A 288,358-nucleotide genomic window follows, 5' to 3' on the forward strand; every position below is an offset into this window, starting at 1 on the left:
AGGAAAGGATGTTGGCTTTTGTTAAATGCCTTTTCTGTATCAATTGAAGTGTTGTGATTTTTACTATCCCTCTTTTGGTGTAGCATGCTACATTGATTGATTTTCTTATGTTGAACAATACTTGCATTCCTGGAAGAAAACCCATTTGGTCATGGTGTATACTCCTCTTAATACACTTTTGGATTTGATTTGCTTGTATTTTGTATCTACGTTTATAATTTTTGTATCTATATTTATAAGGGATATTGGTTTGTAGTTTTCTTTTCTCGTGCTGTCTTTAGAGATCAGGGTAATGCTGACCTCATAGAATGAGTTAGGAAGTATTCCCACCCCTTCTATTTTTTGGAAGAATTTGAGAAGGATTGTTGTTAAATCTTCTTTAAATGTTTGGTAGGATTCAGCAAACTTTAGTCCTGGACTTTTCTTTGTTGGGGTATTTTTAAATCACGTATTGAATCTTTTACTTTTTATAGAGTCGTTGAGATTTTCTATTTCTTTTTGAGCCAGTGTAGGTAGTCTTCATTCTTTTTTGTTTTTCCATTTGTTCTCACTTTCAATTGTCTTGTTTTCAAGTTTGTTGATCCTTTCTTCTGCCTGTTCAAATCTGCTCTGAAACTTTCCTGTGATTCTTTCATTTCAATGATTATACTCTTCACCTCCAAAATTTGTTTCATTCCTTTTTATATTTTCTATCTTTTTATGTTGTTCAGACATCATTTTCCTTTAGTTTTTTTCTCTTTTAATGCAATTTTATTGATATATAGTCACACACCATTCAAACCATACAAAGTATACAATCAATGGCTCCATATACCACTCTATTATTAAGTCCTTTAATAGTTTTGTACGTTTGTTCTACTTCATAGAAGTTCATGGAAGAAATTTTAGTGTTTTTTTAAAAATATGGATTCCTTTAGCTTATTGAACAGAGTCAAGAGAGTTGATTTAACATCTTTGACTAATAGTTTCAATGTCAATTTTTTCCTGTGAGTGAGCCATATTTTCTGGTTTCTTTCTGTGTTTTGTAATTTTTTGTTGACAACCGGACATTATGAATATTATGTTGCTGTAACACTGGAAATCTAATTGTTCCACTCCTCTGGGATTAATAGTTTGTTTTTTTCTTGTTTAAGGCTGAAGCTGTCAACAGAACATATGCTATGTGAACTTAGGAACTCCCTACGTTGTAAGTCAAGCCCTCGATCTTGAGGCTTGCTCTGGTGAAACTTATGGTTAGAAAGGGGAGGCTAAGCAGACCTATGATTATGCCTAGGAGTCACCTCCAAAGAACCTATTTGTTGCTCAAATGTGGACTTTCTGTCTCTAAGCCTAACTGCAAATAAATTAAAAAAAAAAACAAAAAAGAACGAGGCCCAGGAGGATAAGATCTCCTTTATGATCCCCAAATTTGCACCCAGAGATCTGAGTCACATAAAAAAAATAATAAAAATAAATAGCCTCTATTTCATTCATTTATTAATTCTTTAACCAACATTTATTGAACATCTACTTTCTAGGCACTATTCTAATCACTGGGAATACAAAAGGAAAAAAAAAAGGCCTAAGCTGTCAATTGGTGACTTATTCAAATTGATTTTACTCCCAAATGGGGAATAAAAAGAAAAAAGAGAAAAAAAAAATCAAAAGAGGCACTTCTTAAAGCAGTTCTGGTGCTTCTGCCTGAGGAAACTTTTAACAATATTTGCTTTCAGTGCCAGCCCCCTATTGATCTAAAGTAGTTGATCAAATGTATTGATCAGAGATTATACCATACTCACATCCAGATATTGGATGTACCAGGAACTTGGGCTGCATCCCCCACAGCTGCCTGCCACACTGTTGGAGGATGGTTATGGTGGCTGCTATATGAAAGGTGAAATTCACCATTGTAATTTATCAGTCTCTTCAACCAGCTCCTTCCTGGATACCATAAGTGTCTCCCTGGGGTCCAGGGTTCCAAAATAGTTGATTAAGATAGTTCCTGCCAGTATGATAGTTGCTTTCATGGAGGGGCTGATTCTGGTGCTTCCTACTCCACCATCTTCCCACACTCTGCTCATGGTATTATAGAGTACAACATTTTAAACAGCAATCTTGTATTAAAATTAGGTGGCATAATTATCAATTTCTATTTTACTGCCTGTTTGTCTTTAAAAAGAGATATGATTACAACATAAACTAACTTGGAATGGCTCAGGGTATCTTAAACTCAAAGGATGTCGAATTAATGTATTGTGACTATCACTTAATAACCCATGACCTATTTATAAACATAAATTTATGTGATAATGACAGTCATTTTGTATTCCAAAAGGAAAACATAAAGCATAAATTCAACACATTTCAAAACTGAAAATCTTTGAGGAGGTAGAGTAAAATCTGAAAAAAACCCATTGACAAGTAGACAAAACAGAATGAATTTCATTTACATTATATAACTAACTCCACAGTTTTCAAAGCTTTTTCATTTAACTTGTCTCATTTGATCCTCCCTAACAATTAAGAATTGTTATCCTAATTTTAATATGTGAAAAAACCTGAAACTCAGAGAGTTAAACTATTTGTTTAATTATACATGATAAACAAGTGAAGGAACTAGGTTTTAATATCTTTTGATCCCAAAGCAAGTGTTCCTCCATTACACATATTGTATTATACTTAAATAGGTAGTGCCTGTCTGATAGGTTGATGTTTCATCAATGGAATCTGCACAAAGGCTGAAAAAGTGGGTCAAACATAGTTTTGCTTCATGATTCTAGATTCTGGAATTTTAATTCTAGGATCTCCAACCTGATCTCCCTAAAAACCAAGAAAGACAATTAAGTCCAGAGAGCAGTACTTTGGTGCAAGTGCTTGCTTTCTCTATAAATTCACTTCAAGAAATAACTATTTAATGTAAGAAATAAACAAATCCAAAAATGAATATAACAAGGTCCTTACCTTTGTAGAACTCAAAATCTACTTCTGTTTATAAGGCCGAATGAGGTAAGGACTATAAACAAGGACACATAGGAAACGGATGACAGGAGTTCTGAATAGTTTGGCACTGTAAGTCCAAAATAAGGGTTAAATGTTCTTCTTGTTCCTTTTTTTAATTTACCCCTCTCTAGACTGTACCCGTCATTGCAAATTTCTGTCATTAAGCATGGTTACTCAAGACCATCTTCTTTAAAATCTTAAATATCATATCAAAACTTAGCATTTTGCAGTATCTTCAATTAACTTTACATTTCCTATTACCTTCTTGCTAATTCTTTTACATTATTTTGACCTATCATTTTTTTTTGTCCATCTCTCTATTGCTAGTACATGGTTTCTGTGAAGCTTTTTAAAAGTGACAGTAATACTCTTCTCTAGATTGAAAGAAACCTGGCCAATGGACAGTTAATTGTTTTGTGCTGTTCCCTTCAGTAGATATCTTTATATTGTCTTTTTTTTTTTGCTTCAGTTGTGTCAGTGTATATACTAATATCCAATTTGAATATGAGCTGACTCAGTCAATGCATATTTATCGTGCACCTATGATGTACCAGGCACCCTATGAAGTATAAAGATACATGACAAGGAGCCAGCCCCAAAGGAGCTCAGAATCTAGCTTCCCAAGTTTACAAACATTATCAGTACTTAGGAAATGTTAATTAGTAGCTCTCATTTCCTGGAATTTGAAACCATTTATTGACTGCCTACTATGGAAAATGTGAGGATATATGAAAATATGACAATGAACATAACTATTCTAAGTTTTTCCAATTATTCTCTTTCATACTTTTATTTCTCATTCCTGAAAAGGACTTAATCTTTTCTTTTAACCTAATTTTATTCATGCTTGCCCTGGGACAAGAAATAGATCATTCAGTAAAAACATACAGTAAAAACAAAATGTCTTATCATGTACAACTTTTAAACTACAATAATGATGTACCTTAAATTACTTCCATATACATAAGTCTAACATTACAGTTTGCTTTAAAAAATAAACACAATTAAGACTTCTAGGAACATTGTATAAGAAAGTAATTCCTGATTTTTCTTTGTAGATAGATCAAGCACCTCCAAAATACAAATTCCTATGCACAGTTAGTACTTTACTTAAAATGAACATTTAAGTAAATTAAGTATATGGACAACCTTAAAATAAGCTGACATTATATATTCAGCTAGGTAGGCAACAAACCACAGTGCCAAATGAAAAAAGTGTATTTGCAAATAAATTTCAAAAACTAAGTTAACTTTCTATAATTAAATACAAAAAATATACTGATTTGCTAAAATAAATAAGATGTGATATATTAACATTTCACTACAAAAATGCATACCAGAACATTTACAAACAGTGCATGAATCTTGAGAATAGTTTACTATAATAAATGTTGGCTAAATAGAAGTGCACATTGTGAAGCTCTATGGGTGGTATATGTTTTTGCCACATAATACTGTTATCTTGAGGCACATAACATATATGTACCAAATTTGGCATTCATTTTCGGTTGCTGCTGGTATCATGTGTTTTAAGAAATGTGTACAGTATGTAAAACTTGAAAATACTCATGAATGAAAAAATGTTTTAGGAAAAAAATAGATATTTTCATGCAATTAGGTACAGTCTTACTGTGTAAATTTCAAGGCAAGATTTTTGTTTCCTATAAAAAGGTTCATTGTTCTACGAGAGAATGTTTTTACTTGGCTTAGTGCATTTCTTTTGTCTCTGCCTGCATTGCATTATTTTGCTCTGTTTTTAAATTTTTTGTGTGTGCAAATGACATGCCAGTTAAAATGAAAACATCTCACATGGAGAAAATAAGTCTGCATTTCAAAAACCAAACTAGTGAAATCTTTACTAAAGTGACACCATGTGATTCAAGTTAAAAAATGACACTAGTAGTAAAAAAGACAAAATTTCATGAAGAATGCAAAGAGAAATGTCTGCTGAGTATTTTCAGTTCAGATGTTTCAGAATGCTGCTGTATGTTTTAGGAGGAATTTGAGGGGAAGACTTCATAGCGGAAGGTGTTAATGTGGCCTGCATTGACTTAAGTGGTGATCCAACTGGACTGTGAAACTGTGGTATGCCTACAGATTCAAGCTGCTTATTAAAGAGGAACTTCCCATTGTTGTTCAGAAATCCTTCCTCATTTCTTCTCTCCCCAAGCTTCCCATCCTCTACTGGCTCAGTTTCTAGCATTTGAGCATCTTCTTTCCTGCTAACAAACCTGCCCAAGTAACTGACTTATGAGAAAACAGTCCTCTCCACCACTGACAAACTGGCTACCCCAAGAAGACTGGTACAAGTCTTCTAACTGAGCCAAATTTGCCATTCTTTTTTCCTCTTTTTCTCAGCTTACTAACTCTGATATCAAACTTTTCAATTCTAGTTGGGACACTGAGCTATTCAAGTCATTTAGTTTATTGACAACATTAGTATGCTCATGATGTGAACTAAGTTGAATAGTTCCTGCAATCAAGGAATCAAAGTCAAATCCCTAATTCTTTTCCCTTTCTTTTTTAGCTGGTTGCTGTAATGCTTCCTCTAGAGCTATCTGGGCTTTAACCAATCCATTCCTTTCACATTTTGACTTGCCTTCTTATCAGATTTTTCTTTGGTTTGTTCCTTTCAATTGGAAAGATCTATAATAAGCTTAGGTTCATAATAATGATTAACTTCACTCTCTCTCCAAACTAAGTTATCTAAATATGATGATGACCTCGTTTTGTAGTTACAAGTATGGCTACACTTCAGATGACAATATCTGTTTTCATGACGATCTTGGTACTGCCAACAAGGCTCAGTAGAGTGATCGGTATCAAAAGCAGGATCCTCCAGATACTTTTTATGATCTCCATCCAGATATTTTGAGGATCAACTTGTACTTCCTCCTCATCAACGAAATCAGACAGAGCTCTTGGGTCAAGCTGAACTTCCTCAATAGCAAAGTTGTTATGTATAGGCCAATCCTGCTCTGAAAACTGGTACCTTTCCCATTTATGAATGTGGCTGTGAGTTTCATCCATAAGCAAAATATCATCAACTTCATCTTCAATATGAAAAGGATGACTTGAAATTGGCTCATCTGTTGGAAAAGAATATATGCTCTTGTAAGTATGGGGGAGTGCTTTTTCTGCTGTCAACCAATTCATGGGGCTAAATGTTAAAATCTGTTCCTGGAAATCCAGTACTTCTTGACTAATTCCTGGAAGCAACTGAGTTAAAGGTTTGTGTGGCTCAGTCATGTCATTTCTAATGTAAGCTGGAATTATGCTGAGACATGCCTGACAATCTTCCTCATGTACAACAGGAATAGATTCTAAAATCAGCTGCATCTGTTCAAGTTCATGTGCACCTGCAAAGAGGGCTTTAACCAATCAGCATTTCAGCACAGATGCAGCCTGCAGCCCACAGGCCAATGGCTTTAGTATAATTATTAAGAGAAAGTAAAAGACGTGGAGATCTGTAGCATTTAGTAACCAATCGTTCAGAAAGAAGACCCTTATTGGACTAATGGGGTCATGATCACCCATCTTCAGCATCAAGACTTCAGTATTAATGAAAAGATTAGCTGGTTTGAGATCTCTGTGCAGTACATTTGCAGAATGAATATACTTGAGCCCATGTAGCAGCTGATACATGAAAAGTTTGGCATGCTTCTCCAGTTAAGGGCCCTGCTCCAGCACATTAGCCAAGTCTGTCTCCATGTACGGAACAATGTAAACACTGTTCAGTTCAGTAAGAGAGCCTACATCGTCTGTTAACTGGCTTCCACTGGGACCAAGAATTTCAAACACTTTTACAATGTTATGATTGTCAAGTCTTCTAATAATTTTGATTTCACATGAAGTATGTTTAACACTCTGGGGACCAGTAAGGAAAATTTTCTTGATGGCTACTCTTTCTTTAGTCATTGTCTACAGTGGAAAAAACCAAGCTACTGCCTCCACAACCCAGTAGTTTTAAGTCCATCTTCCTAGAGCCCAGATCAAAACCATGAATGTTCATGAGACTTTCAAATTTCTCTGCCATTTTGAAACTTACTGTTGCCTCTTCCTTTCAAATTGCTGAACTTGTGTAAACAAGAAAATAGGCCTCAGAAGGAAAGATCTTTCAAAAAAGGAGAAGAAAAATAATTTTGCTTCCACAGCAAGATGGTTTCTTGATGTTCATTGCTTATGCCAACCAGGCCGTTGTGTTCCCCTTAGATTTAAAGCTCAAAATGCTCTACTCATACTGAGAATTAAAACTATTGCAGTACTCATAGTTCAAGGAAGGGGCAGCAGCTCTGCAGACATTTAAAGAAAACACTCAAGAAAGTCAAAGGAATGAAATGACATACTATGCACTCAGATTTACTTGTGCTAAACAATTTAACATTTAACAAAAATGTGAATAAATAAGCACACAACAGGCTTCTCTGAACATTGTCCTCACAGTGCATATACATACAGTGTTGGATTGGTCCTGAGCAGCATTGTTCTAAGGCTGAAACGCACTTAATCTTAATTTGAATTAATAATGCAGGTAGGTGCTAGACGATTTATATATCCTGTACATGTGCATCCACATTTTTGCATCAGCCTTACATGAAAAATTCTCAAAGTGCCATATGTGTATCTTTGTACATCACCAATCACAATACTTTCTAATAATCAAGTATATATTTTAAAACTTTAAAAACCTACCCACAGTTTGACCTCCTAAAAATTTACATTTACTTTAGATCTAAGTACATGTAGTTCTTGCAGAGTAGCAAAAAATAAAATTGTATTCTACTTTTTAAACACATCTTAATGTTATAAATTTTTCTATATTTGAGCTATTTTAATTTTGATGGCTTATATTACATCACATTGCTGTGCCACAACTTATTCTTCAAATATTTGATGTGAAATTTTCAATTTTTCTTATTACAAAGCACAACTACAAATGGGATTATTGAGTCAAAGGCAAAAATTTTAATGAGTGTATCACATATTTATGTTAAAATAAATGGATTTATTGGAATTAAAACAATCTGATTTACCAGACCCTATTTGCTATTTACAAACTGTGTGAAGGAGGCGAAATACCCTTTGTGTCTCAGTGTTTTTTGAATGAAGGATTATGATGCCCGCCTTAAGAGTTATTCAAAGTGGTCACGATTTGGAAAGCCAGAGTTGCCTATTGCGTTTCTTGGTACAAAGGTAAGGTGGCAATGACATGGCATATTTATAAATTTAAGGGTTTGAATAAAAGCTTACTATGAAACCTTCAAAAACTGCTTCTCTCTTCATTTTTGGCTCTCGAGTAAAACTCTGACATTCTTTCGTAGATTGTTCAGCTTGGGCCTGTGGTACAGCGGAAAAAAACCTTAGGCAGAAGCTTTTAGGCAGCTCTGAACGCTGGCGGGGCCGACCCCCTACCAGCTGTGCTGGTCAGGGGGTCTACAGCTGAGGTTGCACTCGCCCTGGATGAGCAGTTTGAGGAAAGATCCGCTTTGGTATGCTCAGGATCCAGGACTTACGCGGGTCGTGCTGTGGACCGCACAGCGCCGCACAAGTTCAAGGCTCGCCTGGGTCACTCCCCGCACTGGGTCTACTGGGGAGCTCTGCGCAGGCGCCGCAGTCGTGCGACATCCCTCACTTACGGCCGAAGCGGTTCGTGCTGGGAGTTGGTGGCGCGGTGCAGGAGTCTTAGGGACAAACGGCTAGTGCGCGGGTAATCAGCTCTCCTTTCCCGTTTCCTTCACTCATCCCAGGCACTTGGGAACATCGCGAGCCTTGCCAGACCTGATGCGGTCACCCAGTCCTGGACTGTCCCACCCTGCTCCTCTGCTGCTATGGGTGCTCCCGCGCCCAGGCTGGGGTGAGGGGCGGGGTCGGGGCTGGATCGGACTCCATCCTGGAGTCTTCATGTTGAAATCTCCCGGGTAACTCACGCTGCTTCTTCTTCTTTTCCAAGACTGAAATCCGGGGACTGTGACTTGCTGGGTCCGCCATGGAGCCAGAGCAGATGCTGGAGGGACAGACGCAGGTACCGGGAGGCTCCAGATTCAGGGTGGCGGTGTGCTGGCATACAGCGAGAAAGGGCTGATATCTCTGTGACCCATGGTTTGTTTTCTAGGTTGCGGAAAATCCCCACTCTGAGTACGGTCTCACAGACAACGTCGAGGTAACTCGTCCAGTTCTTATGCCGCATATGTGCGTCTCTTCAGAGCTGAAGAAAACTTGGGATCCGTTTTTTACTAGGCTTGCTTTGCACAAAGGAAAACTTTATCATCATGATGTAAACAGTGTCAAATTGTGTATAGTGTCTTTTACTAGCGGTACTAATACTTCATTGTATACCGAAAAGCCAATTCGTTCTGAGCCAAACGATTGAACTTTGAAAGTGATACTAAGAAACACATATTACCAACTAAATGTCAGAATCGTTTTCTTTGTGGCTATTAATACAGTTGTTGGGCTATTAATACAGTTGTTGGGATATTGCTGCAAAAACTGCACATCTTTAAATGAAATAATCTGTTCGTCTGTGTAGCGGGAAGTGTGCTGATGAAGTCCACATTTAATATGTGTTTATTTCTTTGTAGGGTTCAGTAGTAGGTTATCATTGAAAGCAATCACACACACAGTAGGCACTAGATTTTCCTTAAGTGGTTCAGTCTGAATTGAGGGAGTACATACAAGGGGGATATTTTTATACATCTTTTGCATGTAAGTTCTAAGAGGTTGTCTAAAAATAGAAGGTAATTTGTAAATGGATGAATAATAGCCTGAACAAATGAATTAACCAGAGCTTGGTGGGATTAGTTATGACAATAGAGGCTTTCTGTAGTAAATTATCTGTATGTTTTATTTAAAAAAAAAGAAAAAAGTCATTGAAGAGGATTAAGTTTGATAAATGAGAGCAGGAGCATTTCCAAGCAGAGTAATAGAAAGAGCTGTTAATATTTCTTTAGCTCTTTTACTATGTGCCAGGCATGGTTCTAAGTAATTTGCATTTATCTTAAGCCCTAAGTACTCCAGAGATTGAAAAACTTGTCCATGGGGAGCTGTGTTTCAGTCCAGGCTGGTTTTCAATCCAGAATTATTTGAGATAGGATTAAGTTGTATTGCTGATCTTGACCAACTCTTAGAGTTCATGTAGAGTAACTACTCTGTGGCTATAAAATTGCTTGGAATATTTATTGGTTTGATATCAGTAGTCAGAAGATAGTCTCCCTCTTAGTAGTACATTTTAACTTTAATTACTATGCTGAATCAGGTGAATATATACCACTTTGTGTTCTTGTCATTTAAGAGGCTTCTTTTTAGGCATCAGCAGAGCAGATAGTGCAGTGAAATTTTGATAATGCCAAACAAACATCTTTTTTGGTTATTTGTAGATTGGCCTTCCTGTTTTTATATATATATATATTTTAAGATAATTGTAGGTTTACAGGAAAATCTTGTATAAAATACAGAGTTCCTATACCCCACCCTATTATTAACACCTTGCATTAGTGTGGTACATTTGTTGCAATTCATGAAATAACATTTTTATAATTGTACTATTAACTATAGTCCATAATTTACTTCACAGTTCATTGTGTTGTATAGTCCATTGGATCTTTGAAAAAAATTTGCTCTAGTAACACATATACAACTGAAAATTTCCTCCTTTTAACTGTATTCAAATATATAATTCAGTGCTGCTTATTATGTTCACAATGTTTTACTACCATACACCATCCATTACCAAAACTTTTCTCAAATAGAAATGCTACAATTTAAGCATTAACTTCCCATTAATAGTTTTAAAATGCTTTTTTATGAATGAATGGAGAGAGTAAAATAGTAATTATGTTTTTCATTTGTTCATTTTTAAGTCTTTTCTTGGCAAAATAAAAAGTTAATCCTATGATAGTTGTTCATCATGTTATTTTATTTTTAATTTTTGTTTGTGATTACTGAAAATCTGGGAACCACTACTCTAAGGCTCATTTTTTGTTTTTGATGATTTCATTTTATTTCCTTTATTGGCTTTTTAATTATGTCTTTTTTTAAGTGGTTGCTTTAGGGCTTACGGTATATATCTTTAACTTATCACAATTTACCTTTAAGTAGTATTATGAGTTTACATATATAGTATAAGAACTGTACAACAGTATTTTTCTGTTTTCCATCTCCTGGCCTTTGTATTATTATTGTCATATATTTTGCTTCTACATAAGTTATAAATCCCATAATTCATGATTTTAATGTTTGCTTTCAACAGTTATGTTTTAAAGAGATTTGAACTGTAAGAAAAAGGATTTTAAAAATACTTATCCATGAATTTGCCAATTTTGAGACTATATTCTCTTGTGTAAAGCCAGATCTCCATTTAGTATCATTTTCCTTCCACCTTAAAGTCTACCTTTAACATTTCATGTAGTGCAGGTCTGCCAATGATGAATTTTGACAGCATTTGAATGAAAAAGTCATTATTTGGCTTCAGTTTTGAAAGATTTTTGCTGGGTATAGATGTTGCTCCACTGTCAGCTGACTGGCATTGTTATTATCCTTCCTCCTCTATATGCAATATCTTTTCTCTTGCTGCCTTGAAGATTTTCTTTTTATCATTGATTTTAAGTAATTGGATAAATGATGCATCTTGGTGTATTTTCTTTATGTTTCCTGTACTTGAGATTCATTGAACTTCTTGGATTTTTGGATTGAGATTTTTCATCATATTTGGAAAAATTTCTAGTCATTTCTACAAATATTTTCAAATATTTTGTTAGATTAATTTATTCATGCTTTTCTTTGTCTTCTTGAACATATGGAATATATTTATAATCAACTTTTTAATGGCCTTGTCTATCCTATCATGTTTATTATTATTTCTGGTTCTTTTTCTGTGGATTGATTTTTTTTCCTTATTATGGGGAGTGTTTGCCTGCTTCTTTGCCTGCCTGGTAACTTTTTATTGGATGCCAGGCATTGTGAATTTTACCTTTTTGGGTTCTTGATATTTTTGTATCCGTTCAAATATTCTTGAGCTTTGTTTTGGGACACAGTTAACTTACTTGGAGACAGTTTGATCCTTTTGAGTCTTGCTTTTCAGAATTGTTGGGTGGGACCAGAGAAGCCTTTAGTTTAGACCTAATTTCCTCCTCCTGAATACAGTTATCCCTTCCACTCTGTGGGGGTTAGGGGTGCAGTACCCCTGTGATCTGGAAAATCTGTGTAAAATTTTTTGGCCTTCCCTTCATGCCAGAGAAGAAGTTTAAATTTTTTCTTTTTCTTTTATGGGGTGTTTACAGTATTTTATTGGTATTAAAAGATAAATATGTTAATATTATACAATACTATACACATATATAATGCATTTCTGAGTTTCTAAACTTTTTCTGTGTTGTCTGCTGGCCTTTGTATGTGGTCTGCAGCTTCCAAAAAACTTCCCCCAAATTCCCATTTCATTTCTTATGCTGACCTGTGATATATTGTACCTGTGATGGGGAAAGTCTCAATGGAAGGGATAACTGTATTCTGCCCAACACTCCGTGTTTTATGAGGTTTTCCTATTCTTAGTGGTGAGGACACAAACTGTTCCTGACCTTGTGCGAGTCCCAGGGATTGTTCTGCCTCCTTTTCATTATTGTGATAAGGATGAAGTTTTGAACACAGTAGATTTTGATCTACAGGTCTAGCTGAAGAAGACATTCAAAACGATATAACAGCCTTCAGAAATATCAAATTGCTTAGTTTTTTCTGCAATAAAAAGGTGAATTGTCCCTTCTCCACACAGCCCTCTCCTCTCTATTCTTTGCCCTGCAAATTTTAGTTTTGGTTTCCTTGAGTTCTCACCTTTGTCTCCTCTGCCAGGGACACCTGGCTCATTGGGGTTCTTCTTTCCGCTCTGCATCCTGCCAACTCTACAGGCGGGAAGTAGTAAGCTGGGACATTTATAGGGCTCACCTCATTTTTCCCCTTTTTTGTTATCACTGTTCCACTGTTATCAGGCTCTTTCTTTTTTGTTTGCAGTACTTTGGATATGTATTTTTTTGGATTAATTTAGGATTTTGACTTAACTAAATAAGCATAGCAGTTGGCATGTATTAGGTATTCAGTAAATGTTTGAATAAAATAGATCAGGGCATTTGGTTAAGGAGCTTATCATAGATTATAAATGTAAGGATCTTTAGGAGTTGCTTAGGCTTTCTGTTTCTTATTGGAGGTACTGGAGTATCATGTAACTGACGTTTTGTTGTGTACCAGTATTATGACAGGAAATTAGGACTATTTTTAGGAAATAACTTCTGGAATTTTGAAGTTTGCCTCCTTTTCATTATTGTGATCAGGATGAAGTTTTGAACACCGTAGATTTTGATCTAGAGGTGTAGGGGAAGAAGACATTCAAAATGATGTAACAGCCTTAAGAAATATCAAATTGCATAGTTTTTTTCTGCAATAAAAAGGTGAATTGTACAAGGTTTCAATTAGAGTTTCAGAAATGAGTGCTCTTTGGGTATTATCTGTTTGTTGAAATTACTGATGAACAATAAATTTCTCAATTCAGGGCCAAATAAACTGTTTTGTAGATTAAGTAAGTAGCCTTTATAGAGAAATTATTTTCTAGTTAATTTCTGAAATTAAATTGAAAAATCATGGCCATAACTAGAAAACTTGCCTGACAAAGTTTTGGGAAGTGTCTTTAGAAATTGTGGTATATATGTTGTAGGTATGTGATTTAAAATTTTACTCACGTTTACAAAATAAAACTAATCTAGAAAAACTTCTTTTTCTTTGTTGACTGTTATATCTACCTTGAGTATGATTGAAACAAAAGTTCAGTTACATGAAAGTGTTTCTAAGAATACTGTTTTGTCTTTCTTGTAGCCACTTCCTTCTTAATTTCTAAAATGGTAGATTTCCAAAAGAAGGCAAATTTTTCATTAATGTAGTTTTTGATGCTCTGGATATCAGATGACTTTATGTGAAAGGCCCCATATTTTGGGATGATTAACAGTAGAAAGTATAAATCATTGTTTCTTAAAATTCATTCATTCACATATCACGTTAATGATCTTTTCCAGATTATTTCCCAGTATTATTTACTTAATAGCTTTTTCTTCATAGCTATTCATTTTGTAAAATTCAGGATGCATATGTTTTAGAAAAGAAACATAGATGGAATGCCATTGTCATTGTGATAAATAGGAAATAACCACAAAAATAATAACAATGAATACAAAATAATGGTAGTACATTTTAGTTAGTTTCTATTGACAGGACAGCTCTGAGCAGGAATCCTGCTCTGTTTGTTGAAAAGCAAGTTTAACAAGTGTTAACAAAGGCGTTAAAGGTATTTTACCACCAAACTGAGACTTTATCCTTGATGTTATATGTGATGAAAGAATGGAAACAGGGCTACCTTTCTTATTAAGTGATTCAATGCTGTTTAATGTCATGTCCATGTTGTTTGGGACACAATGTAAGAAGGAATTCTCACAAAAAAGAAAAAGGGCATGTGCTTACTTGTAAAAAGACAGAAGGAAAGGGTAAAGAGTAGGATCTGGATATTTTTAAAGATTCGTATATTATGGTGGCTGAGGAGAGAAAAAATTTGAATGAAATTTAGAGGTGGGTCTGAATTTGTTAGGTTGGCTGAGAAGTTTGCAGTCCAGTACCAGCTTTCTAGTACTTGATTTACCTTCTCAATTAGTGTCATATTTCCATTAGTTTTGTTTAGCACTCAAAATAATCCACATTTGGAATATTCATGCCTTGTTTTTTGAATTTACTAGAGGATAGTAGAAAATGAGAAGATTAATGCAGAAAAGTCATCAAAGCAGAAGGTGGACCTCCAATCTTTACCAACTCGTGCCTACCTGGATCAGACAGTTGTGCCTATCTTATTACAGGGACTTGCTGTGCTTGCAAAGGAGAGGTAAGATAATAGTTTCTGCAAATGGAGTTACCAAAGAAAGCAAAATACATACTTTCCCTATTTGAAACCCCATATGTTATCTATAGTTATTTTTTACTGTATAAATAATTTATGACTATTATAAAGATTATTTGTTAAAGAAGTCAGCTATAATCTCACTACTCAGACATTTTCATTTGTTTTTAATTTTAAATCATAGATGTATTTGTAAAGATTTGTAATGGCATACATGGAATTTTGTGTCTTTTTTCTTAGTAACAAAACTTTTTGCGTATTTCTCCATTATCTTTGTAATTGTAATCCAAATTATAATAATACACAGTTTACTTAGTCATTTCCCATTGTTGAACATTTAGGTACAATTTCATGCTATCATAGGTCTCCAGGTATTTTGTCTATTTTCATGCCTCTTTTACCTTTTTTTAAAGTACTTTGTAATGATAAATTTCCAAGAGTTGATTTGCTAGTTCAAAGGACATGACTATTTTTATGGTAGTTGACATATCATATTTCTGTCCAAAAGTTTGTTCTTAAAATACTTCCAAAGACACTACATTAAGTGTTACACACTTTTTTGCCAAGTTGTTTTAATTCACATTTCTATAAGATTCAAGTTATTTCTCTTTTCTCTACATATCGTTCCCCAGTAATTCTCACCTAAATTCTTTTTGTATCAGCAAATCTAGTAAGAAATACTGTTGTGTAAATTAGATGGTCTGCATTTATTATGTACGTATGTTTTATTTAAAGGTTAATTATGAACACTGTAGCAAACCAAACCACATAATTTAATAAAGAACTTGTTGATTATGTCTCATCTTAAAGAGTGAGTTTTGATTTAGAATAGGTATAGTCATTTAAGTAAAAATTACGAGAATAAACAACAAATATTTGTTTTTGTTACATTTATGAAATAGGATTTATGACACTTGGCTCTACTACTGACCATCAAAAATGGGCATCTATTATTAGCTTCTTGATTCTGTTTTTTCCTTTTTCCTATAAAGAAGGCTAATACATTAATAATATTAAATAGTACCTTAAATCCTGGAAGCAAAAAAAGTGAAGAAGGTTTTGGGTAGCATGCTGTTTAGCAAATGCAGTTTTAATTAAAGAGTTCTGAAAAAATAATTCATCAAGTTAACCCTTAATATTACATGAAAAATGTTGTATACATGGAGGTAGCTCAGAGGACTGCACAATGAGCTAAAGTAATGTTTTGAGGTCATTGTAAATGAATTTTCAATACGCCTCTTAAGGAAGAGTTTAAAACAGATCTTTTCCCCAATTTTTTCATCCTTGGACTGCTTTTTCAGCAAGAATAATTTAAAAATGGTACACATGAAATAGCACTTTAATTTTGTTAAACACATGTAACTTCTCAGGTGTGCTGTATGGTCGTATTAGAATTATTATTGATGTAAATTATTTGAAGAAAGATAGATATGACTTTTTAAGAAGAAACATAACAAAACATGTCACCTGGAGGGTCATCTACATGTCTTGGTGATACTACAGCCATTATTCCATATTGTTTTCTATACTTTTATTGAAGGATAATGTAGATACCGAAAATTACATGAATCCTAGGTGTACTCATTGGTGAATTTTCACAAACTAATCATACCCAAGTAAACCTGCACCCAGATCAAGGAACTGAAAACTGACAGCACCCCAGAAGCCTCTCTTGGGACACCTTCGAGTCATTTTTTTCCTCTGTGGTAATCATTATCCCATTGTCAGTACATACTTGAAATTTGTGTTTTAGAATTGACTTCATAACCAGGTTTAAGCCATACAGAAATTTCTGTTTCTTTAAACAATAGTGTTGGCTAACTTGCTTGCTTGTTTCATTTACCGTATTTGCTACAATGGCTTTTGACTGTAAAATGAAAATTAAACTTAAAAAGATGTGTGTACACTTAAATTAACACATCTAGCATATAAATTTCTAAACTTTGGATTTCTTTTCCTTTACAGACCACCAAATCCCATTGAATTTCTAGCATCATATCTTTTAAAAAACAAGGCACAGTTTGAAGAGCGAAACTGATTTATTGGGAAGAACAGAAAAATTTGGTTGCTACTGTAGATTTACATGATTAAGAGGCAGCTTTAATTGCCATGATTTTTCCCCCTGTTTGGAAGTATAAGAACCGTGAGGACCACAGAACTTATTTCCGGAGTCGCAGAAGAGAAAACATTTTCCTTATTTGGTTTCATCACCACACTTATTTAATGAGCGTATTCTGTGCAGTTTTCTCTCAGATTGTCTTTAACCCTTGTTTTTAAAATGACCTTCAAAATAAACTGTTAAAATGCCATTATTTTAAAGTAGTTTTTGTATGACAAATATTTTATATGGTGGAATTGTTTTCATGAATGGCTTCTTCCTTGTGTCTTAGGATGCTGCAGAGTTTTACAGTAGAGTGAAAATACAGCAGAGTCAAGTATAGTATAAAAAATTCTCAGCTAGTTTTTCTCAGTGTTCTCCCTGGACCCATCTGGGGTTGAGATTTGGGTGTCTTCATTTATTTTAAATAATATCACAAGTGATTCTAATTTGTAATAAGGTTGGAGTACTGATTAGTATTGCAGAGGGTGTACAATATCTTCCAATGCTATCAACCTTTATAGTAATAATATAATAATAGGTATCATTTATAGCAGTCCTACTATGTATCAGACATAGTACTGTTTTACTTAAATTATCTCTAATACAGCAGTTCTGCAAAGTAGATATCATTATTCCCATTTTGCAGATGAGGAAACAGACTTGGAGAGGTTAAGTGACTTGCTTAAGACCACACTGCTGGTAAGTGCTTGAATGGGGATTCATACCCAGTTCTATCATGTATGTTAGCTATTGGTTGCTGCTGATAGTTAAGTGAGAATTACTTAATGTCATTGCTTCTCTGAGCTATAAAAAACAGCAGCCAATTCTTTTTTTTGGCTCTGCTAGCTTTGGCCCCTGTGAAGAAACTGAGATAACTCACTAGCTTAGAAAATAAAATTGAAGAGAGTGAGTCAGGAAAAGCATTCATTGGAGCACCGATTCTCAACTGGGAATGATTTTGCACCCCCTGTCTCCTGATCCCCCTGTCCCCTGGGACGTTTGGTGATATCTGGAGACATTTTGGTTGCCATGACTTGGGTGGAGTGGCAGTCTCTGGGCATCTACTGGATAGAGGCCAGGGATGCTGTTAAACTTACCTTAAAAAGCACAGGACATCCCCCATCCCGTTCAGACAATTACCAACTCAAAATGTCAATAGTGCCAAGGTTGAGAAACCCTGCATTAGAAGCATATTAAAGACATATTTGTGTCTCCAAGCTAAAAATGTTAAGATCTTTGTAAAGTTAGAAATGAAGAAAGAATTTAATACTGGTGAGTTAAGTCTTACAGTTCTCTTTAAGACAGGAAACCCTTATTTCAGTAGGACTGACACTTGGGGATGTGATACTATGGTTCTTAGAGCCTATATTTGAATAGTTCTTAGAGCCTATATTCAAACTATATTTGAATAGTTCTTAGAGCCTATATTTGAATAGTTAAAAACCAGGAAATACTGGGATCTCTTGCCTATATAGTAGTTTTCACAAGTATTAATTCAACCAAATCTATTTTGGTTAGTTTGGATATCTCATAAATTAATCCATCCAATTCTTTTAAGTTATATTTTAACATCTGAGTAAATTCTAGTTGGGTGCTCTTATTAAAGCATTAGTAATGCCATCTTCTTAGCAATGTTTTTTTTTTCCAAGGATTCAATTCACGTCAGAGCCATTGGAGAGCTTTTCATATATATATATTTATATACACCTGGGCCCTGGAGAACCTGATTGAATTTTGGGATAGAGCCTGGGCATGTGAATTTGGCAAAAAGCTCTCTAAGACATTCTGATACATGCCTCTGGTTAAGGGCTATCTAGAAGGTATTACTTTAGTGTTGGAAGTACATGTAAGTATGCAGTAATCTACCTAGTGTGCATTACTTCTAATGTTCTGAATTGTTTTTGAAATCCTGAATTTGATACTTTTTGCAGTTAGGTCTGAGAACAGGCATGCCTTTTGTTGGCAGTCCACATGTTCCTTCTTGAGGACTTACCATCATGTGCCAGACTCCATGTCAGATACTTGACATGAATTGTCACTGAATCCTTGCAACACTGTGAGGTGGGTTTAGTACCTTATTTTTAGAATAAGAAGCTTCGGTTTGGTTAATTTGCTGAAGGTTACATAGCTAGTAATTTTGGGATAGGAAAACCAATTCAGCATGCTTGTAGACCCTTGCATAATGCTGTATTACCTCTCAGATGGGTAAAATTTTCCTTTGGGGAAATCAGTCTGCCCATTATGTGTGTACAATAAAAGTTTTCTCATCTGGCTGGTAGTTGAAAAAGTGAGTCAGAGTAGGAATCATAGCCATATATACTATAAATGGATTCTTATTTTTTAACTTAATATAATGTAGATTAACTTGGTAATATTTTGATTTCAGTCTTTTCTTTGGGTATGGATTCTCTGCATTTTTTTTCCCCATAAGCCACACCTATAAAACATACGGTTTCTGAATTTCGGTTTTAGATTTTTTGACAGCTGTTTTTTTTTTTTTTTTTTTTTTTTTTGAGTCCAAAAATTCAACCTAATTTTTGTACAAACCCCCTATTCACTACGTTTTTTTATTTCATTGCTTTACATAGTATTTGAATTATGTAATGGCAATACTTAGTACAAGTGGTATAAATAAGTTTGAAAACACAGTGACTTAAGAGTATCACACATACCTGGGAAGAGAGAGAGCAATGGATGAGTTTCCTAAAAAGTATAGTATACTAGCTTCTAGAGTTCAGCCTGCAGCAGGCATTATTCAGTGTATTTTACTGAGAGAATAGAGAATATCATTTATTCTAGTAAGTTCATTAAATGGAAATTAGTTAAGAAAGCTTCTGTTATACTTTGGTAAGTGAGGTGTTTTATGTGTGGCTGGTGATTATATTACAGAAAAAACTCCTCTCCTTTGACCATTTAAGTTATTAGGGAAGATAAGATATTGTTCAGAAAACAAATACAGAAATAGAATAAAAAGTCCTGTATCCAGTATCGTGAGTTCTTGGATTATGTTGGTGGGTGGGTTGGTGGGAGGACCAGTAGAGTAAATCAGGAGTAGATTTTTAGAGGAAATACAGACTCTGAACTGAAAGATAGAAAAATAGTTTGGATATAAGGAGATAGTCTACTTAATTTTGATGAGCCTGTAGGAAGAATATTGAACTTTTGTTTAAATCTTCATATAGAAGGAATAGGGGGATTTTAAGATTCCTGTTAGAAATATGATAGAATGGTTGCAGGGACAGCATAAAATACTATAGCCAGATATTTTCCTGGACTAGATCCCAAAAAGTTATTACCAGATTGGAGGCCTAACATATATCAAACTGTAGAAATGAAAAACAAAAGATGAAAGTTGTGTGTGGCTGTAACTAAGAATCCACTTGTTTAAAAATCTCAGGATTGAAATCAGGAAAGATAAAATATAGTATAACAGTGGAAAATAGGTCACCAGAGATAAAAGGGTCAGTACATAATGAGTAAGAATTGTCTTTTAGAAAAACTCCTCAGCCTTTAAAAAAAGTCTTGTATCTTTTGACAGTTTATTTCTGTGAATCCTAAATAATATTAATAATGTATATGAAAAAGCTGTCTGTACAAAGTTTCATTCCAAAAAAAAATGGAAATGAGTTAAGTTTTCATCTTTAGAGGAATTTTAAATAGAGTACTTTGTGCAGTGTCAGGTACATAATAAATATTTCCTTACTAAGTATGGTTTCTAAAGAAGGAAAGGACATAATTGATTGACACTAGGTTAGAGCAAAGCCTCTCTGCTAATCTCTTCTCTCAGCTTTGGTTTATTCAAAACATTGTGGTATTCTGGAATATTTTTCTGACAAAGGGCTTTCAGGAATTAGGGTTCTGCTCAAGCCTCAGCTGTGAGTAAGCAAAACCTAAAAGTGATTAATACTGCCATTTAGATCCCCAAAATCAAGGCTAAAGATAAAATAATTTTTGTGTATGGTGCAAAATTCAAAAGATATACAAAGATATGCAGTAAAAAGGTTAAATTTTTTGTTCACCTTTGTTCTCCAGCCACCGCCACCCAAGCAATTACTGTTACCGGTGATTCCTTCTAAGTTTTCCATGTGTATGAGAAATTAAATATTCAATTTTACATATATGGTATCATGCTCTACACATTATTCTTCAATTTGTTTTTTTTCATTTGATGTCTTTTGGAGCTCTTTCCATATCAGTATAAAATGCCATCTCATTCTTTTTAATGGGTGCATATGTATGGAATATTTCCTAATTTAACAAGGCTTATCTTAATGGACATTGTGGTTGTTTCCAGTCTTGTGCAGGTAATGATTATTGCAGTGAATATATTACATGCTATTTCAGAGGACATATTCAATTGATGGGTTCAGGGACCAGTAGTGTCTTCTTATTTCTTGAAGTCTGTGCTTCATAAGGACTGTCTATTAATAAAGATTTCCTCTTTGCCACCTACTATGAATGTTTATGGAATGTTATTTAATGGAAATTGTTAATAATAATGTGGGCATTGTCAAGTATTGCCAAACGAGCTTTTTCTGGGATACAGAGTGAGTATTTCGTATTATATGGGTCTGTCGTAATATCGGGGAGGTTTGTATAGTTTCAACTTGATTCTTTCAAGAGTCTATACTTGAATTAGGTAGACTGAATAAGGCAGACAGAGGGAGTAATGGTGGGATATAATGAGAATGTTCTAAAGATAATAGAAGATCCTCTAACCTTTCATTTCAGTTGACATTGTGGTCTTTGCTGAGTTTGAAGAGTATGAAAAATCTTTGGGAAAAGAAACATCCAACTGTTTATTTTCAACGAGAGGAAGCTTAATTTTAAAGTAGACCACTAATTTGGAGTGAGATCTAAGATTGTTGTTAGGAGCAAAGGATAATGATAAGAACAAACATTTATGAAGAACAGCTTATAGAATGTTTTCAACATATTTAATGATTCTCAGAGCAAGCCTATAAGTTAGATATCTCTAGTGTTTGAATTTGACAAATGCGAAAACAGATTTGAAAAGGTTCAGTTTCTATCCCATGGTAATACAGCTGATGAGTGACAGATCCAGGACTCAGATCCCAACTTTTGAATCTGAAGGGCTTGAAATGTGAAGCTTTCAGTTCATTGTATCTAATTTATTGATTTTTTTGGCCATAGAAACAAAATGAGCAATAATTAAAAGAGCCATCTTCATATCGTTTCTTAGGACAGCATTGCACTCCTTTCCTCTTGTTGCATTTTACAATGGTTGAAAAGTTTACCATTTCCCCAATTACCAGTGAGTTTTGGTACTCCATGAAGAGTACCATTCCTCCTTTTTTTTTTGTCATCCCTAAATTGACTTTGCTTACTTCATATATCCTTTTTTTTTTTTTTGCTGCATATTACCTTAATATGGCAAGTGATGAAGTGAAACAGTAATTTTTTTAAATTCAATTTTATTGAGATATAATCACATACCATGCAGTCATAAAAGCATACATTCAGTTGTTCATAGTAGCATTATATAGTTGTACATTCATCACCAAAATTAATTTTTGAACATTTTCATTGCCACACACACACAAATAATAAGAATAAAAATTAAAGTAAAAACAACAATTAAAGTAAAAAAGAACACCCGGTGCTCTTTTTTCTTTGCCCCCATTTTTCTCCTCATCCATACACTGGACAAAGGGGAGTGTGGTCCATATGGCCTACCCAATCATATTGTCACCCCTCATAAGCTACATTTTTATACGTTCGTCTTCAAGATTCAAGGGTTCTGGGTTGTAGTTTGATAGTTTCAGGTATTTACTACTAGCTATTCCAATTCATTAGAAGAAAGGGTAATTATTGAGTAAAGAGATACATAGATTTTCAGTAGAGATTTTAGCCTAATAGCAGTAAGTGTAGAAAAAAGGTGTGCAAGTCAGAACTGTTCTTGTAATTGACCAGGCTTAAGATCTGGGATCTCACATAAAATCTTTGGTCCCTAAAGGCGAAAAAGGTGGGAGAATGGGTGGGAATAGAATCAGAAATGCCTTTAAACAATATATTCTTATGGCACCAGTTACAACTAAACTTGAATATTTAGTAGCTGGTTGTCTCCTTTGGACTCTAGCAAAAGTCTGTATAAAACTCAGATATAAAAATGTTACGGTTTTAACCTCGAATCTTTCATTGAAGATATGCAACTTTTTCTTACTTTATTCCCAGTTTTGGAATGGTCTACTTCATAACAATAACACTTCCTGAGGTCCATACTTAACTGATTCTTCTACAATTGTAAAGGAATTTCATGCTCCTGACATTTATATGGAATACTGAGATTTACATGATAAGGGAGGGATGGAAATAATATTTTGTTGTATGTCTGCTCTTGTCAGGCTCTTTGTGTTGGTTACCCCTTGTAATCCTAGCTACACATCTTGAGTATTGTAATCCCCATTTTACAGATGAGAATAACTGAGGCTAGCTATATTACACTTGAGCTAGGGCGTTAGGATATGAACTTACATAATTATAACATGAAACAAGAAATGTTTATAGTGCCAAAGCCACGATTAGGTGGTACTGGTGATCCTGTGAAGCAAAAACTAGCATTTGCAGGCTCACAGGTACACTTTTTCAGGTGCTTGCTTCTGCAAATGAACTTCCCGGCCTGGCCAGACTTCTGTATCTAGACTCGAAACCTCGGGGCGTCGAACCCACAAAGGATTCATGTGTATGGTGTGGAACACAAGTTCGATATTCCCTGTGGAAAGCACTTTCGGTACTGTGTTGTCCACCCCGCGTGCTCGCGGTGCTCTGCATTTAAGGAAGTGAAGGGGGGAGGGGGGAGAAGAGGGGGCTTGCCTTGCGGCTGCGTCCTGCTCCCCCCGCCCTCCCGGTCCCAGGCTCTGCTGCTACTAAAGCCCGGAGAGCGGAGCGTGCACGTTGAGATTCCTCGGCGGGCCTGGCAGCGGCTGCTGGGCATGCTCAGTGGGCAGGACCCGTTAGAGTGGCGAGTAAGGAAGCGTTGGCTCTTCTCCTGGGTTTGCGTTCCCCTGTTCAGGCCCCGGCCCTGGGCTTTTGTGTGCGCTGAACAGCAGGCACTGCTGCCTTGTCGCGGGGCCGCCCGACCCCAAATGCCGTCTGGCCTGTCCGGTTTCCGCTGTTAGCCTCGCCACCCGGTCGGGAGGAGGAGCGGCGCGGGGCGGGGCCGGCGGGGCTGCGAGCGGGCAGGAGGGCCCTGCCCCAGGAGGGGGTGGGTGCGGGCAGCCCCGCGGGGGGTGGGGGGAGGGGGCGGGCGCGGAGTCACGGGGGTGGGGTCACCGGCGGTGGCTGGGGCGGCCGACCGGGAGGGGAGGGGGCTGTAGGGGGCGGCTTGGCGGAACCAGCCCCGGCTGAGGAGCAGCGGCGACTCCGGGGGCCGGGGCCAGGGCTTTCCGGGCTTCGGTGAAGCCGCCCGGGGCCCCATCTTCCGGGGGCCGCGAGTTCGTGGTGATTGTTGCTGCCGTCGCCCCGGCTGCCATCTCCTCCTCCTGGGCCGCCACCTCCTCTTCCTCCTCCTCCTGGGCCGGCCTGATTCCCTCCTCGCTGCCGCCTCCTCCTGGGCTGGGCCCGCGGTGTCTCGTCCCCTCGCGGAGCCGCTCCTGCAGCCGCCGCCGCCGCCTCCTCATTCATCCTCGTGCACCATAGGCGGCACAGGCTCCAAGATGTCCAACCGAGTGGTCTGCCGGGAAGCCAGTCACGCCGGGAGCTGGTACACAGCCTCAGGTAGGGCCCCAGGCCGGCCGACCCGCCCGCTGCCGCCGCCGCCTGGCCCCGCGCCCGGCCGGCCGAGGTCGGCGGCCCAGCCTCGCGGCAGCGGCGGGCGGGGAGCAGGGCGCGGACGGGCAGCCGGCTGCGGACCGCGTGGGGAGGGAGCGGCCGGAGGACGGCCTCGCCGCCTCCGGGACCCGGGCGGCGTCCCGCGCGGGCAGCCTGGGACCCGCCGCCCTCACGCTCACCGGGGAGTTGGGCGAGAGCGAGAGTTGTCTCCTCGGCAGCCGCCTTCTTCCTTCGGGACCAGACTCCAGGAGAGAATGTGCTCCCTGTGCTTCCCGACCCCATTCTACTTCCAGCCCTGGAAGGACGGTTTGCCTGGCGCCCTAGTCCCGTTTCCCCCACGTCGCAGGGGAGCGACCCCCGGCCTCTTGTCAAGTGAGGGCCACGCTCTTCCCTTCCCCCCACCCCGCGAGCTGGAGGCGCCCTCGGCCAGAAGGAGTTCTCGCAGTCCGCACTCCGTGTAGCTGGGAGGAAGTCTCTCCTTTTTCCTCTGGCAGTTTAGAAAGAGAGGCAGCATTTTCTTGTCATCTTTAAGGTGTTCCGTCTGCTTGAGGGATTTGAGCGAAGGGCTTTTTTCGCACACCAGACCGGAGACAAAGTCTGTGCCTATGAGATCTGTGAGAGGAGGGCCTTCTCCGGGATTTGTAGCTTTGTATGTCGGGGGTAGGGTGGAAGTCCTGCCAAGCGGAGGCTTTGGGTGGCCTCCCAGCCCTTTTGTCAGTGTTTTCATTGTTACTGTCATTTACGAAAGGGGCAGCTGGAGATGGCATCAGCACTTTTCCAGAGCAGCCTCACCAGTGACCAGTCCCTCAACACCAAGCAGGTGCTGGAACTACCTAAGGAACTAGTTGAGGTCTAAAACCATTTTAGAGTTCTTTATGTAAGAGCGTAAGGACTTTCCTTTTACTAAAGCTCTTGTTAGAACAACTGTTTTCTGGGATTATTTTCAGGAGTCACATTTCTCCTATGTTAACGTTCCACTGTGATTCCTAATGGTTCTCAGTCATTTGGTATTGGCTTATCAATAACTGCACCTAACTTCTTAATGCTAAATTGGGTCCTGTTTCCTTTTGCAAATAATGGGATTGAATAGAGACATGGTTTGTGAGAAAACAGAGTTTTGGAAAATTCGTTTCTTTGAGTTTACTAAACTAGCTCATAAATACTTTATCCACCTCCCTGACTCACTGAAGATGTGCTGTGTTGCATTCCTGACAGTTAGTAGTTTTGTATTAAGCAAATATGATATTTTATAGTTATGGTGGCTTCCCTTCATGATCCTAAGTACTTCATGAACATTTGATTGCTTCTCATAACCTGAGAATGTCAGTTACGCTATTTTTTGTTCAGCATATGGGGATATGTAGAGAAATTCAGTGATCCAGAGGCAGAAAATGAATTGAGAAGCGGGAGTTCCTGGTGCCTGGGTTTGTCCTACAATCACCAAGATAGTGTATTGGTATTAAATTTATTAATAAATAGTAGCCTTTTCAGAGATTTAAATAACTTAAGTTTTTTCTTTAGTGGCTTGAAGAGTTAAAAGTCTGTTTTCACTTTCATGGCCATCTTTTGGTTTCTTTTGTTTTGGTTTTCTATACCTTTCAATAAGTGCTTTAAATTTTTTTTTTTTTTTTGGTAGTTTGCATTGTGTGTGAGCAAATGATTTTTGAGGCATTTTTATAGGTTCATGAACATTCTGTAGGTAGTAAAATAAGGCATAGTTCCTATTTGTATCTTCTTAAATGACACAAATCTTTTAAGCTAATTTCCAACTCAAAAAATTACTGTAGTTCTTTCAATAAGTGCTTTAAAATTTTTTTTTTTTTGGTAGTTTGCATTGTGTGTGAGCAAATGATTTTTGAGGCATTTTTATAGGTTCATGAACATTCTGTAGGTAGTAAAATAAGGCATAGTTCCTATTTGTATCTTCTTAAATGACACAAATCTTTTAAGCTAATTTCCAACTCAAAAAATTACTGTAGTTATAGCTAATTAGCAACTGAACTAAAATGGACTCTTTTTGATAAAATTTAAATATATTCTTATTTCCCTAAATTGTGAATGAGAACAGTAATTTTGGTAATGTCAGTAGTCATAGAGAACTTTATTATTAAAAAAAAATTCCGACGATTTGTGTGACTTTTTAAACTAAAGTAATAACTGAGTGAATTTAAAGCAGTTTAAGTTGTAAAGGATTATTTTGTATTTTTAAAAAAGTGGAATAAAGGTATAAGTAAGTAAACTTTGAATTAGTCTAATATCTTCTGTATCTTCTGTACTTAATATTATGCCAAATATACCTATATTGATCATACTGATTGTTAGGAAAATTCAACTTGTATTGTCATTTTTTCTCTAGTAAACTAGCCCTTAAAACTTGTGAAGAATGGGAAAGAGACAGATGTGTTTGTGGATTGTTCTTCTGTGCTTCCAAGAGCATTTGGGTTGTGTCCATAAAATTTAAATGTTTAATTACTGATATAAGTAAGGGTGAAATCACATTTGCTTCGATTATCTAGCTACTTCAGAAAAACAGGTGTGATATGTATGCATATATATGCACACATGTATACATCCATATATATATCTTCATTTATTCATTTTTATTTACCCCTTGTTACATGCTAGATCATTAGTAATATACATTGTTCCCCGTCCTCACGAAATTTACAATTTATTTGAAGTAAGTAATTACTCAAGGCAGCAAATATCGGATAATTTGAGATGAGTGCTCTTAAGAGTTCTTGAGGAGAGTTGAAATCACTTCTAGGTAGGATTGAAATCACTTCTAGGTAGGATTTGAACTGTGCTTTGAAGGAAAGGTAATTGGGTAGGTTTAGAGCAGAAGGAAAGAACATTGGGAAACACCACAAAGTTGTAGAGGAAGGTAAATCTAAGTAGACCAATTTAATAAGAATGGGGGGTCCACACTGGGATGTAGTCCGTGAGTCTGAAAGGTTAGTTATGAGCTAGATTAAAGGTGCCTGTGAATGCTGGGCTAAGGAATTTGACTTATTCAGTAGGCAATGAAAATCAAATGAGAATTTTCTGAGCAGGGGAGTAAAATGATGCAAGTAGCATTTTAGGAAAATTAATCTCATAGGAAGGTTAACCCTCACTTCTTTAGGGGTGTACAACAGGAATCCGCCAACTAACTCGGGCCTACAGGCCAAATCTAGCCTGCAGCTTTTTTTCTTTGAAGGTAAAAAAAACAAAAAAGAAATGCGACAGAGATCTCATGACTTTCAAAGCCTACTATCTGACCCTTTACAGAAAAAGTTTGCTGACCTCTAGGCTAGGTTAGTGGTTCTCAAAGTGCTATTTCTAGACCAGTGGCACAATGACTGTATCCCTAGCCTGTATTCTTTTCTCCAGATTTGTTACTGCTTCATTTCCTTATTTCAATCCTGCTTCATTTCCTTATTTCAGTCCCTTGTCCTCTTTTGTCAGGACAGTTAAAACTATCTCCTAACCGGCCTTCTTGCTGCCAGTTCTTAAGTCCATCCTCTACATGACTTTCGGCTTTCAGAGTAATCTATCTGACTACATCATTTCTTTGCGTTAAAACCTCACTGACCTATCTGGCCTGTTGAATAAGTCTAAGTTCCTTCAAGTCGTGGCCTCTTCATATCTCTTTAGTGCCACTTTCCCCCATCCCATCCAGGTTGTTGCTTTTTACCATCCTCAAGCCATATCTAGCAGCTGTTACTTGTTCTTTAAATACATGATGCTGTTTCTTATTTCTGTGCTTTTGTCCAAGCTGTTCCCTTTGGTAGACTGCTCTTTGCCAGGATAACCCCTCATCTTTTTTAAGCTGAGTTGTTACCACTTCCAAGAAGACTACCCTGATACCTTATTCCCACAGGTACACATTTCATGTTCCATTGTGCTCTCATAATATATCTTGTTCGTATCTCTATGTGTTTACCTTGTAATATATTTGCATATGTGTTCTTCTATATGATTATGTACTCCTTGAAGTCAGGGACCATATCTTACTCGTTTTCTTCCCCAAATACTCGTATGGTTTTTTTTTTTTTTTTTTTTTTAACTTTTTATTTTGAAATAATCTCAAACTTACTGGACAATTGCAAAAATACCACAAACCCCATACAGAGAACTCCAGAATACCTCCATCCCCCCAGATACCCAGATCTACCAATTTTACCATTTTGCCACCTTCACTGTGTCTATCTTTTTTCTGAAAATATGAGAGCAGGTGCCCACATCATACTCCTTGAACACATAATGCTTCCATGTACATTTCTTAACAAGGATATTCACTTATGTAATCAACTTAAATGCAGTTATCAAATTCAAGAAATTTAACCTTTATATAATGCTTACATTCTATATTCCATTTTTTTCTTATGTCCCGATAATGTCCTTTTGAGCCTTTTCTCCTTCATTCTTAGATCCCATCCGGTATCATGTATTGCATTTAATTGTCATTATCTCTTTAGTTTCTCTCTCTGTCTTTTTTTTTATTATTATTTGTGGAAACATACAGATCTTCTCATCCCAACCCCTCCCAAACATACCATTCAGTGAGATTGATCACATTAACGATATTGCAGTACTCTCCCCACCATCCATTACTATACCTTTCCCTTCACCCTGAACAGAAACCCTACAACTAGTTTTGCTTTAATTCCCATTGCCTGTGACCCCCACTCCTGCTAACCTATACTTTACTTTCTGATGTATTCCTTGTGGTTACTATGGGGCTTAAATTTAACATCCCGTATCTATAACAATCTCTTTAACTTCACTAGCATAGGTAAACTATGTTTCTGTATCCCTCTGTCCCCTCACTTTTAAGCAATTGTTGTAACAAATTACATATTTATGCAAAAACTGTTGATATATCATTATCTTTTATGCATTTGCCTTTTAGATCCTGTAGGAATTAAAAAATGGAGTTACAAATCAAATACAGTAGCATTGATATTTACAATTTATCCATGTCATTATCTTTACTGGAAATCTTTATTTCATGTGGCTTCAGTTTATTGTCTAGTGTCTTTTCCTTTCAACCTGCAGAACTCCCTTTAGCATTTCTTGTAGTAACAGTCTAGTGGTGACGATGTCCCTTAGCTTTTGTTTATCTGGGAATGTCTTAATTCTTTCCTCATTTTTGAAAGACACTTTTGCCAGATACACAGTTCCTGGTTGGCAGATTTTTGCTTTCAGCACTTTAAAAATGTCTTCCCACTACCTTTTTTTTGCATCCATGCTTACTGATAATGCTGAGAAATCAGCAGTTAAACTTATTGAGGCTCCCTTGTATGTGACACCTTGCTTCTCTTGTGAATTTCAAAATTCTATCTTTGGCATTTGTCAGTTTGAGTATATCATGATGAGGTGTGGGTCTCTGGGTTTATCCTGTTTGGAGTTCATTGAGCATATTGAATGTGTATATTCATTCATGTCTTTTGTTAAATTTGGGAGGTTTTCATATATTATTTCTTTGAATATTCTCTCTGCCCCTTTCTCTTTTTCTTCTCCTTCCAGTATTCCCACAATCTGTATATTGGTACACCTGTGGTGTTCCACAGGTTCCTCATGCTCTGTTTACCTTTCTTCATTCTTTTTGTTCCTCAGACTGGATGGCTTCAATTGTCTTATCTTCAGGTTCTCTGATTCTTTCTTCTGCCAGCTTCAATCTGCTGTTGAACCCCTTCAGGGAATTTTTAATTTCTATTACTCTGGTCTTTGGCTCTGTTTGGTTCCTTTTTATAATTTCTGTGTCTCTGTTGATATTGTCTTTGTGTTCATATGTTGCTTTTCTGATTTCCTTTAGTTCTTTGTGTATATTTTCCTTTAGCTCTTTGAGATGCTTAGGGCCATTTTTTGGAAGTCTTTGTCTGGTATGTCCCAGGTCTGGTCCTTCTCATTGATGGTTTTATTGCTTTAACCTTCTCCTTTGCTTGGGCCATCACTTTCTGTTTCTTTGTATGTTTTGCAATCTTTTAATGAAACCTGGATATTTTGATATTTTCTTAAGTTATTTCTGGAATTTAGACTTGAAGTGTCTGTTCCTTAAGCTTGTATCCAGTTATTACAGGGATTTCCTTGAACGCCAGGAGCTTACAACAACAAAAATTGGAGGGGAAAAAAAAAAACACCTTTCCTAGTCTTTGTAGATTGACCTGTACGAGTGCTGTCTTTGAGGCCTTATCCATATAGTGAGTTTGGAGACTAGCTCCACACCAAAGCATAGGGGCCTTCCTGGTCTTTCTGCACATGCCTCATTGTCTTGGGCATGTGTAAGTGGCTCTAGGATTCCCCCATTTACATGGAGACAAATGCCCCCTCTTCCTTAGGAAATAGTTTCCCCATGGTCCTGGGCACTGCACTGTATGTCCTTCATTCAGCCACCAATCCCTTGCCCCAGGCAGCATAACTTGACTACTTTCCCACAGATTTCTGTAGGAGAGGTCGGTGAGCTGCCTTCTACATGCAGAACAAGTTCTGGGATGATGAGTCCCTCAGGCCACCAGAGGCAGATTGGGCAGGACATACATTCTCCCAATATGTGTACAAGGGTCACTCTGCTCCCTCTGGAATTGGGACCAGGAATCCATACTGGAAATGTGGGCTAGTTTGCTGAGCTGGTGAGGGGGTGGGGAGGGCCAGTAAGGACACTAGGAGATTTACCACTTTTAAGCAGTCTTTTTCTTGATTCAGCACTTGCCGTTACTGCAGTCCTTTAACTGTTTTCTGGAACTTTGGAAAAAGATTTTCCTGCCAGTCCTTGCTGGTTGTTCAAAGCTTCTGTGGGGGAATGGAGCCCTGAAGTGTCTCACTGCACTGTCATGATTGAGGAGTGTCCTTTTATGTTTTTTGAAAAAATTATTTTTTATTGAGGTGAAAACATGGAAACTAATCATTTTAAAGTAACAATTTAGTACATTCACATTGTTGTGAAACCACCACCTGTCTAGTTCCAAAACACTTTCATCACCACAGAGGGAAGCCTCACACCCATCAAATGGTTGGACGCCATTCCTTCCTTCTTTAGGCCCTGGCAACCACCAGTCTGTTTCTGTATCTATTGATTTACCTATTCTAAGTTGTTCATTTAAGTGGAATCCTACAACATATGGTCTTTCTGTGTAGCTTCTTTCACTTAGCGTGTTTTCAACATCCATCCAAATTGTAGCATGTTATCAATACTTCCTCTTTTTTTTTGTAGTAACATACATACAGTGTAATAAAATTTCCCATTTTAACCACTTTCATGTGTACAATTCAGTAGCATTAATTGCAGTCACAGTGTTGTGCTATCATCAACACCATCTGTGCCAGTTTGAGACTGTTATGGTCTCCCAAAAAGCCATGTTATTTAATGCAATCTTGTGGGGCCAGACCTATTAGTCTTGATTAGGGTGGAACCTCTTGATTGTTTTCATAGAGATGTGACTCAGCCAACTGTGGGTGATAGCTTTGATTAAATTATTTCCATGGAGGTGTGGACCCTGCCCACTCAGGGTGGATCTTGATTCGTTCACTGGATTACTTAAGAGAAATCAAGAGTTGACACAGATGCTTGCTGACGCTTGCAGATGCTTGGAGATGCGGACAGGAGGATGTTTGGAGATCCTAAACTAAGAGATAAAGCCCAGAGTTTGCCCCAGAGAAGCTGAGAGGACCCCCAGGTGCTTAGAGAAAAATGCCCTGGGAGAAAGAAGCAAGAGAGCTGAGAGAGAGGAACGAAGATAGAAGCTCAGAGACATTTTGGAGAAAGCCATTTTGAAACACAATCCAGGAACAAAGGACCAGCAGATGCCAGCCGTGTGCCTTCCCAGCTGACAGAGGTGTTCCAGACGCTCCCTTTAGTGAAGGTATCCTCTTGTTGAGGCCTTAGTTTGGACACTTTTATGGCCTTAGAACTTTAAATCTGTAACCAAATAAATCCCCTTTATAAAAGACAATCCATTTCTGGTATTTTGCGTAATGGCAGCATTAGCAAACCAGAGCGCTATTCATTACCCAAACTTCTTCATCACTCTAAACAGAAACTCCACCCATTAAGCAGTAATTCCCCATTCTCCCTTTTCCTAGTCTCTGGTAACCTGTAATCTACTTTCTATCTCTATGAATCGTCTTGTTTTAGGTATTTCATATGAGTGGAACCTTAACAATATTTGTCCTTTTCTGCCTGGCTTATTTTACTTACCATAATGTTTTTAGGGTTCATGTATGCGGTAGCGTATCGTAACATCATTCCTTTTCTGTCGCTGCATAATATTCCATTTTATGTATTTACCATATTTTGTTTATCCAGTTATGTGTTGGTGGACCCTTGGGATGTTTCCACATTTTGGCTATTGCGAATAATGCTGCTATGAACATTGGTATACAAATATCTGTTTATCTCCCTGCTTTTAATTCTTAAGGATATATAGTGAGGAGTAGAATTGCCAGGTCATATGGTAATTCTATGTTTAACTTCTTGAGGAACTGCCAAAGTGTTTTACACAGCAGCTGCACCATTTTAGGTTCCTACCAACAATGTAGAGGGATTCTAGTTTCTTCATATCCTGCCCAATTCTTACTATATTTTATTCAGATGGGTGTGAAGTGGTATCGTTGTTCTTTTGGTTTGTATTTCCCTAATGACTAATGATGTTGAGCATCTTTTCATGTGCTTATTGGCCATTTGTGTATCTTCTTTGGAGAAATGCTTATTCAGATCCTTTGGCCATGTTTTAATTGGGTTGTTATTGTTTTTGTTTTGAGTTATAAGAGTTCTTTGTATATTCTGGATACATGATTTACAAATATTTTTTCCCATTTTGTAGGTTGTCTTTTCCCTTTCTTGATAATGTCCATTGATGTGCAAAAGTTTTAAATTTTTGTGATTCTGATATATCTACTTTTGTTGCTTGTGCTTTGGTGTCATATCTAAGAATCCATTGTCATATCCAAGTTCATGAAGATATCACCCAATTTTTTCTTCTAAGAGTTATGCTTTTAGTTCTTATATTTAGGGTTGATCTATTTTGAGTTAATTTTTGTATATGGTATGAGGTAGGGGTACAGCTTCATTTTTTGCAGTGTCATTTGTTGAAGAGACTGTTCTTCCGCCATTAAGTGTTATTGACATCCTTTATAAAAATTAAGTGGGCTTAGATGTATGGGTTTATTTCTGGACTCTCAGTTCTATTCCATTGGGTCTGTATGTCTATCCTTATGGCACACTATTACCATACTATGTTGATTACTATAGCTCTGTTCTTACTCATATTTTGCACCCTAAGTATTCTTCAGGTAGTAGCTACTCTGTAAATATTTGAATAAGTGAATGTTAAAATGCTTGACTTAAAATGAATAACTGGCAAGTGGCAATTATTGGTAACATGAGAAGAGAGATATTGATGCTTAAGTCCTGAAGAGCAATGGGGGTGATGTAGGGCTGCTATCAATGAGTCCTTGAGCTTAGTAAGGCTGAAGAATCTTGGTAGTAGGAAAGCAGACATTCTGAACCAGAGACATAATGATACTGGAATCCCCAGTTCCCCTTGAGTTCCTTGTATTCTAACACTATAGAAAAGTTTCACTGTTTTTATGCTTAATATGCATGGGATCATATAATGTATGTCCTCTGAGTCTAACTTCTTTTCCTCAGCATTACTGAGATCAGTCCATGTTGTTTTTTTGTGTTTTTTTTTTCATTCTCTTTGCTGTGTTGTATTCTATTGTGGGAATATACTGGGGTTTATTTATCCATTCTTCTGTTGATTGATGTTTGGGTTCTTTACAGTTTTGCTTTCTTTTACTTAAAAAAAATTTTTTTTGTGAACATATATGGGCATTTCTGTTAGGTATATACCTTAGAGTAGAATTATTAGGTCATGGTTTATGAAGATGTTCAAATTTAGTAGTTTCTGGTAAAGTTTTCCAAAGTGGTGTTACAAATTTACACCCATCAGCAGTGCATGAGAGTTCCAGTTGCTCCACATCCTTGCAATACTTGGTATTGTTGGTCTTTTTAGTGTTTTCCTGGAAGGGTGTGTAGTTTTATTGCCTGGTAGTTTTAATTTGTATTTTCCTGATGAGAAATGATGTTGAGTACCTTATAAGTTAGATATTCCTTGTTTATCAGCTATTTGGATATCTGCTTTAATGTAGTGCCTGGTAAGTCTTTTGACCATTTTTCTGTTGGGCTGTTCGCTTTTTTCATATAGATTTGTATTCTTTATACACTTTAGATACACTCCTTTGTTAGATATATGTATTGCATATATCTCCTTCCACTCTGTGGCCAGCCGTTTCTTAATCTTGGTGTCTTGGTGACTCCAAGTTCTTAATTTTAAAGAAGCCCGGTTTATCAGTGGTTAGTGCTTTTTTGTTTCTATTTATGAAATCTCTATCTACCTCAAGGGCATAAAGTTACTCTCCTTTGTTTTCTTCTAAAAACTTTATCATTTTACCTTTCATACTTAGATCTGCACTTCATTTGGTTGATTTCTGCGTGTGTATGTAGTAGCAGTACATTACGTTAAAGAAGTTTTTTTGAAGTAAACATGCATATAGGAAAAATATACAAATAAGGTGTACCCTGATAAATATTCACAGGCTTAACATACCCATATAACTAGCACACAGATCAAGAAATAGGACTTTTTCAGCATCCCAAAAGGATATATTTCATCTTAATGTTTTCTAAAAACGGAATGTTTTATATCTGCATATTTAATATGGGAGGTTTGTTTTTTTCCTGAAAAATGGTTGATATATTGATGGTGCATTTTATAATCAGTGGTGTCAAAGAATTAAAGAAACACAATATATATCAAAGCCTAGTGATTTCAGAGCATTTTATAATGTTTTTATGGTATATATTTTAGTTGCAGTTTTACTTTTTAGTTGCTTTCATTCATTCTTCCGTATTTCTAAATTTACATAAGGATGTAATTTCATAAAATCACATCAGGGTTCTATTGCTGGAAAACCACAACTGTTATTTTTTTGGATGTACCTTGAGTTCTAGAATGTTGAAATAAAATATTTTGGTTTGTGAGAAATTGGAAAAACTCTGACTAATGAAAGTATTTTTCTTTGAAGAGAAAAGGCTGTATAATAATATTTAGTTTTAAAATAAACTCATTGACGTTATAAGTATGGTTTTCTGTATGCTGGTTTTTCTTTGCATCTCGTCTTATTAATTTTACTTTGGAAAGGGCAAGAAGGAAAAACAAATTTAATAGGCAAACTGTTAAGATTATTGTTTGACTACTCTAGTACTTTTCTCACTCTCCTTCCTGTCCTCTCACTTGCAGTTTCCATGTCAAATTTATCTCCTTCCCTACCTCCATAGGGAAGGGGATATAGACCACAAAATATATAAATGCCATTAAAGGTATTCTATATGTGTATTACACATATATTATCTCTAATCCTCAAAAGGATGCTATGAGGTTGGTATTATCTCCATTTATGGCTGAGGAAACTATGGTTCAGTGAGGTTGATTAACTTGCTTAAGGTACAAGTAAGTGGAAGAGCCGGCCTGACTCCAAAGCCAGTAGTTTGTGTTATGGACAGAGAGGTGGGGTGAGATATATGGCCCCAAACACTGAACTTTTTCTGTCTTGCTTCAAGTGTTTCCCAAACTACAGAGTGGACATTTAACTACATACTTTTGTATCATTTATGGTTGATGAAGCATTTTCTTGTACGTTTTTATTTGAGTTTTACAAAAATCCTATGATTGTAGGATAGGTAAGGCAGGCAGTGTAGGATAGGTAAGGCAGGCAGGTCTTTACTCCACCCCTACCCAGCCATTTTGTAGATAAGAAACTAAGTCTTGGAGGATGCTAAATTGCCTGACTCATACAAGTAGTAAATGGTGGAGCTAGGATATGATCTAATACTGACTGAAACCTGCTGTTCTTCTATTGTAAAGTAATGCCAGAGTAAGGAAAAAGTTGAGCTATTTGGAATAAGTAAACATTGTTATATTTGCCAGGTAAATATCTTATATTACAAAGTAACAAAATTATAATTAAAACACTTATGAATATTGAATATTATTCATGTAATATAATGGTGGAGGAATTGGTTTAATTAGGCTAGTCCCAGAATCTGAAGTTAGCCTGACAAAATGTGGCACTTGAGAGGCTCTATTTACACATTCAGTGATTTAACATGGAACAAACTGAGTTCTATATGAGGAGTGCTATTCTAGGATTAGGTGTGTAGCAGGGGATGAAACAAAATCCCTAGAGTATACATTCTTGTTGGGGGCGACAGACAATAAATGAGGTACATAAGTAAAGTATATAGTATGTTAGGAAGAAATAAGTGCTATGAAGAATAACAAAGCAGAGTAGGTACGTAAGGAATTTTAAAGACTGAAGTTGGGGGCTTTGCAGTTTTAAATAGGATGGAAAAGAAGTCTTCACCGGGAAGATATATGTGGGTAAAGACTTAAGTAAGTGAAAGAACACATCTTGCATATTATCTGGGGAAACAATTTTAGGCAGTGTGTACAGCAAGTTCAAAGGCCCTGAGCTTGGAGCAGCCCTGGACTTAATAAGGACTTTGACTATTACTCTTGATGAAATAGCCATTGAAAAGTTTTGAGCAGTTGATGACATGATCTAATAATATGATTTAATTAAAAAAAAAACAATTGCTGTGTTGGGAATAGACTAATGGGGAGTGGTGAGGGCAGTGACAAGGGCAGAACCAGGGAGACTAGTCAGGAGGAAAGCAGTAATCTAAGTGAGAGATGTTGGTGGCTTTGGACTGAGTAATGGCAGTGGAGGTGGTGAGAAGTGTTGGTTTCTGGATACATTTTGAAGATAGAGCTAAGAGGATATGCTGACAAGATAAGGTTTAGCCTTGAGCAATTGAAGTGATGGAATTGCTATTATCTGTGATAGGGAAGACTATAAGAGGAACAAGTTCTGAGTGGGAAAGCTTAGTTTTGAAATGTTATGTAGTCAAGTGGATGTATATGAGTCTGGAGTTCAGGGGAGTTCTATTCTGGAGATGTAAATTTGGGAATTGTCATCATATAGATGATATTTAAAGTCAAGTTTCTGAATGAACTCACCATGAGAATGAGAGTAGCTGGATGTAAGAGGTCCAATGATTGAACGTTAGAATATTTCCAGCATGAAGAGATAGGGAAATACTGGGAGAATCCTTCAAGGTGACCGTGATTCAGCATGTCATGAGGAGGAGAATGGCATGTCTTGGGAGCCAAGTAAAGAAAATACATTTCAACACAATTTCTATAGATTTGCCTGGTGTTTTTCTTTGAAAAATACAACTTGTAAGTATGATCTAAGCCACAAGAATCTTAACCATCTCTTACACCACTGCTAGAGAGGATTTCTAAAAATATAAATCAGATCATAGTATCCTTTTCTCAAAACACAATGATCATACTCAGAAACATTCAGATTTCTTACCAAGGGACTCAAGGTCTTACATGCTCTGGCCTCTGTTTAACTTTTCATTTCATTGTCTACTGCTCTCCCATTTCATTCATGCTTTTCCAACCATTCTGGCCTCTCCTTGCTGTTCTCCAAATATGTCAAGCTTATTCCTGCTTTAGGGTTGTTGTGTGTACCCCTTGAAATTGACAATCCTGGTTTGGTGGCCAAGAAATGAAATTTTTATTAATTCCTTTATTTTGTAGTCACAGTTAGAAGGAGATAGAGGAAGAGGTGTTGAAAATGGGCTTGATAGCTTTTCCCAAAGTGTTTTCTGAGAAACAGCAGTCCTTGGTGATGACTTTTGCAGAAGGATTTAATGGTCAAATAAATTTAGAAAATGTTGCATCTTTGTTTATTTTCCCCTTGGCCTGACAACTCACAATAGACTTTTGTTATGGATCTCTGTCTTGGTGAGTGTTCCATATTCATTTGATAATGATAAGTAGAGGCAGACAATAAAAAGTAAAGAAATGACAAAGCTTCTCCCTCTTCTAGCCAATACATTCTGTAGAGAAAGTAGCATTTGTGGGGTGAAATACTCTATAATTGTCAATTAGATTAAGTTGGATTATTGTATTTAAATCTATAATCCCCTTGATTTTATTTTTACTGTTGCTCTCAGTTCTTGTGGAAGCAGTATTGAAATTTTCATCTGTAATTGTGGACTTGTTTTTCTTTTAAGTTTTGTTGATTTGTTGTTTCATGTATTTGTTTAGGATTGTATCTTTTTGATGAATTGGCCCTTTATCATTATGTTTATTTCTCTTTGTATCTGCTAATATTTCTTGTTTGGAAATGTTCTTTGTCTTATATAAATACAGCCAATCCAGCTTTCTTATGATATTTACATGGTATATGTTTTTCCATTTGTGTCTGGTGTGCTCCTCAGTCCACCCTCAGGTCTCATGATTCATTGATTCCTTAGAACTCAGAAAAGCTGTTACACTCATGGAGATAGTTTATTACAGCAAAAAGATAAAGAACAAAAAGGACCGAGTTGAGGAGAAACTAGGCAGGAGCTTCCAACTGTCCTCTCCCAGTAGAGTCGCATGGATAGCACTTGATTCTACCAAGTGTATTTGTTGTGTGAAGTATTGCCCACCAGGGAAGCTCACCTGAGTCTTGCTGTCCAGGGTTTTTCTTGGGAGTCAGTCACAAAGGCATGGAGTGCTCACATAGTTGACCTTAGCTACTAGCTTCCAGCCCCTGTCCCAGAGCCCCAAGTGAACAAAAATAGGCGTTCACCATAAATCACATTGTTAACATAAACTATGGGGCAAGGCCCCAGGCATACAAAGACATTTTTTTTGTTATTGTGGTAAAATACATATAACGTGATTGTTACCATATTAACCATTTTAAAGTGTACAGTCCAGTGGCATACTATACATTCAAAATGTACAACCATCACCAGTATCTAGTTGCAGAACATTTTCATCAGCCCAAAAGGAAACCCCATACTGATTAAATAGTCACCATTTCCCACTCCCTACCAGGCCTTGGCAACTGCTAATCTGTATTCTGTCTCTATAGATTTGCCTGTTCTGGATATTTCATATGAACGAAATCATAGAATATTTGTCCATTTGTGTCTAGTTTCAGCCTTGTTGTAGTATGTATTGGTATTTTATTCCTTTTTGTGGCTGAATAATACTCCATTGTGTGTATTTACTTTATTTTGTTTATCTGTTCATCACTGTTGCACATTTGGGCTGTTTCCACTTTTTGGTTTTTGTGAATAAACATGAACATGTCCAAGTATTTGTTTGAGTACCTGTTTTAAATTCTCTTGGGTATATACCTAAAAGTAGAATTCCTGGGTCATATGATAATTCTATGTTTAACTTTTTGAGGAACCATTAAACTGTTCTTCACAATTTTCCCACAGTTTTCATTTCCATCGCCAATGTAAGAGAGTCCCAATTTCTCCACATCCTCAGCAGCACTTATTTTCCCTTTCTTTCTTTTTTTCTTTCTTTTTTCTTTTCTTCTCTTTTCTTCTCTTTTCTTTCTTTCTTTTTCTTTTTTTCTTTTCTTTTCTTTCTTTCTTTCTTTTTCTTTCCTTCCTTCCTTCCTTCCTCCTTTCCTTTCTCCTTTCTCCTTTCTCCTTTCTCCTTTCTCCTTTCTCCTTTCTCCTTTCCTTTCCTTTCCGTTAATCACCATCCCAGTGGGTGTGAAACAAGATCTCATTATGGTTTTTATTGAGCATCTCTTCATGTGCTTAGTGGACATTTTTCTGTCTTCTTTGGAGAAATATCTATTCAACAAATACTTTGCCCATTTTTAAATTGAGTCACTTGTGTTTTTTTTGTGGAGTTGCAAGAGTTCTTTATATATTCTGTATACTAAACTCTTACATGTTTTGTACATATTTTCCTTCCATTTTGTGGTTTTCTTTTCATTCTCTTGAGAGGGTTCATGATGAAGTAAAGTTTAAAAAATTGATGAAGCCCAATTTATCTATTGTTTGTTTTGTCGCGGTGCTTTTCGTATTGTGTCTGAGAAACCATTGCCAAATCCAAGATCATGAAGTTTACTGCACGTATGTTTTCTTTGAAGAGTTATGGTTTTATCTTATATTTAGGTCTTTGATCCATCTTGAGTTAATTTTTGTAAATGTTATGAGGTAAGGGTCACACTTCATTCTTTGTTTGTGGGTATCTAATTGTTTCAGCATCATTTGTTGAAGAGACTATTCTTTCCCCATTGAATTGTCTTGACACCCTTGTCAAAAATCAATTGACCATAGAGTTATGGTTGTATTGTTGGACTCTTAATTCTATTATAGTAATCTATATGTATATACTTATGCCAGTAGCACATTATTTTGTTTGCTGTAGCTTTATAGTAAGTTTAAATTTGAGAACTGTGTGTCCTCCAACTTTGTTGTTTCAGGAATGTTTGGCTGTTCTGGGTTCCTTGACTTTTCATATGAATTATATGATGGATTATTCCATTTCTGGAAAAAAAAAACACCTTTGGGATTTTGTTAGAAATAAATATTACATTGAATCTGTAGATTGTTTGGGAAGTCTTGATATGTTAGCAAGATTAAGTCTTCCAAACCATGACCACAGAAAGTCTTTCCATTTATTTTGGTCTTCTTTAATTTCTTTCAGCAATGTTCTGTAGTTTTCAGTGTACAAATCTTACACCCCATTGGTTAAGTATTCCCCTAAGTTCTTTTTTTAAACATTTTTTTTGTTTTTTATTGTGAACTTTAACATATATTCATAACAGTGATAACTTTCAAAGTATGATTTCACAAGTAGTTAAAGAGCAAATTTTGAGGAATGTCATGGGTCACAGTTCCACAACTTCATCCATTTCCATTATTAAATAATATGACATACATACAGAAAGGTGTCATCTCTCAATGTACAGCTCAACAAGAAGTCATGTAGGTAATTTCAAAGATTGTTATGGATCCGTACTCTTTTTGATGTGAAGATAAATAGAATTATTTTCTAAATTTCCTTTTGCAAATTGTTCATTGCTAGTAGATAGAAGTACTACTGATTTCCATATTCAGGTGTAAAACTGAGTAGTATTAATAACATTCACAATTACCATTACCACTGTATATTAGCAGAACTTTTCCATCGCTCTAAATAGAAACTCTGTATCAATTAAGAATTAATTCCCCAATCCCTGCCTCCACCCCAACCCCAACCTGTATTCTAGTTTCTGATTCTATGAATTTGCTTTTTCTAATTATTTCATATCTGGGAGATCATGCAATATTTGTCCTTTTGTGTCTGGCTTATTTTACTTAACATGATGTCTTCAGGGTTCATCCATGTTGTTGCATGTTTCAGAGCTTTATTCTTTTTCACAGCGGTCTAATATTCCATTGTGTGTATGTCTGTGTGTGTGTGTGTGTGTGTGTGTCACATTTTGTTTATCCATTCATCAGTTGATGGACACTTGGGTTGCTTCCATCTTTTGGCATTTGTGAATAGTGTTGCTGTAAACATTTGTGTGCAAGTATCTGTTTGAGTCCCTGCTTTCAGTACTTTTGGGTAGATACCTGGAAGTGTGATTGTCAGGACATATGATAATTTCACACAACTTTCTGAGAAATAGCCAAACTTTTCCACAGTGGCTGCATCATTTTACATCCCCACCAATAATGTATGAGGTTTCCTATTTCTTCACATCCTCTCCAACACTTGTTATTTTTCATTTTTTTAATAGTAGCCATTCTGTGAAATGGTACCTCGTGGGTTTGATTTGCATTTCCCTAATTGCTAATGATGTTGACCATCTTTTCATATGCTTTTGGGCCGTTTGTATATCTTCTTTTGCCCATTTTTAAATTTGGTTGTGTGTCTTTTTGTTGTTGAGTTGTATGATTTCTTTATATATTCTGGTGATATTAAACCCTTGTTGGGTATATATGGTTCCCAAATATTTTCTCTGAATTTGAGGAATGTTTTAACTGATTTGTCTTTTAGCACTTTAAAGATATTCCATTTTCTTTGGGCTTACATGGCTTCTGAGGTGTTTGTGATGATTTTTCTTATATTTTTTCCTCTGAACTCAATCATGTCTGGTTGTTTTAAGATATTTTACTTATTATCAGTTTTTGGCTATTTTATTATGATGTGCTTTTAAACAGTTTTGAGTTTATACTGTTTGGTGTTTTCTGTGCTTTTTTGAACTTTGGGTTGCTGTTTTGGAAAATTTTGGAAAATTTGGAAAAATTTTTACCATGAACACTATTACCACAAATATTTTTCTTTTCACACATTTATTGTCATTGACTCCAATTATATGTATCTTAGATAGCCTCATATTGGCCTGCACTTTCCTAAACATATTTTTTGTTTCTTCTCCATGCTTTCTTTTGGGTAATTTTATTTTTTTATTTTCAAGTTCGCTGATGTTTTCTTTTGCAATATCTGAATTTGGTTGTAATTCCATAAGTGGAATTTTCATTTCAGATATTATTTTTCATCTCTGGTATTCTGTTTGATTCTCTTTTATTTATCTTCTTGGTATATTCATGTTTTCAGTTGAATTTTTGGGAGTATTATTTTTACATATAGCTCTTTTAATGTCTTTTCTGCTGTTTCCATTATCTCTTTAATTTCTGGGTCTGTTTATAGTTCCTTATTTTTCTTCTGGTATGGGTCACAATTTTTACGTTTTTAAATTGGATATTGGGTGTGAATTTTACCTCCTTGAGTACTGGTATTTGTGGTATTCATTATAAAAACATGGAGCTTGCATTTCTTTTGGAGAGAGTTACTTTGATATCAGTATGATCGTTTTGAAACTTGTCTTAAGTTTTTAAATTTTTAAAAAATTTTTCAAACGACAGATTAGTCTTTAAGGCTGGTATATTTTTATTTGTGGTCTTTTCTGAATGTTCCATATTAAAGAGAGGTTATCAGTACTAAAACTGGTGGTGGTTCCAATGATTTATGGCCCTGTGTACTCTGGGAATTGTTCTTTTCCCCCAGAAGCTTTTTTTAATTGAGTCTTGCGGATGGGTTTCATTCTGTTCTTGCACAGATTGGTTTCGAGCCAAAAATTCAAGTGGTCTCTTTTTACAGATTCCTGTATCTCTTTCCCTTACAGTTTTCTCTTCTCCAGAATCGTGTTCTGCAAATTCTAGCCATTTACGCCTCCCCAAACTCAAGGTACATCTCAGGAATCCAAACTGGCTTAGTTTGTGTTCCTTTTTGCTAGACTATGGTTTGTAAATTGCCTTCTGGTAGAATTCTTGGCAATTTTAGGTCTCACATTGTTTGTTTTCGTGTTCTTCGGGATAACATACCTGTTGTCCATATGGTCTAGTGTCTGAACACAAGCCTATATATATTGTTTTATATGTTTTGTCTAAGTCTGTAGTTGTGTATGGTGAGAGTGTAAGTCTGGACCCTTTTACTTCATTGTGAGTGGAAATAGAATTAATATTACTGTAGTATAGTTTTAACATATTACTTTTACTATAAGTAAATTTGAGCATATTTTTTATCGTTGTTATTTTTATTTCCTTTTCTGTGAATTACTTGTTTATATCCTTGCCCTTCGTTTTTCTAGTGTGACTATGTGTGTGTGTGTGTGTTTGTAATCTGTAAGAGCTCTCTATATAGAAAAATTGTCTCTTTTTCTCTGTGGTATTAGTTGTAAATACTTGTTCCCAGTTTGTCATTTGATTTTTGATTTTCTTATGTTATTCCTTTCCATGCATATTAAAAATTTGTATAGTGTTGAGATAACTAATTTTCTTCCATGATTTCTGGGTTTTTGACATATTTAGATGTTTCCCACTTCCAAGATTATAAAATAATTCTCTGTGGATAATTCTCATTTTTTATTTATTTACTTTTTACTTTTTAATCTTTTAACCATTTGGAATCTGTGACATTAGATTTGAGCTATGAACTATACTTTTATTTATTGCCATAGTACTTCTTATTATATAATGCATTTTTTTCTCACAATGTGAGATTATTCCTTTATCATTACACTGAATTCCCTTATGTTTTTGTGTTGATTTCCAGACAGCCTGTTTGTTTCTGTTGATATATTCTTGGGACAGTTAGCATACTGTTTTGATTACATTAGTTTAATATTATGAGTTACTATCATTTCTCTTCTGTTTCACAAATTTCTTGGCTATTTTGCTGGTTTGTTTTTATTTAGTTTAGGATCGGCTTTTCTGCTTACCAAAACAAAACCAAAACCCTGTTGTTTGTATTTTCATTGGAATCTTACTAAACTTATAGATGAATTTTGAGAGACTTTACATTTTTTAATCAATTTTTGCATATTAAATCTGTATTGCTTTTTTTTAAAATTCTGTTTTATTGAGATATATTCACATACCATACAGTCATCCATGGTATACAATCAACTGTTCACAGTACAATCATATAGTTATGCATTCATCACCACAATCTATTTCTAAACATTTTCCTTACATCAGAAACAATTAGAATAAGAATAAAAACAAAAAGTCGAAAAGAACACCCAAACCATCCCCCCCATCCCACCCTATTTTTCATTTAATTTTTGTCCCCTTTTTTCTACTCATCCATCTATAGACTAGATAAAGGGAGTGTGATCCACAAGGTTTTCACTTTCCACAATCACACTGTCTCCCCTTGTAATCTACATGTTATACAGTTGTCTTCAGGAATCCAGACTACTGGGTTGGAGTTTCATAGTTTCAGGTATTTACTTCTAGCTATTTCATGTATTGCTTTTTTTTTTTTTTTTTTTTGTCATTTTGGAAACCTCATTTATTTTGAAAGGGCTTCCAAGGCTGGTGGTGACTGAGGGGCAGGGAGCTGTTCAGAGCAGCTTGGGCCTCTGTTTCCCTCTGCACTTCACAAGGTGGTTTCAGCCTCCACCACATGCTGCCTGCCTGTGGAGTCGGTTTCTGGCAGTGGTGATTGACGTCTCAGACTTGCATGGTCCTCACCAATGGCACCAGGCCCCAGGTCCCCCTAGAAAGTCTGTGAGAGCCGCAGGAAGGCGAGAAGAGGCCCCCGGGGCTTTCCTGGGCACTGCTCCACCCTCAAGCATGAGCGAGTTAAACTTTTCCAACAAGTGGCATTATGAAGAACAAATACTCCAGAGCCCACCCTCTGTACACCAAAGTTTTGATTTGCCTACATTCCTTCATCTTGCTTCTAGATGAACGCTATCTTTACATGATGCTTACCTTTTCTGCTTTGCTCATCTCTCTAATGCAGCCTGACCTTGTTGTGCATTGGCACACATATCCCACAAAGATGTGTAGTGGCAGGGCCTTTTTTGTCTTTTCAGATGTATCAGTGTATGTATTTTGCTGCCTTGTTTGTTGTAGTCTTCACTACATTTATATTCATTATATCCTCTGTTCAAACCCGGTTAGTTTTTTTTTGGGGGGGGGGAGGTTGTTGTTGTATGATTCCCTTTATTTGAAATATCCTGAATAGGCAAATCTATAGTGATGGAAGGTAGAACCAGTTACCCTGGTTGCCTAGGGATGGGGATTGGAGGGAGAAGGGGGTGATGGCTGAGAATGCGGGGTTTCTTCTAGGGTTGATGAAATGTTCTAAAATTGATTGTGGTGATGAATACATAAATTTGTGAATATATGAAAAGCCACTGAATTATGTACTGTGAGCGAATTGTATGGAGTGTTGAGTTTTATCTCAATATAGCTGTTTAAAAAATAGGGAAGAATAATTTCTACCCCATAGGGTTGTGGGGAGGATTAAAAAAGATGATGTACGTAAAAATACCCAGCAACCAGGCATTTAGTGGGTGTTCCAGAATTTTAGTAGCTATGATTCTTAAACCCCTTTTTAGGCCACCAGCGGTGAAAAGTCAGGAACTGGTTGCGGTTATGTTCCCACTTTTCTTTTTTTTTTTTTTTTTAATTCAATTTTATTGAGAAATATTCACATAGCATATAATCATCCATGGTGTACAGTCAGCTGTTCATAGTACCATCTTATAGTTGTGCATTCATCACCCCAATCTATTTTTGAACGTTTTACTTACACCAGAAAGAATCAGAATCAGAATAAAAAATTAAAATTAAAAAAAAAAGAAAAAAGGAAAAAAAAGGATCCCCTTCCCCATCCCACCCTATTTTTCTTTTAGGTTTTGTGCCCATTATTCTATTCATCCATAGGGTTTTCACAATCACACTGTAACCCATTGTAAGCTACATTGTTATACAATTGACTTCAAGAGTCAAGGCTACTGGGTTGGAGTTTGATAGTTTCAGGTATTTACTTCTAGCTATTCCAATATATTAAAACCTAAAAAGTGTTATCAATATAGTGCGTAAGAATGCCCACCAGAGTGACCTCTTGACTCCATTTGAAATCTCTCAGCCACTGAAGCTTTACTTTGTTTCATTTCGCATTCCCCTTTTGGTCAAGAAGATGTTCTCAATCCCACGATGCCGGATCCAGATTCATCCCTGGGAGTCATATCCTACGTTGCCAGGGGGATTTACACCCCTGGGAGTCAGGTCCCACACAGGGAAGGCCATGTATTGCTTTTTATTTCCTGTTTTGCTTTTTACATGGTATGTTTTTCCATTATATCTCTCATAAGAGCTATTTGTATATATGAAAACTTTGTTGATTTTTCAGATTGTTTTTTTAATCTTGTTAGGTGATTTTCTTGAAATTTTGAGACATGTAGTCATTAATTTGCATATAATGATTATTTTAACTCCTTCCCAATCTTCATACCTGTAATTTACTTTCTTGTCTAATTGCATTGGCTAATTAATACATACCTCCAGAAGACTGTTAAATAAATAGTGATGATGATGAATTGTAATGGGAATGCTTCTATGTTTATCTGTTATGAATAATTCAGGTTACTAAGTTTAGATAGTGAACAGGGTGAAGGGAGGCTTAGAATGAGTAACTCCCATTCTAAGCAGTGATAAGGTCTTGCTGTGATATGTGTGAGGTGCATGTAAGCTTCAGTTGAAGTTAAAAACCTAGGACAGAGGTTTCAAACTTTTTGTGTAAAAGACCAGAGAGTAAATATTCTGTACTTTCTTTATTGCAGCTTCTCCACTCTGCCATTGTATTGTGAAAATAGCCATATTTAATATGTAAACTAATAAGTGTGGCAATGCCTCAGTAAATTCATTTACAAAAAAAAGGTGTTGGACTAGATTTGGCCTATGGGGTCTAATTTGAGATACTAATCCATAGACAAAGACATATGCCCTTTTGTGTTGGACTGTTAGGAAAGGGAACAGAAGTAATTTAAGAATTTTTATTAAGGTCTACCCTACAAAAAATTTTAAAACTGTTCTGTGTTATAGAATTCTCATCAAGTTGCAAGCAGTCAAGAGTTTATTACTTGTAACTGAAAGTTCAAACTAAAGGACAGCTTTTTTTTAAAAAAAATTCAGTTTTATTCAGATATATCCACATACCACACAGTGATCCAAAGTGCACAATTAACTGTTGATAGCACCATCACACAGCTGTGTACCTGTCACCCCAATCCATCTTCCGAACACCTTTCTTGTAACAGAAAAAGTGAAAATAGGAATAAAATAAAAGTAAAGAAGAACACCCCAAACACCCCCTCCCTCCCAGCCTATTCTCCATCCAGTTTTTTGTCTCCTTTATTCCACCCATCCATCCACACACTGGACAAGGGGAGTGTGATCCACAAGGCCCTCACAATCACACTGCCACCTCTTGCAAGCTACATTGCTATACAGTCATCCTCAAGAGCCAAGGCCACTGGTTTGCAGTTTGATAGTTTCAGGTATTTACTTCTAGCCATTCCAACGCATCAAAACCTAAAAAGGGGTATCCATATAGTGCACAAGAATGCCCACCAGAGTGACCTCTCGACTCCACCCGGAATCTTCCAGCCACCGAAACTCCACTTCGTCCCACCTCACACCCCGCTTCTTGTCAAGAAGATGCCCTCAATCCCACGATGTTGCATCCAGATTTATCCCCTGGAGTCATATCCTTCATTGCCAGGGAGATTTACATCCCTGGGAGTCAGGTCTCAAGTAGGGGGGAGGGCAGTGAATGTTCACCTGCCGAGTGGCTCAGTTGCAGAGAGAGATGGCCGCATCTGAGCAACAAAGAGGCACTCAAGGGGAGACCCTTTGGCACAATTATAAGCAGGTTTAGCCTGTCCTTTGCAGTGACAAGCCTCATGAGGGCAAGTCCCACAACAGAGGGCTCGGCACTTCAAACCACCTGTAAAGGACAGCTTTTAAATATATGAAAGTTAGTGAAATAACTTTGTTTCTCCTACTTTATTATTAACTATTTTATTTATTTTTTTTTAGAAAATGGATTTATTTATAGTTTTAAAATAAGTTTTCCCTTCTGTGTCTTAGAAGTTAATTTCATTCCCCTTTGACCATTGCTTTTCCTTCTGGAATAAATGTTTAGTTCTACCAATACTGTCTTGCTTCAGAGCTGAAAAAAAGAGTAAGAAATTTTGTGCTTTTCTGCAATCAGAGCAATCTAGAAATTGAAAATACATTTGAATTAAGGTCAATATTGGCTTAGAATTATTTTCAAATTTGATATTTAAAGAAGGTACCACTCTGGTAAAATTGTTTTGTAAAAATTAGATATTTTTAAATTAAAAAAATTTTTTTAAACGTGTTTATCTTAAAAATCAAAATTATTTTGAAAAGTACTCATTGAGAAATCTCATTCCTATACTGTCTCTATGTATTCCGTATTTATTTTCCCTTACAGATAATTGGTTTTATTAATTTCTTGCTTATCTTCTCAGTTTTTCCTTTTGTAAATTCAAGCAAATATGAAAAGCTGTTATTTGCTAGACAGTGACATCAAGACTAGAAATATGATACATCTGGTCTGGCATTTTTAAAAATTTTAAGTACTGTATTTTAAGGATCTTTCTAAAATGCTCACTGTATTAGTTTCCTGTTGATGCTATAACAAATTGCCACACACTTAGTGACTTAAACAACTCAAATTTATTATCTTCCAGTCCTGGACTTTAGAAGTCTGAAAGAGGTTTTACTGGGTGAAAACAAAGTGTTTGTAGGATTCTGTTCCTTTTGGAGTCTTTCAGGGGAGTATCTGTTTCCTCTTCTTTTCTCACTTCTGGAGGCTGCTTGCATTCCTTGGCTTATGGCCCAATTGCTGTATTCTCAAATCCAGCAATGTTGAGGTGAGTCTTTCTCATGCTGCTGTTACTCTGGTTCTTTGTCTTCTGCCTACCCCATCCACTTTGGAGTCTTCTGGTTACATTGGGTCCATCCATATAAACTCCCTGTTTTAAGGGCAAGTGGTCAGCACTCTTAATTCCGTCTGTCACCTTAATTCTCCTTTTCCATTGTATTAGTTAGTGTTCTCTGGGGAAACAAAACTGCAAATACAAGATTGTATAAAAGTGTCTCATGCAACTGTGGGGATGCACGAGTCCAAATACTGTAGTGTAGGATGCATGAGTCCAAATTCCGTAGGGCACACAGCAAACTGGCAACTCCGATGAAGGTGTTTAGTGCTGGCTAGCCAAAGAAGTGATGGTCCTCTGTGTTTCTCCTTTAAAAGTCCTTAACTGATTGGATTAAATCCAGCTTATTGAATTCTCTCATTGCGGAAGACACACCCTTCGTTGATGTAATCAGTCACAGGTACAGTGAATTGATGACTTAATAAACCAGCCTTCTGGTTTATTAAATGTCCCTATAGTAACAGGCCAGTGCTTGCTTGACCAGACACCTGGGTGCCATCACCTGGCCAAGTCGACACATGAATGTAACCATCACAGCCATTTAACACAACACTTAACACATGTTCTGGGAATTAGGACATAGACATCTTTGGAAGGACATTATTCTGCTTTCTACACCCCACTTTTTTGTCCATTGCCTATTCTGGTTCTTCAGAAGATGGTATTGATGGTGCTTAGTAAGGTGATCCAAAGTCAAGTAGCTAGATCAAGTCTCACTTGATCTCTGGCAGTAGTGTTCAAACTTTTTGCTCTAAGAATCCCTTTATACTTTTCAAAATTATCAATAACTCCAAAGAGTTTTGGTTTATGTGGCTTATATCTATCAATATTTACTGAATTAGAAACTAAAACTCTGAGAAACTTAAAAAATGTTAACTTTTTTTCTTTTTTAATGCAATTTTATTGAGATATATTCACATACTATACAGTCTATCCAAAGTTTACAATCCATGGCTCACAGTAACATCAAATAGTTGTGCATTTATCACCATAATCAATTTTAGAACATTTTCATTACACCAAGGGAAAAAAAAGAAAAAGAAGAGAAAACCTAAAACATCCCATACCCCTCAGGCCCCAAATAATTGATCCCTAGGATTGGTGTTGTACATTTGTTACTGTTGATGAAAGAATATTAAAATATTACTGTTAACTATAGTCCATAGTTTGCAACAGGTGTTTTGTTTTGTTTTGTTTTTCCCCATATATCACTCTTTTATTAACTTCTTGTAATAGTGTCGTACATTTGTTCTAGTTCATGGAAGAAATTTTTTATATTTTTACTGTTAATCTCAGTCATCATCCACTATAGGATTTACTGAGTTATACAGTCCCATGTTTTAACTTCGGGCTTTCCTTCTGGTGACATATATGACTTTAAACTTAACCTGTCTAGCACATTTACACACAATTCAGCATTGTTAAGTATACTCACAATAATGTGCTACCATTACCTCCATCCATTTCCAAACATTTACAATCAACCTAATAAGAATTCTGCACAAATTAAGCATTAGCTCTCCATTACTCATTCTATCTTTTAGTAACCTATATTCGAGATTCTGTGTCTATGAGTTTACATATAATTAGAATAATTATAATATTAGTGAGATCATACAATATATGTACTACTTTGTGTCTGGCTTATTTCTCTCAATGTAACATAATGTCCTCAGGGTTTATCCATGTTGTCGCGTGCTTCAGGACTTCATTCCTTCTTACTGCTGAATAACATTCCATTGTATGTATGTACCACATCCATTAATGGAAACTTGGGTTGTTTCCGTCTTTTGGCAAAATGAACAAAGCTGCTATGAACATGCTATATGCAAATATCTATTCACGTCCCTGCTTTCAATTCTTCCGGGTATGTACAAGTAGTGGGATTGCCGGAGTGTAGGGCAGCTCTATACTTAGCTTTCTGAGGAACTGCCAAACTGTCTTTCACAGTGGCTGTACCATTTTACATTATAGCCAGCGGTGAATAAGTGTTCCTATTTCTCCACATCCTCTCCAACACTGGTAGTTTCCTGTTTGTTTAATAGTGGCCATTTTAATTGGTGTGAAATGATACCTCATTGTGGTTTTGATTTGCATTTCCGTAATAGCTAGTGAAGATGAGTATCTTTTCATGTGCTTTTTTTGTTTGTTGGTTTTGTTTTTTTAAATTCAATTTTATTGAGATATATTCACATACCATATAATCATCTGAAGTGTACAATCAGTTGTTCATAGTACCATCATATAGTTGTGCATTCATCGCCCTAGTCTATCTTTTGAACATTTTCCTTGTACTAGAAAAAGTGAAAATAAGAGTAAAAAATAAAAGTACAAAAGAAAACCCAAATCACCCCCCCACCCTATTTTTTCATTTAGTTTTTTGTCCCCATTTTTCTACTCATCCATTCATAACACTGGATAAAGGGAGTGTGATCCACAAGGCTTTCACAATCACACTGTCACCTCTTGTAAGCTACATTGCTATACAATTGTCTTCAAGAGTCGAGGCTACTGGGTTGCCGTTTGATAGTTTCAGGTATTTACTTCTAGGTATTCCAATGCATTAAAACCTAAAAAGCGTTCTCTATATAGTGCCTAAGAATGCCCACCAGAGTGACCTCTCGACTCCATTTGGAATCTCTCAGCCACTGAAACATTATTTCATTTCATTTTGCATCCTCCTTTTGGTCAAGAAGATGTTCTCAATCCCACGACACCGGGTCCAGATACATCCCCGGGAGTCATATCCCACGTTGCCAGGGAGATTTTCACCCCTGGGAGTCAGGTCCCATGTAGTGGGGAGGGCAGTAAGTTCACCTGCCAAGTTGGCTTAGCTAGAGAGAGAGGGCCACATCTGAGCAACAAAGAGGTACTCAGGGGGAGGCTCAGGCACAATTATAAGCAGGTTTAGTCTCTCCTTTGCAGTAACAAACTTTATAAGGGCAAGTCCCGTGATAGACAGCTCAGCACATCAAACCACCAGTCCTCAATGTTTGTGAGAACATCAGCAACAATCCAGGTGAGGAAGCCCAACACCTCTGCATTTCCCCCCAGCTCCTCAGGGAGCCCCTGCAAATATATTTTTATTCTCTGTCCAAATTACTTTGGGGTATGTTGCTATTTCACACTAACCTATGCAAGCCTACCAGGTCTCACTTCGTATTAAAAGTTCCATGTATTTACGGTGTTTGAACAAACTACGAGCTAAATTGTTTAGGAAATACAGATCTTACACCAACTCAACATCTCTTCCCTTGGTGTCACATGGAATTTGAAGTTTTAAAATGCAGTCAGTATTGTCCTTTACCCTTTGGCTCGATTTGCCCTAGTCCTAACTATATCTGCTTTCTTCATATCTCTAGTTGAAGTCCGGACTCCTTTTCAGCTTTTTAAACAGTTGCTGTATGTTCTAATACTGACATTCGTATCTGCGGAGTTCTAGCTCTGAGTTTCAGGTGTCACACAGATACCCAAAGTTCCAGGGATCAATGAGGTTATACACAAAGGGATCAGCATTTCAGAATCTGGAAATAGCCATTACAATTCAGAAATAGATGTGACTGCTGAAAGAGCTTACAATCCAGGGACTGTCACAATAAGCGTTCACCTGATAAGCTTGCTCTCAGGGTCAGTTCTGAGTTTACACATTGTAGTTGGTCCATATTGGTGAAGCGTTATAGTGTTTGCCTTTGTTTCTGGCGTAGTTCACTCAAAATGCTGTTACAGGTTCCATTTACCTCATTGGGTGCCTCACAGCTTTACTCCTTCTTGCAGTTGCTCCATATTCCCTTGTGTGCACACACAACAGCTCACCATTCTGTTCCTCAGTGATGTACCCTTAGGCCACCTCCACCCATTGCATATCATGCATTCTCTCTCCATAAACCCCCGTGTGCAAATGTCCATTCATGTCCCTGCTCTTAGATCCTCCAAGTAAATGCCCCCTAGGTTGCAGGACCTTATTGCACCCACATACCTAGCTTCGTGTGGAACCACCCCACAGTCCTCCAGAAAGGTTATATACCACTATACCATTCTGCCTCCTAACCAACAGTAAATACGTATATCCTCTCCATGTTTTCTCCAGCACTTAAATCCGTTTATAATTTTCCATATAATTTTATAGAGCTATATTCACATACCATATAATTATCCACAGTGTACAATCAGTTGTTTACGGTATCATCATATAGTTGTGCATTTATCACCGCAGTCAGCACTTGAACATACTGATTACTATGAAAAAAAAGTTTTTTTTTAATGAATAATAAAAAGATAATAAAAGAAAAATAAAATATCATACAATACAGTATAATAGTAGGGTCAGACAACACCACCACTAAGAATCCCATATCCCTCCCTTATATCCCACTCTCATACACATTTCACTTTGGTATATTGCCTTTGTTACATTTAATGGAAGCATATTACAATGTTACTGTTGACCACAGACTCCAGTTTGCTTTGATTATATTTTTTTTCCCAATACTACCCCCTTTCCAACACTCTGCATGGTTAACATTTATTTGTTCTCCCACATGCAAGAACAGTTTTATATTTATACATTTAGTCACAGTCATTAACCACTCCAGGTTTTGCTAAGTTGTACAGTCCCAGTCTTTACCGTCTATCTTTACCTCAGGTGTCATACATGGTCCTAGCCCACCTCTTTCAGCTTTACTCATGGACATGTTTGTTCAGTGTAGTTAAAATATTGTGCTGTCATCACACAGTATTATGCTATCTATTTCTGGATCTATACAAGCTATCATGCTGAACATTCTGTAGTCCTTCAGCATCAAATGCCCAATCTCTACCTTCTTTCTATCTCCTGGTAGCCTGTGTTATCAGGTTTTAACTCGCAAAGTTTGCTCGTTAATGTTAGTTCATATTAGTAAGACCATACAGTATTTGTCCTTTTGTTTCTGGGTAACTTCACTCAACATAATGTCCTCAAAGTTCATCTTTGTTAGTAAATGTTCCATGTCTTTGTTATGTCTGACAGCTGCATAATATTCCATTGTGTGTATGTACGACAGTTTTTTTATCCACTTGTCCATTGATGGACATTTGGGCTGTTTCCATCTCTTGGCTAATTTGCATTTCCCTAATAGCCAGTGAAGTTGAGCATTTTTTCGTATGTTTTTGAGCCATTTATATTTCCTCTTCAGAAAAGTGTCTGTCCATGTCTTTTGCCCATTTTTAAATTGGGTTGTTTGTCTTTCTGTTGTTGAGTTGCAGGATTGCTTTATATATTCGGGATATTAAACCCTTATCTGATATGTGGTTTCAAAATATTGTCTCCTATTGTGTAGGCTGCCTTTTTACTTTTCTGACAAAGTCCTTTGATTTACAAAACTGTTTAATTTTTAGGAGATCCCGTTTGTCTGTTTGTTCTTTGGTTGCTCATGCTTTGGGTGTTAGGTCTAGGAAACCACCTCCTATCACAAGATCTTTAAGAAATTGCCTTACATTTTCTTCTAAGAGTCTTATGGTCTTAGTGCTAATGTTTAGGTCTTTGATCCATTTCTAGTTAATTTTTGTATAAGGTGTGAGACAGGGGTCCTCTTTCATTCTTTTGGAAATGGATATCCAGTTCTCCAAACACCATTTATTGAAGAGGCTGCTCTGTCCCAGTTGCTTTGACTTGACTGCCTTATCAAAGATCAATTGTCGGTAAATACGAGAGTGTATTTCTGAACACTCAGTTCGATTCCATGGGTTGGTATATCTATCTATCCTTATGCCAGTACCATGCTGTTTTGAGCACTGTAGCTTTGTAATATGCTTCACTATCAGGTAGTATGAGACCTCCCACATTGTTCCTCTTTCTCAAGATATTTTTGGCTATTTGTCATGTGGCTTTTAAAAAGGTATTTGTATTTCCTCTTTGAAAAAAATGTCTATTCATGTATTTTGCCCATTTTTAATTGCATTGCCTTTTTAGTTTTATTATAGGATTTCCTTTTATATTCTAGATATCAAACACTTATCAGATAGGTGGGTCCCAAATATTTTCTCCCATTGAGTCGTCTATATTTTCACCCTTTTGACAAAGTCCTTCGAAGCACAGAAGTACTCAGTTTTGTGGAGGTCCCATTTATCTGTTTTTTCTTTTGTTGCTTGTGCTTTGGGTGTAAGGTGTAGGAAACTTCCACCTATCACTAGATCTTGAAGATGTTTCCCTACATTTTCCTCTAGATTTTTATGGTACTGGCTCCTATATTTAGGTCTGTGATCCATTTTGAGTTAATTTTTGTATAGGGTGTGAGATAGGGGTCCTTTTTGATTCTTTTGGATATGGGTATCCAGTTCTCCCAGCACCGTTTATTAAACTGACTGACTGTGCTGTCCCAGCTGGTTGGATTTGGAAGCCTTGTCAAAGATTAATTGACCATAGATCTGAGGGTCTAAAGTATTTACTTTTAATTCATTAAAAACAATTATAAGAAATCCATTACATGTTAACATAAATAGTATTTTTTAAAGAAAATAAGCTTTTTTCCAAAACAGAGAAAATGAGAAGAGTGGCATTGTATTACATTTTTACAAATATTTTAAATGTCTGGCTTAATAGAAGACAGGTGGATTCTCATGTCTGCTATGTTTTCACTCTGTTGTAATATATTGTTTTGCTTGAGCAATATGAAGAACATATAGCCTCATACAGATATATAGTTGCTGATGTATTTAGGGTTTTTTTGGGGGGCGGGCAGGGGAAAGTTGTGAGTTACAAAACAATTATTCTTGAAGTATAGGATTCCCATATACCACCCTATTATTAACACCTTGCATTGGTGTGGAACAGTAGTTACAATTGATGATAGCACATTTTTGTAATTTAAGGGTAGAGTATTTTAATAGTCTTTCTAGATTATTTTGGATATTATTTGATGTTACACTCAAACTCAACTGTTGATAGATTCTTTTTTTTAAAAAACTTTTATTGAGATATAATTGATGTATTATGTATCAATTATATCAACAAAACAGTTTTTTTAAAAAAAGAATATATAATACACTCTACTTATTTATAGTGCACAATTTGATAAATTTTGACATGTATATCCTTGTGAAATCATCAACACAATCAAGATAGTGTACCCCTAGGGGTGGTCTCTTAAGATTCACTGCAATATGGAATTTGAAACCATAACAATGAACTTTTCGTACTCTGTTTTCATTAAAAAAATCTATTGAATCTTTCACACATGAAGGATTTTGTAACATCGTGCATTCATCCTTTGGAAAATATTTGTCCCCTTAGTTATTCAGATCTTCCAAATGTCGACACATTTCATTATTCATTATCAAAAAAATCACATTTGTCAATAGGATCACCAGTCCCATTAGTAGAGTCTTTTTGACTTGGGGAACTGTTAACGCAGATAGTGGTAGAAACAAGTTTTGTAAATTGTAATTTTCTCAAAGCTTGAATTTTATAGTTAGTAATAAATATTGTCAGTTGTTTTCCTTGATGTGTCAGGCTCACTATTTTCAAGGAACTATCTGCCAAAAATAACCAAGATTAAATAGCCATCATTTGTCTCTCAATTGTTCTTTCAAGAAAAACGGTGTTCTTGAGAAAGCAGCTAGGTCAGCTTGCAACTCATCATACAAGTGTTTTTCTTTCAGGCAGTCATCATACTATTTTGTCACACAAAGAATACTGAAAAGGTATGTACTCAAGTTGAGATTTGATATAATACGTAATGTTTACAGCTACATCAAGGATATTCTTGAGTGTAAAAGGCTGTTTTTTGTTTTGTTTTGTTTTTATTTTGCGAGTTTGTTTTAAAGAATGTAATGATTGTTAGTACAGTTTGGTGCCACTACTAATAAAAGTCTGGGATTCCCAGGGGTTTGCAGACATCTCTTTGAAAACCACTGGTTTGTAGAAATCGTTCTTCTTTGGGAATTAGAATGGGGGTGGAGGGACCCAAAGTATATTAGTGGTTATCCATCACAGTCTCTCCTTCCCCTCTCCCATGTATATTTTCATCTACTTTTAAATATATCTCCCTAGCACACTTTGTGCCATACTAAATACTACCTCTGTTAATTACAGCGGCTTATTATGGTTGATTCTCAAGAGGAAAATTGGAATAGGGATCTGTAATTTATAAAGCACACGTGATTCTGATATACTTCCCTTCTTCAGCTCTGTTTCTCAGAGTATGGCAAGGGATGATCTGAAAACTAATGAATTAGAACTGCTGGTTAGTGGGATCCAGATATCTGTATTTTTAACACATACCAAAGGTGGCTCTGATACACAGCACAGTTGAGCACCATTGCTTTGAGCCTGTAGGAAGAAAACTGGGTTGCTCAGAGTAGAAGTTGACATCACCATTATCATTTTCATATTTGCTGCTCAGAGTAGAAGGTGACATCACCATTGTCAAGATTGTATTTCCAGTATCCAGAGCAAGTCTGGCACACAGCGGGATTACAGAATGCTTTATGAATTGATTTGATGACTAATCTGACTAGATTATTGTTATTTATCTGACATCAGTTTTCCAAATATATGATGACAAAGTTAGCCTTAAATTATGTATTAAATTGTATTTCTTAGTGTGCTAACTTTACAGATACATGTTTTAGAACTTAAAAAAATGTAAATTAGATACTGTGGCTGTCCTGCTTAAAACCTTCAATTGCTACCTGTTGTACTTAGGCTTCTGATCACAGCCTGCCTGATTTAGGCTTTGCCTACCTATTCTACCTCAACTTCTGTCATTCTTTCCCTTGTTTGCCATGTTTTAGGATTCATGAAACTTTGATCTTTTTTCTTCCCCTGTTACTTCAACATGCCAAGCTCTTCCTCTCTGGGCTATTGCATTTGCTGTTCACTCTCCCTAAAAATGTCTTCCCCCAACTCTTTTCTTGGCTCTTTGTTCTTATCCTTCATGTTTCGATTCATTTGTCATGTACTTACTATATTATATATGCCTTTCCCATTTACTTTTTTTGATGTAATCCCTTTCTACTGTACATAAAATGACCATGAAATTGTTATGTTTATTTCTTTCATAGCTTTTAGCACAATTTGAAGTTTTATTATTTGTTTACTTATTTACTGTCTGTCTCTCCCCTCTAAAATATATGCTCCATGAAAGCAAAGACCTGCCTGTCTTGTTTACTGTTTTATCCCTGGTACTAGAAATGCCAAGTGCATAGGCATTTTGTGAAATTTGTTAGATAAATAAATGAATGAACAAATGAGTGAAAAGAACATGGAAGAAAATTATTTTGGTTACTCAATAAATAATTAAATAAAACTTAATAAAAGTAATTGTTATATTTATTGAAAATATTGAAAACTCTATATGAATATCTTTCTTTTGCTTGATTATTAAATGTTAAACATTACATATAGTTTAAGGTTTCTGATTTGTAAAATTGGTTATGGAATATAAATTTTTCTATTTATAAATGGAATAAATGTGATTCTAAACAGTTGCTAAAACCAGATTAAGAGGGTGGAGTACTAATTTCTGCTGAAAAATAAGTATGTAAGTAACAAGATAAAACCTTTGCTATTTGTAGCCATCAAAGAACTCATTTTGGATTGCAAAGTATTTTAAATACATGAGCACTTTCTGTTTCACATCTTTTATTTTAGGGATTTGGAAAAACCCTTTCAAAAATATATATGTCCTAGTTTCTTAAACAGTCAATGGAAACCATATTTTACTGTGTTGGAAATGAGTTTAGTGGGGCATTTGGTGATATTTACCCTTACTCTAAATTACCCCAGATTTCTGTGCTGTTTGTGTTTCTTTTATAATTATTATTTTTAGTAAGCTTTTACTTTTGGATGATTTTAGAAATACTGAAGAGTTGAAAAGATAATAAAGAATTTCTGTATAACTCTCAGTGCTTTCCCCTAATGTTAACATCTTACATTATCATGGTACATTTGTCAAGACCAAGAATAGTTAATTGGTCATTGCTATTAACTAAACCCCAGACTTTTTTTGGATTTCACCGATTTTTACACTAATATCCTTTTTCTGTTCCAGAATCCAGTCCAGGTTACCACATTGCAGTTAGTCTCCTCTAGCCTGTGACAAGTTTTTAGTCTTCTTTTGTTTTTCATGACCTTGAGAGTTTTGAGGAATACTGTCAGGTATTTTGTAGAATGTTCCTCAATTTGGGTTTATCTGATGTTTTTCTCATTTGATGCGGATTGTGGGTTTTAGAGAAGAATACCAGAGAGGTTAAATGACCTCCTTTTCATATCATCATCAGAGGGTACATTGTATTGATTTTGGTTAATACTAACTTTGATCATTTGGTTAAGGTAGTGTTTGTCAGGATTCTCCAGTGTAAAGTTACTATTTTCCCCTTTCCATATTGTATTCTATTGATCTGTGTCACTGAAGTTCAGCACATACTTGGGGGAAGGAGGTGGGGGAAATAGGGGTTTAAGCTCTACTCTTGGAGGGACTATATTATTGGAAGTTCTTCTCTGAGGAGAATTTGTCCCTCTTTTATTATATCGATATGGACTCATGTATATTTATTTAATATTATGGGAGGTGTTCTGGTTTGCTAATGCTGCTGTTTGCAAAACACCAGAGATGGATTGGCTTTTTTTTTTTTTTTTTTAAGACATTTACAGTCTTAAGGCCATAAAGTGTCCAAGGTAAGGCATCAGCAATAGGGTGCCTTCCCTGGAGAAAGGCCATTGGTGTCTAGAAAACCTCTGTTAGCTGGAAAGGCACCTGGCAGTTGTCTGCTTGCTCCCAGGTTGTGTTTCAAAATGGCGTTCTCTAAAATGTCTCTGTATCAACCTTTTGGGGCAAACTCTGGGCTCGTACCTCCAAAGCGTCAGCAAAACTCTGCTTTCTATGGCCGTCTTCAAAATGTCTCTGTAAGTTGCAGCAGCAAGCTCCTTCTGTTTGAGCTCTTATATAGGGCTCTAGTAAACTAATTAAGGCCCATGCTGAATGGGTGGGGCCACGCCTCCATGAAAATGATCTAATCAGAGTTATCACCTACAGTTGGGTGTGTCACATCTCCATGGAAACAACCTAATCCAGAGGTTCCAACTTAATCAACACTAATATGTCTGCCCCCACAAGATTGCGTCAAAGAACATGGCTTTTTCTGGGGGACATAACATATACAAACTGGTACAGGAGGTAATTCAGTACCACCATTTATTTTGTTGCTCATAGTTTCCCAGTTTTGGTCATTCAGAGCTCTTTGATTCATAGCTCCTGCATCTTTTGATATGCCCCATACTTTTGATTTTTGAGCACTGCTTTGCTTACTGGGTCTTTGCTTACTGGGTTTATAAGATGCTTCAGGCTCATCTTATATTTTCCCTGCCCCAGCCCTAGAATCAGCCAGTTCTCCAAGAAGTCCTCCTTCATTTTACTGAGAAATGGTATTTAGAAGCTAAGATCTGGTGTCATACATGTTCATTGCTACTAGGAGCCATTGATATGCTAACCCATGTATGTACATGTCTTAGTTTCCTAGGATTGCTGTAACAAGGTGCCACAAACTAGGTGGCTTAAAACAGTAGAAGTTTATTGTCTCACAGTTCTGGAGGCTAGAAATCTGAAATCAAGATGTTAGCGGGCTATACTTTTCTCTCTTTTCTGTAGGGAAGAATCTCTTCATGCCTCTCTCCTGGCTTCTGATGATAGTTTGCTAGCAGTCCATGGCATTGTCTGTCTCAGTTGTCACATGGTGTTCTCCTCTCTGTCTCTGTGTCCAAATAGCTTCTTCTTATAAAGACACCAGTCATATTGGATTCAGGGCCCAGTCTACTCCAGTATGACCTCATTTTAATTGGCCTAACTGCGTCTGTAATGACTTGTTCCCAAATAAGATCACATTCTGAGGTACTAGGATTAGGACTTCAACATAACCTTTTGGGGGTGGAATTCAATCCATCACAATACAATTGATAATTATTTCTGTATCTATCCTGTATTTATATTAAGCTAAACATGATTTCATAATCATTTCTCCAACTTTAATCCAATATCACAGGGTTCATTCTAGCCTTTGCCTTTGCTTGTCTGTAACTTCCCTCTCCAGCAGTGTGAAACATGGTCCAACCCACATCCACCATCCATTTTACTTACTTGTTCAATTCCAGTACACATGTAAAGCAGGTTTAGAATTGGTAACTCATAACCCTGTGTGAAATAAACTTATGAACTAGAATATAGTTTTATGTACTTTTTTGTGTGTAAGTAGCCTTACAATTTCTAATCAAAACATTGTTTTCCAAAGTTAAATAACTTTGGAAAGTTACTAAACATTCAAGTCCCCCCACCCCCACCCCATCTTCAGTGAGGTTGTATAATGCAATAGATAGATTTGTTTGTCAGTTTGTATTCCATCCTGGGATATCCTGACATACTAGTTGATTTTCCTTTTTCTGTTTAATTTGTGTACATTTAATTTCATTATTTATGATTGATTTTTTTTTGTTTTTTTTAAATGCAATTTTATTGAGATATATTCACAAACCAGACAATCATCCACAGTTGTTCACATTGTCATCATATAGTTGTGCCTTCGTCACCACAGTTTTTGAACATTTTCATTACTCCAAAAATAAATAAATAAAGATAAGGATAAAAATAAAAGTTAAAAAAGAATACCCAAAACATCTCATACTCCTCCTCCCCCACTATTATTCATTTACTTTTTGTCCCTATTTTTCTACTTATCTGTCCATACAATGGATAAAGGGAGTATGAGGCACAAGGTTTTCATAATCACATGGTCACTGTATCAGCTATATAGTTACACGATCGTCTTCAAGAATCAAGGATACTGGATTGCTGTTATGATTTATTTTTGAATGTGTATGTATCTTTTCTTGTAAATGTCATACCTATTTGTAGCAATCAGTCTCTTTCCCCTTTCTGAGGATCTTTTGGATGTTTGGAAAATAAATTTATTTGGACCGAGTGAAATAAGCCCTAAAAATTCTAGGGAATTTTCCTGGGAGTAATATGCATTAGTTTCACATGGGGACTTGGACATTGATTTTTGTCAATGCAGTTTCTTTTCTCCCTTTGTTCTTCTCTTTTTAAAAATTGTTTATTGTGGTTAACATATATATAATGAAAACTTTCCCATTCTAAGGAAAATATTCTGTGGTATTAATTATATTTGCAGTGTTATACAACCATCCATTACCAAAGCTTTTTCATCACCCAAACAGAAACTCTGTATCTATGGGGGTATCTAACTATATATGCCCCAGAAAATCATGTTCTTAAAGCTAATCCATCCCTGTCAGTGCAAACCTTTTGTTGATGGTTACGTCAGTTAAGGTGTGGCCCAGGTCTTAATCCTCTTACTGGAGTCCTTTATAAATGGCATGAATACAAAGAGAGATAGAGAGAGAGAGAGAGAGAGAGAGAGAGAGAGAGAGAGAGACGGAGAAAGCCACCCCACTCAACTGTGGGTGATGACTCTGATTGGATAATTTCCATGCCAAGAGGGACACTTTGAAGAAAGCAAGAAGCTGAAAGAAACCTGGAAGAGAAGGTTGAGACCAGCAAGTGCCTCTTTGTGCCTTGCCATGTGATGAGAGGAGTCCAGGATCACCAGCAACCAGTTTTTGGGAAGAAAGCATTGTGTTGACCTTGGTTTGGACATTTTCATGGCCTCAAAGTGGTAAGCTTGTAAATTACCAAATGCCTACTCTAAAAAGCCAACCCATTTTATGGTATCTGCTTTCAGTAGCCTAGAAAACTAAAACAGTACTGTGCCAGTTTGAATGTATTATGTTCACCAAATGCCATTATCCTTGATGTAATCTTGTGTGGGCAGACACATTATCTTTGATGTAATCTTGTGTGGGCAGACCTATCAATGTTAATTAGATTGTAATTCTTTGAGTGTTTCCGTGGAGATGCACCCCACCCAACTGTGGGTGATGACTCTGATTGGATAATTTCCATGGAGGTGTTGGCCTGCCCATTCAGGGTGGGTCTGAATTAAATTACTAAGAGCACTATATAAGATCAGACAGAAGGAGCAAGCTGCTACAGCCAAGAGGGACACTTTGAAGAAAGCACAGGAGCTGCAGGTGAGAGACAGTTTGAAGACAGCCGTTGAAAGCAGAGTCTTGCTCTAAAGAAGCTAAGAGAGGACAAACACCCCAAGAGCAACTACGAGTGACATTTTTGAGGAACTGCAGCCTGGAGAGGAATGTCCTGGGAGAAAGCCATTTTGAAACCAGAACTTTGGAGCAGACACCAGCTGTGTGCCTTCCTAGCTAACAGAGGTTTTTGGACACCATTGGCCATCCTCCAGTGAAGGTACCCAATTGGACATTTTATGGCCTTAAGACTGTAACTGTGTAACCAGATAAACCCCTCTTTATAAAAGCCAATCCATCTCTGGTGTTTTGCATTCCGGCAGCATTAGCAAACTAGAACAACTACCCACTGCAATAACTCCCTATTCCCTGCAGCTCCTGGCCCCTCGTAACCTCAGATCTATTTTCTGTCTCTATGAATTTGCTTATTCTAAATAGTTCATATAAGTGGAATCAAATGGTGTTTGTACTTTTTTGTCTGGCTTCTTTCACTTAGCGTGATGTTTTCAAGGTTCATACATGTGATTGCTTGTATCAGAACTTCATTTCTTTTTTTGGTTGAGTTTGTATATACCATATATACCATATACCATATTTTGTTTATCCATTCATCTATTGATGAACAGTTGGGATGTTTCCACACCTTTTGGCAGTTCAGAATAATGATATGAACAACAGTTTGGATGTTTCCACACCTTTTGGCAGTTCAGAATAATGATATGAACATTGGGTGTAGAGGCATCTGCTTGAGTGCCTGCTTTCAGTTCTTTGGGGTATATATCTGGAAATGGAATTGCTGGATCATATGGTAATTCTGTTTAACTTTTTGAGGACCCCTCTCCTTTGGTTTTTTTTTTTTTTTTTAATCTTCATTTCATTGAGATATATTCATATACCATGCAGTCATACAAAACAAATCGTACTTTCGATTGTTCACAGTACCATTACATAGTTGTACATTCATCACCCAAATCAATCCCTGACACCTTCATTAGCACACACACAAGAATAACAAGAATAATAATTAGAGTGAAAAAGAGCAATTGAAGTAAAAAAAAACACTGGGTACCTTTGTCTGTTTGTTTCCTTCCCCTATTTTTCTACTCATCCATCCATAAACTAGACAAAGTGGAGTGTGGTCCTTATGGCTTTCCCAATCCCCTTGTCACCCCTCATAAGCTACATTTTTATACAACTGTCTTTGAGATTCATGGGTTCTGGGTTGTAGTTTGATAGTTTCAGGTATCCACCACCAGCTACCCCAATTCTTTAGAACCTAAAAAGGGTTGTCTAAAGTGTGCGTAAGAGTGCCCACCAGAGTGACCTCTCGGCTCCTTTTGGATTCTCTCTGCCACTGAAGCTTGTTTCATTTCCTTTCACCTCCCCCTTTTGGTCAAGAAGATGTTCTCCGTCCCATGATGCCAGGTCTACATTCCTCCCCGGGAGTCATATTCCACGTTGCCAGGGAGATTCACTCCCCTGGGTGTCTGATCCCACGTAGGGGGGAGGGCAGTGATTTCACCTTTCAAGTTGGCTTAGCTAGAGAGACAGGGCCACATCTGAGCAACAAAGAGGCATTCGGGAGGAGGCTCTTAGGCACAACCATAGGGAGGCCTAGCCTCTCCTTTGCAGCAACCGTCTTCCCAAGGGTAAAACCTGTGGTAGAGGGCTCAACCCATCAAACCACCAGTCCCCTATGTCTGTGGTCATGTTAGCAACCATGGAGGTGGGGTAGGCGAATACCCCTGCATTCTCCACAGGCTCCTCAAGGGGGCACTGCATCTTTTTTTTTTTTTCCCTTGTTTTTTTTTTTTTTTTTTTTAACTTTCCCTTCTTTTTTAAATCAACTGTATGAAAAAAAAGTTAAAAAGAAAACAAACATACAATAAAAGAACATTTCAAAGAGACCATAACAAGGGAGCAAGAAAAAGACAACTAACCTAAGATAACTGCTTAACTTCCAACATGTTCCTACTTTACCCCAAGAAAGTTACCTAATATAGCAACATTTCTGTGAACTTGCTCCTACTATATCCATCAGAAATTAACAGACTATAGTCATTCCTGGGCATCCCCAGAACGTTAAATAGCTTATCTATTCTTCTTGGATTATTGTTCCCCCTTCCTTAATTGCTCTCTATTGCTAGTTCCCCTACATTCTACATTATAAGCCATTTGTTTTACATTTTTCAAAGTTCACATTAGTGGTAGCATATAATATTTCTCTTTTTGTGCCTGGCTTATTTCACTTAGCATTATGTCTTCAAGGTTCATCCATGTTGTCATATGTTTCACGAGATCGTTCCTTCTTACTGCCGCGTAGTATTCCATCGTGTGTATATACCACATTTTATTTATCCACTCATCTGTTGAAGGACATTTGGGTTGTTTTCTTCTTTTGGCAATTGTGCATAATGCTGCTATGAACATTGGCGTGCAGATATCTGTTCGTGTCACTGCTTTCCGATCTTCCGGGTATATACCGAGAAGTGCAATTGCTGGATCGAATGGTAACTCTATATCTAGTTTTCTAAGGAACTGCCAGACTGACTTCCAGAGTGGCTGAACCATTATACAGTCCCACCAACAGTGAGTAAGAGTTCCAATTTCTCCACATCCCCTCCAGCATTTGTAGTTTCCTGTTTGTTTAATGGCAGCCATTCTAATCGATGTTAGATGGTATCTCATTGTGGTCTTAATTTGCATCTCTCTAATAGCTAGTGAAGCTGAACATTTTTTCATGTGTTTCTTGGCCATTTGTATTTCCTCTTCAGAGAACTGTCTTTTCATATCTTTTGCACATTTTATAATTGGGCTGACTGTACTATTGTCATTGAGTTGTAGGATTTCTTTATATATGCAAGATATCAGTCTTTTGTCAGATACATGGTTTCCAAAAATTTTTTCCCATTGAGTTGGCTGCCTGTTTACCTTTTTGAGAAATTCCTTTGAGGTGCAGAAACTTCTAAGCTTGAGGAGTTCCCATTTATCTATTTTCTCTTTTGTTGCTTGTGCTTTGGGTGTAAAGTCTAGGAAGTGGCCGCCTAATACAAGGTCTTGAAGATGTTTTCCTACATTATCTTCTAGGAGTTTTATGGTACTTTATTTTATATTGAGATCTTTGGTCCATTTTGAGTTAATTTTTGTGTAGGGTGTGAGGTAGGGGTCCTCTTTCATTCTTTTGGATATGGATATCCAACTCTTCCAGCCCCATTTGTTGAAAAGACCATTATGACTCAGTTCAGTGACTTTGGGGGCCTTATCAAAGATCAGTCGGCCATAGATCTGAGGGTCTATCTCCGAATTCTCAATTCGATTCCATTGATCTATATGTCTATCTTTGTGCCAGTACCATGCTGTTTTGGCAACTGTGGCTTTATAATAAGCTTCAAAGTCAGGGAGTGTAAGTCCTCCCACTTCGTTTTTCTTTTTTAAAGTGTCTTTAGCAATTCGAGGCATCTTCCCTTTCCAAATAAATTTGATAACTAGCTTTTCCAAGTCTGCAAAGTAGGTTGATGGAATTTTGATTGGGATTGCATTGAATCTGTAGATGAGTTTGGGTAGAATTGACATCTTAATGACATTTAGTCTTCCTATCCATGAACATGGAATATTTTTCCATCTTTTAAGGTCCCCTTCTATTTCTTTTAGTAGAGTTATGTAGTTTTCTTTGTGTAGGTCTTTTACATCTTTGGTTAAGTTTATTCCTAGGTACTTGATTTTTTTAGTTCCTATTGAAAATGGTATCTTTTTCTTGAGTGTTTCTTCGGTTTGTTCATTTCTAGCATATAGAAACATTACTGACTTATGTGCATTAACCTTGTATCCCGCTACTTTGCTAAATTTGTTTATTAGCTCTAGTAGGTGTATCGTCGATTTCTCAGGGTTTTCTAGATATAAGATCATATCATCTGCAAACAATGACAGTTTTACTTCTTCTTTTCCAATTTGGATGCCTTTTATTTCTTTGTCTTGCCGGATTGCCCTGGCTGGCACTTCCAGCACAATGTTTAATAACAGTGGTGACAGCGGGCATCCTTGTCTTGTTCCTGATCTTAGAGGGAAGGCTTTCAGTCTCTCACCATTGAGTAGTATGCTGGCTATGGGTTTTTCATATATGCTCTTTATCATGTTGAGGAAGTTTCCTTCAATTCCTACCTTTTGAAGTGTTTTTATCAAAAAGGGATGTTGGATTTTGTCAAATGCTTTTTCAGCATCTATTGAGATGATCAATTGATTTTTCCCTTTTGACTTGTTAATGTGTTGTAATACATTGATTTTCTTATGTTGAACCATCCTTGCATGCCTGGAATAAACCCCACTTGGTCATGGTGTATGATTTTTTTAATGTGTCTTTGGATTCGATTTGCAAGTATTTTGTTGAGGATTTTTGCTTCTATATTCATTAGGGAGATTGGCCGGTAGTTTTCCTTTTTTGTAACATCTTTGCCTGGTTTTGGTATTAGATTGATGTTAGCTTCATAAAATGAGTTAGGTAGTGTTCCATTTTTTTCAATGTTTTGAAAGAGTTTGAGTAAGATTGGTGTCAGTTCTTTCTGGAAAGTTTGGTAGAATTCCCCTGTGAAGCCATCTGGCCCTGGGCATTTATTTGTGGGAAGATTTTTGATGACTGATTGGATCTCTTTGCTTGTGATGGGTTGGTTGAGGTCTTCTATTTCTTCTCTGGTCAGTCTAGGTTGTTCATATGTTTCCAGGAAATTGTCCATTTCTTCTACATTATCCAGTTTGTTGCCATACAGTTGTTCATAGTATCCTCTTATAATTTTTTTAATTTCTTCAGGATCTGCAGTTATGTCACCTTTTTCATTCATTATTTTGTTTATATGGGTCTTCTCTCTTTTTGATTTTGTCAGTCTAGCTAGGGGCTTGTCAATCTTGTTGATCTTCTCAAAGAACCAACTTTTGGTGATATTTATCCTCTCTATTGTTTTTTTGTTCTCTATGTCATTTATTTCTGCTTTAATCCTTGTTATTTCTTTTCTTGTACTTGGTTTAGGATTGGTTTGCTGTTCATTTTCTAGCTTCTTCAGTTGATCCATTAGTTCTTTGATTTTGGCTCTTTCTTCCTTTTTAATATATGCGTTTAGTGCTATAAATTTCCCCCTTAGCACTGCTTTTGCTGCATCCCATAGGTTTTGGTATGTTGTGTTCTCATTTTCATTCGTCTCTATATATTTAGCAATTTCTCTTGCTATTTCTTCTTTAACCCACTGATTGTTTAGGAGTGTGTTGTTTAACCTCCAGGTATTTGTGAATTTTCTAAGTCTCTGATGGTTATTGACTTCTAATTGTATTCCATTGTGGTCAGAGAATGTGCTTTGAATAATTTCAATCTTTTTAAATTTATTGAGGCTTGTTTTATGTCCCAGCATATGATCTATTCTGGAGAAAGTTCCATGAGCAGTAGAAAAGTATGTGTATCCTGGTGATTTGGGATGTAATGTCCTGTATATGTCTGTTAAATCTAATTCATTTATCAGATTGTTTAGGTTTTCAATTTCCTTATTGGTCTTCTGTCTGGTTGATCTATCTATAGGAGAGAGTGATGTGTTGAAGTCTCCCACAATTATTGTGGAAACATCAATTGCTTCCTTTAGTTTTGCCAGTGTTTCTCTCATGTATTTTGTGGCACCTTGGTTGGGTGCATAGACATTTACGATTGTTATTTCTTCTTGCTGAATTGCCCCTTTTATTAGTACGTAGTGGCCTTCTTTGTCTCTCAAAACATCCCTGCATTTGAAGTCTATTTTATCTGAGATTAATATTGCTACACCTGCTTTCTTTTGGCTGTAGCTTGCATGAAATATTTTTTTCCATCCTTTCACTTTCAGTTTCTTTGTGTCCCTGTGTCTAAGATGAGTCTCTTGTATGCAACATATTGATGGTTCATTTTTTTTGATCCATTCTGCGAATCTATATCTTTTAATTGGGGAGTTTAATCCATTTACATTCAACGTTATAACCGTGAAGGCATTTCTTGAATCATCCATCTTATCCTTTGGTTTATGTTTGTCATATTTTTCCCCTCTGTCTATTAATATCCTTTATTGTACCCATACCGAATCTCTTTAGTACTGAACCTTTCTCCAAGTCTCTCTGTCCTGTCTTTGTTTCTCTGTCTGTAGGGCTCCCTTTAGTATCTCCAGTAGGGCAGGTCTCTTGTTAGCAAATTCTCTCAGCATTTGTTTGTCTGTGAAAAATTTAAGCTCTCCCTCAAATTTGAAGGAGAGCTTTGCTGGATAAAGTATTCTTGGCTGGAAATTTTTCTCACTCAGAATTTTAAATATATCGTGCCACTGCCTTCTTGCCTCCATGGTGGCTGCTGAGTAGTCACTACTTAGTCTTATGCTCTTTCCTTTGTATGTGGTGAATTGCTTTTCTCTTGGTGCTTTCAGAACTTGCTCCTTCTCTTCTGTGTTTGATAGTGTGATCAGTATATGTCTCGGAGTGGGTTTTTTTGGATTTATTCTATTTGGAGTTCGCTGAGCATTTATGATTTGTGTATTTATGTTGTTTAGAAGATTTGGGAAGTTTTCCCCAACAATTTCTTTGAATACTCTTCCTAGACCTTTACCCTTTTCTTCCCCTTCTGGGACACCAGTGAGTCTTATATTTGGACGTTTCATATTATCCATTATATCCCTGAGGTCCATTTCGATTTTTTCAATTTTTTTCCCCATTCTTTCTTTTATGCTTTCATTTTCCATTCTGTCATCTTCCAGGTCACTGATTCGTTGTTCAACTTCCTCTAGTCTTGTACTATGAGTGTCCAGAATCTTTTTAATTTGGTCAACAGTTTCTTTAATTTCCATAAGATCATCCATTTTTTTAATTAGTCTTGCAATGTCTTCTTTATGCTCTTCTAGGGTCTTCTTGATTTCCTTTATCTCCCGTACTATGGTCTCATTGTTCATCTTTAGTTCTTTGAGTAGCTGCTCTAGGTGCTGTGTCTCTTCTGGTCTTTTGATTTGGGTGCTTGGGCTTGGGTTATCCATATCGTCTGGTTTTTTCATATGCTTTATAATTTTCTGTTGTTTTTGGCCTCGTGGCATTTGCTGAACTTGATAGGGTTCTTTTAGGATTTGTAGACCAATTGAAGTCCTTATCTCTAATTTATCAGATCTACAGCTTCATGGAGTACACTTTCTCTAACTAACCAACAGGTGGCGTCCACGAGCCACCTGTTCTCCACAAGCCAGTTCTCCCCTGCTTAGCCTTTTTGGTGAGTGGGGGAGTGGGTCTTGTGGGGTCCAATTGGTGTACCAAGCTTGCGTCTGTAGTTGGTGTTGCCTGCCCTGTATATGGGGCGTGTTTCTGGGCAGTCAGGGAGGGGGGGGTGGCTCTAACAATCAAATCTCCCTGGTGATCCTAGAGTTTTAAAGCTGCTGCGATAGTCTAATCCTTCAGTTCAGTCCTGCCACAGTTTGTCTCTGCCACTGACCCACAAGTCCTTGGTATTGGCGTATGGCTCCAGAGACTTGCAAGTGGGCCCCTGTTCCAGGCCGTGCACCCCGGGTCCTCTGTTGAGGGATGACTGTGCTATGTCACAGGTGAGTGCCGTCCCCCCAGGGCAGTTCTGGGCTCCTGGGCTGTGTAGGGAGGCTCCCAGTCTGCTGAAATGATGGCTGAATGGGGCTTTGTTAATTCACACTGCTCTACCTTCCCAACTCTGGGACACTCAGCTGAGGTTGCAGGGAAGGCTAATGTCCACGCCCAGTTTTGTGGTGTGTGCCTGTTATTTGAAGCACTTCCATCACACTGGGTTGTCTGGGGCAGTTCTGGGCTATGGGGCTGGCGATGGGCAGGAGTGTTTCCTGTCCACCAGGATGATGGCTGTGAGCGGACACCCCCCTTTTCTTGGGAAGTTGTGGTGTTTAGTGAATTTTCTCAGCCACTGGATTATTGCCTTTTGTCTCAGAGCTCTCTTAGTTCTGCTCTTGACTTGACGTGCCCAAATTTCAATTCTTTGAAGCTTTCTGTATTGAGCTTCTTAGAGTAATTGTTTTAGAAAAAGCAAAAAGGATTTAAAAAAAAAAAAAAACAAAACAAAAAAACGGCCCTCCTCAGAGATCTAATGGGTTATTGAAATGCTAATAGACAAAGCAACCAGGGCCATTAAGGAAAGGTGCCCAGGGCAGAGAGATCAGCCTTGCTTCGGGATTTGCATATGCGCCTCAAGGCCTGATCTCCGCCCTTCCCCTTTCTGTGTTCACCAGAACTCCAAAAATCCTCTGCTTTTATTTTGGAGTTTTTCGTGTTGTTTTTTTTCTATGCCTGTCTCCTCTCTGCTGGGCTGGCTGCTCTCAGAGTCTCTGGTGTCTGGCCTCAGTCTGTCTATGGTTGGAGTTTGAATTAGTAGAATGAGTTTCCGATAAGAGCAGCCACTGCAATTCTCCCTTCTCCTTCCTGGAGCTGACAGCCCCTCCTCCCCCGGGACTGAGCCTGGCAGGGAGGGGCGCGGGTCCCCTGGCCGCAAAAACTTACAGATTTCGCTGATCTCAGCAGTTCCACGTTTTCATGAGTGATGTATGAAGTATGCCCAAAGACAGATTGCTCTGTGGTGTCCAGTCCACGCAGTTCCTGGCTTTTTACCTACTTTCCTGGAGGAGTAATATATAATTGTATAAAGTCTCCAATCAGTCAAACCACCCAATACTGTTAGATGTCAAAATGATGATTCTATTGATGGAGGTGTAATGGGAAGGATATCTTATTTAAGAAGGCTTCTGGGTTCCTGTCAGGTTCTGTTTCTGGGTCCAGATTCTCATTACATATGTGTGGTCATTCAGAAGGAGAATTCTTCACTCTCCAGTGGCATCCAGAAAACCTCTGTTAGCTGGGAAGGCAGGTTGCTGGCATCTGCTCCAAAGTTCTGGTTTCAAAATGGCTTTCTCCCAGGATGTCCCTCTCTAGCAAGCTTGCTTCTCTTGAAAAGGTCACTCACAGCTGCACTCTAGATTCTCTTTAATAATGATAGTCAACGTTTATTGATGCCTTATTATATATACCAGGCATTTGCGCTTGTATTTCTCATTTAATATAACCACCATATGAAGAAACTAAGGCTTGTTATTCAAGGTTACACAATTGGATCTCTTAACCACCATTCCATATTGCTTTCCATATATAAGGGTTCTAATACATTAAAATATCCTAGATTATTCAACATATATTTGTTTGAAATAAAATGTCAAGGAACCATTTAACTTGTAAAACATTTTGTGTATGCATGGTTCAATATGGTGCTCTTGTAAATAAAATATGTTTTCAAGCATAAGAAATCCTAAGCATTAAGTGACTCCCAGTTGTCTGTCTGTATGAAAAATAAGCAAACTTAACAGTCTAAGCTTTAAGGGATCACTTATTCCAGCTCTCCCCTCCTCAATTATTCAGGCTTTTGTCTCGAGCAACTGAAATTATCATTTCCATTTCTGTGCTTTTGTTCATAGCTTCCTTTTGCTTGGAATACCCTGCCATCTTCTGCTTCTTTGGTTCTACTTTAATAGGATTTAACCAGACTTAAACCATACCTAGTTTAATCCAAGTCCCTTTTTCTTCCTGCTTTCCCCTCTTCTGATCTTTAAATCCTTCATTAGACACTCTATCTCTCCTACTTTGTTTCATTTAGCCGTTTTCCTAACTAGAGAAGCCTCTTGTTGGGAATGGCTGTTACTGATACCTTTTGTATTTAATGTGCTGTAGACACTGGTGAAAAGATTAACCAAATATGGAATGGCAGCAGTGTTTCTTGTTCATCCTGTTTTATTATGAATCTTAAGCTTATAATGTGAGAATATATATTCTAGTCCAAGATTTGGTATTTAATTTCATTAGAAAGCAAAAGGTTGGAGCTCTAAAAGAATAACAAAACTGTGTTTTGTGTTGACCTGCATAAATAACAAGTTTATGATCATAATAATATTTAATATTGTGAGGTTTTAAAAATGGATATTCTCTTGACATTTGACATATTTCTCTACATTTCAAATCAGTTTTCTTGAATACCTTGTATTGTTTTTTGAAAATTCATTCTTTATAGTTCTGTTTTATATTTTCTTTCTAAGTTTGGAATGTACATGGAGAAAGCTTTTAAGTTCAGCCTGTTTGTGTGGTTCATTATATTTTTTTCTGTTTTCATTTCTTATTTAAAGTTTTTAAATGGCAAGAATTTGTTCCTTATCTGTCACTTTCTCTTTCCCCCATTCAGTGTTTGGTTGTGGAACAGTAATTTCAGGAGAAACAATTATTAAGAGCAATAGAAATTACATATATTAAGAGTCTGGATGGAACTTAAACTTACCACTGAATGTTCACAACTTATGGGCCACTTGAAGAGAAAGTGACTTTTATGTGTATTCCAGCTCTCTGGGCATTGTGGGTTCTTTTTAAATTATCTCCTTATATTTTTTAATACATGAAAATGTATTTTTAGTAACTTATAGGCCTGTGACTTGTTTGTGACCACTAAAGCTAGGTTATAAATTATAAATATATATATTTTGACATAATTTTCAGTATTTTTGACTTTCTGCTATATTTAAATGTTTTAGAGTTTAGAATTTAGATTCCTTTCTCAGCTCATCATTGCAGTGTACTTCCTCTCTTTCCAGAAGTAGTTTGATTTTAGGCAAAGACAGTAGTATGTTCAGGCCACATGGGGGTTGGGGAAGAAATGAAACTTGGACACTGTTGCCTTTTTCCAGATACCCACAAAAGGATTCTTGAGATCTGGGTGGTATTCCCCATGTGTCTAGGATAGGTTTAGGTGTTTAGGCTTTTACTTTTGCTTGGAATAGTATTCCTATCTTGATAGAAAGTTTCCCAATCTGTGAACATGGAATGGCTTTCCATTTAATTAGGTCTTTAATTTCTTCGAGCAATGTTTTATAGTTTTCAGTGTGTAGGTATTACATGTCCTGATTTAAATTTCTTACTGAATATTTTATTTTTTTATATTGTAAAGTAAATGGAATTATTTCAATTTCCTTTTTTTTTTTTTTTTTTTTTGTATAGATCTTGCCTTTGCTGAATTTTAGTAGCAAATAGTTTTATCGATTCTTAGGACTTTTTATATATAAGATCATGTCATCTGCAAATAGAGATAGTTTTACTTCTTTTCCAATTTATATGCCTTTTCTTTTTCTTGCCTAAGCACTTTGGCTAGAACTTCTAGTACAATGTTGAATAAAGAAAAAGGGGCAAAAGTTTGGCATCTTTGTCTTTGTTCCTGATATTTGTGGGAAGGCTTTCTGTGTTTTACCACTGAATATATTGCTAATTTTGTGTTTTTCATAAAAAATGTCTTTATCAGGTTAAGGAAGTTCCTTTCTGTTCCTAGTTTTCTGTGTGTTTTTATCAAGAAGGGGTCTGGATTTGTCAAATGCCTTTCTGCTTTAATTAAGATGTTCGTGTAGTTTTCCCCTAGTATAGTGTATTATATTAATTGATTTTCTTATGTTGAACCTCCTGTACATACCTGGGATAAACTGAACTTGATTGTGGGCATATATTTCCTTTAATGTGCTGTTGGATTTGGTTTGCTAGTATTTTGCTGAGGATTTTTGTATTTATATTCATGGGGGATATTGGTCTATAATTTTCTTTTCTTGTGATATCTTTATTGGACTTTGGTATCAGGGTGATGCTGGCCTCATAGAATGCATTAGGAAGTTTTCCTTTCCCTTCAATTTTTTGAAGAGTTTGAGCAGGATTGGTGTTAATTCTCTTTAAGTGTTTTGTAGAATTCACCTGTGAAGCTTGGACTGGTCCTGAGCTTTCCTTTTTTTAGGAGGTTTTTGATTACCTATTCAGTCTTTTTACTTATTATTAGTCTGTTGAGATCTTCTGTTTATTCTTCAGTCAATGTAGGTAGCTTGTGTGCTTCTAGGAATTTGTCCATTTTATCTAGATTATCTAATTTGATGACATAACAATTGTTCATAGTATCCTCTTTCAAACTGTTTTATTTCTGGGGGTCAGGGTAATGTCCCCCTTTTATTTCTGATTTCAGTAATTTGCACTCCCTCTCTCTCTCTATTTCTCTTTTGTTTGTATAGTGAAAGGTTTGTCAATTTTGTTGATCTTTTCAAAGAAACAATTTATTATTTCATTGACCCTCTCTTTTTTCTCTATTTCATTTATCTCTGCTCTAATCTTTATTTCCTACCTTCTCTCACTTTGGGTTTAGTTTGCTCTTCTTTTTCTAGTTCCTCCAAGTGTGATGTTAGGTCTCTGATTTAATACATTTTATTATTTCAGTGTTTTCAAATTTATTGATATTTGTTTTGTGACTGACATGTCTATCTTGGAGAGTGACCTATGTGCACCCAAGAAAAATGTGTATTCTGCAGTTGTTGGGTGAAGTATCAGGTCTAGTTGGTTCATAGTATCATTCAAGTCTTCTATTTCCTTACTGGTCTTGTGTTTAGATTTTCTATCCACTATTGAAAGTGGTGTGTTGATGTCTGCTACTATTAATGTAGAACTGTGTATTTCTTCCTTCAAATCTGTCAGTATTTGCTTCATATATTTTGGGGTTCTGCTGTTAGAGTTGTATATATATTTATAATTGTTGTGTCTTGTTGAATTGATCTTTTTATCAGTATATAGTGTTCCTCTTTGTCCCTTGTAACTGTTTTTTTCTTAAAGTCTATTTTATCTGATACTAATATAGTTATTCTAGCTCACTATTGGTTATTTCACAGGATATTTTTTTCCATCCTTTTATTTCATCCTACTTGTGTCTTTGAATTTAAGGTGAATTTCTTGTAAACAGCATGTAATTTGGTCATGCTTTTTTATTCATTTTGCAAATCTCTGCCTTTGGAGAGTTTAATCCATTTAAATTTAATGTATCTGCTGATAATGCAGGTCTTTCTTCTGCCATTTTATTTGATATTTGTCTTATATCCCCCTCCCCAATTCTTCTGTTAATATTTACTTTCATGTTTATTTGAGTTTTTGTAATATACCAATTTGCATCCCTTCTCATTTCCTTCTGATATATTTTTTTTAGATAAATTCATTTTTACTATGGGACTTGAATTTAACATCTGAAATCTATGGCAGTCATGTTTGATTTAATACCAGTATCACTTCAAAAGCCTGCACATACACTGTTACATTCCCCTGTCCCCACCTGTTAGTTGTGCGTGTTACAAATGTATCTTTATTCATTGTATCCAAGAAGCATATACTTATCACTACGTTTTATGCATTTGCATTTTAGAGACTCTAAGAAGTAAAAAGTGGATTGCAAACTAAGAATCAATGCAACGGTACTGGTGTTTATAATCACCCAGATTGTTTCCTCTTCTGGAGGTCTCTATTTCTTTATGCTGTGTCTATCTGCTGCTTACGGTCCTTTCCTTTCAGTTTGAAGAACTCCCTTTACTGCTGCTTGTAGGGTGGGTCTAGTGGTGACAAACTCCCTCAGCTTTTGTTTTCTAGGAGTATCTTAATTGCACTCTCATTTTTGAAAGTCAGTCTTGCTGGATATAAAATTCTTGGTTGATAATTGTTTTTCTTTAAGCACTTTATTTTTTATTTATTTATTTTTAATGTTTATTGTTTATTTTCTGATTACAACACAAATATATGCTCCTTGAATAAAATTTGGAAAACATATAAAAGTTTCAATGAGAAAAAGTAAAAATTACATATAACCCAACTTTTTAAAGTAACCAAATTTCTTATTATATTTCACTGAGTTTTTTTTTATCTTCATTTTATTGAGATATATTCACATACCACGCAGTCATACAAAACAAATCGTGCTTTCGATTGTTTACAGTACCATTACATAGTTGTACATTCATCACCTAAATCAATCCTTGACACCTTCATTAGCACACACACAAAAATAACAAGAATAATAATTAGAGTGAAAAAGAACAATTGAAGTAAAAAAGAACACTGGGTACCTTTGTCTGTTTGTTTCCTTCCCCTATTTTTCTACTCATCCATCCATAAACTAGACAAAGTGGAGTGTGGTCCTTATGGCTTTCCCAATCCCATTGTCACCCCTCATAAGCTACATTTTTATACAACTGTCTTCGAGATTCATGGGTTCTGGGTTGTAGTTTGATAGTTTCAGGTATCCACCACCAGCTACCCCAATTCTTTGGAACCTAAAAAGGGTTGTCTAAAGTGTGCTTAACAGTGCCCACCAGAGTGACCTCTCGGCTCCTTTTGGAATCTCTCTGCCACTGAAGCTTATTTCATTTCCTTTCACATCCCCCTTTTGGTCAAGAAGATGTTCTCCGTCCCACGATGCCGGGTCTACATTCCTCCCTGGGAGTCATATTCCACGTTGCCAGGGAGATTCACTCCCCTGGGTGTCTGATCCCACGTAGGGGGGAGGGCAGTGATTTCACGTTTCAAGTTGGTCTTTAAGCACTTTAAATATTTCACCCTCTGCCTTCATGCCTCCATGATTTCTGGTGGGAAATTGGCTTTTAATCTTATTGGGGGTCTCTCATCCAGAGCTTGTTGCTTTTCCCTTGTAGTTTTCAGAACTCTTTCCTTGTCTTTAACATTCAACTGTTTGATAACAGTGTGTCCGTGCATCGTTTACTTCAAGTTTGTTCTATTCGGGGGTTTTGGGGCTTACTGAATTGGTATATTCATGGTTTTTTTGTTAAATGTGGGAAATTTACTGCCATTATTTCTTTGAATATTCCTCCTGCTCTTTTCTGTATTTCTTCTCCTTCTGGGACTCCTATAATGCATATATTGGTTTAATTTGATGGTGTCCCACAGGTCTTTTAGACTGTTTACTTTTTTCCATTCTTTTTTTCTTTCTGCTCCTTAGCCTGTATCATTTCAATTGTTTTATCTTCAAATTAATTGATTTTCTCTTCTACCATCTCTAATCTTTTGTAGAAATCCTGTAGGGAAATTTTAATTCCAGTTATTGTGGTCTTCAACCCCAGTATTTCTGTTTGGTTCCTTTAAAATATTTTTATCTCTTTATGGAAATTCTCATATTGTTCATTATTGTTTGCCTACTATCCTTTAGTTCTCTCTGTTTTCCTTTATTTCTTTCAGCATATTGAAGATGACTTTTTTAAAGTCTTTGATTGATTTATGCCTAATTTGGTCTTATTTATTGGTGGTTTCTGACTACTTATCTTGTTCCTTTGGATGGACCATCATTTCCTGTTTATTTTTCTGTAATCTGTTGCATACTGTACATTTTACTACTTTAATACATTATTTCTGGGATAGTCCTTGAGTTGTCTCTTCCAGAAGTTTTCATTTAACTAATGATATGTAGAGATTTCCTTGACTACCAGGAGCTAACAAAAACAAACCAAGGCAAAAAACATCTTTCACAGTCGTTGCATATTGAGTGTGTTTGCTGGTGCTCACCTTCAGAGTTTAGCCCTCCCATTAGGATCACCCTGAGTGAGTGCCTGGGGTCCTCTCTCTGTTTTCTGAGCCTGAATCTTGTCATGGGCATATACTCATGACCTTAGGAATTCCCTTGTTTATAGGAATCTGAACTCCCCTTCTATTCCTTATAAAATAGTCTTATCCCCCATTTCTGGTTACTCTTTTGTATGTCTTGGTACCAATAATTAATTGTCCCTGGTTGCTTGTGTTTGATTGTTTCTTATACTGCTTTAGCTGTGTGCAAGCTGCTTCTGCCTGGGTGGAAAGTTTTGGGATGGTGAGCCAGAGGCAGATGTACTGGTTTAGTCCTTCAGGGTACCACTCACCAAATTGCCATAGACATACAGGCACCCCAGTATGTACTCCCTCTGGAAAAGAGCCGGGAACCCACAATGGGAGTGCAGGCTGGCTGCAGACCACCCCATGAGGTTGTCATTAAGGACACCATGGATTTGTCCAGTTACTGCAACCCTTTAACTATTTTCCAGAGCTCTGAGGAAGATGCCTCTGCCAGTTTTTGCTATTTGATTATAGATTTTTTGGGGGGTCAGTGCCCCGGAGTATCCTATGCCCCATGTTCATTGACTTGAAAAAGTCTTTCTTCTAAATCTACTTTAAGATAGGGCCTTTATTTTTTTTCTTGTTAGATTACTTCTTGTTTTGTTATGTTTCTAACACAGCCCAGTTTCTTTCGTATGTTTTACAAGTTGGAGCATTGGGAAAGCAAGAAGTAGCACAGTAACTAAAAGTGGTTATGTCCTGTCTTTACTATACAATAATTCATAGAAAGCTTGGCCATTAGACTCCAAGAGCACATCTCTGGTGCATCAGTTATGAAATATTTGAGTGAAAGATTATTTTAAAAAATGTATTACACAGCTAATTTTTATCATGCTTTATTGATCTGTACCTTTCTGAATCTTCTGGTGTACTACTGTGATGCAATTTTATATCATTGAAGCTTCTCTGTGTTTGGTTTTACCTGTCTTTCTCCTTCAGTATAAAATGTTTAGACGTTTTTATACATTCTTGTATAACTATGCTTGTCTTAGGTTTATGTTCAACAAAGAAGGATATACAATCTTTATAATTCAATGAAGTACTCTCAACTTTTGCAGGATATATTATCAGTATCCATATGAATGTACTAATGAGTAAATAAAGACATTTGAAAATGTTAAAAGGCAAAATTTTTTTTTCCCCTCCAAATTCCTGGTTTAATAAGAATCTTGTTTATTTTGAGAAAAAAAGGTCCCAAACATCAGGCTGTTCACAAAAATAACTCAAGTATCAACTTTAGAAAACAAGTCTTAAGACTATTGCACTAATTGTTTTTCTAGAGGATGCATATGACATGCCAGCTCTCATTCTACAAAAATACATTGTGTTACGTAGAGTTATGTAACACACATACCTCTGACTCAAAGCTGCTCACGGGTGCTACTCAACTAACTGAGATTGCCTTTGCAGTTAAGGAAGCAACTACTGAACTCATGTATGAATGGTGAGAACTGTACTCCCCAAATAACGAGATTATTTTGGAGACAGTTGATAAAAACCATACATGCTTTTTAATGTTAAGTCATAAAGAGGTATCAAAATTAAAAGCAAAAAATTACAGGGTACGACTTAATATAACTACTAGGAGTGTCAAAGGAAGTGAACGTGAAACTAGGTGCAGGGCAATATGAATTAATGAACATGGGAAGGATGGAGAGAACAGTGAGCATGTGCTGAAGATACTAGGAGAGAGGATCTGGTGAAAAATCTATAATGGGATAAGATTTCTAAACCCCACTATGTGCTTAAGAGTCATCCTCTCCTTCCTCTGCCTCTTTTTCATCATCCTTGATCAACTCCAGCTGGTCATTCCCCTGATCTTCATTATCATCATCATCCAGTAGGTCCCCCTCCTCAGCAGAGTCATCTGCACCCCCCTCAGACTCTATCTTCACATTAGTCTCATCTTTATTCAGGGAGCTGCTGCTCTGCTCCTCTTCTGACTTATCATTCTTCATGTCTACTCCTTGTTTGCTCTGTCCCTTTTCAGTTTTTTCCAGGCTTTCCAGTAGAGAATCCACTTCTTGCTTTATCTGGGTCAACTCGTTCTTAATGGTCTGAAGGTCATCTCCTTTCAACTTTCCAGACTTAGAAGAGCCCCGCTGTCCACTCTTGGAATTGAAGCCACTTTTGAAAAGGCAAAATTTTAAGGTGCAGTTTGGAGGGAGTTAAACTCCTTAGGTCTAGTTGGTAGGTAACTATATGAAATAACATTCAGCCTACTTTTCTTTGAATCTAAACTATGTGATTACCTGAAAGAGCGGTTCATATAGAAAAGGCAGGATAGATAATGTATGATCCTTTTCCTTTACCAGTTTCCTTAGCATTTTCCAAAGGTAACCAGAGAATATTTTTTCAAGTGTCCTTGTAAATTCACAGATTTAGAAGATATTGAGGTTGTCCCATCTTTAGCCAGTGGGAACCTCCTGGTTGGTTCGTGAATCCTTTTGACAACGGCCCCTAAAGTCTTTGATAGCTTTCCTGCTTTCTGGTGTAAGATTCTAGGCCCATCTTCTATATTTCTTGTCCTAGGTTGTCTCATCTTTAGCCAGTGGGAACCTCATAGTTGGTTCATGAATCCTTTTGACAGTGGCCCTAAAAGTCTCTGATAGCTTTCCTGCCTTCTGGAATAAGATTCTAGGCTCATCTGTCTTAGATCTGGAATCAGCCATTTCTGCAAGGAGCCTTGATCTTTACTTAAGAAAAAAAACAGTCATATAAATGGTGTGAATTAGTAAATGCTCTTTGATGATTCCTTTGATGATGAAAATACATTGTGGTTTATAATTTTCAAAGCTTTATTTAAAAATTTTTTCCAGGTTTTTTATTAGAAAAGAAGTAATTTCTTGTCTTAAAATTGTTTTTTATAGTAACTTAATTTCCTTATTTTTTCCCCCACCTTTGGGAAAGAAGTTCTTTCTGTCTGCTCTGTCTCTCACACATTGATGTTCCTTATGGGAGAGTCATACCTAGTAAAATAAAATGCATACAAATAATTTATAATCTTCTTTAACCACCAACATAAAAAATTCTAACTTCTGAGTATATTGCAGTAGCCTAGAATTAGACACACACAATCGAGTTTACCCTTCTCATACAGAAAAGGAGGCCTAGTTCTGGTTAGCGGGAAAGCTAGGACTGCATTGCCTGCCTCCTAGAGTAAGCAGCATGCTGTGGTGGGAGAACCCTACAATTCACAGTCACTCCCAAAATGTTGGCATTGTCATTTACCAGCTGTATGGCTTTAAGGAAACTTTGTGGGTTTTTTTAGTTGTCATTTATTTTTAAGCTAGAGATAAAAATACCTGTGTCATATGATTACTATGTTAATTAACCGAGATAACATATTTTAAAGAAACTATCACTGTGCCTGGACAATTGTAAGATAGCCAATAACTTTTAGTTTTTCTTGTCCTCCTAGTTTGGAGTTTTCTATCATATTATTGCTTCCTCTTTGAATTGAGCATCAAGTATATCTACAGTGGCTGAAAATAGTATGTTCTTATTGCATTTGTTACCTTGTTCATAGTATTCATTATTCATAAATGTTTTCATTTATATTTTGTGTGTCATAAACGTAGAACTGGAATCGAGTTCATGCTTGCATTTTGCTGCAGGAAACAGGATAGTTGAGAAAGATCCTCATTAATAGATTTTAAAAGTTGCTTTGATGTCCTTAGATGAAAGCTGTGCTACCAGTACCATAAGCTAGTATTTTTAAGTATGACATTTTCTCTCTCTCTCTCACACATGAAACACTGGCTTGAGTTCTGAAGAGGTAGCTGTAGGTAATATATGTTTAATGTTAATGTCTACAGAGAAAATCTTAGGATCTGTTTCTCTTCCCAAAAAATGTGCTTTGATATTCAGGTTGTTTACTGTCTGTTTGGATAAAGCCCTAGAAGCATGTTGTTAAACATTGACTTTCCCATGACATTAATAAATGGCTTCCTTTGTCATGTGTTATAAAACTGTAATTGCTAATGCCAAAGTTTATATTTTATAAGGTGAATATATCCAAGATCAAATGCTTCATCTTACAACAGACTTCATGGATTTTCTTAATTCTGTCATTGGTAGTATAATTCATCTAGCCCCCATTTTAGTCATCATTGACTCTTTCACTTGCTTCCCTCCCATTTATTTAGGCACAAAGTCTTATTAATTCTGACTTTGCTGACCACAGTTTGGGAAATGCTGGCTTATAGAATTGAGGTTGTTTGTTTATGGCCTAAGCGAAGAGGTGTTTTAGGAGGGAGTTCTTATTTATTTAATAGAAATTTTGTGGTTTAAAAGAAGGTGCCAGTGGCAGTGTCTAAGTCTCTTAAAGGTGCTGGTTGCCTGGGCTTGGCTGAGAGTCTTAAAACTTACAGCATGTTCTCCTGGGAACGGGAGAGGGACTGCTTGGGCTTAAACCCAAGTATTCTTCAACCTTTTATGTTAGCACTTTTGCTTCAGTGGTCAGGCATTTCAGTCAGAACAGTCCAGAGAAACATGGAAAGGGTTTGGCACAGTGTATGCACACATATTATTGACTTGTGTGTTTTAACTGTGCCCCTTAGTTTTCAAATAATTTAGCTTTCCCTCTAAATTATCAGTCTCAGAACTTCTAGACTGCCAACATCACCAAAGAGAGACATGCTTTATTTCCTTATTAAACACACACACACACACACACACACACACACACACACACAGAGAGAGAGAGAGAGAGAGAGAGAGAGAGAAAGAAAAAGAAAGAACCAGGAACAAAAACACTGAATCTGATCTGATCAAGTTTTGAAGTCGGCTGTTGAATACAGGAGTCACTAACCACATGTGGCTGTTGAGCACTTGAAATGTGGCTAATAGTAATTCAGATGCACTGGAAGTGTAAAATACACAGTAGCCCTTTATCATGATGGCTGGATTACCTTTTCATTTTCTCCGTATGTGATACCAGGCATGCCCATTTCCCATTTCTTAGTTCACATTAGATGTGTTCTCTGGGCCAATTAACAAGTAAGAGCTTGCTGGGATTCTTTTTGTCTGCCTCTTATAGTTGAAAATAAGAAACATAGTTCTTTGGATGGATGAGCTGGCACATTAATGCTTAGTGAAAGAAGAAAACAGGCTCAAACTTGCCACAAAAATGCACAAAAGCAGAAATCACATTACATTATAGTTAATTACTTCAAAAGGCAATTTGACTTCTCCAGAGTATCTGGTAAGCAATTGTTGAAGAAGTCCAAGTGGAGAATAACTTGAGCCCTTGTTAGACAAAAAACAACAGCAACAACAACAAAACACCAAAAAGAAAACAAAACAAACAAACAAAAATTACCCAAAAACAACAACAAAAAACCCCAAATTATTGAAACTATTACGTTTTGTTCATTGGAGAATTATGAAGAAATATTAATAAGATGTTTAATGTTCTGATTCTGTTTAGGTCATACTTTTCTAGAACGTTTCCTTGTTCTCTGATTCTGTCTACCAGAAATTTGGTGATGGACATCACATGTAGGAAAGTGAAGAAAAAAGGAAAAATTCCTTTTTGCTAATACAGAACTCTCGCCAGATTGGCCCATATGTATCCTAATGACTGTAATATGCATGTCATTGATCAAATAGCAGTTTTTCATAGTTTAGTTTTAATAGCTTTAACCTAGGTTATGAATGTAGATATTATCTTAGGCCTAATAATGAATTGTTGTTAGGTAGGTTTAGCATTTGAAGGCTTTTTCCCATGTCCATAAACATGTGTACAGCATCATTGTTGATGACGTCATAGTATTAGTTGTATGACCATATTTTTTTATTACTTAATTTTGAACAGGTAATATATGTACAGAATGCAAATACAAACTATAGAGAATGAATATGTGAAAAGTAAAGTGCCCCTCTACTTTGGTTCCCTTTCCAGATCAAAATCACTGTTAGCCATTTCTTTTGTGTTCATCCAGAGATACTCTGCATAAATAGAAGCCAATATGTAACCATATATGCATCTATATGTGTAAACACATAGCAACTTAGTCAGTTAGGCTGCAACATTCTCCTGAAGTTTTGGACTAAGAAGATTTAGAAGAGAATGAGTTTGAATACTACTTTATTGCTAAAAATGAGTTCATTTTCTTCTGTCATCTGGGTTATTTGGGTGGAAAAACTTGGAAGAGCATTCATAGAAGTGAGAATCTAGAAACATTCTATTAAAAATAAACTTATATAAGTTTTAAGGAACAATGGAGCTTACCTCTGGCTTCAAACTAGTTTTCGAGGCAAAATTCATGCTTTTATTTATTGCTGATTTAATCTTATAAATTATGGGATTTATTAATTTAATGAAAAATCTCAGTTATAAAACTTCTCATACTGATGAATGGAGAAACAGAATGTGATATATACACACAATGGATTATTAATCAGCCATAAAAAGGAATGAAGTTCTGATACATGCTACAACATGGATGACTTTTGAAGACACGTTGAATGAAATAAACCAGACACAAAAGGACAAATACTGTATGATCTCACTGATAAGAAGTAATTAGATAAGCAGACTCGTAGAGTCAGAATCTCAAATATAGGTTACCAGGCGATGGGGTGGGGTACAGTTTAGGGGGTTAAGGCTTAAAATGTTCAGAGTTTCTATTTGGGATGATGGAGACGTTTTGGTAATGGATGGTCGTGATGGTAATACAACATTGTGAATGTAATTAACTGAATTATATATTTGAATGTGGTTAAAAGAAATTTTAGGTTGTTTATATGTTACTAGAATATAAATTAAAAAAAAAATCCATGGGATTGTACAACACGGTGAACCCTACAGTAAACGGATATAGTTAATAGTACAGTTATAAAAATGTGCTTCCGTCATTTGTAACAAATGTACCATAGTGATTGCAAGGTGTGAATAATAGGGTCAGATATGAGAACTCTATTTTATGTATGATCCTTCTTGCTGTATATATTTTTAAAAAGATTAAATGTCAGGAGCATATAAAAATTCTTAGATTGTGGTTAATTTGAAACAGCAGTATAATGCAGCAAAATAGTCTTGGTGTTGAAATTGACTTGTCTTTTATATAAAAGCTGAAAGGTAGTAGTAGTTCCCTAATATAAGTGACGGATAACTTCTGTCTGGCAAGAATATTTGATACTCATGTCGCTATTGTATTGTCCAAGTAGACAATAAGTATCTTAGAAGTCAAAATATTTTTTCTTAGAAATTAAAGTTGCTTTTATTAAAGAAATATCACAGTATTTATTTTGAAATTTCAAATATCACTGAGGTATGGAATCAGATTTTAATTTTTTTCAAATGGGTATATTGGTTAAATGATTTAGTCTTAAAATGCTTTTTAAGGAGAATGGTGTGATTATAGTGAAACAGGCATTGTCATGCATGGTGTATGATCATGAATGAATGTAATTTTGGATAACATTTTGAATATATATATCTATATATGTATCTATATGGAATATCAAAAACTTTATCACTTCTTCCAACAGCTTCTGACACCAACTGCAAATACTGCAGTAAATCAATCTAATTCAATTCTGACTCTTAACTACCTGGAGTTAGGCCAGACTCTGTGGGTTAAGGGCAGTTCTTTACGAGATTCCCCTTCAGGCACCAGTCAGAAATTGGGACCCGACCACCCACACTTCTGACCAACTGGCTATAAATTCAGGGGTTCCCACCCATCCCTTCAAGTTCGATAATTCTCCAGAACGACTCACAGAACTCATTGAAAGGAACTCATTGAAAGCTCTATGCTGTATTTATGATTATAGTTTTATTATTGTAAAAGGATACAAAGAAGAAACCGAAGGAAGAGATGCATAGGGTGAGGTCTGGGAGGGTCTCAAAAATAAGCTTCTGTGTCCTTTCCACATGGAGTCTGATGTGGCACTCTCCCAGCAAAGAGATGTATTTTATGAATTGTGGAAGGTCTCTGAGTATCTCAAGTTTATGTGGGGTCTCATTACATAGGCATGATTGATAGAGTTGTCCACGTGGTTTAACTCAATTTACAACCCTCTTCCCTTCCTAGAGAAGCAGTAGGTGAGCTGATATAAGGAAACTCAAAGTCCCAAACCCCTAATCACATGGTTGGTCTTTCTGATGCATCCAGTCCCCACCCTAAGGCTGCAGGTGTAACTGGCCACACCCTGTAACTAGCAGGTTGTTCCTGGGCTCACCAAGAAGAACAAAAGGCACTCCTGTCAGGAAATTCCAGAGATTCAGAAGTTGCTAGCCAAGTTTTTTTCATTGTATTACACTATTAAAATTTTTAAAAGACTGATACTCACTTGTACAATAATTCCATTTCTTAGGATCTCAAACTAATTTTAAGTATGGAAAAAGCTTTACAAAGAGATACATATTACAAAATTATTTATAATAACACTAAAGTTAGAAACAGCCTAAGTATTTTATATTACAGTAATATTTAAGGAAACTGAGCCATTCACACAGTGCGATATTATTTAGCCATAAATTGTCTATGAAGAGGTTATAATATAGGGGAATGTCCTTTCTGTAATATTGTGCAAGTAAAAACAGGTTTCAGAATTGTTTATCATATTAAAGATTAGAAGGAAACTTGGAGAATATTCATTTTGATGATTTTTGTAATTGTGGGATTATGTTTTTCCTCCTCTTCCCAATCTGTATTGCCCATATTTTCTATAATGAACATGTATTTTTATAATGAAGAAAATAGCAAACAATAATCAATATCTTGATCTTAAAAAGAGTTTAGATAAGATACTATAACCAAGAACTCTGAAGGGGTTGGGGAGTGACATCATATGACAGGGATAGGGAATTCATTTATAAATGGTGAAGAGAAGTAGGTATAAATAATCCAGATTAATGGACAGTTATCAGTCCTACACCTATTTTTAGATTACAGTTTATAAATGGTTTGGAGAAGGAAGTGTACAGTAATTTCCAAATTTGTAACCCCATTAGGTATGAAATGCCAATGGAATTTGTGTTAACTGCATGAAAATTTTGAGACACACTCTAAGTGGACAGAAATGTGGTAAGTGATTTACAATTAGCCAAATCTAACAGTTGGTTGGTACACATTAAAAATTGTTCATTTGGATGGTTAGTTCTTCCTTCAGACGTGTGTAGTTGCAGAATTTAGCAAAATATGTAAATAAATTATTAATATGTTTCAATAGATTGGTGGGTAATAAAGAATCCAAGATGTTTGGATTTGGCCCAACCTCGGAAATTTATCAATGTTCTTTCACAGCAAACATTTGTTGTTGTTATTGTTTTTGGTTGATACGGTGCTGTTTTGGATGGATTTTAGATCTCAGTGTGGCAATTCTTGTGTTCTTGTATTCCCTAGAGTATTGTACTAAGGACATACAATTTTCTGTGTGAGCAGGCCTATCATAACACAAAAAGAGACAGCATCTCTTGAGATTTATCTAAATATAAAACAATAGTTTTGTAAGTAGCATAGCAATAAATTCTAATATGTGGTTACAGTAGGACAGCAATAATGAAAGAAAGGATTTTGGGTGGAAACAGTTGTATCTATACATTTTTCCATCTGAAAAATTAGATGAGAATTTTGTAGTTGGTTAGCCTTCTCAGAAATACTTTTCAGTGTAGTGAGAAGCAGTGGTTCCCAAATGCTGGCTTTAATGAAGTTTTCATTGTTATGTATTGAAATGAAAATATCAGAACATTTTATTTTGCATTTTTTTGATAGCTAGTTGATGTTGAGCATCTTTTCATGTGCATTGTAGCTATTTGCATTTCACCTTTGGAAAAGTGGGTATTCAAGTCTTTTGCCTATTTTTTAAAATTCAATTTTATTGAGCTATATTCACACACCGTATAATCCATCCAAAGTGTACAATCACTGGCTTATAACATCATCATATAGTTGTGCATTCATTACCACAATTTTCATTACTCCAAAAAAATAAAAAAATAAAAATGTAAAGAATACCCAAAACATCCCCCCTTATCACTCCCTATTATTTATTTTTTATCTTTATTTTATTACTTATCTGCCCATTCACTGGATAAAGGGAGCGTCAGTCACAAGGTTCTCACAATCACATGGTCCCATGATAAAAGCTATGTAATTATACAATCATCATCAAGAATCAAGTCAACTGAATTATAGTTTAACAATTTCAGATGTTTCCTTGTAGCTATTGTAATATACTAGAAACTGAAAGTGAATTTCTGTATAATGCATGAGAATAACCTCCAGAATGTCTTCTCTACTCCATTTGAAATCTCTCAGCTACTAGAACTTTATTTTGTTCCATTTCTTTTTCCCCTTTTGGTCAAGAAGGCATTCTCAATCCTGTGATGTCAGGGCCAGGCTCAACCCTGGAAGGCATGTTCCACGTTGCCAGGGAAACTTACACCCCTGGGAGTTATGTACCAAGTACAAATGTTTATTTGTAGAGCTAGGTGAGACAGAGAGGCCACATCTGAGCAACAAAAGAAGTTCTCTAGGGGTGACTCTTAGGCATAATTATAAGTAGGCTTAGCTTCTCCTTTGCAGGAATAAGTTTCATAAGGGCAAGCCCCAAGATCGAGGGCTTGACTTATTAAATTGGGAGTCCCTAAAGTTTGTGAGAATATCAGGAATTCCCTAGGCGGGGAAGTTTAATATTTCCACCATTTTTCCCAGTTCCTCAAGGAGACTTTGCAAATACTTTTTTTCTGCCCAGAGTACTCTGGGATGTATTGGGGTATTACATTAACCTGTATAGAGTAACAAGATCTCATTCCCTACTCTAGGTTCCGTGTAATCATGTTTTTAAATAAACTTCCCATACAGGTTAAATTAGATGGTATGCTACAGAAAATATAAAATTTTTAACCAAATAAACGCCTCTTCCTTTGTTCTCACATGGAAGTTGAAGTTTTAAAATATAGTCAATACCATCCTTTACTCTGTTTTCTGATTTACCTTAGTCCTAACCAAGTCCTTTACATTCATATCTTTAATTGAAGTCTGATCTCTTTTTCAGCTTCTATAACAGTTGCTGTATGCAGTAATGCTGACTTTCAGAACTGCAGAGCTCTAACTCTGAGTCTCAGGTGTCACACAGATACCCAAATTTCCTGGGAACTTCCAGGTTATACACAAATGCAGTATCTCAGAATTTAGAAATAATAGTTAAAACTCAGGAATAGATGTGATTCTGTAAGAGCTTACAACCTAGGAACCTTTACAATAAGCCTTATTGAACATTCTGTATTCCTTCACCATTGATGCCCAATCTCTACCCACATTCTATCCCCCTGATAACCTGTGTTCTCAAGTTCACTTCTCTGCGTTTACTCATTATAGTCAGTTTATATTAGTGAGGCCTTACGACATTTGTTCTTTTGTTTCTGGCTTATTTCTCTCAACGTAATGTCCTCAAAGTTTATTTACCTAGTTGCCTGCCTTACAATTTCATTCCTTCTTGTAGCTACTCAATATTCCGTTGTATGTATACACCACAGTTCACCTTTCTGTTCATCTGTTGATGTCCCTTATACCACCTCCATCCATTGCAGCTTATGAATAATGCCATCATAAGCACCAGTGTAGAAATGTCTATTTGTGTCCCTACTTTCAGTTCTTCATAGTATATACCAAATAATGGGGTTGAAGGATCACACAGCAACCCCATACCCAGCCTCCAGTGGAACTACCACACTGTGCTCCAAAGGAGCTGCACTGTTCTACTTTCCCACCACAGTGATAGGTATATCTCTCTCCATATTGTCTCCAGCATTTGTATCCTTCTGTTTATTTTTAAAATACTTTTATTCACACACCATACAAATTCCATCCTAAGTGAACAGTCAGTAGCTCCGGGTGTAATCACATAGTTATGCATTCACCACCACCATCTATATGAGAATATTTCCATTTCTTCTGCAAAGAAAGAAGAGGAAAAAAAAATTTTAAATAAAGAATAAAAAGATTACAAAGGAGAAACAACAAGAAGAATCCCATACCCTCCCTTATATCACCTTCTTACTGACATTTAGTTTTGGTTTATTGCCTTTGTTATAATTAATGGAAGAATATTACAATGATACTGTTAATTATAGACCCTAGTTTGCACTGATTGTATTTTTTTCCATATACAATCCCATTTTCAACATCTTGCAATGGTGACATTTACTTATTCTGCCTCACGTAAAAACTTTCTTATATATATTTTTTTAAATCTTCATTTTATTGAGATATATTCACATACCACACAGTTATACAAAACAAATCATACATTCGATTGTTCACAGTACCATTACATAGTTGTACATTCATCACCTAACTCAATCCCTGACACTTTCATTAGCACACACACAAAAATAACAAGAATAATAATTAAAGTGAAAAAGAGCAATTGAAGTAAAAAAGAACAGTGGGTACCTTTGTCTGTTTGTTTCCTTCCCCTATTTTTCTACTCATCCATCCATAAACTAGACAAAGTGGAGTTTGGTCCTTATGGCTTTCCCAATCCCATTGTCACCCCTCATAAGCTACATTTTTATACAACTGTCTTCGAGATTCATGGGTTCTGGGTTGTAGTTTGATAGTTTCAGGTATCCACCACCAGCTACCCCAATTCTTTAGAACCTAAAAAGGGTTGTCTAAAGTGTGCATAAGAGTGCCCACCAGAGTGACCTCTCGGCTCCTTTTGGATTCTCTCTGCCACTGAAGCTTATTTCATTTCCTTTCACATCCCCCTTTTGGTCAAGAAGATGTTCTCCGTCCCACGATGCCGGGTCTACATTCCTTCCCGGGAGTCATATTCCACGTTGCCCGGGAGATTCACTCCCCTGGGTGTCTGATCCCACTTAGCGGGGAGGGCAGTGATTTCACCTTTCAAGTTGGCTTAGGTAGAGAGAGAGGGCCACATCTGAGCAACAAAGAGGCATTCGGGAGGAGGCTCTTAGGCACAATTAAAGGGAGGCCTAGCCTCTCCTTTGCAGCAACAGTCTTCCCAAGGGTAAATCCTGTGGTAGAGGGCTCAACCCCTCAAACCACCAGTTCCCTATGTGTGTGGTCATGTTAGCAACCATTGAGGTGGGGTAGGCCAATACTCCTGCATTCTCCACAGGCTCCTCAAGGGGGTTCTACATATTTTTTTCTTTGTTTTTTTTTTTTAACTTTTTTTTTTTTTTAAATCAGCTGTATGAAAAAAATAAAAAAAAATAATTAAAAAAAAAAACATACAATAGAAGAACATTTCAAAGAGACCATAAAGGGAGTAAGAAAAAGACTACTAACCTAAGATAACTGCTTTACTTCCAACATGTTCCTACTCTACCCCAAGAAAGTTACCTAATATAGCAACATTTCTGTGACCTTGTTCCTACTATACCCATCAGAAATTAACAGGCCATAGTCGTTCCTGGGCATTCCCAGAATGTTAAATAGCTTATCTGTTCTTCTTGGATTATTGTTCCCCCTTCCTTAATTGCTCTCTGTTGCTACTTCCCCTACATTCTATATTATAAACTGTTTGTTTTACATTTTTCAAAGTTCCCATTAGTGGTAGCATATAATATTTCTCTTTTTGTGCCTGGCTTATTTCACTCAGCATTATGTCTTCAAGGTTCATCCATGTTGTCATATGTTTCACCACATCGTTCCTTCTTACTGCTGTGTAGTATTCCATCGTGTGTATATACCACATTTTATTTATCCACTCATCTGTTGAAGGACATTTGGGTTGTTTCCATCTCTTGGCAATTGTGAATAATGCTGCTATGAACATTGGCGTGCAGATATCTGTTCGTGTCACTGCTTCCTGATCTTCCGGGTATATACCGAGAAGTGCAATCGCTGGATCGAAGGGTATCTCTATATCTAGTTTTCTAAGGAACTGCCAGACTGACTTCTAGAGTGGCTGAACCATTATACAGTCCCACCAACAATGAATAAGAGTCCCAATTTCTCCACATCCCTTCCAGCATTTGTAGTTTCCTGTTTGTTTAATGGCAGCCATTCTAATTGGTGTGAGATGGTATCTCTTTGTGCTCTTAATTTGCATCTCTCTAATAGCTAGTGAAGCTGAACCTTTTTTCATGTGTTTCTTGGCCATTTGTATTTCCTCTTCAGGGAACTGTCTTTTCATATCTTTTGCCCATTTTATAATTGGCCTGTCTGTACTATCGTCATTGGGTTGTAGGATTTCTTTATGTATGCAAGATATCAGTCTTTTGTCAGATACATGGTTTGCAAAAATTTTTTCCCATTGAGTTGGCTGCCTCTTTACCTTTTTGAGAAATTCCTTTGAGGTACAGAAATTTCTAAGCTTGAGGAGTTCCCATTTATCTATTTTTTCTTTTGTTGCTTGTGCTTTGGGTGTAAAGTCTAGGAAGTGGTCACCTAATACAAGGTCTTGAAGATGTTTTCCTACATTATCTTCTAGGAGTTTTATGGTGCTTTCTTTTATATTGAGATCTTTGGTCCATTTTGATTTAGTGAGACCATATGGTATTTGTCCTTTTGTTTCTGGATAGTTTTCTCAACATGATGTCTTACAGCTGCATAATATTCCATGGTAAGTATATAGCACAGTTTGTTTATCTACTCCTCTGTTGATTTGGGCTGTTTCCATCTCTTGGGAATTGTGAATAATTACACTGTAAACATCTGTGTGCAAATGTTCATTTGTGTTTTTGCCCTCAGTTCCTCTGAACACACACCTAGTAATGGGATTGCTGGGTCATACAGAAATTCCATAACTAGCTTCTTGAGGAACCGCTGAATTGCCTTCCAGAGCGGTTACACCATTTTACATTCCCACCAACAGTAAATAAGTGTACTTCTTTCTCCACATCCTCTCTGGCACTTGTAGTTTTCTGTTTTTTTGATAGTGGCCATTCTACCAGGTGTGAATGACGTCTCACTGCAATTTTAGTTTACATTTCCCCGACAGCTAAGTAATTGAGCATATTTTCATATATTTTTCATTCATTTGTATTTCCTATTTGAAAAAGCACCTGTCCGTGTCTTTCGCGTATTTTTCAATTGGGTTGTCCGTCCTTCTGTTGTTGAGTTGTGGGATCTCTTTATATACTCTGGATGTTAAACCCCCATCCAATAAGCAGTTTCCAAATATTGTCTTCCACTCACTTTACTTTACTGACAAAGTAAAGTCAATTTACTGACAAAGTTCTTTGATATGCAAAAGCATTCAATTCAGAAGAGGTCCCATCCATCGATTTCCTCTTTCACTGCTCATGCCTTGTGTGCAAGGTCCAGGAAATCACCTCCTATCACCAGGTCTTTAAGATATTTCTCTATGCTTTCTTCTAAAAGTTTCATGATCTTAGCTATGTTTAGGTCTGTGTCCCATTTTGAGTTAATTTTTGCATAAGGTGTGAGGTAGGGGTCATCTTTCATTTCTCTGGCCGTGGATACCCAGTTCTCTGAGCACCACCTGTTGAAGAGGCTGCCCTCTCCCATCTGAGTTGACATGACCGCCCTATCAAAGATCAGTTGTCTGTAGATGAGAGGGTCCATTTCTGAACACTCAACTCAACTCCATCGGTCAGTATACCTATCCTTATGGCAGTACCATGCTGTTTTGACCACTACAGTCCTGCCACATGCTCCAAAGTCAGGTAATGTGAGACTTCCCACTTGATTCCTCCTTCTCAAGATATCCCTACGCACTAAGGGCACCCTGCCCTTCCAAACAAACTTTAGTATTGGCTTTTCTGTTTCTGCAAAGCAAGTCGTTGGGATTCTAATTAGCATTGCATTGAATCTACAAATCACTCTGGGTGGAATTGACATCTGAACTGCATTCAGTCTTCCAGTCCATGAACACGGCATGTCCTTCCATCTATCCAGGTCCTCCTTGATTTCTCCAAGCAGTCCTCTGCAGCTTTCTTGTGTACGGGTCCCTCATATACTTTGTTAAATTACTCCCAAATGCCAGACTCCCTTGGTTGCTGTTGCAAATGGAATCCCCCTCCTGATTTCCTCCTCAAATTGCCCCTCACCAGTGCATAGAAATACCAGATTCCCGTGTGCCGATTCTGCATCCCGTCACCTCGCCATACCCATTCATTAGCTTTAGTAGTCTTGCTGTAGACCTTGTGGGATTTTCTACATACAGAATCGTGTCATCTGCAAGTCCCATTTCCTCTTTTCCTAATCTGGATGCCCTCCACCTTTTCCTGTCACCTAATTGCTCTAGCCAGAAACCCCAGCACAAGGCTGAACAACAATGGCGACAGTGGGCATCCCTGTCCTACTCCCAATCCTAGAGGGAAAGCTCTCAGTTCCTCCCTTGTGAGCACGATGTTAGCTGTGGGTTCTTCACATATTCCCTTTATCAAGTTGAGGGTGTTTCCCTCCACTCCCATATCTTGAAGTACTGTCATCAAGAAAGGATGTTGAATCCCCTCAAATGCCTTCTCTGCATCAGTCGAGATGATCATGTGGTGTATTACATAATTACCCTCTTGCATTAAACCACTCTGCACACCTGGAATAAAACCCACCTGGTCATGGTGTACAATTCTTACAATGTGCTCTTGGATTTGATCTGCAAGTACTCTGTTGAGGACTTTTGAATCTACCTTCATCAAAGAGATTGGTCTGCAATTTTCTTCTCTTGTAGCATTTCTGTCCACTTTTGCCCATTTTAAAATTATATTATTTGTCATTTTATTGTTGTGTTGTAGGATTTCTTTATGTATTCTGGATATTAAACCCTTATTGGATATGTGGTTTCCAAATGTATTCTCTCTTTGAGTAGGCTGCCTTTTTATTTTCTTGACAAAGTCCTTTGAAACACAAAAGTATTCAGTTTTGAGGAGATCTCATGTATCTATTTCTTCTTTTGTTGCTTGTGCTTTAGGTATATGGTCTGAGAAACCATTGCCTGTGACAAGATTTTGGAGATACTTCCTACATTTTCTTCTAGGAGTTTTATGGATCTGGCTTTTATAGTTAGGTCTTTGATCCATTTTGAGTTAATTTTTTTTCTAAGGTGTGAGATAGGGGTCCATTCTCATTCTTTTGGATATGGTTAATGAATTCTCCCAGCACCATTTGTTGAAGATATATTGTTCTGTCCAGTTGGGTGGACTTGGAAGCCTTGTGAAAAAACAGTTGACCAAAGATGTGAGGGTCTATTTCTGAACTTTTAGTTCAGTTCCATTGGTCAGTATGTCTATCTTTATGCCGGTACCATGATATTTTTACCACTGTAGCCAAAGATGTGAGGTCCTATTTCTTAACTCTCAGTTCAATTCCATTGGTCAGTATGACTATCTTTATGCCAATACCGTGATATTTTTACCAATGTAGCTTTGTAATATGTTTAAAAGTCAGGAAGTGAGAGTTCTTCCGACTTCAGTTTTCTTTTTCAAGATGTTTTTGGCTTTTCAAGGCCCCTTACTTTTCCAAATAAATTTGTTAATTGGTTTTTCCAGTTTTGCAAAGTAGGCTGTTGGGATTTTGATTGGGATTTTGTTGAATTTCTAAATCAATTTGGGTAAAATTGACGTCTTAACAATATTTAGTCTTTTAAAGTCTATGAACATGGGATGTCCTTCCATTTATTTTGGTCTTCTTTGATTTCTTTGAGCAATGCTTTGTAGTTTGCTGTATACAGGTTCTTTACATCCTTAGTTAAGTTTATCCCTAGATATTTGGTTCTTTTTAGTTTTTATTGTAAATGGAATTTTTTCCCTGATTTCTTCCTCAGATTGCTCATTACTAGTGTATAGAAACACTACTGGTTTTTGCATATTAATCTTGTATCTTGCCGCTTTGCTGTAGATTTTTCAGGACTTTTTCGGTGTAGGATCATGTCATCTGCAGATAGTGAGTTTCACTTCTTTCATGTTTGGATGCCTTTTATTTCTCTTTCTTGCCCATTTGCTCTAGGTAGAACTTCTGGCACTTGTTGAATAACACTTGTGACAGCGGGCATCTTTTGTTGTTCCTGTTCTCAACGGGAAAGCTTTCAGTCTTTTACCATTGAGTATGATGTTAGCTCTGGGTTTTTTGTATATGCCCTTTATCATTTTAAGAATGTTTCCTTCTATTCCTATCAAGAAGGGATGCTGAATCTTGTCAGATGCCTTTTCTGTGTCAATTGAGATGACCATGTATTTCTTCTCTTTTGATTTGTTAATGTGGTGTATTACATTAGTTGATTTTCTTGTGTTGAACCACCCTTACATGTTTGGAATAAAACCCCCTTGATCATGGTGTATACTTCTTTTAATGTAGCTTTGGATTTGATTTACAAGTATTTTGCATCTATGTTCATTAGGGAGTTTGGTCTGTAATTTTCCTTTCTTGTAGTCTATTTATCTGGTTTTCATATGTACCCTTCATAGAGTGAATTAGGTAGATTTCCTCCTCTTCAATTTTTTTGATGAGTTTCAGCAGGATTGCTGTTCTTCCTGGAATGATTGGTAGAATGCGCCTGTGAATTCACCTGGGCTTTTCTTTGTCTGCTGGTTTTTGATGACTGTTTCAATTTCTTTACTTGTAATTTGTTGAGATCTACTTCTTCTGGAGTCTGTGTAGATGAAATTGTGTATTTCATCTAAGTTACCTAGTTTGTTGGCATACCATTGTTCATAGTATCCTTTTATGATCTTTTTCATTTATTTGGAGTCAATAGTAATGTCCCTCCTTTCATTTCTGATTTTATTTGCATCTTCTTTCTTTTTCTTTGTGAGTCTGCTAAGGGTTTCTCAATTTTGTTGTTCTCAAAGAACCAACTTTTGGTTTTGTTGATTCTCTCTATTGTTCTTTCATTCTCAATTTCATTTATTTCTGCTCTGATCTTTATTCTTTCTTTCTTTCTGCTTGCTTTGGAATTATTTTGCTGTTCTTTTTCTAGTTCCTCCAAGTGTTTAGTTAGGTCTTTGATTTTGACTCTTTTTTCCTTTTTAATGTAGGCATTTAGGGCTATAAACTTCGCTCTCAGCACTGCCTTTGCTGCATCCTGTAAGTTTTGGTATGTTGTGTTCTTGTTTTCATTCCTCTTGAAGTATTTACTGATTTCTCTTTCAGTTTTTTCTTTGACCCACTGAATGTTTACAAGTCTGTTTAAACTCTATAAATTTGTTTTTAATTTCCAGCTTCATTCCATTATGGTCAAAGAAGGTGCTTTGTATAATTTCAATCTTTTAAAATTTTTTGGGACCTGTTTTGTGACTCAACATGTGATCTATCCTTGAGAATGATCCATGAGCACTTGAGAAGAAGCATATCCTCCTGTTTTGGAGTGCAATGTTGTGTATGTATCTGTTAGATTTACTTCATTTATCAAATTATTCAAGTTCTGTTTCCTTACTGATCCTCTTTCTAGATGTTCTGTCTGTTGATGTGACTGGTGGATTGAAGATCTATTGAAATTACACCTATTTCTTCTTTTTAAATATATAATGTCCTTCTTTGTCTCGTTTTATAACAGCTTTTTATTTGTAGTGTATTTTGTCTGGTATTGGTATAAATAGCCTATCTTTTTTTCTGTTGTTTTTTTTTTTTGTTGTTGTTTTTACTGTTTTCATGGACTATCTTTTTCATCCTTTTACTTTCAACCTATTTGTATCCTTGGTACTAAGGTACGTCTCTTGTAGACAGCATACAGATGGTTTGTTTATTTTAAAAATCCATTCTGCCAGTCTGTGTAATGGCAGAACTTACTTCAACCATTTTATCCTGTGGCTTTTGTATGTTTATCTTATTTTTGTCCCTCTTTATATGCTTTTGTTACCTTTACTGATATTCTTTATTTCTGCATTTTCTTCCAAGCCTCTCTCTCCTCTCCTTTCTTTTTGGCCTGTAGGACTCCCTTTAGTATTTTTCATAGGGCAGGTTTCTTGTTAAGAACTCTCTCATATTCTGTTTAACTGTGAAAATGTTAAACTCTCCCTCATTTTCAAAGGGCAGTTTTGTTGGATAGAGAATTCTTGGGTGATAGTTTTTCTCTTTTAGTATCCTGAATATATCATACCTCTGTCTTCTCCTCTCCATGGTTTCTGATGAGATATCAGTTCTTAGTCTTGTCTGGCCTCCATTTTAAGTAGTGAATTGCTGCTTTCAGAAGTCTCTTTTTATCCTAGGCCTTTGATATTTTGATTAGTATGTGTCTTGGAGTACATCTGTTCTGATTTATTTGGTTTGAAGTACGTTCTGCTTCTTTGACATGGATGCCATTGCATTTCATAAGAGTTGGGAAATTGTCAGCCATTATTTCCCCAAATATTCCTTCTGTCCCTTTTCCCTTCTCTTCTCCATCTGGGACACCCATGGCACAAATGTTTGTGTACTTCATGTGACTGGTCAGTTCCTTGAGACTCTGCTCAATTTTTCCCATTCTTTTCTCTGTCTGTTCTTTTGTCTGTTTGAATTCAGATGCCCTGTCTTCTAGCTCAATGATTCTTTCTTCTGCCTCTTCAAATCTGCTGTTGTGTGCCTGTAGTATATTTTTAATTTCATCTATTGTGCCTTTCATACCCATAAGATTTGTTATTTTTCTTTGCATGCTTTGAAATTCCTCTTTAGGCTCACCCAGTTTCTTAATACACTTTATGTCTTTAGCCGTCTCCTTTAACTGGTTTAGATTTGTTTGAATATTTTTGATTATTGTTCCAGATTCTGTATCTCCTCCAACTTTTTGATTTGCTACTTTGGGCCATATCTTCCTGTTTCTTGATATGACTTGTTTTTTGTTTTTGTTTTTTCTGTTGTGTGGGCATCAGATTATCTTGGTGAATTACCTCTGAAGGTTGAATTCTCTCTCTTGTCATCACTTTTGTTGTTAAGTGGGTTTGTGTTAATGCTCTTCTTTGACACTTGCTTTGTCAGTAGTACCCAACAGGACTGGGCCACTCAGGGGCACACTCCTCTTCTACAGGGCCCCAGGGAGAGGATCAGTTGAAGATGTCATAAAGCCTTTAATTCTCCTCACAGGTGTACTTTCCTGGCCTGTGGCTCATAATGGGTCTCTTTGCACCAAACCCTTTTAGCCATCTTCCTGGAGGTGCACTTTTGTTGCCTGCAAGCAGATGGTTTTTTTATGAAACCTGTTCCGCTCAGCCTTCAGAAGGCAGGTTATTTTTTAGCTGTCAGCTCCAGATAATGGCATAGCCACGCCATGCCAGCTAGGTTGCAAACACCAGTCCCAGCAGTCCAAATTTGCCAGCTAAAAGCTGAAACAGTGGTAGACCCTGTCATGCCTGTTCTTGGTAGAGTGGACATCCAATGACCTTTTAGTTTGTCTCTACTTGCCTGCCAGGGACTGGAGACCCCTAAGCTTTCTGCCCTGCAGTGGCATATGGGTGCCTGGAGTCAGGGCTGATCTTCACCCACAACTTCATGATCTTTACCCACAACTTCTCTGTCTCTTTGTCCCACACATTCCTGGGCATTGCACAGCACTCCCCATGATCTCCAGAGCTGCAGTAGCATTGCTCTGGACAGTTTCTGCCTGTTACCTGGTTGTTTTTCTTGGAGAGAAGTGAGCACCCAGCATATCCCTAATCTTTCTCCACATTTTAACATTTTTTAAGTTGAGGTGTGTTTTACAATAATCTGAATGGAATACTTACAATGGCATCTTAAAATTATTGTCAGTTGTAAATAGTTGTCACTGCCTGCACATAGTGAACTCACTATTAATGCTGCTGGTGTAACTAGACAACTGCAACCCCTTGATATTTTAGCCTACATGTCATTTAAGGACCGTTTATGGAAGAGATACCACTCAGGTTGTCTTCTGAAACTTTCTGTTCTGACTTCTGGTGACATCTTTTGGTAAGATTAAGAGAGAGATGGCACCAAACATAAGAGAATGTGTATTAGAAGAGAGTCCCAGAGGCAATAGAAGAAAAATTTTTAAAAGAAATGTTCCATTACTAATGCTCAACACACAGCAGATGATCTTATGGAAAAACAGGGATTATTAATGACTCTGAGTTAAAATGCATTTTAGATATTGGAGTGTGGATTTGAAAAAAGTTTTAAGAATATGTCATATTTCTCTTTTTTTTGCAGCACAGGAGTGTTATGATATGTCTAAGTCTAGACGGGCTTTTAATAAGAAATAAAATAAAAATAATAAGGGATAAGAAATTATATGTCCTTGTTCGAGAGATTTTATTTTTTTTTAGTGGTACAGAAAATAATGGTACACGTTAATATTGATGATATTTTGGAGTTGATGAAATATGGTTAATTTATTAAGTAAAGAACTGAGTTTATTCTAAGATTGCACTCATTACTTTTTGGTGTTAAGTTTTTTTCTTAAAGAAATGATAGTGATTGTGGTTAGATGGTTGCTATGTTTTAAAAGTACTTCCTTGTCAAAATAAAGTATTGGCTGCCTCATGTTGAATCCCCAAATTTCTTTTAAAGTTTTATTGGCCTGTGAAATCCAGAACTCCGGGAGACAGGGTGATAAAGTACCTGATTTATTCAACTTATTACTTATAAATTTCTGTACAGGACAGAGTTTATTTCTTAGGTTGGTTTGAACATTATTCGCGGAAGGATTAATAATGAAATACTAAGTATTGGGCAGTCTACTTTTATTTGGCTTTGTATTTTTTGCCTCTGTTTTGTCTCTGGTTACTTTACTTTAACTAGTCCTCAACAATTGAGTTTATAGATACCACTCCTAAAAGAATGAAGAAAAAGTGGTTGTGATTGTTGACCAATGTGTGTATGTGTGGGCTGGGGGTTTGTCATATGTTGTCATTATGTACATGGAGTGGGAAAAAAATATATATGGTACGGTTTGAGCAACACTGAAAAGCCCCCCAACCAAAAAATATCTCCCCTACCAGCTTGTCTTCATGCCTGAAATTTTCATTTTTCAGCCATTCTTTGAATTTAATACATTGGAGATTGTTAAGCTTCATGAAGACAGGTTTCACATCTGTCTTTCTTAATGCTATGATTCTAGCATGCAGCCCAGTTCTTGGCACATAAATAGCTGTTCCATAAATATTTATTCAGTTAATGAGTGAAGGCACATGCTATTTAACATTAAAATATTGCCCCACTTAACTTTACGACGTAATGGTTTTCAATAGCTAGTGGAAAATAAGATTCTAAGGTAATTGAAACACAGTTCAGATAGATTCTGGTACAGGTAAGGGATAGATCTAGAATGTGTCGTACTCTTTTTGAGTGTCCTTCTCTTTTAGGAACCTTCTTCATGTTCGAAAGTTTCAGGACTTCCTACATGACTGTAGTTACTCTTTATTATCTGTTGATTGAGAAATTGTATGATGACAAAAAGCTAAAAGAAATTTTATTAACACTTTTAAATTAATTTGTATTTTTAATCCCTTATGTGTGTTTGATCTTATTTATATAGAGTTTTTTTTGTAACTAAATCTTGACATGTATGTATATTTGTGGAGTCCTTCGGGTCCAAGACCCTTTTTTGGTTGGCAACTGTGCCGGTTTGAGTGTATTGTGTCCCCCAAAAGCCATTATCTTTGTGGTCTTGTGTGGGGCAGGCGTTTTGGTGATGGTTGGATTTGCTTGGAGTGTGCCCCACCCAGCTGTGGGCTATGATTCTGATGAGATGTTCTCATGGAGGCGTGGCCCCGCCCATTCAGGGTGGGCCGTTATTGGTGGAGCTATATAAATGAGTTGACTGGAGGGGGGGGAGAAAGAGAGCGCAGCTGGGAGTGATGTTTTGAAGAGAAGCAAGCTTGCTAGAAAGGAACGTCCTGGGAGAAAGCCGTTTTGAGGCCGGAGCTTTGGAGCAGACGCCAGCTGCCTTCCTAGCTAACAGAGGTTTTCCAGACACCACTGGCCATCCTCTGGTGAAGGTACCCGATTGCTGAGGTGTTACCTTGGATGCTTTGTGGCCTTAAGACTGTAACTGTGTAGTGAAATAAACCCCCGTTTTATAAAAGCCTGTCCATCTCTGGTGTTTTGCATTCTCCAGCATTAGCAAACTAGGACAAACTAGGAGTCCTTCGGGTCCAAGACCCTTTTTTGGTTGGCAACTGTTGATCTGTACTTGCTACTGGAAGTTGGCAAGTTTGCCGTCACCTCGGGAGCTTGTTAGATATGCAGAATCTCGGGTCCTACTCCGGATCTGTAGAATCAGAATTTGCATTTTAGCAAGCTCTACAGGTGGTTTGCTTGCACATTAAGTTTTAGAAGAACTTTATATAACACATGATAATTGTCTAGAGAAGGGTGGTCACAGTGGAATGCTGCAGCAGAAGACCCAAGGAACCTAAGAACAGTCTCAGGTCATGGAAATTTTTAGTTTGCAAAGAGGGATAGGAGGACCAGGCGAAACAGGGATAGAAACTGTAGAAAATCAACTTGGATTAATTTAAAACCAAACCTTATCTTAGAATGGTTCTGTTCATTAGTTGGCATAGGAATTCCTGAAAGGCAGAGGTTGTGTGTGTGCATATGTTTAGTATCTATGTGGTTTTGCTTCCATTCAAATAAACTTACTTGTGCAATACTGTTTGAATCCAGTGGGATTCACACAGAAGTGTTATTGGGTTGGCTCCCCAGTTGTCTGTTTTTTTTAAGGAAATAACCTTAGTGTTGATCCTTTGGGAACCTACTTTTACTATTTCACCTAAACAAGTAAATGCCCATTCATCCCTGTTAGGCAGGGCAAGGTCATACAACCATTGAGTAGTTTTGCTAGGATTTAAACAAAGCTTTTATTTTTTCATTCGTCAGTCTGCCTTCAAATCCAGTGATGTTTGAAAAACAAGGCACATATTTTATATAGTCTTCATGTATCGAGGGTACCATATTGCCAGCTATCAGCTAGCCTCTATGGAAGAAAAACTGAAAATCATTTTTCTCTTGATGCTTTATAGGTCAACAATTTAAACAACCATATGTAATAAATATATATATATACTTATTTATCTTATTCAAGGTAAGTGAGAAACTTGGAGTTCATCTTTTCTCTTAGGATCCATGTGAAGAAATTGGTCCTTTTACAGAAGGACTGATAATTTATTCAGATTACTGGAGGGAATTAAAGAAATGCAAAAGAAAGAGTGGCCAGATTGGGAGGTATTATTTTCTTTGCTTTTATCTGTTTTTTCAAATTTCTGGTTTGTAAACTTCCTGTGATGTGGAAAATTTTGGATTATTCTTATTAGAAAAAGTATGAAATTTATTAGGCAGCTAAAAATTTGATTTACTTTATAAACAGGAAGTAGTTAATAATGAGATTATTTAATATAAGCTTTTTTGGTAATTTCTCTTAAATTTAAATTTTCCAAATAAACTTTATTTTTAATTGCTAATCAGATTTTTAAAATATACCTCGGCAATTTACATATGGAACTGTCCATTATAAACTTGTTCATGCACATAGATCTAAACCGTATATAAAAGGAGTTCCAACTCAGCAGATGCTTAATCTCACTGGAAATTAGGGGAGTACAAATTAAAACAACAAAGCGATACTAATTCATACCCACGAAATTAAAAAAAAATAAAAAATCTGAGAATATCGTAGTGGTAAGGATGTAGGGAAATGGGAACTTTTAACCACTGCTGTTTGAAGTATAGATTGATCCCACAACTTTTGTGGGCAGTTTAACAGTGTTCTAGTTGAGTTGAAGATGTGCCTAGCCTTTGAACCAGAAGTTATAAGTTCTAGATAAATAACAGAGAAACTCTTAACAGGTGTTGAAATTCTTCACATCTGTGCATAAGAGATTTGTAGTGTTATGTTATCAGTGAATGTTGGAAACAATCAAAATGTCTTGTGAAACAGAATGAATTGGTAAATTTTGGTATATTCATACAATACACTAATACACAGCATTGAAAATGAATGAATTAGAGCTACATGTATCAACACAAGTGATTTTTGAAAACATCATTGAATAACTGATACAAGGACATATGCCAGAATATTTATATAATGTTTCAAAACATGCAGACTAATACCATATATTATTTATTGGTAAATGTTTTGATTTCTTAGGCTGCTCCAAGCAAATACAATGACATATATTGACTTAAAAAGTGGGAATTTATTTGCTTACAGTAAGTTTTGAGACTGTAAAAATGTCCAAATCAAGGCATCGTCAGGGTGATGCTTTCTTTCCAAAGACCAGCTGCCAGTGATCCTTGACTTCTCTGTTACATAGCAAGGCACATGGCAGCATCTGCTGGTCTCTTGCTTCCCTCTGGTTTTGTTGATTTCAGCTTATTGCTTCTGAGCTTTCTCTCTCTGAATTTCATTCTCTTATAAAGAACCCCAGTAACAGGATTAATACCCATCCTGGGTCACACCTTAACTGAAGTAGCTTCATCAAAAGGTCCTACTTACAATGGGTCCACACACACAGGAATGGATTAAATTTAAGGACATGTTTTTTCTGGGTTGTATACAACTTCAAATCACCACAAGTACACGTGTAGTAAAAGTACAATGGAATGGTGAAAGACCAAAATTCCTCTTAAGGAGAGAAGTGTATAATGAAATCATTAAGGGGTTCAAATCTATGTGTAATAATTTATTTCTTAATAAGGGATGATCTTAAGTAAATGAGGGAGAATGTTAAGATTTAATTTAATTGGGCTGTGGGTACTTTTTTTTTTAAATTATCTAGATTCTTTAAATATCTCATGATTAAAAGTTCAAAAAAAAGAGAACATGTGGCAAGAGGGAAGGTAATAACGAGTTTAATCTCTTCAAGAAGCTTTGCTTTAAAGAGGACTAGAGGAATGAAGTGTAGTGGGGGAACTCCATCAGTGTTAGTACAGCATATTTGAATGAAACAGTTGAGTAAAAATGGACATAATGGTGGGAACAGGGCAGGAGCAGTTCCTGAGGAGTCCTTGAGTAAGAAAAACAAGATGGGATCCAGTGCAGAAGTAGAGTGCTTGACTTTTTAATTTATTTTAATTTTTTTATTTTTTTATAATGCAGTTTTATTGAGGTAAATATTCACCCCATACAAACCATCCAAATTATACAATCACTGGCTCACAGGAGTGCTTGATAGGAGCAAGGACAGTTTGTTGAAACAGGAGAGGCAGCAGAATAAGTAATAGAAAGATAGTAATAGAAAGTAGTTCTCTTCTAAATTTAGGGTGCCTAAAGTCCAGGCTTACCTGGGACTGAGGAGTTTCCTAGCATACAGGATTTTAGTGCTAACACTGGCAAAATCCTGGGCAAATTGGTATGGTTGGCCACTCTACTCAGCCTTTTTTCTTGATGAAATAAAAAGCACTGTCATCTTCTGAAAGTGAGAAGGGGATGAAGGATATGTTTGCAGTTGAAGGTGAGAGAAGCTATGAGATAATTCTCTATCTTTAAGATGGAAGAGCAGATTGAGTAAAATGTGGTAGGATTTCCAAGCATTGCTAGGGGTCTGCTGAAATCTCTGGTTATAATTTCAAAGTGAGACCGGTACATATGTTACGTTTCTTTTCAGTCCCAGATAGAAGCACTGAGCTGTGAAAAGTTGGTTTTAACTAGGATTTGACTGTGATGGAACAAAGGAACAAAGGAACATGAGGCCATAGGCAAAGGAATGATTATAGAGTTGGATCATCTCGTCTCAGCGTGCATAAGAAGTGAAGAAAAGAAAGAGGATGGAGTGCAGTGGAAAAAGTGGTGGGGTCAGTTGTGGTCAGCAGATTTCTGGGAGTAAACTGGAAAGATAGGAAGTGAAGAGAGTGGGATTTTGAAATTGAGATTTTTTTTAGGTGATGTTGTTGGTCATTGATATGATCATGGGAATAGAGGTTGGTAGTGGGGTGGAGAAAAAACGCTTTAGATGTGGGAGTGATCAAGCTCATAGATATGATTTCAGTGATTAAGGCTAGTTTTGGTACTCTAAAAATACTCCATCAATTGTTTCATATTCTTACAGTCTTCTGCATTCTGTTTTTGTTTAAACACCAAAACACCAAATTGTAGATGACATTGATGTTGTTCTGGAGTAAAGACTGTTGTAAATAATTAAGTAAATGGATAGAGGCAGATTTTTAAAAATCAGCGTTAGGTCTTATATGGCTTGCTAACAATCTTGTAGTTGGTAAGTTCAAATATTAACATTCAAACTGATGATCCCACTGCTTATTAAGCTATTTTAATTCCAAATTGGTTCATGGAGGGCTTTGTGTCATGTTTGGTTATCTATAATACATTACTTGCTAACTCTAATTCTTCCCCCCACCCCCTTTATCTTTTTAAAGGACCTCAGCTGAATGCACAGCTAGAAGGTTGGCTTTCACAAGTACAGTCTACAAAAAGACCTGCTAGAGCCATTATTGCACCGTAAGTTTTAGGATTCTTTACCCTTTATTATTAGTAAAGATTGAATATCTACTGGTTGAACTAAAAATGAAAAACCAAGTGCTATACTGATCTGATGAAATTATTTTCAGTAATTTTCATAATTCCTGTGGCTTTCAAGAAACTCAAGAATAAAGGAATTAATTCTTTTATTGCCACAAGATGCATTAATTTCGATTTATTTTTGGTAGTAAAACTGATTTTTAAAGCACTGGGCTGTTTAGATTAGGTAAACCTGGAGATTTCAGTAGTAATTGTTATAAATGAATAAGTTCTATTTTAAACATTTAAAAGATCTACTTTAATCCAGCTACCTTTTAACTTATAATCAAAAAGATATATTAAGCATAATACAGTGCAACATGGAGGAACAGCAAGCAGATTTTGGGGGGAGGGATAAATTATTTTTTTAATTGTGAAAATCTGTCATTATTTTGTCTTTGCTTTTCAGAACACAGTTAATGATGGTGTATGTCTGTATATGAGCTCAGTTAATTTTGATATGGTTTCCAGTGCCAACCTTCAGAACACACTTTTATAAGCACATGTTAACATTTTTCTGAGAAGAGTGAAGGTTGGAATTTGTGCCATTTATCTCATAGCAGCATCTTTTATGTGACTTCTGTTGAGTTAAGTTTGGTGCCCTGATAAATAATAGTGATGATAATAGCAACCACTTATTAAACAATTAATATGAGTGTTAGATTAATGCTGGGCACATAATAAGTATTCCATGAATGTTAGCAATTTTATGTCGAACATTTTGTTAAATACTTCCTTTGTATGATCTTACTTAATAGATGCAGGAGCCTAACTCCACCACTTAAAAGTTGTGTGACATACAAGTTATTTAATCTCTTGTGCCTTCATTTCAGTGGTAAAGTTGAAATAATAATAGTAACTCCTTACAGTTTTTTTGAGTATTAAAATGAGCTAACCTGTATAAAATATTTAGCACATTGCTCTGCTATTATTTATTTAGTCATTCAGCAAATATGTGTAATACCCTTCTTAGTGCTGCTTTTTGAATAAATTGAAGTCCTTACTCTCATGGTGCTTTCATTTTGGTACTTGGGGGAAGACAGGCAGTAAACTATTCAATAATTATACTCTTTGTCAGATACTAATGGGTGCTAAGAAGAAAAAGAAAGCAGATAAGAAGATAGAGTGACAGTATGGGTAGGTAGTTGCTATTGTATAAAGGATAATAAGTAAAGGTCTCTCTGAAAGGATAACATTTGAGCCTGAATGAAGTGAGAGAGCAAGCTGTGCAGATAGATATCCAGGGAAAGAGATTTTCAGACTGAGGAACAGCAAGCACAGAGGCTCTGGGGCAGGAGTATGCTTACTGTATTTGAGGTAAAGTAAGGAGGCCAGTGCAACACGAGTGGTGTGTGTGAGGGGAGAAGTGATGGATGAGATTGGCAACAGGGGCAGATCATAAAGAGGTTCTGTAAGCCAGAATTAGGACTTTGGTTTTTATTTTGAGTGAGATGGTAAGTCATGAGAAATTTTGAACAGAGGACTGACCTGATCTGACTTAGATTTTAAAAGGATTACTCTTGCTGTTGTATGCACATTATATTTAAGGGAGAAGGGAGTCCAGTTTAGGAGGCTTATTAGAATAGTACAGAACAGAAATGACATGGTGGCTTGGACTGGGGGATACAGGTGGAAGTGATGAGAAGCATAGTGTTCTAGATAATGTTCCTAAGGCAGAATCAACAGATAGAAGAGTCAAGGATAATTCTTAAGTTTTGACCTGAGGAACTGGAAGGATGGAATTGCCTTTGTACTGATAAGTGGAAAATGGATGGAGGTGGAGAGTAGCTTTTGAGTTGTTGATTAGAATTTAGGGTTTGGTTTTGATCATGTCAATATCGAGACACCTATTAAATATCCAAGTGGAGATTTCAAATGGGCAGCTGGATATATGAGTCTGGGGTATGGGGAAGAGAGACAAGGTTTGAGAGAGAAATATAGGCTTTATTAGTGTATATATCACACGTTAAGTCTAAACAGGGTGTGGTTGTCTAGGGAGTAAAATAAAGATGGAGAGAAGAGGTTCAAGGACTAAGCCAGCATTTTAGAGATTAGGGTGAAGATGAGCATTTGTGAGGTAGGAGGAAACCCAAAAGTGTGTTGTGTCTCTGGGAGGCCAAGGGATGAAAATACGTCAGGAAGGATAAAATGGTCAACTATGTCAATGCTGCTGGTAGGCTGAATAAAACGAGGACTGAGAATTGATAATTAGATTCAGCAATGTGGACTGGTGACCTTGATAAGAATAATTTCTGTATTGTGTCAGGGATGAAAGCATTATTGGAGTGGGTTCAAGAAAGAATGGGTGGCCAGAAGGAAATACCTGAAATTGTTGAACTTTAGCCTTGATCTTTGATATGATTGTATAACCATATAATTTCCATCTTGTGACTGTGTGTTTGTAAACACCTTGTGACTGACACCCCCTTTATCCAGTGTATGGGTAGGTGAGTAATAAAGACATGCGTGGAAAAAAAATAATAGGTTGGGACTATGGGGAAAGAATACCCCTACATAATTTGTGGACAATAGTTAATAGTACTACTTTAATAATCTTTCATCAATTGTAACAAATGTTACTACTGTTAAAAAAATAGAATTACAAAAAAGTGCTATCATTAATTGTAACACATTTTCCTCGCCAATGCAAGTGTTGGTGGTGGGGAGGTGTATGGGAATCCTGTATTTTATGCATAATTGTTCTGTAAACCCTCAACTGCTCTGATAAAAAATTAAAAACAACAACAACAAAAAAGAAAACATGGGAAGAGAAGGAAATGAAGATAGGTTTCTATTGTTTTGAGAAATTTCACTATAAATCCAAGAAATAGGGCATTACTTATATGGGGATGTTGTAATGGGGGGGTGGATTTTTATTTAAGGTGGAGATATTAAAGTGTCTGTATATTAATGAAATGATCCAGCAGAGAAAGAAAAATTGATGGAGGAATAAGGGGAAGTTTGTATAAGTAAGGTCCTTTCTTGGGTGAGAGACGATGAGTCATATTTACAGTAACTCATGAGATAGTTGCTGTTATCATTCCCAATAATTTGTTGGTATTTGACTGTTATGGTCTGCTACCATCTTGAATAAAATGAGAGTTAAAATATGAGACCAGAATTGACTCAACATATAATTAAGTTATGGTTAGCTATTCATGAAAAAGTAGCCAGACTTGTTTGCTTCTTGTAGTTAGTTTTAAAGCAAATTAAATTCTTCTGACTCCTCCAAAGATACCTGCCTATGTGTCACATAGATTAGAATTCATTAGGATTGATCAATGAAATATTTGTCATTTTTCTACCTCAAAAATTATTTTTAGAAATCATAGAAGATAAAGTTTGGCTATATTTAAAGTTTTCATGTTAAAAAATGAAAATTGTCTGTATATACAAATATAACCACAAAATCACTGTATAGCATAATTTGTGGACAATAGTTAATAGTACTACTTTAATAATCTTTCATCAATTGTAACAAATGTTACTACTGTACATTGATTGTTCTGTAAACCCTGAGAGTTGAAATGTTTGAGCTGAAGTTACAAATTTATTGACTTCTAAAAGATGATTGCCCACTTATCCCAGGTTTCAAAATGATTATTTAAAAACAGTTTGGCTTTGATGTGCCTGTTTCTGCTATACAGTGATTTTGTGGTTATATTTGTATATACAGACAATTTTCATTTTTTAACATGAAAACTTTAAATATAGCCAAACTTTATCTTCTATGATTTCTAAAAATAATTTTTTGAGGTAGAAAAATGACAAATATTTCATTGTTATGTAGTATGAAAAGATCTTTAGAAGAGCTTGCTCATATAATATTTATACTTACAGAACTTATTTTAAGATTTCTATGTTTATTTCAAATCATTTCAAGTCTATGAAAGACATACTTCAAATTTTATAAATTCTAACTCTCTAAGACCAGCTTTTCTTAGACTTTACTTTCATAGACATAAACCATATTAGGGGACCTTTGAAAAACAAACTCAGAACCTAAATATATTTGTAACTATGCAGACTGTGAAACGCACACTTTCTGAAGTGCTTAAACAGATTGCTTATTTTTATATTGATATGGTTTAAATAGAATAAATGTTCTTGAATAAATATTGAGCCAAAAATTAACTATTGATCAATCCTAATGAATTCTAATCTATGTGACACATAGGCAGGTATCTTTGGAGGAGTCAGAAGAATTTAATTTGCTTTAAAAATATTCTATGGTTGAATTTAGAACTGCCTCATTTTTCTTGAGGCTTAGGGAATAGAAAGTGGCCAGGGTTTATATGGAAATGATCTCATGAACTAGGAGTTCCAAAGACCTTTCTACCCTGACTGCCCCACACCTCATGCCAATCTTCTTGCTTGTTTTACAGTATGGAGGAGTTTCTGGGCAATCCTTAGAATGGGGCTGTACAGGCATGTGTTACCTAAGAAACTTCTTATAGCATATGAAAACATAATCAGATAACTTGGGAGGGGGCTTATTTACATGAGAAAAAAAATTTTTTAACTATAAAATAGACCCTATGGAAATTGACCCTCCCCCCATTTTAAATGTATTGATTTGAAAATAGAGTTTGAAAATCAAATTTTAGATAGTAGTTAACCTTGTAGGAATAAAATGGGGGAAGGATATATTCACTTTTCATTATTTACCTTTCTTTATTGTTTGAAGTTTTTTACTGTGTGCATGTATTACTTTTAAAATAAAAACTAGTTTAAAAATTTTAAAGCTAAAAAACATTTATCTATCCATCTTTCCACCCATCTATCTTATCTGTCTACTGTTGAAGCATACCTGTAGAGCTCTACAGTATATATCACGAAACAGTGAATCTTCAAAAATTATGTACTTACTTAGGTTACTAGGGATGCACAATTTGTTTATGTCTAATCCTTATTTATATTAAGCAGTAGGGTATTCTTGGCAATATCTCAAATGCTGCATATTCTAGCCTTGAAAAAAAATCTAGATATGCAACATTGTGGTTAGTTTATTCTTATTTGCCTTGAGTAACTTTAATAGCTTTCTTTAGCTCATAGTATTATATATGTAATATTTCTGACATTTAAAATAAAATGTTCTGAAGAGTGAGTAGCTAGCTTAGGCATTTCTTGGCACATAATCACCTACTGTTATCTTTTATTGATGCATAGAGGCCATCAAACAGGACCTTTGAAAGAAGAATAAAAGGCTAGGTACAGCAAAATGAAGTTGAGAGGGGCAATGTTTTGGCTGCTCCTTCTACAAACTGTTTAGGGCCTGTTACCAAGTTTATCTATTCACAAGTGTTTTATGACTTAGTTTCTTGCTTTCTAGACCTCTTACCTTAGCTCAAGCAGCTCATAGATTATAGACTGGAGGACATCTTATTTCATTACTCCAATATTTTTATTTTGCATTTTAAGTAGAATTAGAGCTACTAGAACCTGACTTTGCTGAACCTGAGTTAAGTATTCTATATCCTCTTTGATGAAAAGCCTCACATTATTTCCTGTGTTCTCTTTGATGAAAGGTCTCACATAGAATGCATGGGAGACTCTTGGCTTTCACAGTTGATACTATTCACCTTTGACCTAGAAAGTCTTAAAATGAACAAGTAAAAGTTCATGCCATGTAGTAATTGGTATTTTTCCTAAAGTAGGAATTTGAATTATATACACACTAACTAAGGTTGCTGTGTGGGAAACTGTCACTTAACCAGTGAATGATCATGGACTGTGTGGTCTTGCATCCTCATTTGATTGTAGGTCTCTTGGGGAAACAAATTCTGGAGGGTCAGGAAAGGCCTTGCTGATGTAAAGTTCTGCTGTGTGGAAATAACAGAAGTTAGCGTACTCGCTGTTAAAAGAAGGATCACTTTTTAGAGGTGTGGTTTCAGTCTAATGACACAAATAATAGGTATTAAATTAGAATTTTGTATTTTTCACGAGAAGACATGTTGCGGGTCAGAGTTACTTAGAAAAGCTAGTGGGTATAACTTTTTGCCTTAAGGATTTTAAGATCTGTAAAAGATTACGTGGGACACATTTTTGTGATGTATATTTGAATATCTAAACTTCGAATTTTCATTGCTGGTCTGACTTTTATGCACAAAAGAAAAAAACCTTAGGTGTTCCCTTAGCGAATCCTCCTTTGTTATGGGTAATCTCTTGATGAAACCTTGTTTTTACATATATGTAGAACCATAGATTTTGTTAGCAAGAGAAAGATACAGGAACAGAGGGTCAGTGACAAAATGTGATGGTTATTACTATGGCTTTCTCTTTTACCATGTATCTGGGCCAGGATAAAGGAAAGTGTTAGAAATTCTCTTTGACTATGATCTTGCTCCTTTCATGAAGTAGAGTTCTTTATGGTGGGAGTTAAGTAGGGTAGTACACTCAGTGATTTTTTTTTAACACTCTGGAATAGATTCTCTTTTAAACTCTCCCTCTATACAGTTATTTTCTTTACTTCAAGCAGACTTCTAAGCCTTCAATTTCAGAAAGAACTAAAATTATGAAATCTTGAGTTCTGTTGTAAAACTATATTTACCTCAATTAATTATGTTTTCAAATCTCATTCTTCCCTGTAGTCTAATAGGATATATGATTATGTAAGTGGTTTTTCAATTCTAGGCTTGTTGATCTTCCTACTTCATGGACTTCTTCCCTTCTTCTTTGAAACATGTAAAGGTCTCTTTGGTGATTAAGAGTGTGAGCTCTGGAACTGTGTTGCCTGGCTTTATTTAAGTCCTGGCTTGGCCACTTACTCTTTAAGGGAAGCAAATTTCTTAACTTTCCTGTTTTAATGTCTTCATGTATAAAATGAGAAAAATTCTATCTCGTGGGGTTGCTGTGAGGATAAATGAGTTAATTCTTTAAAGCACTTAGAGGAGTACCTGTCATATAATATGCATTCAATAAATGTTAGTTATTACCATTATCATCATTATCATCTCTGATACTTACTCTTGTCACTAAGATCTGTCAGGTCTTCATTTTTAAACTTCATAGTATTCATTTCTCATTTCCCACTGGCACTGATGCCATTGTAGACTATGTCACTGCTACCTCATGCTTGGATATGTATTGCCACAATTTCCAAGACAATCTTCTCTTACCACCCTTCTGCATCTAATCTTTCTAATGTGCTAAAGTTTTTTAGTCCCAGGCTAGTAAGTTTCATACTTAACAGCCTACACGTTTTTGTTTTCAGTATCTTGTTTTATCAAGCCCGCTCCTTTGCCTGGATCCTGTTTGGCATTACACCTGTTCCACTCAGGCCAGTCTTGTATTCGCTTATCTACACTGTGCATTTGGGCATTTGCTCATGTACTTCTTTCAGCCTAGAATGCCCTTGCCCTGATACTCTTACTATTCAAATCCTACCTATACTTCAAGAATCCAACTTTTCTAAAATGACTTTCTGACTCTTAAGAATTGAGCTTGGGCAGGAACAAGATGGGTAAAACAGAGAGACTCAGATTACGAAGATTGATTTCAGATCAGAATATGGATTGGGGATTGGGGCCTTTAAATTTCAAGGATGGCAAATAGGAACTAAAGTCTGAGAAACAGACCTAAGTTGGAAGCACCAGTTTAAGGCATAAGGATTGGGGGAATGGGTGGATGGTATATAGGTGACCACTGAGAGCAAAAAGGTGTTGAAAATCTGAGATGTTGTTGGGTTTAAGACAGACCAGGGAAAATCCAGGTGGACCACATAGTTTTTAAGGTCCACATGGACAGGAGAGATGCATACTTCTGAATTGATAAGGGATCTTGTAATGTTAAGAGTGGGAACAGGTGTTAGGAATCTGAGGCAGTCAATATGGGGATCTCAGGCCCTGGTGACTAGAGAGATAACGGGGATAAAATGGAGCACCTGGTAAGGCTAGATTACCAAGATCAGTACAGGATGACAGCAAAATTGAGTGTGCTAATCCAAAGAATTTCCTTCTGTCTAAATTCAAAACTAGGTTGTGAGCGTATTGCTGTACTGTGGTAACTTGATAGACTGCCTTGCAAGAAGTATAGGGATAGAACTACTGCTATTGGTATGACCAGTAAAGCCTTCAGTGATTTCATTGTGCTTGTTCTATATCCCATAAACTTCTGAGTAAACACACTACTATCTTGTATAGCTGTGCTTGAATGTATGTGAGACTCTTTTTCTCCATTCATATATTAAGCTAGTTGAGATGAGGACCATTTTTAAAAGAATAGCTTTAATATGATATGATTAATATGCAACAAATTGTACAGTTTGGTAAGTTTTTATATTTATATACCTGTGAAACCATCTTGACCATCAGATAATGAGCATATTCATCACCACAAAAAGTTTTTGCCTTTTTGTTCCTCTTTCCTCCTGTACCACTCTGCCCCCTCTGTGGCATCTGCTGACATACTGTCATTGTAGATTGGTTTGTGTTTTCTAGGGTTCTATATATAGATGGAATCATACAGTATGAACTCTTTTTGTTTGGCTTCTTTCACTCAGCATAATTATTTTGAGTGTACCAATAGTACATTCCTTTTTCCTGCTAAGAAATATTCCATTGTATGGATATACCATAATTTGTTTATCCATTCACCTTTTGAGGTTGTTTCCAGTTTTGGCCTACTACAAATGAAGCTGCTGTGAACACTTGTGTACAAATCTTTGTGTGGCACATAATGCTTTCATTTCTCTAGGGTGGATAGGCTGGGTCATGTACAAGGAGTTATGTTTAACTTTTTAAGAAGTTGCCAAACAGTTTTCCAAGGTAGTTGTACCATTTTACGTTTCCACAAGCAGTATATGAGAGTTTTAGTTCTTCCACATCTTTTCCACACTTGAGATGGTCACTTCTTTTAATTTTAGCTATTTTAGTGATGTGTGATGGTATCTCATTGTAGTTTTATAATTTGCATTTCCCTAATGATTGATGGTGTTGAGCATCTTTTCATGTGCTTATTAGCCATCCCAGTATATTCTTTGATGGAGTATCTGTTCACATCTTTTGCTTATTTTATTTTTTAATTAAGATTGATTCACATATCATACAATCATCCAAAGTATACAATCCATTGATCACATTACCATCATATAGTTGTTCATTCATCACCCCGATCTATTTTTTTTTTAACATTTTCCTTGTACCAGAAAAAGAGAAAGCAAGAATGAAAAAAAGGGTAAAAACAGAACACCTAAATTGTCCCCCCTACCGCCATTCTTCCTTTAGTTTTTTTTTTTTTGCCCGTTTTTCTACTCATTTATTTTAAAAATTTGGATGGTTTGTTTTCTTACTGAGTTTTAAGTTTTTTATATATTCAGATATAAATTCTTTTTCAGATATATGCTTTACATATATTTTCTCCCAATGTGTTTTTATTTATTTATTTATTTAATTTACTGTGTGTTTGTTCCTAAATGCATTCAGTGACATAATGCTTGAAATTAACCATGGTGGGAATGATTTACTCCACAGAAATTGGCAAATGCAATGGATCAGGGCTTGATTCATAGGGCTTGATTTATTGTTTGTCTGCGTTTAAGAAAAATAATGGGAGAAAATGTTAATAGTAATGCGGATTAATCTTAAAATTATGACACCTGTAGTCTTTAATTTATGATTAGCACTAAAAAAGTGAGGAAATAATCTTTCTAGTATTCAAAAAATGTTATCCTATGAGCAAAGAAGTCATTCAAGTCATTGACTAATGAGTGAAATTCAGGCATATGTCTTCATTGTTCTACTTGTTTGTCATTGCAACCATAAGTTGTCTATGGATACAAGAGTTCAGCAAAAATTAGTGAAAGTATTCTGTGATATTCAATAGATAATATGGAATTTACAATAAAGAGTATTTTATCATTATTTGTAAGTTGTGTGATACATATACTTTTTTTTAATATTTATTTTATTGAGATATATTCACATACCATGCAGTCATACAAAACAAATTGTACATTCGATTGTTCACGGAACCATTACATAGTTGTACATTCATCACCAAAATCAATCCCTGACACCTTCATTACCACACACACAAAAATAACAATGATAGTTAAAGTGAAAAAGAGCAATTAAAGTAAAAAAGAACAGTGGGTGCCTTTGTCTGTCTGTTTGTTTGTTTCCTTCCCCTATTTTTCTAGTCATCCATCCATAAACTAGACAAAGGGGAGTGTGGTCCTTATGGCTTTCCCAATCCCATTGTAACCCCTCATAAGCTACATTTTTATACAATTGTCTTCGAGATTCATGGGTTCTGGGTTGTAGTTTGATAGTTTCAGGTATCTACCACCAGCTACCCCAATTCTTCATAACCTAAAAAGGGTTGTCTAAATTGTGCATCAGAGTGCCCACTAGAGTGACCTCTCGGCTCCTTTTGGAATCTCTCTGCCACTGAAGCTTATTTCATTTCCTTTCACATCCCCCTTTTGGTCAAGAAGATGTTCTCCGTCCCACGATGCCAGGTCTACATTCCTCCCTGGGAGTCATATTCCGCGTTGCCAGGGAGATTCACTCCCCTGGGTGTCTGATCCCACATAGTGGGGAGGGCAGTGATTTCACCTTTCAAGTTGGCTTAGCTGGAGAGAGAGGGCCACATCTGAGCAACAAAGATACACATACTTTTTATCTCAGTGATATTTATAATAAGCTTATGTATATATGTATATGCATAGATTTTGTGTGTGTCAAGAGTGAATTGTTAAACATTTATCAGCATACCATTGGTCACATACTAGTAATTAATCACCAAGGGACCTAGCTCTAGACTCATGTAACTAGCCATGAATCAAGAAAGAAAAATGAGGCTAGGAAATAAAGTCATTTTACAGGTGATAAGAGAACCAACCTAATGCTGAGACTGGAGAATAAAAGAAAAAGCGTAGCAGAAAGAGAAAATGAAAAGTTTAAGACAAAGAAGGCCAAGTCAGTTCCCATACCACCAAGACACAGAAATTGAGCTGTTAGTTGTAGGCTGTTTTGTTTTTTCTGATTTGACTTCCTGTGGGTCTCATCGTTCTTCTGTATTAGGCTGCTAATGCTGTTGAAGAGGTGTGTCAAAAACAGATATTGGTACTGTTACACATTAGCAAGTTCCAGTAAGCTTTGAACTCCAAATTTCATTATCTTTCAGATGAAAATGTATTACAAAATATTTTTAAAGTTTAAAATTGGAACATGGTATAGAACATGGTGTACTACCTATTATCCTCTTGAGGTTGCATCATGGGCTACATTGCTTTTTTTGTATTTTTTTTGTTTTTTGTTTTTGTTATTGTGGGCCACATTGCTATTTAATGTGTATACTCAATTCTGTTGTGTTTGCCATAATTGTATTCCTTTCAAAAGTTTTTTTTTTCCCAGAGTATCTTGATTTTAAACGTGATGATTAAGTTTTCAAAAATATTTTGTTTTGTAGCCATGCAGGATATACGTACTGTGGGTCTTGTGCTGCCCATGCTTACAAACAAGTGGATCCATCCATCACGTAAGTAATATAGTTAGATGAAGTTTTGTTTAAGTGGGAGAAGTTTGGAGGGCATATAGTAATTGTTATAGAAATAATTTGTTTTCTATTCTTGATTTCATTAGGAATTTGCCTTTTTATAAATTTGTTTATACATTATAAGGCATAAAATAAAATAGTATTTTAAAAGCGTTAATGCTATTTTACATTGTCTGAACACTTAGTTTTTACTTTCCCTTTGGTTTGTAAGATGTTTAGTTCTGGAAATATTAGAAGGTTAAATATTTTGGTTTTTTGTTTTTCTTTGAAAACCTGGAGATGAGCAGTTTAAAGAAATGTGTAAAGCCCTTTGTTCTATTTTAATCAATTTGAAGTTTAAAGTACCTTGTTGTACTTGTTATTATACTTGTGGTTAATGAAAGAAAGAATACTTTCTCATTGAATAGATAACTTACCTGAAATATTTTCAAAATGAGCAGTGAAATGGTGTTTGAAGGATATGCTAATATAATTTATAACACTAACAAATCAATGATAGCTCTGAAATTAGTGCCTTTTTTGTTTTTTTTGTTTTTTTTTTTAACCTTCCTGGCATATTGAAGCTGATGAAATAGTATACTACTCTGAATTAAGAAACTGGTTATCTTTCAAAACTTCTGCTGAAAATAGCCATCCAGATTAGTTTGCTGACTAGCATTTTATTTGAATAGTTAATTTACTAATTACGAACCAGTATCAGAATCCAGTCTATATTGCCAGATGTAACTCACAGTGTAAATGGGTAAAATAATCATTCCTTAGTTCTATCAAATGTTGATTGTTAGGTAAATATGTAGTAGTAGAGATATAGTATAATCCTTCAAAAGAAGTAACTCACAGTATCCATGAGTTTAAAAAGAAAATCCTACCCTACAGTCCACTCTTTTGCCTTTGAGCTATTTGACAAAATTTTAAAAGAAAAAAACTGCCCATTGGTTTTAGGTAGTGTTTTCTGCTGCACGCTGTACCATGCTTTTATTGAAAATTAATTTTAGTAAGGTTTAAATAATGAACAAAATTATAATATTGCTAAATTGATAAGGTTTTGGTAGCTTTGCCTTATAATGTTTTCAGAAGAGTAATATTTTTTGGTACATATGTAATATGCAATCTTACCTAATTTCACAAATAAAAGCAAATAGAAATTAGATTGGAAACATTTTCAGGAACTATCTTCATTTGATCCTGGCTGTATAAACTAGCTATAATTAAGTTTCGTTTTTAGAACAGTTTTTTCCAAATGTTTCTGTATTTTACAGAATTTTTATTGATGATATTGTGGGCTGAAGGGATACCCCAGAATTAAATTTGGTCTAGGAATACGTAGATATATATCACATGGAGTCTATATTATTAGAATGGAAAACATGTGTTAAACAAGTTGATGGAAATGGAGACTGGAGAGGAAAAGGGGAGAAAAGAAGAAAACAAAGGACGAAGAGGAAGAAGATAAAGGAGACCAGTGGAAAGAGAGGTGAAATGATGGGTGATAAGTTGATCAGCTTAATTTTTGTAGTTAGTATAGGAATAACTCAGTTCTGAATAAATAAATGTGAAGGTCTAAATGTAAAAATAATAATTTACAGTCATAGTGGGATTTTCTTAAAATTGGCTCCCCTGGGTATTCCAAGGTTTTCAGAGTCCTTTGGAAAAAACAGAGAAAGAAAACCCTTTTAGGAACTACCAGAAGTATAGAGAAAAAAATAATAACAGTTGGTCTGAGAGAGAAGGTTAACTTCTATAACACCAGTTTCTACTCTTACCCTCTACTATATAATCCATTCCTTATGTCAGCCAGGACCAACTTTTTAAAATGTTAAGTATCATGTTACTTCTTAGTACTTAAAAATGATTTGGTACAGATATAATTTTAAAAAGTCATTACAAATAACAAGTGAAAAATTGTTCCAGAAATGATGTTGGAATACTGACTGGCAGGATGGGAAAAGAAATCAGTTTATGTTCTTTAGTAATAACATACATCACACTAATTACTAACTATATAAAGGGGTTAAACTAAGTGGAAGTGAATTTCAAGTCAGGTAATTTGGAACAAAATATATCTAAATGCTTGTGAGACATTACTGGAGAGGTTATTAAAGTGATAAAATGATATCTTTAATAGAAAGATTAGATTTCATTAAAAAATAACTTCTATGTCATAATGTAACCAAAATAAGCATTTAACAGAATGGGAAAAACATTTACAAAAACAATGGCAAAAAAGGATTAACATTATCAAGAACAATAAGATAGCTCTTAGGACTCAGTTGCTAAATGGCCGAGAATATTAACTGCAATTGTAAAAAAGTAAACATGACTAATAAAAGAAAAGTGGAAATATGTTCTACTTGTCTACTGAAGAAAAGGAAATAAAAAATTGGTGAGATGCCAATGTAATTTAACAATTTGAAGAGCAACTGTATAATCCCCGTAATCCATATTGGCTAGATTGTGGTGAAATAAGTGCGTGTTTGTTTGTTCGAAATACATACTTTTATTGGAAAGCAATTTGTTAATATATGTTACGAGCCATAAAATGTATATAGTTGTTGACTTAGAAATTCAGCTTCTGACAATCTTATCCGTTAAGATTTTCACAGCAGCCTTATTTCTTAAAGCCTAAATTTTTGAGTGAATTGATTAAATGAGTATGAGTTTATATTCAATGGAATGTTATGTAGCTATTAAATTTTATGGTTTTGAAAGCTTTGTAGTAATTTGGAAAGTGGTTATAGTATATCTAGTGGAAAAAGTAGGGTATAAAATAGTGCAAAATTGAAAAAAAGAGCTTTTAATATGAGGTAAAATAGATACAAAGACTGAAAAGAAAAAAGAATGGTAATGGTGATGTATAGATGTGCTTTTTCTCTTATGAAAAATTGTTATATTTTATGGTGAAAAAAAGTATAAAACTTAAAAGTATATGTATAAAAATGATTATGAGTTGGGGAATCTAAATGGTCTTGAACTGACAGAATGGTTTTTAGATTTTTAATAACATGGGTCAGAGTTTAACAAGAGTGTCCTTTTCATAGTAACCATTAGGGCCTACAATTTAACTGGTAGTGTGAGAGGGTTTACAATGTGATAACCATGCTTATTTCCAAACATCCTTGCCCGGTTAATTCTATAGAATTTAAGTGCTGCTCTCAGAGGGGAAATGGTTGAATAAATTAAAGCATATTTATTAAAAAAAAATTTTAGGTGCCTGTTATGAGCCAAATAGTGTGGTAGTGCTGGAGCCTAGTGATTAATAAAACAGACTTGATCGTGGCTAGTATAAGTTTGTGGGTGAGATGGATATTAAGCACATGATAATAAAAATAGATTTGTACTTAAAAATTGTGATAAGCCCTGTGAAAGTAAAATACGGTGGTTCTCAAACTTCTTGGTCTCCGGAACACTTGATATTCTTAAATTATTTGGGACACCACAGAGTTTTTATTTATGTGGGTTTCATTTATCACTGTTTCTCAAATTAAAATTTAAAATAAGACATAAAAGATAATTTTAAAAAATAACAATAATAAATCCATTATAGATTAACATAAATAATATTTTTTAAAAATGAAAAATAAATGTTTCCCAAAACAAGAAAAGGTAGGGGCAGTTGTGGCACAGTATTACATTTTTACAAATCTCTTTTTAATGTTTGGCTTCATAGAAGACAACTGTATTCTCATATGTGCTTTTGCATTCAATCTGTTGTTTTGGTTGAAGTATGTGAAGAAAATCCAGCCTCACAGGCTATGTAGTTGGAAAAAGAAGAAGAGTATTTTAATAGTTTTTTCATGTAATTGCGTATATCCTTCTTTGATATTGCATCAGAACTCAAGTAGTAGTAAAGATTAGTTATGATGTGAAATCTAAAATTATATCAGTGAACCTTTTTATTTTTAAAAGATTTAACTATGATGTGAAATCTAAAATTATATCAATGAGACATTTGTACTTTGTTAAAAACTATTGCTTCTGTCTTGCAATTTGAATGAATCTTTTACCCTTGCTTGATTTTGTAGCATGATGCATAGGATATTTGGAAAATATTTGTTCACTGAGTTATATAGATCTTTCCAATATTGACATTTTATCATGGAATATAAAAAAATCACATTTGTTAATTTCACCACCAATTTCATCAGAAAAATTCTTAATTATTGGGAAGCTGTCAAGTTCACAGTGACACAAGTTTTACAAACTTCTGGTTTGCACTTGAAAGCTTGAATTTTATTTTTGAAAACAATTATATCAGTTTTCTTTGAAAACCCACTTTATTCATTTTCAAGAAAATTTCTCTCAAATATCCAAGTTGGAAGAACCATTGCTTGTCTGTCAGTCATTGTTTGAAGTAAAAATTGTATTCCTTGAAGAAAGTGGCTAGTTCAGCTCTCAACTCACAAGTGCTTTTCCTTGAGGCAACCATCATATTTTGGTATGCAGTAGAAGTGCTCTATGCACTTACCACTACAGATTGAATGCATTTTGTCATACAGAATATTAAAAAGAAGTGTATCAAGGATTAAGATTTAATGAAATTAAATGACACTATCTTATTTTTTGGGAGGGGGGATCCACAAAACTTGGTGTGGTGAAGGTGAAGAATATGACTGCTAGTACATTTTGGTTCCACTGCCTTGATTGTTCTGCCCACTGTCACTGCTGCACTATGGTGCAAATGTAAACAGTGAAAAATGAAAATAACTTTCTTGTATTACTATGAAAATAGTTTTGATTTTTGTGGGCTCCTTGAAACTATTTCTATGGTTTATACTTTGAGAACCACTGTGATAGAAGATAAGAGGGTGATTTGATTTCGATTGTGGGAAGGAGTGTTGGGGAAGGCATCTCTGAGGAAGTGACTCTTGCCATGCCAACCAACCAAAGGGAATACTAGCATATGTGGAAAGCTTTGAAGTAGGTGAAGTTGTTGGGAATCTAGCCCTGTAAGAAGACCAAGTTATATAAAGTGTAGTGATCAAAGAGGGCAGAATAGTGCAAGAAGGGGCCAGTTAGTTCATTTGAGATTTTAGAAGCCATGTCCTATGACCATGGAAAGCCACTGAAGGGCTTTTTTGGGCTTTTAAGCAAGGGAGTAATATGATCTGATTTGTGTTTTGCAAAGATCACTCTGGCTGTTTAAAGAATTTAAAATTTAATTAATTAGTGTCTGTGGTTTGGAAAGTTCTTTCACATATTGATAGTTGCAGAGTATTTTCCTATTATTAAAGTTTTAACTGCAAACCCAGAATTCAGGATGTACTTAGGTAGTAACTTGGATTTTGATTCGTCTTTCAGAAAGCCATGCAAGGATGTAAAAGAGAACTAAATGGCTTCTTCTTGGGGTCTTATGATATTTTATTCTTTAGTTCAAATTTCTGTACTTCTGTGAAACACCTTTAAAAAATTACTTATTTTCCATTATTTGGAATTAATAATAGAATAAATATTTATAAGGGTAGATATATAGGCAACTTGTATATTGGGTGTACAGACTACACTCATCTTTGTAAGTTAATGCCACCCATGTGAATTCTCTGGAGGTATTATGTGTGCATTACATTTATTTCTAAAATAATGCCTACTGATTTTTTTTTCTTTTTTTCTCATATAGATGTTTCTTTCACATGTGTGAAACAATGATATGCTAATAGTGAAAAGTTGCTTCTTTAAATATAACGCACCTTGTGATTAATTAAATGGAGGGAAAGTGGTTTTGCTTCCAAAGCCTGTATTACTCGTTTCTTTCTCTCCAAAATATTTTTATGGCCTTGCTATTTTTCAGTGTAGAAATATAGACATACATTATCTTTTATGTACACTGTTAATTTTCCTTTTGTTAGCATATAGCTAACAAAAAGGGCCATTCTGAGATTATTACTGGTTTAATATGCACTTTCTTTTCCTTCTTTTCAATGATATCTAGCCTTTTCTGGTTTGTTTTGGGTGCATTACTTTTAAGGTTTTTATATTGATGGAACCTAAACCTCCTTTACTCGAAATGTAGAACTTCCTTATGTCGATTATGGGTGAGTTTCTACCAAATTTAAAAGAATCTGTTGTGTACAAGGGTGGTTAATTCAGATTTGTAGTGCTCTTTTCTCATCTACATTGGCTCTTACAAAAGCAGACAAGGAGTTATTTAGTATTAGGGGAGGCAATTAGGATTTCCAGCAAACTAGGGTGCTTATTTCTGGAGGAGTGTTCATCTTTTGAACAGTTAGAGCCTCGTTACTCTTAGCTACCAAATTTATGCTTTGAGTTTAGATTGATTTTTTAAAAATCATTTTGTATTTCAACTGTTATGTCCTAGATTTTCCAGAAGTGTTCTGATTTTAAATACTCTTATCTTCTCATATACAGCCCTCAAACAGAAAAATGTTCTTTCTCATACTTGATTCTTGGTTCATATAATACTTGGCCTTAGGGAAGACACCTACCCTCCGAGTTACTGTTTGCTGTTACATATATTAGACTTTAACTAAAAAAAAATTTCTATGACAGAAAGAAGGACAGATCGGTATCTCCTAGTTTTGTTCATTTAGGAAACTATAGAATTGGTCCTTTTTTCTGAAATATTTATTGAGTTGATGGTAGAGGTAATGTCACAGAAAGTGAGGATTACCAGTATTAATAACATATGGAGGAAGAAACGAGATTATGGATTATGTTTCTGATCAGAAATGGTCTGTGGATGAAGTCTTATGTGTTTGGTATTTGTGACATTTTAAGGAGGCCTTGGGACTTTAAACTTGAGAATCACTTGTTCCTTGGTCATGCCTGTCCTACTCCCTTTCCCCCTTTCTCCACTCCCACTCTCCCTGTAGTATACAAAATAACATATAGCAAGCAATTGGTTGATTTTCTTAGCTGTAATAGAATTTATCAACAAATACGTTGCTAAAGCATACCTTTCTTGGTTTGCAAATTTTGAGGTGAAGTTTCTGTCTCAGTCTTTTTCTAATAATTGAACAATGAGAACAATTAGTAGTACCTGATTTTCTAGGTACAGAGCCTATATATGTTTGCTACCTTTTATAGCTTTGATTTTGTATGTCTGTTCTTGTAAGGTTTTTTTGTTCTTCTTGTGGTGGGAGAAGACTGTTCAGATAAATAAGAGAAAACAGAGGAGATAGGTAATTTTGGAAATTAGATTTTAGGACTGGATGTTTGCAGTAAAATGAGGGGAAGTTGATTTGATCTCGATGTCAAGACAAAGGGATGGTAAAGATTTAAGCTACAGTTGAGGCCAGTTTTTTCCTTTGGAATGCAGTGCAAATGACACATAGTCACTTTTCTTTGTTTTTGAGAATGACTTCTACTTGAACAGGAATAAAGAAAGCTTATTACATAGAATTTTTCTCAACAAATGCTTTTTTTCCTCTGCCTTCGCAAAAGGTAGAAATAGCTCTCTTATACAGAATGATTCTTAGTAATGATATCTTATGGAGTTTTTAGAATTTTATACTATTAAGTATTTTAAATAAAGTGGATTTAGGTGGTGAGTTTAGATTGTTAGAATTTTGAAATTTGAGATAATAGTCAAAATGTTTAAAATTCAACTAATAAAATATAGGAATCGATAGTCTTCTGTATTCTAGGCCTTTTGAATACAGAGATAATTTATGCGTAGCAAGTTGGTTTAGTGTAAGTAATCAGTAGCTGATATTCCCAGGAATTGAATATGATTCTTTTAAAGAACTTCCAACATAGAGACAGAGAGCAAGAATTAAATTTAATTAACCGAGGAACAAATCATTAGGTGTCAATGAAATCAATCAAGAAGGAAAACAAAGTTTGTGTAGAAGTGCAATTGTTCTGTGTTTTTTTTTTTTTTTTTTTTTTTTATGTATTTCTCCTAGCCGGAGAATTTTCATCCTTGGGCCTTCCCATCATGTGCCCCTCTCTCGATGTGCACTTTCCAGTGTGGATATATATAGGACACCTTTGTATGACCTTCGTATTGACCAAAAGAGTAAGTATAAAGAAAGCTTATAGCTTTTAAATAGCTAAAGTATTTTAGTAGGAATTATAAGTTAATTAAAATTAAAAATACAAATATCATAAGATCTCAAGTTTTCAATAAAATTTATTGGAACCAACCTGGAAAACACAACAAAACAAAGAAAATCTCCAATCCCCTGCTATATACAGAAAGAGTTTTTTTCCTGCCAGAACCAGTAGTTTCCAGAGTTTAGTGGTTGCGTTTGTAATCAGGGAGATCAGAGAACATTGTACCAAGAGACAAGAGATTTGTATCCATATGAACTTAATGAAAGATTCTGGGCATGTAAGCTTACTTCTCTGTATATCCATTTCCTTAATGTGAATAGATAATGGTAATAATGCCTTATTGCCTCTCAAATGATTTTCATGCGGGAAAAATGAGAGTGTAGTTGTGAAGCTCTGAAAGATGCTACATAAATCTTAAGTATATTTTATTTTGAAAAACACATCTATTATTTTGATTTATTTTTATTTTTGTGAATAGGATTCCAGAGATGACAATTTTATTTAAATGTGTCTTCATTTTATACACTAGATATATAGAAAGTGAAAATTTGGGGCTTTAATAAAAGCATTTTTACGGCCATGGGAGGGCCAAATTTTAAAAAATACAGAACAATACAGACCGTGTACTCATGTAGTCATCGTCCATGTTGACTCAGAATTTTTCCCTCATCCTGAGCTCGGTTTCTCTTCCCAGAATTAACCACCTCCATTATCTTGGTGTGTGTCCTTTCAGCTCATCAAATTATATTTAAGTACGTTAGGGGAAGTTATTTTTTCAAGAAATTCTGCAACAAATGCTTCTATACATTGAAAAAATCCATTTGCAAAGGGAACAATAACCTCTTTTTCCTTATTTTTTAGGCTTAAATTTTCAGAATTTGGGCTTTAAGTATCAGAGTATTGACAGTATGCTATTTGACTAGGTCTTTCTAAGATAGCTGGAATATTACTAACTTAACTCTTCGGGATTGTTTTAGGGGGCACACTTTATTTTTTTAAAACTTATTTGGGGCATTCAGATAATTTTAGTTTTGGATAGCCTACCAGTGAAGGAATAGAGGATATTTAAACAGTTATAATTTTGTAAAAATGAGGTCATACTACTGTTTGTTTCTTTCTTTGATATTGCCAAACCATTTAAGAATCTAATTATAAGAATGTTGGTTCTGTTCTATGATGAAACAAAAATATTATTAAATCATGTTTATTTACATATTAAATTTTATCCTTTTCTTGCTATACAATATCTAGGATTATATAGTTCATCAAAAGGGACTGTATTACTAGGGCCTTTTTTTTTTTTAAATTCACTTTTATTGAGGTATGTTCACATACCATGCAGTCATACAAAACAAAGCATACATTCAGTTGTTTACAGTAGTATTATATAGTTGTGCATTCATCACCAAAATTAATTTTTGACATTTTCATTACCACACACACACACAAATAATAAGAATAAAAATTAAAGTGGCAAAGAACAATTAAAGTAAAAAAGAACACTAGGTGCCTTTTTTTTTTCTCCCCCTTTTTTCTACTCATCCATCCATAAACTAGACAAAGGGGAGTGTGGTCCATATGGCTTTCCCAATCCCATTGTCACCCCTCATATGTTATATTTTTATACAGTCATCTTCAAGATTCATGGGTTCTGGGTTGTAGTTTGATAGTTTCAGGTATTTACTGCTAGCTATTCCAATTCATTAGAACCTAAAAAGGGTTGTCTATATTGTGCATAAGAATGCCCACCAGAGTCGTATCCACGTTGCCAGGGAGATTCACTCCCCTGGGTGTCAGATCCCATGTATGGGGTAGGGCAGTGATTTCACCTTTCAGGTTGGCTTAGCCAGAGAGAGAGGGCCACATCTGAGCAACAAAGAGGCATTCGGGAGGAGGCTCTTAGGCACAATTACAGGGAGGCCTAGTCTCTCCTTTGCAGCAACAGTCTTCCCAAGGGCAAGTCCTGTGGTAGAGGGCTCAACCCATCAAACCACCAGTCCTCTATGTCTGTGAGCACATCAGTGAACTAGGGCCTTTTAAGCAGACATGGTACTGTATTGAATTGCTGTCTCCCTTGAGCTTAATTTTGAATTTGAAGGGTAATATTCTTAGTGGAAATTTTCTGTTCTTGGTATAGGGGGAACTTGAGGTGTGAGATGATAATCCCACTCATTTTATTAAAATCAAACAAAATTCAAAAACAAATTATTGCCTCATGAGTAAATAAACCAGTGGTTTTTCCATATTTCAGTTAGAGGTCATGCAATCAACTGTGTAGTTGATAGCATGTGCTGATTAAAGCGAAGGAAAAGCCGTAGACCCAGAGGTGATTTTAGAAATAATGAAAGGAACTGGTAAAAAATTTTAATTTTTTAAATAACCATGTAACATAAAAATGCTGAGTAAGTAATTACTTTTATTATGCTTCTACCTTATACAAAAAAGCTGCTTTGTTTCTTTTTCAAGTAAAATAAAGGAGAATACTATGTGGTGCTCTGTCTTTCGCCAAAGCATGTAGTTTTGTATTACTGGGTAGGATATCAGAGGATGAAGATTTACTTTAATATATTTGTTTTAATATGTTTGAAATCTCTTTAGTTTACGGAGAACTATGGAAGACAGGAATGTTTGAACGCATGTCTCTACAGACAGATGAAGATGAACATAGTATTGAAATGCATTTGCCTTACACAGCTAAAGCCATGGAAAGGTATATTGATTATTATAAAAAATCCCAGAAAAATTGTAAATATTAATTTCTTTGGAATTATTTCAACTAGGGTAAGATCATCATTAGGGTAAGGAGATTTAAAGATGTTTGATTGAAATGATTTAAAAATTTGTGATTGGAATTTCTTAATGTGATTTGAAGTTGGTTTTGAATAGTTTGCCTATGAAGGCTGAACACATGACTTGACATGGTTGTTTTATTAGGTAGAACTAAAAAACTGCATGTGTGTCTGTGTTTGTGTATCTTGGTTTGCCTGGCATTTTTTTCTATGGACATTTCTTTATCAGAATAATTACATTCTTTTATGGTATAGTGATCATCATAAAATTTTACAGTTGGAAGTAACATTGGAGGTCATTTATTTTACCTTTATATAATGTACTTGAATCTCTTTTATAATATGCTTTGCAGTTTATTATTTGGTACCTGCCAAAGGTCTTCCAGTGATATGGTGATCACTAGACTGCAAGTGGAATGAGGACAGAAACAATACCTATATTGCTCTCCACTATATCCCCCAGAGCCTAAAATGCCCAACCCATAGTAATGACATTTATTTTGGTAGAATGAAATAATTGTTACAAAGTTTTTTTCTTTTAGAGCAGAATTCGAAATTAGAAAATCTTCTTTTCTCTAAGTCACATTTCTCTAATTGTTTCAACTATTTCTTTTATGTGGACTTAATATTCCATGTATCGTCTGACTAGTTCTAAATATGGTGAGATTATTTCTTCCCTGGCTCTGGGAATTGTATTCTCTTTGTAAAGTACCTTGTATCTGCATTGTAGGTTCTCAGTAAATATTTGTTGATTTAAGTCCAACATTACATCAACATTGTTTAGTGTTGCTGTGGCCTACTGTTTGCTAATGTTGCACTTACGATCAACCAGAACCAAAGGCTTTTTTATGCTGTTAAACTGGATTATTTCTCATCTTGTGGAAATTTTGTGTTTGATTTCTTTTTAACCCTAAATGTATATGTCTCCTCAATTATTTCTGTTTAATTTTTTCTTGCTGGTTTTAATTCATTATTTCAGTCTTTTTGGATCATTTCCCCTCTTAATTCCTCATTCAAAGATCTTTTTTCAGTCTTGTGTTATCTACATCTATTCAGAATGATAACCATGAGGAATTACATGAACCTGAAGAAGTTTCCAAAAATCAGTGATAATAAATTATGAGCACTATAATAATTTTAGGCTGTGTTTTTTTTAATGCAATTTTATTGAGCTATATTCACACCCCATACAATCCATCCAAAGGTTGTGTTTTAATACATTCAGTTTCTTCTGAAATTGTGAAACATGTATATTGCTTATTTCCTGAAACATTGGGTAATCAGAATACTCCGTTCTTCAACTATATAATAGAAGATTTTTATTTGTGAAATGTTTGCACATTTTGTCATGAGACATGCTATACTTAATAAATTTCAATAAAATAGCACCAGTAAGCTGCCAACAATATTCTCAAGAGTTAAAAAAAAATAACCCTTTTGTTTTTTCAGAAGTAAAATATGTAATGTGGGAAATTTAGGAAAGTAGAAGCTAAAAACCAACAAACAAAATTCTCATTCATAATTAAACCTGTGTTAAATGACAACTACTGTTAAATATATCATTTCTCAAGTAAACTTTCCCTGTCTTCCAGATGACATTAGGATCTTTAATACTGACTCTTAGATAGTACTTTTCCTTTGTAGCATTTGTTGGACTCACTACCTTTATCAGTTATACTGAATAACAAATTATCCCCAAGCTTTGTGGCTTACGATCACAACACTTTTCTTGCTCACGAATTTTGGGTCAGGAATTTGGGCAGGGAACACCTTGCTCTGGTTCACAAGATGTCGACTGAATGTTGCTCATATCGTGGGCCTTAGTGCTGACTTTCAGTTGTGATAGCTTAGTTCTCCAGAGGCCTAATTTTTCACCAACTGGGGATGTTTCTCTCTTCTTGGCCTCTCTAGAAGGATAGCCTGGACTTTTTACATGGTAACTCAGGGTAGTAAGAGCACACAAATGGAAGCCTGAAACTACACAACATCAGTTCCACTGCATTCTGTTTTCTAACAATCAACCAGGTTGACCTCCTTCTTGGGAGCAGTAGCATGTGTGTAACAGGAGTAGGAGTAATTGTTGGCAGTCATCTTTATAAGCAGTCTACCACAGTGCTCCCTTTGGAGGACATTTCATGTCTCATCAACATGCAGTATGCACGCAGATTTCCCAAGATGCCCAGAAACCTCATTCAGTTATGACTTGAGGCTCAATATCCATTCTCTCAAGACCTGTCTGCATTAGGTTAGAATGTGGATGAAGCTCCTTAAGTGTGGTTCCTCTTGATCTCTAGACCTGTGAACAAAGAAGACAAAGTTATATGCTTTAGTCTCCTGCTGCCCCCATACACTCAATATATAATTTTGAGACAGGGACACTTAATTACAATAGACATTCCCGTAAAGAAGGAAATAATGGGAAGCATATAGCAGCAGTCTCTGGTCCAAAGCAATTCTGAAATTTAGTAGGGGGCAAAGAATGTTGCTTTATTTAGGGTATGCTCTGCTTTCTGGAAGTGGTTTCATAATTCGTTATTATCCCTGGCTCTTGACTGGGTTCTCTGGGCTTGGTGCTTCTACTCTGTGTGTCATACTTTCACTTTTCATAAGAAGTGGGCCTCACTAGTACCTGGGTTGCATTCTTAGCCTGCTTTATAACAATTGGGAGCCTAAAGGCCTCTTTTCATTTGAAACAGTGTTTATTTTGGTCCAAATTTATATAATTCCTTTAAAAATTTTGTGGGTTTTCTGTGTATCAGATTATAACTGGATACTTTAGACTAAAGTACCATCCGCAATTCTTTCTGAGACAGGCCTCTTTCTATCTAAGATCCATGTTAGGGCATTAACTTCTAAGTTTCTTAGAAAATCCTTTTGTCTACCTGAGATGGTGTACAAGTACTTCCTTAAATCTTTTTGAAGTATTAACAAAGGGTCTTACAGGTGTACTCTTAATTTAATGATTGTTAGGTCATGTTTTGTTGGTAGTGCTGTGGATTTGATTTTTGTCCTCATGCCATTTCTTTGACAGTTTTTTGTTAGCTGGAGAGACTGGTGAAAAGAAAGTCATTTTCCAACCCAGCAATTCCTGGTTAGAAATATTTCCTTTAAATTCTGCTTGCAAGCCAAATAGTTCATTCTTTTGCCCATCTTTGTCTTCTTTTACCTTATTATATGTACCTATAAAGAAGACATTGACACTGAACATTCTGCCTACAAATCTCAGTCAGATCCACAAGTTCATTAGGTATATTTTCAGTATTCCAGGTTACTTCATGTGAAAGTTTTTCTAATTGTTCTTCTAGTATGTAATATGGGTCACCATTCGTCTGACCTCCTATGATAGTTTCCTCATTGCTCTTCCAGTTTCCACAGTCCCTTGTGCTCTTTTTGCCTTGGCCTGCATCCAAGTCCCCAAAGCCAATATCACATGTTTTTGGTTTCTGTTACAGCAGCAACCTACTTCAGGGTTCCATTTTTTTGCTGCATTTATCTATTGCAGCATATTAGGTCAACCCCCAAAGGCCTATTTTTTTCTCATGATTTTTGGGTCAGAAATTTGGTGAGGGATCAATGGAGACAACTTGTCTGTGTTTCACCTGCTGCCATTTAGGGCAAGTCAGCTTAGGCCGAAGTCACCAAGACGGCCTACACCTTACATGTCTGGGACCATGGTGCTAGTTGTCGACCAGGGTACCTCAGTTCTCATCTTGGTGCTCTCTGTATCCTTCAGGACCTCTCTCCAACAGGATAGCCTGGTGTACTTTACATGGCATCTTAGGATAGCAAGAAGGCAAAAATAGATGCTTTTAGACCTCTTAAAATCCAAGCTTGGAACTGGCACAGCATCAGTCTCTCACATTCTATTGGTCAAAGTAAGTTACAAGGCTAAATTCAAAGGAAGGGAGAAATAAAGACTCTATGTTTGATGGGAGGGTGGCTTGAGCATTCAGAAGTGGGAGAAATTTTTGTCGGTCAAATATTCAGACAACCTATCACTACCACTGCAATTAAATAGCTATTTGTGTGATGATTCGTGTATGGCTCTCTCCCTTCCCTTATAGTTCCATGACCTGTTAGTTCCCTGAGGGCTAGCCTACAATATATCTCCTGTGCCCAGCACAGTACCTGGTATGTAAAAGGAGGTCAATAAATAATTGTTGAATGAGCTGATAACTTGCTTCCCATTTTCAGTATTTAAAATATTTTTACAAAAACAGGATCAAATGTTCTTTTTCGTTAACTGCTTTTCATGAACTTATTTCCGTGTCATCTTTTTACTCTACTTTATTGGTTTCTAATATATGTCCATGTAACTTTCACTAATTCTTGAACAATTAATTTTTAACTTTTTCCCCAGTTTTTCACTATTATGAACAATCATTAAAGGATTTTGTTAGTGTTTTAAAGTTAAATATCCAAAGTATTATTATAATTCTATGTTATCTTAAAAAGATTTGAAAATGATACTAAGATTAAAAAAAATAAGTAGTATAAAAGAGAAAACATCAAATCACCCATAATCCTATTGCCCAGGCAACCCTACTGACATTTAAAAAAAAATATGTATATATGTATATATACATGGTTTGAAAATGTAAGCAGTATCAAAAAGTACAAAATGAACGGCTAAAGCCTCTCCAGTTCTCATCAACCTGTGTTTGTTTACTGCCAGTAAATAATGGTTATGCATGCATTACCATATGTATGTATGTAGGCACATATAAGGATGTGGATATATATATACGTGTCAATTAAAACATGTAAATGAGATCATATTTTATGCACTTTATTCTGTTCCATTTTTTCATGTATTATCTATTGAAATTCATAATAAATTGTACTGTTACATATAATTGTATTTGGATGAGGTTAACTTAAGGTTAAATTAGAATATAAAGGAACATCTATCTTGAAAGAATTAGTTAACTCTTAAAATTAACGGGATTGATCACAAATCTTTTTTTTTTTTTGCTGTTTACTCTTCAGTTACTGTATTTTCCTTTTACTTCTTGTCTTTATGTCATCTCTTCATTTTTTTACAGTTAAAATATTTTGTTGATCTTTTTGTGATTAACATAAAATAAAATTCACTGTTTATGGTTTATAATTCTATTAGTTTTGACAAATATGTAATCTTATATCTACCACCAAAGACTAGATTCCTTTGCCAAACTTGCACTGCTTTTTGTTCAAAAAAATTTGCAGAGTTAATAGGATGTTTTAGTAACTTTGAAAGTGTTGTATTGAGAAATATGACACTTTAAAACTGTTTAAATTCCTTGTAAAAATATCATTATCTTCTTTGCCATATAGTACTTTTTGATACTGCCAATATTTTATATTGTGGACAACTTGACAGCATAGTACGGTGTATTTCTGGTCCATCTTCTGCTTTGAGTACTCACCAGTTTTACAAATTCTCTATGTCTAGGATTTAATAATTCTTGGGAGGTTGCTTAGGAATGCTATCATAAATGGCAACCATCATACTTAACTCGTGGGTTACTTAGTTATCAAGAAAATCTTGTTTTTGCACAGTTTACCCAGATGGTGTCATGCAGTCTTGGTATTCTTCTTTTTATCAATATTGACTGTATTTTCGAGTTCCCTGAGAATGCTACAATCATATGTCTTGGTGTGGTATTAAAATGTTACTCTTATATTCTCGCGGAGATTTAAAGGGATAGTTTTTAGTTTTATTAAATCTTATTTAAATAATTATGTTCCTTCTGTTGGTTACTCTTTTAGGCAAATTATTTATTTGCTGTAGACATGTTCTTTTTTTTTTTTTTTTTACAGAGTTAAGGGTTGGCATGGGGATATTTAACCTTTAAAAAAATCTCTGCAGATTATTTTAGACTATAAACGTAAAGTTAATAAATTAGTTTGATGTATTTGTGAGAAACTTGAGAAATAATCACAGTTTTTGGTAATGACTTTTCAGGGATTGTAAGGTATCTTTTCATTGATGACAGGTTGTAGGAGTTCCAGACAATAGAAGAAGACATGAATATTCCTGACAGAATCCACACATAACTGCCTACTTTGTCTGTAGGATATTTCCTTTTATTTTTGTTTATTAATTATTTACCCCCACACCATATAAGATCATTCTTTATTAGTTGATTTCACTATTTTAAGCTTGCTGTTTTGGGATGGTTGGAAAAAGGATTTCCTTTTACTTTATTTCATTCTCTTGAATACAAAAAATAAGAAATGCCTTTCTTATTTCTCTTTTAATTACAAATTAAGAGTAATGTATTTTATATATGGGGAGTAATTAAGTAGACTAGTAAACAAAACTTATTTTGGTCTCCAAATGGTGATTTTCACACTTTACATTTTACTAGTGTGTTAGGGAAAACTATTATTGTTTTTGAGATGACATTTACTCTCAATTTTACTGTGACTGTTAAACTGAAATTTGAAATGTTAGAGAGCCACCTAATTACGTTAATCTTTAGGCGAGGAATGATGGGGAATAGAAAAATAAGTAAACATTGTTTTCTCAGACAGCTTATATCCTGGTAGGAGAGACAAGACATGTATATAAATAAATAATATAAGGCAAAATGTAATAGTGTGCTAGAAGAGTTTATGGGAACAGTAAAAGGGAATGCGGGAGCAAAGAGATAATAATTGAGTTAGTGAAACACAGGGAAGACTTCATAAAGGAGATGGCATTTGATTGGACTTTGAAGATGGCTACAATTTTTACAGAATGGGGGTAAGGTTTTTGTGGGAAAGGAAGTGCTGTAGACACCAAGTAGAGGTGCAGGAAAGCCCAGAGCTTATTTTTAACAGCAGACCATTATTTGGTTTAGCTTTCAGGAGTTGCAAAAGGCTTGACCATCAATTGAGTTCCAGCTGCAGCTGTTTTTTGTTTGGCCTGCATAGTTAGAAAAATTTTTTCCTATGTATGAATGCTTTTAGTTGGATATTGGTCCTACCACTCCGAGTCTTGTACCTCATGCATCTTTTCGCACATTTATGATAATCATCTGGGGACTAGATGCATTGGAGTAGGTGATCTTTAAAGACATAGAGTATGAGGGACAGGATTCAGAAAGTTGGGACTACATTATGGAATGCATTCTATTCCATTTTAAGATACTTGTATTTGATTCTATGATCAATGAAGAGCTAGTAAAAATTCCTTAGCAAAGGAGTGACATGGCTAGAACCAGGCTGTAAGAATTTGCTTCCTTGACGATGTGATGGTAGTATCAAGGATGGATTAGAGTTGGAAGAGATTGGTAGAAATAGTTTTTAAAGAAACCATATACACTAAGGTAGTAGCAGATGATGTAGCAAACTGCAGATATCTGAGACATTTAAGAGTTTGAATCAACAAGATTCAATAAATATTTCTCTGTGAGTGTATAAGACGATTTGAAGAGAATGTTTAAAGTCTAATAATATTGCCATTTTAAAAGATAATAAAGCCAGAAATATTTGTACGTCTTAGATAACATAGAATGTGGAAATGTTGATTCATTTTTAACAAATCTGAAGCCAAACTTCCCCAATTATGGTAGGATTGTTTTGGTTAAAAGTAGCTTCAAATGGTTTGAGTTTCCAAAATAGAGTTTCATATGGCTCTCTAGTACCCAAAGCATGGCCTTCCTTGGAAAATCTTTCTTATCAATATACCTACTTGAGTAGAAATTAAGAAAGATAAAGACTTTGAGGTTAATTTTGGGAATCTTGTTAAATTTACTTAACTAATTTTGGCTAAGTCATTGACAGCTAGTGTTTCCTCCCCCATTCTTAGGCTTTGCTTGGTGTTTTCTGAATCTTTGTAGTTTGTTCTTTCTCACAGTGAGTCAAGAGTATTCTGCAAAAACTATGTGTATGCCTCTATGGCCTGAAGTTGAAATTGATAGAAAGAGAGGGGTGGTGGGGTGCGGGGACCACCCTCCCCACACTTCGTTGACTCACAAAAAGGGCTCATGGGGTGTAGAGGCAGTTTCACTCATGGCTCCGGTTTATTAGAAAGTATAGGATGCATAACAGGACCTGAAAGGAAAATGAACACATCAGATGGACTCTGGAGAAATCTTGGTGCAGGTTTCCAATGTTTTCCTTCCCAGAGAAAGTTTCTACTGGGGGCTGGTCATGTAGGTACCCTCTGCTTCGGCAGCTAGCCAGTGCTATTAAAATTCTAGAGTCCCGGGAGAAAAGCAGGTGTTTACCATAAATCAGATTGTTTATAAACAGTGTAGGCAAGCAGGTACAGCAGGAATCAGTGCTCCAAGCAAATAAAAGCCATCTTTTCAACATAAGGAACATTCTAAAAGCCAAGTTCCCAGATGCCAGCCAAGGGCCACTTCTGCAAGCAGGCCTTTCCAAAGATAGCAGCATCAGTCCTACTATGTTAACTCTCCTGCATGACACCTTTTCCACTTCCAGGTTACCATATTGCCATTCCAGCTCTCTGGATCTTTGACTCACTTGAATGCCATCCTGACTCTTATTAACTTAGGTTTATGCTAGAATTTAAAATTTTACTTTCTTTCTGATTGTGACCTTATTCAAAGACTGCAAACGTAAGAAATGGTCAGAGAAAAGTAAGGTCTACTTGTGTATAATTAGTCATTAACATGGAATAGCTAGTTCTTTGGACATAAAAAAGGAGCGTGAGATTCTCAATCTCTTCCCATCTTAAAAGAAAGCTGCAGGAGCAGTGTCATTTTCAAATGTGTTCCTATATGACCTTTACACTCAAGTTTATTTGTGCTTTTCTCCATATGTCTTACAGTTAAATCTGTTTTGTTGTTGTTTGTTGAGTTTTTAGAGCAAACATGGTTTTTCTTCATACATCATTTCTTACTACATTTCTTTTTGAATTTTCTTTTTTCCTTTATTTTGATTCCCTTTGAGCATTACCTGTATACCAACAGGAGAGCATTTTTCGGAAATTACAGAGCATAGAAGAGCTCTGGAATAATACATGACAATTCCTTGTTGTTTGTAATGGAATAATTTCAGTTTTTATGACCAGGATGAAGAAGGATGAAAAGGATGAACAAGAGAAGATTAGAATTTGAGGAGATCAGAATGTATTTTAGTTTTATCAGAGAAGATTTTTTTCTATTTACCTACATGTCTTTTATCCCTCTTTTTTTCTGTGAGTGTTTTCTAAAAGGAGAGGGGAGAATAAATCACATAATGGTATTACTGTGGCAACAACCTTGGCATCTTAGGAATAAGGATAATTTCCCTCCTGACTGGCTAAGTGTCTTTGTTATGATTTGCTTAATTCTTGCAAGATTTTGAGAAGCTCAAGACTGTTTCTAGAATCTTTGAGAAGTTGGAAAAATTAGTATAGAAAAGAAAACTCTCATTCATTACTGTTGTTCAGGGGAGAAATATTCAAATTAGTGCTTGGGGTAGGATAAGCAAATAACTGTATTATACAGTATTTCATCTAATTTAAGATGTTGTCAATATTAAGACTTCAGTTATCTATGTACCACTAATAAAGAAAACACTGCTGATTAAATTGTGTTTTCTTATCACTTTGAATATTCATATTAGAATTTAGAATTTTTATATGCTTTGCCATTAATAGTGTTGGTGATACAGTGATATTGTCTGTTTTTAAAGAGGGTATTCCACTATTGGTTCTGGGATTTAAACCTTTTTAGTCTGTTTTATACATCTTGGATATATAAATTTTCTGCATTTTGATTTAAGCAATAGGATAAAAAAAAAAGAATATAAAACTCTCTTCTACATTACTGAAATGCTTACAAGAACCCTGTAAGGTAATTATTATTACCTCTATTTTTTGCAGATCAGGAAATTGAGGCTTAGGATAGTTTTGAGTAACCTACTGTAGGTGACACTGTTTTTAAGAGGCAGAAATTGATTTTCTTCTTTTTAAATAGCTGTATTGAGGTATTATTTACATACTATAAAATTTACCCATTGTAAGATTACAACACAGTGATTTTTAGTAAATTTGTAAAATTGTGTATTTTCACAATTCAGTTTTGGAACATTTTCATTGCCTTAAAAAGAAACCTTGTGCGCTTTTGAGGTCATTCCTCACTTCTACTCTCAATCTCAGGCAACCACTGATCTGCTTTCTGTGTATAGATTTGCATTTTCTGGAAATACATAAATGGAGTCATACACAATCCATGGTCAGAGGGTGAAAGCCTTAAGGGCTCAAAGTGTTTAAGCACAGCCTCCAAGCAGTCATTAGCTAAGCACCAAGCTCTGCAGATATAAAACTGAACCCTCCCCCTTTTCACGTAGCTTAATGTTTTTCAGGTTAATCCATGTTGTTACATGTATCAGTAGTTTATCTCCTTATATCACCAAATAGTATTCTATTATATGGATACACTCATTTTGTTTATTCATTCACCAGTTGATGGAAATTTGTATCATCTCCAGTTTTTGGCTATTATCAATAATGTTGCTATGAATATTCTTGTTGAAGCCTTTGTGTAAACTTATGTTTTCATTTCTTTTGGACAGAAACTTAGGAGTGGAATTGCTGGGTTTTATGATGTCTGTGTTTTAACTTTTTCAGAAAGTGACAAACTGTTTTACAAAGTGACTGGACCATTTTACATTCCATGGGCAGTGCATGAGGGTTTCAATTTCTCTACATCCTGGCCAAACTTGATATGGTTATTGTCATTCTTTTTGCTTATGGCCATAGTGTTGGATCTCATTGTGGTATTAATTTGCATCTTCCTAATAACTAATGATGCTGAGGACCTCATGTATTTATTCGTTATTCATGTATCTCTTCTGTGAAATATCTATTCATATATTTTGCCCAATTTTTCATTGGGTAATTTGTCTTATTATTGAGTTGTAAAAGATTTTTATGTATTTTGGATGCAAGTTCTTTATCAGATATATGATTTGCGAAGATTTTTTCCCATTCTGTGACTTGTTTCATTTTCTTAATGGTGTCTGTTGAAGAGCAAACATTTTAATTTTGATGAAGTTCAGTTTATCCATTGTTTTGTGTGGATCCTGTTTTTGATGTCGTAGTTAAGAAATCTTAAATCTAACTCAAGTTCACAAAGATTTTCTCCTTTGTTTTCTTCTTGAACAGGAGCCAGCAACCTGTAGCCTATGAAGCACATCTGGTCTACTACCTGTGTTTGCAAATAAAGTTTTATTGTAACACAGCCACACCCATTTATTTTACATATTGTTTATGGGTGCTTCTCCCCTATAATATCACAGTTGCATAGTGACAATAGAGGCCATATGGACCACAAAACCTAAAATACTTACTTTATGTCCCATTTTAAAAGATGTTTAATGACCTATCTTTAGATCTATTGTGAAGTCTGTGATCTGGTTTGAATTAATTTTTGTATATGTTGTGAGGGAAAGGTCTCAGTTCCCTTTTTTTTTTCCTGCATATAGATAATGCAGTTGTCCCAGCACCATTTGTTGAAAATGAGTAGTTAGGTAATGAGTCATTTTTCTCTTGCCATTTTGGAGATTATCTCCTTGTTTTTAGTTTTCAACAGTTTGTTCATGGTGTATCTAGATGCGGATCTTTTGTGTTTACCCTACTTTGGGTTTGTTGAGTTTCTTGGATCTGCAGATATTTTTCATCAAATTTTGGAACATTTTCAGCTATTATTTCTTTTATTATTTTTGCTGTCCCTTTTCTCTCTTTTCTCCTTCTGGGCTTCCTGTTACACATATGTTCTCATGCTTGATATTCTCTGTAAGTCTCCAATGCTCTCTTCATTTTTCTTCAATCATTTTTTTTCCTCTCTGTTCTTCTGATTAGATAATTTCTACTGTTTTATCTTCAGTTTTGCTGATTCTTCCTTATGCAGTATCAAATCTTCAGACCAATATCAGATCTTCAGACCATCTCTGAATTTTTTATTTTGTTATTGTACTTTCCAACTACAAAATTTCTATTTGCTGCTTTTTAATACTTTCCATTTCTTTATCAGTATTCTCTATTTGTTTAGCTTGGTTTTCTTTAGTTCTTTGAAGATATTTATAATAACTGTTTTGAAGGTTTTGTCTGCCAAATTTGGTATCTGGTCCCACTTGGATACAACTTTTAGCAGCTACTTTTTTTTTCCTTGAGCGTGGGTCGCAAGTTTCCCATTTCTTTGAATAGTTCATACTTTTTTCTTTGAAATTAGACATATTATACAATATAAAAACTCTGGATTCTGATTTTTTTAAATTTTTTTCCCTGCAGGTTGTTTGTTTGTTTATTTATTAACTTTAGTGGACTTAATCTGTGGCTGCTGATATGTCTCCTCAATTATTCTTATTTTTATTTTTTAGATTGGCTTCCTAGGGTTCATCCCTCTATCTGCATAGCTTAGTTCTTAGCTAATGATTGGTTGGAAGTTGTGCTTAAACACCTTAAGCCCTTAAAAGCTTTTACCCTTTGACCATGGATTGTGTATGCATTGGGAGTACATTCAAAGTTTAGGCCTTTTTCAAGTTTGACTCTTTTAAAGGGTGCTTTTAGGTCTCCCTTACATATGTACTCAGATCCTAGACTGTCAAGGATGTATGGAGAGTTAGCTTGGTCTCTGTCAGGTATCTCCTGTACATGCTCTCGGCTTCCCAATTAACTGCTATTTATGAAATCTTGCTTCTTTATAGGTCTCCTCTGCATGTATGTGCAGCTTCCCAGCCAGCTGGGGTTGTGTGGAAGGGTATATGCCCTTGTTCTGGTTTGCTAATGCTGCTGTTATGCAAAATACCAGAAATGGTTACAAATTTACAGTCTGAAGGCCATGAAAATGTCCAAATTAAGGTATCAACAGGAGTATACTTTCACCAAAGGAAGGTTAATGGCATCCAGAAAATCTCTGTTAGCTGGGACTCAGGTTGTGTTCTAGCTCCTCTCTCAGCTCCTGTCTGTTCTTTAAAATGTTGCTCTTGGGTGTTTTGTCCTCTCTTAGCTTCTCCAGCTCCTATGCATCTAAGCATCTGGGTTCCTCTCTTAGCTTCGCCAGCAGACCTTTTCTCTTAAAAATGTCCTTCTCAGCTGCTCTGAGGTCCTTCTGTTTGTGAGCTCTTTTATAAGACTCCAGTGATTAAATCACTACCTACCCTGAATGGGCTGGGTCCTTAGCTCCATGGAAATTATCCAATCAAACATTTCACTCACAGTTGATTGAGTCACACCTCCATGGAAACACTCAATCAAAAGAATCCAACCTAATCAACACTAATACATCTGCCCACACAAGATTTGATTAAAGAACATGGCGTTTTGTGGGACATAATACCTCCAAACCAGCACGGGCCTGTACTCAGGAATATGTGGAGAATTTATCAAGTCCCTCCATGGCATTTTCAATTCCAGAATCTCACTGTTTAATTTCTAGCTAGTCCTTAGGTTTGTGACTTGCCCTACCCTGCACGGTAACCTCACGCTGAAGGTTTTTCTGTTCTCCACTGGTTGTGGATTTGCTGCTCTCTACTGCATATCAAAGTCAGCCCCCTTAGGCAGTGACACTGCTGATTTTCACAGCCAATCTCACTCTAATGGAACAACCTTGTCAGTGGGGGAGGTGGGGTTGAGGCAGCCCCTGCAAGACATCGGGCTTCCACTGTTCTTGCCAGAACGTCAGCTGTTTTTCATGAATAAACTCTTCTATTTTTGTTTTTTGCCTTTTGTTGATTTTCTGAGCCCAGAAATTGTTGTTTTCGACAGTTTTATCCAGTTTTAGAATTGTTTTTGAGGACAGGGTTTTGTACTGTGCCACTGGGGGAAGCCCTGCTTCAAAACTCAGATTTAAAAACCCAGGCATATTAGACTTCAAAACCAAATACCCTTTTCCTTGAATCATGATACTCTGTGGGGCTAGAGAACAAGAAGTAATTTTTTTTTCTGTAGAGAGAGATAAGAAAGAGAAGTGAATGGATGAACCTTGATTCAAGTCTTAGATTTCCAAGTAGTATGACACTTTACCTTTGTGTAGATAGATTTGCGAGTTCAAATTGAGGTTGATTGAAGGGTTTGGAGGCTTTCCTAGAGAGTAGATATGTTGTTTGTTCAAAGTGAGCCAACTGTTGTTGGCACAGCACTATTCCCTGTAGTATTCCTTTCTTCGTAACAATTTTTATGAAATAAGTATGTAATTATGATCATACAGCATATGAAATATATAATTATGATTTTACAGATAAGGAAACAAATTCTCAGGTTAGGGATTTATCCATACTTTCTACATTTGTATGCTATAGAAATGGGACTTGAACCCATTTCTTCTGACTTCTCTTTGTTCTTAATATTCTATGTTACTATTACCCTACCGTGTCATAATTACTTGCATACTCCTTAATGATCTTAGGGTATTTATTTATGTAGGTAGTACTTGAGGTGAGAACAGTTCATAACAGTCTTCCTAAATTTTTAGTAGGGACTAAATTCTTTTCTTTGAACTGATAATCACTTTTAACTCATTGTAGGGCCCCTACTCATTCAGTTTTAAGCAAACTGGTTAAGAGTCAGAGTAAGAAATATCCCATGGCAGCTACATCTGCCAGCTTCCTCTTTTTTTCTTACTCCATAGATGCAGATTCTGCCCAAGAAGCCCCTGCATTGCAGAGGGACTGGAGATCTGTATGATCTGTTTATTTCGCAATTGACAAGGGTAAGGGGGCCTTTTTGGGGGAGGCGCTTGGGTGCCCTGAATTAAGCTTTATGCAGCTGGGCTAACATTTATTTTGGAATTACTTAAGCTTAGTATTCTTAAAAACTTTTTTTATGAATTCTGTTTGTCCTACATCACTTAAGTGTTAGATTATCATACTAAAAAGTATTTAATATCATGGTTTTTAAAAAAAGTCCTGTTCAGGACAAATCAGATAAACATGATTCCTATTTCTAAATTTCCAACTCTGGGATCATTTAGAATATAAATAATATTAAATATATGTAAGTGACATTTCACTACAATTAAAATGTTAAAAAGGTTTTTGGATGAACATCTATCTCTATAGCCCATCATAATTAATGCCCGTTAATCTGTTCTGTTCCTTTTCCATGAATTTTCACTATAGAGTGAAAAAGGGACTTGGGAATATGCCATAAACACTCTGGGTGGGTGTTGTGTCTTTTTCTTGCTGCTAGAAATTAATACCTGCATCCTTGAATTCTATGTTTACTCCAGATGCCAGTGAAATTTGAGTTATATCTGCAGACTGTTCATTATGATAGGTGTAAAAGTGTAGTTGGTGAGTCTTATGAGAGCCAAATTAAGTATTTTTAGGTTTCACTTGGCAGGCTTACGGAATAAGTGCCAGAAATGGTGGTATATATAGTGAGATAGAATTAAAATAGGAGAGGAAGAGTTTCATGCACTTTTAGAGTCACAGAGGATTGGACAGACAATTGTAGGTTTGGTGGGTAGACTTGAGAAGATTTGAATTGGAGATGGTCTGATGGGCTTATTTTTATTTTTGAGAGTATTATTATACCTGGTAGTAAAGTTTTGTTTTCTGAAAGAAGTGACATACATTTCTGTAGTTTAAATGAATATTTTTAGTATTCTGTACTTCTCATTTTAAACATTTCTCATATTTTGTACATCTAATTTATGAATTTAAAAACTTCAATAATATTATGCATGTTTTCCTTACCACTGTTAATAAACGTTCTACTTTCTAATGCTAACTCATTTAGAAAACTATTTTTTCTTAAACATCTTAAATGACTTTTTTTTTCCCTTTTTCTGTTTTCTTTAAGCCATAAGGATGAGTTTACCATTATTCCTGTACTGGTTGGAGCTCTGAGTGAGTCAAAAGAACAGGAATTCGGAAAACTCTTCAGTAAATATCTAGCGGATCCTAGTAATCTCTTTGTGGTTTCTTCTGATTTCTGCCATTGGGGTAAGTTCTAGATTTTAACATATGGTAGATATTGTACACTTGTGGTTAAAGGTATCTTTCCATTCTAAGCTCTGATTTTCAGTTCTTTCTCATTTTCCTTGGCAGGTTTTACTTTTAGCAGCAATGTTTAAACGTGAATAAAAAGTCTTCTGGTCACTTAAAGGATCAGATTTCAATAGTCAATTATGGGTACATTTCCAAAGGCGACTGGTTTAATTGGATTCACACTGTGAGGGCATCCTTGCTTCGACAGTTAAGTTAGTGGGAGTTTAGATCTTTTAATACTATTTCCAGGTAGAGTATGTATTATAGATTCTCTGAAGTTAGGTTTTTGGTGGATAAAACAAATGTTCTTCTTGAGAACATAGAAGAGCACTGCCAGTCCTTTTCTACATTTCCTCTTTTGTAATTAGTCTTTGCTTTCTTTGTTTTTTTCCGTTGGTGCTTAATTTTTTGCCCACAGTTGCCATCAGTTTAGAGCTACCCTCCAAACTTGTAATACATTGGCTGTTAGCAATATAGTTTTCATTGATAGTGATTTATAGGAGTAAAGATTCTTAAGTGATTTTTGTGATTATTGCGAAATAAAAGAGTAAGGATGCTTAAAAGTGAATAGCTCATAAAATCATAAAGGAAGTGAAGTGTCCATGGATGCTTCTTTTGGTAAACTTTGCTCTTTGGATTCTTTGGTTACAATTTGCTCAGTTTTCTAATACTGTTCAGCCATCTTCTGGGGCGAGGCCAGGGATGCTGCTAAACTTCCTGCAATGCACAGGACAGCCCTCACCAAGAATTATCTGGCCCAAGATATAAGTAGTGCTGCAGCAGGGATCCTCTGCTTTAGGGTGTGCAGATAGCTGTGCTTCATTGCCAACCCCCCAAGAAGTCTCTCAAAGTTCTTTAATAGCTAATTCTATTGGCTAGTTGGTGTACTACCTTTGGCAGAAGTTAATTCTTATGGATGTAAGAGTGTTACTTAGATCTTAGGGCTAGATAAATGCTTAAAAAGAATTCCTTTTGTTTCTTTAGAATTTTGAAATACAGTAATTGATTTTAAAAACTAAGGAGTATCATTACTGAAAAAAAGGGTTATGTTTCTTGGCGTTTTAAATTCGCGTTAGTAACAAAGCATATCCATATTTTGGAAATTAAAAATTCTTGAAACCATGCCCCCTCACCCTTCACTTTTAAGGTTTTTATGAATCACTTGATTAAGTGATTAGTTTCCCTGATGTTGTTCTTCAGTGTCTGAGCTCTTTCTGTGTGTGCAACCACAACATAAATCCACATAAAACATCAGTAGGTACCTTATATTGCTCTTTCTGTGGAATCGTCTTTTTTACCTTATTATGAAGAGAGAGTCTGACCTATCAGTCCTTTTTCACAATTCTAAATCAAACAAACTGTACTCCACTTCTGTAAGTACAATGGTTGAGAAAGAAAAATGAATTTTGTTTTACATTCTGCCTAGATTTTCAGAAAATTGGTTAGGTCTGTAGTCTTTCCTCATTTCTTGAAAATCTTGGTATTTCAATGGTAAGATAGGATTTTCAGGTGATAATTACAAAAAACAGAAACTAAAAATTTCCAAAGATTGTTAAATAGTAGCTGTGAATATTATCCAGAGACTGAAACATATTTATATTTTCTTTTGTTGGTTAAGTAACAATACTTTACCGAGTGTTCATTTTTTAATATCACCATCTCTAACAGTACTCATTAAGTGCTTACTTTGTACTTATGGAAGGTACAATGCTAGTTCTTGCTAGGAAATTTGATGGGGGTTGGAGGGGAAGCGAAAGTTGTCACATGGATACTATTGTTACATTGGTTGTCTCCTTGCTGCCATAGTAATAATACTTGTCATTATTGTAAAGTAAGATTCTTTTTCTATATTACATGCGTGTTGAAGTAATATGGATCATTGATTAGTTATGGATTAAGCTGTTTTAGTTTCATGTTTCTCAAATTATATGTTGGTATCATCGGGACATCTTTGCAATTAAATTAGGAAGAATTCTATATATTCCTATCTCAAAAATCTAACTTTTTCTCATGAAAATATGTAGTATTTTTTTCTTTCTTTTTATGATACTATAGAGATTGATTTTACCATACCAAGGCAATGATAACACTGAATTCTAAATCAGTACACAGGAAGAATTCAGTTCTCAGATATGCAGAGACCTTAAACAGTTCATTGAGTTAGGCTCTTAATATACTCTGGATTTCTAGATAGCTGATTTTTGAAGAAAAATCTCTTAATTGATTATGGCACCTTTGATAAATAGTACTAGTTATCTATACAGTGGAAATTTTTGTTTTGTTAACTAATATTATATTGGATTACTGGCAGTGATGGTATTTTTCTAGTGATTGGTTCTCATATTTTATCTAACTTCTCTGAAAAATAAAGTGAGAAGCTTGATAATAGAAACATTTGGGAGAAAAATGATTTTGTTTCATATTCTGCCTTGTTGAACTTATTTGTTAGACAGTGTCCATTGCAAGAATGATTTTTTTTTACTTTAAAGATGTTCATCCTTAGATCCCATTTAGCTTTTATTTAGACTTGAAAAGGGACAAAAGAGAGAGAAAAATAGAAAGACTAAAATACTCCAGTTTTCTTTTGGAGTGAGACAAGCTCAAGGGAGCTACTGGAATCTGTATTCTATTGTCCTTCCTTCTTTCTAACCACTCATTTGAGTTCCCCCCAAAGGAAACCCTGCATTTCAATTCCTGCCTTCTATTTTATCAGTCTTAATACATAGGAAAAGGCATTAATCACCCAATAAGATGTTTCCCAGGTAACATATATAATGATCCCACCTCATTTCACCCATGCTATCCTGCTACTAGCAGAAGATAAGTAAGTAAAAGGACTTTTGGTGCTAGTATTTGATTTTTATCGTGGTTAAGTAATGTCCAGAAGCTTTGAGTACTTACCAAGTTCTACATCCTGTAGGATGGCTCCATATAAGAGAATGTTGTCTGGACCTACTTTAATTCTTTCTAATTAGTAAAATTTTCATTCTGTTTTCCTGAGTTTCATTTTTGATCTCCATATATACTGTTAATATCTGTGTTTTCCTGACATTCTTGGAATTTGTATTCCCAAATTTAGATTATAGGCATTATAATTTTTCATTAACGTAATTTTCAGTTAACTTCTAAGACGTTTCTAGATGAAACTTTCAAAGTAATTGATTCTTTGAAAGTGGATTCATGTTTATTTGATTTGCCTTGTTAGTGGTTTTAAGTACAAATCAGTTTCATTAAGTTTACTTGGTAAATACTTATGACATATTATTTTGTTAAAATATGAATAAAGTTCACTCCAGTCCCTTTAGCAATTTTGAATTTTTATCCATAAACTTACATTTGTTTAGGTTTACGTAATTTTTTATAAATATGTGCCACTCATTAAAAGTGACGTTCTTCCCTGAATATTTATAGAATTTATGTCTGTGTTCAGATTTCTTAAATATATGTTAACAAGTAGATTTTCACACATAGTCTTTTTCCTTTTTGTTAGTTCCTTGGGTATGAGGGTATTATTATTTTCTAAATACTTTAATTGGTTTGAGTAAGTTAGCTAATTCCTAAAATATATCCTATTCAGGCCTTCATGTATTTGTCTTAAATATTTGTACACCTTGATTTCACTTATTCAGGTTTTTGATCTTTTGCAGTTTTGAGAGAAGGCTAATACTTTCACATTATAACTAAGACCATTAGAATAGAATGACTATAGTATTTTGATTATGAAAAGGATTACCTTATTTGAGCTACTTATATAATATTTCTTTTATGAAATGCATTTTTCCTTTGATAGTCATTTGAAATTGAATGACCCCAGTTCAGGTCCTTAGTTTGGATGTAGAATTGTTTAATAATCCATCTCACATGTTGTGAGGTTTAACTGAAATATTTGAAAATGTTTTAATATATAAACATAAAGTGATAAAGTAAGTGCATAGCAGTGCAATTTCATCAGACTTATGTCTGAAAGTCTGTCTTATTGACTAATGTTTTGGGGGTTTATGATCAACTTTCCAAGCTCATTGTTTATTTTGTAATCCAGTGCATAGCTTAACGTGGAGGTATCTAATACCAACCCCACCCCTTTTTTGAGATCCTTAAAAATTAGTGTTGGTTCTTGTACCATTCATTGTTATGTTTGTCTTCATTAGTTGATTGTTATGTGTTAAAAAGACATCCCTGGAGCTTATTCTCCACACTCTGTGAATCCACTCATTAATCACCAGTCACCTTTGGAGATGGGAAAATTACTTACCTGTATTTCTTTTTCTCAGAAAGCGTGCTCTGGAATGGATTCACAAATGAGCTACCCTTCTTCCCTCAAAGAGTAAGGTTTCTGCTTTACAGGATTTTTTCTTGGGTTATTTTTCCTATCATCTTTTGAATTTGAAAAGAACTGAGGGAAGGCACCTGAAGATACTCACTAGGGGAGCTCCAAAGCTTGTGCTGCCCCTAGGGGCAGTGTCAATGGCTCTTAAAGCTAGAAAGCTCATACTTGGAGTTGAAACAGGGGCTCACAGAATCCATTTTCCCAGTGTACCTTCTGAAAGGATAAATTTCAGGTAAGTAATTTTCTCTTACTATGTGATATGCTTTACTCATACTTAAGAAAGTACACAAATCCCTTTCTCCAGGTACATAGCAACTGTGCTTGTACACTGTTTTGATTCATAAGCTTTACTGAGTGTTCGACATATAAAAATTTGGAAAATAGAACTCGTGCTCATGAGTTATATGAAATCATAATGTATTTTAAATCAACCATAAATATTTAATAGGGATGTATTTATGATCAGTGCATTGTGCTTGTGCTGTCAGTTCCTTTATTTCTTATTAAATAAAATCTTGATAAACTTGGCTTTTAGTAACAAGAAGTAAAAAAGTTCTTTTGAACTTAAATTCCAAGTGGTTTTTAACCAAAGTTGTGTGTATGTATGTGTATGCAGTTTATATTCAGTATTTAAAAGTATTTCAAACATTCCTTCAGAAGCAATTTTTAAGTGAAAGTTACGTTGAAATAGTCCATGTGAACAAGATAGCATTAAATATAGTTACACTTTTCACTTACTATTACAGCAGGCCTAACCAACTTCAACCATTTTAAGCACCAGTTCTGAACTCTGGAAATATGCAGAAAAGAACTTTTGAATAGTAAATGGTTATCACAAAGTAGTTGTACTTTTCTCTGCAACTGGGAGTAGCAGTCTTCAGATAATTATGTCCCAGTCACAGGGCTTATTGACAGAAGCTAAAACTAACAGCTATTTCCAGAAGCAGGGAAAAGAAAATGTATTTGTTATCAATTCAAAGCAGTTCAAGTTCAAAGAATATACGTCTTGATTTCCTTTAAGGATATCACTGCTACTATGACAGCCAATCAGATTTTTCTTATCTCAGATTGTTCATTCACTTCACAAAAATTTTGGACAACATTTGTCAAAAGAACTTTGAATAGAAGTAGAAAATCAGTACCAATGAACTGAATCAATAAGTTTTGCTGTATTAGAACTTAGATTTGGCTTTGAGCCTTCAGGCAGCCATGACAAACAGGAAAAATGGTGTCATTTATATAGTTCTCATTATTAGGTAGGAAGAAATATGCATAGTCATTAAAGAAAGCTATACTTAACTCTAAATATTGAAAAATGTCTTGTGAATTTAATATAGGGGCATTGAGTGATGAATTGTTACCATCATCTTTAACAATTTTTTTAGTGCAAGGAGATTAGTGAAACTCATAGCTATGCCACCATGTGGTAGTCTTCAATGTTTACAAAAAACATTTAAGTTGTATTCAGAAAGCAGAGACAGTCTCAGAATTTGATAGCTTGATTCCAGGGTACCATCAACTGTAAGATGCAATATTGATTTAATAATGGCTGTTGGGGGAGGGGTGTAAGAATTATCACATTTAGTAATTATATATACAATTGTATGTGAAAAGTTGCAATGTGAAAGTCAAGGAAATCAGTATATTTTAGAAAGGTGAACATCAAAGATGATCAATATCAACAAATGAAGTGTTAAGTTCTGTGATGCGTGATTTTTTCTCAAAAAAGAACATCAAAAAAATTGTATAATTTAGCACTGCCCATTATTTATGAATAATATTTTTAGTAAGATTAACAGACAACTTAAAAATGTTACTTATCCTGCCAAAGTAATCCATCGCCTTAGATGTGAGGATAATAATTTGGATATTAGAACATTGCTCTAAACATGAAGCACAAGACACATACTATATGTACATGGTTGGTGTATTGTAAAACCTTTAAAAATGTATTTTGCTGACTTTAAAAATAAGAAAATATAAAAATAATGAGTTCTAGAAAAAAAAGCATTGCTGAAAGATAGATTTAGGTGTGTCTGCAATAAATCTTAGTTGAGTAAAAGTCCATAATTAGTAATGAATATGTTTAACTTTTTTCATACGACCATAGTAGGAAACAGGATTTATTTTCCGAGCCTTTTGTTTTCTTGGCCTTTTAAAGCTTCTTCTGTGTCCTCTCTGTTCTGTGAAGAACTACTAAGCATTGAATGTTCTGTGCTTTTTCCTTAGAGAGATTTTATGTCAGGGTAGGACTATTTATTATATATATATCCATTTTGTGCATCCTATCCACCCCACATAAGGCACTTGTATTAATGTTTTCCAAGTGGAAAGTTTTGCAAAAATGAGATAAATTTTTTAGTCAAGGTCATAAAGATGTATACAAGCCATGTGTATCACTGACCTATACATTTTTTTTCTTTAATAGAGATCAGATCTTTGCATTTATACAGCAAAAGCTAAACTTTGAATGATTTTGATTTCAAGTTTTCTTGAATCATAATCTTTGAGTTTACTTTCCATTATAGACTGATAAAATATGTTTAACAATCCTTCTAATTTTTTAAGCAGTTTGGTTTCCTTAATCTTTTGTGTTGCTGGTGATTTTTAAGGTTCTGCAATTTGAAATAGTTTTTAACATCATAAAGCACTGTGGTGATATATCATTTCTTTATTACCTTCCCGATATGCCTTTTTATTTTTATGTACGAGGGCTCCTGGGAATGATTCTCTCAGAGGCTTAAGCTATGCTTTGCCTTTCATGAGAACTGAAATTATTTGGTAAGCACTTGGTTTTTCTTAGCTTCTAATTTTTCCCTATTTTATTTTGTACATGATATTTGTTTCAAGGTCAAAGGTTCCGTTACAGTTACTATGATGAATCCCAGGGGGAGATTTATAGATCCATTGAACATCTAGATAAAATGGTAAGTCTCTCAGGTGTGGGGTTTTAATTGCCTAAGACTCTTTCTTTAAATTTAGATTAGTGATTCAAGACTCGGTATGTTGAAATATATAATGGACTGATAATTCTTTCCCTATCTTTAATTAAATGTACAAAATGCAGTTTGCAATCATATGACTATTGATTATAAGAATAATTCCTGTTCTGCTAGTAGACATTTCCTTCCTCTTAATTTTGATTACTGAGAATATTTAAGAATAATTAGGTGTGGGTTTTAAATACTTTTGGGGGGAAAATCTTAATTTTAGGGACAATAGGATACTGCCATTATAGACTGTTCAGCAAAACTAACCTTGGAATACCTTGAAACTCTAATTCCTGTTTGTTGGATGGTTACTTAAAACATGTGCTTTGACTTTGTCTGAACTGTGCTGTTGTTGCTTACAACTTATTAAATAACTTAGTATACATTTAGGTTTGATAGCAGGCCCAACTACTGTTCTGAAGTAATGCTGAAGGCTTTATGAATTAGGCCCTAATAAAAACCTATATTCTTGGGGGGGGGGGGAATATATATATATATATATATATAGACTTGAAGTCTGTATAACTTAAAATCTTAAAATATTTGATTTAAAGTCTTTACTTTTTAGTTACCACTTTTTTCCTCCTAGAAATAGTGATATCATGGCCTTAGGATGACATAATGCAGGGATTCAGATATACATGATAATTCACTAACTTAAATCTTATCTGCTTTGCTTAAGGGATTGATACAAATACCTAATTTTATTTTAATTTTTAAAATTTCAGCATGTTTATTTTGAAATTACTTTTGACTTTTTTTGTCACATTTCTTTATAATCTCTCAGAATGAACTTAAATTTAATGAGATTAACAATTTTGAGCACAGTAAATTTTCACCATTGATGTATTTCTTAAATCCCCTGTAAGCCAGATTGTTATATATTTAACTGTAATTTTGTTTTGATTTTCATTTCTGATTAATCTTAAACTTGTTAAGAGATGAGGTTTAGTTTTCTATTGCCTGCAGACTTTAATTGTCTCTTTAAGAAGAGCTATAAAAAAGCTCAAGAAAACCACATTTACTTTGGTAAATGCAAATAATTTGTTTTAGTCTTTCCTCTTGTCCTTTGTTCTTCTAATTTTATTTTTTGGCTGTTTCGATTTTTCTTAAATGGAACTTCAATTTGTTTTAAATATAGAGTTTTCAAATATAACTGTGTTCTTGCTTAACCAAGGAGTACAGTACGGGTTGATCCTACTGACAACTGCCTTGAAGTAGTATGGTAGTCACTCTATTTGTTTTAAGCTTTAAAAGGTCATACCAATCATCTTGGTATCTACTCATCTACAGAATATTCACCATAGCAGATCTATCACTGGTTTGCTCTGTGACCTTCAGCAAATCACTTCAATATTTCAGTCCTCATGTTCTCATCTGTAAGATCAGAGAATTGGACTAGATGATCTATAAGTTGTTTTTAAATTCTGTCAGCCTGTAAGTCTGTGATCTGTTCCAGTCAAGTTTACCAATGTGTGAAGCTTTATCCATATGTTTTTGTACAAGATTATTTAATCTAATATAGGTAAATAAAAAAAATACCAAAATTCTAGTAAGTAATTTGGATCTGAACCTATAGGTAGAATATATCATATAGTATATTCTGTTAAACAAGCCAAATGGAATGAATTCAAATTTAGCTGCTTTTGAGATTTTATCATATTTAAATTTATCTTAATTATTACTTTAAATCCAATTATGCCTAGTACTTTTTTCTTTAGAGTTTTGTTTGGATTGTAAGTTATTGACCCTTCTTTTGGCTTATTGTCATTTCAGAAGTTTAATTGTTTTTTTTTTTTTAATATATTTTCCTACAATTCTATAGCGTTATATTCACATACTATACATTTATCCACAGTGTACAATCAGTTGTTCGTGGTATCATCATAAAGTTGTACATTTATCACCACAATCAGCACTTGAACATATTGATTACTACAAGAAAAACTGTTTTTTTTTTAGCAATAATAAAAAAATGATAAAAAGAAAAATAACATCTTATAATACAATATATTAGTAAAGACAGCAAATAACACCACTACCAAGAGGAGAGGAAGAAGTAAAACTTTCACTATTTGCAGATGACATGATTCTATATGTGGGAAATCCAGAAAAATCTACAGCAAAGCTATTAGAACTAGTCAATGAACACAGCAAAGTAGCAGCCTACAAGATCAACACGCAAAAATCTGTAGTGTTCCTATACACAAGCAATGTGCAACAAGAGGAGGAAATCAAGAAAAAAATCCCATTTACAATAGCAACCAAAATAATCAAGTATTTAGGAATAAACTTAACCAAGGACACAAAAGACCTTTACATAGAAAACTATAAGAAACTGCTAAAAGAAATTGAACAAGACCTGAAAATATGGAAGAACATACCGTGTTCATGGATTGAAAGACTAAATATAGTTAAGATGGCAATTTTACCTAAACTGATTTGCAGATTCAATGCAATACCAATTCAAATCCCAACAACTTACTTTACAGAAATAGAAAAACCAGTAACTAAATTTATTTGGAAGGGTAAGGTGCCCCGAATAGCCAAAAATATCTTGAGAAAGAGGAACAAAGTGGGAGGTCTCACACTATCTGACTTTGAAGCATATTACAAAGCTACAGTGCTCAAAAAAGCACGGTACTGGCATAAGGACAGATATACTGACCAATGGAGTTTAATTGTTTTTGACTTCTAGTTCTACTGTTGTTTTTCTGAGGTGTGGTTCTCAGTTGCCTCAGAAAACTTAACTGTTTTTGTCATTTATTTTTTTCATACTGCAGATGTTTAATAGGCATCTATTATGTTTCTGGTACTGTGTAAAATATTGAAAATACCAAGAAAAAAACATGGCCCTATAGTTGAACAGACTTCCAAACAAGCTGCTGTATAGAGATGTAAGAGATATTTAGGAGGTAGAATGAATAGGACTTTAGTAATTAATTGAAGGAGTGAAGGAATCTATTACTGTGTTCCATGCTTACATAGGTATTGCTCTTCACCAATAAAGGCGATGTAAGAGAGGTAGGTTTAAGAAGAAAAATGTGTTCAAATTTAGACATGGCATTTGTGGTTAAGTTTATTACAGTACTGTAGCAATATTGTAGCCACTGGACATATTTTAATTTACTACCCTGTCTTTTGGCTTTATTATATTGTCATCCCAGAAGTTTAATAACTTTGACTTCTAGTTCTACTCTTATTTTTCTAAGCACTTGAAATATGGTTAGTCTGAATTGAGAGATTCTATAAGTATAAAATATACACTGGATTTTGAATACTTAGTAAAAATAATTTTTTATCTTGATTACACAATGAAATGATAATATCTTGGATTCGTTCAAATAAAACATTAAAATTAATTTCATGTCTTTTTCCTTTTTTTAATGTGGCTACTAGAAAATTTAAATTACATATTGTTTACATTGTATGTTTATTGGATAGTGCTGGTTTAGAATATGAAGTTAGGTCTGGATGGAGGTAAACACTTTGAAGTCTTTGGTGTATGAGTGGGAGATGGAAAAAATGATTATTAATGTCATTGTCCAGAGAGAGAGAGAGTATAAAGAGTAAAGAGAAAGAGGAAAAGAGGCGTTAAGTCAGAACCTTGGGACATAGCACCATTAAGCCAATGAGCATGTGAAGAACCAGCAAGAGAACTCTGCTTAGAGGGAAACTGAGTTTGCTTGCTAACAGAGAGGAGAGAGCTTTAACAAAGAAGGAGGGAGAGCAGAAGAGTAATTTAAGATTAGAGGGTAAATTGGAGTGAGGAAATGAAGACCTAGTGCCAAAAATTATTTTCTGCAAGTTTGATATTAAAAATAAGGATCATTGGTATTTAATGTTAGCTGGTTTAGGGACTGAGGAGACAGAGGAAAGCATAGTCAAGGAAGACTTTTTGAAAAATGGAAACTGAGATCATCTTCAAAATTCTCGGTAACATTAGTCCCTAAATTTTAGGTCTCAAAATTTTATCAGCTGTATGATTGACAGTTTTGCTCTAGTTTGCTTTCTCAATTTTCCTGTTTTTATATTTAGGGAAGAATCTGTATAAGGAGGCAAGGCTTGTGTATTTGTGAAATATTAATAGGGTTATGTGTATAGAATTTTCCTTCTCATTAACATTATTTCTGTATGGTTAATCAACCTAAAGTCACAGAGTAAATCAAGTCTCCCTGGAGAGTGAATTTTGGCATGTTTGCACTAAATTTTATGAAAAAATAATGCTATTCCACCAAAAACAGTAAGAATTGTTCCAGTGGGGACCACTCTCTCAAACTCCACACATATCCAGCTACTTGCTTGGTATCTCCACTTGGGTGTCTAATAAAACAGCTCAAACTAAACACATCCAAAACTGAATTCCTGATTTTCTCCCCACGAAAACCTGTTCTACTCAAGACTTTCTCATTTCAGTTGATTGCAACTCTTTTCTTCCAGTTTCCTAACTGCCCTTGTGTTCTTCACTCTCAAACAGCTTAAAGTAGGAACCAGAGTAATCCTTTTAAAACCTAAATTGAATCATGTCACTCTTCTTCCCCACTCAGAGTGCAGGCCCCTCTATTGTGGACACACCGGTCTCCTTACTGTTACTTGAAAATGTCATGTATATGCCTGGCTTGGGACTTTTGTTCTTTTTTTGCACGTGTCTGCCTCACTTCCTTCAAGTCTTTTCTCACCTCTCACCTTCCCAGTGGGACCTACTGACCATTCTATTTAATTTTGCATCCTACACACCCCATTCTCCAGTATTCTCAGTCCCCTTACCCTGCTTCACTTTTTTTTTTTTGGAAACAAGTTAAATAGTTTACTTATTTATTGCATTTTTGTCCATCAGTATATTTACTGATGTATGCAGACTGCCTAGAGAAGTGACTGGAACCTAGATACTTATCGAATGAATTAATTAATGAATATAATCTTCTTATACACATAATTCATTTAAAAACATGAGTACCAAAACTGTAATAAGAAGGAAAATGAAAAAGTAATTTATAATAAGTTAATAGATATTTAAGAATGTAAATGCCCAGGCACAACTGTATTAGAAGACATAATGAAATCATTAGATTCTTATGCATAGTATCATTTAATGCAAAAGCTATAAATACAGACTTATACAGGTATGTTATATTTGTGACTCAAATTACTAAGTGGCATTGCTGGGTGACTTGATTTTCCAAAATGATGGGAAAGTTATAAACAAAACAAAGTCTTTCTGCAATTTTCATGATAGTTCCTTCCTGAAAATCACCTGTATATTAAAATCATGCAAACATTATTTGTGTTTTTATGTTAAATTGAGTTAGGTTGCAGATAATTATAAGTAGGTTTTTCAGTTACATGGACATATGGAAAGTCCTGTGGGACAGAGAACAATTCCTTGTTTGTGGGATTGCAAGACACAAATCCTTTATTTCGCAACCAGCGTCTCTCAACACTATCCTCTGACTCCCAATAGTATCTCCTGGTTATTGGAACAACCAAAAAAATGTGGTCATGATCTTCCATTATGCCTTTATGATGAACAGTTGTTCTATGACCTTAAGCTGCTTTATTTTCCTTCTCAGTATTTATTACCATGTAACTTATCTATTTGTTGACTGTTGGGTGACTACATGCTCTGTTAGATTGTAAACTTCATGAGGGAAGGTATTTTGTCCATTTGTATCCCATTGCCTGTCAGTGGGCACTCAGTGTATATGTATATATTTGTTAAATGAATAAACGAATGGTTGAACAAATTGAGAGAGGGATGAGAGATAAAGCTAGAGAATTTTGAACAGGCTCTTCAAAGGATTTTATATAGGGAAGTGATAGATCAGATTGTATTTGTTAGCCTAGCCAGTGGTCCATCGATTTTATTGATTTTCTCAAAGAACCAACTTCTGGTTTTGTTGATTCTCTCTATTGTTTTCCTGTTCTCAATTGCATTTATTTCTGCTCTAATCTTTGTTATTTCTTCTCTTTTGCTTGCTTTGGGGTTAGTTTGCTGTTCTTTCTCTAATTCCTCCAGGTGAGCAGTTAACTCAATTTTTGCTCTCTCTTCTCTTTTAATATAGGCATTTAGGGCAATAAATTTCCCTCTCAGCACCGCCTTTGCTGCATCCCATAAGTTTTGATAAGTTGTATTTTCATTGTCATTTGCCTCAAGGTATTTACTAATTTCTCTTGTAATTTCTTCCTTTACCCACTGGTTTTCTAAGAGGGTGTTGTTTAGCCTCCATATGTTTGTGAATTTTATGACCTTCTGCCTTTTATTTATTTCCAACTTCATTCCATTGTGGTCTGAGAAAGTGTTTTGTATAATATAAATATTTTTAAATTTGTTGAGACTTGCTTTGTGACCCAACATGTGGTCTATCCTAGAGAATGTTCCATGAACACTTGAGAAAAAAGTGTATCCTGCTGTTGTTGGATGTAGTGTTCTATAAATGTCTGTCAAGTCTAGTTCATTTATCATACAGTTCAACATCTCTGTTTCTTTAGTGATCCTCTGTCTAGATGTTCTATCCATTGATGAGAGTGGTGTATTGAAGTCTCCAACTATTATTGTAGAGCTATCTATTTCTCCTTTCAGTGATCGCAGTGTTTGCCTCATGAATTTTGGGGCATTCTGGCTTGGTGCATAAATATTTATGACTGTTATGTTTTCTTGATGAATTGACCCTTTTATTAATATATAGTGTCCTTCTTTGTCTCTTTTAATTGTTTCGCTTTTGAAGTCTAACTTGTCTGATATTAATATAGCTACTCCCGCTTTTTTCTGGTTGTTGTTTGCATGAGACATCTTTTTCCAACCTTTCACTTTCAGTCTATTTTTGTCCTTGTGTCTAAAGTGAGTTTCTTGTAGACAGCATATAGATGGGTCCTGTTTTTTAATCCATTCTGCCAGTCTGTGTCTTTTTATTGGGGAGTTTAATCCATTTACGTTTAGTGTTATTACTGTAAAGGCAGTACTTTCTACTACCATTTTGTTTTTTGGAATTTATAGGTCATATCTTATTTTTTCCTCTCCTTTTACCTTTCCTGATAATCTTCATTTCTGTACTCTTCTCCAACTCTCTCTCTCCTGTTTTTTCCTATCAGCCTGTAGCACTCCTTTTTGTATTTCCTGTAGTGCCGGTCTCTTATTCACAAACTCTCTCAGTGTCTCTTTGTCTGAAAATGTTTTAATCTCTCCCTCATTTTTGAAGGAAAGTTTTGCTGGATATAGAATTCTTGGTTGGCAGTTTTTCTCTTTCAGTATCTTAAATATATCATGCTACTGTCTTCTTGCCTCCATGGTTTCTGCGGAGAAATCTGTACATAGTCTTATTGACCTTCCCTTGTATGTGATGGATTGCTTTTCTCTTGCTGCTTTCAGAATCCTCTCTTTGTCTTTGACATTGGACAATCTAACCAGTAAGTGTGTCTTGGAGTAGGTCTATTGGGATCTATTCTATTTGGGGTATGTTGTACTTCTTGAATCTCTAATTTTCTGTCTTTTGTAAGAGTTGGGAAATTTTCAGTGAATATATCTTCTATTACTCTTTCTGCCCCTTTTCCCCTCTCTTCTCCTTCTGGGATACCCATAACACGTATATTTGTGTGTTTCATGTTGTCACTCAGCTCCCTAAGACCCTGCTCATATTTTTCCACTTTTTTCACCATCTGTTCTTTTGTGTGTATGAATTCGAATGACCTGCCTTCCAGTTCACTGATCCTTTCTTCTGCCTGTTCAAATCTACTGTTGTGTCCCTCCATTGTGTTTTTCATCTCCTCCATTGTGGCCTTCATTCCCATGAGTTCTGCCATTTGTTTTTTTAAGTTTATGAATTCTTCTTAATGGTCATCCAGGGTCTTCTTTATATCCTTCAGCTCTTTTGCTGTATCTTCCTTCATTTCATCGAATTTATTTAGCATTAGTTGCCTCCACTCCTGTATCTCAGCTGAGCTATTAGTTTGTTCCTTTGGCTGGTCCATGTTTTCGTGTTTCCTGGTATGGCTTGTTATCTTAAGTTGTCTAGGCATCTGATTTTTCTTGATTAGTTTATTTTGGAGCTTGTTTTCTATCGTTTACCTAGTGGTTTTCTTGTTGGTTGGCTTTGTTCTCTGGCCTCTGCTATTCAGTTCAACTTATGCTAGACCTCTAACTTAGGTTCTATTTAGTTGATCAGAATTTTTCCCCTCTTGTTTTTTCTGTTTCTTGCTCTGCCTCTATGTAACCTTTTTGTGAGTGGGTCTCCTCAGATATGGTCGACCCTAGTCAGATTTTCCCAGTCTAGTGAGGCCCAGGTCTCATTGGGAGGGTATGGAGTTTTCTTGAGAATGAGACCCTCCTATGAGGCCTTTAGAATTGGTGCTTTTCCTCTCCTGTCCAGAAGGTGGTGCTTGCCAGCCCGCAGCTCCCCCACCAGTGTAAGGAGGTATGTAGACTTTAGTTCTCCTGGTGACTCTGATCCTGTTGGGGGCGTGGCTGACTGAAGCTGGAATCTGAATTCCAGCCCCTGGGGTCTGAATTCCCAGAAGGAGGACTGCCAGTTGAGCTGGACCTCCCTCCACTCTCCCAATCCTCAGAACTCCAGTTGTCTCTCAGGGGCACTATTCCCTTCTCCCCTCTCCTCTTTGGGGCCTCTCCAGGTAGATTCCTTGGTCAGCCTGAGTTGCCAATTAAAGACGGGGGTGGAGGCCTTCAGTAGTGAATACGGAACTCAAAGACACTGTGGGTACTCTGTCTCCCCCCAAGCCCAGCCTAGTCCCTCAACCTGGGCTTTCCGATAGAAAATAACTACATATATTACTTTTCGATTAAAAAAAAAAGTAGAAAAGAAAAACAAGAAAAAGAAAAAAGAAAAAAAAAAAGAGTCTCTTTTAAGAGTCTTTCCCTAGCCTGGAAGTTTTGTCAGTGTCAGAATAGAACATTTAAAGATATGCTTTGGGCTATTGTTTGATAATTACTCTCCAACAGCTTCAGTTCCACCCCTGCCGGGGGCTATTGAAATACAAAAAGATAAGGGATCAGTGAGAAGCCAGAAGGGACAAAATGTAGGCGGAAAAAAATGGCTTTTTTGGAGTCTGGGAATGGGTGCCTGCTTTTACGTGCCCCCACTTCTTAGAGCCCAGCCCTTCTTTAGCACCCCAGCTCCCAAAGTTAGTTAATTAATTTGTTAATTAATTCTTCAGTTGAGGCTGGGTTGAGCCTCCGTTCTTGCCCTCAGCAGATTGCTGTTTTTTGTCCCCCCCCCCCCCCCCTTTTCAGGGAGCCATCAGCAAGACAGTCTGTGAGGTCTGGGTGGGGAGGGGTGCCAGACCCCTGGTCCGGGGAACTTAGAATATTCGCTGCGATCTCAGCTTTTCCTCCAATTCCAAACTTGCGTCCGATGTGTGACTGGTTACTGGAGACCCCGAAAACAGTTTCATATAGTTCTTGGGTAATTGCCAGCTGCTCTAGGGGAGAGACGAAATTCTGCTCCTCACCACTCCGCCATCTTGCCCCACCCTCCGATCAGATTGTATTTGAGTAGAAGATCATATGGCTGTAGTGTAACAAATAGATAGGAAGGAGGCCAGAGGCGTTATGTTGGGACCAGTTCTGTAGTCCAGGTGAGAAATAATGGTAATTTAGACAGTGGGTGGTGAGGTGATGGTGGAGGAGAGGGATAGAAGTGGATGTATTCAGTATATTTAGGAGATGATTGATGATAGGACTTAGAGCTGGATTGGATTTGGGGGGGTGAAGGAAGAGTCAAGGTTGGCATTCTTTCCTTAGGTAGGAAACAGAAGAAGAGAGGGCACATTTTTGTTTTTTTTGTTTGTTTGTTTGTTTGTGAAGGGGAGATCATAAGGTCTGCTAAGAATATATGTTATGTTTGCTGTTGCCTTTGAGAATCCTCAGTGGAGTTACCATTCAAGTCAATCAAGTAGGCATTTGGATTTTCATTTTATCAATTGTTTTTGAGTGTCTCTGCCATCCTAGACGCTGGTGGAGAGAGAGTTCATGATAGTGCATGTATGGGAGGAGATACACATTAAGGAAATAGGTAAGTTAGTTTCAAGTAGTGATGCATGGTATGCAGAAAAAGATTTTGAGGTGGTAAATTATTTGAGGGTACTTTGGATTGAGTGGTCAGAGAAAAACTTGTAGAGGAACGTCTCAGCTGTGATCTGAATAAGAAGAGGCAAGCCAAGTGAAGATCAGAGAGAAGAGCATTTTAGACTGAAAGAACTTCTGGTATAAAGACTAAGATGGGAAATAGGCTGGTATCTTAGAAGAAAAGAAAAAAGGCTGGTGTTCCTGGAGTATTATAATAGGTAAGGGAAATTGTGGTACAAGTTGTGGTGAGAGAGAGAGGCAGGGATCAGAAAATGTAGGGCTTTACAATCCAGAGTAAGAAATTTAGATGTTAAATACAATGAGAAATGAAATGATATAATTGATAGGTTTTCAAAGGTCTGTGGTTATTGTGTAGAGAATGGGTTCTACGGTGGGGGCAGTAGTAGCAGCACAGGCATTTGGCAATAGTTCAGGGCAGAGATAATAGTGGCTTGGACTGGAGTGGTGATAATGAAGATGGAATGGAAGTATTTTTTTTTGAGATTTCTTTCAGAAATAGCATCACCAGGACTATGCTTGTGAGTTGGCCTTACTGGTTTGTAGTTAGAGAATTGGTCTGGCTTGGAAATGTAAGTTTGAGAGTTCTCAACATGAAGATGATAATTAAAACTAGAGCAGAGATGATATTGGGTACTGTAGCAATTCTCAATTTTGTATTTACAACTGAAATCACCTGTGGAGCTTTTCAAAAATAAGAGTTGCCCATACCCCACCCTTGGGGATTACCATTCAGAAGTATATAAAGAATCCCAACATCTTTTTTCCTAAAATAAGCTTTGTAGGTGAATTTGAACAGAGAACTACTGACCTGCTATGGCCTCTGATCTGTTGAAGTAGAACAAAAATTCCTGTCCATGTTCCCTCCCCATGTTTTCCATTCTGCTCTTTAAATAACTCATTTTTGTATTTTAATCAGGCAAGCCAGGCAACACTTATGTTTGCAAATATAAGACTTTGTAAGTCAGTGAACTGATGGTTTTTGCACTATGGAGATGTTTTCCCCAAAGTACTGTTTTACCTGGTGTTGTGCAGTTACTGAAGATGTCATTCTTTGGAACTCTGGAATTGTGGTCATGTTTAAAAACTTTATTTACTATTCTTTGTTATTCTGTTGTATAAACATCCAAATTTTACCATTCTTCTATCTCTGTATTGATTATTAGCTACTTAGAGGACTAGCTTTATTTGTTGTTCTTGGCTTATGTGTGATCAGCTAGATAGGTGGACCTTGGTTTCTTACCTTGAGGCAGAGCAAAGAGAGTAACAGTTACCCATTGGCATAGTTTTCAAAACTTCTAAAATTGTTGTCTAAACTATTAGCTTCTAAGTCTTTGAAACTAGAAGTTTTTAATTGAAACAATAAGGTATATACATCAAACGTTCCCATATTCTTTTGTCAGTAGAAACAGTGATCTTCAGTGTGACTTCCAAATCTGCATCTGATTTACCTTACTTTGAATTACCAAAACATAACTTAAAAAATTATTTAAATGGCCTTGAATACCACTTGAATAAATAGAGTATTTGCTTCATTTTAATGACTATTGAATAAATATTGAATGAATTAAATATTTGATATAACATTTGACTTGGAGTTGATTTTGTGGTCCATTTGTTAAAACATTTGTATATATAGAATTTTTTAATGGCTCATAAGTGTTCTATTATTTTATTATTATGCAGATCATTCAATTTATAACTCAGTTCTAGGAGTTAGAATAATTGGACCAAAATAATAAGAATGGCTGGCTCTACATGAGAACTCATGTATGTGTGTATGTATGCATACCTGTCTATGAATATGTACAAACACACTTAAAGAGACTATTAAATAATGTGTTATTTTAATTGTTTTGTATAATCAGATGGTGAATATCTTTTTGCATATTCCTTTTCTAAGAGGTCATTTAATGTTATAATTTTATTCACTTGAGAACCAATATCTTACTTTCTATATGCAGTCTTTCTAGAGCAAATATAGTTGGATGGTTTTCTGTATAAGTATTACAAAAATGTTAGCAATACTGAATTCTGATAATAAGTATACATTTTGAAATTTTGATAAATGCAAAGATTATTTTTAAGTATAAAAGTTTGGATTTAATCTGTTCAAACTTAGTATCTTAATTAATTTTTTGTCGTCAGAAAAATCTTACTAAATGTAGATGATAGAAAATAAATAAAATTGCTTCTAAGTTCCAAAAGCAAAAAGAAAATAGCTATTTTATTGCAAAATATTTATATCTTTAGCATTTGAATATTTTGGAAATTGTGTGGAAGAAGTACACATAAAGAAAAATATATGCGAAGGCAAACTGAAAAGTCGTCTTGGGATATTATCAACTAACTATGGACCACTTTTTCTATTATATTAGTACTCTGCAATTTCAGTAATTGCAGTGACCAAAGTAGAAAACATTTTAAGACATTAATTTTTTTGAACTTTAGATTACTTTCTTGAAGTATTAACCATAAATATAAATAAATATTTTATAAATCTTACGTAATATCATGTTTTTTTTTTTGTTTTTCCTGTACCCCTGTTTTGGGTATAGATCAGCATTTCATTAAGTATATTGGCAACTTATTTATGATTTTGCAGAAAGAATGTGAAAATGCCATTTTTGTCATCCATTATAGTGTTTGTAGCCATCCATTATAACTTCTTTTCCCTCCAAGTTTATATTTAATTTGAGTTTCATCTACTTTTCTTTTGTTCATATTTGTTCGTATTTGTTAACTCATACTTGTCTCTTGCACTGGGGCCAGTAGCTTCTTTAGTAATCTTTAGTAGGTTTTATATCATTATCTATAAGATAGCCCTTTATTAACGCATTGCTTCTTAGCACCACTGTCTTCAGGGTGATTTTTTTTTCCCCAGAAAAATTGCTTTTGCTGTAGGATTTTATCTTAACACCTCTGAGATAAACCAGAATATTTCCTTTTCCCACCCTGCCTCCCTAAATGTATACCCACCCCGCCAACATAAATATATATCCTTACTTTAGAAAGTGAGACCAAACATATTTCTAATGGTTTGATAATATTATGATTAATTACGTGGTCATAAAAGACATGAATCTAGTTCTAAATTCTTACAGGCCTCTAAGAATGTCTTGCTGCTCCTTTCTGTTTGATACTTTAAGGAGAGATTTCCTTCTGGGGATAGTTTTTAAATAGCTGTTTTATTATATGTAGTAGATACATTTCTTTTTAAAAAGGAAGATAGTCACTCATTTTTGTTGCATTATATGAGTCTTGATTTTGCAACTCAGTCAGTTTAACCTGCATATTCAGTTTACGGTTGCCACTTGGGGTTTAACATCAAAGTTTGCTCCCATTACTTGAGAGTCAGTACACTAAAAGATTTCTTCCCCGCAAAGGTAGAAGAAGTTAGCTTTAAATCTGAGGGTTTCTTGCTGCTGCTAAATTCTCAGAAATCCAGATTGTGATGGATAGGCTTTTGGTGCTTAAAATGTCTGCTTTATATCATAGAGCTGTTTCATATTAGATGAAGTTCATGTGAATATTCAAATTCTCGATAAATTAGGCCCTAGCCAAGATTTCCATTTCCTGAACTTTAGACTGCCTGATCATATCTTCCAGTATTTCTAAGGAATAGAATAGTTTATTAGACATATTTGGGGAAGAATTTCCTTTTGCTTCTTAGTGGAATTTTGGTAATAGTAATTTTACAGTTAGCATCAAAACATAAATATATGTACAAGTATATTTTCCAGTGTTCTTTATTAGCTAGCAAATGGATATCCCATTCTCCAGTTTTATGATCATTATTGATTTGTTCACATACTTAATGAATTTTAAAATGGGAGAAGTTTACCAATGAGGGAAGCCATAATTTCTCCCTCTCTCTCTTCTTAATAAAAATGCATACCTCTTCCACACTTTTATTAGAGAATTGAGTGTTATGGCTATGATTCTTGCCCTGCTAGGTAAATAGCACAATTTAAGGAATTAAAGTTTTTAACATTTACTCTTTTAATTTCCATCATCACAATTTTTCATTTCCTCTTTTGTAATGTAACCAATATATCTTTATTTTGAACTCTTTATTGAGTAGTGTCTTGTCTACATTTCTGTCTTTATATCTTTCTATATGAGTTTTTTGGCAATTTACTTTGACTTCTTTAATTTGTCTTTACAAATGTAATCATTAGTATTCTCTTTGAATTTTTCATGTTGTCAGTATGTAAATATCATGTTTGTTCAGATTGTGCTTTGAGATTTTAATAGTAAAAAATACATTGGAACCTCAGTGTCACATAATTTATTGAGTAGAATTCTATTTAAGGTAAGCTGTTCCAGACTTCAATCAGGAGCATTAAAAGTTCTCTTGCAAAATGTATACCAACGTTAATTTGAAACTATGTGAGGGTGTTCAAAGAATTGTCAGTATAATTTTTATTACTCTATAGTAAAGCAGAGTAGTCAGTGAGCCTGGGATTGGATATTTAGAGGCAAGCTTTTTACCATTTTATGCCTCCATTTCTTCATCTTTAGGGAGCTTGATCTTGATTTATCCATGTTTATGGAAGAGATTTGTTATTCTATCTCTGCATTTTCCTTGGTTTAGAAATATATTGTGATTTCTTTGCATTAAAATTATATAGTTGGTCTTAGGTTTAATTTTTAAGTTAGTTTCTGTTTCTCTGAGCTTGTATCAAATGTCATTGTAGAATGTTGACGTGAAAGCCTGCATGGCAGGGGAAAACAAACAGCATTAAAAATTGGTTGTGGATAAATTTGAGAGAGGCTAATTGTTATGCAAGCAAATGAAAGTTGATTATACATGCAAATGCCTATTCAGATATATTTTGTGGTGAAATGTGATAATGTTTATGAAGGGGTTGAATATTCTGAGGAAAAAAAGGTTCTTTTAAAATTAAATATTAATGCTGCCACTTCAAATTTTGCATGTCACCTAATGATTACCATCATTTTGCAGATCACTTTTTTTATTATGGTGTTCACGTGATTACTCAGGTGCTTTTACACTATGCTTATTTTGTTAAAACACATGAAATATAATAAAACACACAGAAAATATATCAGTTCAGTCCCTAGTTAAACCACCTTTTACATTTCTCCCAGAGGATGATAATCCAGTTTATTGAACACAAGTATAAAGGGTTTTATCTGAATAAGAAAATAAGATGAGGTAGTTGGTGAATGAATCAGTTAGAATCAGTGGTTGTTTGCCTGATTTAGATGAGTTAAAGTTGCTATATATTAATGAATTATGAATACATTATTTACAAGCATTGGAGACTACAGAATTTAGTATAAACAAATGTTTAAGATATTTTAGTCATTTTAACAGTAGCCTAAAAATTTGATTCTAAATTAAAATTTTGAAAATAAAGTATTCTAGTTTCAAATGGAAAGGAGATAAAAAGCTTTTCATTTTAAAGTTTGTTCATAAAAGACCTGTGTTTCCTAAGTTTTTATCAATCTTTCATAAGCTTTAAATTAATTAAAAGTATGTTAACTATATTCTTAGTTTGTGGTATTTCCTTTTTATGAGATACCCATATAATTGCTGATAATTTAAAATGCCTTGCACACTGTTGATATTTAAGTATACTTTATGGAAATAGTTATATTACAGTCAACTCTTGATTATTCATGTCAGTGGCAGGGAAAAAGACCATGGATATGGGGGGAAACAGCAATAAATCATTAAATTTAATTTTAAGTTTCATAAGAAAATTTTCTTATATTTACTTTTTAAAATATTATTATATAAAGAAAATATAAAATGTGGAATGTTTGAGGATTGTGAGCTAAATGATAACTGGTGTGGAAACATATTAGGAGGTCAGAGAAAAGTAAGCTGGGAATTAAGTTTCTGTTTCTGTCAGTGAAGCATATATATTATTGAGAGTTGATTTTAATGAGATTACCTTTGACAAGTGAGTATGATACTTCACAAGGTTTATTTAATGTATTTTCTTTGTTTCTTAATTGAAAAATTTTGTTTATTTCTCAGTAACGTTTAAAAATGTAATTAGGAAGAAATACATTGCATCTTTTTTTTCTTTCATTTTCTCCCCCCCCCCTTTTTTTTTAGGGTATGAGTATTATAGAACAATTAGACCCTGTATCTTTTAGCAATTACTTGAAGAAATACCATAATACAATATGTGGAAGACATCCCATTGGGGTGTTATTAAATGTGAGTATTCTTATGAACCCTGGCTTAAAAAATTTGATCTACTGATGTTTCATAATATCTTAAATGTTACCATCTGTGATATCTTATTATTATTGGTTTTATGTACATATGGTCAATTTTCTTTCTACTCTATGTTTAAGATAATATGGATTTCCATTGTTTTGGTTAGTTAAATAAAATTATTTATTAGTAGAATATAGGTCAGTACTTTTTGTTAAATATAGAAAGTTATTTAGAATACAGCCCCATAATTTCACTTGACTCTCAGCCAATTCCAGTGTGCTCTTTACAAATATAAATCAAAATGACCTTTCAAGAGATAGAATTTTATTAAATTTTTTGGTTTTATTTAGTTTTAGACTCTATAAAAAAACTGGAAGATTCTGACCTTGAACTTTAGAAGTTCATAATTTAATAAAGCAAGACAGAAGACATATTTTTCTCTGTATAAAAAAATGATAATATTTATTTCATTTGAAGAAGGGAAAGAGGCAGAAGTTTCAGTCAGCTGGATTTTAGAAAGGGATACAGCATTATTTTTTCCCCTAAAAAATAAAACTCAAAGGAAATGTGAGACTCTTCAGGAAAGAAGAGAGAAAGTATATATACTCAGGAATGGAAGGAAGAAGTAACAATGGGCATTTGGTTGAAGAGGCAGAGAAATAATGGAGATGGTAATATAGTCCAGAATAGTCTAGGGGTGGGACTTTGAAGTCCAGTGTTATTTTAATGTGATTTGAAATTTACTATGTTTTAAATTTTTAGGATGAGTTTTGTCTTAATACTGATTGACTGGAAGAAAAACTTGTCAAGGACTTGAACTAATTTCTGAAATTTAAAGTAGAATAAGCTTTACTAAGTCTGAATTAAGTCAAATAATTTTTTTCTGAAATCAATGATGAACCAATCCACAGTTAAAATAAACATTTAGTATACCTCTTACACATTTCACATTTAAATGAAGTCAGACAAAAGACTCTTACATATCAAGATAGAAGTGGCCAAGGTTTGATCTAGAGAATAGAGAGCAATATTATGGTTTAAAAAAAGAAAGTGGCTTTATTAATTACAAGGAAAGGTAGGGTGAAAGATGACTGATACTTAATTATCAAGAAGCTAGGCTAGGAGAGGTTCTGAGAAAATCAAATGAGAATTCTCTCTCTCTTCTATTTAATATGAGTGACAACAAGAGAAATTCAAGAAACAAATGAAGAGTGAAAGGTGGACAAAGTTAAACCAACACATTCAGAGAGTGCTCACTTAACATAATTTGCAATTCTAATTAATTTGTTGTATATCTGATGTGGGTCATAACCAAGTTTTTTCTTTTTCTAGGCTATCACAGAGCTCCAGAAGAATGGAATGAATATGAGCTTTTCCTTTTTGAATTATGCCCAGTCAAGCCAGTGTAGAAACTGGCAAGACAGTTCAGTGAGTTATGCAGCTGGAGCACTCACAGTCCACTGAAGCTCTGAATCCTCAGGGATGCCACCTGCACATGCGCATACTCTGTCTGGGTCCCAGGCTAGCCCTTACAAAGATACTGTTCCTGGTTTTGGGGGATTCTGAAACCTCAAACTAATAGAACTTTCTTCTTTTCTTTTCTAGTAGGTGTAGTCCTTCCTTAATTTCAACTCATTAAAAAAATGCTTTATTGTTTAGGGCAGTGGAAGGAAGGCAGGCATCAAAATATTTTGATCAAAAAAGATGACAATATAAAGGCCCAGTTGTGGCAGACAGTTTTTTTCAAAGTAACCTGTAAAGCATTTACCATATCCTAAATTTGCACTCTTTGCAGACTTGTGCACATATATTCTGCTTTCAGAATAGTTTTGCAAACTGTACACAAACAAAGAAGGGTGAAAGCTTTTTAATAAAGAAATTGCATTTATAAATGATCTGTATTAGATTATAATAAATCTCCAGTTATAGACAATTACTACCCGTGTTGTACAACAGATACCTTCTATTTTAGTTGCTAATAAAGGGCTACACAACTCAAAATAGTCTGATTTAAACTTATTGCTCTGTGGTATATATGAAAATTGTTTTTTATTAATTTCATCTCAGAATTTTTTATGTTTAAAATGGTAAACCTCAGATATTATGTAAAAATATTTTAGGATGTATTTTATATTTTACACATTTATGTGATTTTTTTATCACAGAAATTAGAATCATAATTTTAAAGTTAGTTTTTAAAATAATTTTTCTTTTTGTGTGTGACATCCCTTTGTGTCAAATACTATATTGTAATAGAATATAGATTTAAGATCGGAGATTGGTGAAAGAGCATAGATGTAGTCCTTTACTGTCAAAGATCCTGTTTAATAGACAGTAGACTGCAAATGAGGAAACACTAAAGAATGTTCTTGGTGTTTCTCAAATTATTGCAGACCATGCACTGCTCTTCTTTTCCAGTGCTTTAAGCAATTTACCTTTTTACTTGAATTTTTAGAAAGAAATTAACTCCCCCCCCCAAAAAAAAAGCCCACTGGATATTCTTACAGTTCTAAGAATTTTTTTTGTCATAACTTTTGGTGAGGCTCTTCCAACTAAAATAATGGTATGGTGTTGTATTACTTTCTTTCTTAAGCATAGACCAATTCTAACCATTTTGACAAAAAAAAATTGTAATTTATTTTATTAATTATTGCCTTTATGCATGCACCAGATTATACCTATTATAACATAATACTGGGAATCAGTATTACATTGGAGAGCATTTATATCTTTAGTATTATACCAGAATAGCACAACTTTTAGATGCCTTGCACCAATTTTACTTAAAGATTTGCATTTCTTATTTATTAAATATCAATTTTCTGTACTTAAGGATTGAGATAAAACAATGTTACCTTTCAGATTCAAAATTACCCATCTATATATGTGGAAATTATAATCTTACATTTAAATAATTTATTTCCCATTATTTAGATATACTTTTGAGTACTATGGATATTTATTCCTTGTTTTATAGACTAAAAATTTCAAAATTGACTCAGTAAATTGCGTTTTTAAAATGTTGTCTGAGTATAAAACTAATACATGATTATTATAGAAAATTTGGAAAATACTGAAAAGTTAAAAGAAAAAATTGCATTCTCACTACCCAGATATAGCGCTGTTAATATTTTGCTGTATTTCCTTTTGGTCTTTGTCTATGCTGTTTATGAGTGTATGTTTGTGTGTGTGCTTAATAACAAAATTGAAATTATACTGACCATAATGGTTGTTTACCCAGCATTTTATAATTTCACATCTTATAAGCACTTCCCCATAACTTTGAAACTGTGATTTTTAAAAAATGGCTGCTTAATATTCCATTGTGTAAATATATCATAATTTAAGCAGTCTTTCTTTGGATATTGGATTATTTCTAATTTTTCACAAATATAAGTAATAGTGGAATGGGTATCCTTGTACATAAAATTTGAACTCTATATTAAACTAGTTTTTTAGATTATATTCATGGAAATGGGGTTGTTGGTTTAATGGTGAGAACTTTTTAGGCCGTTTAAAATATTGCCAGATTATCCTTCAGAAAGATTATACCAAATTAGCAATTTATGAGCCCCCAACTACTGCACCTTCACCAGTATTATTATTTTTTCTAATTTTTAACAATTTGTTTAGTAGTTTAATTGGTTGTTCATTTTATCATCCTATAAGAATTACTTTACAATGAATTATTTTCTTCTGTTTGTATTTTACAGTTGATTGATTTTATAAAAGACAAGAAGTTGCCTAAATTGAGTGGATTGTAGCACTGGGAGTATGTTTATGGTACTTTTAAAACTCTAGACTATTTCAACATCACCCCCCTTTTCTTAGAATATAGGTATATTTTTCATATCTGGTCATGAAGCGGACAGAGTTCTGAACCAGTAGTTGAGTTGTTGAGTTTTAGTTCTCTCTCCAACTAACTTGCTGTCTGTCCTTAGGTATTTCTTGTCATGTGGACATTTTCTCATATGTTATTTGTAAAATGTGTAAAATCTCTTAAGCATCTTTCAGTTTCCAAGTACTTTGATGTTGTGACTTTGCTTTTTAGAGATTCTGGTGTCAACTACTTATGCTACAAAGCTACATGATTGAATTACATTAGAATTGTTATCTTTTGTTTTCAGCTCTACATATATAAAAATGAAAGTCTTGTTTTTAACACAAAAGGGAAATTACCTAAATTGTTGATCTTAAGCTTTTCTACTTTAAGTGCCTTTAAAAACATTTTGTATTTAGAATCTAAAATGTCAAGGCTATTGCTATGTAGTTGCTTCTTTTATGTACATTTTAAGTTATTTGCAGCAACTTTTTTTACCTTAGATTGCACAGAACAGCATATTCATGGATTCTTTGCTCTTCTGCTGAGTGAGTCCTTGAGAAATGTATGCTAAAGATTAGCTCAGTTAGCAGGTAAGTGAATACTCTGTTTTGGGCGGGCAACAAATCTCATACCGAAGTAGAATAGAGGACTATTCAGATGTTCCAGTGTTTATATTTAGATATTCCAAAAGGGATGGACAGTGTCCCCAGCTAGTTAATGTTTATTTTTAGAGATCTCAGATTTTCCTTTGATAGCAAATAGTTCATTCTCCAGGTTTAAGGTTTGGCAAAAGTTTTCTGTAAAGGGCCAGATAGTAAATGTTCTAAGCTTTGTAGGCCATACGGTCTCTGTCACAACTATTCAGTTTTGCCATGGTAGCATGAAAGCAATCACAGATAGTGTGTAAATTTGTGAGTGTGGCTGTATTCCAAATAAATTTTATTTACACAAACAGGCAGGGAGCTGGACTTAGAGCTGCAGGCCGTATGCAGTTTGTTATCCGGCCCCCCCTCCCAGATGATGTAATTCACTTGTCGTCGAAATTATTGGCTAATAATTTAAACTGCAACAAGTTATTTTAATTTTCTACCACCCCAATCCTCTCTTAATTTGATGTAGTCTGATTGGCTGGGTCTCAGTGTTATTTAGTTTCATAAAGCTAAGTGTGAAGTGGGAATGGGAAACTAGGAACTGTTGGGAACTAGTTTTAAGTGCCTTGAAGGCCTTTTATGTACTGGAGACCATTAGAAGTTTTGCTCTGCTGCCATAAATTAATCACCTGAGTGATCTTTGGAGGTTTTGATCAATTGTGCAAATTCTATAAATTATTGTAAGTGCTTGACTACCTAGATGATAGTAGACAATTGATCGGATGAACCTTTTGCAAGTTTATCTGAATATACTAGGACACTAGACCAATTTTTTAAGAATGACTGTGAAATGTGAGACTTTATTTTGCAGTGTAAGGCAAAATAAATACCATCTTCCATCGCTATCACTTTATTTAAAGAATGACACTCCTTCCCCCAGTATTTAGGAAGGACATAAATAAACTCAGATTGAAAGAGTTATTTAACTTGAATAACTTTAATTTGATTTTAAAAAATTCCCATACTATTCTTTTATCATTTACTCTGGATCACTGAAAACTTCATCAAGGAAATAGTACCAGTCCACAAACGGGCCTTTGAGAAGTACTGTGATACAGTTGTGAAAGAACTAATGTACTTAGAAAACTGTTATTGATTAAGAGGTATACTAAAAAACCACATGCACTATGCTATTCGGACCTAAGCTTTTATATTATTGTTAAATTTTAGTTACCATATTATGAGAAACATTATAAATTATAGTTTGCATAGGGAGGTAACCAGAATGTTGAGAGTCCTAGTTATTTTGGGGAATGGGAAGCAATTGAAGAAATTGGGGATATTTATTTTGGAGAGGAGAGGTTGAAAGAGGGAATTTTCTTCAGATATTTCTATGACTGACGTGTAAAAAAAATAGAATTGTTCTGTGTTCTAGACAGAGAAATTAGGAGAAAGAAATGGAAAGTTTTAGTTCCACATTTAATGTTCTCTAATATGAAAATCAGCTCTGTTCTCATAAAGTTGTCAGAAATATTCAAAAAAGCTAGATTGGTGGTTCTTAAGTAGGGTCCCTGGACTATCAGCATCAGTATTACCTGGGAATATTGTTGGTGTAGCTCTAACATTATAGATCACCAAGTTGGAAAAAAAAAAAAAAAAAACTAGCAAAATTAGTACAAGTGAAATGGAACTTATTTCATTTGTATAAAACATTTAAGAGAAGTTGTTTAAAAATAAAAATTGATTTTGATCATTTAACTTTAAACATGTTAAAAATTGATGACTGTTACATAATTATTACTGGTGGAACACTGAACCCTTAGAATAATCAATTACTTTCTTTTTAGTCAAAACATTTACATTTAACATACAGTCTACTGTTTCCTATTAAGTTAACCTTTGAATAAGTGGCTTAATGTTCTTAGACAGAGGTGCTTCTTGAATCTAAAATAGAGCCGTATCAGCAGTAGAAAAGGGTATTGAGGGAGTGTGATCTTTTGAAACCTATGAATGTCAAAATATTAAGAGGGGAACCAGTATAAGCTGGCAGATAGGTTTTCTCTGCCCACTTTCCCATCCCCTACCCCAAGTGCATATTTGCAAATACAAGTGAGTAGCATGGCACACTATCATCAATAGCCATGTGATAGCTTGTAAAAGCTCCTCACGTTATGCTGGTAACTATGACCATGGCCTCTTTAAAGTTACTGTTGTAGAGGGATTTTGTTTGCCCACCCTGTCTTCATGAGTTCATTGGTACATTCTGCTTTTTGGGTACTGTGTGAAGAACTTTAGAGTTTCACATTTGTCATTTATTCAGGGGTTCTCGGGTGGCCCCAGAGTGCTTTGTTTATACTTAAGATGTACCACATTTACTGTATGTGTGTGTATCTGTGTGTCTGTGTTTAATTTTAATGCAAGGTTTTGGCCATCACCCTGTAAAATTAATGGCAAGAATTTTAAAAGCCAGTTCTTCTGATTTTGGAAGCCATAATATAATGCAATTGGTTTTTCATTATAAACTATAATTATGTTCCAGTGCACATCTCATACTGTAAAATGAGGTTTATATCTTCTTAGATGTAGACTTTTTTTTTCTGTCATCCTAATAATGACCAAAGAGAATAGATATATCATTATTGAAAGGCTTTTAAAGGCCAAGTGTATTTGGCTATGAGCAGGGGCTGAGTTCCAGTCTTTAAATTTGCCAATGTAAATTTTTGGAAAATATTCTGATTTTTCTGACCACAATAGTCTGAATTACTTAATGAATATGATCTTACATACATATAAGTAAAACGTATTAGAACAAGGTTGAAAACTAAACAAATATGAGGTGTTCACGTGTGAATCACAGACTGAATTTTATGTTTTTGTTTAATTAAATACTCTGTTGAATTAGATTTAATAAAATTATTTTTCATTTAATGATTTTATAAATGGGAGATTTTTGGAGAAGATTTTTTTTCCCATTTAAAACTTATCCATTTGAATCTGACACATATACATTCAAAATGGTGTTTGTAAAATTTCAAAATTTTAAAGCATGGAAAACAAAGACAGTCTTCATGTGAATTGTTTTCTAAAGGCCAGCAAAGCATAACCTTTTAATTGGAAGAAATTTTTAATTGGCTTTTTTCATTTTCAGATTTTAATTGTGGATACTAGTACCCTTACTAATTTTAAAGGAAGGTAGACTTTAATATTCCTAAGCCTGCTGTGTAATGCCAAATGAAATGAATGGTAATATAAGTGATCTGGTAAATTTGAATCTATTGGCCTATGATTTCTAGCTCATGTTTTGCAATATATTTCCTGTGGTGTTTAAAGTTATTTCAAAGATGTGGCCAAGTTTTTAAAAGAATTAATTAAAATGTGTGCTTTAGCTGCTTGCCCAAGTCCCAAGTAGAAAAGACATTATGGTGTGCTGGAAAAACTGGACTGGAATCTATTTTCGTCTGTGCCAATAAGTAGCTACTGCTTTGCTAAAGCAAATCAGTGCTCCTTTCTAGGGTGGAGTGTATTTTTTTTTTTTTTAATTAACGTGAGTTAGAGAAGAATAATTTGACTTCTAAGGGCCTTTCTTTTTATGAGAATATTAGAAATAACTTATTTAATATTTGGTACTTTTAAACTTTAAAGTGCTTCTCTTAATCACAACTGGATTTTACTGATAGAGAAGCTGAGGCACATAACAAATTCCATGATCTATCTTAAGTTTGCTGGTTAGTATCAGAGCTGGGACAAGAATTCAATTCTTCTAATTTTCAGTTCTGTGTGTTTCAAATACTGTACTATCTTATTCTACATTTCACTTTTGGTGCTGGCTGTTTGAGATATGTTGACATCAAATAGTAATGGAGTTTCGCACTTCAGTAAAAATGGGAGTCATTTATGTAAACATCTTCTTTTGGTGGGTTCAGATACTCCTGATAACTCTGTAGACTTCTGTTTTCTTTGCTGGGAGATTTACTTTAAGACCCTGAAATTATGCTTTGTTATTTACAACATTAAAATGCACTGCTTCTTTGTATGGGACAGTGACAAAAATGAAATTTAAATTATTTTGTGTATGAGTCTTACTGATGATGAGATTTTGTAACAGATACTTGACTCTCTCCATTTTGAGTGCATGCATAAGGTGTCCAGCAAACACCTGCTTCTCGGAGGATTGTTTTGGCTGCACACAGGGCAGGCTCTAAGTAACTGGGAAGATAATGCCCTGGGAGCAGCCCTCAGCCAGTAATGGATGGGAATTGGAAGATAATCATTCCAGCTTCCTTGCCTTTCTCTTCTGGTGGTTCTCTGAGTCGTGTTCCACGCTGTCTCAGAGTTCCCAGAGGGACTGGATCTCATTGCCCTCAGTGAGAAATTGTTAAATATGTATTCTTTATTTTCTTCTTCTTTTCTGTCTGTCTTCCTGTTTCTTTTTTGGTGTTTCCTAGGATCACCTCCCAAATAAGCCTCTTGCTCTTGAATCCTTTCTCTCAGAGACTATTTCTGGAGCCAACTAGAACAGACTTGATTTGGAAAATAAGTCATTAATAGTGTTCTTGTTATTTATGGAAGGTTTTTAAAAGAAAATTACTTTGGACAAAATCTAAAAACAAGTATTTTAACATCTGGATGTTGTAATAATTTATAATTCTAAATATTTTAGTTTGTCATTTGTCTCATAATCACATCATGTTCAATTTAATTTTTTTAACTTCCTTTTATAAGAAAGAAAAGATTCAAGGTAAAAATCTTAGGTAGAAATCAAAGGTAAAGATCTTAGATAGAAATCACTACTGGATCTATTTTTTATTTTGTTCTAAAAAGTTATAGAGTGAGTTACCTATTTTGGTAGAAATTGAATTAAAACAGGGAATTTGGTTCAGCCAAAGTTACAAATTATTTTCTACATGGATCCAACTTTCTCATTTCTTACTAGGACCTGCTTGTTCACAACCAGGGACCAGGATTAGACTTGTCTAACATTGATTGTAAGGATAATTTGGTTCCTGGATCATTTCCCCAATAATTATTCTGTGATCTTTAGTAAGGTAAAATTTTTTGTGATCTTATTAAGGATTAGGGAATAGAGAATATATAAATTAAACTCCACATTAAGAAATTTAGTGCATTGTAAGTTTAAAAAAAAAAAAAAAGGAAATGCAGTCAATTCCAAATTTTTTTTGTGTGTGGAATATTATTTGGATTTTGTTGCCTCTTCTGCTTCTGCTTCTTGCTTGTGTCTTTTATAGTTTTTTGATATTGCCTTGTTTGAATTAAAATTACTGGTTTTTGTATGCTTTTTAAAAAAATGATGCGGAAAATTTATATTCATTTTAGGTACATGTTAATTATCAGTCTTCTGCTTTCATTCCCATGTAAAATTTGTGACTTACGTGTCTGAAATGTACGTTCTTTTGATTTGGCTTATAAGATGGAACATAGACGAAATTCAAGCAAGTTTACAGTTACGTTTATAGAGTCATACTAAGATTAGCATGCAGGAATATTGTTCTGTAGGAGAAACAAAACATCTTAAGTTATCCTAATTATAAAGCAACATCCTTCGACAGCTCTTTGTTTTTTAGCAAAATTACCACAAAATGTAGATAGAGTCTCTTTTCCCCTCAAATGTAGTTACTTTGTGGTACGTTCAGATTCTGCCATGTTCTTTTGAATTATGGCAGAATATTTCTTGACCTTTCAAACTACATTTGTCTTTTAGAAGTGGTCAAAAGTGAGCTGGGTGATTAGATTGGGTAATATGGTTTAGGGGAAAAACTATGTAGTTAAAAAAGAATAAATCTGCCTTTCTCCTGGTATTCAATCGACCTGCTCTCAAGTGGAGGCCCAAAAATATTCTCCACATGTAGTCTCTAAAAGTAATTATTCATTTATGAGTATAAGTTCAGTTTTTTAAATTAATCTTGTTGCTAATTTTAGAAATGTTACATCCAAGCTACTATCTGATTTATTGCTAAATCCATAGTCAAGGGTTTTGGCATTTCAAATATCTCAGTATGGTAGGTTGAAAATCTGGTGTAAGAACCAGTTTTTAAAGTGTGTCCAGAAAGCTGGCTCATTTCCTGAACTCTAAATACTTTCTGTAAGGAATGTTAGATAAAATGATTAAAAATGGGGACTGTCCTTTTAAAGTCTTAGCTGGAAGCTGAATTCTTGTCTTAAATGTGCACAGTTTCATGATAATGTAAAACAAATCTGAAAAATAGTCTCTTTTCATCAGTTTCTATATTTTTCATCATCAGTAGGACACTTCTGCAATACCTCAGTAGTAAGTATTGAAATGCAACCTTGCCTTTACTAGGTTGAAAAAGTGCTCCCCTGCCCTCTTTTAATGTTAGGTATTTGTATTTGACAATATTGTGTCTGTCAATGTTTGTTATTTTGAAGAATCTTTTAGGGTTAGTGTATTCATGAAAGTTCTACTTGGTGCGGTTGTCAGATAAAATTAGCTTGGATGAAACAATGATGCATGTTGTAACAGTTAAAATATCTTAAAAATTTATATTTAAAAAAGCAGATCTCCATAACTGCTACAGGTAATTTTGTAATTTCTGATCCTCATATTTGTTTTTGTCTTAGGAAAATATTGTACCTTGATGCAGCTATCTAATCTCTGATTTGCGTTTTCTGCTGTTTTAAAAAGCTTCACACTTACTGTCTCTTAAAAGCGATTTTTAACTAAATGTTTACATTATTGAATGGGGAAGGTTGAACCAATCCTTAGTACTAAAACAGGCTGAAATTTAGGTCTGGTATTTGGAATGGAGTTTATGACTCAGTGTCTAAAGGACATCGCTTTTCACTCAGGTATTGACTATAGAGTTAATATTACATTCAAAATTACTTGATTGTTATTTACATTTATGTGTAATTTAGAGAGTTTTGCATTATTAACAAGCTATTTATTACCACATGTCATTTATGCTTTATTTTTGAAATGGAGATTTAAATAATTTAAAAAAAATAGAAATATAGCAAATATGCAGTATGTGTCATTACTTGTTTATTACTGGAAAGCCACTTGGGGTCAGTGTGTGACATCAGTTTTTATATGGTACAGTTAAATGTTCCATTTTTTTTTACTTAAAATTTTACCTCTGTCTAAAGAGATATCTGTCCATAATAGATGAAGGTTTCTGTCCCCAACTCATGACAGAAGTTACTCTGCTATCAAATGGCTCAGAAAAGTATTTTTAGCAGAAATTTTGTAGTAATTTCAATACTACTTGTTAGCAAAAAAGCTTCTCTGGTAAGAATCTTTAGCTTTTCCTGCCAATTTCTACCCTGTCTCTTCTCCACCACCACTTTTTTAATGGCAAATGTTGCTTCCACCTTCTCTAAAATTTTAGGACAACCAGACATTGGAAATTAGAGTTCTTTTCAATAAATTTTAGCCTTTTTGCCCAGGACAAAGGAGTACTGTGATAAGTACATAGACTTCATTTCCTTCTCTTATAATGGGGTTTGCAGCACCCAACATTCTTAAAGACTGAAATGAACCTTTACCACATTTTGTGTTCATTTGCAGATCAGCCTAGTATACCCTTCAAGAAAGTAACAGATGGGTTGAGTAGCAAAATACAGATATTGAGGTTTTAGAATATGGGAATTTTGTCATGTTCATTGAAGAATGTTCTGTCAGATGAAGATAATGAGGTTTATAAATGGAAAATATAAGACAAAGTTAAAATGAATAGCCAAAACATTTTTTAAAAATCCTAAACTTTATTGAAGATAGTTAAATAGGTTGTCCCTAGAAAAGAATACTGTATGCTTTGATTATCCTGTCTGATATATTTCTTCTATGGAATTGGAGACTAAAGTAATAAATGCCAAGATAGATCAATCTGTCATTGTCTCTCTCTCTCTCTCTCTCTCCCCCTCCCTCTCTCTGTCTCTCTCTCTCTCACACACACAGACACGCACACAACCACTGCCACCATCACCATCTGCTTTTAATTAATTGACACAGGCAATTTAGTAATAGTGTTACTGATTAGATTCTGTGAGGCTTATTATCTCCTAATATTTTAAACATTTTTTCTAAGATAAAAGACACTGATCTGAAAATAAAAGACACTGATCTATTTCCATCCTCCTTTACTCTGTTATACTTTTTCTCTGTATATTTAAAACACACACACATACATACACAACCTGCTTTTGTAGTCTTGAATAGCTTACTGTTAACCTGGGAGGAACTTAGGTTTTCACTTCTCAGGCCAGCTCTAAACCTATAGCTTTTGAGAGTATAGGTGATCTGTTCATTTTCTAGTGTCCTTAGCCATGACTCTTTAAAATGGAGACCACAGCTCTGGGCATTTACTACCCTTCACAATAGCCCTGTATTTGAGTGCGGGAATGGTAGTGGGCAAATTTTCCCCTTGAGATGGTGTTCTTGGATGCTGTATTCACCAAAAACAAAGCAAAGCGAAAAACCCAGTCTTCCTCTTTCCCTTTTTCCCTTGTACTCACTTCTGTTTCCCTCTCCTCCTTCCTTGAAACACATCAGGGAGAATAAAACCCTGTAAGTATATAAATTACTGTATTTCATATTCTCAGTAGACTTACAACTTCAGCATTTCTCCTAACGAAGAACTCCTACTATGTTAGTTCATCTTTGTAAATGATGGTTAATTTAGGTAGCCTGTAAGTGTATTGAATTTAATGAAAGGATGAAGGAAAGAAATGCCTATAGGTTTCATTGCTTATGATAAATAATGTTTTACTCTTTTGCCAAATGAAAAAAATATTTAAGGGAAAAATCATTTTATGCAAATGTTTGTAAATGTGTATGTAAATATGTTTTCTTTACCTTTCAAAAATCATTTTAATAAAAGTGTTTTTTTTTAGTTTTCTTCTTGAATGGGGTTCCTTTGTGTATAGTAGGGCAAAACCTCCAAGCCTAAAATAACACTTCAGGTTGAGTTCCTTTTATTGTATATGAGAAGGATACAGCTTTTTTCCTTTTGTTGTCATGTTTCAGCCAGCGCCTCCCCCCCTCCCCCGAAGAAAGAATGTCATTGGTTTTTAAATGTTATTTTTGGGTGAATGAAATCTCTGGACTGGTTAACCAACAACAGTTGCAAATAATAATGATTGGTTGGCCATCTCTGTCCATGACAGATTTATTCATGAAAACCAATGAGTTCTCAAAAGGAGAAATGAAAAATAAAGAACTCGTTTGGAAATAAGAACTTTGCCTATTGCCGTTTGCTTGCTGAGCTCATATATACACCAGGATTAAAAAATATCCATCCTTCCACAGTGTTTTTGAGTCCTCACACATTGTTCTCAACACTTCAAGTCTTTATCTTGATTTTGGACCTCACACATGGAAAGTGGAGGAGAAAAATTCAGAGGTAAGTGTCACACATGAATGAGGGTTTGAGAAAATAGGATTTGGAGGGAGAATTAAGAAATAATAGTTGATTAGTAAAGCGGTGAAATCAGGATTGACTATACCTTTTGGTATAAAAAGTAACATGTTCTGCATGATGTGGAGCTACTTTTTGTTTTAGTCAGTAATTAGGTTTAAACAGGTATAAATGAGACTGGACCAGGGAAGAAACAACTGCAGCTTGAGGTGCATAACACAGAGCACACAATTGATTTATGGAAACCTTTGTTGAAGAAAAGGCAAGATAAATGATTAGGAATGGTTTAGGTGAGGTTCTTCTGCCCAGGGGAAATTTCAGAAACGAAGTGACCTTCAGAAATTTGTTTAGCTCAAGGTTGGATTGTAGAATTGATTATTAAGGGTAGTTGCTGCAAGCACCTTGTGGTATGTGTTGTGGTCAAGGGATGGGGAGAGAAGCAAGAATATGCCTCACAACAAAGGTTTTAGGATGTTGCTTTATCTTAAATTCAAGTCTATAAGCAGGATGGTCAAGCTTTTACCTTCATGGATGGCTTTTATGCCATGTAACAATACAAATCGTGTGACTAGTTTACAGATTATGTATGTGAAACTTCTAAATATTTCAGTGAAAATTGTTAGTGATAGCATAACCTTTGAAAATGCAAAGTTTGAATTAATTTTTTTTTTCTTGTAACACAACTTGAATGCCATTTCAACCACTGTGAAATTTGGGGAAATCTGTATTAGTGATTTTGATGTAGGAGAGGGAAGTCTCAATTTTTGCTTCGTTAAAATTTAAAAGAGCTGGTAGAATTGAAATCCTTCAGTTTTATTCACTTTTGTAATGAATTGTAAAGTGTTACTTGATCTGGCATAGAAATCAAGATTCTAAGGGAGACAGTATCATTTTAAAAGTGATAGTTAAATTTTTAAATAGTGATGTGAATCAGTTTTTCTCTTTTGGCAATACTCTTATAGTTTCTTTTAAAATGTTACTGAACATTTTAAGGTGGTTTTTATTTTTATTTTTTAACAACACTTAATGAGCATTATGAGTACATTATAAACCTAGTAATTTAGAATAACACACAACATTGTAGTAGTCAACCAATGTGTAGACCTCAAGGATTGACAGTGTCCTCTTCCCATGTATGTGATTCATAAACTGCTTGTCTTAAAAAAAATGATTGTCATGTCAAGAAAATGATCAGTCCATGGCAACAATTCTACCATAGAAAATACTACTAAAAATAAAATCTGCATAACAGCACAAACAGTACACAAATAGTAAACTTCCAGAAATAGAGAATTTGGATAGTCTGCTCTGTGATGATCCCCTTGAGTAAGATATGTTTATGAAGTAACAAGACCCTTTGTCTAATATCATTTTACCAGAATTCATTTACACAGATGGCTGCTGCCCCTGTGGCAGTAACTTTAGGGAGCCACCCACCTATTCTGAAGATAATGACCTTAAACTCTGTGGCACTGTCTGTAACTGTCTTCACAGCTTACAGCATATTCTTTGAATTATTCTCAGTGATCACAAGTCTTAAGGCTACGAAACATATTGAGATAGTTGAGAACTTAGATTAGACTACTGTCAGATCGCTTGTACCTATGAAGCCTATTTTTAATAAGATAGCTGTCCTAAGGAGTAGATTTAGATTAAAGAGTACTTTTATACCGTGTCCTCAACCATAGGAATAACTAGCCCCCAAACTAAGTGTGGGAGGAACTTTTGGAGAGTTAATTTCATTGTTTATGTCCTCAGACCTCTTAAGGGTTAAGGTCTCTTGTGTGGGACAAATCTAAATGAAACTTCGTTCTCTGGATTGAAACTATGTAAAATAATAATTTTAAAAAGGTGAAGAATACACCTTCAGTATAGTATTCATTTCCATATCTTCTATTCATAATGCATTTTCTAATCCTGATCAAAAAGTGGAGAAGTTCTTTCTAGTTTCTGTACCGAAATGGTTGCAGTTTTACTGTAGAAAAACTCAGTCTTTTAAAGCTACCTGGGAATGATTTAGTGCAATCACATGTAATACACCAGTTGATATCATTGCACAGTATATTCTTTGCCACATTGAAGGGTTTGTTTTAGTTTTCCAGTGCTGCTATGACAGATTCCCATTGGCTTAAACAATGGGAATTTATTGTTTTAAGTTTCAGAGGCTAGAAGGAGAAGGTTTACATCCTGCCAAGGTTGGTAGTGTTTTGATTGGCTGTCAGTTCTTGAGGTCTTTTCCATCACATGTCGATGTCCACTTCTTTCTCTTTCAGATTGCAATGAATTCTGGCTCCTGCTCCTCCCTATGGCTTTCTCTCACTATTTTGTGAATCTCTTCTGCTTATCAAGGACTCCAGTGATCCGGATTAAGATCCAGCCTCATTGAGTTGGGCCACAGTTTAACATCTACAAGAGATCCTATTTAAAGTGGTTCACATAGATATGTGGACTAAGACCAAGAACACGTCTAAGTTTAGGTTGTATGACTCAGTATCACAGAATTGAATGGTGACCATTTAGTAACATTTTTCCCTTATTACCTTATTGACAGTTTAACTTGAAGAATAGTTTATTTTGATGCTTAAATCTATATACATTATTTGTGGAGTTTTCCAAGATACAGCTCTCTAGACAACCAACTATTATAGCAGCAGCAGTAATTGGAGTTGTTTCCTGTCCTTTGGGTAGGCATGATGGCATGACTCCATTTGCTAATGCATAATTTCTATTCATCCACATTAGTAACTGGTTTTCTTTTCTAGACATACAGCTGTACTTCTTTAGTGCTGCTTCTCACATTTTTTCCTTATAAGACAATTCAAACTTGTGACATTATTGCTGTTAGTGTTTTGAAATAAGGCATAGATTTTGGAAGCACAAAGCTTGCCTGGATTGAGAATATTATTCAGAAGTACTGTAAGTTCTGATACATGAGGGAAACACTAAAATGTTAAACAGTTGCCATGGACTGATCATTTTCTTGATATGTCATTTTTTTTTTTTTAAGACAAGCAGTTTATGAATCACATACATGGAAAGAGGACACTGCCAGTCATGCAGGACAACACAAAAGTTGTACTTCCGAACAGAGTATACAATCAAGGGCCATGGGAGGTAGACGTTATAGTACCAAGAGGGTGCAGTACTGCCTGGTTGTGGAGGGAATATATGATCATAGCGGGGAGGGAAAATTGCAGTTGGGCATTTGAGGCTCTCCCAGCTTCCTTCTTATTGGCTTGCTGACTTGTTTACTATCTATCTTCCCACTGCGGAAGCCATTTCTGAACAAAACAGGGACTAAGCATTTGTTGAATGTAAATGAATGAAAACTCTGTGCTGAGCGCCTTATACTATCTATTCCCTTGGTTTTCTTTACAAGTATCCTTTTTTAGAGAGCTTAAGTTTGAGAAGAAACTGCTCCAATTGCTTATTGTACAAAGAAGTGGGAATCTTAAAGAAAAATGAATGGGAAATTGTGTAAACAGAACAGACAATAATTGCTTAGAGAGCTTGTCTTCTTATCCCATTAGGACAGCACTTTCACACTAGATTTTCAACCAGTGCCAGTAGATTTCATAACTAGTTGAGCCCCAGCTGTACTGAATTAAATAAGCTGGGTCTTAAATTTGGGCCAGGTGAAGGTTAGGTGTGACACAATGGGAAACCAAGATTATAATGCCTGAGAAAAGCGAGTTTGTTACAGGTTCTAGACAGAGGGGGTTTCATGCGGGGTTGATGGGAAGCACAGTTGGCTCAGGTGGCTTAATCAGCAAGGGAGAAACAGAGAGTACGAGAGACCTGTAGGCTTGCATCTTTATTGTGGTCCAGGGGTAGAAGTTAGATGACTTCTCACAGTAGTCGAGGGTTGGTTAAAGCAAATGCGTGTGAAAAGATGAAGGGACTGGGGGTCCAAAGGTGGTGGGGATAGATAGCTTATTTGGGATCAGCTGTTGGTTTTGGCTGAGGTGTGTGGGTGGTAGCCACATGTTGATTTGGGCTCTGGGGGAGTTTATGCCCCAGGGCTGGAAAGCTGTTTATTAACTAGGCCAACGGTCAGTGTTGAGGCAAGCGGCTTAGCCAAAATAAGGTGGATGCCGAGGTAGCACACAAAAATTATGATAGTTATTGCAAGTGGCCACTATTCTGACCACACCAGAATGCTTGGTGTGGTGTTTGTTTTGATGGTATTCTTTAGACCACATCATCAATTTGTGAAATCCTTTGCTGCTGCTCAACTACCATGCTCTTCTCCGTCAGGTCTGCTATGCCTTTTCATAAGTTAGTCTATAAAGGAAGGATTAGTCAATTTTAAGTCATTACAGTGTAGTCTTTGTAATATCTTCTGTAAGTTAGCACCTGGACAAGTTCTGTACTGTAGGGGTTCCTCCACCTGTATTAAAGTACACAACAATCCAGCAGGGACAGGTACTGCACCTTTTACAGCTCCTTTACCCCTGCTAAGTGCTCAAGCACATTCGTGATGCCTGATGTGGAGATGTTACCAAAGACAAGGGAGTAGAAGCAGAACAGCTTTGTCTGTTTGACGCACTTGCTTTCTTTCCTAATTTTACCACTCTGCCACTCTTCTCCCCAGCTTGAAGGAATTTATCTAGCCAATGGCTTAGAGGCACAGATTACACCTGATGACATTTCCCAGATATTTCCTCTCACACCTAAATAATGGCTTTTTGAATTTAATAGCCAAGAACATTATGATTATAGTTTTATTTTGTTTTAGTTTTGTTAGCACATCAACAGAGAAAGAAAATAAACCAGGTAATAGTTAACCTGTCATTCTGGAACATATGTAGTACCATAATTTATTTAACAATTTTCCTATTGTTTGTTTAGGTTGTTTACTTCTTAAAAAACGTTATAAACTGTTATCTGATCCCTGTATCTAACTTTCTTCATCTCTAGTTGTTTTCTTAGGATGAGTTTTTAGAATTGAAGTTTTTCTTTCAAAGAAGTACCTTTATTTCTAGATGAAATATTTTTATTCCATATCTTGGAATGTACGTGGAAATTTCTAGTTCCATATGACAGTCAAAGGTCTCCTTCAAAACTATTATCTTGATTTCTTTTTCCAGTCAAGAAGGAGTGACAGGGGTTCGATTTATCCTTTTACTTTAAACAGCTAAAAAACTAGATAAAATATTTATAACAACGGCTTTCAGACATTGCATACGGGCAGCACTGTAGTGAGATCCATAAGTGAAAGGAAACAAGGGCAACCCCAAAATTGTACCATATTACTGCCTAGAGGTAGTTTCCAGGTATCAGTACTTGGAAGGGAATCCCAAAAGCACAACAGATGAGCCAAGATTAGGGAAACCAAGGTGGCTTGAATTTGTGGAGCTGAGGTCAGGGAGACCAAGGTGGTTTGAATTTGTTGAGCTAAGTACCAAAGATGTTTCACAGGAAAAGGATTCTAGAGATCTGTGGAGGGGTCCTGTTAAGTCTTTGGCTCTACCATGCTATGGATGATTGAGAGGAAATGATCTGAGGCCAGAAAAAGGACTGTGAGAGTAGGCATGACAGTTTGCAAGAATGACAGGACTAGGGATAGTTTATGTTCCCACCAGCCAAAGTGGAAAGACCTTATAATGTGAAGGAAAAATTCTCAGAAATGTAGCACCACAGTAGTTGCATTATGTTAGCCCTAGTCTCGGGCTCTGCTCTGGACCTATTCTTAGGAATCTTAAGAGCAGTATTCAAAGAGCCCAACTGATCCCAAATAATGATCCTAGAACAAAATCCAACCATATTTAGAGGAATATAACAAAATCCAGTGGTTAACCATGTAAGATTCAGAATATCCAGCATCTAACAAAAAATTATCAGGTAGGCAAGGAAGCAGAAAAATATTACCCATAACCAGCAGAAAAATCGTTCAATAGAAGGAGACCCAGGAATTCCAGAGATGATGGAATTAGTAGACAAGGACATTAAAACACCAAAATGGAATTCCTAGAAATGAAAAATACAGTATCTAAAATGAAAACTTAATGAATGGAATTAACAGCAAGTTAGACACTAATCAAGGATGAATGAATTTAAAGACAGTACTATCCAGAATGAAGCAAAGACAGAAAAGATTGGGGTGGAAAAGACAAGCATTAGTGATCTGTGGAACAAAATCAAGGGTAATTGGAGTTCCAGAAAAATAAACAGGAGGAGAGACAGAAAAAGTATTTGAAGAAATAATGGTCAAAGATTTTCCAAACTTGACGAAAACTGGAAAATCAAAGATTAAAGCAGCTCAGTGAACACAAAGCATAATAAACATAAAGCCACAGCAAGCACATTATAATCAAATTGCTGAAAAAAACAACAACACAGAAACAACTGAGTAAAAAGAAAATCTTAAAAGAAGCCAGAGGAATGAAGACACAGTAGGGACAAAGAAACAAAAATTATCGTGACAACTAACTTCTCATCAGAAGCTATGTGAATTATAACAATGAAAATCTGTCTTTAAAGTACAGAAAGAGAAAACAAAAAATCTACACCTAAAATTTTTGACCCATAGAAAATACTTTTCAAAGTTGAAATTGAAAAAAAGACTTTTTCAGACAAGCAAAAGGTGAGAATCTATTGTTGGCAGACCAGTACTACAAGAAATAAAGGAATTTCTTCCAACAGAAGCAAAATGGTATTTGGAAATTTGTATCTACACAAAGAGATAAAACAGTGCTAGTAAAGGTAAATATATGGGTAGATAAAAAGGACATTTTTTTTCTTGTATAAATCATAAAACAATTTATTTAAACCAAAATATCATGATGTTTACAGCAAGTATAGAAGCAAAATGTCTGAAAATAATACAAAGGTTGGGAGGGGGAATGGGAAGTATACATTTGTAAGATTCTTATATGTGAAGTGATGTAGTACTGTTTGAAAATAGACTATATTGTCAACTCTTGCAGTTAGAGAAAATAAAATGAAGAGGTATAGCTAATAGTGGAAATAGAATCATAAAAACAGACAAACAAAAATCCACACACTTAAGCAAATCCAAAAGTAAGGAAAAGAGGAAAGGAACATAGAGCACTTGGGACGAACAGAAACAAACTATGAAGAAGGTAGATTAAAAAGCAAGCATATCAATAATTAAATTAAAATGGTCTAAACACCACAATTAAAAGGTAAATATGTCAGATTGGATTAAAAAACAAGACACAATTACACGCAAGCACTAATCCAAAGAAAGCTGGAGTGATTATATTAGTCAAAGTATACTTCCCATCAGTGAATATTACCAGGGATAATGAAGGACATTTCATAATGATGAAGGTGTCAATTCATCAAGAGGACGTACAAATCCTAACTCTGTGCACCTATTAACAAAGCTTCAAAACACATGAAGCAAAAACTGATAGAATGGAAAGGGGGAATTCGGCAACCCCACAGTTATAGTTGGATATTTCAAAAGTGCTTTCTCATAATAGTTAGAATGAGTTGGGGGAATCAGTAAGGATATGGAAGACATATAGAACAACAGTGTAATTCAATTTAACTTAATTGACATTTCTAGATCATTCTACCCAACTATAACACATTGTGTTCTTTTCAAGCTCATGTGGAACATTCACTGAAATAGATCATATATATTCTAGGCCATAAAACAAGTCTCAGTAAATTTAAGATGTTTGAAATCAAGCAAAGTATTTACTCTGACCACAGCAGAATTGAACTAAAATTAATAAAGTTATCTGGACACTTTTCCAAATATCTGGAACTTAATATTAGTTTAATCCGTGTTTCAAAGAAGAAACATTAGAAAATATTTTGAACTGAGTAAAATTGAAAACGTTTTATGAGATGCAGCCGATGTAGACTTATAGGAAAATATATTTAAATGCTCCTTTTGGAAAGTAATAAAGGTTTCAAATCAATTCACTTCCACCTTCAGATACTAAAAAATGAAGAGCAAATTAACACAAAGTATGCCGAAGAAACAAAGCAAAGATATGAGCAGAAATCAATGATATAGAACACACACACGCAAAATAAATGGAGACCAAACTGACTTTGTGAAAAGATTAATAAAATTGATAAAATATCCAGCCTAGTAGACCAGACAAAAGAGAGAGGACACAAATTACCAGTATCAGGAATGGAAAAGGGGGCCTCACTACAGATCGTATAAATATCAAAATAAGTAAATATTATAAGTAGCTTTGTGCCAACAAATTTGATTACTTAGATGAAATAGGTAATTCTTTGAAAATTATAAACAGCCAATTTTAACTCAAAAAATAGATAACAGGAAAATAACCCTATAATTTTTCACAGGAATTGAAGTTAAATACCTTCCCACAAAGAAAATTCCAGGCTAGATGACTTCACTTGAAAATTCTACTGATCATTTAAGAAAGAAATAATGCCAATTCCATGCAAACCCCTTCAGAAAATGGAACAGGAGGGAATATTTCCCAGCTTAATTTATGGTCCAGCATTTCTCCCCGCCCCCCTGTCTCTCTCTACACACAAAAAAAAAGTCATAAAAAAAAATCTACAGATTAATTTCTTCATGATACTGATGCAAAACTTCTTAAGATTTTAGCAAATTAAATATATATAAAAAAGATAACATCATGATGACTAAGTACATTTTATCTCAGGAGTGCAAGGTTAGTTTGACCTTTGCAAACCAGTCAAGGTAATTCACCATATTAACAATAAAGAAGAAAAAACATATGATGCCCCCTACGTGGGATCTGACATGCAGGGTGTAAATCTCCCTGGCAACGTGGGATATGACTCCGGGGGTGAATCTGGACCCGACATCATGCGATTGAGAACATCTTGACCAAAAGGGGGATGCAAAATGAAATAAAGTTTCAGTGGTTGAGAGATTCCAAATGGAGCTGAGAGGTCAATCTGGTGGGCATTCTTAGGCACTATATAGATAACCATTTTTAGGTTTTAATGCATTGGAATAGCCAGAAGTGAATACCTGGAACTATCAGACTGCAACCCAGTAGCCTTGACTCTTGAAGATGATTGTATAGCAATGTAGTTTACAAGGGGTGACAGTGTGATTGTGAAAGCCTTGTGTATCACACTCTATCCAGTGTATGGATGGATGAGTAGAAAAATGGGGACAAAAAGCTAAATGAAAAATAGGGTGGGGGGTGATTTGGGTGTGCTTTTTTACTTTTTTTTTTTAATTCTTATTTTCACTTTTTCTGGTACAAGGAAAATGTTCAAAAACTAGATTGGAATGATGCACAACTATATGATGGTACTGTGAACAATTGTGCACTTTGGTTGATTGTATGGTGTGTGAATATATCTCAATAAAATTGAATTTAAAAAAAACATGATCTCAGTAGATGTGGACAACCCATTTGATACCCATTTAAAATAAAAATCTTCAGTAAGCTAGGAATAGAAGGACATCTGCAGTAAACCTACAGCTAATGTCATACTAAATGGTGAGAGAATGAATGCTTTACCCCCCAAGATTGGGACTAATGCAAAGATGTCTGCTCTCATTACCTTTATTCATCATCACACTGGAGCTTTTAGATGGTGTCATAAAGTGAGAAAAGTAAATAAAAGGCATATAGATGTCAAAGGAAAGAATGAAAGTTGAAGAATGACATGAAGTTCAAGAAATCTAGGAACAAAGCTACTAGAATAATAAAACTACTTGGAATAGTAAAGTTTAGCAAGCCCATCATGATACAAAGTCAATATACAATATTTAGTTAATGTCAAAAAGATAATCCAATTATGGCCTTCATTAGTAGACCCCCTGCACTTTTGCCACATGTGGGATTCTTTGTTTAGTTCTGGGCAAAACATTTGAAGAGAAAATATATTAACTAGTGGACATTCTGAGAAGGACCATGTTAGAAGAGGGCAGAGAGAGTAAACTGGAAATTTTTAGCTTGGGAGCTAAATAGCTGTTTTTAGTTTATTTTTCTATGATAAGTAGTTTCTTGTTTGGTTACTTGGACACTAAAAATTGTAATACCTAAATGTTTGTAAAGTTTTACTGAAGGTTTGTAATAGAAAGTTGAAAAACTGTATGTGTAACAACAGAGGATTAGATAAATAAATTATGGTGTGTTCATTCAATGGATGATACCAGCCATAAAAAAAGTTTAGAATATTAAAAAATATGAAAAGATGCTGACAACATATTTATAACTAGGAAAGTACAGCACAAAATAATATGTAGAGTATGACTCCTTTTTTGGACCAAAAAGGGGGCACTTATTTATATACAAAGGATATACCAAGATGTTAACAAGGGGGTAGGGATGACAGGTCATTAAAAAAATTCTTTTTTGCTTACCTGTGTTTCCTACAGTGAATGTGCATTGTTTTTATTATGAGGGGAAAAATATAAATATTTTTGCAAAGCAGTCTTCATTGTGCCACCAGTTCATAAATTTAAGTCATAAAGATGTGGAATCAGATATTTATTGTGTTCTCTTTCACTGGCATTTGAATATAGTAAGAAGGGGCTGTCTTATTGGGGGAAAAAAAAAAGAAGATGATGTGGACTGTGTGTAATCAAGGAAAAGTCCCTTAACTGTGTCTAACTTGGGTTCTCAGCTTCTTCAGCTGTAAAGAGGAAGTTAGAGACTTAATGGATCTCCAAGGTCCTCCTTCCAATTTTTTCCTGAACATGAGTTCAAGAATATAAGCTGTCAGGCCCACATTCCCTGTGACTTCTCACCCACCAAATTAAAATGGGGTGTTACTTTGATTACATAAAATATAGATTCTCAGGTCCCCTCCTAGATTTGTCTGACTCACTGGGTCATGAGTGGAGTCTGGGAATATTAGTTTTAAAAAGCTACCTCTCCCAGGTGAGACTTACGACTATGCAAGTTTGGGAAATATTGGGCAAAGGAAAGGTGATCTGAAGGGAAGGTACAGGTGAGTCCTTTTGGTGATCGCATTCCTTTCTCAACTAATGTCATCAACAGTGTGCCCCAGTGTTTGATCCATATCCATCATTTCTGTTTGCAATCTTAGTTCTTTCCTGTTACTGTTCCCTTCAGATCTCCTGTGTTTCTTCCTTGAGAGTTTCCTGTTCTAAAGTTTTTTTTATTTATTATTTTAATTTTCATAAAACATATATAACACAAAAAGCATTTTAACCATTCTTAAGTGAACAGTTCACTTAAAGGTAAATTGTGTACCTTTCACATGTATTTCCAGAATATCTTCATAACTCCAAAAAGAAACTCATACCTATTAAGCAGTAACTCTCCATTCTCCCCTCTTCCCACCCCGGTAACCCTGTTCTACTTTCTGTCCCCATGAATTTGCTTATTCTTAGGATTTCATGTGAGAGAAGTCATACAGTATTTTTCCTTTTCTATCTGGCTTATTTCACTCAATATGATGTCTTCAAAGTTCATCCACGTTGTAGTATGTATCAACACTCCATTTTTTTTTTTATGACTGAGTAGTCCATTGTATAGACAGGTATAAACAGTTTGTTCAATCATTCAGTTGTTGATGAACACTTAGGTTTCTTCCGTCTTTTGGCTATTGTGAATAATAATGCTGTCATGAACATTAGTGTACACGTGTTCTTCTGATTCCCTGATTTCAATTCTTACTTAGAAGTGGAATTACAGGATCACATGATAATTCTTTAACTTTCTGAGGAACAACTAAACTTTTCCACTATAGCTGCACCACTGTATGAAGGTTCCTATTTCTCCACATCCTTACCAACACTTGTTATTTTCAGTTTTTAAAATAATCATAATAGCCATTCCAGTGAGTGTGAAATGATATCTAATTGTGGTTTTGATTTGCATTTCCTTAGTGGCTAATGATGTTAAGCTTCTTTTCATATGCTTACTGGCCATTTGTATATCTTTGAGAAATGTCTATTCAAATCCTTGGTGCATTTTTTTTTAAATTCAATTTTATTGAGATATATTCACTTACCATACAATCATCCAAAGTATACAATCAGTTGTTCACAGTACCATCATATAGTTGTGCACTCATCACCCCAATCTATTTTTTTGAACATTTTCCTTGTACCAGAAAAAGTGAAAATAAGAAAAATAAAAGTAAAAAAGAACACCCAAATCATCCCCCCACACCCTATTTTTCATTTAGCTTTTTGTCCCCATTTTTCTACTCATCCATCCATATCCTGGACAAAGGGAGTGTGAGCCACAAGGCTTTCACAATCACTGTCACCCCTTGTAAGCTACATTGCTATACAATCGTTTTCAAGAGTCAAGGCTACTGGGTTGCAGTTTAATAGTGTCAGTTACTTACTTCTAGCTATTCTAATGCATTAAAACCTAAAAAGGGTTATCTGTATAGTGCCTAAGAATGTCCACCAGAGTGACCTGGGCTCCATTTGGAATCTCTCAGCCACTAAAATTATTTCATTTCATTTCGCATCCCCCTTTTGGTCAAGAAGATGTTCTCAATCCCACGATGTTAGGTCCAGATTCACCCCTGGAGTCATATCTCACATTGCCAGGGAGATTTACACCCCTGGGTGTCAGATCCCACGTAGTGGGGAGGGCAGCGAGTTCATCCGCCGAGTTGGCTTAACTAGAGAGGGCCACATCTGAGCAACAAAGAGGTACTCAGGGTGACTCTTAGGTACAATTATAAGCAGGTTTAGCCTCTCTTTTCCAGTAATGAGCTTCATAAGGGCAAGTCCTGTGATAGAGGGCTTGCCTTGGCCCATTTTTTTGTTGGTTGTTTGTCTTTTTCATTGTTGAGTTGTGGGAGCTTTTTATATATTCTGGATATTTAACCCTTATCAGATGTCTGCTTTCCAAATATTTTCTGTCACTCTGTAGGTTGTCTTTTTGTTTTTATGACGAAGTCTTCATGCCCAAAAGTTTTTATTATTTAGTCCAACTTATCTTTCTTTTGTTACTCTGCTTTTGGTGTAAAGTTTAAGAATTCATTGCCTAATCCAAGACCTTGAAGATATTTCCCTGTGTTTTCTTGTAAGAGTTTTATAGTATTATCTCTTATATTTAAGTCATTGATTTGTTTGTAAAAATAGGGTCTTTTAAGTACCTTGCAGCCCCAAATCTGCTACTGGTGATTATGGGAATAATCTCTCTGCCAACACATTTTAGCCCCCTTCTGAGTATTGATGAATTTGCCCTGAGTTTTAAGGGGGGAATTGGGCTTGGTGGAATGTAATAATCTAATAAATGGAATGATAATGATTTAATCTAAGAATTTAAATGCTTGCTATGTGCTGGGTGAGAAAGATGAGATTGCACTACATGGCCTCATCTGTACTTCCACTGTTGAAGGGAACAAGAAATGCCATTAAGGATTTGAATATGGAAGGGCATTATATGTCAATAAAAGGTTTAATCTAGGAAGAAGTTATAACAGTATTAGACATATACACATCTTAAAACAGAGCCCTGAATATATATGAAGGAAAGGTGACAAAATTGAAAGGAGAAATGAATAATGTACAATCCTAGTTGCAGAATTCAATAAACCATTTTCAATAATTGATAGAACATCTAAATAGAAAATCAGTAAGGAAACAGAGGACTTGAACAACACTATAAACCAGTTAGATCTGATGGGCATATATAGAATGCTCCACCCAACAACAACAGAATACATATTCTTCACAAGTGCACATGGATCACTGTCCAAGATAGACCATATATTAGGACACAAATCAAATCTTAATAAATCTTAAAGTATTGAAATCATACCATGTATCTTCTCTGGCCCTGATGGATTAAAGCTAGAAATCACTAACAATAGGAAAACTGGAAATTTTACAAATGTATGGAAATTAAATGTCCATTATAAAACTAACAATGGGTCAAATAAGAAATCACAAGGGAATTTAGAGATGAGTGAAAATGAACACTCAACATACCAAAACGTGGAATGCAGCAAATGCAGGACTCAAGGGGAAATTTGTAGCTATAAATGCCTGCATTAGTAAAGAAGAAAGATCACAAAACAATACCCTAACCACACTTGAGGGAACTAGAAAAAGAAGAGCAAACAAAATCCAAAGTTAGCAAAATGAAATAGTAAGGATTAGAAAAAAGATAAATCTTTTTGCAATTGTGAATAATGCCAGTATGGAAATTGGTGTGCAAGTGTCTGTTTGCATCCCTGCTTTCAGATTTTCTGAGTATATACTGAGTTGTGGTATTGCTGGATCGTAAAGCAACTCTATTCTTAGCTCTCTGATGAACCACCAAACTGTCTTCCACAGCAGCTATACCATTTTTTTTTCATTTTTCTTGAGATTGTTCAGATACTGTACAATTATCCAAAGATCCAAAGTGTACAATCACTTGCCCCTGGGTACCCTCATACAGCTGTGCATCCATCACACTTAATTTTTTTTCAATTTTTAGAAACTGTTCATTACTCCAGACAAGAAATAAAGTGAAAGATGAAAAAGAAAAAAAGAAAAGAAAACTCTAATCCTCCCCTATCCTTAACCAACCCCCCTCAATTGTTGACTCATAGTATTGGTATAGTACATTTGTTACTGTTTATGAAAAAATGTTGAAATACTACTAACTGTAGTATGTAGTTTGTAATAGGTATATAGTTCTTCCCTATATGCCCCTCTATTATTAACTTCTAATTGTATTGCCATACATTTGTTCTGGTTCGTGGAAGCGATTTCTAGTATTTGTACAGTTGATCATGGACATTGTCCACCATAGGATTCAGTTTTATACATTCCCATCTTCTGACCTCCAACCTTCCTTCTGGTGACATATATGACTCTGAGTTTCCCCTTTCCACCTCATTCACACACCATTTGGCGCTGTTAGTTATTCTCACATCTTGCTACCAACACCCCTGTTCATTTCCAAACATTTAAGTTCATGCTAATTGAACATTCTGCTCATACTAAGCAACCACTCCCCATTCTTAAGCCTCGTCCTTTATCTTGGTACCTTATATTTCATGTCTATGAGTTTACATATTATAATTAGTTCCTATCAGTGAGGCCCTGCAATAATTGTCCTTATGTGTCTGACTTATTTCACTCAGTATATTGCCTTCGAGGTTTTGTCATCAACCCATTTTTTGTTTAATATGGTTTTGTTCACTCACCATACATTCCATCCCAAGTAAATAATCGATGGTTCTCTGCATGGTCATACATTTATGTGTTCACCACCTTCACCACTATCTATATAAGGGCATCTACATTTCTTCCACAAGGCAGGAGGGAGAATCAAAGAAGGTAGAGAGGCAAAAGAAAGAGGGAAAAAAAAAATGACAGCTAGGAAGCAGCAAAAGGAAAAATAACCTTAAATCAAAGTAGAATAAAGAATCAGACAATACCACCAAGGTCAAGTGTCTAACATGCCTCCCCTATCCCCCCCTCTTATCTGCATTTACCTTGGGATATCACCTTTGTTACATTAAAGGAAGCATAATACAATGATTCTATTAGTTACAGTTTCTAGTTTATGCTGATTGCATCCCTCCCCCAATTCCTCCCCATTTTTGACACCTTGCAAGGTTGACATTTGCTTGTTCTCCCTCGTAAAAGAACATATTTGTACGCTTTATCACAACTGTTGAATATTCTAGATTTCACCAAGTTACAGAGTCCCAGTCTTTATCTTTCCTCCTTTCTTGTGGTGTCTCACATGCTCCCCGCCTTCCTCTCTCAACCGTATTCATCGTTACCTTTGTTCAGTGTACTTACATTGTTGTGCTACCATCTCCCAAAATTGTGTTCCAAACCACGCACTCCTGTCTTCTATCATCCTGTAGTGCTCCCTTTAGTATTTCCTGTAGGACAGGTGTCTTGTTCACAAAGTCTCTCGTTGTCTGTTTGTCAGAAAATATTTTGAGCTCTCCCTCATATTGGAAGGACAGCTTTGCTGGATATAGGATTCTTGGTTGGCGATTTTTCTCTTTCAGTACCTTAAATATATCGCACCACTTCCTTCTTGCCTCCATGGTTTCTGCTGAGAGATCCGCACATAGTCTTATTAATCTTCCTTTGTATGTAATGGATCACTTTTCTCTTACTGCTTTCAGGATTCTCTTTGTCTTTGACATTTGATAATCTGATTATTAAATGTCTTGGCTTAGGCCTATTCATATCTCTTCTGTTTGGAGTACACTGCGCTTCTTGGATCTGTAATTTTATGTCTTTCATAAGAGATGGGAAATTTTCATTAATTATTTCCTCTATTATTGCTTCTGCCCCCTTTCCCTTCTCTTCTCCTTCTGGGACACCAGTGATATGTACATTATTGTACTTTGTTTCATCCTTCAGTTCCCGGAGATGTTGCTCATATTTTTTCATTCTTTTCTCCATCTGCTCCTTTGCATGTAGGCTTTCAGATGTTTTGTTCTCCAGTTCCTGAGTGTTTTCTTCTGCCTCTTGAGATCTGCTGTTGTATGTTTCCATTGTGTCTTTCATCTCTTGTGTTGTGTCTTTCATTATCATAGATTCTACTAGTTGTTTTTTTGAACTTTTGATTTCTGCCGTATATATGCCCAGTGTTTCCTTTACATCCTCTATCTCTTTTTCAATACCTTCTCTAAACTTTTTGATTTGATTTAGCATTAGTTGTTTAAATTCCTGTATCTCAGTTGAAGTGTACGTTTGTTCCTTTGACTGGGCCGTAACTTTGTTTTTCTTAGTGTAGGTTGTAATTTTCTGTTGTCTAGGCATGGTTTCCTTGGTTATCCAAATCAGGTTTTCCCAGACCAGAACAGGCTCAGGTCCCAGAGGGAAGAAATATTCAGTATCTGGTTTCCCTGTGGGTGTGTCTTAGAAAATTGTTCCACCCTGTGATGCCTCAGGTCACTGTGCTTTTCTGCCCAGCAGGTGATGCCTGTTAGCCTATAATTCTTGGCTGGTGTGAGGAGGTGTGGCCATGTTCCCCCAGGCTCTGGGGTCTGGTTCTGAATGGAAAGGGCCCCACCCCTTTCCTCTGGAGAAGACAGACCCCCCAGGTGGAGGTCATTAGCATTTCAATGGTCTTGCTCTCTGCTTGTGCTGTCTCCACCCTTCCCCAAGTCACAGCCCTGGAAACTGAAAATGACTGGGGCTTTCTCCACTGAGCTGAAAAAGAAACATTTAGTCCCGTTCAGACCCAGTCTAAGGCGACCCTCCGGCTCTCCAAGTTCAGTTGTCACCCAAAGCCTCTGTCTGTTTTTTTGGGGGATGTGTACCTGTAGTGAGCAGTTCACACTCGCTACTTAAAACCCCAGTTGGAGCTCAGGTGAGCTATATTTGCTTGCTGGGAGAGAGCTCTCTGGCATCACAAGGCTTTGCAGCTCAGGCTATGGGGAAGGGGGTCTCACGACTTGGATCCGCAGGTTTTACTTACAGATTTTATGCTGTGTTCTCGGGCATTCCTCCCAATTCAGGTTGGTGTATGATGAGTGGATGGTCTTGTTTGTCCCCCCACAGTTATTCTGGATTATTTACTAGTTGTTTCTGGTTTTTTGTAGTTGTTCCAGGGGGACTACTTAGCTTCCACTCCTCTCTATGCCTCCATCTTGCCCCGCCTCCCAGCTATACCATTTTACATCCCCACCAGCAGTGAATAAGTGTTTCTATTTCTCCACGTGTTCTACAACCCTTGTAGTTTCCTGTTTGTTTCATAGTGGGCATTCTAGTAGATGTAAAATGATAGCTCATTGTGGTTTGATTTGCATTTCCCTAACAGCTAGTGCAGATGAGCAGCTTTTCATATGCTTTTTGGCCATTTGTATTTCCTCTTTGGAAAAATGTCTATCATGTCTTTTGCCCATTTTTAAATTGTTTTTTTTTTTTTTGTCTTTATTGTTGAGTTGTAAAATTTCTTTATATAGGATATCAAACCCTTTTTGGATATGTGGTTTCCAAATATTTTCTCCCATTGAGTTGGCTGCCTTTTCACCCAGTTGACAAAGTTCTTTGAAGCACAGAAGCATTCAATTTTGAGGAGCTCCCATTTATCTGTTTTTTCTTTCATTGCTTGTAGCTTTGGGAATAAGATCTAAGAAGCTATGTCCTATCACTAGTTCTTTTGTTTAAATGCAATTTTATTGAGATGTAATCACATCACATACAATCATTCAAAGTGTACAGTCAGTTCACAGTATCTTCATATAGTTGTACATTCATCACCGTAGTCAATCTTTGAACATTTTCATTACTCCAAAAAATAAAGACTAAAATAAAAAAGAACATCCAAAACATCCTGTTCCCCTCCTACTCTCCCCATTGTTCATTTACTTTAAAAAAAATAGTTTAATTGAGATATAGTTTAATTGAGAGATATAGTCACATGCCCTACAGTCATCCACAATATAGTTATTCACAGCACCATCAGACATTTGTGCGTTCATTACCAGAATCAATTTTTGAACCTTTTCCTTACTCCAAAATAAAAATAAAAGCAAAAAAGAACACCTAAATCTTTCCATCCCCCATCCCACCCTATTTTTCATGTAATTTTTGTCCACATTTTTCCACTCATCTGTCTGTACACCAGATAAAGGGAGTGTGAGCCACAAGATTTTCACAATCACATAGTCACACTGTGCAAGCTATATAGTTATAGAATCATCTTCAAGAATCAAGGTCACTGGATTGTAGTTTGACAGCTTCAGATATTTCCCTCTAGCCATTCCAACGCACTAAAAACTAAAAAGTGATATCTATATAGCACATAAGAATACCCTCCAGAGTGACCTGTTGACTCCATTTGAAATCTCTCACCACTGGAACCTTATTTTGTTTCATCTCTCTTCCCTCTTTTGGTTAAGAAGATCCTCTCAGTCCCACAATGCTGGGTCCAGGCTCATTCCCAGGAGTAATTTCCCTTGTTGCCAGGGGATTTACACCCGTGGGTGTCATGTCCTGCATAGAGGGGAGGGCAGTGAGTTCACTTGCTGAATGGGCTTGGCGGGGGGGGGGCACATCTGAGCAACAAAGAGGCTCTCTGGGGGAGACTCCTAGGCACAATTATAAGTAGACTTAGCCTCTCCCTTGCAGCAACCAGGCTCACAAGGGAAAGCCCCCAGATCGATGGCTCGGCCCACTAAATTGGCAGTCCTCAGTGTTTGCGGGAAAATCAGCAATAGCCCAAGTGGGGGAGTCCAGCATTTCTGTGTTTCTCCCCAGTTCCTTGATGGGGGTGTGTGTGTGTGTGTGTGTGTGTGTGTGTGTGTGTGTGCAAATACAGTTTTACTCTCTGCCCATATCACTCTGGGATGTGTTAGGATTTCACCCCAGCCTGTACAAACTCACCAAATCCCACTTCCCATTCAAAGCTCCATGCACCTATGGTGTTCAAACAAATTGATTGTACAAGTTAAGTTATCTAGTGTGCTACAGAAAATATTGATTGTGCACCAAATAAACATCCCCTCCCTTGGTCTTACACAAAAGGTGTAGTTTTAAAAACCCAGTTAGTACCGTCCTTTACCCTTGGACCTGGTTTGCCTTAGTCCTAACCAGATCCACTTCGTTCATATCTCTAATTGAAGTCTGAACTCTTTTTCAGCTCTTTCAACAGTTGCCGCATGGGTAATAGTGACATTCATAGCTGCCAAACTCTAGCTCCAAGTCTCGGCTATCACTAGGTCTTGAAGATGTTTCCCCATATTTTCTTCTGGGAGTTTTATGGTACTGTCTCTTATATTTACGTCTTTGATCCATTTTGAGTTAATTTTTTTATAGGGAGTGAGATGGGGGTCCGCTTTCATTCTTTCTGATATGGATATCCAGTTCTCCAGCGACTTTTATTGGAGAGACTTTTCTGTCCCAGTTGAGTGGACCTGGGAGCCTTTTTGAAAATCGATTGATCACAGATCTGAGGGTCTATTTCTGAACTCTTGATTCAATTCCATTGATCAATATGTCTGTCTTTATGCCACTACCATGCTTTTTTGACCACTGGGGCTTTAAAATATGCTTTAGAGTCAGAAAGCATGAATCCTTCCACTTCATTTTTCTTTTTCAATATGTTTTTGGCTAGTCAAAGCCCCTTTCCCTTCCAAATAAATTTTGTAACTAGCTTTTCCATTTTAGAAAAAATAAGCTGTTTGAACTTTGATTTGTATTGCATTGAATCTGAGATTAATTTGGGCAGAACTGACATCTTAACTACATTTAGCCTTTCAATCCATGCATGTGGAATACTTTCCATTTATTTGGGTCTTCTTTGATTTGTTTTAGCAATATTTTATAATTTTCTTTGTACAGGTTCTTTACATCCTCTGTTCATTTTCTTCATTCTTTTTCTGCTCCATGTACTAGATAATTTCAGTTGTCTTCAAGTTCATGGATTCTTTCTTCTGACTGCTCAAATCTAATGTGTTTTTCAATTCAATTGCTGTACTCTTCAGCTCCAGAATTTCTGTTTGGTTCCTTTTTATAATTTCTTTCTCTTTGTTTTGTTCAGATAATGTTTCCCTGATTTCCTTTAGTTCTTTGTCTATAGATTCCTGTAGCTCACTGAACATGTTTAAGACAATTGTTTTATCATCTTTGATAGTTCCAATGTATGAGCTTCCTTAATAATGGTTCCTGTTAAATTCTTTTTCTCCTGTGAATGGGTCATATTTTCCTATTTCTTTGTGTGATTTGTAATTTCTTTTTGTTAAGAACTGGAATTTTTGAGTATTAAGTTGTTGTAACTCTGGAATCTATTTCTCCCAGTCCTGTGTGATGGCTGGAGCCATCAATATGTGACTTTTCCAAACTATTTTTGCACCCTAATGGGGAATGAATGGAAAGAGAAGAAACAGAAATAGGCACTGCCTCTTTTAGCCTCCTCTGCTGCCTTTTCCAAAAGGGGTTTAAAACAATGGCTGCTCTGGATAATGGGGGATGGGTTTCATAGTTGGGAGATGGGCAATGGTAGTTGCTACAAGAATGATGGCGCTCACCTTGCAGATTGCTATCCTCTTCATCCAGCTCTTCCCTGGTTGTTGAAGTGCTTCACTAGACTCCAGAGCTCGAAAATAGTTGATTCAGACCATTTCTGCCAGTTCAATACTTCTTTTGCTAGATGGACCATTCCCTGGAGCCTCCTACTATACCCTCTTCACACATTTCGCTGCAAGAAATTTTCTGTATTTGATTGAATTCTACATACATTTTACTAGAAATTAATCTGGCTGTTCCCCCACCCCACCCCCAACACACAAACCTTATGCCTATAATACATTGCTGCCTTCTGGGGCATCCGATTTAAAAAAAAAAAAAAAAGGATGATCTTGTCATTGAAATGTCAAAATGCAAGGTGGCTACTGAGCCAACACAGATTGCTATGCACATACATAACTCACAAGGGTTTAAATGACCTGGTTTAAAATGAGAGCAGTATGTTTTTCCAAGTCCCTGAAATTTAGATTTTTTTAGGATGCTTGTCCATGACTTTCCCCCCCTTTTTTCTTTTTTATCTCTTAAAGCCACTGTTCCAGTGTGCTAAAGCTGCCAGAATGCAAAATACCAGAAATGGATTGGCTTTTATAAAGGGGGTTTATAAGGTTACAGATTTACAGTTCTGAGGCCACAAAAGTGTCCAAACTAAGGCATCAACAAGAGGATACCTTCACTGAGAAAAGACCAATAGCTTTGGAACACCTCTGTCAGCTGGGAAAGCACGTGGCTGGTGTATGCTGGTCCTTTGTTCCCGGCTTGCATTGCTTTCAGTTCTGATTCCAGTGCCTTCTCTTGAAGCTTCTCTGGGTTCTTGCTTGCTTCTCCAGGGCAAACTCTGGGCTTCATCTCTTAGCTTAGCAACTCCAGACGTCTGGTTTCTCCAAATACCTCTGGGTGTTTTCTCTTTAAGTGTATCTCTGAGCTCTCTTCAAAGTGTCTCTGCCTTTTATCCTCTCATAGAGGATGCCAGTGAACTAATTAAGACCCACCTTGAATAGGTGGGGTCATACCTTCATGGAAATAATCTAATCAAAATGTCCCACCCACAGTTGTGTGGGTCACATCTCCATGGCAACAACCCAATCAAAAGATCCCAGCCACAATAAGTCTGCACCCACCAGAGTGGATGAAAAGAACTTGGCCTTTTATGGAAGTCATCTTAAATTAAAGCTATTTTTCTGTGAATAAAACTTATTCAATAAAGTACTATTTTTTAAAATGAAAAACAAAAAACAAAACAGAAACAGTATTTCCAGGGGTATGCAACAGTCTCAAACTGGCACATCCCTATAGGATATCTTTGTTCTAATTTTGTCACATAAATAATTACATTAATGTTTCTGCCAAGCTTCTGGGAACATACAAACCTTTGGCTGTCCAGCTGGGTGAACAAATAGATCTTTCAAATGACTGAACAGGTGTCCAAAATCCTTCATCACAGAGGGCAGTAATGCATCCAATTTTCCTAAATTTTACATCTTGACCATATTATTTCACTTATTACTAGGGAATATTTTCAAGTATTTAGTTTAAGTTTTTTATTTCCAATAACATTTTCAAAATGTGTTTCAAGGACCACTTGCATCAGAATTTCCTTTGGTGCTTATGAAAACTAGATTCCTGGGCCCCACACCAGAGCTGTTTAATCAGATCTATTCTCTAAGGTTGGTCTAGGATTACTAATGCTTAGGAAGGTTCCTATGTGAATTTGCACACTGAAGTTTGAGAAATACTGAAGTGATTATGAAATGTATACATTGGGGGGTATGATGAAATTACTGCTACTCCATGAGATATTAAGTAGTTATTTTTAAAAAGGGCAGTTTTCAAACAGAGAAGTTTACTTTCCTGAAACAGACTGTAAGTGATATAAATCAAATATGATTTTATGAAAGAAGACTATATTTCTGACTTTAGGCTTATTGCCTAACTATTGTAGAAGTAAATATTTTCTTCCTACTTTATGTAAATTGCCTATAAATCAAACATGACAGTCATTAATCACATAAACATTAATTGTAATTAATTTATTACAGAGATTACCAGGAGAGGGGTTGCAGATGCTCTGCATCCAGAATAAAGGAGAAATATTTTCAGTACATCTAAGGGACAACCCTACTTGAATCCAGTTTCAAGTGGATGCTAACAGAAGTTTCAAATATGAATCCAGCCATGGTATGCAGAAAAAGTGTATGCTTCCCTCAAACAAAAGGAGTAAAAGGAAGCTCAGTTTTGGATTTTGGATTCATAGTTGTGGAGAATGTTGGTTTTAAAGTCAAGTATTAATCTGGAGCCTAACCATGGATGAGGTACTTAATTTCTCCAAGTCTATTTCATAATGTGCAAAATAGGAACACTAATAATGGTTTTTTTTTAGTATTGTGAAATGATATAGTATGTGTGGTGTGCTAATATTTGATCAGAGTGAACTTTTATTATCTTCTCAAATATTCAACACACATTAACTGAGAATGTATTATATACTAGACACCAGAAATAGAGAGTGGAAATGAAATGGTCTAGAAGAACTTTGACAGGTTCTTTTAAGGTTTAATTACAAAGAAAGCCCTGGAGCTTACTTACCTCTTTTATGTACTGTTGGTATCTAACAACTTTAACCCCAGTGTTTCAGAACAGTCGATGCAGCTTAATATCACGTTACATAACAGTGGGAACGGTAAGTTATAGGTGCTGTAGGAGACAGGAAAGGGAAATAAAAGTCCCTTTTCAAAGAGCTCGTGCATAGAGACAGTGGAGTTGCAGGAGACATTGTCAGGCTCTGGGGACCATGTTTTGTCACAGAGAAAAGCTAAGCACCCCCTTAGGGATTGTACTTACCTCCATAGCTTTCTTAGCACCAGGTGCCAAGCAACTCAACTCAAAAAGCTGCAAATTCTAAATAAGAGGTGCAAAGGAAATACTTCAGGAAAGAAATACAGATGCTCAGCCTTGCATTAGTTTATTTAACACATGTATTGAGTACCCACTATGTGACAAGCATTGTCTTCAAACACAAGGAAGGCCCAGGCTCGAGTTTCTGTAGCACCCAGTCTAGAAGAGAAAGAAACAGATGCAACGAGGAAGGAGGGCTCAGCAATGTACACTGCTCCTGCGGTGAGGGTTTTCCTTTTTGAAATGCCCAGAGGTAACCGTTGCCTTGCCAGAAGACTCTGTGGGAGTCTGCCCTCAGAGGGAGAATAAGAGGTTAAAACTCCTGGATAACTCTGAGGACAACATTCTGCCATAGAAAGAGACATGAAATAAAGAGGAGGGCTGACTCAGAGTTGCAAAGCCTCAGATTTGTTCTATTTAAAGATAGTGATTGAGTACTCCAGCTCCAGAGTCAGATCCAGGTTTGAATCCTGGTCTTTGTAATAGTAAAATCTGATTAAACTTTCTAAGACTTTTCCTCTTATTTTTTAAATAGGGATGATAATCATTGTTCATAAAGTTGATGAAGCTAGATAGATGATACATTTAGAGTGTGTAGCACAATCCTTGACATTTAGTAAGTTCTCAATAAGTGTTTGCTATTTATTGAATTATTTCCTGATCACCATCTATAAGAAAAGAAAGTAAATCAGTACACTAGGTGTCAGCCTTGTGCTTCAAATTGTCACATACCCAATATGCCCATTCTGATTTTATTTAGAGGATATCCAAGTTGAACTTGTCTAAAATAAAAAGACACTTCGCAGATTTGGGAAAGTCAGAATCCTAAAATTGCAAAAAAAATGAATATAAAAATGTGCTGGCTTAGGCCACTATACACCAATTATCTTTCAAACTGGCAGGCTATTGAAAATAAGAGAGTTGCATATCCTCCCTGTCTCCTCCTGTCTCCATAAACCCAGTATATCAGACATTTAAAAAATCTCATTTTTGTCTAGAATGTCAGCATTTTTCTCATCTGAAGGCTCTAAGTCTTCAAGTCATTTCCTAGGAAGAACCATAAATAAATCCTGACTTTACTACTTACTAGTGGTGCAGATAATGATAATACCTGTCTGTCTTAGTCCACAGGTTCATCAGAATGACACTTGAAAAAAACATTTTAAAAGTGGCTTTACTGAAATTGAGAACATTTTTATTATTCTGTACATTTGGCAAATATGATCCTCATTTTATAATCATGTAATAGAGAGAGAAACTGAAGTATAGAGGAGAGAATACTTGACCTGGAATTCTTGAGATGCTCTGAAGCATCAACTTTTTAAAAAAAGGTTTTTGGTTTGAAATACTTTCAAACCTACACTACAGTTACAAAAATAATAAAAACCCCATACAGGGAACTCCAGCATACCACTACCCATCCAGATTCCCAGATCCACCAATTTGTTTTTGCCACATTTGCAGTATCCTTTAATCTATGTATCTATCTACCCATCCACCCACCCATTTTCTGAACTCTTGAGTGTAGGTTGTATACATGATGCCATTTGAACACTTAATACTGCCATGTACATTTCCTAAGAAAAGGATATTCATTTATGTAACCACCTTAAGTGCAGCTATCAAGTTCAAGTAATTTAAGATTGATATAAAGCTTATAGTCTATATTCCAATTTTTTCATATGTACCGGTAATATCTGTTTGAGCCTTTTCTCCTCCCTTGCTAAATCCCATCCAGGATCATGTATTCTATTTAATTGCCATTGTCTTCTTAGTTGCTTTTTTTTTTAAATTGTAGAAACATATACAATATAAACTTTCCCGTCTCAACCATTCCCAAGCATACCATTCAATGGGATTAATCACATTCACAGTATTGTGGTACTCTCACCACCTTCCATTACTAAAACCTCCCCATCTCTCTCTACCCACATGCATTAACTCCCCATTCCCTCTGCCCCCAGCTCCTGGAAAATTGTACCTTAATTTCTGTTGTGCCAGTTTGGATGTAGTATGTCCCCCAAAATGCCGTGTTCTCTGATGCAGTCTGTGGGGGCAGACATACTAGTGTTGATTAGGCTGGAACCTTCTGATTGTGTGTTTCCATGGAAATATGATCCACCCACCCATGGGTGATGATTTTGATTGGATAATTTCCATTGAGGTGTTACCCCACCCATTCAGGGTGGATCTTAATTAAATCACTGGAGCCATATAAATGAGCTGACAAACAGAAGGAACTCAGTGCAGCTGTGAGTGACATTTTGGTTAGCAAGTGAGAGTGACATTTTGGAAGAGCTGCAGCTAAGGGAGGACAAAACGTCCCAAGAACCACATTTAGAGAACACCATTTTGAAACACAACCTGGGAGCAAGCAGATGCCAGCCACGTGCCTTCCCAGCTAACAGAGGTTTTCCGGATGCCAGTGGCCTTTCTCCAGTGAAGATACCCTATTGTTAATGCCTTACCTTGGACACTTTATGGCCTTAAGACTATAACTTTGTAACCAAATAACACCCCTTTATAAAAGCCAATCCATTTCTGGTATTTTGCATAATGGCAGCATTAGCAAAATGCCAAAAAAAAAAAAAAAATCTGTCTTTATGAACCTGTATATTCTCCATTATTTTCTTTATATTTACCATGGGGCTTAAATTTAACATTCTAAATCTGAAACAATCTTGTTTGCTTTCATACCAACTTAACTTCGATATTATATTACAAGCGATGTTTCTGTTTTCCTCTGTCCTCCCACCTTATGTAGTTCTTGTCCCAAATTACATGTTTATACATTATAAGTCCAAAACCACTGATTTTATGCATTTGCTTTTAGATTGTGTGGAAAGTAAAAAGTGGAGCACTTTAAATATGTCATCCTTCTGTGTTCTAGCCTTCGTGGTTCTCAATGAGAAATTGGCAGTTAATCTTTTTGAGACTCCCTTGTATGTAAGATGTTGATTCTTTCTCATGGCTTTCAGAATTCTCTCTTTATCTTTGGTATTCAGCAGTTTGATTATAATATGCTGCAGCATAGGTGTGCTGTTTTGAAACTGTTATGTACCCCAGAAAAGGCCATTTTCTTTTAACTCATTCCTGTAGGTTCAGAACTGTTGTGAGTGGGGCATTTAGGTTAGGTTATTTCCATTGAGATGTGACCCACTTCATTCAAGGTGGGTTTTACTCCTTAATAAGAAGATAAAAGCTGAAAGGGCTTAGAAAAAAAAGCCCTGGAGATGCTAAGAGAGGACCCACAGAAGCTCAGAGAGGAGACCACTGGAACCAGGAACTGAAAGCAATGAAAAAGTAATGAAAGCAATGGGAACAAAGGATCAGCAGATGCCAGCCTTGTACCTTGCTATCTGATAGAGGAACCCCATATGCCAGGGTCTTTCTTCAGAGAAGTTATCAATCTCTTGATGCCTTAATTTGGACATTTAATGGCCTTAGAACTGTAAATTTGTAAACTAATAAATCCCCATTGTAAAAGCCAACCCATTTCTGGTATATTGCATTCCAACAGCTTTAGCAAAGTGAAACAATGCATCTATTTCAGTTCAGCCTGTGTGGAGTTAATTGAGCATTTTGGATATGTATATTCATGTCTTTCATTAAATTTGTGAAGTTTTCAGCCATTATTTCTTTGAATATTCTCTCTGCCTCTTACTCTTTCTTCTCCTTCTGGGTCTCCCACAATGTATATATTGGTATACTTGATGGTATCCCACAGTCTTTGTTTTTCTTCATTCTTTCTTCTTTCTGCTCCTCAGACTGAATGATTTTAATTGGGTTATCTTCAAGTTCTTTGATTCTTTCTTCTGCCAAATCCAATCTGTTATTGAACTCCTCTAAGGAATATTTAATTTCTATTACTGTGGTCTTCAGTTCTGTTTGGTTCTTTTTCATAATTTCTATTGGTGTATTGGTATTCTGTTTCTGTTCATCTATTGTCCTGTTTTCCTTTAGTTCTTTGTCCATGTTTGCCTTTAGCTTGTTGAGTATATTTAGACCATTTTTTTTTTTAGCTTTTTATTTTGAAATAACACCAAACACTGGAAAGTTGCAAAAATAATTCAAAAACAATACATCAAACTCCCAATATATACCCCTCACTCATATATTTAGATTTACCAACTTTTAGCATTTTATGACATTAATTCTGTTTGTCTTTCTAGTCCAAATTCCACAGGGCAGGCAGCAAGCTGGCAACTCTGATGAAAATCTTCAGTGAACTCCCCAGGAGAGGCTGGCTAGCTGAAGAAGAAATTCTGTAGGTAGTCTGCGAGCTGGCACTCTGAAGAGGGTCTTCAGTGAATTCCCCAGGAGAGGCTGGCTGGCTGAAGAAGTGAAAGTTCTCCCTCTTCTCCCTTAAAAGTCTTCAACTGATAGGATTAAATCCCACTGATTGAATTCTCTCATTACAGAAGACACTCCCTTTGTTGATGTAATCAGCCACAGATGCAATTGACTGATGATTTAATAAACCAGCCTTCTGATTTATTAATCAGCCACAAATGTCCTTGTGGTAATGGTTAGGCCAGTGCTTGCTTAACCAGACAACTGGGCACCATCACATGGGCAAGTTGACAGATGAAACTAACCATCACACATGACTTTAAACAACCCCTTTCACTCAAGTTCACCTACAATATGGCACTATTACTTATAATCCCAATAACAAAACTACCACCATCTCTACCCATTCCTGAACATTTAAATTAAACCTCATTAACAATTTTATACACATTAGGTAACTGCTCCCCCTTCTCTAGCTTCTATCTATTTCTAGGTCCCCTATATTCTATATTTTAAGACTTTGAATTTATATTTTCTAGTTAGTTCATATTAGTGAAATCATACAATATCTGGCCTTTTGTTTTTGGATTATTTCACTCAGCATTATGTCCTCAAGGTTTGTCCATGTTGTCACATGCTTCAGGACCTCATTCCATCTTATGCTGCCTAATATTCCATTGTATGTATATACCATGTTTTGTTTATCCACTCCACTGTGGATGGATTGTGCCTGTTTGGATATATTATATCCCCCACAAAAAGCCATATTCTTTAATGCAATCTTACTGGGGCAGATTTATTAGTCTTTCAGTTAGGGTGGAAACTTTTGATTGAGTGTTTCCATGGAGATGTGACTTACCCAACTGTGGGTGATAATTTTAATTAGATTATTTCCAAGGAGGTGTGGCCCTGCCAATTCAGGGTGGGTCTTGGTTAGTTCATTGAAGTATTTAAGAGAGAAGCTAAGAGCCGACACAGGCCCAGATGCTGTTGATGTGTAGAGATGCTTGGAGATGCAGACAGAAGGACGTTTGGAGATGCTAAGCTAAGAGATGAAGCCCAGAGTTTGCACCAGAGAATCCAAGAGAGGACTCTGAGATACTTAGAGAGAAAGCCACTGGAATCAGAAGCTGAAAACAATGCAACCAGGGGGCAAAGGATCAGAAGATGCCAGCCACGTGCCTTCCCAGCTAACAGAGGTGTTCCAGATGCCATCAGCCATTCTTCAGTGAAGGTATCCTCTTGTTGATGCCTTAGTATAGACACTTTTATGGCCTTAGAACAGTAAATTTGTAACCTGATAAATCCCCTTTATAAAATCCAATCCATTTCTGGTATTTTGCATTCCAGCAGCATTAGCAAACCAAAACATAGATACTTGGATTGTTTCCGTCTTTTAGCAATTGTGAATAATGCCACTATGAACATCGGTATACAAATGTCTGTTTGCTTCCCTGCATTCAGATCTTCCAGATACATACTGAGTACCAGAATTGCCAGGTCATGGGTCAACTCAATATTTAGTTTTCTGAGGAACTGCCAAACTGTCTTTCACAGGAACTGTACCATTTTACATTACCATCAGCAGTGAATACATGTTCCTATTTTTTCACATCCTCTCCAATGTTTAAAGTTTACTGTTTGTTTAATAGCTGCTATTCTAATAGGTGTGAAATGATATCTCATTGTGGTTTTGATTTTCATTTCCCTAATAGTTAATGAAGATGAACATCTTTTCATGTGATTTTTGGCCATTTGTATTTGTTCTTTGGAAAAATGTCTATTCATATCTTTTGCCCATTTTACAACTGTGTTGTTTGTCCTTTTGTTGTTGAGTTGTAGGATTTCTTTATATATATCCTGGATATCAAATCCTTATCAGATATATGGTTTCCAAATATTCTCTCCCATTGAGGTGGCTGTCTCTTCACCTTTTTGACAGAGTCCTTTGAAGCACAGTAGTGTTCAATCTTGAGAAGTTCCCATTTATTTTTTCTTTTGTTGTTTGTGCTTTGGGTGCAAGGTCTAAGAAGCTACCTCCTGAGAACCTAAGATGGCGGCTAGGTGAGACAGGGCAAAAAAAACACAACTCCATGAAAAATACTAGATAAAAGCTAGAAAGTGACCCAGAACACCAGTTCCAGTGATGCAGCAGCCGGACAAGGTCTGCTAAATCCACAGAGACTGTGCATTTGGTGAAACCGGAAGTCTGCATTCTGAAATGAGTGAGTAAGTCAGCTGAAAGTCCGGCGGCCATGGTGCGGTTTGGGGAAACCACGGGTTGGCATTTGGAGATGGACTAGTTCTTTAAAGAAAAAAAACAAAAAAAAACCCAGGAGCAGCAGCAGATACGACAGTGAGAACTGCGCAGAGAAGTGCTGCAGGAGCAGGCTGTAGCCAACATTTTGGTGTCTGGCATGGAGGATAGCCCTTCTCACACCTGCTGCTGATTGTCTTGGGGCCAGGGGGACGGAGGGGACCCAAAAGGAGAAAGAAACTGTGCCCCTTGCAGCCATCTCCCTGGTGGGCTGGAGATAACTCCTGCCTGGGGACAGAGCCATAGCCCAGAGCCGTGCCAAGAGTGTTTCCCACAGCATCATGCACATGCCACAATATCAGCTGTGGACAGTGGCCTTTAGTGCACCCACAGCTAATTGTCCTGGAGCTGGGAAGGTGGAGCTGTGCAAAAAGGGGGAAATTAACATGCCCCATTCAACCATCTTTAAAGCAGGCTGGGAACACCCCTGCACAGCCCAGTGGCCCAGGGCTTCCCTGAAGGCCAGTGCGCACTTGTGATGTGGCACAGCCTTCCCTAGGCAGGGGTCCTGGAAGAGCACAGCTGGGAAGGAGGACCCACTCGGAAATCCCAGGGACCCTACGCTAATACTAAGGACTTGTGGGTCAGCGGCAGAGACAATCTGTGGCAAGACTGAAATGCAGGCTTAGACTCTTGGAATAGCCTTAAATCTCTGGCTGGGAACAGCTGGGAGGTTTGATTATTAAAGCTGCCCTGCCTCCCTTACCACCCAGACACACGCCCCACATTCAGGGTGGATGGCACCGACAACACACCCAAACTTAGTGCACCAATTGAACCCCACAAGAATCAGATCCCCACACACCACAAAGACAAAGTTGGGGAGAACTGACTTGAGGGGAATAGGTGACTTGCAGATGCCATCTACTGGCTAGTTAGAGAAAGTATACGTCACCAAGCTGTAGATCTGACAAATTAGAGATTGATATTTTTTATATCCAAGAAAGAACCCTATCAAGTAAAGCAAATGCCAAGAGGCCAAAAACAACAGAAAATCTTAAAGCATATGATAAAACCAGATGATACGGAGAACCCAAACCCAAACACCCGAATCAAAAGATCAGAAGAGACGCAGTACTCGGCGCAATTAATCAAAGACCTAAAATCAAACAATGAGATCATGGCACAGGACATAAAGGACATGAAGAAGAGCATGGCACAGGATATAAAGGACATGAAGACCAGAAGAGCATAAAGAAGAAATTGCAGAGTAAATAAAAAAATAGAAGATCTTATGGAAATAAAAGAAACTGTTGGCCAAATTAAAAAGACTCTGGATACTCATAATACAAGATTAGAGGAAGTTGAACAACAACTCAGCGTCCTCGATGACCACAGAATGGAAAATGAAAGAACAAAAGAAAGAATGGGGAAAAAATAAAAAAAATCGAAATGGATCTCAGGGATATGATAGATAAAATAAAACATCCAAATTTAAGACTCATTGGTGTCCCAGAAGGGGAAGAGAAGAGTAAAGGTCTAGAAAGAGTATTCAAAGAAATTGTTGGGGAAAACTTCCCAAACCTTCTACACAATATAAATACACAAAGCATAAGTGCCCAGCAAACTCCAAATAGAATAAATCCAAATAAACCCACTCCAAGACATATTCTGATCAGACTCTCAAATACTGAAGAGAAGGAGCAAGTTCTGAAAGCAGCAAGAGAAAAGCAATTCACCACATACAAAGGAAACAACATAAGACTAAGTAGTGACTACTCAGTGGCCACCATGGAGGCGAGAAGGCAGTGGCATGATATATTTAAAATTCTGAGAGAGCAAACTTTCCAACTAAGAATACTTTATCCAGCAAACTCTCCTTCAAATTTGAGGGAGGGCTTAAATTTTTCACAGACAAACAAATGCTGAGAGATTTTGCTGATAAAAGACCTGCCCTACTTCAGATACTAAAGGGAGCCCCACTGACAGAGAAACAAGAAAGGAGAGAGAGATACAGAAAAATTTAACAGACACATATAGAACATTACATCCCAAATCACCAGGACACACATTCTTCTATAGTGATCACGGATCTTTCATTACATCCCAAATCACCAGGACACACATTCTTCTATAGTGATCACAGATCTTTTTCCAGAAGAGACCATATGCTGGGACATAAAATAAGCCTCAATAAATTAAAAACAAAAACAAAAACAAAAACAATTGAATATATTCAAAGCACATTCTCTGACCACAATGGACAACAAATAGAAGTAATAACTTTTGATTTGTAGCTCTAGTATTTACTTCCTACAGGATATAAAATACATAAACTCTAATGATAAATCAGTGGTTTTGGATTCAATGTAAAATATGTAATTTTTGACAAGAACTACATAAAGGTGGGGGAATAGAGGAGTATAGAAACATAGTTTACATGTCCTGTTGAAGTTAAGTTGGATTCAAAGAAAAACAAGATTGTTATAGATTTAAGAGGTTAAATTTAAGCCCCATGGTAAACACAAAGAAATTATCAGAGAATATGACCATAGAGATGAAAAGTAGAATATGGGTTACGAGAAGTGAGGGAAGGGGCAATGGGGAGTTAAGAAATGAGTATAGGGTTTCTGTTTGGGGTGAAGGGAAATTTCTAGTAATGGGTGGTGGGAAGATGATAGCATTACAACATTCTAAATGTGATTAATCCCACTAATGGAATGCTAGGGAGGGGTTGGAATGGGAAGATTTAGGGTGTATATATGTTTCCACAATTGAAAAAAAAAAAGAAAAGAAAAAGTGTAAATAGGCAATGACATTTAAATGCCAAGGATGATCCTGGATGGGATCTGAGGATGGAGGAGAGGAGGCTCAAAGGGACACAGTTGGGACATAAGAAAAAAAAAATGGAAATATAGAGTGTAAGCTTTGTATCAATGTTGAATTTCTTGAACTTCTTACCTGCACTTAATGGGATTGCATAAAAGAATGTTCTTGTTCATGGGAATTGTATATGTGAATTATATTGTTTGTTCAAGGATGTGTGCAGCTTGCTCTCATATGTTCAGAAAACAGAGCAATAGATGATGGATGATAGGGAGGGAGGGAAAGAAAGAAATGGTGTGACAGGATGTTAAAGTTGGTGGATCGGGGTATCAGGGGAGGGGGGTCACGGTATGCTGGAGTTCTGTGTTTGGGTTTTGTATTGTGTTTACAACTGTTCCTGTAAGTTTGAATTTATTTCAAAATAAAATTAAAGAAAAAATGAAGCTACCTCCTGTACTAGGTCTTGAAGATGTTTCCCCATATTTTTTCCTAGGAGTTTTATGATACTGGCTGCTATATTTAGGTGTTTGATCCACTTTGAGTTAATTTTTGTATAGGATGTGAGGTAGTGTTCCTCTTTCAATCCTTTTGATATGGATATCCAGTTCTCCCAGCTCCAGTGATTGAGGAGACTATTCTGTTCCAGTTCAGTGGATTTGGGGGCTTGTCAAAAAGTAATTGACCATAGATCTGAGGATCTATTTCTGAGCTCAATTTGATTCCATTGATCACTGTGTCTATCTTTGTGCCAATACCATGCTGCTTTGACCACTATGGCTTTATAATGAGCTTTAAAGTCAGGAAGCATGAGTTTTCCCACTTTGTTCTTCTTTTTTAGGATGTTTCTGGCTATCTCAGTCCTCTTTCCCCTCCAAATAAGTTTTTTAACTAGCATTTCCAAAGTCTGTAAAGTGGGTTGTTGAAATTTTGATTGGTATTATGTTAAATCTGTAGATCAATTTGGGTAGAATTGACATCTTAATGACATTTAGCCTTCCTATCCATGAATACGGAATATCTTTCCATCTATTTAGGTATTCTTTGATTTCCTTTAACAATGTTTTGTAGATTTCTGTGTGCAGTTCCTTTACATCCTTGGTTAAGTTTATTCCTAGATACTTCTTTATTTTAGTCACTATTGTGGATGGAATTTTTTTCTTAATTGCCTCCTTGGTAGGTCATTACTAGTGTATAGAAACACTACTGATTTTTGCACATTAATCTTATATCGTGCCACTTTGCTGAACTAGCTTATTAGCTCAATTAACTTTGTCATAGACGTCTTGGGATTTTCCAAATATAGGATCATATCATCTGCAAATAATGTGAGTTTATATCTTCCTTTCTAATTTGGATGCCTTTTATTTCTTTTTCTTGCCTAATTGCTCTAGCTAGCATTTCTAGCACAATGTTGAATGACATTGGTGACAATGGGCATCCTTTTCTCATTCCCAATATTAATGGGAAGGCTTTCGGTCTCTCACTGTTGAGTGCGATGCTGGCTGTGGGTTTTTCATATACGCCCTTTATCATATTGAGGAAGTTTCTTTTGATTCTTACCTTTTGAAGTGTTTTTATCAGGAAAGGATGCTGAATTTTGTCAAGTGCCTTTTCAGCATCTATCAAGATGATCATGTGAATATTCCCTTTTGACTTGTTAATTTGTTGTATTACATTGATTGATTTTCTTGTGTTGAACAACCTTTGCATGCCTGGAATAGACCACACTTGGTCATGGTGTATAATTCTTTTAATGTGCTGTTGGATTCAGTTTGCGAGTATTTTTGTTGAGAATGTTTGCATCTATATTCATTAGGGAGATTGGCCTTTAGTTTTCCTTTCTTGTAGTATCTTTATAAGGTTTTGATATTAGAGTGATGTTAGCTTCATAGAATGAGTTAGATAGCGTTCCCTTTTCTTCAGTTTTTTGGATGAGTTTGAGCAGGAATGATGTTAGTTCTTTTTGGAATGTTTGGTAAAATTCCCCTGTGATGCCATCTGCCCATGGGCTTTTGTTTGTAGGAAGGTTTTTGATGACAGACTGAATCTCTTTACTTGTGATTGGTTTGTTGAGGTCTTCTATTTCTTTTTGAGTCATTATAGATTGTTTGTGTATGTGCCAGTTTGGCTATATTATGTCCTCCACAAAAGCCATGATCTTGTAACTCAATCTTGTTGGGTGGAAACTTTTGGTTGAGTATTTCCATAGAGATGTGATCCACCCAGCTGAGGGTGAGAACTCTGATTAAATTATTTCCATGGAGATGTGGAGCATTTCCATTCAGGGTGGGGCTTGATTAGTTCACTGAGTACATAAGAGAGCCAAGAGCCAACACAGGCACTGATGCTGACACTTGGAGATGTTTGGAGATGCTAAGCTAGGAGATGAAGTCCAGAGTTTGCCCTGGGGAAGCTAAGAGAGGATCCCTTGACCCTTAGAGAGCAAGATCCTGGGAGAAGGAAGCAAGGGCATACAGGAGCTGAGAGAGAGAGGAGCTAAGATGAAAGTCCAGAGACATTTTGGAGAAAGCCATTTTGAAACACAATCTGGGAGCAAAGGACCAGCAGAAGCCACATGCCTTTCCAGCTGACAGAGGTGTTCCGGAAGCCATTGGCTATTCTTCAGTGGTGGTATCCTTTTGTTGATGCATTAGTTTGGACTCTTATGACCTCAGAACTTTAAATTTGTACCCAAATAAATCCCCTTTATATAAGCCAATCCATTTCTGGTATTTTGCATAATGGCAGCATTAGCAAACCAGAACACTGTGTTTCCAGGAAATTGTCCATTTCATCTAAAGTGTCTAGTGTGTTGGCTTACAGTTGTTCATAGTATCCTCTTATGATTTATTTCTTTGGGGTCTATGGTAATGACCCCCTCTCATTTCTGACTTTGATTATTTACATCTTCTCTCTTTTTGTTTTTGTCAGTCTAATTAAGAGTTTGTCAATCTTGTTTATCTTCTCAAAGAACCAACTTTTGGTTTTATTTATTCTTTATTGTTTTTTTGTTTGTTTGTTTGTTTGTTTGTTTTGTTCTCCAATTCATTTAGTTCTGCTTTAGTCTTTGTTATTTGTTTTCTTCTACTTGATTTAGGGTCACTTTGCTGCTTTTTCTCTAGTTTCTTCAGTTGTTCAGGTTGATGTTTGGTTTTTGCTTTCTTCCTTTTTAATGCATGTTTTAGAGCTATAAATTTCCCTGTCAGGATTGCCTTCACTGCATCCCATAGGTTTTGATATTTTGTATTCTTGTTTTCATTTGTCTCCAGATATTTACTGATTTCTCTTGCAATTTGTTCTTTGACTCACTGATTGTTTAAGAGGGTGTTGTTTAACCTCCATATATTTGTGAAGGTTCTGGGTCTTTGGTGGTTATTGATTTCCAGCTTCATTCCATTATAGTCAGAAAGTGCTTTGAATAATTTCAATCTTTTAAAAATTATTAAGACCTGTTTTGTGCCCCAGCATATGGTCTATCCTGGAGAATGTTCCATAAGCACTCAAGAAGAATGTATGTCCTAGTGTTTTGGGGTTCAGCGATCTATGTATGTCTGTTAGGTTTAATTTATTTATCATATTGCTTAGGCTCTCTATTTCTTTATTGATCCTCTGTCCAGTTCTATCTATAGAAGAGAGTGGAGTACTGAAGTCTCACTATTATTGTAGGAATGTCTATTGCTCCCTTCAGTGTTTTGCCAGTGTTTGCCTCATGTACTTTGGAACTCCTTGATTGGGTGAATAAACATTTATGGTTGTTATTTCTTTTTGGTGAATTGCCCTTTTTATTAATATATAGTGTCCTCCTTTGTCTCTTATGACATCTTTGCATTTAAAGTCTATTTTGTCTGATATTAGTATAGCTACCCCTACTTTCTTTTGGTTACTACTTGCATGGACTATCATTTTCCGTCCTTTCACTTTCAACCTATATGTATTCTTGGGCCTAATATGAGTCTTTTGTAAAAAGCATATACATTCTGCCAATATTTTAATTGGGGCATTTAATCTGTTAACAAAGTTGTTACTGTAAAGGCAGTTCTTGATTCAACCATCTTATCTTTTGGTTTTTATTTGTCAGATCTATTTTTCCTCACACTCATTTTATCCTTTGTTACCCTTACTAATACTTTTCAATTCTTTGCCCTCCTCCAGACCTCCCTCTCTCCTTTCTTTCTTTCTTTCTTTTTTTATTCAGCTGACAAAACTCCATTTAGTATTTCTTGCAGGGCAGGTCTCTTGTGACAGATTCTCTCAGTATTTATCTGTGAAAATTTTAAACTCTTCCTCACTTTTGAAGGACAGCTTTGCTGGATAAAGAATTCTTGGCTGGCCATTTTCCTAGTTCATAATCTTAAATATATCATACCACTGCCTTCTTGCCTCCATGGTGCCCACTGAGTAGTCAGGACTTAATATTATGTGGCTTCCTTTGTATATGGTAAATTGCTTTTCTCTTGCTGCTTTCAAGACACTCTCTTTCTCTTCAGCATTTTACATTTTAGTATGTGTCTTGGAGTGGGTCTGTTTGGATTTATTCTATTTGGAATTCATTGGGCTTCTTTGATTTGCATATTTATATCTTGTATAAGGGTTAGGATGTTTTCCCCCAATTATCTCCTCAAATAATCTTCCTAGCCTCTTCACCTTCTGGGAAACCAGTGATTCTTATATTTGTGCACTTATGTCAATCATTTCCCTGGGATTGAATTCAAATTTTTCCATCTTTTTCACCATTTGTTCTTCTTTTGTGTTCGAATTCAGTTGTGTGTCCTCTAGTTCACTTATTCTTTCTTCTCCCTCTTTAAATCTGCTGTTGTGTGACTGTAGTATATTTTTAATTTGATCTATAGTATCTTTCATTTCTGCTATTTTTCTGTTTATTCTTTCAAATTCTTCTTTATGCTCTTCTAGTGACTTCTTGATATCGTTTACATCTTTAGCCAACCCATGAAGTTATTTAGATTTAAATAACATCTTTGATTACTTGTTCCAAATTCTGTGTCTCTTCTAGCTTTTTAATTTGGTCATTTGGCTCTGCCATATATTTTTGCATCTTCATGGGCTTTGTGGTTTTTTGTCGGTTTCTTGGAAGTTGATTATCTTGATAAGGTTATTTTGAAAGTTGATTTCCCTTGCTCATCTAAGATTTTGTAGTTGCTTAGGTTTGCATTGAAGGTCTCCTTTGGCATTTGTTCTGTCATTAATTCCCAGCCAAACCAAGGCTGGGGCCTCACACAGGAGGTGCAACCCTCTTTTGAAGTCAGTTAAAGGCTGGGCAGAAAAGCAGTTTGCCAGGGTTCACTTTCCCTGTCTTCCAAGAAAATGGCACTCTTGGGCCATCTATTCCCCACAATCCTGCCTCTCTCCCTTTGCAGCAGTCCACTGGACAGGAACCTGACTGGGCAACAGTTCAGTAAAGGCCACAGGTCTCCATGCACACTGGAAGCTGCCAGCTCTGGGGGTGGGAGGATGGGCACTGTGCACCTTGGCCAACACCCTGCTTGTGGGCATAGTTGGTCTGGTGATTCCCACGCTCCTCCATGGAATGCATTGGGTTGCAGGAAGGTTCAACTTCCTCAGCCTCTAGCCAGCCCAGGAGTGCCCTGCTTTTTGCTGGCCTTGAAGAGCCAGGCTGGCATGCACCCATGGTCTTCAGGGGTGGTGGAAGAGCTCCTGGTGCTGCAATGTGGCTCCCTCCCTTGACCCCACGTCTCAGCCCATGTATTCAGTGAGCACTCTGGGCCTCCATGGAGAAAGGATGGAGGCAGTGGGACCCAAAGTAACTCTTTTGCTGGCCAATTGTCAGATCAGCTCTGCTCTGCATTCCCCTCTCCTTTGGAGGGGAGAGCCACCCAGTCTTCCCCCCAAATCAGGTGCCTGAAGCAGCCTGCCTCAGGGATGGGGGATAGGCACTGGGACCCGCAGCAAGGTCTGGGTGTGGATAAAACAAGTCTTCTGGCTCCCGGATTCCCATGTGGGAAATCCAGGTGGTGTGACTGAAAGGAATGAGCTCCTCAGCTGGCAGAAGTGGGAGTGCATCACTCCTCCACCATCCCAGCCAGCCAGCATGTAGCAGCCAGCCCCAGGTGTGGTCACAATTGAGCAAACTCACCCCAGCCTCCCAGTCATAGATTCTCCACTTCTTTATCCGGGTCCTCCTTATCTAATGTAGAAGTTCACATGCCCTGGAACTGCTGTCCATGTTGTTTTCTGCCTTTTCTCTAGTTGTTACATGGTGGAGAAATGAGCTCACTGCCTATCCTATTCTGCCATCTTCCCAGAAGTCTGAGACCATTTTATAAAAGTCTCTGGTATGCTCATATCTGGTCCTCTTTTGTTGATGGTTTCTAATGTAATATTTTCCTTGGTCTGGACCATTGCTTCCTGTTTCTTTGTATATTTTGTGACCTTTTGTTGAATCTTGATTTTTTGATATTTTAATTGTTGCTAGAATTTAGTCTTTGATGTGTCTGTTCCATAAGCTTGTATCCAGCTAGTATTATGACAGAGGTTAAAGCCTCAACTTTTTAATAGAACCGTTTATGACCCTATTTCAAGACAAGATTAATTCACAGTGTTGTAACTAAAATTCCAATGCATTTCAGAATATACACTGATCATATTAGGGCAATTTGGGGGAAAAAAAGCCTCTCAACTCCCTATACACAGGCTGTCATTCGTTTAAGAGTTAAATATTTGGTTTACTGAAATAATGCTTGATAGCATTCTTTCTGTGTAGAACTTTTAGGTTTTCCTGGGTCTTCTCACTATTTTTCATCTGGAGGAAGGTCAACTATATTTCTACTCAAGTATTTCATTCCCACATCAATTCTCTTCCTTCCCCAGCCAATGGTTTCAAAGACTCAGAGGAAATGAAAAATAGTTCTTATTCTCAAAAAGGCAGGGAATTGTTAGATCATCCATTTCCTTGGCACAAGACTGGAATCAATAAGTAGCAGAAATAAATCAAGAGATACGGTTTAAAATCATTAACTAACTAATAGAACATTTTGCTGTTCAGAATTTTCACTATTTCTATAAATCTTTTGAAGTAAGAGTAGTAGTAGTGAAATTTAGTAATATAAGAAATTTCTTTGGCATGAGTCCCGGCTCTTCAAATCTATTAATTGGTTAAACAACTTTGTTCTTAATATTAATAATTGTAACTGGCTTTAAATAGTATTTGAATTTATAGTTGCTCAAGAATAGGAAAGAAAAATGTAAAACATATAACTTTCTAAAGATCTAAATAAGTAGTTCTTTTTTAAATAATATTTTTATGATTCTATAGACTATAATAATATAACATAGAAGTGATAACTTTCCAAGTGAAATTTAACAAGTAGTGAGAGAGCAAATTTCTAAGAATTTTATGGGTTACAGTTTCACAGTTTCAGTTATTTCCTTATTGTGAAATATAACATTTATGCGGAAAGGTAATATCTTTCAAAGTATGATTAGACACGTAGTTATATAGGAAATTTCCAAAAACATTATGAGTTAAAGTACCGTAGTATCATTTATTTCCTTATTGTGAAATTTAACTTACATACAAAGGTGATTTTGTAATACTAGGTGATTACTTTCAAATTACAGTTTAAAAAGTAGCTATAGAACAAATTTCAAAGGTTGCTGTGGGTTACAGTTCCACCATTTGAATTTTTTCCTTCTAGCTATTCTAATACCCTAGCAACTAAGAAGAAGAAAATTATATAGAAATTCAGTATTCATAATCCTTTGTTAAATTCCACATTGTCTGTTGCTACCCCATCCTCTGGTTTAATCACTTTCTTAATCTTCAGGGATGTCTAGGGAGTGACCACCCTAACTTGTTCATGTTGAAAAGGGGTGTCAGCATTATGGAAAAGGGGACACATCTGGTTGATGTTCTTGAAGAGGCTATTGCCTCTGGGTTTTTGGACTTAAGTGGCATAAGCATTCTCTGGAGGATTTAAGTTTCTGAAGAATAAACTTAGTGAGTGAAACTTCTATAGATCTCAGATAGGGATCCAGGTATTCTTCTGGGTTTCGGGACTACTGTTGACTTGGGTTTATCATACTGTGGTCATTTGGCACATCTAGCTGAAGCTTGCATACGATTAACCTCTGGACAGCCTCTGGACTCTATTTGAATTTTCTTAGCCACCAAAACCTTATTTTGTTGCCTTTCTTTTCCACCTTTAGGTCAAAAAGGCATTCTCAACCCCTTGATGCCAGGGTCAGGCTCAGTCCTGGAATCTGTGTCCCATGTCACCAGGGAGAATCATTCATCTCGGGGATCCTGTCCCACATTGGGGGAACAGTCTTCTTGATTACCTTTATGTCTTCAGCCGTATCATTGAAGTTGTTTTGGAGATTTGTTTGTACTTCTTTAATTAATTGCCCTAAAATTTGTGTCTTTTCCAGCTTTTTAATTTGTTTGGCTTGTCCTTATCTTCTAAATTCTTCAAGTGCTTTGTGATTTTTTGTTGGATTTGGGGCATTTGCTTGTCTTGATAAGGATATTCTGGGAAACAGAATTATTTGAGCATTTATATGTACTTCGAGAGAGCTACAGCTTGCTAGAATGCAGTTTCCCAATCCTACCAGCAGGTAGTGCTCTTAAGTCAGTCTTCCTCAAACTCCTGTGCCTTGGGCAGAGTCCAAACAAGGTGGAGGACTAATCAGTGCATCAGTTCTCCATGTGCACGGGGGGCTGCCTGCCCTGGGGCTGCGACATGGGCCCTTGGCAGTTAGGCAGGGTGTCCGCTGAAGGGCACCCTGCAGATCAAATGTGTCCGGCTCCCTGCCTGCCATGTGCCCATGAGACTCCGGGGTGTAGGAGGGGCCCCTGATGTGCTGGTTTGGCACCCTCTCCTTTCTCCACCTGTTGACGGTACACCCCCAGACTTCCATTGGTGGAGAGTCAGTACTGCCTCCAGGGTTACCTCACCAGAGCTCCTGGCTGTCTGGCTGTGGAGGATCACCTCCCCAGCTAACTGCCAAGGTAGGTGCATGGGAGTGGAGAGTCACTGCTCACTCCCTTGCCTGGAGGTCCTCTCGTCACTGCTGGCCTGGGAGGTAGACCTGGCCAAACAAACTTCCCCACTCCCTCATGTCGCCATCTCTCACGTTTTTGTCCGTGTCCCCTTAACGTACTCTGGGGGATCCTCTATGGCCAGTCACATCCCAAAACCATGGTCCCAGGCATCCTCCAGCCTCTCTCTAGTTTCTTTCATGAGGAGGAGCCCGTTCCATCTCACTACTCCGCCATCTTCCCGGGAGTCCCCCTCTAAGTAGTTCTTGAAATGGGACTTACCTAGGCAAGTCCTAAGTGTCCTCAGCTGTAAACTGGGTTTAATAATAGTACCCGCCTTATAGAATTGTGAAGCTTAAATGAATTAACACGCATATAAAGTCCATAGAGCAACCCTGGCAACTAGTAAGAATTAAAGAACTGTTATGCTATTTTTATTAATATTATAAATCTTTGTTGAGTTTAGTTCCTTTCTTGCAGACAGGATTGGTTTATTTAAAAATATTTCCAATGTCTACTAATAAATGTGACATCTCTACTAATATGGTGAGCCCAAGGTTTGAGGAATTATTTTGCCATGTCTGACTTGCAGGCATATTTACTCGCTAATACCATAAAGAATAATTTCTCCATCTTTTCTTTTCTCTCTCCAGTGATAGATATTATAACTCTCTTCTGATGGGGAAGAGAGTTGGAGCTTTCTCTCTTACTTAATCACCAATTTATACATCTTCAAAGTTAGCTTTCTTCTTTTCTAAAAAGAAAGCATAGTCTGTTTAGCTTATCAGCATTTTTTAAACTATAGGTTGTTGATCAATGAGTAGTTTGCAGATAATTTTTTAAAATGAAAGAAAACAAAACAGGAAATACAGTGTATCATACAAAGTAACAGTAATATTTCATGAAACAAATATACATATGTGTATACATATATTATTACATGTGTAACACATATTAGAGAGAATATGTGTGACGGTTTGAATGTATTATGTCCCCCAGAAGAAGCCATATTCTTTGATGCAATCTTGTGGGGCAGACATAATAGTGGGGATTAAGTTGGAACGTTTGGATTAGGTTGTATGCATGGAGATGCGCCCCACCCAACTGTAGATGATAACTGATGGGATATTTCCATGGAGGCGTGGCCCCACCCATTCAGGGTGGGCCTTGATCTGTGGAGCCATATAAATGAGCTGACTCAAAAAGACGAAGTCAGTGCAGCTGTTAGTGACGTTCTGAAGAGGAGCAAGCTTGCTAGACAGGAACGTCCTGGGAGAAAGCCATTTTGAAACCAGAACTTTGGAGCAGATGCCAGCCACGTGCCTTCCCAGCTAACAGAAGTTTTCCAGATGCCATTGGCCATCCTCCAGTGAAGGTACCCGATTACTGATGTGTTACCTTGGACACTTTATGGCCTTAAGACTGTAACTTTGTAGCCAAATAAACCCCTTTTTATAAAAGCCAATCCATCTCTGCTGTTTTGCATTCCGCAGCATTAGCAAACTAGAACAATATGTGTAATTATAATTAAGGGCATGGATTTCTGGAGCCACAGTGTATTAAAATCCCATCTTGGCCACTTAGTAGTTTTTATCTTTGGACAAGTTACTGTGTGCCTCAGTTTATTCATCTGTAAAATGGGGATAATAAAAATACCTACTTCACATGATTGTTGTGAGGATTAAATGAAGTTTTAAAGCTACTGGTTTATCAGACGGGAACTGGTATTGTAGGTGGATTTGGAAGGAGGAGACTTTGGTTCCCTGTGTGACCTGCAATATGTCACTTTATCTCTCTGTCCTCAATGTCTTTCTCTTAAAGCTAAGGTTACTGTACACTAAATGGCCCTAAATGGGCTAACAAACAGTATACTTCTATCCTTCTATTATCCCTGTGGCTCTTCCTTTTCTTTTCTTTTCCTTCTGAGCAAAACAGGAAGTCCTTTAGTTCTTTATGGATTGCAGCATTATGAACTTTGACCTTGGTCAGAGAAGATTGAATGAGATTACGTACATGAGGAAAAAGATACCCAATAGAAACTCACCATGTAGGATGATAACTAACTAATCTCATTAGCTCCTTCCTGTGAGGGAAAGTTGAATGTAGGAAGAGAGGCACCATTAGAGACACATAGAAAGGGACATCAGAATGGAAGGGTACAAGAGCCATTTAACTATAGTATCCTTTAAATTGTAACAGGAAAAAGAATAAAAAGCCTGTAGAATCAGTGCTGGTGGCAATGTTTATGCTTAGGAGAGAGACTCATTGGGTAATCCTTGTTTAGTTGTTATGGTTGTGCAAAGACTGATTCTCAGGACATGCTTGGGTTGGGGTGGAAGTGAGAAAAGAAATAGTTGAGGTTAGGGTGGGCCAGGAAAGGAGATGAATCAAAGAAGACAAAGGGAGCTCAGCAACATAAGAGATAACCAGTGAAAATTCCCTAGAAGCAAGGATGGTTGAGGTAGCAGGAATGTCTAATACTCAGGATTTTTTGTTGGATGTGTCACACTGGCATGCAACCCTTCTCTAAGGTCCCAGACACGCAGTCTTGAGTCAGTGGTGTTCCAGGAAGTAAGGGGATTTAGAAGAGTCTATCAGACTGACACAAGGTAGAAAGTGAATTGCAGAACAGAGATCAAGGATTTTGTGGAAGCAGGAACTCAGAGGTGAAATGTAAATCCTCCCTCCCTAAGTCCCCAGAGATATTAGAAGGGATGCCAGATTTTCCAATATTTATGGATGGAGTTTTAGCCAATTTACTTAAATCTTAGAGACAAGGTGAGTTTAGGAAATATAAGACTTGGGAGCATGCAAGAGGCTAACACATGATATGAAATCATAACCCTCTGTCACTTACAGCAGTGCTTTCCAAATAGGGTCTCTGAGCACTAGCATTGTAAGTTTCTCCTCACCAATAAGGGTATCATGATCAAATAAGTTTGGGGAGTGTCTGACACTATACCACTCAATTCTCCTTGAAGGTTTGCAGTGCATATTAGTGTGTTATACTTCTGGGAAGCTAGCATTGAAGAGTACCCCACCAGGTAATCTTGCAGCCTTGCACTCTTCCTTGCAGCCTAAAGTAACCAAAGGAACACACTCTATTTTATAATTACTTGCCAGATTTTTCTATATATATTTCTAAAATGCACTGACAAATAAACATGTCCAGAGCCAAACTTATCTTCCCTGTTTTCACCAGCTTGGTTAACAAGTCACTGGCTACTTAAGTCATCCAAAGTAGAAATCTGTTATCTTTAATTTTTAACCTCTTCCTTTCTGTCACACCTGTTACACACACACAATCCATTTAATTCATTATCAGATCTTGTTGCTGCTTGTAACAAAACACTTAAATATCCCTTGTTATTCTCCAGGTTTTTAATAATTTTAAAAGATGCTGAATATTTAAGATACATTGAATCCTCACAATAGTCAATTGTATTTCTCTATACTGGCAACAAACAATTGAAAATTGAAATTAAAACAACACTACTATCTACAATAGCATCAAAAATATGAAATAATTGGTGATAAATCTGACTAAAGAAATGAAAGATCTGTACACTTGAAACTACAAAATATTGTTGACAGAAATTAAAGAAAACATCAATAAATGCAGAGATATACCTTGTTCTTGGGTCAGAAGACTCAGTGTTGTAAAGATGTCAATTCCACCCCCCCCCCCCGTTTGATCTGTGGATTTGACACAATCCCAGTCAAAATGTCAGCAGGCTTTCTTTGTGTGTGTGGAAATTGACAAGCTGATTCTAAAATTCACATGGAAATGCCAGTGACCTAAAATAGTAAATATAACTTTGAAAAAGAAGAACAAAGTTGGAAGGCTACATCTATCCAAGGATATAAAGGACTTGTACACAGAAAAAACTACAAAACATTGCTAAAAGAAATCAAAGAAGACCTAAATGAATTGATGGACAATCCATGTTCATGGACTAGAAGACTAAATATTGTTAAGATGTCAATTCTACCCAAAGCAATTTATAGATTCAATTCAACCCTGATCAGAATTCCAGCAACCTTCTTTGAAGAAATGGAAAAGCTAATTATCAAATTTATATGGGGGGATAAGGGACTCCAAATAGCTAAAATCATCTTGAAAAGAAGAGTGAAGCTGAAGGACTCACACTTCCCAAGCTTAACACTTATTATGTCCCGGCCCGTGGGACGTTCAACGGAGGCTCCGAGTCCTGTGAGGGAGGAATGGTATGGGACAAGAGACACGAGAAATGACAGCAAGACAGGTTTCTGATCAAGCTGCAAAATTTTATTGAAGAGGCAGGGTATATATACTCTAAGGGTGGAGGGAGTGGCTAGTAAGGACGGGTGGCGATCTAGGATTGGCTGCTGCTGTTGCTAGGGTGGAAGGCAAACGTAGGGGGATTGGCGGTTGCTGTTGCTGGGGGTCTGGGATTGGTGGTAGCTGTTGCTGGGGTGGATGGCCAATGGGCGGCTACTGTTTAGGTGCGAACTAGCTACTGCTTAGGCGGGAACTACTGTTACTTCCTAGAAGAAGGCTAATTATAGCTTAGGCTGTTCTTGCATCAGCCCTGGCGGCCATGTTGCATGTTACCGGTATCGCTGAAGGTGAATATTATATATGCTACCTTAATTGTCCGCAACATCTCCTCCCTTTGTTTTTCAAAAGGATGGAGGAAGAATGCTGATCGAGCATTCCTTTGACATTAACCTGCTGGGGGAAATAGAGGCCTCATTCCCCAAGTTGTTTGTGGCTCTGTTTTTCTGGGGAGGGGGATTAGTGCAGAGCAAACCCCTATGCAAATGAGGCATACTTCTCAAGGAGCTCAAAAACGGCCTTTGATTGTTTTGGCCCTCCTTTGCAGTGCTTTGCCTTGCACCCAGCGGTACCAATCATAGCATAAGCTAGAAGCATACTTTTGAGTTATATGCTGCTCCCGTAGGAGGGGGATTCTTACCCGTCAGGGTGGGTAGCATTCAAGTAGTCTAGATTCACACCTTGGTCAGCGAGGTGGAGCCGGTGGTAATGCACTTGAATAGGCCTGCCTAGGGCAGAATCAACTTGATCCTTAACTAGCTGTATTATCCTTCTTATGGCCCAAGGAGCAAAAGATATTATAAGGATTAGGGTTATCAAGGGGCCTAATATAGGGAGGAGGTAAGGGAGGATTCCATTGAACCCCCAGGAGGGACCTCCTTGGGCCTCCCGTTCACGTTTGCGGTCTGCAATTCCTTCTCTAAGCTTGGTCATGGAATCTCTAACTATTCCAGAATAATCAGTGTAAAAGCAACATTCCTCGCCTAATGCAGCACAAAGCCCTCCCTGTTTAAGGAAAAGTAGGTCTAAGCCTCTTCTATTTTGGAGAACAACCTCTGATAGAGATGTAAGGGATTTTTCAAGATGGGTGATAGAGGTTTCAATACGGGCTAAGTCTTCGTCTGCTGCAGCTCTGAGGTTAGAGAGGCCCTGTTGTTGGAGGGTAAGCGAGGCGATTCCGGTGCCTAGGCCAGCAAAACCTAAAAGAGAAGCAATGGTAACAGCAGTAATAATTTCTCGTTTTTCTCTGTGCGCAGTTGGGAGCTGTGCATCCCAATAGTGATAGAGGTCCTCCTTAGGACGGAAAAGGATATGGGGCAACACAGTCACCAAGACGCACGTTTCTTTTGTTTCAGTGAGGGCTCTTGCTGATACGCAAGGAGTAAGCCCCGTGGAAGAGCACAGCCATTTTGCCCCTGTTGGGGGAATATAGAATTTACCCTGCGATGGAAAGGATGACTGTGCACAGACCTTTTTTAAGGAGGGGGAAATGTTACCAATACAATGCCCAGAGTGAATAATGGATTGCATGGTGAGGCTGATTTTTGTTGTATTCCAAGGACATTGGGGAGGATTGTCTTCGTTAGAAATATTAAATGAGGTATTAAGGGCTATAGCGTCATAAAAAGGGGGATTGACAGAGAAACATAGCCAACAACTGCAAGTAAGGTTAGGCTGGGAGGAGTTTAGGGAGAGAAAGGTGGCTTGGAGTATTGACCAAAGTGAGTTATAGATTGGCTCTATGAAAGAGCTTGAGGGTGACAATGTTGGGTTGGTAGTGGAGGAATAACTGGCAGTTTTGCGAGGAGGAGATGTTGGGGACGGGGGAGCTAGCACTACATTTGGCCCAATGGCGAATGGCTTTTGTTGTACTGCTTCTTTTTTTATTTGGATAAGGCTTCCCGGGTCGACCCCGTCTCTATAGATTCTGAAGCCCCAGGTTCGACCGGTTAACCAGGAAGGATCAGTGGGGAGTTGCACGGTAAGATTAAGGTGAGTGCAGGTACCTGTAGGTGGAAGGTGGGAACTATCGTCCATGCTGAAATAAACGGGCTCATCACGGGGTTTGCAGTTCCAGGGGGCCCAGCGTAGAGTAAGATAGTGATCAACGCTAGATGGCTTCTAACCAGTAGCTAGTGTTTCGCAGCCCCAATAGGCACAGTAATATTGATTGGGGGCATTGCAATACGGTTTTCCGGGGTTGGAGGCTGGGCACATATAATATTGGTGTTCATTACTGCCAACGGGGGGGTTGGGAAATAGATTAGAGGCGTTGACGAGAAAAGAAGGTTGCCCTGTGGTGGTATTGGTTTGACAATTTTGGAATCTTTCCACCGCGTTAGGGTCCATTTCCAAGGTTGGTGGGGGTTACCTTTGCGATCGAAAATGCCATGCGATACACAAGGTAGGAGGAGATATAAAGTGGCAATTTTGAATGGTAGTAGGTTTAACAAGGCCATACTAATAGGGGTTATAGGTTTTTTTTGTTAAGGAAAGCAAGCTAGCAAAGTGATGCACCCTACAACGCACAAGTATGTTATAGCAAGCAGGAGGCGTTCTAACGGGCTCCAATGTTTTGGGGCAACAGCTGCCAATCTGGCTGCAAACAGCAAGGCCAGAGAGCCAATTAGTAAGAGCCAATAGTTCATGTGGCCTCAGTGATGGGGCAAACCTGTAAGTTGGGCTTCTCTCGGTTGCCGGCTGCACGTAGGTTGGACGTATTCTGGGCAGGCTACAGCAAGGTTGGCGACGTGCTGGAAGAGAAAAAGAAAAATTTTTTCTCAGGGAGGGGTTTGTTCCCTGGAAAGGTTATTGTTAAAGGGAAGGGGGGATTTGGGGGCTTGTTTTGATAGTGGAGGATTAACATGTCTTATTAGTCTTTCTGGAAGCCAGCGAGGGCCTTCCTTTTGTTGGTCATATATGCAGGCAGAGCCTCGTCCCCAAATGATAACGGAGTCGGGCCCATTCCATTCTGACATTAAGGGGTCACACCACATAACAGTGGCTTGCTGCATCTGTGCTTTGGGATGCCAATGTCTGTCAGCTGCAGATTGTCCTTCATTATCCAGAGTTAGGAAGTTAAGAACAAAAAGAGCATGATGTAAAAGGTCTCGGGGGCGTTGCTTTGTGAGATTGAGGGTGCTGTCAGCTAGACGGCACAGGGCATTTTTTAGGGTGCAATGCGCTCGCTCTACTATTCCTTGGCCCTGGGGGTTATATGGTATTCCTGTAGTATGCTTGATTTGTAATTGTTGACAGAAGGTTTGAAAATTTTTGCCAGTGTATCCAGGTCCATTGTCTGTTTTGATGATTTTAGGTTGGCCTAGAATAGCGAAGCAATGTAGTAAATGAGAGATAACATGTTTTGAAGCTTCTCCTGTTTGCAAACTAGCTTGAATGAATCCACTATATGTGTCAACACAAACATCGATACATTTAAGTCGCCCAAAACCAGCAAAATGGGTGACATCCATTTGCCAGATTTCATTTGGGATGAGTCCTTTTGGATTGACTCCCAAATGAGGGACTGGCAGTTGGGTTACACAGTTTTTGCAGGCTTTAACAATGCCCCTTGCTTGTTCCCTTGTAATATTGAATTTTAAGCAGAGGGTGTTTGCATTTAAGTGGTGTTGAGCATGGGCTTGGGAAGCTAAGGTTAGAGAATCACAGAGATTGGGGCATATTAACTGAGTGGCAGCGTCTGCTAGCGCATTGCCTTCCTCAAGAGGACCTGGTAGATTTTGGTGGGCACAGAGGTGCCCCACGAAAAAGGGGTGCTGTCGTTTGAGAATTAGCTTTTGTAGTTGTGAGAATAAGGGGACTGCATTGGAGGAAGGTTTGATAAATGGAGTTGTTTCTAATAATGGTACAGACTGAGCTATGTATGTGCTATCAGTGTATAAATTAAAAGGTTGGTTTTGAAGGTGGGAGAAAACCTGCAGGACTGCATAGAGCTCGACAAGTTGAGCTGAAGTATAGGGAGAGCGCACGGAAAATGCTTGACCCTGGATGACGTATGCTGCGGTCCCATTTGCTGAACCATCAGTAAAGACTAAGGTAGCAGAGTCTATGGGTTTTGTTTTAGTAACTTTTGGGAAGGTGAATTGATGGATTTTAGCGAACTGGATTAATGGATCGCTGGGGTAGTGGTTATCAATATTGCCTAGAAATGAAGAGCATGCGATAGCCCATTCGTCGTTGTTTGGAAAAGCCAATGGATTTGATCTTGAGTGTACAGGACGATAAGGGAATCAGGGTCTTTTCCAAACAATTGGCGACTAGTTTGTTGGCCCTTAATTATGAGGGCAGCTATAAGAGAAATGTATGGTGAGAGCACTTTTGATGGAGTAGCGGGGAGGTGAACCCAGAGTAATGGGTGGCCTCGCCCATTTGGTTGTTTTAAATTGGATTGCCAGAATACACCTGTAGGTGTGTGAGTTGTAGCAAGAATTATAAAAATTAAGGGCTGGTGGTAATTTATTTGATAGCAAGTTTGATTCTGGATAGCTTGATTTACGATGGTAAGCGCCTGCATTGCTTCTGGAGTTACGCTTCGAGGAGAGGAGGGGTTTGCGTCTCCCTTTAAGATATTATTGAGCGGCAGAAGAGCTTCAGTGGGTAGTTTTAGGTAGGGGCGAAGCCATTGAATGTCCCCTAAAAGTTTTTGGAAGTCATTTAGCGTTAATAGATGGGAGGTTCGCAGTTGAATGTGAGGTGTTAAAACTTGCTGGTGCCAAAGCTCGAACCCTATATAGGAAAAGGGGTCTGAAGTTTGTACCTTGTCAGGGGCTATCTGAAGACCTCTTGCTGTTAAATTTTTAAGGAGGTTTTGAAAACAAGAATGTAGTTTGGACATGTCTTGACCTGCTAATAGGATATCATCCATGTAATGGAGAATGTAGATTTGTGGCCATAGTTGTCTGACAGGGTTAACGGCGTCAGCAACAAATTTTTGGCATAAAGTCGGACTGTTGGCCATGCCTTGTGGAAAGACTTTCCATTGAAATCGGGGCATAGGGCCTTGAAAGTTAATTTGAGGAACACTAAAGGTAAAATGTTGTCTATCTTCCGGGTGAAGCGGTATGGAGAAAAAACAATCTTTTAAATCTATAACTATTTTGTGAAAATTAATAGGGATAGCAACTGGTGAAGGGAGGCCAGGTTGCAGTGCTCCCATAGGTACCATAGCTTTGTTTACGGCTCGCAAATCTTGCAACAGTCTCCATTTGCCTGATTTCTTTTTTATAACAAAAATAGGAGTGTTCCAAGGGGACTGAGTAGGTTCAATATGTCCGGCATTAAGTTGTTCCTGTACTAACTTTATAGCCGCTAGGGTCTTTTCTTGAGTTAGAGGCCATTGATCAACCCACACTGGTTCTATGGATTTCCAGGAAATTTGTTCAGCATGGGGTACAGGGATGTCAATGGCCGTTAGGGTAAATTTTGTAGGTGCCCAAGTCCTGTTCTAGCTGTATTAGGTGTTATAGAGATGGGCAGTTTTATCCCTTGATTAGTTTTGCCTAGGCCTTTGCCAGGGAGAAAATTCATTTTGAGCATTTGAGCAGTAACTGTATTACTAGGGCTGCACATAAAAACTTTCATTTGATTTAGAATATCTCTACCCCAGAGATTAACGGGGAGATGGGGGATAATATATGGTATAACGGTGCCAGTGTTTCCTTCCTCATCCTCCCATTTCAGGGCTTGTGAACTTTGTAGAGGATTTGTGGCTTCGCCTATTCCTTGTAAGTGGGTGGCAGCGGCCGTGAGAGGCCAGGATTTAGGCCAGTGATTTGAGGATATAATTGTGGCGTCAGCCCCTGTGTCTAAAATTCCTTCAAATGGTTTACCATTTAATTTTAATCGTAAGGTGGGCAGATTATGGGATATTGGTTGTGCCCAAAAAATGTCGGAGGATCCAGGGGCCTCTGTAGGGCGCTGGAGTTTTTTGAAGTTTGAGTTGATGTGCTGAATGGGGAGTATTATAAGTTGTGCTATTCGAGTGCCAAGAGGAATAGAGATAATATTGTTTGAAGTGGCTGCAATTATTTGTATTTCACCTTTAAAATCATTATCTAGCACACCCGGGATGATTTGGACTCCACGCAGGGTGACACTAGCTCTCCCTAGAATGAGACCAAAGGTATTAGGGGGTAAAGGTCCATAGACTCCTGTTGGTATGAGGAGAGGACTGGTTTCTGGGGTTAATATTGATTCGGAGGTGGTACAGAGGTCCGTTCCTGCACTTCCTGCTGTTGCTCTCCATAAGTCTGAGATATGGCAGCGTGGTTTATGATTGGGAGTGCAGGTACTGCGACTGGGGATGGCTGAACAAACCGTACTGCCCCTGGGTTCGTTCTGGTTGGGGCCTGGGGCCGGCCCCATTGGGAGTTTCCCTGGGGCTTGGGATTAAGGGGTTGGCCATTTATGTCTGCTCGAGAATGGCATTCAGACGCCCAATGGAACCCTTTTTTACAGCAGGGACAAATAGAGGGCGGCAATGGGGGTTTGTTGTTAGTAATGGGTAAAGAGGAACTGGTTCGTGGCACGGGGCAATTTTTTGAAAAATGGCCAGGTTGCTTACAGTTATAGCATGTTGGAGGCTTTGCTTGTGCCGTAAAATTTTTATGCTGTGCTGCAAAATTTTGAAGGGCGGTGCCAATGGCTATTCCAAGAGTTTGAGTGGGCCCGATGCCAGAACAGAGCTTTATGTAATTATTAAGATTGGTATTACGAAAGGGGCGGATTGCTGCTTGGCAGGCAGCATTGGCATTTTCATAGGCCAGGTGTTTAATAAAGTCACTTTCATTTTCGCTAGCCCTGAATAGACGTTCAGCCATGTTTTGTAGGCGGCTGAGAAAGTCGCTATACGGTTCATCGGGCCCCTGTCTTAATTTAGTGAGAGAGGCAGTGGCAGCACCCTTTTATGGAAGTTTTTTCCATGCTCTAAACGCGGCCGTTTGTATTTGTGCTAGGAGGCCTGGGGGGAATTGAGCTTGCTTATTATTCTGATGGTAGGGGCTTTGACCTAAAAATTTGTTTAATGTCCATTTTTTAGAGGTGGCTTTATGGGCATTACGGGTGGCATACCTTTTACAGTGCTCTTCATAATCTGATTTCCATAATAGGAAATCGCCGCTGGACAAGGCAGCTCTGGCTAATTGGGACCAATCGTTAGGAGTGAGTTCTTTTTCACTGAGGCTTTCTAATAGGGTGAGCGTGAAGGGGGCGGTAGCGCCATAATCATTCACTGCCTTTTTTAATTTTTCTAAATATTTTAAACTGAGTTTTTTGTATTTAGCTGTTGGGGTAGTACTAGCTTCCTCTTGCTCCTCTGCATGAGAACCGGGGGGGGTTTGATTGTTTTTCTTCCTCGCTTTTGCTACTAGAATCGCATTTTTGGAGCCGGTGACGCCATTTTGGGAGCCGGCAGCGCCATTTTGAGAATCTTGGGTCTGACTACGCGTAACCGGAAAGGCATAGGCGCGGCGAGTGCAATGGGGACGCGATGAGCGGGCATTTTCTGGAAGCGCAAGGACTGCAACGCTTTGAGTTGCCGACCGGAGGTCGGCGAGCAAATTGGTGGCTCGCAGCCGCTCCTGTTTAAAGGTTTCTCTAAAATTATCAGCGTATAGCCGGAGATTTTCTGTGGCTTCTTCTAAAGCGTGGAACTGAGGTAAGGACGTGACTGGATAAAAATGAGAATATGATTTGGGAAAATCGGGTGCGTAAGGGGGTGGCCGAAACGGAGGAAGGGAGTTGTTCTCCAAAGAGGGAGAGATTTTAGCCTCCGGTGCCTCCAAAGAGGGAGAAATTTTAGCCTCTGGTTCGATTTTGTGCTGATCGGGCAATAGACTAGCTTGACTGGTTGGGGTATTTGGCCTATCCCTGTTGGAATTTTCGTTTAAGGGATATTCAGGCATGTTAATAATTAGTGAGCTGCATGCTGAAGCGGGGCGAGAGTGCTCTCTCAAAGCTTCCTCTCCTATTTTACAGAGATTTTGAATGTCTGGAGCTGAGGAATGAACTTTTAGAATTTCATTAATTAGGTTCCAATAAGAAAAGGCAGTAACCGGGACCTTTTCAGGACCGAAGGTCTGGAAGTAATTTTTTAAACAATCTCTGACTCTTAGCCAGCATTGGTGGTCTATAGTACCCTCTTGAGGGAACCAAGGGCAGGTTTTTAACAAAAAATCAAAAAAATGTGTGAGATCTTTTTTCTTAACTTGAGTTCCTCGTGCCTTGAGTGATTGTTTGACCTGACTAACATATAATTCGTGTTGGAAAGTTACTTGTCCCATGTTAGGGATGGGGGCTTACCTTTTGTTGGCTTCTTTTCTTCTTTCTGTTTCTTCCTTTCGCCGGCACTGATTGACTGCTGAACGGATCTGTCTCGCGACCGAGTTTATTTGCGGTGATCCCTGGTGTGGTTTTCTTTCTTTCTTTGACTGCTGAACGGATCTGTCTCGCAACCGAGTTTATTCGCGGCGATCCCGGGTGCGGTGAGTGTGAGGTACCTCTCTCCTTGAGTGGGGCGTTCCGTCTCTCACAGAATTCAGGGCCCCACGTTGGGCGCCAGTTTGTCTCGGCCCGCGGGACGTTCAACGGAGGCTCCGAGTCCTGTGAGGGAGGAATGGTATGGGACAAGAGACACGAGAAATGACAGCAAGACAGGTTTCTGATCAAGCTGCAAAATTTTATTGAAGAGGCAGGGTATATATACTCTAAGGGTGGAGGGAGTGGCTAGTAAGGACGGGTGGCGATCTAGGATTGGCTGCTGCTGTTGCTAGGGTGGAAGGCAAATGTAGGGGGATTGGCGGTTGCTGTTGCTGGGGGTCTGGGATTGGTGGTAGCTGTTGCTGGGGTGGATGGCCAATGGGCGGCTACTGTTTAGGTGCGAACTAGCTACTGCTTGGGCGGGAACTACTGTTACTTCCTAGAAGAAGGCTAATTATAGCTTAGGCTGTTCTTGCATCAGCCCTGGCAGCCATGTTGCATGTTACCGGTATCGCTGAAGGTGAATATTATATATGCTACCTTAATTGTCCCCAACATTATTACAAAGCCACAGTAATCAAAACAGCATGGTACTGGCACAAGGATAGGCATCTAGATCAATGGAATCTAACTGAAAGCTCAGAAATCAACCCTTACATTTATTGCCAATTGATTTTTGATAAGGTGGCAAAGACCACTCAATTGGGAAAGAATAGTCTCCTTTACAAATTGTGCTGGGAAAACTGGATCTCCATTTGCAAAAAAAAAAAAAAAGAAAAGGTTGGGTGGGGAGTAACAAAGACTTAAATAGAAGAGCTAGAACTATGAAACTCCTAGCAGAAAACACAGGGAAACATCTCCAGGACCTGGTGTTAGGCAATGGTTTCTAAGACTTTACACCCAAAGCTCAAGCAACAAAAGAAAAGTAGATAAATGGGACACAATTGAAATATTTTGTGCCTCAAAGGAGCTTTATCATGAAAGTAAAATGACAGCCTACACAATGGGAGAAAGACATTATGTTGAGTGAAATAAGCCAGACCCAAAAGGACATATATTGTATAATCTCACTGACTTGAAACAATTGGAATGAGCAAACTCTTAGAGTCAGAATCTAGAATCTAGAATCTAGATTATTAGGGAGTGGGGTGGGGGTAGGGAATGAGAAGCTAAAACTTAAAATGTATAGGGTTCCTATTTGGAATGATAGAAATGTTTTCCTAATGGTTAGTGATGATGGTAGAACAATATTATGAATGCAAATAACAGCACTGAAATATATACCTGAATGTGATTAAGAGGGAACATGTTAGATTGTATATATAGTAACAGAATAAAACTTTTATTTAAAATTACATGGAAATACATTGCACAAACAATGAACTCTAAGTTAATCCATGGATTTTAGTTGATGGTACAATTATTAAAATGTGCTATTATCAATTGTAACAAATGTTCCACACTAATGCAAGGTGTTGATGGTGGGGTGGTGTATGGAAGTCCTGTATTTTGTGCATGATTGTTCTGTGAACCCATAACTTCTCTAGTAAAGAAAAAGAAATCCAAAAAGAAGTTAAATGAACAACAAAAAAGACAATGTTTGAACATAAAGAAGAATTTGAAAATTTAAAAAGAAACAACAGAAACTAGGGGGATGAAAGGCACAATTATGGAGATTTAAAATACACTACAGACATACAACAGCAGATTTGAACAAGTGGAAGAAAGAATCAGTGAATTAGGTGACAGGGCAATCAAAATCATACAGTCAGAAGAACAAATAGAGAAATAACAGAAAAAATTGAGTAGAGTATTAAACATTTTAGTGACAGCACATTAACAATGGATCAAAAACCTAAATATAGGAACCAGGAATATAAAATTCCTAGAGGAAAATTTAGGGCCACATCTTCAAGATCTTGTGTTAGGCAAAGTTTAGACTTTATACCCAAAGCACAAGCAATAAAAGAAAAAAATAGGTAACTGGAACCTCATCAAAATTAAAAATTTTCGAACATCAATTGACTTCATCAAAAATTGAAAAGACAACCTGTTTAACGGGAGAAAATATTTGGAAACAACATATCCAATATGGTTTAAAATCCAGAATATATAAGGAAATCCTACAACACAACAATAAAAAGACAACCCAGTTTTAAAAACGGCAAAAGACTTGAATAGTCGTTTCTCCAAAGAAGATGTACAAATGAGTAAAAAGCAAATGAAGAGATGCTCAACATCATTAGCTATTAGGGACATGCAAGTCAAAACCACAATGAGATGCCATTTCATACCTACTAGAATAACTACTATTAAAAAAACAGAAAATTACAAGTGTTGGAGAGCATGTGGAGAGATAAGAACTCTCACTTATTGCTGGTGAGAATGTAAATGGTGCAGCTGCAGTGGAAAACAGTTTGGCGCTTCCTCAGTAAGCTAAGTATAGAATTAAGATATGGCACAGCAATTCCTCTACTAGGCATATACCCAAAAGAATTAAAAGCAGGGATTCCAACAGATATTTGCACATTGATGTTCATAGCAAGATTACTCACTACTGCCAAAAGATGGAAGCAACCCAAGAGTCCATCAACCAATGAACGAATAAACAAAATATGGTATGTATATGTATTGTTCAGAATTAAGAAGGAATGAAGTTCTGGTTCATGTGACAACATGGATGAACCTTGAAGACATCATGTTGCGCGAAATAAGCCAGACACAAAGGGATAAATATTTTATGATCTCACTGATATGAAATAATTAGAATAAACAAACTCATAGAGTCAGAATCTAGAATATAGGTTTCTAGGGGTTGCATTGTGGGTAGGGAATGGGGAGTTAATGCTTAATTTGTACAGAATTTCAATTTGGGTTGATTGTAAGCTTTTTGGAAATGGATGGTGGTGATGGTAGCACAACATTGTGAGTATAATTAACAGCAGTAAATTATATATGTGAATGTGGTTAAAAGGGAGAAATTTTAAGTCATATGTATGTTACTAGAAAAAAATTAAAGTTAAAACATAGGACTGTGGAATACAGTGAACCCTTTTGTAAAAGGTGAACTAAAGTTAATAGTACAATTTTTAAAGTGTTCTTTCATGAATTATAAGAAATATACTATGCTAATGTAAAATGTTAATAATGGGATGGTATACTGGAGAAAGTACTAGGGATTATAGTTGATAGTACAATTATAACATTCTTAGATCAGTTGTAACAAATGACCTACACTAAATCAAAGTATCAATACATCAATAACGGGGATGCATATGAGAATGCTGTATTTTTTACATGATTTTATTGTAAACCTATAATTTATTTAATTAAAAAATTAAAGAAAAAAGAAAAAACCCAATAACAAGAGAAGGAATGTATAGCAATCAAAATAAACTTGGTTACCAGCACCAAGAATATTACACCATACAATAGGAAACAAGTCTAGTTGATGAGCCTCCAACTCTAAGCAGTTTGATCAAACATATTGATCCAGCTAACTCAGTATTTTGAAAGCACTTGCTGATAAATGGAATATGAGGATGGATGGACTAAAAAGTGTTTTACTTAGCACTATCTATTTTTGTGAATGATGATGTTTCATTCCATGGCTCAAGAAAATCTCCACTGGGATGAAGCACACCAACTGGCTACAGGGACTAAGCTAATTAATGTCCTATTGCTTCTGATGGAGCAATATATTGTTTAAAAAAAAAAAGAAAGAAATGCAAAGCACAGAACTAAACCCTCAATTAAACTGATATCCTTAGCATATGGGAGCCATTTCACATGTAACTCTTCAGCTAGCTCAACAAAGCAAACAATATTTAAGTGGAATCTGCATCGTTTGTTCTCTTAATTCAGATCACATGAAGTCATGAGCACCTTTAAGGAGGTGTAGCAATTCATCTGCTGCTGTTTGGCATAAAGTGGGGAAAAATTTTTAATTTCATAGAACAGTGGTAGAAAAAGAGCCAGTTACACTGTAACATATGTGATTTGTTAGGGTTCTCTAGGGAAACAGAACCAACAAGAGATATCTATAAATATAAGATTTTATAAAGGTGTCTCACACAACTGTGGGGATGCGAGAGTCCAAATTCCGTAGGGCATGATGCATGAGTCCAGATTCCTTAGGGAAGGCAGCAAACGAAACTCTGATGAAGGTGTTCGATGAACTCAGGAAATGCTTCACCAGCTAGCTGAAGAAGTGAAGGTCCTCTATTTTCTCACTTAAAAGTCTTCAACTGTTGGATTAAATCCAGCTGATTGAATTCTCTCATTGTGGAAGACATGCCCTTTGTTGATGTAATCAATCACAGCTGCAGCCAGTTGACTGATGATTTAATAAACCAGTCTTCTGGTTTATTAACCAGCCACAAATGTCCTTGCAGTAACAGGCCAGTGCTTGCTTGACCAGACACCTGGACAACCATCACCTGGCCAAGTTGACACATAAACCTAACCATCACAGTATGTGAGGTCTTTCTATGGGTATCCTGGCTACAGACCCTTTGAGATGCTTTTCTGCCTTTCCTGCTTCCCCTGCCAAAGAGAGCCTGATGATAATTTCTAAAGACTGCTGAGTTCTTGGATTTGTATTACATGGACGCACTAAGGAGAAATTAGTCAATTATTTTGAAAAATGCCAGACACTTGTGGAAAATAACCAAATAGGGTTAGCATTTCTATTTTCATGTACTCTTTGAATTTCTTACTGCAATGAAGAAATGATTATTGAAATCTGAAGACTTTCCAGGAAAGACTTAACGTTAAGGTCAGTTAAAGTATCTTACCCAAAGTCTTTAGGAAGAAGTAGGTTGGATTGTGTACCTACAACTTAAATTAACAATGTGCAGGAAAGAGCTAGGGTTAGCGAATAATAACCAAAGAAAAATCAACCAAATGTCTAAATAATCAAAACCCAAACTCACAAAAATAAGAATGCTTTACACACCAAATGCAACATTCTGTGTTGACCAGTTTGTGAGGTGTTAGACCTGTGTCCCAATCTTTGCTCTGACTCTTGATTTGCTGTGACTTTGAACAGATTTCCAGTCTCTCTGAGCCTCTGTTCCTTTGTAAAAGATGGACCATTATACCTACCTTTCCAATAGAAATGTGGTGAGGAGTAAGAGATGTGATCTATGGGAGAGTGCTTGGCCCAGATTATCCGTAAATGTTCACTTAGTTCCCTCACTTTTTCCTCAAAGAATACCAGGCTGCCTGTTGAGGGTGCAGGCAGATGGTTTGCTGCTGTGTGTAAACCAATTCCAGTCCCACTTCTTTGCTGCATCTGCTTCTGTACCCTCTTTTGGAGTGTGAGTAAGAGGTTTCTCCTTTCGATGTGGATATTTGGGTGGAGATTGCCAGGAGATTGACGTGTCTGTTTTTCCTCCTGCTGCCCTATGCCCTTGGCCAGGTTTCAACAAGGCTGGCAACCCCAGTATCCTGGCTAAGCTAAGCTCTTAGGGTTGAATCATCACGGCTGAGATAGTAAGAGTGAGAGACACTAGAGTGAGTTGGCAAACTATACCAGGAGCTCAGAGCTTGTATTTGCAAATTCTTCTGACCTGCCCCAGAGAGGGCACCAGGCTTAGTTAAAGCAGGCTTCTTCTCCATGACAGTCAGGCTTCTCCTTTAACCTTTCACCTGTCCTACATTCTATCAGGGGAAGGAGTGGTTTGGGGCTGACTCAGAAGAGGAGATGCTTCTGTTTTAGCTTTAGGTTTTTACTTTGTGTTTATACTTCACTTTTTTTTTTTCAGGGGGCATTTAAATTGGTTTACAATAATAATTATTTGTTACATGCTTGCTACATGCCACATGCTTTATATCCATTAACTCACTTAATTCTCAGAACAACCCTACAAGACACATTTGATTAGTCCCACTTTACAGATGAGAAACTTGAGGCATATACAGGTATTAATACTTGTGCAATGCAACACAATTAGTGATATAGTCAGTATTAGAGCTGTGTAATGCTTTATCTCTCAATCATATTTACCTGTTTTTTTTTTCCTCCTGAGGAAAGACATCCTGTCCTGGGACAAGTATTAATTGAAAAGATGTATTTACCATCTAAATCCTGAGATGTGACCTCTCCCTTCTAATTGCCTCATCCCTAGGATGTCATTACAGAGACTTTGCCAGCTGTAAAAGATGCAAAGGACCCCATAGCATCAGTGAGTACAGTGTGTCCTCATAAAACTGGTGCTTTAAAAACAGCTACATTTTACTCAGAGAATTAAATAACCAAAAATCGAGGCTAATTTTTGCAACTAAACAAATGGGGCTGCAACTAAATGAATGGGCCTGCATTAGTTATCTATGGATCTTTTTCTGAGGGTTCCTCAGTTCTAAAATGCCAAAGGAAGCAAGAAGAGTACAGCATGCAATGTTCTCTGAGGCAGTGACCCCATCTCCTCAAGTTAGGAGTTCTCATTGGAAACAGGTATGAAACGAAATTATTTTATGGTTTTGCTCTTTTAAAAGTTCTTTTAAGCCCACAGAGCAAAACAAGCTGGCGCATCTCAGAGCACCAGGGCTAGATTAAAAGCGCATCAAATTTTTTTTAGCAAAACAAAAACCATAAACAATATTTTCTCTAAAATTGAGAAAGACAAGTCAATGGGAGATAGTCTAAGAAACAAAGAAAGAAGGAAGGACAATTTTGGATTTTGTAAGAATTGAATTTTCATTCGAAGTTTGAACTCAATGTGAATTGAATCTGTTTTAACTTTCATTCACATTTAAAGGCCTAGGCTATGATTTAGGAGATGAACGTCAACATTTAATGAAAGACTTTCCTTTGCTATCCACATTTACGTTTGAGATAGGTGCAATAGGATTCTTTTTCCCATATGACTAGACTTAAAAGTATGAATGACATGCAGTGTGTACAAGGCTGTTAGCATCACTCAGAAATAAGCTTAGATTTCATTGCAACAAATACAATTCTTATATAACAAAGGGATATTAAGCTTAAGCTGGTGGCTTTTCAACATTTTACTGTCTTAGAATTTATTTGTTGTTCTAGGCATTCAAAGCACTTTATTCTGAAAGACAATGAATTTTTTATGATGGTAATGAGCTCTTTAATAAATGAGAATATTGAGGTCTGATGTTATGATATGAATTCCTCTACTCAGCTATAGACACGTTAAATCTGTGACTATCAAGTGACTTGACTCTGGAGCAGCTGTGGAGCAAGGAGCACAAGCTTTGTAGTCAGGATCTGCTATTCATACTTTTGTGGCCTTGGGAAAAATCATTACTGATTCTCAAACTTTCATGTGCATACAAATCACCTGAGCATTCTGTTAAAATGCAGATTCTGGCTCAGTAGGCCTGGGGTAAAACCTGAGATTCTGCATTTCTAACAAGCTTCCAGGTGATGCTGACCTGGTGATCTGGGGGCCATACTTTGAGTGGCAGGGACTTAAATGATCAGAGCTTTAGTTTCTTCATCTGTACAATAGGGATGATAATTACTACCTGGAAAGATTTCTAGGACATTAAATGAGTCAGAGGTAAAGCATCTGACACGTAGGAGGATTACTACAAATGTAAAAGTCCTAATTGTTCTGTTTCGTTCATACACAGTTCATCCAGCTTGCTCACCTCTTCGTGTGTTTCCTCTGCCCCAGTTTTTACGTGGGTCTCTTCCAGATTTGTGTGGCATAATCAGGAATAAAGGCAAGTCTGAATCATTTAGGGCCCACCTCTGTCTTCCTTCCCCAAACAAGTTTTACAAGACATCAGTGTAACATGGAATATTTGTGCCAAGTGAATGTTCAAAATTGAATTTATGAGCAATTTGTTTGAAATGGCTTTAAACCTTTTTACCTGTTATAAAAATGATTTTCATTAGGGAATCAAAAAATAAAATGTAACTATATTCTTATAAGAGATACTTTTAAAATAAAGTGTTTCAAAATGATTAGAAATGAAAGAATGAGCAAAAGAATAAAAGGCAATGCAAACATAAACAAAATGGGAGTTTTAATCTTAATATCAGACAAGTTAGAATTCAATTCACAAACCCTTCCAGAAAGTAGAACAGGAGGCAATATATCCCTTCTTATTCCCTGCTACAAAAGTCAAAGATATGATAAGAAGAGAAAGCTACAGACTAATATTCCTTGTGAATATATATACAGAAGTCATCCTCAACCAAATAGAAACAAACCAAATATGTCAATTTATGTTTAGGTTTGCTAAAGCTGCTGAAATTCAGTATACCAGAAATGGATTGGCTTTTTCAATGGGGATTTGTTAGGTTGCCAATTCACAATTCTAAGGCTATGGAAATGTCCAAGTTAAGGCATCAAGAGGTAGGTACCTTCACCGAGGAAAGGCCGATGAAATCCGGGGCTCCTCCATCACACGAGAAGGCAGATGACTGCTTCTGCTGAACCTTCTCTCCCGGGTTTAGCCTATGGTTTTAGTGGCCTTTTCCAAAATGCCTCCAGGCTTCTGTCTCAGCTCCTGTGGGTCCTTGTTTGATTCTCCTGGGGGCAAACTCTGGATTTTACATATCTTAATTTCTCTCATAGTTTCTCCGCTTGTTTCTCCTGGGGCGTTTCTGTCTAAGTGTTTTGGTCTGTGTTGGCTCTGAGCTCTCTCCCTCTCCTTGAGCTCTCTTAAGGACTCCAGTAAACTAATTAAGACCCATCCTGAATGGGTGGGGTCACATTTCCATGGAAATAATCTAATAAAAAAGTCCTACCCACAATTGTGTGGGTCACATCTCCATGGAAACAACCTAATCAAAAGATCCCACCCACAATAGGTGTGCACCCACAAGATTAGATTAAAAGAACATAGTCATTTATGGGTACATGACAGAATCAAACAAGTACAAATGCTAGTTCTTTGAGGAAAAAGCCAATTAAATAGGTAGTAGCTAACCTCATCAAGAAAGAAAGGAAGAAAGCAAAAATACATAACACAAAATAAGCGATAAAGAGAAAATAATCACAGAATCCAAGGAAATTAAAAGAACCACCAGGCTACTTTCTCAACTATATGAAAACAAAGTTGAGAACCTGAATAAAATGTATAATTTTATAGGAAACAATATTTTACCAAAAACAGATTCTAGAAAGGGTAGAAAATATAAAGACTCATTTCTTTCTCTTTTTTTATTAACATTTATTCACATACCATACAATCATCCAAAGTATACAATCCATTGATCACATTACCATCATATAGTTGTTCTTTCTTCACCCTGATCTATTCTTTCTTTAACATTTTCCTTGTACCAGAAAAAGTGAAAGTAAGAGTAAAAAAATAAGAGTAACAACAGAACACCCAAAGTGTCCCCCCCACCCCGCCCTTTTATCCTTTAGGTTTTTTTGCCCCTGTTTTTCCACTCATCCGTCCATACACTGGACAAAGGGGAATGTGATCCACATGGCCTTCGCAATCACATTGTCACCCCTTGTAAGCACCACTGAAAGACACATTTCTAAGGAAGAAATAGAAAATGTTGTAAAAGAACTACCTTCCAAAAGGCATCTTGTTCAAATTATTTCACAAGTAAGAACAAATGTTTCCATCACTATTGAAACTGTTCCAGAACAAACAAAAAGTAAGAAAACTTACAAGATCTTTTATGAAGAGAACATAAGAGTTAACACAACTGGACAAAAACAACATAAATAAAAAAGTGAAACAGATTAATTTCATTGATGATTATCAATGGAAATTGGTGAGTAAAATCTCAATAGACAGATGCAGTCATACAAAGCATACATTCAGTTGTTCACAGTACAATTATATAGTTGTGCATTCATCACCAAAATTAACTTTTGAACATTTTCATTATCACACACACAAAAATAATAAGAATAAAAATTAAAGTGAAAAAGAACACAGTGGGTGCCTTTTTTTTTTTTTTTTTTTTGCCCCATTTTTCTACTCATTCATCCATAAGCTGGACAAAGGGGAGTGTGGCCCATATGGTTTTCCAATCACATTGTCACCCCTCATAAACTACATGTTTATACAGCTGTCTTCAAGATTCATGGGTTCTGGGTTGTAGTTTGATAGTTTCAGGTATTTACTGCTAGCTATTCCAATTCATTAGAACCTAAAGAGGGTTGTCTATATTGTGCGTAAGAGTGCCCACCAGAGTGACCTCTTGGCTTGTTTTGGAATCTCTCTGCCACTGAAGCCTTTTCATTTTCTTTCACATCCCCCTTTTGGTCAAGAAGATGTTCTCCATCCCACAATGCCAGGTCTAGATTCCTCCCTGGGAGTCGTATCCACGTTGCCAGGGAGATTCACTCCCCTGGGTGTCAGATCCCATGTATGGGGTAGGGCAGTGATTTCACCTTTCAGGTTGGCTTAGCCAGAGAGAGAGGGCCACATCTGAGCAACAAAGAGGCATTTGGGAGGAGGCTCTTAGGCACAATTATAGGGAGGCCTAGCCTCTCCTTTGCAGCAATGGTCTTCCCAAGGGCAAGTCCTGCGGTAGAGGGCTCAGCCCATCAAACCACCAGTCTCTATGTCTGTGAGCACATCAGCAACCATCAAGGTGAGGAAGCCCAACACCCCTGAATTCTCTACCAGCAACTCAAGGGGGCTCTGCATATTTTTTTCATTTTTTTTAAAATTAACCCTTTTTTTAAAAATTAACTATATAAAAAAATAACAAAAAAAGCGTACTACAAAAAAACATTTCAAACAGACCATAACATAACAAGGGAGTAAGAAAAAGACAACTAACCTAAAATAACTACTTTACTTCTAACATGTTCCTACTCTACCCCAAGAAAATAACCTAATATAGTAACATTTCTCTGAATTTGTTCCTACCTTACCCATCAGAAATTAACAAACCACAGTCATTTCTGGGCATTCCCAGAACGTTAAATTTACCGGTGATAGCTTATCTGTTCTTATTGGGTTATTGTTCCCGTTCATTAATTGCTCTCTATCGCTAGTTCTCCCACATTCTACATTATAAACCATTTATTTTACATATTTCAGTGTTCACATTAGTGGTAGCATATAATATTTCTCTTTTTGTGCCTGACTTATTTTGCTCAGCATTATGTCTTCAGGGTTTATCCATGTTGTCATATGTTTCACGACATCATTCCTTCTTGCTGCTGCTTAGTATTCCATCGTGTGTATATACCACATTTTATTTATCCACTCATCTGTTGAAGAACATTTGGGTTGTTTCCATCTCTTGGCAATTGTGAATAGGTAGTAGCTATGAACATTGGCATGCAGATATCTGTTTGTGTCACTGCTTTCAGATCTTCTGGGTATATACGAAGAAGTGCAATTGTTGGATCGAAGGGTAATTTTAATCTAGTTTTCTAAGGAACTGCCAGACTGTCTTCCTGAGTGGCTCAACCATTATACAGTCCCACCAACAATGAATATGAGTTCCAGTTTCTCCACATCCTCTCCAGCATTTGTAGTTTCCTGTTTGTTTAATGGCAGCCATTCTAATTGGTATGAGATGGTATCTCATTGTGGTCTTAATTTGCATCTCTCTAATAGCTAGTGAAGCTGAACATTTTTTTCATGTGTTTCTTGGCCATTTGTATTTCCTCTTCAGAGAACTGTCTTTTCATATCTTTTGTCCATTTTATATTTGGGCTATCTGTACTATTGTCATTGAGTTGTAGGATTTCTTTATTAAGGCAAGATATCAGTCTTCTGTCAGATACATGGTTTCCAAAATTTTTTTCCCATTGAGTTGGCTGCCTCTTCACCTTTTTGACAAATTCCTTTGAGGTATAGAAACTTCTAAGCTTGAGGAGTTCCCATTTATCTATTTTTTCTTTTGTTGCTTGTGCTTTGGGTATAAGGTCTAGGAAGTGGCCGCCTAATACAAAGTCTTGCAGATGTTTCCCTACATTATCTTCTAGGAATTTTATGGTACTGTTTTTTGTATTGAGATCTTTGATCCACTTTGAGTTGATTTTTGTGTAGGGTGTGAGGTAGGGGTCCTCTTTCATTCTTTTGGATATGGATATTCAACTCTCCCAGCCCCATTTGTTGAAAAGACTATTATGTCTCAGTTCATTGGCTTTGGGGGCCTTATCAAAGATCAGTCAGCCGTATATCTGGGGGTCTATCTCCAAATTCTCAATTTGATTCCATTGATCAATACGTCTGTCTTTTTGCCAGTACCACAGTTTTGACTACTGTGCTTTATAATAAGCTTCAAAGTCAGGGGGTGTAAGTCCTCCCACTACTTTTTCTTTTTAAGAGTGTTTTTAGTAATTTGAGTCATCTTCCCTTTCCAAATAAATTTGATAACTAGCTTTTCCAAGACTGCAAAGTAGGTTGTTGGAATTTTGATTGGGATTACATTGAATCTGTAGATGAGTTTTGGTTTTGACATCTTAATGACATTTAGCCTTCCTATCCATGAACATGGAATGTTTTTCCATCTTTTAAGGCCCCCTTCAATTTTTTTAGTAGAGTTATGTAATTTTCTTTGTATAGGTCTTTTACATCTTTGGTTAAGTTTATTCCTAGGTACTTGATTTTTTTAGTTGCTATTGAAAATGGTATCTGTTTCTTGAGTGTCTCTTCACTTTGTTCATTTCTAGTATATAGAAACATTACTGACTTACATGCATTAATCTTGTATCCTGCTACCTTGCTAAATTTATTTATTAGCTCTAGTAGCTGTATCATTGATATCTCAGGGTTTTCCAAATGTTAGATCATATCATCTGCAAATAATGACAGTTTTACTTCTTCCTTTCCAATTTGGATGCCTTTTATTTCTTTGTCTTGCCGGATTGCCCTGGCTAGCATTTCTAGCACAATGTTGAATAACAGTGGTGACAGTGGGCATCCTTGTCTCATTCCTGATCTTAGAGGGAAGGCTTTCAGTCTCTCACTATTGAGTACTATGCTGGCTGTAGGTTTTTCATATATGCTTTTTATCATATTGAGGAAGTTTCCTTCAATTCCTACTTTTTGAAGTGTTTTTACCAAGAAGGGATGTTGGATTTTGTCAAATGCTTTTTCAGCATCTATTGAGATGATCATTTGATTTTTCTCTTTTGATTTGTTAATGTGTTGTATTATATTGATTGATTTTCTTATGTTGAACCATCCTTGCATGCCTGGAATGAACCTCACTTGGTCATGGTGTATGATTTTTTTAATGTGTCTTTGGGTTCAATTTGCAAGTCTTTTGTTGAGAATTTTTGCGTCTATATTCATTAAGGAGATTGGCCTGTAGTTTTCCTTTTTTGTAGCATCTTTGCCTGGTTTCGGTATTAGATTGCCTAACATAAAATGTGTTAGGTAGCATTCCATTTTCTTTGATGTTTTGAAAGAGTTTAAGTAAGATTGGTGTCAGTTCTTTTTGGAAAGTTTGGTAGAATTCCCCTGTGAAGCCATCTGGCCCTTGGGCATTTATTTGTTGGAAGTTTTTTGATGACTGATTGGATCTCTTTGCTTGTGATTGTTTGGTTGAGGTCTTCTGTTTCTTCTCTGGTCAGTCTAGGTTGTTCATATGTTTCCAGGCAATTGTCCATTTCCTCTACATTATCCAGTTTGTTGGCATACAGTTGTTCATAGTATCCTCTTATAATTTTTAAAATTTCTTTGGGATCCGCAGTAATGTCACCTTTCTCATTCATTATTTTGTTTATATAGGTCTTCTCTCTTTTTGATTTTGTCAAACTAGCTAGTTGCTTGTCAATCTTGTTGATCTTCTCAAAGAACCAACTTTTGGTGTTATTTATTCTCTCTAGTGTTTATTTTTTTGTTCTCTATGTCATTTATTTCTGCTTTAATCCTTGTTATTTCTTTCCTTCTACTTGGTTTAGGATTGATTAGCTGTTCATTTTCTACCTTCTTCAGTTGCTCCATTAGTTCTTTGATTTTAGTTCTTTCTTCCTTTTTGATGTATGCATTTAGTGCTATAAATTTCCCCCTCAGTACTACCTTTGCTGCATCCCATAAGTTTTGATATGTTGTGTTCTCATTTTCATTCATCTCTATATATTTAGCAATTTCTCTTGCTATTTCTTCTTTAACCCACTGATTGTTTAGGAGTGTGTTGTTTAACCTCCAGGTGTTTGTGGATTTTCTAAGTCTCTGACAGTTATTGACTTCTAATTGTATTCCATTGTGGTCAGAGAATGTGCATTGAATAATTTCAATTTTTTTTTTAATTTATTGAGGCTTGTTTTATGTTCCAGCATATGAAAGTTCCATGAGCAGTAGAGAAGAATGTGTATCCTGGTGATTTGGGATGTGATGTTCTATATATGTCTGTTAAATCAAATTCATTTATTAGATTGTTTAGGTTTTCAATTTCCTTATTGGTCTTCTGTCTGGTTGATCTATCTATAGGAGAGAGTGATGTGTTGAAGTCTCTCACAATTATTGTGGAAACATCAATTGCTTCCTTTAGTTTTGCCAGTGTTTGTCTCATGTATTTTGTGGCCCTTGATTGGATGCATAAACATTTATGATTGTTATTTCTTGTTGTTGAATTGGCCCTTTTGTTAGTATATAGAGGCCTTCTTTGTCTCTCATAATATCCTTGCATTTAAAGTCTATTTTATCTGAGATTAATATTGCTACTCCTGCTTTCTTTTGGCTGTAGCTTGCATGAAATGTTTTTTTTCCATCCTTTTGCTTTCAATTTCTTTGTGTTCCTGTGTCTGAGATGAGTCTATTGTATGCAACATATTCATGGTTCATTTTTTTGGATCCATTCTGACAATCTGTATGTTTTAATTGGGGAGTTTAATCCATTTACATTCAATGTTATTACTGTGAAGGCATTTCTAGAATCATCCATCCTCTCCTTTGGTTTATGTTTGTCAGATATATTTTTTCCCTCTCTCTCTTAATGTCCTTTAGTGTACCCATACTGCATCTCTTTAGTACTGAACATTTCTCCATCTCTCTCTCTTCTTCTTTGTTCCTCTGTTTGTAGGGCTCCTTTAGTATCTCAAGTAGGGCAGGTGTCCTGTTAGCAAATTCTCTCAGCATTTGTTTGTCTGTGAAAAATTTAAGCTCTCCCTCAAATTTGAAGGAGAGCTTTGCTGGATAAAGAATTCTTGGTTGGCAATTTTTCTCTCTCAGAATTTTAAATGTGTCATGCCACTGCCTTCTTGCCTCCATGGTGGCCACTGAGTAGTCACTACTTAGTCTTATGCTGTTTCCTTTGTAAGTGGTGGATTGCTTTTCTCTTGCTGCTTTCAGAACTTGCTCCTTCTCTTCAGTATTGGACAATCTGATCAGAATGTGTCTCGGAGTGGGTTTATTTGGATTTATTCTATTTGGAGTTTGCTGGGCATTTATGATTTGTGTATTTATGGTGTTTAGAAGATTTGGGAAGTTTTCCCGAACAATTTATTTGAATACTCTTCCTAGACCTTTATCCTTCTTTTCCCATTCTGGGACACAAATGAGTCTTATATTTGGACGTTTTATATTATCTCTCATATCGCTGAAGTCCATTTTGATTTTTTTCATTTTTTTCACTCATTCTTTCCTTTGTTCTTTCATTTTCCATTCTGTGGCCCTCGAGGTCACTGATAAACTGTTCAGCTTCCTTTAGTCTTGTACTATGAGTATCCAGAATCTTTTTAATTTGTTCAACAGTTTCTTTTATTTCCATAAGATTGTCTATTTTTTATTTACATTTGCAATTTCTTCTTTATGTTCTTCTAGTGTCTTCTTCATGTCCTCTATATCCTGTGCCATGCTCTCATTGTTCATCTTTAGTTCTTTATTTAATTGCTCCAAGTACTGTGTCTCCTCTGATCTTTTGATTTGGGTGTTTGGGCTTGGATTATCCATATCGTCTGGTTTTTTCATATGCTTTAAAATTTTCTGTTGTTTTTGGCCTCTTGGCATTTTCTTAACTTGATAGGGTTCTTTTAGGATATGTAGACTGGTTCAAACACTTATCTCCAATTTGTCAGATCTACAGATTCATGGAGTACACTTTCTCTAACTAACCAGCAGGTGGTGTCCGTAAGCCACCTATTCCCCTCAAACCAGTTTTCCCCAACTTTGTGTTTGTGGTGAGTGGGGGTGTGAGTCTTGTGGGGTCCAATTGGTACACCAAGTTTGCCTGTATAGTTGGTGCTTTCTGCCCTGAATGTGGGGTATGTGTCTGAGCAGTTAGGGAGGGAGGGCGGCTTTAATAATCAAATCTCCCAGGTGTTCCTGGAGATTTCAAGCTGTTGCAGTAGTCTAATCCTTCAGTTCAGTCTTGCTGGTTTGTCTCTGCCACTGACCCACAAGTCTTTGGTATTGGCATATGGTCCCTGGGACTTGCATGTGGGGCTGTTTTCCAAGCTGTGCCCTCCTAGGTCCTCTGCTGAGGGATGACTGTGCTACATCACAGGTGAGCACAGTCCCCCAAAATAATTTCTGGGCTGCAGGGCTGTGTAGAGGCGTTCCCAGTCTGCTGAAAGATGATTGAGTTGAGCATGTTAATTACCCCCTTTTCACACAGCTCTGGCTTCCAGGCTCCAGGACAATTAGCTGTGGGTGCAGGAAAGGCTATTGTCCATGCCCTATGTTGTGGTGTGTGTGCACATGTTGTTGGAAACACTTCCCATCACACTGGGTTGTTTGGGGCAGCTCTGGGCTGTGATGCTAGTGCCAGGCAGGAGCATTCCCATCCCTATGGGAAGATGGCTGTAAGGGGATGACCCCCTTTTCTTGGGGAGTTGTGGTGTTTAGTGAATTTTCTCAGCCACTAGACTTATTGCTTTGTCTCTCAGAGCTATCTTAGCTCTGCTCTTGCCTGGACCCAAATTGAAACTCTTTGAGGGTTTCTGTAATGGGCTTCTTAGATTAATTGTTTTTGAAAAAGAGAAAAAGATAGAAAAAAAAAAAAAAAAGAAGGGCCCTCCTTGCAGATCTAATGGGCTATTGAAATGCTAAGAGACAAGGAGATTAGGGCCATTAAGGAACAATCAAAAAAGCAGAGATATGGGCTATTCAGACCAGGGACCTCGCCTTCTGGATTTGCATATGAGCCTGACTCTTCCTGAGCCCTGCCCTTCTCTGTTTTATGTTCACCAGAATTCCACTAAGTCTCTGTTTTTATTTTTATTTTTTTGCTGTTTTTGCTAGCCCTATCTCCTCCCCACTGGGTTGATTGCTCCTGGATTCTCTGGTGTCTGGTCTCAGTCTATGTTTGGAGTTTCAATCAGTAGCCTGAGTTTTCAATCAGAGCTGCAACTGCAGTTATCCCTCCTCGTTCTCAGCACAGATGGCCCCTCCTCCCAAGGGACTGAGCCTGGCAGGGAGGGGCACGGGTCCCCTGGCCACAAGAACTTACAGATTTCGCTGATCTCAGTTGTTCCACGTGTTCGTGAGTGTTGTATGAAGTATGCCCAAAGTCAAATTGCTCTGCAGTGTCTGGTCCACACAGTTCCTGGCTTTCTACCTACTGCCCTGGAGGAGTAACTAAAACCTACACCTCATCACTCTGCTATCTTGCCCTGCCTCCAGAGATAATATAATTTTTTGCTTTGAAATTGCAAGAGAAACAATTGAAAAACTATACTAAACAACAAGATAATTCAATAAGATAGTAGCATGCAAATTAATACAGGGAAATCAGTAGCTATATATATGAACCAGTTAGAAGATATTATGGGAGAAAATATGTCACTGAAATTGGCAATTAAAAATGCAAAATACCTAAGAATACAGTGAGATTTATATGAAGAAAGCTTAAAAATTATTCTGAAGGACACAAAAGAAGATTTGGACAAATGAAAACATTTTCCGTGGTCTTAGAAAACAGTCCCCCCAAGACCAATTATACATTTTACATGACTCCAATAAAAATACTGATGATTTTTTTTTCCTGAAATGGAAGCATTAACTCATGGCAAATGACCAAAAAGTTATGCAGGCTACATCTGCAGGATTGTGCAAGTATCTTCCAATGCCTTATGTCTTAGCACTTACCATATGATAACTGTGATGGTTAGGTTCATGTGTCAACTTGGCCAGGTGATGGTGTCCAGGTGTCTGGTCAAGCAAGCACTGGCTTGTTAGTGTAAGGACATTTGTAGCTGGTTAATAAACCAGATGGCTGGCTTATTAAACCATCAGTCAATTGGCTGCAGCTATGACTGATTACACCAATGAAGGGCATGTCTTCCGCAATGAGAGAATACAATCAGCTGGATTTAATCCAAACAGTTGGAGAGTTTTAAGTGAGACAGACAGAGGACCTTCTCTCTTTCAGATAGCCAGTGAAGCATTTCCTGAGGAGTTCATCAGAGTTTCCAGTTTGCTTCCTACCCTACGAAATTTGGACTTGTGCATCCCCACAGTTGCGTCAGACACTTTTATAAAATCTTTTATTTAGATATCTCTTGTTTGTTCTATTTCCCTAGAAAATCCTAACTAATACAATAACCTTACACTATGATATTATATGGTAAAATTTAATTTAAAATTTTAGCCAAATTTTTGAATTATAAATCAATATCTACTCATTACAGGAAAAACCAATAATAAAAGCAAGAAGAAGAAGAAAATTCACAATTCTCACTCACCCAGAGAAACTGGCTATTAATGCTTTGGTATTTATTCTTCCAAGTTCTCTCCAAAACACATTTAATGGTATAATTTGTGCATAATTTGACATCTACTTTTTTCCACTTAGCATTATATTTTAACCATATTTCCATGTTAAAAAAATACACTTCTAAAAATCATATATAACATTTCATTGTGCGAATGTAACAACTTATTTAGCCAAACCCTTCTCTTTGGCTATTTGGCATATTGTCATTTATTGTGTACATTTCATTTTGAAGGTATATAAATGGTTTACATAATTACAAAACAAAATTAAAATAAAAAATAAATTAAAAACTTAAAAATCAAAAGCAAAGACATAAATAAAACTAACTCTGTATTGAGTTGGTTGCTTAACCACATGGAGAGGATTTATATCAAGAAATTTGTAAATGGTAATGTGACAGTACATCCCTAGTGAAAAAATATCCTAAAGACACAGAGACCTGAAAAACATTTCTAAACCTGTTTTCAGTAAAATATAGTCAATAGTAATGATAGTCTATATTCTATAGATAGTAAATAACTAATGGTGTTAATATCATTAGTAACAGATTCTTTTGACATGGAAAAGGAAAAAAAAACAAATGTAAAATTTAAAATTATTGAAGTTAAGTTAAAATGCTGTATTCCTAAATTTGAATTGGAAATACCAGAAAAACTCATGATGTATTTCTCTCAGATTTGATAACTCAGTTTTTGAAAAGACCTGTGAACAATGAGCAACACAGAAGCAATTTTCACTCCTAGATCCCTTTTGTGGTCTCTGAATACCATTTTCCATTTAAAGAATCCAGGACTTCTTGGAAAAATGGCTGATTCCAGATCTGGGGCATTTTATTATAAAAGCAGGGAAACAATCAGAGACTGCTGAAAATTCGTCAAAAGGGTGGTATATAAAAGGCTCCCACCAGCCAAAAATATGGGATAATTTGTCAATTAGAATAATAACCACAATCAATGGAAACACATTAAATACATTAAAATACATGAATTTATAATGATAAAATAAAAAATCTTAATGATGTGTCACCTTGAAAGATGAACACTCTTTTCATTCAGAAAACTGGTAAATCAAATGGAAAAAATTCAAGCATTTACCTTGTGTTTCCTGCATGAATTATTCCAGAAGGAAACCAAATAGTTGATAAAGACTTCTTCTTTTTATACAGGTTTCCCAGCTAATTAATGAAGAGGAATGACAGAATGAAAATATTACTATTTGCAAATCCGTAATGAAATAAAGGATCCAGGAAGTGATTTTCAGTGACCACTAACAACATACAAAAAATGAAACTAGACTAAGTTTGCTTCCTGATGCAAGTTCATAATACTACCTAGGATGTATTGCCAAAAAAAAAAAAAAAAAAAAAGAAACCTGTATTAGAGACTGTAGATCTAATTACCAATTTACAGTAAATGTGGGAGATAGAAGCATGTTAAAAGACATAGTGGGGATCAAATGAGCAAGTGCCAGAGCTGGGGAACTGTAACATTATTTCTCAAGCAAATAAATTGTAAGAAAAAAAGTAAAAGGAAGAGAAGCCTGAAGATTAAAAAATATTTACATATTAGCCAAATGCAATGTTTGACCTTGTTTAGATCATGATTCAAACATATGAATTGTAAAAAATATATTTTATGAGGCAATGAAGGGAAGTTTGATTACTGACTGAACTACATGATGATGTTAAGGATTCAATTTATTTTAAAAAAGAGTACTTATCTTTTAGTCATACAAACTAAAATTCTAAGAGATGAAATGATATCTAGGGGTTGCTGCAACACCCTCCCATGGTGGGGTAGGGAAGGAGAATAGATGAAAAATAAATGGCCACTGTCTTTTTTATTATTCTTTAAAATTTTTTTTTAAAGTAATGAATATGTTCAAGTTCTGATTGTGGTAATGAATGCACAACTATATGATGATACTGTGAACAATTGATTGTACACCATGGATGATTGTATAGTGTGTGAATATTTCTCTATAAAATTGCAGGGAAAAATATAAACAGAGGGATGCAAGTGCTGAAGAAAACATGGAGAGAGGGATGTACCTATTTACTTTTGGTGGGGAAGTAGAATGGTGTAGCCTATCTGGAGGACAGTGTGGTGGTTCTACAAGAAGCTAAGTATGTGGATGCTATAAAGTCCTGCAACCTCTCTATGGGGTATATACTTGGAAGATCTGAGAGCAGGGTCATGAATGGACATTTACACACTGGTGTTTATGGCAGCAGTATTCATGATTTGCAAGGATGGAGGTGGCCTAAGGGTACATTGACTGATGAACAGAATGGTGACTGTGGTTTATGCATACAATATAAAGTTGAGCAGCTGCAAGAAGGAATGAAGCTGTGAGACATGCAACTAGGTGAGTGGATCTTAAGGACAGCACTTTGAGTGAAGTAAGCCAGAAATGAAAAGACAAACATTATAATTCCTCACTAATATGGACTAACTATAATGTGTAAACTCTGAGAATTGAATCATAGAGCACTGGTTATCAGGGGAAAGCTTATAATAATGGTCCCTAGATTGTAAGCTCTTACAGCATTCACATCTATTCCTGAATTGTAATGGCTATCTCCAAATTCTGAGACGCTGAGCACTTTGTGTATAATCTGGTCAGTCTCTGGAACTTTGGGTATCTGTGTGACAACAGAGACTCAGAGCCAGAGTTCAGCAGCTATGAATGTCAGTATTACCTCATACAGCAACTGTTAAAAAAGCTGAAAATGAGTTCAGACTTCAGTTAGAGATATGAATGAAGCGAATCTGGTTAGGAATAAGGCAAATAGGGCCAAAGGGTAAAGGACAATATTGACTGTGTTTTTAAACTTCAACTTCTGTGTGAGACCAAGGGAACAGATGTTTATTTGGTGCAGGATCTATATTTTCTGCAGCACACTAAATAATTTAACTTGTACGGTCAGTTTATTTCAAACACTATAATTACATGGAACTTTGAATGGGGAGTGAGATCTGGTAGGTTTGGACAAGTTAGTGTGAAATCCTGATACATCCCAAGGTAATTTGTGGAACCCAGTGCAAAATGAAAATGCAGCCCTCTTGTTCAAAAAGTAGGAAAAAATTCTATTAATGGCATAATAGAAAGCTTTTTTTCCTTTCTTCTGCCTCTCTCTTGACTTGTCATGATGTTTTTACCTTGCTATTTATGTCATTTTAAGTAAAGAAAAATTGAAATTTTAAATTATTAGCATGAATTTTGCTTTTATCTTTATATTGTGTAATGCCTGTTTTAAAGGCAAACATAAGAGCATTTAATTCATTTATCAGCTAAAATGCTGATATCATGCAGTTCCTATATCATAGCCCATGCATTTGTATTCATTCTTACCAGGATAGGAGAAATATACACAAAAGTAACATATTGTTTTTATTTCACTTCTCAATACATGCACATTCTACTGATATTTTCTACCTTTGACTTATTGACAAGGAAAGAAGGACTGAAAGGAAAAGGAACTATTGTTGCAGTATTAGGGTTTTCTAGGGAAAAAGAACTAATAGGAGATATCTATATATCACCCCCACCCCCTACCCCAGATACACACTCCTCCAACTCCCACCACTGTCCAAGCCTCTGCTTCCCTGTACACCCCATTCCAAACAGAATCTGTTAGGAAAACTTTGAAAAGAATGGAGACCTCTGACAGGGTTGAGCCCCATTTTTCAGTAACATATTTGAAGGACATTTGAGAATTATTAGTTCTGAAAATAATTACTTTTCCCCTAAATTGCTTTTTCCTAGAAGGCTATAAAAATAGAAAGGCTTAACATTTTTACTAGGTTTGTTAGGTTGCACACATCCTCTGGCCTGATACATCACAACCAAGAAAATAATAGAAAGCATTTATGCAGAGTCTCTTTGCCAGGGGTCTTCCAACACATCATAAAACATCAGGGCACAGACAAGAAGAAGATTGGAATCAGCCATGCCTGTTAACTAGCACTCACAGCCTGTACATTTAGGGTGGAAGGAAACATGAAGGGCATGAGGGGTTGTATAAACAGGCCTTGTGGAACCAGCAAGAATTTACAGTGGTCCTGGCCCCTCTACTCTGACTGCTTGGCAATTCCAGGCCCCTCCTCCCAAGGGAAATTGGAGTTTAGTTCTCTCAGGGCTGCTCTACCAGCAACTTCAGGCTCCAACTGTTCCTGACACTGAGGGCATCCAAGATGCTGGGCATGGCATTTTACCCAGTGCCTGGAGGCCTTTAAATTCAGTCTTTGAGATGAGGTGAATTCCTTTGGAGGAAGTTGAAAAGTTCAGTTTGTAACAATATTTCAGGTGTCACTCAGTTTAGATGTGTTGACTCATATTCATCCCCTGTACCTGAATGTGGAGCTTGGATAAAGAGGGATTCTGTCTCCCACCCCCAACCAGCACTCCACGCATTATTTTATCACAGCATTGACCATTGGCTGTTTGTCTCCCCATCTAGACTGTAAATCTGTTGAGTACCTGATAAATTAGGTTTCAATAAATGCTTGCCTTTACATGTTGTCCTTGACTTAGCTCTAGATTCCCCTATGTTTAAAAATCATCTTTTCACTGATATAATTTCATTCCAATATCTGCTTGACATATTTGTGAATGGTAATATCTTTGGCAATATCTATTTGACATGTTCATGGATATCTCATAAAAATATCAAGATCAAAATTCAAAATATCAACAGAAGCCCTGATTAGCCATCCTTCCCAACCTATCTCCTAACATCAAGTGTTCTCCATCTCAGTAACTGGCACAACAGCTCCTCAGTTATCCAAGCTGAGAACCCGGAGCCACCTTTGTTTCCTCCCTTTCACTGACCCAGGCATCCAATTCACCATGAAGGTCAGCTCCAAAATATGTTTCACATCTTTCTACTTTGCCCCGATACCTTAGTCCAGGCCACCATCACTTCCTACCTGGACACTACAGTAGCTCCCAAATGGTCTCCTTATCTGCCTTCTTGTTCTCCACCAATCCAATGTCTCATTCTCCATACAGTAGTCTTTTTTCCTGCATCCATGTTCCCATCCACTTCCTACCCTCACATATTAGTTTTACGCAAATCCAAGCCATCATCTGTAACTATGATACTATTATGTATAAATGTGTTTGTATGTGTGTGTGTGTGTGTGTGTGTGTGTATTTGGTAAACATAACTACAATAGTATCATCACAGTTAAAAATTTAATGATATTTTAAATCTCATCAAGTATTTTTGAGTCAATGTTCAAATTCTCAATTATATGACAAATGTCATAGTTTTTAAGTTTTAAAGAAAAAATCAAGATCCAAATAAGGTCTATGCATCATAATTGTTGCTATATCTCACAAACCTATTTGAATCTCTTGGTCCCTCCACTTTCTCTTTTTATCCTTGAAATTATTTGTTAAAGAAATTGAGTTGTTTCTCCTAAGTGTCTCATGGTCTGGATTTTGCCTATTGCATCCCCATTGTATATTTTAACTTGTCCTTTTGTCCTTGGTATTTCCCACAGATAAGTAGATGGATCTAAAGGTTAGATTAAATTCAGGCTTAATTTTTGGGGAAGACTGTTTTATAGGTGGCATTGTGTTTTCTATAAGGAGGCTTGTAATATCTAGTTGTCCCTCTTTTTGTGATGTTAGTGGCTACTGATTCAACACCTAGATGAGTTACTTCATGAGGGCTGCAAAATAATGTTATTCAAATTCTTTCTTTCCTTCTTCATTAGTTAGATGGACTACATCTATAAAGAGAAACATCCCCTCATCTACTATTTAGAGAACAATGTAACTAAAACAAAAATTGGAATATTCTGGCTTTGGTAATGAGCCTCCCTCTGAAGGCAGCTAAAAAATAAACTGGATAGAAAAAAAATTATCTTAAAAGCTTCAAGAAAGAAAAACAACAATGAAGAATTACCAGGTAGAAATCAGTTTGAAGAAGAGAGTTCAGAGAGATGAACCTCAGCTGCTTCTAACCCTGGGGATGTCCAACTAAGTGAGGGAACTGCATGTTTGGCAGGTTAGTGTGGGAAAGAGACAAGAATTGGAGACAGGAGGCTGAGACCCTGAAGGTCTGCATCATTCGAAGATGTTTTTGCCTAGGGACATATGTCCATCCCAGGGAGAAGGCTGAAAAGTAGAGCTATACTGTTTGCAGAGATGAAGATTGTAATCCAGCAACCTTCAGGGTGGGAAGGCTGTTGAAACACTCTTTGCTCTGGATTGAAGAATCAAGGGGATGAGCTCTGGGAATGAATATAGGGACTAGCTTTTGTGGGTCATTGTAGTTGACAACAGTTGGGTTCCACAGGTAGTTGGTAGAAGGGAAAAACATGCTTGCTAAAGGGAGATAACACCATTTTAGGCCTCAGATTATTTCTATAAGTAATTTAAAAATAAAATGCCTGACAGCTAGAATCATACTTAATGGTGAAAGACTGAATTCCTTCCTCCAAAGATCAAAAACAAGGATGTCGCTCTTACCACTCTTATTCAACATAGTACGGGAAGAACTAGCCAGCACTATAAGGTAAGAAAAGGAAATAAAAGGCATGCAGATCAGAACAGAAGATATAAAACTGACTCTTTGCAGATGACATGATGGTGTATATAGAAAACCCCAACAAATTCATGAAAAAACTCCTAGAACTAACAAGTGAGTTCACAGTTGCAGGATACAAGATAAACATACAAAAATCCATTTTATTTCTAAATATTAGCAATGAACACATAGAAATGGAAATTGAAAATACAATATCATTTACAATTGCTGAAAACCATGAAGTACTTAGATATAAATCTAACAAAAAATGTAAAAAAAAGAAAAGCCAGTTGTCTCATTTATAAAATTTTTAATAAAAGCATCCAGTCCTTTAAAATTTTATTAACAATTTATATTTATATTTATGATTTTACATAGTATTCTCAGAAGTTTTACATTTCTTCTGTATCTGTGATTAAAACAATTTCTCATTCATTTCAAAAAATAAAAAATAAAAAAATAAAATGCCTGAAAACAATCAGAAACAATGAGATACACTAAGAGATAAAACAATATAAGCAAGAACCAGCAGAAAAAAAAATGGATCCACAGAGACATCAGGCATTGGAATGATTAAGCATGGACTCTAAAACTATTATTTTTACTGTATGCATGGAGATCAAATCTGAGCTTAAACACTTCAGCAAGGAACTGGATACTATTCAGAGTGATACTCAATGCTTTCCTCTTAATATCAGGAACAAGACAAGGATATCTGTTCTTTACACTCCTATTTCACACTGTTCTAGAGATTCTAGCCAGGGCAGTTAGGCAGAAAAAAAGAAGTAAAAGTCTTCCATATTGGAAAGGATGAAATAAAACTATCTTTATTCACAGATGGCATGATCTTATATATAGGAAATCCTAAGGAATCCCTATAAAACTGTTAGAAATAAACTATTGCAGCAAGGGTGCAAGAGGCAAGATCAATATAAAAAATCAATAGCATTTCTATAAATTAGCAATGCAGATTCTGAAAGTAAAGTTGAGGAAACAGTTCCATTTACAATAGCAACAAAAAGAACATTCTTAGGTGTAACAAAAGAAGTGCAACACTTGTACACTGAAAACTACAACGCATTGCTGAAAGAAACTAAAGAAGATCTACAAAAATGGAAAAGATATCCCATGTTCATGAATCAGAAGACTTAATGTTGTCTCCCCAAATTTATCTATAGATTTAACACATTGTTATTACAATCCCAGCTGACTTTTTTTTTTTTTTGCAGAAATTGAGAAACTGATCCTAAAATTCATATGGAAATGCAAGGGTTTAGAATAGCTAAAATAATCTAGAAAAATAAGAACAAAGTTGGAAGTCTCACACTTCCCAATTCCAGAACTTTCTACAAAGATACAGTAATCAAAATGGTGTAGTATTGTCACGAGGATAGACATATGGATCAATAGAACAGAATTAAGAGATCAGAAATCAACCCAAGTAACTTTGGTCAGTTGATATCCAACAAGAGTGCTAAAACTATTGGAAATTGTCTGACAATTGGGGGAAATAACAGTCTTTTCAGCAAATGATGCTGGGGTAATTTGATATTCCCATGCAAAAGACTGAGTTTGGACCCCTACCTCACAATATACATAAAAATTAACTAAAACTAGATCACAGACAAATAAGTACAAAATTAAATAAGTACTAAAATTATAAAACTCTTAGAAGAAAACAAAGGAGACATTTTATATGACCTTGGGTTAAGCAGTGGCTTTTTAGATAAGATACGAAAAGCACAAGTAACAAAAGGAAAAATAGACAAATTGAACTACCTCAAAAGTAAAAACATTTTTGTTGCAGATGATATCATCAAGGAAGTGAAAAGAGTCTATAAAATGGGAGAAAATATTTGCAAATAAGGGACTGATACCTAGAATATATGAAGAATTCTAACAGTCCAATAATAAAAAGTCTTATAACCCAATCAAAAAATGGGCAAAGGACTTGAATTAACATTTCTCTAAAGAAGATGTACAAATGACCAATAAGCAGATGAAAAGATACTCATCATCATTCATTAAGGAAATGCAAAACAAAACTTCAATGAGATAACACTATACCCACTAGGATAGCTCTAATGAAAAAGATGGACAATAAAAAGTGTTGGTGAGGATGTGGAAAAATTGGAACACTCATACACTGCTGATGGAAATATAAAATTGCCTCCAACTGATATAAACTAAAGGAAATCTGAAAGGGTTGTGCATGAGGAAGGAAATGATGCCAGGTAGGAGCTCTATGATGTAGCAAGAAAAGAGTAGATAAGGTGATAAATATATGGATGAATCTAAATGACCATTAACTATATAAACCAATAATAACAATGTCTTGTGGGATTTTAAAACAACATGTAATTAAAATACATGAAAACAATACATATTTGGTTTTGTTTTGTTTTTTTTTTTGAGTATTCCAAACAAAACAAAACAATGCAAGTTCCTTGCATTGTCCAGGAGGAAGGTAAATGTAAAGAATAGCATCAGATTGATATGTCAAGGATATGTTAGGATAACCATTAAAAAAATGGAAAAAGTGTAGGCAAGTTCCAAATTAATGGATGAAAAACCTGGACTCCAGATAGGGAAGCCAGGAAGCCATGGAAATCTAGCTGGAGAAGTTGACCCCTGCCGAAGGCAGAGATGGGCAGCACAGGAGGAGCAAGGGAAGCTGGATGAGTCATCCTGAAGGGCCAGATGCCTCTCTGCCTGGGGCTGGAGCTGTTTCCCATAGTGAATGTTTACATTCTTGGCTTTTAAAGTGATGAGAGCCATGTTCTGAGAACTCTAAAACCCAAATCCTCCTGTTTTCTCCAGCATCAGCTTTTCCAGGGGACTTAGGGACATCATCTGTAAAACCTAGCACATGGACAGCTCTAACAGTCTATTTTCTCTGACTTCCCTTTCTCTTTTCAGACATTTACCATCCCAATCACAAAAGCCAGAAACTTTTAAGTCATTCCTGAGGTTTCCTTCTCTCCCTCAACTCTTCTCAAGTTTTAAATCATCAAGTCTTGTGGATTCTTTAAAATAATGAATCAGTTTGTCTCCTGTTTTTGATTTCTATTGCAGTCTCTCTAGTCCAGACTTCACCACTTCCTATCTCCTGACTAGTCTGCCTGGTTCTAGTGCCATCCTCTCAGCTTACTGGTGCCTGGTTCATCTTTCTAGGTCACCACTTTGTTCATGTCATCCAAATACTAAAACACTTTTAAGAGCATTCTGTTGTCTCAGGATCAAGCCTGAATTCTCTGCTTGATTTTTTTAAGGGCCACCAGAGTTAGGCTCCCCCTTACCTTTCCAGCTTTATCTCCCATCACTTCTCTGAAAGAAACTGGTTTGGTTATTGTTTTCCCCAACACACATTTCTTTTGATTGCAAAACCTTTGCTGAGTCTCTTCTCTTCTCTCTCCTTGGAATGCACTATTCATACACTTCCATCTGGGATCTGGTTAAGTTCTACCTTCTCAAATAACCCATGCCCTCCTCCTTGCTGATGTGGTGCCATTTATTTATATGGCCAGAGACACAGATTACCTTGTGTTTCCGCCTCTCTGACTTCAAGCTCCTTTTCTGTAGAATGAAACTGAGGAGATGATCTTTAAGTTTCATCCCAATCGTAATAGTCTACACTTGGCTGATTTCTTTGTGTATGTTTATTTTCTCCCATATTGATTGCAATGCATTTCAATTTACCAAATATTTATTGAGACTCTGTTATGTGTCCATAGCACTGTGTTAGACCCTGTAGGAAGTACGGAGGTAAATAAGAGAGTCCTGGACTTCCAGGAACTCATAATGCTGTGTGGCAGAGATAGACCTACTCACAAGAGACTGTAATATAAAGCAAATAAAGAGAAAATGCTATTGAAGAATTTCAAAGTAGAATGGGAGAGGGGAAAGGGTGAGATTAATTTTGACAGGGAGTGTGCTGGTTTGAATGTATTATGTCCCCCAGAAGAAGCCATATTCTTTGATGCAATCTTGTGGGGCAGATGTTTTGGTGCTGACTAGATTGGAATCCTCTGAGTGTTTCCATGGAGATGTGCCCCACCCAACCGTAGGTGATAACTCTGATGAGATAATTTCCATGGAAGCATGGCCCCACCCATTCAGCATGGGCCTCGATTACTGGAGCAGTATATAAGCTCAGACAGAAGAAGCAAGCTTGCTACAGCCAAGAGGGATACTTTGAAGAATGCACAGAAGCTGAGAGAGTAGCTGCAGATGAGAGATAGTTCGAAGACGGCCATTGAAAGCAGACTCTTGCTCCAGAGAAGCTAAGAGAGGACAAACACCACAAGAGCAACTGAGAGTGACATTTTGAAGAGGAGCTGTGGCCTAGAGAGGAACATCCTGGGAGAAAGCCATTTTGAAACCAGAACTTGGAGCAGACACCAGCCTGGTGCTTTCCCGGCTAATAAAGGTTTTCCGGACACCATTGGCCATCTTCCAGTGAAGGTACCCTATTGTTGATGCATTACCTTGAACACTTTATGGCCTCATAAGGTGGTATGTAGAGAAACTCAAATGTGAAGGTTCTCAAGAGTTGGAAGGGTCAGAATCTCAGATGAGAGCCAGAGTTGGAGGTTTTTGAACATAGAGGATTTCTTCTGAGATTGCAACTAGAAAATTAAAAACAGTAAAAACTTTACTCCAGTTATGAATATGGGAATTAAAAACTGGGTAGAATTACATGGGAATTAAGTGTTGGGATATTCTGCCAGCTAGTCAAGGAATCTAGTTATGCTGCAATGGCTTAAGGAACTTTAGAGAATAAAGTTAACTGCTCACAGTTAGGTAAAGAAACATGTGTCTGTTGTCTAGTTACTAATGCCTCAAAGAAAGAAACAGTTCAGCAATGTGATGTTGATTTCATGTGTCACATTGGCTAGGTTATGATGTCCACTTGTTTAGTCAAGCAATTGCTGACTTGATTGTTGTTGCGAAGGTATTTCATGGATGGATTTGCATCTATAGTCAGTTGATTGCATCTACATTTGATTGCATCTACAATCAACAAAGGAGATTCCCTTAGCAAGAAGTGGAAAACCACTAGTTACTTCCTAGTTATTACAACCAATAGCTTTTCCTCATTTTTCACTTTTCTGCATTTGGCAAGTTTAATTAATCACTATCTCTTTTATCTTTTACATTTTCCTGTTACGTTCCTATCACTTGGATGATTTTTCCTAATTCTCTGTTTTTTATTTTCCTGCCCACCTCCTAGGGTTTTCACCTTCGGTATCTTCTTTTCCTGCTTTAAACTTTTTCTGGTGGTCTCCCATGGCTTCAATTTTCATTTACAGACTGTTGAATCCTAGATCTTTATCTTCGGCCCTGACTTCTCTCCTAAGCTTCAGACCCTCCCTTCCAATTGCATGCTTGGTATCTCCACCTATGATTTGTCCCTTAGGCACCTCAAAACTAAGAAGTCCCAGAAACAGCTCCTCATTTCTAAATCTGTATCTTCTCTTCCACGTGTCCACGAATGGCACCACCTACTCTTTTGACTCCAGCTAGAAACTTCAGAAACAGCTTTAACTCTTTGTCTCCCTGAACACTGTGGCAACGTGGAACGGAGGAAAAGAGGGAGAAATACAGATGGGGGACTAGTAGGAGGCAAATCCTGCTGGGAGATGAAGAGTGCAAAGGGAAGCAGGGAGGTGCTGAGTGGTGAGAGAAAGATCTCAACGGGCTACATAGGTCATGCTAAGGGATTTGGACTTGATCCTGAAGGCAGTGGGCATCCACTGGTAGCCTATAAGCATGGGGGAGATGTGATGAGTTTGGGGTTCTAGGAGGCTTACTCTGTGGTGTGAAGAACAGATTGTAGGGCCTCAGCCTCGAGGTCGGTGAGAATGTCAGGACCTGGATGTCAAAGGGGGAAATGATGAGATGCCATGGGGGGAAAAGATGAGGACTGGAACAAAAGCAAAGTGTGGGGGCGGACAGACATGGCTGGATTCTTAGGTGAAGAAGAAACTTGGGGGGCTACTGCTGCCTCAGCCAGGGAGACAGTGAAGGGGACTGACAGGAAAAGCCTGTGTGAGTGTGAGAACACGGGACAAGGAGAGTGAGGGCAAGTCTGGCTTTCTGACCCACTTTTTAATCTTATCATTGTTGGAGTTTATTTTGTCAGCTGAGAATATTAGAGAAATAAGCAGGAGGTGATGAATAAAAATAATTTTGGAATGTATCACAAAATGGAAGAACTTAATGTAAAAAAAAACTGGTGTAAGACAACTGAAATAGGAACTGAAAAGAGAAACTTATTTTCTTATAAACTATAGTTGTCGGTTATTCACAAGCCTCATGTCTTGCTTCAAAAGAGTGGATCAATTTCGATTTCCATCTGCGGTTCATGACCCCAATTATATTAGTGAGGGGTAACAAGGAAAAGTAAAGAAAACAGTAGGTTGTTTTGTATTGCTCAAAGGCCTATCTATGAATCATTCCCTGAAGATAAAGATATGTTTATAAATTTACAGCTGCCTCTGTGCTTATAAAAATGTGAAGGGGGTAAAGAAAAGTCAGGAAAGAGAAATGACTTATACCCGGTGCCTCTGCTAACAGATACTTGGAGTTATACTAATGAGTTAGCATTTGTTATCTTGCTGGGAATAATTAGAATAGGAGAGGAGAGAAAAGTCGATTTCTTTCTCAGTGTGGTTTTGGGACCTCGAAGGGAGTAGCTGTGGCCCGGGGTGCTGAGTCAGGTGGTTTCTGAGATGGATTGAATTCTGTCCCAGCACAGCCGTGCTCTACATCTTGAAACGCCTGCAGGTGTCTGTGAACTCAGGTGTGACCAGGACCTTCCGAACATGCTATTTTTAGTTCAGGAGTCAGGTGTGGCCACCTGAATCCATGACACCGGAGGCCTTCTAAAGAGAGCCCAGAAGTGGCAGGAGCTGGAAAGGCAAGGACATCGCTGTGTGGGGGGACGTGGCGGTACCAGTGGGGACCCGGTGGACGGCCGCGGCCAGCACCTGCCTGCCACAGACGCCAGGAGAAAGCAGGCTTTGTTGGGGTCTTGATCTGGGACATGTTCTAGTCTAAAAACTGCGAGGTTGAGCCAACCCATTGTGTGGTATTCATCACAACAGTGTGGCAAGCTAAGACAGTGTCCATTAGGTTCTTTTATGCTCTGGAAAATGTTACAGTGGGTGAAACCTACCCCGGCCAGAGGAGATTGGAGACTACAGCCTCCCTTCCCTGTGGAAAGTGGAGACTTCCACGCTAGTTCCGTTAAGTGACTTAATCTTTCCTTAAAATGTGTAAACATAAGCATTTTTTTTTTTTCACAAAAAAGAACTCAGTGAAGATTAAACTTCATTTACAAACTCTTCAAATTCACATATAATCCCTGTTAGTGTTCATGCACACGTTTGAACTTCTTCATGGTTTCATGCCCTGGACTTTAAGAACCTTTCGGATGCCGGCCTCTTTATTTCCTCCTGTGTTCTGCAGGGCTCTGCAAGAAATGGATCCTAAGTCTCAGGTGATCAAGTTGTTTCAGTAGCTGAGAGTTTTCTGCTTTGGTCGCCCATACATACAAGCACCTAAAGGCAGCAACTTCACTTTCTTGTATTTGATGCAATTGTTCAGAACTAGTCTTCTCATTAAGCAACAGAAATTTCCATATATTGAAATGCCCTCCATAAATGCATGTTAGCAAACACCGAGAGATGGATCTCAAAACCATTAAGTCGGATGTTCTGTGGTGAGAAAGGAACACGAGAATTTCCTAAGAGGCAGAGGCTCTAGGGTATAGCTAATTTTCGAGAGAGCATGGCATATAATTTAAAATGGGATCCTGATGGCCTTGTTGAAGTACATAATGATGCTTACTTCTAAGAGAAGATTTACTTGTCAGTGAAGATTTGCTTTGGTATTAATATTACAAGTGTGGACAAAGTGTTCCAAAGATCCAGCCATCAAGAATGGCCAAGATCTAAATCCTTATGACTTTATTTCTGAAATTTAGTTAAAAACTCAATGATTGTCATTAACTTAGGGACATCAGGCCCTCAAATGTGTCTTCTTTGTTGCTTGTATTACTGGAAGTACAAATTCTATTGATGTCTCATCCTGCTGTCAGAATTGTCCTTCATACATTTTGTTCTTCCCTTCCTAGTACGTCACAATCTATGAAAAAAGAAAAACTAAATAAATGACATTGAATCAACAGGACTGCTAGATCTTGCTACTTTATTAATTGAGACGACAGTAGCTGGTACTGTTGCTTTTTTTGGGAAGACCAGGAGACTGAGGTACAAATTTCCATATCAATTATAATTTTCTTGAATGAAAGTGTGATAATTTTTAACTTCATAATTTGTGTATTGTTTCAATAAAAGGAGTATTCTTAATAGCTGGTTCAGTACTTTAGATCTTGCCAGTACCATGAAAAAGCCAGCTAACCAAATTTTAATTTATGGTTTATTCTTGTAAAAATGGAAATTATTGCTTGCGTTTCTGAAATAAAGGAAAAAGGAATTTCCTTTCTATCCTTGCAAGATGTGGTGGCTCCCATGAGTTGCAGGTGATTAGACATCAAGTGTGGTTCTGACTGGTTCCCAGACACTTGGAGTGTTGTTCAGATTGTGTCAGTTGTTCAGACATATGGACGTCTTTTGGTCATTTTAGTCATTTCTTGTCGCCACTGTAATAGATGACCACAACTTTGGTGGCTTAAAACACACATTATTCTTTTACAGTTCTAGAGGCTAGAGGTCCAAAATCAGTTTCAGTGGGCCAAACCAAGGTGCTGGCAGGACCATGCTCCCTCAGAGGGTCATGAAATCAGTTTCCTTGCCTTTTCCAGCTTTCAGAGTGGTGGTCCTCACATTCTTTGGCTCACAGCCCCTTCCTCCATCTTCCAAGCCCTCAGTGAAACATTTTCAAATCCTCCTTTCTCTGCTAAGGCCATCACATTGCCTTCTTTCTTCTCTAGTAGAATTTTCCTTTCGCTCTTTCTTATAAAGACACTTGGGAGTACATTTAGGGCCCATCTGGATAATCAAGGATAATCTCCCCTTAATTTAATCACATTGGCAAATCCCGTAGGTTCTAGGGATTAGAACCTGGCTATCCATGGGGTCCATTATACAGCCTACCCCCATCATGAATCCTCCTTTCATCCTTCCTTTCCTTGATTGCCCGTCACATGTCTGGCCTTGGGATAGTCCCTAAAGGTACACAGACTAATGAGACTTTGCAAATACCCTCAAGAAATTCAGTTCAGATGGAGAAGCATACATGCACCTAAATGTCTGTAATGCAAGGGCACCATCAGAGAGGTTTAGAAATAGTTTTTTTTTAAATGCAATTTTATTGAGATATATTCACATAACACAGAATCATTCAAAGTGTGCAGTCAGTTCACAGTATTGTCATATAGCTATGCATTCATCATCACAATCTTTGAACATTTCCATTACTCCAAAAATTAAAATTAAAATTAAAATAAACAGAATTTCCAAAACATCCCCTTTCCCCCCCCATTTTTCATTTACTTTTTAAAATACAGTTTTATTAAGATACATTCACCCACCCTAAGTCATTCACAGTGTGCAATCAATTATTCACAGCACCATCATACATTTACGCGTTCATCACCAGAATCAATTTTCGAAAATTTCCTTACTCCAAGATAAAAATAAAAGCAAAAAAGAACACCTAGATCTTTCCATCCCCTCCATCCCACCATATTCTTCATCTAATTTTTGTCCCCATTTTTCCACTCATCTGTCCATACACTGGATAAAGGGAGTGCAAGCCACAAGGTTTTCACAATCACACAGTCACAAGGTGCAAGCTACAAAGTTATAATCATCTTCAAGAATTAGAAGCAGTGTTTTCACAGAATTGAGGAGGAATGGTTAATTCTCATCAAGAAACTGGAGAAGCCTTAGTGATGTGTCCATTGAAAATATTTTAAGTGGAATATTAGCACTTCAATCCAGAGAAAATTATGAGGATGGTATGAATCTGTCAACTGTGTCTGAGGAACAATTACATAGCCTAATGAGAAGAAAACTTGGTAGTAGATATTTTTGGAAGAAGAATTGTTCTTTCTTCCTGTTGCTTTGGGAGAAGAAATATGAGTAGTGAGTAGAAATAATAGGGAAGTAGATTTTGTTCCACATAAGTACTTCACAAGATAGCGTGTTCCTCCTCACTGTGAGTGGTGGGCAGAGCAGGATGGTTGACTACTGAGGTGGGGGAGGAGGTGTTGCTATTTTGTATGGGGATTTGGGGTAGGCATTCTCTCAGGAAGATTTCTGAATTACTCAGACTAGGAGGATTTCAAAATAATTTGGGGAATTCACATAAGAATGCTACCAGTTAGGATAGGCTATGTAATGAGGTGTTAACAAAAAGCACCACAGAACAAGTTTATTTATTGCTTATGCTACATGTCCATTAAAGGTTGGCAGGTTCTCTTATATTGTGGTTTTGTTGAGGCTCTTATATTGCCCTCACTCAGGAATCCTGGCTGACATGACCTGGAATATTATATTCCAGATTATGTCAACCAGCAGCATAATCTGGAATCATAAGAACGTAATCTGGAATAGTTGCTGAGGCAGGGGAAGGGGGTTCTTGAGTGTCTCACACTGGCAAGAAATTAGATGTGTGAGCCCCTAAATCTTTGCCCCATATTAAAAATATCCCCAAATTATTGCCCAGAGCTAGTCACATAGTCAGTCCCATATATCTGGAAGGAGGAGAACTGGAAATATAGGGAAACAGACCTAATGTCTACCATATTTGGTTCACTTTCCTTCCTGCACACAGAATGCCCCATCACCTCAAGAGAGATTACTCCAAAACCAAGAATTTCTGGGTGAAGCTTACAGTCTCCACATGTAGCACGTGTGACTCTTGTTTGTGAGACTTATGAACTAAAAATACAAGTTATCTACCCCCTGGCTCCTGCAATTCAACCTGTGTCCAGTGGTGGAAGAGGGATAGGATAACCACAGTAAACACTCCCATTCTGAAAGGAAAAAATTGGGAGCAATAGATACTGATCTTTAGCAATTCCGAAATCCACCTACATGTTTTGAGGATCCTTCCACTGAGGATCGGTAATGTTCCTAGATTAAGCCCCAATAGGCTCCCTGAGAGGGCCTTTTAGTCCATGCACTGTATCCCCTTGTTTTAAGTTTTGAATAGTCGCAGACTCTTTTAGTCTAAATCCTGCTTCCCTTGATAGTCCAGATATCTCAAAAACGCCTTTATATTGCTTCCAGAACCATAACCAGGGTTAGATTCCTAAAGTCCCTAGGACAAGTATAAAAATCTGACATTGGAAGAGAATTATAAGAATTTGCCAATTTACATCCATAGAAATCTGGGGAGTGTATATGGGAATGAATGCTAAGGATGATAAACAAGGGAGGAAGAGAGGAATATGATGTTGAATTGGGCTATTTTTTTTTCATATTGGTGCATTGGCCAGAGATTCTAATTTACTGTGTTAGTTTGAATAGCAATTCCCTCCAACAGTTTATTCAGTTCATTGACTGAACCCTGGACTTAGTGATGGCCAAAATTAAAAGCTGAGATGCCAGAAATTATTTCTATATTTCTAAGCAAAAGTATCCAAGGCTTAGAAATATAGTATTGTGATAGATTTATCATGTGCAAAGTGCTCACTCATCCCTTTACTAAGTCCCCAGGGAGGGCCCACAAGATACTGTTTTCACCAAGAAAGTGAGAAATACATTTGTGCAGGGAGCGCCATCATCCTCAAAAGCTTTGTAGTCTCTCTCTTCTGTAAGTTTTGAGGTAGTAATGTGAGATGCTGAAATGGGCTCCCTGATTTCATTGGGGCTGTTCTAGTTTGCTAATGCTGCTGGAAAGCAAAACACCAGAAATGGATCAGCTTTTATAAGGGGGGTTTATTTGGTTACACAGTTACAGTCTTAAGGCCATAAAGTGTCCAAGTTAACACATCAGCAATCGGGTACCTTCACCTGAGGATGGCCAACAGTGTCTGGAAAACCTGTTAGCTGGGAAGGCATGTGGCTGGTGTCTACTCCAAAGTTCTGGTTTCAAAATGGCTTTCTCCCAGGACGTTCCTCTCTAGGCTGCAGTTCCTCAAAAATGCCTCTCAGTTGCTCTTGGGGCATTTGTCCTCTCTTAGCTTCTCCGGAGCAAGAGTCTGCTTTCAATGGCAGTCTTCAAACTGTCTCTCATCTGCAGCTACTCTCTCAGCTCTGTGAGTTCTTCAAAGTGTCCCTCTTGGCTGTAGCTCCTCTTCAAAATGTCATTCTCAGCTGTACTGAGTTCCTTCTGTTTGTCAGCTCATTTATGTGGCTCCAGTGATTTAATTATGCCTACTCTGAATGGGTGGGGTAACACTTCCATGGAAATTATCCAATTAGAGTTATCACCCACAGTTGGGTGGGGCGCATTTCCATGCAAACAACCTAATCCAAAGGTTCCAACTTAATCCCCACTAATGTGTCTGCCCCACAAGATTGCTTCAAAGAGTATGGCTTTTTCTAGGGGACATAATACATTCGAACCAGCACAGGGGCTGATGGAATTTTGGAGTGGCAGAGTCCAAGTGGCAGAACTTTGTTAATGTGTTTGCTATAATAGGAGCAAAGTTCAGAGTGATAATCAGAATGGTATGACCCAAAGTGATTTTGGGGGTTGGCTAATTGACCATAACCTTCTGTACTGGTTTGTATATATTATGTCCTCCAGAAAAAGCCATATTCTTTGATGTAATCTTGTGTGTGTAGACATATCAGTGTTAATTAGATTGTAATTCTTTGAGTGTTTCCATGGAGATTCACCCCGCCCAATTGTGGGTGATGACTGTGATTGGATAATTTCCATGGAGGTGTTAACCCACCCATTCAGGGTGGGTCTAAATTAAATCACTGGAGCCATATAAATGAGCTGACAAACAGAAGGAACTCAGTGCAGCTGAGAGTGACATGTTGAAGAAGAGCTAGAGGGACACTTTGAAGAATCCACAGGAGCTGAGAGAATAGCTGCATCAGAGAGACAGTTTGAAGACGGCTGTTGAAAGCAGACTTTTGCTCTGGAGAAGCCAAGAGAGGAAAATGCCCCAAGAGCAACTAAGAATGACATTTTTGAGGAGATGAAGCCTAGAGAGGAACGTCCCTGGGAGAAAGCCATTTTGAAACCAGAACTTTGGAGCAGATGCCAGTCACATGCTTTCTCAGCTAACAGAGGTTTTCTGGACACCATTGGCCATCCTCTAGGGAAGGTACCCGATTGTTGATGCATTACCTTGGATGCTTTATGGCCTTAAGTTTAACTGTAACTGTGTAACCAAATAAACCCGCTTTTATAAAAGCTGATCCATTTCTAGTATTTTGCATAACAGGCAGCATTAGCAAACTAGAACACCTTCTAAACTTTTACTTAATATATCTAACTGAAAAAATTCTAGGTCTATGAACAGATAATGACTTGAGTAACCACAATATTTCATCGAATTCCAAGACCTGAGCCAGCTCTCAAAGGGGAGCCCCTTGAATGAAGGGAAGGACAGATCCTTTTGAGCAATGACCTTGCAGCATTCTCACAAGTATACATTGCAGATATCCCTCCTAGTCTTTCCTAAAGGGTCTACGAACTGGAAAAAGGGAAATACCCAGACTTTTCAGGAACTATTGGACAGGGACTTTCAACTGACACTAATCCTTGATGACCTAAAATGCTACTATGATTTGTCAGAGTGGGGACATACAGAGGTTAGGTGATAAATACAGTTTTCACCTGAGTCCATCTTATGGTGAGTATATTCATTTCCCATTGCTGCTTAAAAAATTGCTACAAACATAGTGGCTTAAAACAACAGCCATCTATTAGCTCACAGTTTTGTAGATCAGAAGCCTGTGCAGGTTCAGCTGAGTCTCTGCTTAGAGTCTCACAAGGCCAAAGTCATAGGGTCTGCTAGGCTGAGCCCTTCCCTGGATGCAGCATATATTTTAAATGATTGGCCAATACATGGGGTCATGTTTCCCATAACCAGAATGCGTGGATCCAGAAACCAACAGATGGAGGTGAGAATAAATTCCTCTACTATTATGCTATTCTACTTAATAACTCATTTGAATTTTTTTTCCCTCTTTCTGTGAACTTGGTTCAACGAGTTGAGATCTCCTAGTGCTCAAGGAAGGAATGCTTCTTATAGGGAACACGGTCATGGTTCACGTGAATTAGATGCTGAGACTCCTTCTAACCATGTGGCTCCCTGTGTAGCTGAATCAAAAGGCAGAAAGGAGGGATATTTACTGCTAAGATGATTGATTCTAATTACTAGAGGAAAATGGGTTGCTGCTACACCATGGGGGCAAGGAGGACTAGGTTTTCAACTAATGGTTGCCTCTTAATCTTTCTTTTAAAAAACTTTTTATTTTGAAATAAATTAAAACTTACCTGTAAGTTGCAAAAATAATACAAATCCCATACAGAGAACTCCAACATATCTCCAATCCCCCAGTTACAAGCTCCACTAATTTTAACATTTTGCCGCTTTTGCCATATTATTCTCTCATGTATGTACGTATGTATGTATGTATGTTTCTACCTACCTACCTATCTATCTATCTATCTATCTATCTATCTATCTATCTATCTATCTATCTATCTTCTGTGCATTTGAGAGCAGATTACACAAATTATACTCCTTGAGCATATAATAATACTTCCAAGTGTATTTTCTATTGAAAAGGATAGTCACTTTTGCAATTACCTTAAGTACAGTTATCAAGTTCAAGATATTAAGCTTACATTCTATGTCTCAATTTTTTTTATCTACCAGTAATGTCCTTTTGAGTATTTTCTCCTCCATTATTAGATCCCATCCAAATTTTTTTTCTTGTGGAAACATATGTGCCACATAAATCTTCCCATTCCAACCCTTCCCAAGCAATCCCAAGTGGGATTAATCACACTCACAATGTTGCAGTACCCTCACCACCATCCATTACTGTCACTTTCCCTTCACCCCAAATAGAAACCCTACTCATTTTTCGTTAACTCCCCATTGCCCCTGCTCCCCATCCCTGGTAAACTGTACTTTACTTTCTGTTTCCATGAGTTTGCAAATTCTGTGATATTTTCTTTGTAGTTACCATGGGGTTTAAATTTAACATCCTAAATCTATAATGATCTCATTTGCTTTGATACCAACTTAACTTAAATAGCAAACATAAACTATGTTCTTATACCTCTTTGTCCTCACCATTATGTAGTTCTTGTCGCAAATTACATATTTATACATTATGAGTCCCAATTCTTTGATTTAATGTTATGTTTTATGCATTTGCCTTTTAGATTCTGCAGGAATCAAACAAAAATATTGTGTTTATAATCCAAAAATACAATAGTACTGGTATTTATATTTACCCATGCTGTTATCTTTATTGGAGATCTTTTCTTCATGTGTCTTTAGTCAATTGTGTAAGTGTCTTTTCCTCTCAAAGTGCAGAACTCCCTGTAGCATTTCTCATTGGGCTGGTCTAATGGTGACAAAATCCCTCAGCTTTTGTTTATCTGAGAATGTCTCAATTCCTCCCTTGTCTTTGAAAGACAGTCTTGTCAGATACAGAATTCTTGGTTGGCATTTTTTTGCTTTCAGCACTTTAAATTTGTCTTCCCACTGCCTTCTTGCCTTCATGGTTTCCAATGATAAATTGACAATCTTATTGAGGCTCCCCTGAATATGACATGTTTGTTTTCTCTCATGGCTTTCAGAATTCTCTCTTTATCTTTGGCATTCAACAGTTTGATTATAATGTGCTGCAGCATGTGTCTATTTGGATTTATACTATTTGGAGTTCATTGAGCCACCTTGGATGCATCTACTCAGGTCTTTTGTTACATTTGGGAAGTTTTCAGCCATTATTTCCTTGAATATTCTCTCTGCTCCTCTCTTCTTCTTTTGGGACTCCCACAATGTGTATATCAGTATGCTTGGCGATATCCAACAGGTTCCTCAGGCCCTGTTCACTTTTCTTCATTCTGCTTCATTCTTCTTTCTGCTTCTCAGACTGAATGATTTCAATTGTCTTATCTTCAGGTTCTCTGATTCTTTCTTCTTCCAGCTCCAATCTGTTGTTGAACCCCTCTAGGGAATGTTTCATTTCTGCTGCTGTAGTCTTCAGTTTTGTTTGGTTCCTTTTCATAATTTTCATCTCTCTATTGATATTCTGTTTGTGTTCATCTGTTATCTTCCTAATTTCCTTTACTTCTTTTTTCATGTTTTCCTTTAGCTCACTGAGCAAATTTAGGACCATTTGAAAAAAAAAGCTTTGTCCGATATTTCCCAGGTCTGATCCTCCTCTGCTATTTTCTGATTATTTAATCTTCTCCCTTGTTTGGCCATCACTTCTTGTTTCTTTTGTATGGGTTGTAACCTTTTGTTGAATCTGAATATTTTGATTTTTAACATGTTATTGCTGAAATTTAGACTGCGACATTCTTAAGCTTATAACCAGCTAGTGTTATGACCTAGTTTTCCTTCTGACTCCAGCAACAAAAGAAAAAAAAAAGAAAAGAAAAGTAAAGAAAGAAAGAAAACACCTCTCCCACGCTTTGAACATTGACCTGTGCTTTCCTTTCCTTCAGGGCTTACCCATACAGTGGATTTTATGAGTATAGCTCCAGGCCAAAGCTTAGGGGCCTCCCTGATCCTTTCTGTGCCTGTCTTGTCTTGGGCATGCACATGTGGCCCTAGGGATTTCCCCCTTTTACATGGTTACAGATGTCCCCTCCTCCCTAGGCACTGCACTGTATGTCCTACACCAGGCAGCTGGACTGAAGCACTGAGCACAGCTGGGGTGAGGCTGTCTCACAGTGCCCTGTAGGAGAGCTCTCTGAGCTGCCTTCTATTTGCAGTGTTGCGTTCTAGCACGGCGAGTCCCTCAGGCCACCATCAGACATACAAGCTCCCAGCATTGTATACAAGGACTCCTCAGCTCCCTCCGGAACTCCAGACCAATGATTCTCACTGGGAGTGCAGGTGGGTTGGTGCTGAGCCAGGGAGGTGACGGGGATGGGAGTGGTGGGGCAGGCAGGGCACCACGAGAGCCTATGGCTAAGTGACCTTTCTCTTGATTCAGGGCTCACCCTGTCTCAACTGTTTCTGGAGCCCTAAGAAAGATGTTTCTGCCAGTTTTTGCTGGTTGTTCAAAGCCTCTGTGAGGGGACAGAGCCCTGAAGCCTTTCACTCCACCATCTTGATGGGGCCCTCTTAGTCTAACAACCCTGGTCAGTGGGAAAATGTAGCACCCTAATAAAGACAAAACCAGCATGGATTCAGATTCCACAGGAATGAAGGATTGGGTCACCCTACCAGGTAAAGAACCCTGGAAGCTGAGGTGCAGCATAGGTCAGGGGGTGCATGGAAGGGATTGTGGAAAGAAGGCAGCAGTACAACAGAAACAGGAATGTTCGCGTCTGTTTTATATTATTTAATTGATTTTTTTTTTCTTTCATTCCCTGCTATCTTGTATAAAGACCACTGGCGGTGGCTAATGTTGTGGATTTCAGATGGTTTGTGGTTGAACTGACATCATCTTGTGGTGATACAGTAACTGTTGGGACTTTGTGTTCCTGTGTGTCGGGTGATATGTTTTTCACCCAGAAGAAGGACAGAGTGTATTTGAGAGGAAGGAGAGGTGGAACATTCCAGATCTCTCAGGTTTACACTCTCTCCAGATACACTCTTCTGGCTTCTCAACTGCTCTCTCTGTCCCGTGTGGCAGATCTGTTGCATTACATCAACAGGCTTCATTGCCCTTTAGATTGTAGTTGGATTTTGACCAATGGGAAGACCCAGCAGATCAGAAGACAGCAAGGTAATGATGTTGCGTTAATTATTTCTCTGGTTCTTTTCATGATGGACTGTTTTGGGCTGGCTATGTCCCTTGACGAAAGGTCAAAACTGCTTTCCAGGTAGCCCTCTCCACACAACTTTCTCCTTCTGGATTTCTGTAACTGCCCCCTCCAGTCATCCTTTGAGGCCTGAGGATGGTAACAGCTTTGTCATTACTAAGTTTAATATACCACCCCTGTGGTTTCCATTCTACACCCTTCTCCTACCTTCGTAAATAGTTCTTTTAAAAGCTTTCTGTGAACTCTCCTAATTTGAACACACCATCTATTTCCAGCTGAGACCTTAAGAATATATATATGGTCAATCCTCATTATTCTCAGATTCTGTATTTGCAAATTTTCCTACTTGCTAAAATTTATTTGTACCCCCCAAATCAACACGTGTGGTGCTTTCATGGTTTTTGTGGACAGGTGCAGCAGTGAACATTTTGAGATTCCCAACATATGCCTTCCCAGCTAAGGTTGAACAAGGCCATGTTCTGCCTTCTTGTTTTAGCTTTCATGCTGTGAACAAATGTCCTTTTATGGTATATTTAGTGTCATGTTTTTGAAATTTTGTGCTTTTCAATGATGGGTTCATGAAGCATAGTGCTGAAATGCTATTTAGTGTTCCTAAGTGCAAGAAGGCTGCAGTGTGCCTTATGTAGAAAATAAGTGTTAGATAAGCTTTTTTCAGGCATGAGTTTTATTGCTGTTGGGTGGGAGTTATGTGTTAATGAATCAACACTATATATTAAATAAGGTGTCTTTAAATTGAAATGTATAAAATAAGGTGTTGTTATTGATTGGTTGAAGAAAATGTTGTGTCCAGAGGCTTGCAGGGCTCTATCCTTGTATTTCTCCTAGGAGCAATAAAACTTCAGTAATTGTTAATTTTCTTTGTTAGTGTTAGTGTTCTTGGTGACTTTATACAACATAACTACTATGAATAATGAAAATTAACTATATATATACATGCACACAAACATATATATACATACACATAAACAGAAACACACATATATACATTACATTATAATATATAATATATATACATTATACTACATTATTAAACATATAATATAAATAAATAAATATGGGTATGTGTATATATATACACACACACATATGTATATATCCATAAAATCAGGCTTGAGCTAGTCCTGAAGGTACAAATAAATTGTGCAAGCAGATGACTCAGACTTGTGGGGGATATATGCTCTGAGCTAGCAAGTGAAAAGAGGAGCAATTTTTTCATTTTTTTGTTTTTTTCCATTTTGTCCCATTATCCTATAGTCCCCTCCCCTCCACAAGGGGGGGAAATAGCCTGGTTCCTCTCTCTCTATTATACCTAATAACTCACTCACATAAGTTTTACTTCCCGTTTCTTGAACTTTGGGCTCTGCTGATTTAGAAGTCTGAGTTTTCTACCAGGGGCCAAAACTGGTTGCCTTAACCCAGCAGCTGAAAATGCCACTTTGGATTCACTTTGTAGCTGAAAGAACAGGCAAAGAAGGGGGATGCTGTACTTTATGGAGTTGTTGATCCTGTTTTTTAAGGGGAAATAAGGTTGTTACTATACAATGTGGGTAAAGAGGAGCATGTGAGGAACCTAAGAAGTTCTCTAGGGATTTCTTAGTGCCTCCAGGCCCAGGGGTAAAAGCCAATGGACACAAACCAGTACAGGCAGGACCACTAGTGACTCAGACCCTTCAGGATTTAAATTTTGGGTTATCTTAGTGTGCCGGTTTGGATGTATTATGTCCCCCAAAATGCCATGTTCTTTGATGCAGTCTTGTGGGGGCAGATGCATTAGTGTTGATTAGGTTGGAATCTTGTGATTGAGTGTTTCCATGGAAATGTAACCCATTCAGCTGTAGGTGATAACACAGATTGGATTATTTCCATGGAGGTGTGGCCCCACCCATTCAGCATGGGTCTTAATTAAATCACTGGAGTCCTTTAAAAATGCTGGCACAGACCCAGACACTAGCTGGATGCTTGGAGTTGTGGACCCCTGACGTACAGCTGCAGCCGAGAAAGGCATTTTGAAGATGGCCTTTGAAAGCAGGCTTTTGCTGACACTTTGTTCCGGAGAAGCTAAGAGAGGACGAACGCCCCAAGAGCAACATTTTGGAGAAGATCATTTTGAAATGCAACCTGGGAGCAAGCAGACGCCAGCCATGTGCCTTCCCAGCTAACAGAGGGTTTCCAGATGCCAATGGCCATACTTCAATGAAGGTAACCTGATTGTTGATGCCTTACCTTGGAAAGTTTATGGCCTTAGGACTGTAACTGTGTAACCAAATAAACCCCCTTTATAAAAGCCAATCCATTTCTGGTATTTTGCATAATGGCAGCATTAGCAAACTGGAACACTTAGTATATCAAGTAATGTCTCCAGCGGAGGGGCTGGCTGAAGGCAACAGGAACATAGAATGGATAGTAGAAGAAGGAAATTATAAATACCTGTGATGGACCAATTGCAGAAACAGGGACTGTAGTAGCCATGCCTATTTTCTTCTGAAGAATTCTCCAAAACTGCTTCCATATTGGTTCCATTTTACAGATGAGGAAACGAAGGCCAAGAGAAGTTAAGTAACTTGCTTAAATTCACACAGTTGTCAAGTGACAGAGCCAAGATTCAAACTAGGTGTGTCAGACTCCTAAGCCCTATTTCTTCAATTATATTCCAGAAGAACACAAAGCAGGAAAATAAGCTGAAAGAAATGGTGTATGGAAAGTGGTTCATGTACCATTTCAATTACCTGGAAAAAAGAAAACAAAACTTGCTATGATAGTTCTGCAATAATTTCAAATCCTGTGGCAAGGAGCACGGGAGGACTGCATTGAAAGGAGAACTTCTAGTTGAGGAGCCTTTTAATGTGTAGGGCAAAAGCACTCCAACCTTCCCTGCAGGCCACTTCTGTGCATGTGGTTAATGTTAGGAGGTAATGACATAATTGAGCCCAGAACTAACCCGAGAACACCCAAGCCATGTGCCATGCTGCTGCTCAGGAGACACTGTGGCACGGCTTCAAGGGAATCTGTTAGGTGCAATTTTGAATTCTCTTCCATCTGGGATGGTGTTCAGAGGGATCCAAGACCACAAAGAGCATTTCTGGGACTCAGCCCACTATTGCTTGGAATCTGGGGCTGCTCCTGGCATTCTGGAGGAGATGGAGGGCACAACTAGGGGGTTGCCTAAGCCAGCTCTGCCATTTCTTCTTCCCGATGGGCTGCAGAATAATTTCCCAATCTTGTGAATGGAGTATTAACTCCAAACTTTTTCTGTTCAGGACACTAGAAATTATTGAGCCTTCTTTTAAAAGCAGGGCATTCAGAGTGGAGGAACAGCAATGTATTAAAATGGGGGGGAGGAGGATCTTCACAAAGAAGCCTCTTTCAGAATAGGAGGAGACATTGGCTATTAATAGCACTGAAGTGTCTTGACCAAACCTTCCCTTGCTCTGCACAAGGCTGTGTTTCGGTAGGTGCTCTGAGGAACTGGACAGAGGTAAGACAAGTACAAAAGGGAACACTCCGACCTGGAATAGAGCAGCACTCACAGCTATGGCCAGCTTTGCTCCTCCTGGGGTCTGTCCTCATGCAAATTGAGTCTTAAACTGGGCTGGGGAATTTCCACTACCACATGCAGCAATCAGAGCAGGGCCCCTTACAGGGCACTTTTGACCTGGAGTGGCACAAAAAAGACAGATTTCTCACCTCTAGTTCAGATTCTCCCCACATCTGTATTTAGAGAAGCTTCCCTGGTGATTCTTAATATTAAAATTGAGACCCACTTTTGCAGGGGCTCCTCCTTGTTACCCAATACTAAGAGTTAACTTCTCCCAAATGCTTATTTTGTACCAGACATTATTCAAAGAGCTTTACCTGTACTACCTTGTTTAATCTTAACAATGTTGCCCGGAGTAAGTGCTATTGTTATCTCCAGAATATTTACATTGAACTCCAGAATATTTACACTGAACTTGAGGCCGAGGAAAATAACCACTTGTTTGAGGTCACATGGTAATTAGTGGAGTCAGGATTTGAAACCAGGTAGTCTCATCACAGAAAGCATGATCTTGGTCACTAGTGAATTAACTCTTCTTTTCCTTGCTTTGGCTGAGACAAAATTGGAAGTTTCTTAGAGATGAAGGGAAAATGTGTCTTCAGAGTAGAATTTCTTTATTTGGACATCTTAAGAACCACTGGCCTTCATAGAGTCAGAATCTAGAATATGGGTTACAAGGGGAGTGGGTGAGGATAGGGAGTCGGAAGTTAATGCTTAAAATGTGCAGGGTTCCTATTTGGAATGACGGAAATGTTTTGGTAATGGATGGTGGTGATGGTAGCGCAACATTGTGAACATAGTTAATAGCACTGAAATATATAGCTGAATGTGGTTAAAAGGGGTAATGTTAAGTTTTATATATGGTAGTAGAATGTACCAATTTGGCTATTATTTTGTCCTCCCAAAAGCCATATTCTTTAATGCAATTTTGTGGGGGCAGACTGATTAGTCTGTTGATTAGGATGGAAACATTTGATTAAATTATTTCCATGGAGATGTGGACCCCACCCACTCAGGATGGGTCTTAATTAAATCACCAGAGTCCTCTAAGAGAGCTTACAGACAGAAGGAGCTCAGAGAAGCTGAGAGGGACATTTTGGAGAGAAGCTAAGAGCTGACACTGATGCTGGCACTTGGAGATGCTTGGAGATGTTTGAAGATGCTAGCCAAGAATTTGCTCTGGAGAACCTAAGAGAGACAAGCCCAGAGACATTTGGAGAAAGCCATTTTGAAACACTATCCGGGAGCAAAGAATCAGCAGACCCAGCCATGTGCCTTCCCAGCTGACAGAGGTTTTCTGGATGCCATCAGCCTTTCTTCAGGGAAGGTATCCTTTTGTTGATCCCTTAGTTTGGACCCTTTGATGGCCATAGAACTGTAAATTTGTAGCCTAATAAATCTCCTTTATAAAAGCCAATATGTTTCTGGTATTTTGTTTTATGGCAGCACTAGCAAACCAGAACGTAGTATAAAAATGTTTTTTTTTTAATAAGAAATTTTATTTTGAGAAAAATTCAAACTTACAGGAACAGTTGCAAAAAAAAGTACAAACCCCATACATAGAACTCCAGCATACCTCGACCCCCTCCCCTGATACCCCGATCCACCACCTTTAACATCCTGTCACACCACCATTTCTTTCTTTCTTTCCCTCCCTCCCTATCATCCATCATCTATTGCTCTGTCTTCTGAACATATGAGAACAAGCTGCACACATCCTTGAAAAAACAATATAATTCACATATATGTTTCCCATGAACAAGAACATTCTTTTATGCAATCCCGTTAAACACAGCTAAGAAGTTCAAGAAATTCAACCTTGATACAAAGCTTACATTCCATATTTCCTTTTTCTTTCTTTTTTCTCTTATGTCCCAACTGTGTCCCTTTGAGCCTCCTCTCCTCCATCCTCAGATCCCATCCAGGATCATCCTTGGCATTTAATTGTCATCTATTTAGACTGTCTTTTTTTTTTTTTTTTCAATTGTGGAAACATATATACACCCTAAATCTTCCAATTCCACCCCCTCCCTAGCATTCCATTAGTGGGATTAGTCACCTTTAGAATGTTGCAATGCTATCACCTTCCCACCATCCCTTTCTAGAAGTTTCCCTTCACCCCAAACAGAAACCCTACACTCATTTCTTAACTCCCCATTGCCCCTTCCCCCACTTCTCATAACCTCTACTCTACTTTTCATCTCTATGGTCATATTCTCTCATACTTTCTTTGTGTTTACCATGGGGCTTAAATTTAACTTCTTAAATCTATAACAATCTTGTTTTTCTTTGATACCAACTTAACTTCAATATGACACATAAACTATGTTCCTATACTCCCTCATTTCCCCACTTTTATGTAGTTCTTGTCAAAAATTACACATTTTACATTGAGTCCAAAACCACTGATTTATCATTACAGTTTATGTATTTTAGATCCTGTAGGAAGTAAATAGTGGAGTACAAATAAAAAATACAGTAGTATTGATATTTACATTTACCATGTGATCTTTAGTGGTACCCTTTATTTCTTCATGTAGTTTCAGTCAATTGTTTAGTGTCCCTTCCTTTCAGCCTGCTCAGCTCCCTTTAGCATTTCTTATAGGACTGATCTACTGGTGGTGAAGTCCCTCAGCTTTTTTCTCTGTCAGTAGGGCTCCCTTTAGTATCTGAAGTAGGGCAGGTCTTTTATTAGCAAAATCTCTCAGCATTTGTTTGTGAAAAATTTAAGCTCTCCCTCAAATTTGAATGAGAGTTTCGCTGGATAAAGTATTCTTGGTTGGAAATTTTTCTCTCTCAGAATTTTAAATATGTCATGCCACTGCCTTCTCGCCTCCATGTTGGCTGCTGAGTAGTCACTACTTAGTCTTATGTTGTTTCCTTTGTATGTGGTGAATTGCTTTTCTCTTGCTGCTTTCAGAACTTGCTCCTTTTCCTCAGTATTTGACAGTCTGATCAGAATATGTCTTGGAGTAGGTTTATTTGGATTGATTCTATTTGGAGTTCACTGGGTATTTAGGCTTTGTATATTTATATTGTGTAGAAGGTTGGGGAAGTTTTCCCCAACAATTTCTTTGAATACTCTTTCCAGACCTTTACCCTTCTCTTCCCTTTCTGGGACACCAATGAGTCTTAAATTTGGACGTTTTATTTTATCTATCATATCCCTGAATCCATTTAGATTTTTTCCCCCATTCTTTCTTTTGTTCTTTCATTTTCTGTTCTGTGGTCCTCGAGGAGGCTGAGTTGTTGTTCAACTTCCTCTAATCTTGTATTATGAGTATCCAGAGTCTT

At 36.6% G+C, this 288,358-nt stretch overlaps 2 protein-coding genes and 2 pseudogenes across 5 annotated transcripts; 2 read left to right on the forward strand and 2 right to left on the reverse strand.

Moving 5' to 3' along the window:
• Positions 1-3,124, reverse strand: part of LOC119512121 — a 6,406-nt pseudogene extending 3,282 nt beyond the window's left edge.
• Positions 3,125-3,675: 551 nt separating this feature from the next.
• On the reverse strand, positions 3,676-7,015 carry LOC119512699 (annotated as a pseudogene).
• Positions 7,016-8,595: 1,580 nt separating this feature from the next.
• On the forward strand, positions 8,596-17,221 carry DPY30 (dpy-30 histone methyltransferase complex regulatory subunit). The gene is made up of 5 exons (XM_037807537.1): positions 8,596-8,686; positions 8,930-9,001; positions 9,092-9,139; positions 14,742-14,884; positions 16,865-17,221. Exons 2-5 carry the CDS (start codon positions 8,966-8,968, stop codon positions 16,935-16,937), a joined length of 300 nt encoding a protein of 99 aa, XP_037663465.1. The 5' UTR covers positions 8,596-8,686; positions 8,930-8,965; the 3' UTR covers positions 16,938-17,221.
• A 7,118-nt stretch (positions 17,222-24,339) lies between these two features.
• Positions 24,340-182,987, forward strand: MEMO1 (mediator of cell motility 1). 4 transcript variants are annotated; one of them, XM_037807532.1, is made up of 10 exons: positions 24,663-24,737; positions 88,502-88,574; positions 107,733-107,814; positions 119,287-119,355; positions 127,236-127,348; positions 129,985-130,096; positions 145,900-146,042; positions 153,265-153,341; positions 169,592-169,696; positions 171,032-182,987. In XM_037807532.1, the coding sequence occupies exons 2-10, from the start codon at positions 88,535-88,537 to the stop codon at positions 171,161-171,163; spliced, it is 873 nt and encodes a 290-aa protein (XP_037663460.1). In that variant the 5' UTR covers positions 24,663-24,737; positions 88,502-88,534; the 3' UTR covers positions 171,164-182,987. The 4 variants fall into 4 exon arrangements, with proteins under 4 accessions (XP_037663461.1, XP_037663460.1, XP_037663462.1 ...); XM_037807533.1 differs by lacking the exon at positions 88,502-88,574 and having other exon boundaries at positions 24,340-24,737; XM_037807534.1 differs by lacking the exons at positions 88,502-88,574; positions 145,900-146,042 and having other exon boundaries at positions 24,677-24,737.
• Positions 182,988-288,358: the final 105,371 nt, after the last annotated feature.

Source organism: Choloepus didactylus, chromosome 17 (assembly GCF_015220235.1).
Source record: "Choloepus didactylus isolate mChoDid1 chromosome 17, mChoDid1.pri, whole genome shotgun sequence".
In the NCBI taxonomy this organism is placed as follows: Eukaryota; Metazoa; Chordata; class Mammalia; order Pilosa; family Megalonychidae; genus Choloepus; species Choloepus didactylus.

Coding starts and splice junctions, on each gene's coding strand:
- MEMO1 (XM_037807533.1), top strand. CDS start 24,677: ATGTCCAACCGAGTGGTCTGCCGGGAAGCCAGTCACGCCGGGAGCTGG. Junction 24,738..107,732: donor GAGCTGGTACACAGCCTCAG/GTAGGGCCCCAG, acceptor ATCTTTTTAAAG/GACCTCAGCTGAATGCACAG. Junction 153,342..169,591: donor TTGAACATCTAGATAAAATG/GTAAGTCTCTCA, acceptor CTTTTTTTTTAG/GGTATGAGTATTATAGAACA.
- DPY30 (XM_037807537.1), top strand. CDS start 8,966: ATGGAGCCAGAGCAGATGCTGGAGGGACAGACGCAG. Junction 9,002..9,091: donor TGCTGGAGGGACAGACGCAG/GTACCGGGAGGC, acceptor TTTGTTTTCTAG/GTTGCGGAAAATCCCCACTC. Junction 14,885..16,864: donor GCTGTGCTTGCAAAGGAGAG/GTAAGATAATAG, acceptor TTTCCTTTACAG/ACCACCAAATCCCATTGAAT.